This window comes from Aquarana catesbeiana, linkage group LG06, assembly GCF_042186555.1.
Source record: "Aquarana catesbeiana isolate 2022-GZ linkage group LG06, ASM4218655v1, whole genome shotgun sequence".
Taxonomy (NCBI): domain Eukaryota; kingdom Metazoa; phylum Chordata; class Amphibia; order Anura; family Ranidae; genus Aquarana; species Aquarana catesbeiana.
Genome location: NC_133329.1, coordinates 307,883,473 through 308,171,830, shown reverse-complemented (window position 1 = coordinate 308,171,830; position 288,358 = coordinate 307,883,473).

Sequence of the window (288,358 nt, the reverse complement as noted above, 5' to 3'; positions counted from 1 at the left end):
AAAAAAGTGAGCTGTTGGGTCTCCAAAAATTCTAATTACACTGCAAACAAAGAAGAGAGCTTTGGGTACTATTCCCAAATTAAATATACAATACAGGATAAAACCTTACATAGAATAACAAAACAAAACTTTATTATCCCATAGGACCCCCCAAATATATCTATACAAACACACAAAGAACACTTAAAATAAAGAAAAAATATAAGCCATATGACTGCTCTATATTACATAAACTAAATACACATATACCCCTGAACCACCATTATCAGTATCAAGCCAACACATAAAAGTTGTGGGGTAGTGGTGTTTCCAAAATCCCACTACACACTGCAAAGAATAAACAGACCACTTATTTCCTTACAGTAAGAGTGAAATATAGTGAAACAGTAAAACAAAAGCATAAGACACTGGCGTTGTCATCTATTTTGACCATTGAATGTGCCCTTTTTCTTCACAGCTACATCTGAGTCCGGTGAAGTATAAGCTCTACGAACTCCTAAATAGCACACTGCATCCAATGTGATCTAATGTGATTTATTTTAAATCACTCAAGCTTACATCAAGTTAGAGGAGAAGTATGGGGGGTAAAAATAACACATCCATATCTTGTCTCCTGCTGACTCTAAGACAGAGAACTGAGCGATCATATGATTGCTGATCACTCAGTACTCAGTCTTCTTGGAGTAAAAAGCGGAGACAGATGACTGGGGAACTCTGCTCCTCCAGCGCTCACTGGAGTGCTGGGCAGGAGAGAGGGCGTGTGCAGCTGGCTTCGACTTTCAGCTATGCACTTAGAGGTGAAGCCAGCTGTCAATCAGGCAGCTGGGTGAATCTCGACAATACAGTCAGGATTCCTTCAGAGCCTGGAGTGGCTCTGTGTTACCAGCCAGCAACAGGATTTAGCCCACTGTTGGCTGATTTTGAGTCACAGTAGAGCTCAAGTAAGTTTTGTTCTGTGACCACAAGAGAAGTATCACCAAAAAAGCTTTGGCCATACTTCTCTCTTAATAATATTTTGGCTGTACTCCTAAGATTCTATCACTGAGTTGTTTGGACTTCAATTTTTGAGACACTCGACCTACAGTGGCAAGGAAAAGTATGTATTGGAATTAACTGGTTTTCTGCAGTAATATGCCATAAAATGTGATCTGATCCTCATCTTAGTCAGAACTAGGGATGAGCCGAACACCCCTGGTTCGGTTTGCAGCAGAACATGCGAACGGACCGAAAGTTTGCGTGAACATTCGAACACCATTAAAGTCTATGGGGCCTGAACGTGAAAAATCAAAAGTGGGAATTTTAAAGGCTAATATGCAAGTTATTGTCCTAAAAAATGTTTGGGGACCCGGGTCCTGCCCCAGGGGACATGTATCAATGCAAAAAAAGTTTTAAAAATGTGTTTTTTTGGGAGCAGTGATTTTAATAATGCTTAAAGTGAAAAAATAAAAGTGACATATTCCTTTAAATATTGTACCTGGGGGGAGGGTGACTATAGTATGCCTGTAAAGTGGCGCGTGTTTCCCGTGTTTAGAACAGTCCCTACACAAAATAACATTTCTAAAGGAATAAAAGTCATTTAAAACTGCTTGCTGCTGTAATGTAATGCCAGGTCCCAGCAATATGGATGAAAATTATTGAGAAAAACGACATGGGTACCCCCCCAGCCCATTACCAGGCCCTTTGGGTCTTGTATGGATATTAAGGGGAACTCTGCACCCAAATTAAAAAAAAGAAAAGGCGTGCGGCCCCCAGGCCCAATATACTCTGAACACCAGTATACAGGTGGTCCAAAGGGACTGTAGGTTTGTTCTTAAGTTGAATCTGTTTGTAATTTGGAACGGGTACATTTTGTAAGTGTAGCTCCAGCCAAAAAATCAATTTTTAAGCTTTTTGGATAACATAGGGAAGGGTTATCACCCCTGTAACATTTGTTTTGCTGTCTGTGCCCCTGTTCAGAAGATTTCACCTCACTTTCTGTCCCAATGACAATTGGATTTTGAAAATTTTGGGTTATGTTGTCTCCCTCCGTTTGTAAGTAGGAGTGATTTGTAAGTCAGATGTTTGAAAGTAGGGGACCGCCTGTATATACTATATGGCCTGCCCTATATACTCTGCAGAAAATTGGGCCTTAGGTGTTGGTGGTACCAGAACACTGTAAGCCCTCACAGTTACTCTTGGTGGGCGCTGGAACGGGCCCTGCTGTGAAATATTATATAAAAAATTGTAATTACATGCCCCTGTTGAACAGTGGCAGAAAAATTGGGCCTTTGGTGGTGGTGTGGTGGTGGTGCCACAACACTGTAAGCCCTCACAGCTACTCTTGGTGGGTGCAGGAACGGGCTCTGCTGTGAAATATTAGATCAAATATTGTAATTACACGCCCCTGTTAAACAGGGGGAAAAAATTGGGCCTTAGGCGGTGGTGATGGTGGTGGCACAACACTGTAAAGTCTCACAGATACTCTTGTTGAGTGCAGGAACGGGCCCTGCTGTGAAATATTAGAGCAAATATTGTAATTACATGCCCCTGTTAAACAGGGCCAGAAAAACAGGGCCTTAGGCACTGGTGGGGGTGCCACAACACTGCAACCCCTGACAGATACTCTAGTTGAGCGCAAGAACGAGCCCTGCTGCAAAATATTACAGCAAAAATTATAATTATACGCCACTGTTAAACAGGGGCAGAAAAATTGGGCCTTAGGCACTGGTGGTGGTGCCCTGAAACAAAAATGTTCTTAGAAGCTATCAACATGAACATTGAGGAGGAATAGGATAGTCACTCAGCATAACAGAATAGTCACTCAGCATAGGCAGTCTTCAAGCGATCTCACATTCATAAAAAAATTAATTGGTTACATCAGCATCAGGTGCTTGGTAGCTGGTGATCCAAGACTGATTCATTTTTATGAAGGTGAGCTGATCAACTTAGTCTGTGGACAGGTGCACTCTGTGATCGGTTACAAAGCCTCCAGCAGCACTGAATGTGTGTTCAGAAAGAACGCTGGATGCAGGACAGGCCAGTAGCTCAATTGCATATTGTGCAAGCTCTGGCCAGTGATCCATCCTCAAGACCCAGTAACCCAGTGGATTTTCAGTTGGAAAGGTCTCCTAGTCTGATCTTGCCCCTAGGTATTCCTGCACCATGTAAATAAGACGCTGGCGATGGTTGCTGGAACCGATCATACCTTGGGGCTGCAGACTAAAGAATTGTCTGAACGCATCGGTCAGGCGGCCACCTTCTCCACCGCTCTTTCTGTGACAGACCGAAGCCTCAGCAACACGTTGTCCAGAAGGACCAGGAAATTGTAACCTCCCAGGCTCTGGAATTGCATTGCACAAACCTTTCTGCAAGGCCTCCCAAAGATGTTTCATCCTCTGCTCCCTCTGTGAAGGCTGGATAAGTTTTGCAATCTTACCCTTGTAACATGGATCAAGAAGGGTTGCCAGCCAGTAATGATCCCTCTCCTTGATACCACGAATCGGAGGGTCCTTTCGCAGGCTTTGCAGGTTCAGGGAGGCCATGCAGCGAAGGTTTGCTGAGGCATTTGATCCAGAGTCCTCTGGGTCACTAAGAATGACATGATCCACAGCCACCTCCTCCCAGCCACGTACAAGTCCATGGGTTTCTGGGGACTGAAAACAATCCCTTGAAGACTGCTGCTGATGCTGAGTGCTAGGCTCCACCTCCATGCTAACACAATCTTCATCCTCCTCCTCCTTTTCCTGTGTGATCGGCAGGCCCCAGGAATATTGTCTGAATAAAGGGGGCCTTGAGAGGTAAGGAAGTCCTCCTCTTCCTCCCTCTGTTCTGCCTCAAGTGCCCTGTCCATTATTGCACGTAGCGTGTGCTCCGCATAGCGGAATGGCCTTCCATGAAAAGAAATGGCGTTTGGGAACCTGCCACTGAGGTACCACACATTCCACAAATTCACGAAAGGGGGCAGAGTCTACCAGCTGAAAAGGCAGCAGTTGGAGTGCTAGCAATTTAGCTAAGCTAGTATTCAGCCACTGAGCATGTGGATGGCTGGGACAGAATTTCTTTCGATGGTTTAGCAACTGGGGTAGGGAAATTTGCCTGCTACAATCGGATGTTAGTGTAGCGATAGCAGATTGCCCGCAAGTACTTGGCACACCTAATTATATACCTTCATTCCTCTCAGTGCAGGTTTCTAAGAGGACTGAATGTATAGTGGGGTTGGAGAACCCAGCTGATGAGGAGCAAGGAGAGGTCCGCCTTGTTCTTTAGTGTGGGTCTTTTAAGTACTGTTGCCAACGGACTGCATGGGAGGTCGACATATGTCTGGTCAAGCATGTGATGCCCAAACAGCTTCTGTTTTGGCCACACTTGATACGCTTCAGACATATGTTGCAAACAGCAAAAGTGCGATCTGCTGCTGTATCAAAAAAGGCCCACACCAAAGAACTTTTCAAAATACGCGGGGAGTCAGCAGCGCCCTGCACATGCGGAGCTCTGCGGTGTGATACAGTCGGGTGGCTGCCCTTAAGCTGACCCCTGGAGGGCATCCTTCCTCGTTGGAGATATGCCTACTCCTCCTCCTCCTCTCTTCTATCAGGCACCCATGTAGCGTCAGTGACCTCATCAACCCCTCCCTCCTTGTCACTGGAGCAAACCTGGCAGTATGCTGCAGCTGGGGGAACATGACTGCCAGTTTCTTGTCCTTCTTGGGCACCCCCTCTGTCTGTGCTCACGTTACTGCCTTCCTCAACCTGGGTACCATCATTGGAGCCTTCAAAATGCTCCGCATCCTCTGCAGCATTTACCCGACACTGTGGTCGAACAGTTAAGGGGACTCCTTCGTGCATGATGGTTGGGCTATGGAAGGAGTGACTGATGAAATTGAGCCGATGGAATAGGCCGCTTTGGCAGCTGCATTGGCAGGCAAACTACTCTGAGCCTGGGTGACAGAGGATGAGGAGGATGAGGACGGCTTAGTTATCCACTCTACCAACTCTTCTGCATGTTGTGGATCAACAGGGCCAGCTGCCAAAAAAAAGGACAAGTGTGCCCCATGGCCACATGCTGAGGATGCACTGTGTCCATGACCAGCACTGTTGGCTGTAGACACAGAGCCTGCTTGCCCTCTTTTCGTGGCCTGTGAGCATCTGCCTCTCCTTGGTGGCCTTCCAAACATGCTGTAAAAGTTTATTAGCAAAACACCGCCTGAAGTTTACTAGAAAACGTACACCAGGAATGGCCCGCAGTCAGATATAGGCTTGGCTAGACTAGAATGCAGTGGATATATATGTAGGAGACTGTGTATATATTTTATGCACTGCAGCTCACTGAATCACCTGCCTGCCTGAAAGTGTATTTGAAAACGTACAAAAGGAATGGCCTGCAGTCAGATATAGGCTTGGCTAGACTAGAATGCAGTGGATATATATGTAGGAGACTGTATGTATATATATATATATATATATATATATATATATATATATATATATATATATATATATTATGCACTGCAGCTCACTGAATCACCTGCCTGCCTTAAAATATATTTGAAAATGTACACCAGGAATGGCTCGCAGTCAGATATAGGCTTGGCTAGACTGGAATGCAGTGGATATATATATGTAGGAGACTGTATATATATTTTATGCACTGCAGCTCACTGAATCACCTGCCTGGCAGAAGTATATTAGAAACAGTACACCAGGAACGACCTGCAGTGAGATATAGCTAAACTCTATGCAGTGGATATATATATATATATATATATATACACGAGACTGACTGTATATATATATATATATATATATATATATATATATATATATATATATATATATATATATATATATATATATATATTAGAAACAGTACACCAGGAACAGACTGCAGCCAGATCTAGCTAAACTGGATACAGTGGATATATATATATATATATATATATATATATATATATATATATATATATATATATATATATATATATATATATATATTAAATACACTGCAGCTAACTGAATCACCTGCCTGCCTGAAGTATATTAGAAACAGTACACCAGGAACGGCCTGCAGTGATATATATATATATATATATATATATATATATACAAGCCTGGATGTATATATATTAAATACACTGCAGCTAACTGAATCGCCTGCCTGCTCAATTTAAATGAAATGACACTCTCTCTGTCAACACCAGCAACACACTACACAGGGGCGACGTGCAGGCGGCCTTATATAGTGTGGGGCGTGGACTTAACCCCCTGAGCCATAATTGTCCAAAGGCACCCTGCCTTTGGCCAATTGTGGCTCTCTTTGCTGACAGCGCTGTGATTGGCCAAAGCATGCGCATGCCCAATCATCAGACAGCAATGCACTGCGATGTCGCAGTGCATTATGGGCCGTGACGCGCCGCTCGAACACACCATAATGTTTGTATTTCGGCGAACGGTCGAACAGCCAATGTTCGAGTCGAACTCGTGTTCAACCCGAACATAAAGCTCATCCCTAGTCAGAACAATAGACAGACACAGTGTGCTGATAACACACAAACAATTCTAAGTTCTCATGTCTTTATTGAACACACCCATTAAATCATGAAGGAGGAAGTAAGGACACCTTTAGGTCCTCAGAGACTTTTTTGCCAGAAAGTGCCATGTTGAACTTCCAGTGACCAGTACGAGAGAGTGACACCAAATTTAACACACCTGCTCCCCATTCACACCTGAGACCTTGTAACACTAATGAGTCACATGACACCGGGGAGGGAAAATGGCTAGTTTGTCCCAATTTGGACATTTTCATTTAGGGCTGTACTCACTTTTGTTGCCAGCGGTTTAGACATTAATAGCTGTGTTGAGTTATTTTGAGGGGGCAGCAAATTTACACTGTTATACAAGCTGTACACTCACTACCTTACATTGTAGCAAAGTGTCATTTCTTCAGTGTTGTCACATGAAAAGATATAAAAAAATATTTACAAAAATGTGAGGGGTGTACTCACATTTGTGAGATACTGTATATGTATATATATATATATATATATATATATATATATATATATATACATATATTAAATACATGTGTATGCCTGCCCAAGCGTATGACTTTCTTTACTTCCCTGCTTTGGGCTCTAGCCCCAGATCTTTTGTAGACCTAGCAATGCCCCTGCAGAGGTGAGAGACTCTACTGTAATCAAGAGCTTTTAAACTGCATTTCCCAGAGGAAGATTGCCAAGAAGAGGGGAAAGAGCTGCATTTTCTCAAGCTGTACAGGACATGGCTTCCTATTGCTGTGAGGAAGAGTGGAGAGTGCACATTACTGTCCAGTGTGCATGATCACTGTTGCATATCACTTCATATATAGCCTGAGCAGGATCCGGAGCGCTGAGTGAAGACAGAGTCACCTAAGTGCAAAGCAGAGAGTGGACTTATCGCTGTGTGTGACTGGATGGTCAGCTGAAATATTGCTGGGGCTAGTGAACTGCAAAATCACTGAGACTGGGGAGCTGCTTCTGTGGGGATTTACTATCTACTGCTAGAGAACAATACTGAGTCCTTTAGGAACTGACCATACAGCCATCTAGTAGTCTTATTGCCACCTGCATGCTTGACTGGGACTATTCTCATATGCACCACTGACAAAATTGGGCCCCAAAGCTAGTCGGCTGAAGAGTTAGGACAAAAGACTGTCCCTTTACAGCTACTACACAGAGACCATTACTTATTGCCTATGCTAAGAGGTATATTGCACCATATCACAGTCATTCTCCTAGGGTGCACTCTAGACTAGTTATTGTATTATTATATACATTGCTTATATGCACTGTTTATTACTTAGCTGATTCTTGAATTAATCCCAGTCTAGTGATACAGAACTCTATTGTAAGTCACCTTGGCATAGTGATTATACTGTCTTGCAGATTGTGTCTGAACCTACCTTCCATATACTCATCTATGATCAAATCACCTGTCATGGATTCACCACCCAGCGCAGTGGTTACTGAGGGGTTAACAAGAGTACAGACTCATTACAGAGACTGGCGCTAAGACTTCCTATTTAAACCCCCCAGCTGCACAGAGACTTTGCTGTCTGATCTGCAGCTTGTACCTGTGAAACCTGTCCCTGAGATCCTGAGTCTCATATGGGATAATTATCCAAAAAAGATTTGTTCTGCTTTATTTTTATTCAATTTAAAGTTATTTTGTATATTATTATATATTTAATTAGGGAACACTACTCGTAGCTCTCTTCTTTGTTTAACATGTTATTTAACTGTTTTATATTTCTTATCACGTTTCATAGGCTGACAGTGAGTGAGGTTTTTTTTTTTACTATTATTTACTTTTAAATGGAAAGTTTTTTTGGCAGAGTAAATGCAAAAAACAATGAAAGAATCACAAGCACGTAGGTAGTATTGTTCTGCCTATGTACTTGTGATTCTTTGACAAAAAAAAGGAGAATATACTGTAATGTATACTGTAAATATTTTATTATATTGGTCTCTCTAAGTTGTAGACAATCTATTTACAAATTCAAATACAAATGACTCAATTGAAAAAGTGAAAACCCTAGGTAACACTTTGTGAATTGATTCTAACTTAGATATACTTTGGGTTTAAATATTAAAGAAATAATTTTAAGTGGAGAAAACGATTCTCAGACTGCAGGGTGAACTAGCTATAAACTAGACCAAACCCAGAATTGACTATTAGAAGAGAAAAAAAAAGCCTTGACAGTGACCATTTACAGCTTTTTCTTGACTGTAGGTTACATTTCATGGAAAAATCCGTCAGCCGTGTTCAAGTGTTTCTTACATTTTCCATTTAGGGCCTTGTATGTATTGCAGCTAGATGAGTTCAGACACTCATATCATGTCTTTTTATTGGTCTCCGAGTGCAGAAGAAGTAACCTGCTAATATGATTCATATGTGACCCCTGGAAGAGAGTACGATGATGTATGTATTCCAAAATGGTTTTTATTCTGTGAGGCAGACAAGCAGGCTATTGTTGCTTTGGTTTGGTGTTTTCCTGTCACTAACCCCCATCTATATTGAGGCCTTTATGTGCATACCATTGTGGTCTTACAATTTATGAACTGCAATATATTCAGGATATCATAGCTCTGCTAGCTAGTAATTCCTGTCTCTCAGACAAATTTAAAACCCAACAGTTTTTTAGTTTCCAGTACAGTAGGTAAGTGTTACATTTCTTGTGAGATTTATTTTCTTTCTGTGGCCCCATTTAAGTGATTCTTCCTCGTTTCTTCTCTGTGATGCCGTAGAAAAAAATGGAAAAGAATACTTTCATTTTGTAGAGCACTGTAGGTTAAACAGGATTGTATATTATTTTAATTAAAATATAAGTTTTCCCCTTAGTTTGTTAATGTCTCTCTCCCAGCTCTGTGTACATTCCGCATATCCCATAGCCTCTATGTATAAACTTCACATGGATGTGTGCACACTCAACCATAGGCTGAACATTAAAGATTTTCTGCAGTGACTATGGGGCCGAATGTGTCAGAGCACTGTGTGTTGGAACAGTTGCTTGAAGTTCAATTTAGGAGTGCACAAGAATGGGCAACAATTCTAGAGCTATAGTCACAGAACAGTGCAGCACTCTCCTTCAATAAAGTGCATTCAAATTATAGTGCATACATAAATATCTGAAAACAGTGTAAAAATCATCTATGTATGATAACTTTATGTGTGTCCATCTTTTCTTTTAAATATATATACAGTCCATCAATAAATGATTCAATGTCCGTAAAAATAATGTGCAGTCCCATACACCAGAAACCCTTCAGTAATTGCCTCTGATCACCACAGTGCCCTTCACCCCACCTATGGGTGTCTTCTCACCTGCTTGAATGGACCTCACTAATTGCAGGAGGTCTATATGCGCTTTGCAGTGTTATAAGTGGCACTGCTCCCACTGGCTGTACACTCCAAATCCGTGGCTTGCAGTAGCTCTCAGCATGGTATCAATCATATAGGAGGCAAGAGAAAAGAACCTTAGTGCAAATCGCTAATAAAAAGTATTTATTTCCATATAAAAATCCACTCACATTTCAGAAGTAAAAAACAAGCATTTCACACTACAATCCTCTGCATACACAGCTGTAGCCAGAACCTTTGAGAAAGCCCATTGGGCGCTAGGTGTGAGGTGGGCGGTGCCGTAATCACGCTGGGACTAGGTGGAGCTGTGTATGCAGAGGATTGTATTGTGAAATGCTTGTTTTTTACTTCTGAAATGTGAGTGGATTTTTATATGGAAATAAATATTTTTTATTTTAACGATTTGCACTATGTTTCTTTCCTTTTGCCTCCTATATGATTAACACCACTCTGACAGCTGCTAAACTAAATAAGCATTGTCACCCTAGGGAAGGAAGTACCTGTGGATAAACTTTGATGGTTAGATCTAGCTGGAAACAGAGCAAGAAAAACATTTTTAATCTTTCTGACATAACAAAACAAAGTGAATGTGTTTGAGTGCAGATACACTTTAAGACAACCGTCACCTTTCACCATGGCCACCAATCACTGCTGTACGCTTTATGTAATATGCATTCTTTAAAAAGTACCAACACATCCAATATATGCCACTACCATTAATTATGTACATAATAACCATAGCAACAACTTTTCCTACCGAGCAGGATAACAATTTCATGAGTAACCATCTTTCTTTCAAGTCTTCTATTTGTTTGTGAATACAAATCATCCAACTTCGTTTCTTGGCATCATGAAAAGACCAACTGATTGCTATATTACATTTGGTATCTAGACTTTTGTGCGCTCTCTTTGGCTTCTCATAACCTTGGATTAAAAGTGAACTTTTCAGTCAATCATGTGTAAATTGTTGCCTAAGAGAATTACCCTCACTAACACATTTATCTAAATAAAGAAATCTTGCTTTACTTCGTCATAACACAATTATTTTCTTTTAAAGAGTTTGTAAATATGTAACAGGTTATAAAAAAAAACAAAAACCTTTCACTCCTAATGCAAAACTGAAACTACCTGTTTAATTCATAAATGTGAGCTCCGAATTTCCAGTTCTTTAAACAGTAAAAAAAAATACATTGTCATTTATACCGGAGGGGTTTATTTAAAAAATTAAGATGGTATTATATCTATATATGATTCTTGTGCTTTAGATGTGTTTTAGCTAAAAGTAAAGCCCCATACACACTATCAGATTTTCTGCTGATTTTTGTCTTCAGATTTACCAAAACCATGTGGTGCAAGGGCCTGCCTGATTGCATACAAATTGAAACTTCTAAGGTTTGACCTCATATTATATGGTTTTGGTAAATCTGAAGGAAAAAAATCAGCAGACAATCTGATAGCGTGTATGGGGTTTTAGAATAATTCACAATGGGTCATGTCACTTGTAAGATCTGATAAAGATTGCCAGTTTCCAAATACTGGGATTGATTTTACAGAATATTTTATATATGTTAAGAGATAAGTTCACCTTCCCTCTCACTCTGCTGCTGTAGCTAGTCCCATGGCTTCACAGGGGCACAACCCAGCCAGGCCCTTACTGAACTAGTCTCCCAAAGTGCCGGTGGACTTGTGTTATTGGTAGGGCTCCAGGTTGATGTTTTGCCCGAGGTCCTAAATGAATAGGGGATCTCTCAAACCCTATGAGAACAATATCATTTAAGTTGGGAAAGGCTTAAAGATGTTGGTGGTGTTGGAACTTCATGGTAATACTTCCTTTAAGCTTGAGCACAATGTACCCTACTCTCCCCAAATATCTTTTGATCAGGACACTTAGCAAACACAAGAGAGGGTAACCAAAACTAATTTACTGTATATGACTGTTTTATGAAAGGACAAAGCAAGCTCACACCTGCATTGTTTGTAATACCTGGCTCAATGACTTCAATACTTGACTCCAATTTTCATCGTTTGAAGACATCCTTAGCCTTAAAGTGTTCGTGCACACAGCCACTGCCAGCCCCTCTGCTAGGATTTCATGATGTATATACTGTTTGCCATTTTCCAAAATTCATCTTATAAATACCATTTTTCTTATCCCCAATCAGCGGTCATGTGACTGCCCAGCGCTGTCTTTCTCTGTTGTATGTATTACGGAGGGAAGGGCTGAGCTGAGCTTTCCCTCTGACGTCTGCTGGGCGGTCACGTGATCTTCCTCTGTAATACAAACATCGGAGAAAGACCGCGCTGGGAGATCACGTGACCGCCCGGCAGACATCAGAGGGAAGGCTCAGCCCCTCCCACTGTAATACATATAACGGAAAAAGACAGCGCCGGGTGGTCACATGACCGCTGGTCGGGTATAAAAAAAATGGTATTTTTAAGAACAATATTAGAAAATGGCAAACAGTATATACATAATGTAATCCTAGCAGAGGGGCTGACAGTGATTAGGAGCAGTAATGTGCGAGCTGCTCCAAACGATGCTAGAAGGGGAGGGACGGCTCACACGCAGAGCTGATGGACAGAGAGGGGAGGAGGACACAGGAGCACAGAGGAGAGCAGAGAGAAGGGCTGCGGATGACGGAGGCACGTAAACTGACCACGGTGTCAGGGCACAGCAGCCATGATACACTGTGGTCAGTTTACAGGGGAGAGGGCAGAAACTGGCAGGATCAACCAGGTATTACAGGTGTTACAGGATGCAAAATCACACAGCACAAGTACTGTGCTGTATAACATGCTTTAAAGGAACAGAATCTGTATTTTTTTTTTTTTGGGTTAACAAACACTTTAAGATCCATATTCTGTCAATGATAAAACCTTTGTTTGGTAAATTAGTGAAAACATAAAAGCATTAATGCACAAATACATACTTCGTATTAATAATATTTAACTTAAGCTTTGATAATTTCGTTTGATAATAATGATGACATTTATTATGCAAAGTAAGGGCAGTGATTTTCATAACACTTGTGCAAAGATTATACAATGATTCTACTAAATAAAAATGAAGTAAACATAATAAATTACATTGACAAGATTTAGAGAAAATAAAAGGAGCAATGTGCTCATAATAGTTTATGCATATGATATATAGTGGTGTTAAATTCAGTAGAATCCTTGCACATTGTACCTGGTTATCTTCTCAAAACTGAAATGTTGACTATGGGACTCTAAGGAAGTGCTCCAGTTGCTTGTTTATCTATATATTACTGACAAAATTCTTCAACCATGTTCAGGAACCGTCTCCAAGACGCATACATTTTGTATCTCTACCACAGTCACACCAACACACTTACATGCTCTAAGACTATTTGGGTGAAAATATTAACCTACCAGTATGTTTTTGGGTTAAGGGCAAAAGAGGAAAAAGTGCACAGGGAAAATATACAAACTTCATGCAAACACAAAGTTTGTAAATTGGTTACCGAACTGAGGACCTAACTACTGCAAGAAAGATTACTAACCATTTAGCCAGGGCTATTAGAGATGTAAAATACCAGCAAGCCCCAATGAAAGAGAATCACTCTCACAGGACACCATGAGTGCTTAGGCCTGGGGGCAACTCAATAAAGCTTTAAAATTAGTTTTTGTCCTTGTGAGTGTTTCTAGAGCTTACTGGATATGATGGGATAATATTTTCATAGCAAATGTTCTGTTTTTTCAGGGTGGCCATTTGCACTGATATTTCAACATCCAATATTAATATACATGACATTACAAGTGCACCAAAACCCGAACAAAATTTTTTAGACAAGTTGCAAGAGTGCCATTGCCATTGGTCTTTGTGTAATGTAATCTTTTAATGGCATACCACTAAAATAAGAAAACCTGCTGATCAATCTAAAGGCCAATCTAAGGGGTTCCACTCTTTCTAGCAACATGTACTAAATTGTAAACTAGATATAATTTTATTCAGTGTATGAATCAATCAACTGCATTAACCCATTACAGGCTGGCTTAAGAAGAACCAGTCATGGCTAGACTTTTGCAAGAATATTCAATCTTAAAGCTCAATTATGGTCACGACAACTTCCCGCAAGTTTTTTTTTTAAATAACTTACCTTTTCTCTGTGCTGGTGACCTGAAGCACCGGGTCCTTATATTCTCCTGATGTCTAGGACTGGCCTGTCCATAATGTTGCAGGGAGTGGGCTGACATGATAATATCAGAGCTGTTCTCTGAATAACTGTATGTGAGTACAGGGTGTTGTGACACCAAAGCAATGCCATGAGGCTCTGCATTTGCAGGAAGAGGATTGAATGACCCTGAGTCACATCTAACTTGGAAGAGGACTCGGGTTGGATACACAGAGCAGGTGAGTCTGTAAGGGCAGCACTAGAAAGGAGGTGAGTATTGCAGAAAGAGTTGCTTTTCTTTTAGTTAGTCTGCTTGCTGACAATATATGATGAAAAAAATTGCCCAGAGTCAGGCCCCTGTGAGCTCCTGAACCTCTGCTTTTCCCCATCACGTCCATTTGTTTACAATGAGCAGTGCACGTTAGTTATGGTCATGTGCACTACGTAATGCATGCTAAACACCCCATAGTACATATTCTTAGTCCATCTTGAGAGTGAGCAAGAGGTGAAAGCTATGTTCCCACATACAGTGGAACAATGGAAAATGAACACTGCTACCCTCTAACATGAAGTCTAATAACAGCAGAAAAAAAGAAAGAATTTGCAGGAGGCTGAGAGCAATAGAAGGTACTTTTTTAAATTAAGAATACATACCTAAATATAATTTATTTTATTTTAAACCAGAGCATATTTGCTTTAGCTGTAGCTATAGCAGCAGATATGACTGATGTAGGAGCCAAGTTTCCTCTGTATAACTGCACAAATATTTATTGCATATGAAGATTGTATAGGATAACGTGAATATATGTACATTAGTTCAGGCACTTGTGACAGAATGCTTTGCAGTTAATTTGCATAGCGCAGTGTTAATTTAAACTTTACAAGTCGGCATGTCTCTATGGAAAGATTGCCTTGTAGATAAAGTTTAAAGGGACAAGAGAACCTGTGACTATTTATTTATGATTCTTCATCAGTTATCATTACTGCTCTGCAAATCTCTACTCTGATTTGATGACCAGGAGTTGTATGAAACCTAACGGTACCTTGGCACAGTTTAGATTACTTGTGGCACAGCCATTTTCTTCTACACATTCCACTCAAAAATAAGGCAAGTTGGACAACGTAATTAGTCTATTTTTGTCCAGGAGGCCTGAATACATAAAACAATATTTTTCTGAGACACTTTGAGGAACACTGATTATGAGAACAATCCAAGACACTGTGAGGAACAATGATTATGCAGTTGTGGATATTTGTTTCCCTTTTATGTAACACTACCTGGATCTTGGTTTCCACACATACTTTGGATAGTCTGAAAAACATCACATCAATAAAAAGATAATAATAATAGAAACAATTTAATTACACACATGTAGTTCTTAGGAAACAAAAATAGACATTAGTACAAATTTTAGCTATAGAAAATACTTCTCTGCTTCACTTAAAGCTATCTTTACACATAAAAGAAAAGGATACACCATTTCAGCAATAGTGCTTCTTTAAATAAAATGATTTTTTCCCTGTTTAAGAAAAGCCACGTTGTATGAACAAAGCGTAATGGCCACAACCTCAATTGTGACATTTGGGAATTAAAGAGGAGGAAAAGACATTTCAGAAAAATGCTATAAATTAGGTGGTTAGCCTAAGACACAAGTTGCCTTATACAATAAGGCAGTAACCCTTGGCACCCTGCAGTAAACCACAGAAACCATTTAGACACAAACTCTTAAGTGAGCAGGCTACAGACACCTGATAGTTAAATGGTTGCTATAGGTAAATTGCCATTTGTGCATCGCCATTTCAATTTGCACCTTTTGACTAAATAGATCTGAATTAAAGTGGTTCTAAAGCTTCAATTTTTTTTTACCTTAATGCATGGGTGCTCAACCTGTGGCCCTCTAGCTGTTGCGGAACTACAAGTCCCATCATGCCTCTGCCTTTGGGAGTCATGCTTGTAACTGTCAGCCTTGCAATGCCTCAGTGGACTTGTAGTTTGCTTCACAACAGCTAAAGGGTCACAGGTTGAGTACCCATGCCTTAATGCAGTCTATGCATTAATGTAAAAACCCTATCTGTGTCACAGACTTGCCCCCTCACCCTCCTTATATATACCTGAACCCTAAAGGGTCACAGGTTGAGTACCCATGCCTTAATGCATTAATGTAAAAACCCTATCTGTGTCACAGACTTGCCCCCTCACCCTCCTTATATATACCTGAACCCCATCGAGATCCAGCGCTGTGCTTGAGAGCTCCAGCTCTCCTGTCTTTGTCCCTTCTTTTTGGGCAGATCGAAAGCAGCGGGAGCAATTGACTCCTGCTCCCGTCAATCAACTCCCTGATGAGGAGGCAGGGCTGAGTCCAGCTGTCTGTGTCAATGGACACAGCAGTGGGGCTCAGGAGCAAGCCCTTATAAGTGCCCCTATGGGAATCGGTTTCCCATTGGCACCAGGAAAAGAGGAGAATTGAGGAGTGCCGGCGGGGGACCCGAGAAGAGGATGATCGGGGCCCCTTTGTGCAATTCTATTGCACCGAGCAGGTAAATATGGACATGTTTGTTATGAAAAGAAACAAACATTTACAACCACTTTAAGCTTGTTTGATAATCCAGAGCAATGTGCAGAAAGTGACAGCAGCCAGTCAGACTTTAGCCTTTATCAAATTTGTCAGACCAATGAAAGATGATTTCTGATTGGATGATGTGTTTTCTGCACAGCAATATTTTTCTTACTGATTTAGGGCTAATTAATGCCATATATAATAGTACAGGATATTTCTAAGCATCAGAGAAGCCAGCTGATCAACAGATATTAACTGGGCTTTACTATGCTCCATTTTGGGAACTATGCTACAAAGAAATCCACATGTAATGCAATATTATCTGTATTAAGATTTATCACTAAATATCGTGTCTTTCAGCAGCCTTAGTGACCGTACTTCAGTCATTTAAGTCTTTAATTCACATCAGAGTTACTGTTTTATTGGAAAAAACCCTGTTGCTTTGTTGTCTATCACAATTGGTACCGCTAAATTGAACTGGTGGCGAGTTCTTATGCTTGCAGCTTCAATCTATACGTCCTTTGCTTTATATTAAGAGCCACTCAGTCAAATATATCTCAAAAGGCTGTAATGGAAGCCATCTTGGAAACATCACAACAACTTGTTACAGGCTTCCTTTTAGAGGCTTGTGCTTCAAACAGAATGCAGAATTAAGGTAACAGAGTTCCATCCTTCCCAAACCTTAGACGTAAACACAATCTCTAGAAAGGGATTGTCACTGCTGTCAAACAATTCCTTCACTGCGCTTGCTTCTCCACACTACAAGTGCTGTCATCAGGAGAGTTATAAGGATGGGGATAAATATGAAAGAGCACAGAACAGGAAATGGCGGGTCAGCTGGTAGCCTGCCAGTCAGGGCACAGTTCTTGAAATAGTTTCTATGGATATTTGTGAAGAAATTATCCACTATGTGGTTCGGCCAGAAACAGTGCTGATGGTTGGCGAGGAGATAGGTACAGTTCGTCACATCAATATAGATCCTGGAGGAGAAAAGGATAAAAACATCAGTTTTGTACTGATAATCTACTAATTATTTAAAAACAACTACATACAAAACATTATAGATTGCATGTAAGCTCTAACGAGCAGGGCCCTTTGATCCCTCCTGTATTAAATTGTATTATAACTGTACTGTTTGCCCCATGTTGTAAAGCACTGTGCAAACTGTTGGCGCTATATAAATCCTGTATAATAATAATGTATTATCTTCATTAACTAAAAATAGAATGCTTATAAAATATTTATTTCATGTTTTTTTTCCCAGGTAAATAAAACATATTGCATTTAAATGTTTCGCATGTGCTATTTTCAGCCAGAAGGTGGAGCACTATGCTTCTTTTCACATGTTTACAACTTTGATTGGAATAAATCTTGATTACTGAGCTGAGTGACTCACTGCTTCTCTCCACCATGTTTGTTCTGCTCATAGGAAACCGTATAGAGACCTAGAAAGAGACAGTCGCAAAGAGTATAACCTTCTGCTGGATCATCTCTTTAAAGAATGCATTGAAAAACTAGTGTCATGAGCGGGCCTTATATTAAATGCCTATATAAAGTAAAGATTTTGGCCTCTTTCACACGGGGCAGATCAGTCATGATCCGCCCCGTGAACACACGCTGGCTCAGCGGGGATCGCTCCGCCGATCCCCGCTGAGCAGGAAGATGACAGGTGCATCGCTGCACGCTGTGCAGCGACGGACCTGTCAGAGCGCCGCTCTCCCCTATGGGGGGATCGGATGATGACGGTCCGTAGTGTCCGTCGTCATCCGATCCGATCCGAAAACGGAGGGAAAAGTAGGTTTTTCCTCCGTTACACTTTTCGGATCGGAGCGGGGTCGGATGTCAGCGGACATGTCACCGCTGACATCCGACGCTCCATAGGGATGACTGTATGTCCGTTTTTCATCCGAAAACGGATGGATGAAAAACGGACATACGGATCATCCGTGTGAAAGAGGCCTTTAGCAAAATGAATAAAATATTATAAAAGATCATGTAAAAAAAAAAAAAAAAAAAACAACATTTAGACTGTAATGGAAATTTGTAAGTTCTGTATCTAATTGTATTGTATTTTTATGTATTGCACACTGCCCTCACTGTGCACACAGCACTAATAATGTTTTCAGTAAATGTTTACATTCTTTCGAGTCCTGATTAGAATTAGCCTGTCTATGTAACGCCCCTTGTTACCATAAATGTACAATTGTAATATTAATGTGATACCTACGTAATCATGTGCATAAAAACCTTCAATTGCGTCATAATAAAGCAGAACAGTTATTTGGAAAGATGCTGAGCGTATCTTTTGTGTCTGTTCCCTACTGCAGTAGTTATTATTAATTTGGAACCACTAATCAATATGAGGATAGGAGTTGCCTATCATCAATTTAACCAAGTCAGCATGGCGAGCCAGCCAGGAGGGGATTCCAGGTGACCCTGAGTATCCGAAATGAGTAGCTTGAGACGATCCGGGAATTTCTGATAATCAGCCGGCTGAGGTAAGCCTTTTGCTTACATTTGAGTTATCAGACTTCCTTGATCGGTAAGGCATTTTCGGGACAAAGGGTACCTATTTTACTCCCCTTAATCGAACTGTATTGATTGGTGGTTATATGTTATGTTGTCCCTGTCTATTGTCCATCGGAGTGTTATAGATAAGAAAGGGAAGAATAGTACTGTTCACAGGTATATGTAGTACATCTGCTAGATAAAGTAGTTTAGAGGCAAGAGGGTATAGGCATATGTAGGGAAGACTGGCCAGTCATTATGGGCATTGAATTAAGTAAGGGAATAAAGGGTAAGAGACCCTCAAAAATGCCCAGCGCAAGAGGAGCGCTATATATGAGCCGAAGGTGCGGTTCCGCCTATACTGAGCCCCTAGATTAATGGTTAAAGTGTACAGGGATCCACAATGGGTAACTGGGTTACCAAGGTCCACAGGGACTACGAATCATGCAGAGTAAACAGCTAGAGAAACAGCTATCTATGTGAGCAGGATGGATGAAGGGTGACATTAACACTAGACAGAAAGGGACATTTTCATGTTAAGTTGTGGGATGAATTTGGGGTCAGGCACTACAACTATTAGAGTCAGAAACAGAGAAATGAGAGGTAAAACAGAATACTTTATATGTTGTCAGAGAGGGAAGATGGGATGAGCACTGTGGCTCCCCGTCTGATCATAGAATCATAGAAGCTAGATATAAAAGATATCTGAACAAAATAAGGAAAGCAGAATTTAGGCAGGGAAATATTAATGAGAGTTAAAAGAAATTGAGAGAATGATATGCATGTGTTGTGTACAAATGGGAAAAATGTAAGCGATTTTAGAGAGATATTGGTGTGTGTGCGAATGCTGGGACCTTTAGTTCTATTGCTTGTGTGTGTCATGTACGCAGATGTGACCCCCTCCTTTGCGCTCTCATGAAAGAAATGTGGCTGGGATGAGAGGTTAGTGATAAGCTGGAAGGACACTATGCCAATTTCTGTTTTTTAGACAAAACATTTATAACAAAATGTGCCAGGTTAACGAATCTAATGGTAAACAATGTGATCACAATTATTTTGAATCTGTTTTCCAGACATGGTAAAATGAAGGTTGCATTTAACCGTGTATTACACAAATTGAATATCCTTTGATAGTGGAAACAGTGCATTAAAAAAGGGAAATTAAGTAAAATTAAGTAATAATGAGTATTCATTTCTAATATGAGTTTAACAATTATATAGATATATTGAAACTGGTTTAGACAACCTTTGGTTGGAAATGAAATCCAGGTTATTGGGGAAATTTTTAAAAATGGGATTAGTTTAGATTAAGATAACAATTTTGTAATTTTACATTTATACAATAAGCCCTTATTGAGAGAAAAAAAGATTAAGATGAGGTTGTTATTTGGAATACAGCTGCCATAATATTTAACAAAGCCAAGATGGATGGGATACATAAGAAGTTTTTCTACAAAAATTATATTGTAAGGTTTTTGATGATAACTTGATGTGTGGTCCATGATGTAAGAGTAATAATAAATAACATTTAAATATAACAGACCCATCACATCAAATCCACACACCCTGTTAGGATAGATGCCACCTGCAGCCAGTTGTTTTATAGTTTTTGATGCTTTCTGGTCCATCATACAGATTGTTGGTCCTTTTGTTTTTATTTATTTTTATTTTTGAAATCCAAAGCAGAATATGTGGATTGTGAAATGATGTGCCCCTTTTTCTTGTAAGTACTCTGGTATAAGCAGAAGAATAGTTTTGGATTTATGGACATCTCTCCATGACCGCAGGGTATTGTTATCATTTATTATATTATTGCCAGGAAAAAGTTGTCTTTTGAAACATGAAACTGGAGTTCTTACACAAACAGTGTGATAGAAAACAAGCCATTGTAATATATTTATGCAAGCTGGACCCAGTAATGAAGGGTTCACCCCGATATATCAGAGCTGCAGCTTTTATGCAAAGGTACTATTAGACAAAGTTAGATATTGTTTTGGTCAAACATTTAATTTTTAATGGTCCAACATTCTGTGCAGCAAATATACAGCTAACTAAATGTTTGTCTAATGAAAGGTTTAAAATATGAGTTTGTTTATGTACAAATCTAACAATGAAAAACGCGTACATTTATTCAAAAGAAAGGAAAAGACACATGTGTTAAATTGATGGTGTAGGAATCAGCTGCTGTGAACCCAGTGCAGGACACACTCCCTGAAGACCCAGATATTACATTTTTTGTAGATTTGAGGATGCAGTTTATCACCCAGAAGGATACTCTGTATTGAAAGTCATTGGATCCTTTTTCCCCAGCTCAAGAAGCAGAGCTCCATGTTTTAGCAAAGCCTGTGAGCTACAAAAAGAGTGTATATTTATATAGATAGTCGAGATATAGAGAGCTTTTGGTTCCATTTGAAGGGCCAGAAGTTTGTTTTTACTTCAGCAGGTAAACCAATAAAGCATGCCAAGTTAATTTGATTGGCTGTTTTCAGCCTTCCAGCTTCTTGCTGAGGTAGCCATATTAACTTTCACACATGGAAGCAGGCCAGGTGACTAAGGATGCTGCATAACAGCCCCGGACACTTGATGGGTCTGTGCAACTCACAGATTCCACCCTAGTTCTGGCCCAGTATAGCTGGGATTAATAATTCAACTTTAAGGATCCCAGAACGAGAAGAACAAGTGGTCCACAGGGGGCAACTTCTTATGAAACAGGACTTTGGAAAAGGTGATCATTTATGTCTGCCAGCCACTCTTTTCCCTCCAGCTTGACACATGGACCGTGTCATCAGTCACAAGCAGTTATGGCTGCCTTAGTAAATGAGCATGGGATAGAGCCAGGGTTCACCACAGTTGTTTTACTAACATACCACTTCTTGTTTTACCTGTTACCAAAGGTGTTACCAAAAGCTCACAGCACTAATAATGTTTTCAGTACGTGTTTACATTCTTTCGAGTCCTGATTAGAATTAGCCTGCCTATGTAATACCCCTTGTTACCATAAATGTACAATTGTAATATTAATGTGATACCTACGTAATCATGTGCATAAAAACCTTCAATTGCGTCATAATAAAGCAGAACAGTTATTTGGAAAGATGCTGAGCGTATCTTTTGTGTCTGTTCCCTACTGCAGTAGTTATTATTAATTTGGAACCACTAATCAATATGAGGATAGGAGTTGCCTATCATCAATTTAACCAAGTCAATCCCAAACCATTATAATCTCCCATCTTTGTTTAGTGTACATTACAACATCCTGCTTTAATGTATTTGGCTAGTCCATATAAGATTAATATTTGAGCTACAAGTGCTGTGAAAAACTATCTTCAACAGAATGCATCTTTAACACATGACATTTTTTTAAAATAAAACCTTTACGTTTTCAGTATACTCCTTATTTTAGGCCCAGTAATTTTATCACTGGTTCTGTGTGCAATGCAGGCAATGCAGGCAGGCTTATGGCTAGTGGTAGGCACCAGTAGGCTTCCTGAACACATCACAGCACCCTGCCTCAGTACTCCTCTCAAGAGCTCTTAATCCTGATGTGGACTGGCTCTAAAGGAGTGGCCATTCATAGGTAGGCTGCATGCAGTCCTGCTCACCAGGTACAGCCCATATGTATCATTGAGTGTGTGCAGTGAAATCAGACTAAGCCATTTCAGAGCAGGAGAGGAGCCTATACAATTGTGCAAAGCTGAAAGTAAGGTCAGAGTTCAACAATGTTTGCTTCATCCTTTGAAGATTAAAATTAAACTTGATGCATGATACTCGTGAGTGCAATCGATAGTACGAGGGTAATCTAAATGTATTTGGTCAAATAGTGACTGGCCAAGGGTGATATATAAATCAATTACTGAAAAAAAAAATATAGAAGAAAGAAATCTTGTCCTCCGGTCAGTAACAGTGGCACATCAAGCCACAGAATATTACTGTAAAGGGATTACAGACCTATTTATGGGCTGCAAACAACTAAAGGACACCTCCAGCACTATGTCCCTAGGAAGTTATACATTATTTACTTTGTCAGCAGTTTCTCACTTGGCTTTGGATTTCTGATGCCCCACAGGCATCATGCAATGACACCCTCCGCACATACATATTGGTTAGATGCATTCTTTCCAATTTCCTAATGGTAATATTAGCAAATAATATGCATGTTAGTAAATTAAGAAAGTGCCCATATGTGGTAAAATGACAGTAAATCCTAAATGATGAATGCAATTCACAATAATATGCCACCATTACTAATATGCATGTCTCTAATACCGCGTACACACGAGCTGACTTTTCGACCGGACTGGTCCGACGGACAATCCGACCTTGTATGGGCTTCATCGGACCTTCAGCAGACTTTTCCAGTCGAAAATCTGACGGACCTTAGATTTGAAACATGCTTGAAATCTTTCCGACGGACTCGAGTCTGGTCGAAAAATCCGCTTGTCTGTATGCTAGTCCGACGGACGAAAACCCACGCTAGGGCAGCTATTGGCTACTGGCAATCAACTTCCCTATTTTAGTCCGGTCGTACGTCATCACGTACGAATCCGTCGGACTTTGGTGTGATCGTGTGTAGCCAAGCCCGTTCGTTCAAAAGTCCGTCGGAATTCGTCAAAAGTCCGTCGGACCAGTCCGGACGAAAATCCGCCCGTGTGTACGCGGCACAATAGTAATACCTTTAATTAGATCCATTAGAAATGTGGCACTAAATTTACTCACACATATATCAATGCTAATTAATATGCCTGGTGCTGATAGTTGCTCTTTAATATATCGATTGTACCTGCTGCAATAAGTGCAGTCATTTATTATTTTGATAAAGCTGACTAAAAAAATTATTATCGTGGTCTAAATATAAAACAAATCTTTTCTCAAGTTTGGCACCTTTGCAAAGAACAGAGGTCCATACAAATAGGCTTCTAATGCTTTGTTTTAGACTGGGTGGGTGATTTTTCTATAGGCACTGTTGGCACATTATGGCACTGTTACAGATTCCTGAAGGTAGCTCCAGATGAGAATGTTCTCCTGATCCAGTTTATTATATTCAGACTGGGGAACATTACAAAATTTTCCCTTGGCTGGATGGTACCACAGGGAACACCAAAGAGGTGGCTTATTGCTGCCTCCTCCCATGATAAAATTATAGAATTGCAGGAACATCCGAGTGAAACAGGTGAAGAGTCACCATGAGCAGGGCCAGACTTACTATTGGGCTTAATTGGGCTCAAGCCCATGGGCCCTGCGGCGCCCGCGCTATAGCCGAAAAAGATGGCAGCGCGGATGCCAATTGCCGGGAGGGCGTCCCTGGACGTCCTCCTGTTTACTTCCCCTCTGCGCGCCGCCAAGGGTGCGCATCGGGGAAGTTCTGTGTTGGCCGTGTCCCTTGGACACAGCCAATCACAGTGGCCATTTTGCACTCGATCGAAGCGTCCAATGGGAGGTGATCTCATCACCGGCTCTCCCTCCTCACACAGAGACAGCGTGTGAGGAGGGAGAGCTTCCGTGCTGCCGCGGTGAGTGAACACTCACACTAGTTACAGTTACACTTTACAACACAGTGCCATCTGTCCCCAGTGCCACCTATCAGTGCCAAATGTCCCCATCGCCATCTGTCCCCAGTGCCACCTATCAGTGCCAAATGTCCCCATCGCCATCTGTCCCCAGTGCCACCTATCAGTGCCACCTTCCTCCAGTGCCACCTGTCAGTGTCGCGTGTCATCAGTGCCACGTATCAGTACCATCTGTCATCAGTGCCACCTGTCAGTGTCATGTGCCATCTGTTATCAGTGTCACGTGTCATCAGTGCCACGTATTAGTGCCATCTGTCATCAGTGCCACGTATTAGTGCCATCTGTCATCAGTGCCACGTGTCATCAGTGCCACATAGTGTCATCTGTCATCAGTGTCACGTGTCATCAGTGCCACATAGTAGTGCCATCTGTCATCAGTGCCACGTAGTAGTGCCATCTGTCATCAGTGCCACGTATTAGTGCCATCTGTCACCAGTGCCACGTATTAGTGCCATCTGTCACCAGTGCCACGTGTCATCAGTGCCACATATTAGTGTCATCTGTCATCAGTGTCACATTTTTCAAGCTTTAATCAGTGGTCATATAAATAGATTATTACATTTTTTAAGATGTAACACTGTCTACTGTACCAGTCAACATTTTGTTCTATTTAAAGTAATGTATAGAAGGTAGGGCCCGGTAGTGACTCAAGCCCAGGGGACAAACCACCTTAAGTCCTGCCCATTTTTGCCCATTTTCGCACATAGTCATAGAGCAGTGGGGTGGAAATGCATTAGCAGGAGGTGTTGGTGGAGTGCCCTCATTTGTGCTGGATCAATAAAGCTTTAATGCATTAATGGTGTGTGGCTTCATTTTTGTACTAGTGGAAATTGTTAGGGGATTGATGGATCCCGGAGGCAGCTGGCACCTGCGACACGGCATCTTAGATGGATACAGCACAGGACCTGTGAGCAATGCTGTGGGCTTCAGAACTTTTGGACTGTTGTAAATACAGCTTTGGAGTTATCAAGTAAATCTTCATCTTCTCTGCTAAAGTCATCTTGTGTTGTCCCATTAATCCTACTGTCATCTTGTGCAATAGTAAAGAGTTGGTATTGTAATACCTAGCCAATGTCCTAGATCTGTAGAAAACTGAGAGAATACTTGAAGAGACATGTTATCAGTAATGGGCACACAAAATGCTCACCTATGTAATATCCATTAAAATGAAAAATCACAGTTGTGGCAATTGTGAAGAATATTTCACATATGAGTAACCCACTGATATTAATTATATACAGTATTAAAGGAAATCACATACAACTCTGTCTTGTCCTTATGAGAGCACTGTTACACTACTGAAACTACAAACAGAGCATGCAGCGCTTAAAAAAATGTATTATCCTCTTCAATAAAAACATAATACACTTCTATGAAGTGGATGCCATATGCTAGCTAGTAGGACAGAGCGTGCTCTACCCTTATCTAGGTCAGCCTTGAACCCTCAGCATGTTTCCACACATGCAGAAAGAAATGCCTTCACCACAGTCACTTCTGATACCAATACTCTTGTTGCACCTGTGACATTTCATGTTATTCAAATCTATCCTTCAATACACTTCATGTAAGTGTATTATGTTTTCATTGAAGTGGATAATAAATGGTTTCAAACAATGTCAATGCGCTCTATTTGTGGCTTTGTTTCATAACACAAAATCTTGTCCTTGGGCATCTGACAGAGGATAGTCCACAGGAATGTGTTTGGTTGTTACAATAAGTTCTGTGTTTCCCTGTGATATGAATATGCATCCATGTAAAGAATCAAGGGAGTGGAATAATGTTGATCTCAAGTGAAGCAGATTGTACACTGGTATACTCGTCCTGAAATTGCACATTTCCCAGTGGAGGCATCACCAAGGAGTTAGATAGCCTACTCTGTTACAGTAATGGTTAGGACTGAGCTACACGTGGAGGCTATCAGGACATAGTAGAAACCCTATGGTTTGATATGTGGGCAGTCTTTCTCCTCAAAATGCCAGCAAAGCTAACCAAAGCCCCTCCCTTCAAGGAAAGAATTCACATACCCTTCTCACATCCCCTAATGCAGTTCTCAATTCCTGATCAATCAATCCCCAGACCGGAGCGCTGCCATGTGAAAGGCAAGGAGAGCATGTCTATGCAATGTCAAATTTGCATGAGAACTCTGGGAGTTATGCTGTCCCCATAAATGTATTATCTGGCATTTAATTGTGTCTACTATCCCTAGCAGCCTTAGCTAACATTGTTGTACGATGGTTGATACTGTCATCCATAATGACTTGTCACTGTGTTACTATGGTAACGATCAATTATGAATTCACACAAGAGGTGATACTTCCAAAATATCCTATCAGCTTTATTTGATAAATATTTTTTAATTGTAGCAACTCATTGTAACCCGTCAGCATTCACTCTGCTGAAGTCCACCGCTTTCACAGCATTGTTTCTGAATTCCAGCCATCTTCAACAGTGCCGGCTGGCTTCTTAATTAGACTGAATGGCTTCTGAATTCTGCACTGACCTGTCCCCCCAGGCAGTGGTGTATTGGTGTTTTGTGCTGCCCTAGGCCTGACTAAGCTGGCGCACCCCCTAATTTAACTATGACCTAACCCTTCCTGTCAAGGCCACACCCCTTCCTTTTTAAGATCCGCCCTGTCATCTTCATGGGAGGACAGAGGGACGCTGCGGGAGGAGGACAGTGAGGGATGCAGCATCTTTTCATTTGGGGGGTAAGGGGATATGTGCTGGGTGCTTTGGGAGGCTCTTGCACTGATGTCGTGTCCCTCCTCTGTGGCTCCTCCTCCTCCTGGAAGTGTACACTAGAACATTGGAGCCGAGAAGGAGAAGGGAGGAGGAGCTGAGGAGTGTGTGTGGCTGACAGTGGGGAGAGAGGTGTCGGCTGCTACGGAAAGCCCATCGCCGCTTGTGGGACTCCGGGCGGCAGATGTCCTGGGTGCCCACGCTGGCGCATCCCTGTCTGGCCAGTTACCGAAACTCAGTGCTTGAACTTGTTGTGGGCTCTGGGACAGTGGCGTCACTAGGGTTGGCCTAGAGGATATCAGGTTAGGCACTTCCTAATGGCTCAGTCCCTGGGAACAATAATGGATAATGACCAACAGGCTCTCTTACCAGACCCGGTGAAACTGCAACAGCGATCCCTCTGGCTGGACGTTCGCTCACTCTGAGTTGCCCAGGCCGACTCTAGTCAGTAGTGTAGCATGTCTGTACCCTGGCAGTGGCTTCATCTTTCTCCCCCTCTGGTGGTGCATGTACAGCGTGGCTCCCTCTCTGGTGGTGCGGGTACAGTGTGGCTCTCTGGTGGTGCGGGAACAACGTGGCTCTCTCTCTGGTGGTGCGGGTACAGCGTGGCTCCCTCTCTGGTGGTGCAGGTGCGTCGTGGCTCCATCTCTGGTGGTGCAGGAACAACGTGGCTCTCTGGTGGTGCAGGAACACCGTGGTTCCCTCTCTGGTGGTGCAGGAACAATGTGGCTCTCTCTCTGGTGGTGTGGGTACAGCGTGGCTCTCTGGTGGTGCGGGTACAGCATGGCTCTCTGGTAGTGCGGGTACAGTGTGGCTCTCTGGTGGTGTGGGTACAGCGTGGCTCTCTGGTGGTGCGGGTACAGCGTGGCTCTATGGTGGTGTGAGTACAGCGTGGCTATCTGGTGGTGCGGTTACAGCGTGGCTCTCTGGTGGTGCGAGTACAGCGTGGCTCTCTGGTGGTGCGAGTACAGCGTGGCTCTCTGGTGGTGCGAGTACAGCGTGGCTCTCTGGTGGTGCGGGTACAGCGTGGCTCTCTGGTGGTGCGGGTACAGCGTGGCTCTCTGGTGGTGCGGGTACAGCGTGGCTCTCTGGTGGTGCGAGTACACCGTGGCTCTCTGGTGGTGCGAGTACAGCGTGGCTCTCTGGTGGTGCGAGTACAGCGTGGCTCTCTGGTGGTGCGAGTACAGCGTGGCTCTCTGGTGGTGCGGGTACAGCGTGGCTCTCTGGTGGTGCGGGTACAGTGTGGCTCTCTGGTGGTGCGGGTACAGCGTGGCTCTCTGTTGGTGCGAGTACAGCGTGGCTCTCTGGTGGTGTGATTACAGCGTGGCTCTCTGGTGGTGCGAGTACAGCATGGCTCTCTGGTGGTGTGAGTACAGCGTGGCTCTCTGGTGATGCGGGTACAGGGGTACAGTGTGGCTCCCTATCTGGCTTCCCCCAGCACAGTACTCTCTTTTTCTCCTCCTGTAACCCCCCCTCCTCCCAGCAGAGTGCATGCATGCTGAGGGCTGTAGCATGATGTCTGTGGACACGCAGGGGCCGCCACTCTTCAGGGATTACTTTTCCCATGATGCCCCCATTGTCTTCTGATTGGCCCTCTGCTGTGGCCAATCATGGGGAGGGAAACAGCGCGCAGGATGCTGGGCAGCGGCACGGCGAAACCAATTAGAGCCGCTCTCTCTCTCTTCTCCGTTCATCTGACAGAAAGGGGAGGGGGAGGCGAGCAGGGAGATACACACACAACCCACAGCTCTCCTCTCCCTGTCACAGCGCTGCTGCTCCATTTACCAGAGAACTGCCCGGCTCGCCCCCCTCCCCTTTCTGTCAGCCGAAGGGAAAAGAGAGAGAGAGCGGCTCTAATTGATTTTGCCGCGCCGCCGCCCAGCTTCCTGCCCGCTGTTTCCCTCCCCATGATTGGCCACAGCAGAGGGCCAATCAGAGAGTGAGAATCACGGCTTTACGGGGGCGGCTTGACGGCTCCTGCTTAAACTGCTTTCTGCAGCCGCGACGCCACTGCACTCCTAAGCTGTACTCTCCTGATGTGTCGTGCTGTGCGGGAGGAGGGCGCGGATGCCGTTTTGGTGTGTGTGTGTGTGGGAGGGGGGGGGGGTGGCTTTTTTGCCCTAGGCCTGGGCCTTGTTGGTCTAGGCCAAAACACAGCACTGCCCACAGGCTATAGTCACCTTACAAGAACTATCCACAAAAACCTATTTCTAAACGGCTGTCTGCCAGGTAAAGGTACTTGTACATGGATAATTTCACTTATTCATTTACAAGCAAGATGACCTTCAAAAGTTTTTCTTTCACTCACCATGTGCTTTGAAAGCAAATGAGAAAGTCTGTTGTCACGGAGACTGTAATATGCTCAGACGCTGCCGTGTGACAGGACCGGGAAAGCAAACTGACTAAGCACAAAGATCCATGTCTGACATCTGTCTAGAATGCCACACATGAACAGAGGCTGCTGCTTGAAAAACATTTTCTAGTTGTAGGATGACCACATGGCAAAATGGATGGATGATCAAGTGCCAAGTGCTAGCAAGGCCATTGCTCACAACAAAAATGATTTACACATGGAGGTGAGGTTATCATGCAACCTAATTTCCATTTGGGGCATTTAAATCATTCTAGATCTAATATTGCTTGGCTGAAGGAGTTCACAGTTTAATTACCTGCCGATAAGTTCCATAACCATATCTCCATACTTTGTGAAATGTCAACTTTTAGTAGTATGTAGGCAAAAAATAAACCACCGCCACATACCCATTCACCTGGAACATAAAAAATAAATACCCTAATATGATTGGTTACGCTCACAAGGGTTTTTTAAACCACTACTTTTCCTATATACTAGCATTTCAGGATAAATGCACAAATTTAGAGGCTTGATGAAAAGTTAAAGGAGGAGTATGGCCAAAGGTCTTTTGAACCCCACTTCTTCTATGGGTCACAGGACTGCATTAATTCTGCACTCCTGTGACCCATATTCAGCCGACAGCAGGCTGTCCGCTATTGGTTGATGTCACAGAGCCGCTCCAGGCTCTGCAGGGATCCCGACAGTAATGTTGGAATCCACCAAGATTCCTCACTGGCAACTTGCTCAGCCGCTCCCACCCCCTCCACAGTCTGGTGCTCCAGAGAGAGCTGGAGGTGTACAGCACAGAGTCGGTGAGTGACAGTCACTGCTCTGTGCACAGAGCGTATACGAGAACTGAGCGATCAGCGGTCTTTGATCACTCAGTTCTTGTTGTAGAGCCGGTGGACAGCTGCAGCATCGGATCAATGCTGTAGCCATCTAGGTGAGTATATATATTCATTATTTTGGTTTTGCGCACTTCTCTTTTTAATCCTAGTAAGGAACTTTTGCCACCTTTTCTGCCAAGGAGGGCCTGATTCACTAGGAGCAAACTTCTCCAACACACTCCCACCACCACTCACTCACAGACCCTAGCATGACGGTGACTTAGCGTGACGACAGCACGTCGCCTGGGGGATTGTAAGCTAGCAGCACGAGCTAGGCTTCTGAAACAGAGTTTGAGCAGAACTGGATACTTAGTGTGTTTGGAACCCTGACGGAGCGTTCCTGTTACAGCAATTGTTTGCACAGTGATTACACCGATACTGTAAGACCAGCACAGCAAAACTGCATTCCCAGCAACCAGATACAGATATTTACTGATTGAGATGGGAACTGAACTGAATGGATGGGTAGAGGCAGAGGAAAGTGGGTGCACAGAATATGGTGAGAGTGTCTTTGACCTAGCACAATGATCAGCTGTAACGCCTTGCTCCTATTTTCCCTCCCTGCTCCCTCTCTTGCTTTGCTATGGAGATCAGTATGCTTTTTTCATTGGAAGTAGGAGTACTATGCTAGTCTGTTTCCAGGGTATATTATATCCAAATACTATTTTCCGAATATCTGCTGACAAACCAGGCCAGTCACTAATCTGCATAAAAGGGATTTATACTTTTATTATGTTCTGGACTGTATGCTAGTTTACCCTGCAAAAGATTTCAGGACAGCCAAGTGTTGATTGCCTTGCTCCAGACACCACAAACACCAAATATCACCATTTGATTATCTATACCCATTAGGAACTCAAGTTGTTTATTCTTAAGGAATTATCAGACTGTCCAGAGGAATTCCTGTCAAATTCATCTTTGTGGAAAATTCTTGATAATCAACTTGTGTGTATGATAGTGTGTGCGAGTGAGTGTATGGTGCATGCGCAGCTGCGTCCCCCAGTTTTAATATGACAACGTTGTCTCTTTTTTAATCATCTATGAGGTACATTTTAGGTTTGTCACTGTTTCATTAAATTGTGGTTGTGTGTTTTTTCATCAATAAAACATTAATTCAATCCTAGTGTCCCAATTGGCTCTCTTGGGAGAACCTAGTCCAGCGCAGTCTCCCACCTGTAAGAGCTACCTTTCACCCCTCGGCAGGAGAACGCTGACTCGCAGCAGGACATTCCGTCAAGTTCCAAAGATGGACTACCACCAAAATAGAGAGTCCTAGAGGGCTAATCTCTATCGATTGACAGAACCAGCAGACCCTTCGGATGAGTCCGAACAGGAAGAAATCGCAGATCTGTTTAACGAGCTCGAAAAGCTCTCAAGCGATGAGATTAAACACTCCATAGATATTGATTTTCTGAAGAAGTATCAACAGGATAAACGAGTACCCAGAGGGCTGAGAGTGACAATACCACTGGCTTTCATGGGGGATCATGACTATTGCACCATCTGGTATAAGTATTGGGACGAAAAAATGATGGACATAATCATCGCCAAAAGGAGGAGTCTAGCAGTTAAACTCAACATAGAAATAGCCTCCCTCAGAGAAAGACTTCTTCCATATCAACACTCCCTAATATACAAAAAGTTAAAAGAAAACATCACCACCAGACTGTTGAAACTAGAAGAAGAAAACTACATGAAGAAACTAAAGAAAACATACAGAGATGAGGGAGACTACGAAAACAACAGGACAAGACCCTAGGAATACAAAAAGGTATTCCCATCAAATCCACCACATGCCCCCGAACCCAAAGAATCAAGACCCAGAAGATTTTCTACCTCTAGACCCCCCCACAAGAAAACTACACACAATTTATCACACACACACACAAATAATAGGTCAAGACTCAATCAGATGCAAAATAGGTATGAAAACAGAATGTTTACCAACAGCCTACTTCCAAACCACACATTCAATTCCAGAAACTCCAGACCTAAACAAAATTCTCCCCAGAACCCAGGTATCAGAGCCACCTTAACCCAGGAACAAAAACAACCAATTAGAAACCTTGTGAGAAGTGCAGAAGAGGGAGAACCCTCCAGCCTTCGCAACTCCCACAGATATAGCCATCCAAGACCTCCCCACTTCCCCTCCTAACCTCCATCCACCACCCTAACTCCCATTGATTTTTTAGACCTACCCACCAGTTCCACAAGCATCCAAATACACCCCCAAATACAGAGTCCAAGACCCCAGAAAATAACCCAGTTCTTTACACCCCTAATGCATCCAAAAAACTAAAACAACAGAAAATCACAGAAAAAGCAACTCCAATTCTGCTGGACAGCCCTCCAACCACAGATGACATCCTCTCCAGATGCATAACCACAGATTTCAGAGCAAAATCTAAATCTAATCCTGTACAATACAAAGGCAATTTTATCTCTAACTTCCAATCTCTGGTTACAACCAGTTTTAGCAGCCTAGTGACCAATCGGGAGCTAACCAGTAAGAACGTGAAGAAATCTGAACATAAAGAGATCAAGAGTCTGAAGGATAATAGCCAGATTGTCATAAAAAATGCAGACAAAGGAGGAGGAATAATAATCCAAAATCGAGAAAACTACATTGCAGAAGCAAAAAGAATCCTGGGAGATGAGGAATGTTATATGACTCTCGGGGAAGACCTCACAGAAAAGTTTGACAGAATGCCAACATTTCATCCAATGAACACACGCTAAAAACCTATTAACAAAAAACGAAAAGGAGTTCCTCACCATAGACAATCCAAACATTCAGTTTTTCTATCACCTTCCAAATATCCACAAGTCTCAAGACAACCCCCCAGGCAGACCAATTATATCTGGCATTAATTCTTTCACATCCAATCTCTCCCACTTTATCGACCACCACCTTAAAAAAATGTGTGAAAAGGCTACCATCCTACCTCAGTGAAACAACAGACCTCTTACTCAATCTAAAGGACTATACCAGGTCCACATACCTCCACTGGCTCACTCTAGACATAGCCTCGCTATACTCCAACATCCCTCATTCCAATGGAATCAAGGCCACCAGACACTACTTACTCTCTGACCCACTCATGCCCAAGCAACAAGCCATTTTCCTTTTAGAAGCTATCCAATTTATCCTTACCCACAATTACTTTACTCATCTAGAAGATTTCTACCTCCAAACCAAAGGTACAGCGATGGGAACCAGGTTCGCCCCGAGCTATGAGAATCTTTATATGGGCCAATTTGTACAAGAATATTTCCTGTCCCCAAAACCCTTACACCCAATACACCCAATTTTATAAAAGGTACATAGATGGCCTAAAACTCATTTGGCATGGCGACCCAGAGAAGATCCAGGGAGTTCATCAACCACCTCAACCAGAACAATTTGGGCCTCACCTTTACCTACCATACACACCCAACTACCATAGACTATTTAGATATCATTATCAACGGAAATACGGATGGCACAATTGCTACCACTAATTTCTTTAAGAAGGTAGACAGCAACGGTTTAGATCTAGATCTCACATCTAGATTTCAAAAGCTGCCACCACAAACCATGGCTAAAGAACAGACAGAACCCTTCTGTCAATTCAAAAGACTCAGAAATTGCACAACCGACAAGGATTTTCTTGCTCAGTCACAGACCTTCAGATCAAGCTTCAAAGCCAAAGGATACCCGGATAAACTAATCGAGGGAGCAATTAAAAGAGCTCTCAACACCCCACATGAAGACTGCTTGAAACCATCTTCCACCAAGGGTCCAAAAAAATCTCCCCACGCAAGGCAATTTCATCACTAAGTATAACATAGATCACACCCTAATCAGAGGGATCCTCTCTAAACATTGGCACGTTTTACAGTCAGATCCACTCCTTCAACTCACTCTACCCCCCAACCTAGACTAATTTTCCTGAGAGCCAAAACCATCAAAAACCACCTAGCCCCTAGTAGACTACCTCCTGTTCAACAGAACCTCAGGTCCTCAGAAGATGTAGGCTGTTACAGATGTAAAAGTTCCAGATGCCTCTCCTGCTTCATAATCACCAATGGGAACAAAACCTTCCAGTCAACAAATCGACTAAAAACCTGGCCAATCACTTCTCACCTAGATTGTTCCTCTCAGTACATTGTCTATCTACTAACTTGCCCATGCAATTTGCAAAATGTCAGGTGGACCATCCAGACTTTCTGCCAAAGATTCAACACGCATAGATTTAACATCAAGAATGCAATACCAGAACACAGTATCTCCCTTCATTTCTCCATGCATCACAATCGCAACCCAGACCTAATCACCACCACTTATTGAACAGAGTCCAGAATCCATCAACTACAACCCGAACACCAGACTGTGCCAAAGGGAATTCTTTTGGATATATCAGCTCAATACCCTCAATCCAAAAGGACTCAATGTGATGATAGACTCATATTAAGAATGAACGAATGTATTGTACGATGAACCCTCCAGCTGTCCCCAGAGCCACTGTTTCGATATTCACTCATCACCATTTCCTTTTCCTTTCCTCTCAGTTGCTCTATTTTCACCACTGACGGGTGTATGGGCGGTATACTCCTACACCCTCTTGAACATTTTTACCCATAATTAGGATGCATTTCCATCTTCTAGTATGCTCTTTGATGCATATATGTGTGCGTAGGTATGTGTGTACATATATATAGGCCATATAGGATCATATGTGTATATATACTATTTTCATATTGAAACCAAGTTGCACTTGCCTTTTCTTCTGCCTTTTTTTTTTTTACACATTTTTTCATTTTTTTATTATTATCATTGTTACATTTTTTATTTTTCTTGCAAAGGTTTCAACCCAATCGAACACACACTGCCCCCACCAAACACCCACGTGACCCTCTGAGAACCCAGCCCACTCTCACATCTGTCAAACCTAAAACCACGCCCACCTGTCAAATTTAAATTCCACTGGCTCCAACTGCCTCTCTCTATGCTGTAATCACCGGAGAATAAAGACACTCTCACGTTCAGTATTACCAACCATCCATTCATTCCCCAGCCCCACACCACCTTCCCCTACTCTCTCCCCCCCTTACCTACCGATCCTCAGCCCCGATCTTGTCATTCCTCTCCACCACCCGAGCCGGCTGACCAGGTCGTACCTTTCTCCCACCAGTTGTCACCATGCTTCCTCCCTTTTCCTCCAGCGCCCCACTCCTTTTTTTAGATGAATTTTAGACCCTTTTTAAAGATACATATCTTATCCATTTCAAGATTCTGCTTCCCCTGAATTCCTTTTATGAGTTTTTATTAGTTTTTTAAAAATGTATACTGTTTGCTTTTCAAATACAGCTTCACCCTTGTAGCCAATGTGTCAACATATAAACAATTTTATCCTTTATTTCCGTATATGTATATCATGCTATATATGTATTTTCCTGTACATCAACATTTTTTCTCTGATAGCCCCGAAGAAGGGGGAGTCTTTGTTCCCCCAAAACGTGTTGGTTTTATCATGTTTTACGACTTTCAATAAAAGAACTACATATTCACCTGTGTTCCACTTCTAATTGGATACCGGGCGCTCCTTTTACCTACCTTCACATGAAATTATTATGGAATTCATTCAAAAATGTGGTTGATTTCTTATTAACCACGGTGCCCACAATTCATGAAAGTTGAAAATTGGTGTTTTCCAAGACCTCAATATTGTTTTTAGGTAGCCATAAAAATATGTGTAATTAGTAGGGTTGCATCGATACCGATACTGCCGCAAATGCGCCGATACCTTCAAGTTCGGCTCTTTCATCTGTCAGCGGGATTCTCCTGCTGACAGATAAAATGTATACAAAAGAATGCAGGCGATCATTGCTTGTTAAGGAGCGGTGCCACCACGTTCTTAACAACTGATGACATTTCATCCTTCAGTGGACTTCCCTTCCCCGCAGTGGCCCTGCCCCCTCCCAGTCCGGCCCCGCCCCTCCCCGTTAGCTCCGTTGTTTGTGTCCTCCGGCGATGTGCTTCTCCTCCTCAGGCTCCTCTGCGGGCGGTTGCTGGGTGACAGATCTGCCTGGTGAGTAGTGTGTGTCCTGCACTGGGCCAGGCTTTGCTGCTGCAGAACTTCTTGGAGGAGGAGGACAGGTCTTATGGGTGTTGTAGTGCAGTGATTGGCAGTATGTGGTTTCCAAAATACCCCCCTTCTTCTCCCCTCCCTGCATTCCTGCACCTCTCCACCCTAAACAATAACCCACCTCTCCACCCTAAACAATAACACCCCTCCCCACCTCTCCACCCTAAACAATAACACCCCTCCCCGCCTCTCCACCCTAAACAATAACACCCCTTCCCGCCACTCCATCCTAAACAATAACCCACCTCTCCACCCTAAACAATAACACTCCTCCCCACCTCTCCACTCTAAACAATAACATTCCTCCCCGCCTCGCCACCCTAAACAATAACACACCTCCTCACCTCTCCACCCTAAACAATAACACCCCTCCCCGCCTCTCCACCCTAAACAATAAGATTAAGTATGTTGCCTCACTTGATATTAAATAAGGAGTAGGTACCATCATCCTAAATTTAGTCAATGGAAAAGGCTCCTGCTGCTGTCAATCAAAGTTAGTTAGCCAATCAGGAGAGAGAGGGGGGCGGGGCAGAACCATGGCTCCGTGTCTGATTGGACACATGGAGCTGCAGCTTGGCTTGGGTGCCCCCATACATAGCTGCTGGTTGTGGGGGCACTCAACAGGAGGAAGGGGCCAGGAGCACCGAAGAGGGACCCGAGAAGAGGAGGATCTGGGCTGGTCTGTGCAAAACCACTGCACAGAGTAGGTAAATATAACACGTTTGTTATTTTTCACTTTAAGTCAATGGCCCAAGACAAGCCAGCAAATTGGAAAATCAGAGCTCCTCCTCCTACTTGTTTCAGGTCAGTGTCCGAAAAGGTAAAAAAGCTTTTGGGACAGCATGACAGCCAGGCAATTAGCATGTTCAGCAAGGGAGGTTGGCAATGGTATTTTTTTTCCAGTACAGGTTTATATTAACGTGGCCATGAATGTAGTTTCTTATTTGGATAACTTTATTAATGACTGTGGATTAGCCTCTGGTTTCAGAAAGCATGAGAAAATAAATATTTGAGACAACACATGCATTTTTACTTTTAAAGGTTTAAAAAAGAGAGCACAAGTGGCTGATAAGCTTTACTCTGTCTGCTTTACCTATTAAGATTCTTAATTGCTTAGCAAACAAAGAAAGAGCATGCAATGGCTTATCACCAGGCAGGTCAGACAGTACCAGGAACAATTATTAAGTCAAAGATCTGCTACATGCAGATCATGGGTCCGATGGTGAACTACCAATTCCACCATGCAAGGACTATGGACAGCGAAGAAATGGTTAGAGGGGAGGTAAATTTTCCTAAAGTAAAATATTATGTCCGATAAAACATGTCATTGCATTGCTGTGAACCCATGCCACAATTCGGTCTCAGAGAACAGAATACGATGCTCACAATCACAACATGTTTACAAAATGTAATCACAATAACTGTTTCCATTTTAAATGCTGGTCTTCAGTAAATATTTATTGCAAATCTCAGCGTATTCTTTTATTGAATGCCAGAATTTAAGCAAACATGCAGAAACGAGCCTTCTATGGTGCTTCTGATTTAAAGAAGGAATAAAATATCAAGATTGTGCATCCAAAATGAAAAAAGCCTTGATCCAAATTCTACTTTAAAGACAAGTTTGTAATCATGGGTTTGATCTGTGAAAAGAAAAAATAGAAAACAATCCAGGCTTTCAAAATCGACCAATCAGCAGCCATCTCCTAATTATCATACTTTGGCCAAAAAAGCAAAGGTTTAAGATCTAGGAGTAACTGTGATGTGCATTAAAATTAATGTAAAGTCTAGTTTTTTTTTAATAAAAATAACAAACATGTCATACTTACCTGCTCTGTGCAGTGGTTTTGTGGTTGCAGGGCAGCCCAGATCCTCATCCTCTCCCTCTTCGACTCTCCTGGTTCCTTTCTCCTCTCGATTGCCCCCACAGCAAGCAGCTAGCTATGGGGGCATCTGAACCGAGCCGCAGCTCCATGGGTCCATTCAGACACGAAGCCCCGGTTTTGCCCTGCCCCTCTCTCTCCTGATAACTGACTTTGACAACAGCAGGAACCAATGATGCCGCTGCTGTGTCTCAGCCAATCAGGAGGGAGAGTCACGGTTGGCCGAGGCACTCGTGGACATCGCTGGATAGATTTAACAAAGAATTTTCCTCAAAAGGTGGGACTTTGAAAACAGTAAATGTAGTAGAAAAATATACAATTTATTAATGAAATATATATATATTATATAAAGATTAAATCATATAAAAGCAAGCACATGATGTGCATAACACCATGAAATCAAACCAGTTGATAACCTAGGAGGTCAACTGCCCATGGGAATGGGACAGAAGAAACCCAACGCGTTTCAGCAGAAATTGTAAATGCAGGTCTTCTTCGAGGACAATAGGTTATACTGTTCCAAATTGGTTTCAAACTTAATCCTATGTGCTGATGATTAAACCAGTGGATGTCTTTGCTCAAGAGTAAAAAAGACAAAAACACTGCTAGGAAGTGTGCCAGCAAGCAGGGAAAGCAGCCCATCGAGTGAGACCCAAATGACGGACCAGCAAGACCCCAAAAGGGGCCAGGGCAAATGGAAGGCAGATGGATCTCAGCGCTGACTTCAACAACCTTGATTGTATGTACCCAGTGAGTCTCTTGGAGTGAAGATGTTATCAATGTAATACCCCAAACACCAGTAACAAATTAAGTTATCTGTTTGATGACCATAAACAAGGAGCCTCTTAGGACCCAAAATAAACGCTATATATAAAAAGCCTTGGCTGAATACAGGTGTGTTACATCGGACTAGAATAGGCAATTTATCTGAACAGCCAGCAGTGCAAAGTACATCAGACGTCTCTCACATGGAGCGCTGGATAGAGATGGGACTAAGTATTAGGGGGTGCTGAAGCGGCTGCTGTACACAGAAGGTTTTTTTATCTTATAGCATAGAATGCATTAACCACTAGCCGACTAGCTCACGCAGATATACTGTGGCAGGTCAGTTCTCCAGCGCGAACTGACGTATCTGTACGTCGGTCCATGCAAGGAGGATAGCGGGTGCGCGGGCGGGTTCCGCGTACTCGATGTCCACCAGCGACTAGCGATCGCGGTGAGGAGAGGCAGAACGGGGAACTGCCTATGTAAAGAACACACCTAGGGAACACACTTAACCCCTTGATCGCCCCTTAGTGTTAACCCCTTCCTTGCCAGTGTAATTTTTACATTGATCAGAGCATTTTTATAGCACTGATCAATGTAATGTAATAATGTCACTGGTGCCCAAAAAGTGTCATTTGGGGTCAGATTTGTCTGCAATGTCCCAGTCCTGCTAAAAATCGCAGATCGCCGCCATAACCAGTAAAAACAACAACATTTTTAAAAAGTCCCTACAGCTATTCCGTAGTTCGTAGACACAATAACTATTGCGCAAACCAATCAATATACGCCTATTGCAATTTTTTTACCAAAAATATGTAGAAGAATATATATATCAGCCTAAACTGATAAATACATTTTGTTTGGGTACAGCGTCGCATGCCTGAGCAATTGTCAGTTAAAGCGACATAGTGCCGTATCGCAGAAAATGGCATGGTCATTAAAGGTAGAAATCCTTCTGGGCTTGTGGTTAAGATAAAAAACCTTCTGCCTTTACAACCACTTTAAGCAATAAGCAATAGTAGCCTGCAAGATTTCACTGTTAGGCTGGTTTCATACGGGTGTCGTCCATAGTCCACATCTGCCTGCTCAGCAAGGGATCTCCCCGCTGAGCAGGCGCATAACAGGTCAGTGTTCGCTCCGCTATGCAGAGCAGACACAGCCTCGCTCTTCTCTATGGAGCTGTCAGATGGAAATGAACGGTCTGTCCGTTCCATCTGATTGACATCCGATGCACTGTTTTTAGTGGACAGGATTGGATCGGATCGGATGCTGGCGGGTGTATCCGCCTCCCCATACAGAGCTATGGATGGTCTGATCAGGTCCGCCTGAAAAACTGACAGGTGGACCTGATCAGACAGCCCATGTGAAACCAGCTTAAGAGTTGTCCTATCAATGACACATAATTACTGGTCAGTGTGTTGTAAAAAGTCCTATTTAACTGGCAGAGATTTTCCAACACGGTTACATAGTTAGCCTGGTTGAAAAAAGATACAAATCAATCTAGTTCATTCAATAAAAGGGAATATTTGTTTTTACAATCCCAGTCAATCACAGCCAGTGACGAGGGAGTAGAGGGCAGGACTGAGTCCAACTCTGTGTCTTATGGACACACAGAGCTGGCTCAGGAGCAAATGAGTGCCTCCATAGCAGGCAGCTTACTATAAGGGTACTCAGCAGGGGGGAGGTGCCATGAGCACTGGCGCAGCACACAGCAGTCAATCAGCTGTAGGCACTGTTTGGATATTCTGAAAGTTGGCACTTGTGGCTGCTGGAATACTATACCCCAGGCTTTAAATTGTAGGGTATTGATTTTGAACAGAAAACAACAGGGAATCAATAATAATAAGTAAATGGCAAATAAGTGGCGGATGATCTGCTTGTACACTGCTTCATATACATGCCCTGTTGTTTTACATGAAATATAGAATGGGCCTTGAGTGATTTTTCATGGTCCACTGCTAACACCTGAGCAGTGGAAAAACAGAGAAGAATCAGGAAATTTAAGGTATCATTACACCATAAAGCATTTTTCATCTTATTCTGAGTAAACAAATAAGACATCTGGGAGAGGTTGGTCTTAATGAATTAAGGTCTAAGTAAATACAGAACCCATTAAGAAGATGTTGAGGTATGTTTAAACAGAGCCATTAATCCTTCCTACATAAACCTCTATGGACTCTAGACATGCACATACACTGTCTCTTGGCTATTTTTGTATCTTGACTAATAGTATCTAGAGACCAGGAGTGGAAATCAGCTGGCTGCTGTGCTGAAAGACACTCGCTGTCATTGCCAGCCTGGGGTAATCAGTGTGAAAAACAGCTGGCAGTGATTGGAGTTGTCCCAAGCCTTGTCATCATGGGGTAAAAGTAGACATTTTCACAATATGTGTAGATGGCCTGGGTTAATGTGAGATGATAAAATCCAGCGTGTCCTCAGCTTCACTGACAGCATTTCCTAAAGCTCACTGAACGGTTTAGTAATGATGCTGATGCTCTCCAAGAAAAAGGTCATTGAATTCTATTGTGGCAGTGTGGGACTGGAGCACCCGAGGGAGACACGGTTTATCAGCTAGGGTCTGACGAGTCTGAGTCACTCATCTGGGGAGCTTTAATAACTTCCTCTGACCCCCTAATCTGAAAGGTTAGAGCCACTATATAACAGACAAGACAGTAGTGCACTGAACCCAACAAAGGGCACAGAACTCTGGTGTGTACTGACAAGAGTGTCTTGTATATAGCAGACAGTGATTATACAGACAGCTGTTACTGCCTGCTGCTCATTAGTTAAAGCAGTATTAAATGCAAAAACAAAAATGAAGTATATTGCAGCATACTAATCTAATGTGGTGGCTGCATTAGTTTAGTTTTTTTTTTCTCCTTTATTTTCACCTGGTAATGCGGCCAACAACACACCTCCTGTCTTATGGTGGCTCCACTACCTATGGAGGAGCAACAGAGTCACCCTTGGACAGCAGCATTGTCTGGAGGGAGTACTGTTAAATGGACTAGTAGCATAAGATGGACTTAACACAAGTGGCTAACAAATTAAAGCAGAACTTCTAGCTAACACCTTTTAAAATGGCTGTAAAGGCAGAAGGTTTTTTTTTTATCTTAATGCATTCTATGCATTAGGATAAAACCTTCTTTATGCAGCAGCACCCCTCAGCCCCCCTAATACTTACCAGAGCCCCATCTCTATCCAGCGATGTGCACAAGTTCCTCGGCCATCCGGGCCTCTCCCTCCTGATTTGCTGAGACACAGCAGCGGCGCCATTGGCTCCTGCTGCTGTCAATCAAAGTCAGTTTTCCAATCAGGAGAGAGAGGGGGCTAAAAGCTGCATAGCAAGCTGCTTGCTATGGGGGCACTCGACAGGAGTTTGGGCTTGTTTACACATGTGTCCCTCTGTGAGCAGTGATTTGCGGTGAATCGCTTTTCACAGAGCAGTTCATACATGCCTGACTCATTCAGGAGGCGATACTGCTGTCTCCTGAATGTCTCTTTTTTGACAGCCAAACGGGCTGTATGAATGGGAACATTCAAGCCTAGCACTTGGCGAGCAGTTGCAGACTGGCCTCATTCACTTGAATATGTAGTTTTCGGCAGCCTTACTGCCGGCTGAACGTGATGGGGGGGGGGGCTACTAAAACAAAAACAAAGATTGCTTTGATAATGCTACTGCGCTAAGAGGCCCATTGAAGAAGAACTCTAGTCTATTGCATAACCATGTTTTTTTTTTTTAATGGAAATCATGAATTATAACCGGTTATGAATGCTACCAAATTACTTTGTTTCTCAGCTGACACCAATATGCAGTCCTGAAACTGATACTCTAAAAACTGTTGTCTTTGATGACCCCCTCCACTACATAAAGCTTTCTATAGAAGGCTCCCATTGCATCATGGAAGCTAAACATTCTTTTCTCCTGCTCAGTTATGACTCTAAGGAGTGGACATACACAGATCCCAGCTGTCTGAATTCCTCCGCATGTCAGGGCCCCACAGTCATTTATTCTTCAGAGAAAAAGCTGAAGTTGTCTTTTAAAGAACTTCAGGCAAACATTTAATTAGAGGCTTGAAATGCAGGTTTACTATTTTGCCTAAGGATCTGTGAATTTGACCAGCTATTCTATGATCCATACACCTCTGCTAATCAAGAACATCACACTGCTGCTGTCTGGATCAAATTCACAGGGTGTTCTTGCTTTCTACCTGGCTGCCAAGCCAACAGGTGGGAAATTAGAGGAAAATATGTACAGCTGGTGAGAGCATTAGTTAAAGTGACCCTGTCACATAATTAAATCATCCTAAACAAGCACAAACTTGTGAAAACGAGACTGAATTCCACTTGTATCACTTAAAATGGTCCCCCAAAGACTGCTGGGAAACTGACATTTCTGGGAAGTGTCAATCTCCATGGTCCCCAGCAGCTCTCACTGGTTCCTTTTGCTGACCTCCACTTTCCTAAGGAATGATGTGAAGGTCAGGAGGAAGAACCAAAGAGAGCTTCGGGGCACAACAGAGCTCTCACATTACAGGTATGTGCTTGCCTTAGAGCATTTGATTATGTGACAGGGTCTTTTTAGGGAAGAACACCAGGAATTGCATTGTTCTCTTTTAAAGGAGGTCAAGTCTAACAAGATGTATGCCGCCTCCTGAAATAATCAAATTTACTTACTATTTTCATTTTTATTGAGTGCCAGGAGTACAGCTATCGCTATACTTCTGGGGCTCTGAAAGTGGACCTTTGGGTCTCCAACCCTGTAGCTGCTCTGTCCAACCCTCCTCTCCTCTTGCCCAATCCCAGAAGGCTTTGTATTATATAAACCCATTCACAAAACACAAATTATTCTATGAATGGACAGTGGGGGGGGGGGGATGGGCAGTGCAGCTGCTGTGTAGCATCTCTCTTTTCAGGGTTCCGGGAGTATAGCGATAGCTGTACTCTCAATGCTCAGTAAAAACGTAAATAGTAAATAAAACAGGTAAGTCCACATGGTCACATTTAACTTGTTGGACTTGACCCCTTATAAACCAACATATTTCTAAAAGTCCTGCTATTCCTGGAGTTCAGTGAGCCTGTTGCATTGCCCTGCAAGCAGTCCTCAGTTCACAGGCAAATTCTTGGATGATGAGTGTGGGCTGTGTGTAATTTAGGACAACCACTTAGGGTGATGGTCAGCCAGCAACGCAAGTGGGAGGGAGAAGGCTGCTAGATTATCTGGGGGAACACTAATGATTAGGACTGGTTTTCTGACCTTTCAATTGTTCATTCGTCAGTAAAGCCACTGGCCTGGGACATTTCCAGGCACCCACAGACATGAGTTTGTCACCTAATCCAGATAAAACACAGCCAGATTGAGTGACTCATGTCACGTCTGTGGGTACTTTTAAGCTGGCTATATAGATGAGCTCTTTAAAGTTTGAATGCAACAACGATCAGCTTTGAATGGATAACAAACGCCCCCTGCAATATGAACATCTGCCTGGATATTGGGTTCGTGACAAGGAAATGCGGGTCTCATGATCATCTTGCGTATATTCAGTCATCATATAGCTTTCTCATTGGTCTCCTGTGTGATTAGACTTGCATATGTATGAGAACACGTCCAAACAAAGAGCACTGCAGAATGCTCAAACAAGGCTGAGATTGATTGCTTGATATAATACATATGTGAAGGCTGAACTAAGTTTGCATGAAAAAATCTAAATATGGGACAAGGGTTCAGGAGCTCACCCAGAAAACAAAATTAAATAGTTTGAAATTAGAGAAAATAGAGAAAGAAGTTTTAATTCGCCTCTACACTCCTCATTTTATTGACAGACACAGAAGGAAACCCTTGAAACAACAAAGTGCCTTCACCTTTACAGAAAACGCATATGGTTGAATGTAGATTTTGTATAGATATACAGTATGAGGGTTTTTACATATATACAGTACATGTGAAAAGGATAAGAAGTTCTTTTCTTTTAGGCTACATTCAAATGGCTGATGGGGTCCAACGCTGGACACGGCCGCATACAAACTTGCTGATTTTCTTCAGCCAATTGATGCATGGCCAGAAACTCAGCAGAAACGCCATCCCCCAATCCACAGATGAGCGGTTACATGTGAACAGCAACAGCCATTGATTGGTACAGAGTATATAACTTACAGCCAGTGGCATCGCTAGGGGGTGGCTATTGGGGCCATAGCCCCGAATCTTGGGCTCATAGCCCCGAGTCTCTTGCCACAGGGTCCCTGTCTAACCAGCAGGCCATGGCTGCTGCAGGTGGGCGGGCTGCATGAGAGAGGTGGATGAGAGAAGAGAAGCAGGGGGGGGCGTGTCCTGGCCACTGAGCAATATGGCCGTGTGATCCGTTGCTGCTCCAGGTGAAAAACCTGGCTCTCTGCATCCCAGCGAGTCTGTCTCTCCCAGGGAGGAGAAGATCCCTGCACACCAGCAGACCATGACCCAGCGGCGATTGCAGACATCGGGTCCCTGCCGAGAGCGCCCGCCCTGCCTCACCACAACCACTGCCCAGAGACTCTGTCACCCAGACTCTGACATGGATGAGTCCACAGTTGAAGCCTCCCTCTCCTCCTCATCTGACAGAGGTAAGAGAGCTGCAGTCTCCCCAGTCTCATCACCCACTAAGCTGCGCTCAGCCAAAAAGCAGCACTGGGCTTCACTGCCAGTACAGCCTGCTGATCATGAGGAGAACAACACTGACTCCCTCTCTGCCTTCCCTGCAGCAGATGTCCCAGCCACAGAGACTACTCTAAAAGAGAGGAGAGAAGCCAACGGGTGGACGAGCAGAGATGACATCATCTCTCACTGCCCGCCCCGCATCACCGCTCTCCTGCCCTCACTAAATGGACCAATGCTGTCAGCCTGCCACCAATGCACATTTGCTGACACTGGTTGGCATGGCAAGTGACAATCCACATCAGTTGGCAAGTGACAATCCACATCTGGTGCCAGGCGACATCGCAAGTGACAATCCACATCAGGTGGCAGGTGATGGGGCAAGTGACAGTCTGCAAATGGTGGCAGGTGACATGGCAACTGACAATCCACATCTGGTACCAGGTGACAGTGGCAAGTGACAATCCACATCTGGTGCCAGGTGACAGTGGCAAGTGACAATCCACATCTGGTGGCAGGCGACTTGGCAATTGCTAATCCACACCTAGTGACAGACGACAGGGGCAAGTGACATGCTGCATCTGGTGGCAGGAAATGTGGCAAGTGACATGCCCAGGGCTTCCACTGATTCTGCATTTTGGTAAGTTGAACCGCTTCATTATATATTAGAAAGTAATAATAGAAACAATGCGCTTCAATCACCCTGACACCATATCAACCATGGTGCCATGATGATTGAAGCACCAACACCCGCCATTGTCCGCGAAAAATTGTTTACCACCGGCGTGCCCCCCCCTCGGTTGGCGACTGCTGTCATGGGCTACAGCCCCAGATCTTTTGCAGACCTAGCAACCCCCCTGCTTACAGTTGCGGCTGTTCACACACAGTTTGTACATGCAGCACCTAGACTTGCCAGCAAATATCTAATGATTCTTTCCGGCAACCACCCCTAGCCGCTTGTGTGTAGTCGTGTTAATATAGCCTTATGTATGACTGCTGCACTTGTACAAAGCCGTATTTAAAGTGGTGTTCTGCCCACTGCTGCAAAAATGAAAAGCCAGCAGCTACACATACTGAAGCTGCTGGCTTTTAATAATAGGACACTTACCTGTCCTGGAGACCAGCGATGTCGGCACCGCAGCTGATGTTTCCATCAGCTGTCCGGTGCTGCCACCACCATTGCGGGTAAGGGAACCCGGCAGTGTAGCCTTACGGCTTCACGCCATTAACCCTACTGCGCATGCGCTCCGCTCCTCTCTCCTACTGGCCCAGCGGCAGGGGAGGAGGAGGGAGCCGAGTGGTGAGGTCATGGGCCACGGCCCGGACTCCCGGAAGTGGGAACAGGATACCTGTCAAAGACAGGTGTCTGCCCCCCCCTCCCCCCTGAATGGTGCCAAATGTGGCACCTGTGGGGGGGGGCTTTGGAGACAAATCTGCGGAAGTTCCACTTTTGGGTGGAACTCCGCTTTAATAATCCATAATACATTTATTCTCAGTCCTTGAAAAGATTATTAAAGTGGACCTAAACTCAGCAACTTGAAAGTTTCAAAAAACAGTCACATTTCTGGCACGTGCTGGGAATGTAACTGTCACATTGGTTGTGCTCTCAACCAAACTGTCAAACCATCAAATGGCTGGTGTCATAACTGATCACGTGCAGCATCATGACAGCTGTAGATTAAACAAAGGACAAGATGTCAGTTTCCCTGACTGAAAACGATAGGAGGGTTTAGTTCCACTATAAAGTGGATTTAAACCTTTGATATGAAATATGAACAAAGCATATGGTGTAGTGGGTAGCACTCTCGCCTAGCAGTAAGAAGGGTCACTGGTTCAAATCCCAACCACGACACTACCTGCTTGGAGTTTGCATGTTCTCCCTGTGCCTGCGTGGGTTTCCTCCGGGTACTCCGGTTTCCTCCCACACTCCAAAGACATGCTGGTAGGTTAATTGGATCCTGTCTAAATTGTCCCTAGTATGTATGAATGTGAGTTAGAGACCTTAGATTGTAAGCTCCTTGAGGGTAGGGACTGATGTGAATGTACAATGTATATGTAAAGCGCTGCGTAAATTGACGGCGCTATATAAGTACCTGAAATAAATAAAATATCCCTCTATAGTGTGTACTTGTCTCAATTAAGAGCATTAAGTGTCATTTCTGTCTACTGCTTTGCTTGTCTGCTATCAGCATGAATGACAAGTTCTCCTGACACCAAGAGAAAAATGTTGATGGGGAGGAACCTCTAGCAGACTGACAGCCTCAGCTCTGTCCTTGTTTGCTGTGTGAAGAGGGGTGTGTCCCTTTCCTTCAATCAGCTCTCAGAGCTCTCCTCACTGAGCCCTGCAGAGTATGACTTAAGCTCATCATCCCCGTTTTCCTGAACTCTCCTACAAGCTTTATAAATTCAGCACTTTGAACGGCTGTAGGAAAGAGAATACCGCAGATAAACAGGTACAACTTATATCTTATATTAGATCTCTCTCTCTCTATATATATCCCCTATATAAATCTTTAGTGAGAACTCATTTACAATAATGTGCCCAGTTCTGGAGACCGCTCTTACCTGAAGATGTTGGTAAGATGTAACAAGTCCAGAGACAGGTAACAAAAAATGGTGAAAGGTTTGGGGGATAAAACATATCAAAAGCAACTTCAGGAACTTAATTTGTACAGTCTGCAGGAAAGAAGGGAAAGGGGAGACATGATTGAAAACCTTTAAATAAGAGGTTGAATTAGGTTCATGGGGGCAGTTTTTTCAATATGAAACCAAAATCAAGAACACGAGGACATGACCTCAAACTAACTGAAGGAAAGTTAAAAATGTATCTTAGAAAGCATTATTTTACTGAGAGGGTAATTGATGCTTGGAATAAACTTCCAGCAGAGGTAGTGAGACAGTCAACAGTAAATAGTTTCAAACATAGATATATACTCAGGCAAATAAGTTAAGAGAAAAAAACAAAAATACAAAACGTATAAAAATAAAACAAAAACAGGCAGACTTCATGAAGCACTCATTTTTTGTTTTTTTTTTCTGCCGTCACTCTCCTATGATAAACAGGTACAACTTATATAGGACGATTTGTTTCATCTCTGTGTCATCTCTGTGTATCACCTGGGGCCAGTCACTTCACTGAGTATATGTGAGGGTTTACAACCACTTTAAGCCTGATTAATATAATAACACCCCCATCTTTCAATTGCCTTAAGCATAGGTTCACATTGGAGCGATTTGTCATGCGATTTGAGAGACCAAATCGCATGACAAGTCGCAGCCTATTGGAGCCAATGACACTGTTCCAATCTGTGTGACACCAATTTTGCAGGGCGCACTGATTTGTAAAAGTAGTTCCTGCACTTTTTTTGCCGATTTCAGGTGCAACTTCAATAGACATCTGTGCATGAAGCCACTCAAGTAGCACCTGAAATTCTGCTGACCTTCTACTTTGAAATCGCACTACTTCAAGTGAAGTGGGCGCGATTTCAAAGTAGCATCAATGTGAACCAGGGCTCAAATGAAGAAGTGAGTCCACTCATTGTTTATTGTTCAATAGAACAGTTGTACTCAGATATTTCTGCACAGATGCTCCTAATACAGTCTCTGACTTTAGCCCCTCCGTTTAGCTTGTGGTTGACCCATCCAGCTGTTGTGCAGTCTCATACATAATAAAAAGACCTGGGTGTACTAGATGTCAGTACATTCGTCAGGTGCAATGAATGAAACAGGATGTGAGTGTGGGAAGATAAATTAGGGATGAGTGATTACTTTCAATTGTGCATTTGTTTGTTTTTTTAAGGAAAAAAGTAGAATTCCATCTGATGCTGAAGGCAGAGAATTTTAATGGTTGGATCTGCAAGTGATCTCAGATGATTGATGCCACAATTAACAAGCAACGTAGACAACATCTGGGCATCCCTTCCTTATACTTCAATGGTTATTAATGTACATATTTAAGAGATTGCTGACTATTCCCCTATACTTCTGCAAGATGCATGTCAAGAAATTAGTACATATATTCCATCACTTTGTAAGATGTTTTTTTTTCTTTACCAAATCTGAAGAACTCATCTTTAAGGTTGTCTATATACACCTGAGGGCAGTCTTACCCATCTACTTGCCGCTATACATGTTGTTAGACACCAAGTACACAGCCTCTTCTCCATAGTATCACTTAGCAGCTTGGATTGGCTAAGTGATGCTATGGAGAAGAGGCAGGGAGTAGATAAAAAGTGCTGACTAATGCTGCTGGGGCCACGTATGACAGGGGACAACTATAGGGATTGTCTGCTCACCATGAGCACAGTCCTGCACAGGTTGTGTTCCTTAGATAAGAGATTGTTAACCAACCTGTCTCAAGTAGCTTAAAACTGCCAAAAGACACTAGAGCAGTGATGGCGAACCTTGGCACCCCAGATGTTTTGGAACTACATTTCCTATGAAGCTCACCTACACTGCAGAGTGCATGAGCATCATGGGAAATGTAGTTCCAAAACATCTGTGGTGCCAAGGTTTGCCATCACTGCACTAGAGCGTGGTTTATGAATATAAATAGATTGTAAGCTCCTTGAGGGTAGGGACTGATGTGAATGTACAATGTATATGTAAAGCGCTGCGTAAATTGACGGCGCTATATAAGTACCTGAAATAAATAAAATAAATTAAATAAATGATGAGAATTTATGTTCATGTTGGTGATTGTTACAGATTGGTGGGCAGGTTTTTTGCATCCTGTGCCTTTTATTGTATTAGACATAGAAAAATGTGGAGTATTTTGGCCATTTCCAATAGTAGCTTAGCTATAAAGCTAAACTCAGGCTTTCATAGCCATACTGGAGATAATGGCAGATATCCCAGCAAGGAACCCAAACAGCAGTACATTTCCAAATGAGCCTTGCTTCTATTCTACCCGAAATAAAGAAGTTTTGGGGGGATAACCAGCTCTTTTTAAATATATAGTAGGTAGCTTTATTTAATTTTTTTATCATACAGTTGAACTCCAAACAACAAGCTACATGCACATTAAAATACATATATGCAACCTGTTTTATCCACCAATGGCTTTTGCCAATCCTCTCCTGAGATTTAAACAGTTCTGCCATAGAGAACTGTAGCCTGATGACCGACTTTTCTTCACTGTAGTTAGGAAACACAGCTTAATTACGTCCGAGCATCCAGCATAAAACGCGACGGTGAAGGAGCAACAACAATTAAGTAATCTCTCTGTCCTCTCCTCTTTTCAACATGTTCGTTATCAGCACATATGCATACAGTTCTATTGTACAGGATATTACAAGATGCTGACATTAGGTTAAATTTCTGTATTTACACTAGTTGCGTTTAAATTTTTTTTTAACACATACATATTTGAAATAATTTGTATAATATTCATATTTACCTGGAATTCAGTTTTAAAGTGAACCTTTGGCCAAGATATGGAGATTCAAGAAGTTACATTTTCCCAACATTCAGTAAATGTGTTAACACAAGTCCTTACTAACCTCTATAGCTGTAGATACTGTGGAGCAATTCATCTTGCAGGTTCATAGCTGAAGTACTGAAGTAATTAAAGCCATTTTCAGATCACTTGCAGCTCAGATTACTCTGCTCCATTTCGCAGATTTGATTTAGTATCTGTCACACCTTCTAGTCTCTAATAAAAGGATGCCAAATCACTTTCTGCAAGGTAAACTGAGCTGCTGAGAGCATGACTTGAGCAACCTCGGTGCTTTTGCTTTGGGCTAAAGTTATCTTCTCCACAGTGCCTGTAGGTTCATAGGTCAGTGAAGGCTTGTTTAAAATCTCATTAACTCTTTATATAGAATACGGAAGTACTTGAATGTTCATAACCTGGTCACAGGTCACTCTAAAATAAAAACACAGAAGACCTAGCTGGATTCGTTTAAAGAGAAATGAAAAACAAAAGCCTAAAATTTAAAGCTGTAACAAGGATTTTGGAATGAATGAGCAAAAAGTGCCACAGCTATTGGTTGGCATTACCAGTCAATAACCTGTGGGTATGTTTATTCCTTTATTGTTCCCTGTATATTTATATGTGTATGCTTGTATTGTAACAATTATTGAAAGACTGACTGTGCGGCAGTCTGGCTATCTCTTTCTATTTCTGCAGCGTGCTTTGGGTCTGGACAGACCTCTCCTTAGCCTGCACCCTCACTAGTCATCGGACCTTGATAGCCCGAATGGGGACCCTTAAAGTGCTACTAAACCCAGCACCCTGCATTCACTATATCTGGTCTCACACAGAACATGGAAATACAACCATTTTAGTAAATATAAACTGCTAAATGCATTTTCTTATCAGCAGCTAAAGCAGTCTTGTGACTTCTATCAGTGTCTGGTTAAAGCTTGTAGGAGGAGTTTTCATTTTCCTCTGTCAGTCCTATGAGGCTGCAGGGCCCCTGACCCTCTGTCTGGACAGTGCTGGTCCTGCGCTGATCAAATGCACTCTCCCTAGAAAAAAAAAAAAAACTCTCTAGCAAATCAACAAACTGATCATGCTTAAACAAACTTTTTACACAATGCAGAGGATTAACCCCTTAGGTTCCACAGGGAGTATAACAAGCATGCTTTACTACATATACAGACTGATTTTACTGTTATGGGTTTAGTAACACTTATTAAGCATTTATCGTGGTCACAGTTAAAAAAATACTTTCACGTTCTTCTCAATAGAATTATGCAGGAAGATCAGAAGATTTTGATAATTGTGGCCTATATTTTGTTGCTTTTTGTGCACATGTGTATGTGTTTTTTTTTTTAAGTAACATTTTTTTTTTTGGTTTTGGTGGCAATAAAATTGCAGTGGTCATATTACAATTTAGAAAAAATAATCATAGCGTGTTCGCTGAACAACGAATTTTTTGGAGCATTTGCAACAAATTCGAGAACCTCATAACCTGTGCCCATCATTGCAGCCTCACCGTGCCCATCATTGCAGCCTTACCGTGCCCACCATTGCAGCCTCGCCGTGCCCCCATTGCAGCCTCACTGTGCCCCCATTGCAGCCTCACTGTGCCCCTTGCAGCCTCACTGTTCCCCCAATTGCAGCCTCACTGTGTCCAAAATTGCAGCCTCACCGTGCCCCCATTGCAGCCTCACCGTGCCCAACATTGCAACCTCACCGTGCCCCCATTGCAGCCTCACCATGCCCAACATTGCAGCCTCACCGTGCCCAACATTGCAGCCTCAATGTGCCCAACATTGCAGCCTCACTGTGTCCCCATTGCAGCCTCACTGTTCCCAACATTGCAGCCTCACTGTGTCCAACATTGCAGCCTCACTGTGCCCCACTGCAGTCTCACTGTGCCCCCATTGCAGCTTCACTGTGCCCAACATTGCAGCCTCACTGTGCCAACATTGCAGCCTCACTGTGCCCCCATTGCAGACTCACTGTGACAACATTGCAGCCTCACTGTGCCCCCATTGCAGACTCACTGTGCCAACATTGCAGACTCACTGTGCCCAACATTGCAGCCTCACCAGGGCGGAGGAACAGAGAGGGTGGCCCAATCATGACTAGAGGAATAGGAGAGCCACGGGATCACAGAGGGCGAATAGCATGCTGTCTATGGATTTTGGGGGGACCCCCAAGCCATTTTTTTTTTAAATGGCGTGGAGTTCACCGTAATGTTCATACCAGACCCGAAGATCCTGGTATGGACTGGGGGGGGGGGGGACCATGCTGTTTTTTTTTTTTTTTTAATTTTGTATATTGCCGGGATCTGGCAATACATTACAGCCATGAGCAATTTTAAATGACATTTTTTCCTTTCGAAATGTAATTTTGCTGCTGTACTTTTCTAAACATGGGAAAAATGTACTACGTTACAGGCAGAATGAGGGGACCCCAGGCACGAAATTTAAATATATATTCCATTTTTATTGTTTCACTTTAAGCATTCTTAAAATCACTGCTTCTGAAAAAACTGCTGTTTTAAAAACTTTTTTTGCATTGATACATGTCCCCTGCAGCAGTATCCGGGTCCCCAAACACTTTTTATGACAATAACTTGCATATAAGCCTTTAAAATTAGCACTTTTGATTTTTCATGTTCGTGTCCCATGGACTTTAACGGTGTTTGCATGTTCGCACAAATTTTTTTGTCTGTGCACAAGTTCTGGTGCAAACCAAACTGGGGGGGTGTTCAGCTCATCCTTACACAAAAGCAGCATCTATAAAGTGTTGTAGTGATGGGGGAATCTTTTCATTATGTCACCGTAAATGACTGTCACAGCTGTCAGCCCTGTCACAACTACTGAGAGGGATCATTTTTCCATTTCCCCTCCAGAGTCATATAGACAATCCTTCTACATTAAACCGTGCAAGAAGGTTATAAACAACTGGTGTTTTCCATTAAATAACTGTATCATAAAAGCCCAGAGGACATCAATATATTATGGGCTATACAAGAACATTCAGAGATCTGCTATGACATCATAACAGTAACTTCCTTATCACAGAAATGACCAATCTAATTCTGGAAATCCCAGACAAGGGTGTAGATCAGGAGGTATTCAATTTGAAGAGACATACTGAATATAGATCTCATCATTTCTAGATGTGTGAAAAGAACATTCTCACAGCCTCACTGTCAAATATTATTTCAGAGAGATGAAATCTTATTCAGCTTGCACAGACTACACAATATGGTCTTCATTTAAAATGACACAATTTGTGCTATGCCTAGTGTGGAGATGATAAGAGAGGCTAAATGAGAGACAAGCTTTCTGAAAGCTTGTAGACAGAGCTCACAATCATGGACACTGTCCTGCATGGAGGTTCAGAGGGTTACCTCCCAGCACCCTGCACTTTACTGCTTCCTGGTTCAACTTTACCAAAAATTCTTCTAATAAATCAGTGGTGGTGATGTTGATTAAATAGGCTGGAGGTGAAAAGAGAAGATAGGAGACTGCATTGCTGAACCTAGAAATAAGTGTGTTACCTGTCTGGCTGTACAGTGTGACAGATGTGTGTAAATCACAAGATTGGCTGTAGAAAATTATAAATGATTTGGTAGGTAAAGCAGTTGACGTATGCATTTTAAAAGTACATTTAGCTGTTTGTCTGGATTTCAGCTTTAATATTAAACTTACGAAAACCGCTATCCCCAGGGAGTGGGCGTGAGCATCTCTGTGAGTGTTGAGGGAGTGCCGTGAATGCTGAGGGGGCACTGTAAGAAAACTCAGGGTCATTGGGTGTGACCAAGGGGGCATTGTGAGTACGGAGTATGGAAGGGTGCTATAAGTGTGAGATTTTCAAACATTTAGGACAAACAAATAGTGCTTAAAATAAACTTAAAGAAGAAGTAAACCCTGATGGGTTTTACTTCCTCTTTTTTCCCCTGCAAAGTAAAAGCATAATGGGCTAGTATGCATCACATGCTAGCCCATTATGTGGCACTTACCTGCAAAGGAAGCCCGCTGGTGAAAGCATCCATCTTCGCCCCTTCCTTCTGGGGCCACGGGCTCTGTGACTGGCCGGAGCCACGTGATGTCACTCCCGCGCATGCGCAAGGGAGCCGTCAGTCACGGCATATGTTGGGGAAGAATAGGCGCAGTATACATGAAATATCTCCTAAACGGCACATGTTTAGGAGATATTTTCAGTACACATAGGTAAGCCTATATGTAAAAATAAGTCAGGGGGTTTACAACCAAATACAAACCTATTAAATAAAAACATTTGATTATCCCCATTACATTAGTGGCACACATTGTCATGGCACACATTGGTACAAACGATAAAATTAGAGGAAAACTGAATGTCCTTAAAAACTATTTTAGGGACTGCTGTATTAAAGAAAAGGACCTCCAAGGTAGGATTCTCAGAAATACTGCCTGTACCTTGAGCCACACAAGAGAGACTGAGGAACGAGTGTAAGAAGGAGGGTTTTGGGTTCATGCTGTATTTGTGATCGGGTACCAGCTCTATAGCAGAGACAGACTGCACCTAAATGGGGAGGGTGCAGCTCTGTTGGGGAGAAGATGGTCAGGAGGTTGGAGGAACTTTTAAACTAGAATGTGGGGGGAGGTCTGGAGGAAGGTATACCATGCAGAGAGCAAGGTTCATTGTGTACAGACGTGAGCAAAGTCAAGGGGGGAGGGGGCCTCACACCATATGAAAGAGAAGCTAAAGTTCCCAAGGCTAGCAGGTATGCGGAACCTAAGGGGAATCAAAAGGTGTGCTCTTCATGGGAATATCAACAGCCTAGATTGACAGCTCACATGACTGGCCAGGGGTGGGTAGAAGAGGTAGAGGGGTGTGCTTATACGTGAACAGAGATGTGATAGTGAATATGGGCTGACAAGGCTGGTGAGGAGGTGGAGTCTTTGCGGCTGGAGCTTCAAAGGAAACAAACAGTAAATTATTGTGGGTGAATGCTATAGGCCCCCTATTAAGAAGGAGGAGGAGACCCCTCTATTTTCACAGTTAGAGATGGTGGGGAGACAGGGCAATGTTATACTCATTGGGGGCATCAACTATCCTGATACTGAAAACTAAGGGTCATAATTTCTTAAATGCAGTGCAGGACAATTTCATGAGTCAAATGGTGGACACCCCAACTACAGATAATGCTCAGCTGGGCTTACTAATTACAAACAACACAGAGCTGATTGTGCTTGTAGAAATAAGGGAAAATGTAGGCAACTGTGATCACAGAGTAATTACATTTGTTTTATATAATAGGAAAATGAGACATGACAATAGGACAAGAACACAAACTTGTAAAAGAGCCAATTGTACTAAGCGGCGCTCCATATTGCATGATATTAAATGGAATCAAATTCTTGCAGCAAAGAACACTGAAGAAAAGTGGGAGTGTTTTAAGGTCATATTAAACAATGATATTTGTCAGTGCGTTCCATTGGGCAACAAATATAAAAGAACAAAAGTTAAACCTGGGTGGATAAATACTAATGTAAAAGGCATATTACCGAGAAAAAAAACAGTCCTTTATTAAATATAAGGCCAAAGGGTCATCATTGGCATTCCAAAACTACAAAAAGTTGTAAAAAGAAATGCAAGCATGCAATTAGGGCAGCTAAAATAGTTTGAGAGAGACAAATTGCTGAAGAAAAAAAAAAAAAAAAGTAAAAAAAAAAAACAAAAAAAAAACAAATTTTTTTCGAACTATATTAATAGTAAAAAGGCAAGGTTAGAGCATATTGACCTATAAAAGATGATTTGGGGAAGAAGAAGAAGGCAACTGTATTAAATACATTTTTTTTCCTCGGTTTATATGTAGGGAAAAAATGGCTATACTGTAAAAAACAAGATAGTAATGGTAATAATAGTACATTGGCTATACCCATGTGGCTTATAGAGACCAGATGTGAGGACAGGATGGCTTACACCTGAGAGTCCTCAAAGAACCTTGTCATGTTATAGTCAGACCATTGCGCCTAATTTTTATGGACAGCTTACTGACTGGAATGGTAACAGCAGACTGGTGAAAAGCAAATGTGGTACAAACAGGACTTTTTTTCTTAACCACGGCTCCACAAAACCCCTCCCCCTACACACCCTCCAAATCACATCAAATAGTGGGTGTGTTCAGTCAAATTTCACGAAAACAGTAGCAGGGTCTTAAATGGGCATTAAATACCAGGATTGCATTTCATACAGAGTGCAGATCGGTCACTTGTAAACACAGAAACCAGACTTCTGTGTTTACAAGTGATTGTGGTGAGCAGGCACCAAAGGGTCTGAGCCAGAGGTGGTGGAACTGAGTTCCATCAAGTTACCCCTGAAAAAAAGCCCTGGGTACAAATATTCAAAAAAGATATATACCTGGAAACTACAGACCAGTCAGACTAACATCAATAGTATGTAAATTGTTGGAAGGAATGATGAGGGACCATATCCAATTATTTGAAGATGAAAATAGCATCATTGGTAGCAACCAACACGGTATGAAGAACCTTACTTGTCAGACCAACCTTTTAACATTCTATGAGAGGGTAAGCTGTTACCTGGATAGAGGAAGGCCTGTGGACATAGTAATATTGTATTAAATAAAGGTTTGGGACTTTGAGTGAGGCACGGGGTAGTGCCTCCATCCCGGATTCAGAGAAACAAAAGGGGAATGGGACTTTAAATGAAACAGTTGACAGATTGGGGTTAGAAGTAAAAATACAATTTATTACATATGATTTGTGCTAATATATGCTTTCAACATGTGGAAGGTTAACGGTGCATATGCACCAAGCATAGCCTATATATATACATGCATGAAAAAACAAGCAGTACTAAATTCCAGTAATGAGTAACTAGCACGTATGTCATATAAAGATTGTACATGTAAAAATTACAGAGCATAATGATGTATTTAAAAGTTGATGCATAAGTAATTCATAAAATAGAATCCTAAAGAGCGCACAAGGGCTGCATCCATCATGCCCGACGCGTTTCTGTGAAATACACTTCTTCAGGGGCGGATGGTCTAGGATTTCTGAAATGACAAGGTAAGTAACATCAGGAGGTAGACTGGTTGATAACCAGAAAGGACAACACGTCAATTTCTGGATATTTACATACGTGGCCAAGCTATGGTGAAATGCAGGTACCGGGTCAACAAGCATTGCCCCTCTCCGGAGTTGAGGCGACAGAAAAACCAACACACGACAGACGCACACAGGTATCCACCACTTAGTGCATGTTGTTTCCACAATATGGTGACCATAATCTTCAAATGGTGAGGAATGTCTAAAATGGATAAATAAATCCCCTAAGATATACCAAAAGTGTTTGGACTAAAAAAGGGGGGGGGGGGGGGTTTTAAGGAGTGAAAAACTTTGGAAAGAGTGGTCAAGAATATAGTATCTTGGAGTGCTAGAAACAGGAATTGTCCAAAAAGAATTGTCCAAAAAGAATGCGGCGTCTGCATCAATGCGGCATCTGCATGTGAGTGGAGAGGAGGACTGCACGAGAGGAGACACCTGATATGCAGCCCATCTGCGTCGGTGATTGCCGCCAACGTCACGTAAGGCTGACGAGGCATGGGGCGTGGCTCCTGCCTGGGCCGTGAGGGTCCGCCCAAGACAGGCACTGTCACGCCCAGCCATGTCAGCAAGATGGAAAAAGTTCACTCCCGCACAGCGGCGCCAAAAGATGACATCATGTGCGGGAGTGGTGCGTGACGCCGATGCGATGTGCGGAGCCCACCCGACCCCCCAACACCAAACCAACCCCCCTTGGGGTGGACGTGGGGGGGGTGGGAGGGGCCCGCAGAGCGCATCGCAGCTCCGGATGTGGAACAAGAAATGGCCCAAGACCGGCCACCATGCTGGGGAATGTGTGTGGTAACGCCAGGATGGAAAACGACACATCGCCGCAAGCAGTGCGTGCAGACCAAAGGGTTCATTAACACACAAAAGAGACTAGGCAGAGGATGGCTGCCTGCTACTGTCAACTGTCTCCATCCCAAATATCAAGTATCAATGGAAATGTGGGACTTTGAGTGAGGCACGAAATGGTGCCTCCATCCCAAGTTCAGAGAAACAAGAAGGGACTTTAAATTAGACAGTTGACAGATTGGGGTTAGAAATGAAAATATAATTTGTTGCATATGATTCATGCTGGAGTATGCTTATTATATGTGAGGAAATTGTGCGCGCTCTGCGGGCCCCTCCCACCCCCCCCACGTCCACCCCAAGGGGGGTTGGTTTGGTGTTGGGGGGTCGGGTGGGCTCCGCACATCGCATCGGCGTCACGCACCACTCCCGCACATGATGTCATCTTTTGGCGCCGCTGTGCGGGAGTGAACTTTTTCCATCTTGCTGACATGGCTGGGCGTGACAGTGCCTGTCTTGGGCGGACCCTCACGGCCCAGGCAGGAGCCACGCCCCATGCCTCGTCAGCCTTACGTGACGTTGGCGGCAATCACCGACGCAGATGGGCTGCATATCAGGTGTCTCCTCTCGTGCAGTCCTCCTCTCCACTCACATGCAGACGCCGCATTGATGCAGACGCCGCATTCTTTTTGGACAATTCTTTTTGGACAATTCCTGTTTCTAGCACTCCAAGGTACTATATTCTTGACCACTCTTTCCAAAGTTTTTCACTCCTTAAACCCCCCCCCCCCCCCTTTTTTAGTCCATTTTAGACATTCCTCACCATTTGAAGATTATGGTCACCATATTGTGGAAACAACATGCACTAAGTGGAGGATACCTGTGTGCGTCTGTCGTGTGTTGGTTTTTCTGTCGCCTCAGCTCCGGAGAGGGGCAATGCTTGTTGACCCGGTACCTGCATTTCACCATAGCTTGGCCACGTATGTAAATATCCAGAAATTGACGTGTTGTCCTTTCTGGTTATCAACCAGTCCACCTCCTGATGTTACTTACCTTGTCATTTCAGAAATCCTAGAGCATCCGCCCCTGAAGAAGTGTATTTCACAGAAAGCGTCGGGCATGATGGATGCAGCCCTTGTGCGCTCTTTAGGATTCTATTTTATGAATTACTTATGCATCAACTTTTAAATACATCATTATGCTCTGTAATTTTTACATGTACAATCTTTATATGACATACGTGCTAGTTACTCATTACTGGAATTTAGTACTGCTTGTTTTTTCATGCATGTATATATATAGGCTATGCTTGGTGCATATGCACCGTTAACCTTCCACATGTTGAAAGCATATATTAGCACAAATCATATGTAATAAATTGTATTTTTACTTCTAACCCCAATCTGTCAACTGTTTCATTTAAAGTCCCATTCCCCTTTTGTTTTTCTAGTAATATTGTATGCACCTAGAAAACTGGGTGCAGGAGCATGTCCAGAGGTGATTAATGGCATATTTTATGAATGGTCTGGAGTTCTGAGAGGGGTACCCCAGAGCTCTATCTTGCGATCAATTCTGTTTAACCACAGCGCAAATCGCCATAGCTGTACGTCGGTACTTTGCCGCTAAGTACTGCAAACCCCAGTATTTTCAAGAATGGCCAGCGGCACTCTTTCAGAACCGACATGAGATCACTTTTATCAGGGGTGGGTGAGGGCCCCCCCTCCCGCTGCGTTCCGGTCATCTCCGACGCTTTTCTGAGCCGTTGGTAGCGGCGGAGACGATTGCGTCCTTCCACCTGATAGGCATGGAGCCAAGTGAGGTAAAGATGGCCCCCGATCATCTCCATAACATTGAATGGCGGAAGCGATATCAAATGTCACCTCCGCCCAATGGTCTGAAAAGGGAAATTTTTTTTTTTTTTTTTGCAAAAAAAATGACATTTCATTTTTTTTTTTTTGTATTTTAGTGTAAATGTGAGATCTGAGGTCTTTTTGACCCCAGATCTCACATTTAAGAGGTCTTGTCATGCTTTTTTTCTATTACAAGGGATGTTTACATCCCTTGTAATAGGAATGAAAGTGACCCAAAACATTGTTTTAAAAGGACAGTGTAAAAATAAAAAATAAAAAGTAAAATAAATAATAAAAAAATAAATAAAATTTAAAGAGCCCCGTCCCACCGAGCTCGCATGCAGAAGCGAACGCATACGTAAGCTGTACCCGCATATGAAAATGGTGTTCAAACTACACATGTGAGGTATCGCCGCGAACATTAGCGCAAGAGTAATAATTATAGCACTAGCCCTCCTCTGTAACTCTAAACATGTAACCTGTAGAAATCTCTAAACGTTGCCTATGGAGATTTTTAAGGGTCAAAGTTTGTCGCCATTCCATGAGCGAGCGCTATTTTGAAGTATGACATGTTGAGTATAAATTTACTCGGCGTAACATTATCTTTCACAATATAAAAAAAAAAATGGGCTAACTTTACTGGTGTCTTATTTTTTAAGTCACAAAAGTGTATTTTTTCCCAAAAAATTGCGCCTGTAAGACCGCTGTGCAAATACGGTGTGACATAAAGTATTGATACACTAAGAATATTACTGGACCCTCAAGGTGCCACCTACCATACATATTAGTGTGTAAAAAGGGGTTAAACAATACTCACATATGAGGATTGGATAACCTCAAAAACGTTTAGAGTAAAAATGACAGCATGAAAAAAAGGGGGAGAAGGAGAGGAATGGGAGCTCACGGTATGAAATTTGAACAGCAAACTTAAAAAAAAACCTGTGTTAGCTCAACCAACCCTATGGTAGCACATATCTATGAAACTTCACTCACCATACAAACATAATTAGCAGAAAAGATTTATAAATATCAAAGGTAAGAAAAAGACATTAAAAAACATCATACATACATTAGCATCAAAACTATAAAAACAGAAGGACCAGCTCTGAACAGGTGGTGCAAATCCACCAAAGTTGTAGCAGCACTGAGAATGCTGTAATACAGCTGGGATGATATCCCCAGGTCTTAACGACCTATGAAAAGTGACCCAAATGTAGAATCAAGGTAAAACTGTTATTCCAAAAAGAGAGGATAGATGTGGTCATACCATGAAGTAAAAGCTATGAGATGATATCAATAGTTCTCCTGAACTGCATTGAAGAACTGTGGACAAGCAGATGATTGTATTATGGTAGAAAGTGGCTGTAATGAAGTGGGGGAGCGTTGCTGGGCAACAGTGGTCAAGAGGAGGTATGCAAATGGAATAGTGATAAATTTAGATGATTGATAAGGTACTGTGTGGGTGGCTTGCTAGAACCATAGAAACATGTTGACGCTGGCAACAAAAGTGAGTACACCCCTAAGTGAAAATGTCCAAATTGGGCCAATATTTTGTGAGGCCACCATTATTTTCCAGCACTACCTTAACCCTCTTGGGCATGGAGTTCACCAGAGCTTCACAGGGTGCCACTGGAGTCCTCTTCCACTTCTCTATGACGACATCACGGAGCTGGTGGATGTTAGAGACCTTGCACTTCTTCAACTTCCTTCTGGGATGACAGTCATGCAGACCAATTTTATGCAGTGTGTGGCGTATGGTCTGAGCACTGACAGGCTGACCTCCACCCCTTCAACCTCTGCAGCAATGCTGGCAGCACTCATACGTCTATTTCCCAAAAACAACCTCTGGATATGACGTGCACTCAACTCCTTTGGTCAACCATGGAGAGGCCTGTTCTGAGTGAAACCTGTCCTGTTAAACCGCAGTATGGTCTTGGTCTTGCTGCAGCTCAGTTTCAGGGTCTTCTTATAGCCTAGGCCATCTTTATGTAGAGCAACAATTCTTTTTTTCAGATACTCAGGGAGTTATTTGCCATGAGGTGCCATGTTGAACTTTCAGTGACCAGTATGAGGGAGTGACAGCAATAACACCAAATTTAACACACCTGCTCCCCATTCACACCTGAGACCTTGTAACACTAACGAGTCACATGACACGGGTGACTGAAAATGGTTAATTGGGCCCAATTTGGACATTTTCACTTAGAGGTGTAGTCACTCTTGTTGCTAGCGGTTTGGACATTAATGGCTGTGTGTTGAGTTATTTTGAGGGGACAGCAAATTTACACTGTTATACATTGTAGCAAAGTGTATATTTATAAAAATGTGAGGGGTGTACTCACTTTTGTAAGATACTGTATATATATATATATATATATATATATATATATATATATATATATATATAGCGCTGGTAGATTTGCGATCTACCATCTGATAGGTAAATTTAGTAACTTGTTCGTTAGGAAGGTTAGATTTGCCTCTGTTTCAGCTTGGCTGACGTTGCGTGTGTTTCCATACTGAGCCATGGGTGTCGCTGTTGCCGCTGGCTGGTGTTGGAAGGGCAGCATGTCTAAGCGTATGGATGCTCTTCTGTCCCGGAGACAACTCGGTGGAGGTGGTCCTCCGAGTTGGATTCTGGGCGAGGGTATTTATGGGACAGACGCCATATTGTGGGGTTCGTTTTACAGCCACCTGCTGGCCCTCCTGGCCGACAGGTATGCGTTAGAGAGCAATCTCGTGGTCCTTCGTTCCGGAGGCCCACGATGCTGCGGTGCAGGGGTGGGCCCAGAAGCTTGTCTGGGGCCTACCACAGCGGCCGAGGAATGGTCCTGAGCTGTCTATCCAGAGTGAAGAAGCTGGACAACCGAGGAGATCCCAGGGGAGGACCCATTTTGGAAGGATCATGCAGCGTGCTGGTCTGGAGAGGGGCCTGGTGACTCGGTTGGAGGACGTATCCTAAAGTAATTATACAGCATAGTGTTGCCGGGTTTGGCTTAAAGGTTCAAGCATTGTGACTGACATTCATTGCAGAAAAAAACAATACATCCTGTGGCAGAGGATCGTACGGGTTCATCTCAAACAAGTCTGTGGCAGAGACTTTTGTTCATGCTACGTACTGGCTGCTAGGCAAGTGAGAGAGGCCTATCCAGGCATGCAAGGAGTGTGTCCCACCAAGGGAGTGCATTCTACTGAAATCTCTAACCCCAAAGGACATTTGTCAAGAATCTTACTAAAAAGGTATTTGAGTTTTCCTCTGCGGTTTTCCTTCTACCTCTTTCCTGCTACCAGTGGCAGCATCATGCTGTGGGGGTGTTTTTCAATTGCAGGGACAGGACGACTGGTTGCAATGGAGGGAAGGATGGATGCGGCCAAGTACAGGGATATCCTGGACGAAAACCTTCTCCAGAGTGCTCAGGACCTCAGACTGGGCCGAAAGTTTTTTTGTAACCTTGGCCAGATCTGTGCCTTGCCACAATTCTGTCTCTGAGCTCTTCAGGCAGTTCCTTTGACCTCATGATTCTCATTTGCTCTGACATGCACTGTGAGCTGTAAGGTCTTATATAGACAGGTGTGTGACTTTCCTAATCAAGTCTAATCAGTATAATCAAACACAGCTGGACTCAAATGAAGGCGTAGAACCATCTCAAGGATGATCAGAAGAAATGGACAGCACCAGTTAAATATATGAGTGTCAAATATATGAGTGTCACAGCAAAGGGTCTGAATACTTAGGACCATGTGATATTTCAGTTTTTTTTTTTAATAAATCTGCAAAAATGTCAACAATTCTGTGTTTTTCTGTCAATATGGGGTGCTGTGTGTACATTAATAAGGAAAAAAAATGAACTTTAATGATTTTAGCAAATGGCTGCAATATAACAAAGAGTGAAAAATTTAAGGGGGTCTGAATACTTTCCGTCCCCACTGTATATATATATACATTGGCTCCCACTGCTGTCAATCAAATTCAGTGACACAGGAGCCGGGGCGAGGCCGAGTCCTGCTGTCTGTGTCAATGGACGCAGGTGCCCTCATGGAAATCGGCTCTCCGTGGGGGCACTCGCCAAAGAGGAGAAGCCGCTGGGGGACCCCAGAAAAGGAGGATCAGGGCTGCTTTTTGCAAAACCCTTGCACAGAGCAGGTAAGTATGACATGTAAAAGTTAGTTTTGTTTTTTTTAACTATGCTTAATCCTTGACAGACACACTCACCCTATTGTTGCCTTCCAGTCACACCACAGCTGAACTCCCAAATCTTGCATCTGCAGGTGGAATTGAGGTAGGCAGTACTCATTCAGAAGATCGGCATAGGAAGCTTCATCACAGCTTGCAAAAGCCATCAATGGAGGGGCTGCCACAAGAAAAAATAATAGGTTATTCAATTTCTATAGCAAGTAAATACCTTTCAACCAAAAATAATGGTGTGTGTCACAATAACCTAGTCATGTCTGTATATGTATATATTAACATGTCAGTTCAGAAGCTCAACATCATAGTTATCAGCATGACAACTGCACGATATGACAGATGACTGACAGGTAAACATATGGCAAGTAAAGGTGTAATAAAAACAGGAATGATGTGACCAGGCTACATTTAGTGCTTGTGTTTGCAGTATACACCACAAACAGCAAACATTACTCTAAAAATCTATATAACAGTGATTTCAAACAGACCATTATTTAAGAGTGTACTTGATTTAAGCCAAAAAATGGTAAAAATGTTAACAGATACCTTTATACAACCAAAAATTTACATTTATTTTATTGGGAGTTTATGTGATAGACCAGTGGAAGGAAAATGATAAATGGTTTTCAATTTTTTTTTTTACAAATAAATATCTGAAAAGTGTGGCATGCATTTGTATTCAGCCCCCTTTACTCTGATACTCCCAACTAAAAACCAGTCCACTTATGTGTAATTTTGTGTCTGCGTCTCAGAATAAATACAGCTGTTCTGTGAAGCCCTCAGAGGTTTCTTATGCCGCATACACACAAGTTTCCTGCAGACTAGGTCCAATGGTCATCCTGACGGACTTTCGGCGGAGTTCTGACGGACTTCCGTGTGAACGGACTTACCCACACACCAACGGACTAAGTATGTTCGAAAGTCCGTTTGTTTTGAATGTGATGACGTAAGACGGAACTAAAAAAGGAAGTTCAATAGCCAGTAGGCAATAGCTGCCCTTGCGTCGTATTTCGTCCGTCGGACCAGCATTCAGAACGGTTTCCCGATAGGAATTGAGTCCGTCGGACATATTTGAAACATGTTCTATTTCTATCCGTCAGATTTTTTAAATGAAAAACGATCGGATTAGCCCACACACGATCAGAATGTCTGATGGACTGATTCCGTCGGACATAGTTTGCTGGAAAGTCCGGTTGTGTTTACGCGGCATTAGAGAACCTTAATGAACAAACAGCATAATGAAGGCCAAAGAACACACTAAGCGGGTCAGGGATAACGTTGTGGAGAAGTTTAAAACAGGGTTAGGTTATAAAAAAATCCCAAGCTTTGAACATCTCACGGAGCTCTGTTCAATCCATCATCCGAAAATGGAAAGAGTATGGCACAACTGCAAACCTACCAAGACATGGCCGTCCACCTAAACTGACAGGCCTAATAAGGAGAGCATTAATTAGTGACGTAGCCAAGAGGCCCATGGTAACTCTGAAGGAGCTGAGGAGAGATCCACAGCTCAGGTGGGAGAATATGTCCACAGGACAACTATTAGTTGTGCACTCCACAAATCTGGACACTATGGAAGAGAGGCAACAAGAAAGCCTTTTTTAAAACAAAAGCCATAAGATATTCCGTTTGCAGTTTGCAAGAAGCAATGGGGGGGGACACAAAATTAACACTGCACATCACCCCGACCACACCATCCCCACCCTGAAAAATGGTGGTGGCAGCACCATGTTGTGGGGATGTTTTTCTGCAGCAAGGACAGGGAAGCTGGTCAGAGTTGATAGGAAGATGAATGGAGCCAAATACAGGGCAATCTTAGAAGAAAACCTGTTAGAGTATGCAAAAGACTTGAGACTGGGGCGGAGGTTCACTTTCCAGAAAGACAGCGACCCTAAACATACAGCCAGAGCTACAATGGAATGGTTTAGATCAAAGCATATTCATTTCTTAGAATGGCCCAGTCAAAGTCCAGACCTAAATCCAATTGAGGATCTGTGGCAAGACTTGAAAATTGCTGTTCACAGACACTCTCCATCCAATCTGACAGAGCTTAAGCTATCTGGCAAAGAAGAATGGGCAAAAATTTCATTACCAGATGTGCAAAGCTGGTAGAGACATACCCAAAAAGATTTGCAGCTGTAATTGCAGTGAATGGTGGTTCTACAAAGTATTGACTCAGGGGGGCTGAATACAAATGCACACCACACTTTTCACATATTTATTAGTAAAAAATTTTGAAAACAGTTTATCAGTTTCCTTCCACTTCGCAATTATGTGCCACTTTGTGTTGGTCTATCACATAAAATCCCAATAAAATAAATTTACATTTTTGGTTGTAACATGAAAAAATGTGGAATATTTCAAGGGGTATGAATACTTTTTCACAGCACTGTACATTAAGAAATTATGACCTACACACTTAGAATGCAAACTGCTAAATTGCATTTTTTTAAAAATGTTTATTTATATAAATTTTCCAATACAAAAAAGAAGGTAAATAACTCTCCTCCAACAGAGAGTCTACAACAACATCTTAACAATAACATTCCATTATGGACCCACTTACACCCCCCCCTTCTCTCCCCCCAACCCCGCCCCCACCCCCCCTCTGCAGATTAGGGTACTCCCATTGTGCCTGGGCTATCCAGAATCCCCTCCCAGTCAGTCCCACCTTGTTACCTCCTCCAGGTAACTCCATGACCTTTTATACTTCCGCCATCCTGCCCATTTATCCACTCGGTCCTCCCCCTCTTCCAGATAGGTTCCCTCTCCATCCACACACTCCATGTTATATATTTCATTTATACAGAAGAGCCAGTCTCGAATGTTTGGACTATTTGACTCTAACCAGTTCTTCGCAATCTGCCTCCAGAAGTATAGGAACTGTAGAATTTTGATATTGCTTAATGGGCTCTTCTGTACCATGAAACAAGCAAACCCATGGATCTTCTGCCACGGTTTTGCCCGTGATGGCTTTAATCAATTCTATTATTTTTTTCCAAAAGATTTTGATGACAGCGCACTCCCACCAAACATGCACCATCGTCCCCACAGCCCCACACCTCCTCCAGCATTTATCTGATCTTGCTCATTTTGTCTGGGGTGGCATACCACCTTGCTAGACATTTAAAATTTATCTCAGTCCTCTTACTATCTACTGCTGATTTGTGTAACATCTTCAAAATTTTATCTAATGTGGAATTACTACACCGTGACCCTAATTCCCTTTCCCATGCCATGATATACTGTGGCACCTCCAGCTCCTCCCTCTCACTCAGAATTTTATAGATTTTTGAGACCAGGCCCCTCTGCTGCTCCCCCTCACAGAGTCGCTCGAGGGGCCTATACTCTTCACCCCCTCTGAGTGGTTTCGGCAGTTTTCCGATAAAAAGAGACAGCTGGAGGTACCTCCATGGATCAATAGCAAGGTTCTCAGGTTTATCTTTTAATTCAAAATACGTGCATATTTTCCCTTCTCTAATTACATCTTTTATTTGTAAACTGTTCCTTTTAATCCAATTCCCTCCTACCTCCCTCCTTCCTGGCTCAAAAAAATTATTATCTTTAAGATATATCAAAGTGAGTTGTACGACCACTTATTGTGAATGTGAACCTGGTCCCACAACTTCAATGCATTTTGTGTTAGTGCAGCCGTCTCTGTGTTAAGCGCTCTATACTTGGGTGGGTTCCAGATTATGTGACTTAAGTCCTTACCACTCAAACTGTGTTCTATATTTACCCACCTCCTATCTAGAACCCCCTTTGACCATTCTATAACTCGTGTAAGTACCACCGCTTTATAATATTTATTAAAATCTGGCAACGCCAGTCCTCCTTTTTCTTTCCTCCTGCTCAGGACCGATCTAGCAATTCATGATTTTTTGCCACCCCATACAAACCTTGATATTAAGCCCCTTAAGGCCCTAAAATACAACTGGGGGAGAGGGATAGGTAGCATCTGGAACTTATACAATATTTTGGGCGTTATAGCCATTTTCACCGCATTAATGCGTCCGATCCATGAAAGGGGGCGGGAGGCCAGGCCTCTAACTTCTCGTCTAATTTCATCTAACAGAGGGATGTAGTTGTTCAAATACAATTTCTTCAGGTTGTTCGATAACTTGACCCCCAGATAGCTAATCGCTTTCCTCCAAGGAAAGGGAAACGACCCTGCAAGGTTCTTTTCCTCTTGCGTTCCCACATTCACATTGAGCACCTCGGACTTCCCGAGGTTAATTTTAAAATTTGAGATCTCCCCAAATCTTTTTAGAATCCTCAGAATATTCGGGATCGAAATCTTAGAGTTTGAAATAAAAAACATCACGTCATCGGCGAAGGCCGCTAGTTTATGTTCCTCTGCTCCTATCCTCACCCCGCTACAGTCTGGGTTATTACAAATGGTAGATAGTAAAGGTTCTAATGTTAGAACAAATAGTAGGGGGGACAATGGGCACCCTTGCCTAGTGCCATTATCCATCTGGAAGGGCTCAGAAGACACTCCTTTCATCTTTACAAATGCCGTTGGCCTGGTATACAGTATTTTAACCAATGAGATAAATCTCGGGCCTATTCCCATTGTTTCTAGTGTTTTGATCATCCACCCCCAGTCTACCCTGTCGAACGCTTTTTCTGCGTCCAATGACAGGAATAGAACTGGGGGCCCCCCTCGTTTGATGGACTCTGCCAGGAGTACTGCCCGCACTCCATTGTCTCTACTCTGCCTTCCCGGTACAAAACCAGAGTGGTCATTCTATCTCTTAATCTTCCTGTCAGGACTTTGGCGTATAGCTTTACGTCGGCATTTAATAATGAAATGGGTCTGTAGCTAAAGCACTGCTCCCTATTTTACCTTCTTTATGAATTAATGTTATAGCCGCTACCAGGGCCTCACCCCCCATTGTGCAATCCGGGCCCGCTTCATTCCAGTAATGGCTCAATCTAGGAACCAGAATCTGTTTACATTTTTCCAGGTATAGTGAGGTAAATCCATCGGCGCCTGGACTTTTCCCCTTAGAGATATTTTTAAAGCGGCAAGTATTTCCACCTCCTCAATAGGTCTGTCAAGGAGATCTCTCTCCTCTTCAGAGACCCTAACTACCTCTGCTTTCTTTAGGAATTCTACCATCTTCCCCTCCTTTGTGCTTTCTCCTAATCCCTTCTGTCTGATAGAATATTGATCTTTAAAGTACTTTCTAAATTCTTCCGCTGTACCTTTACTTGTACCTACTGCTTCTCCTTTTTTATTTTGTATTTTAACGATGTAGTTCCTCTCCCTTTTCTTCCTCAGTATCCTTGCCAGATGTTTGCTAGATTTATTACCCCACACATATCTGTCTTTTGATAATTTATCAAGGGCCCTTTTTGTATCTTGCTCCATACTGTCCCTCAACTCTTCCCTTTTTGCAACTGACATTGGCCTTTCAATTTTTTATGATCCTGTTCTAATATCTGAATTTCCTCGATGAGCTTTTCCCTCTCCTCTCTTCTTTTTCTTTTCACCCCAGCCCCTATGGAAATCAGTACCCTTCTTATATACGCTTTATGCGTCTCCCACAGAACCCGCCGGTGAGATTCCTTCTGTATCATTGACTCTGTAAAAAAATGTTATTTCCTCCTTAATCTTGTCTACAACTGTTGGATCTCTGAGTAAATTCTCGTTCAACTTCCATGAATATAACTGTCTTTGTGGTTCTACAAACCTGATCCTTAATGTAACTGGCGCGTGGTCTGAAACGGAAGTGACATCTATTCTGGATTCCTCGACAAGATCCAACAAGCTATGATCCAGCATTATATAATCTAATCTCGAGTACGTCCCGTGCACAGGGGAGAAAAAGGTATAATCTAAAGTTCTTAGATGTTGCATCCTCCACACATCTATTAAATGGCATTCCTCTAACCGCCCTTTAACCATGCTCAATTGAGCCTTACTTGTCCCCTGTGCACGGGACGTACTATCCTGATCAGGGTCCAGGCAGAAGTTAAAATCCCCCGCCAGCACCACCTCTCCCTCCCTAAATTCTGCCAGTTTGGAGAGCACCCCTTTTAAAAATACAGTCAGGTTTTTATTAGGACAGTAAACATTCACCAATGTGAGCTTTTTCTTCTCCAGGGTACCTTTAAGAAATAAAAATCGGCCTTCTGGGTCCGTCAATCTCCCCACCTCTGAGAATTTCACGGATCCAGAAAATCCTATTGCCACGCCCTTAGATCTCCTTATTGGTGTATCGCTGTAGTACCAGATGGGCAATCGTGGAGAATATAGTCTTATATTTCATTCCTGGGTCAAGTGCGTTTCCTGGAGGAAAACTACATCCGCTCTGTAATGTTGGAGCTCCTTAAGGATCTTATGTCTTTTTCCTGGGGAGTTCAGGCCCTTAACGTTATAGGACATCAATTTTAGCTCAGGCATAACTATAATTCATCCCTCTTTTTCTCCCAACCTCTGTGTACTCCCTCTCTGCAGATGAACACCCCCTCCCCACCCAACCTCCTCCAACCCCCCTTCCCGGCCCTACCGGCCATCAGCCCACGTATATGAGTTCGTCTAGATCTCATATCGCAAGCCACTTTCCCAGGGGTGACGCTCCTCAGGTGGCCACCAGTGCCCCCCGCCCTGTCACCGTAAATGACAAGGCAGTGGGCTAGTGAGACCAAGTCCCGTCAGGCCGAACATCTCCTCTTAAACCCCTCCAGCCCGGAGCCTTTTTATGTTACTGTTGTCGCCACTACCTCTACCCCCTCCCCACCCCACAGAACCATAATTTGAGTCTCAGTCTTCAATCTCCAAACTCTTCCCCTGCCTAAATGCAGAATGGGTGAGATTGAGAGGAGGAGGAGGAAAAAAAAAAAGTCCTCCAAGGGAAAGTCCTCTCTCCTCGCTTCTTATTGCCCGGTCTTCTTGTATCTTTTCTATTTTCCTGAAGCAGGTACTTCTGGTGGGGTAATCCCCAGATTTTCGCAAAAGTCCCGAATCTCCTCCAGAAACCTCATTTTGTGTGTTCTGCCCTCCTTTGTTTCCAGTAGGGATGTTGGAAACCCCCAGCTGTATTTTAGATTAGCCTTTTTAAGTTGGTCCAGCAGGGGTTTTAGTTGCCTTCTTCTTGCCAATGTTCCCGCTGATAAGTCTGAAAAGATTTTTAACTCTTTATTATCGAAACTTAAAGGGGGGGTCCCTCTGAGATTGGTCCATATCTTCTCCTTGTCTTCATACGAGTGGAATTTGACTATTACATTTCTTGGAATATCTTGTCTTATATTTGGGGGTTTTCTGATCCTGTGAACCCTTTCAATCCTCAGAACCTCATCTTCCCTTCTTCCCAGGATTGGGTTAAAAATTTTCTGCAACTTATTCCTTAAGTCCTCATTATGTTGTTCAGGGAGATCTCTTATTCGCAGGTTTTGCCTGCGACTTTGATTTTCTTGTTCTTCTAGTTTGTAAATCAATAAGCGATTATCATTTTGCATTTTCTTCATTTGCTCTTTTAAGTCCTGTATCTCTTTCGCCTGGGAATCTGTGGCTCCTTCTATTTCTTCCACTCTGCGCAGTAGATGGCTCATGTCCGACCGAACATTTAATATTTCTGATTTAATAACATTTTCCAACTTAGTGAACATTTCTGTCATCTCTGTTTTGTTTATAAAGAGTGCAGCGTTTATTGGCTCCTCTAAATCACTCAAGGCTCCTGCGCCCTCTTGCTCCGTATCTTTTCTGGGCTTCTCCCCCTGTCCCCCTTTTTGTTTCAACTGGGTTTTTTTGTCTTTCGTTCCCACTTGTTTCATGTCAGCTGCAGGACTTTTGGCACTCACTTCCTTAAGGTACTTCTGTATTGTACTTGAATTGAGGCTCTCCCTGGGGGTCTTGGGTTCAGCTGTTCTCTGATTGCATCCTCTTATGCTTCACTGGCTTGCTTTTGGTTTAGAGTTAGATGAAGGTGTCATTGCCATAGTGGTGGTACTTGAAACCGTGGAAGGTTATTAACTGGCCCAAGGAAGAGGTGTAGAGAGGCCCAGGGGCCCAAGGATAGAGCTTTGGGGTACCCCAACAGAAAGAGGAACGGAAGCGGAGGAGATAGGGGGGTATGTGACACTGATATGTAAAAATTAGCTTTTTTTGGCAAAAAATTACCCCAAATATTATATATTTTCTGAAAGCAGAGGCCCTGGAGAATAAAATGTTGGTTGTTGCATCTCTGTTTGCTGCACGATATTTACGTGTCTGTTTAGCAAATGCTAATTTTTCAGCAAAATACACACCTAAATTATTTTAGTGCACACAAACACAATATAACACCCAAATTCTTATTAAGATAAAAAAGTTTATGTTGTGCTGAATAAATAGATACCAAACATGTGAAGATTTAATATTTCGTATACCTTTGAAATGGTGACAAACTACGGTACCTAGAAATCTCGATAGGTGACGCTTAAAAAACCTTTACAGATTTCCAGTTTAGTGTCAAACGTGAGTTCTGGTGCTAGAATTATTGCTGTCACTCTGATGTTTGTGGTGACACCTTACATGTGTATTGAAATCACTGTTTACATATATGTGCAGGACCTATGTGCGTGTTTGCATTTACGCATTAGCATGTAGGATGGGGGTGCTTTCATTTAAAAAAAAATGTTATTATTTATTTTATTATTTAAATTTAGCTTGGGCGGGGACAGGTACTCTAAATTGCGCTTATGCAGTGACAGGTATTCTTTATTAAGAGATCAGATTAGTTTGATTGGTTGCTTCACTGGCTGGTAATGGTCAGTAAACAAAGTACTGAAACAGGAAGTGACATAATACATGTTGCTTCTGGCTTCATTTGTTATGGGGGGGGGGGGATGAATGTTCCTCCTTTTCTTTAATTCTCTTTTGACTCAACTGCTTGCTGCAGTCCCAGGCTCCCACATGAGACGGAAGAGCCTGGGAATGGAGGTGGAAGGCAGTGAGAGGGGGGGCCCCCTTCCGATGCCCTGTAAAACCGATTGGGTATCTGTAGAGCCACTTGAATCACCTTTTCCCGTAAAGCCGGTCGCCAGCTGTAAAAAAATCGACACCGCTGCAGCCATGATCCTGGTATAACCACATGCTCACAGGGACGTAGAGGTACATCCTCTGGGCTGGAAGTGGTTAAATTCGTAAAAAAAAAGACCTGCTTATTGAAGGTAAAAATAAAAGTAAGTCTGCTTGTGTCTATAAAAAGGTGATTATAGATTTTTTTTTTGTTTCTACTTTTTTAATGTTTTTTTAACTAGCATTTTTAGGACAGGTCAACTTTGGCAACCTCTGTGTTTCTCTTATGATGGTTTCTTGCAAATTCAGAGGAAGTGTTGAAGAACACAGTACCTTAAGCACTGTGCTTGTGTTTTCAGAGTAGGGTCCTTTTTTGTTTTTTCCCAGACCCCTTCACAACTCCATACAAATGCTAACAGGCATATGTCTGGTGTCTATAGATTACAGGGCTCCAGATGCACTGACTGCCATGCTTTAGGGATGATAGTCTGTATGCACGGCAGGCCATGATATTATCTTTTAAATATAGATGATTATTTTTCTATTACTGTATTTTTTTTTTTTATAGTTTACTAAAAAAAAGGTATCTAGTGAAGTTTCAGCAAAGTGGATTATAATACAGTTATGTCTCACTGGCCTTTCCTGCAGCCTTATTTCTGTAGTGGTAACAGGCAAAATAACATAGAGGCACACAGGGCAAAAGTTAGCCTTCAGGTAAACCAGAAGAAGTATCTGAATGCCACTGCCAACCTCCTTATGAAAATGTAATTTGCTTGGCTGTCTCTGGTTTCATTACATTCTCAGTTATTGACCTGGGCCAAGATTCAGGGAGTGAAGTTATGGTAAGCTCTACATTAGTTGTAGGTCAATGACGCTAAGGGGCATATTTACCAAGCAGTGAATGGGACAATCGCCACACATTCACTGCAGGTGAATCAGTTACTGTATTTTAAAATGTATGCACCAGGAAGATTCAGCTGCATTGCATCCTCAAATGGAATGTGGAGGAGCGCAAGGTCTCTAACATCCACCAGCTTCGTGATGTCATCATGGAGGGGTGGAAGAGAACTCCAGTGGCAACCTGTGAAGCTCTGGTGAACTCCATACCCAAGAGGGTTAAGGCAGTGCTGGAAAATAATGGTGGCCACACAAATTATTGACACTTTGGGCCCAATTTGGACATTTTCACTTAGGGGTGTACTCACTTTTGTTGCCAGCGTTTAGACATTAATGGCTGTGTGTTTAGTTATTTTAAGGGGTAGCAAATTTACACTGCTATACAAGCTGTACACTCACTACTTTACATTGTAGCAAAGTGTCATTTCTTCAGTGTTGTCACATGAAAAGATATAATACATTTTTACAAAAATGTGAGGGGTGTACTCACTTTTGTGAGATACTATATATATATATATATATATATATATATATATATATATATACACACACACACACACACACACATACGTTTTATACTCTTATTGCATTCTAGGTCCCTCTATTGGAGAATACACTTCTGCTCAGTGGAGTACTTTTGAAACCTTAAACCTGATTTTCATAGGTAGTATTACTGTTATGGTATTACTATTTTTTATGGTATTTTATTATAGTATATTTTATTGTATAATTACTATTGCCATTGTTTCTTCAATATTATTACATGTTTATTTTTTTTCTGAATTTTTTATTATCATTCCCATTTCTACCTTCCTTTTGGATTATATTGACAACTCCTGTATAGTTTTTCACCATTATTCTTGGCTTGTTCCCAATTAATTCACTTTTTATGGGTTATACCAATGGTACAGTTTAATGGGTAGATCTGTCCATTTATGTGGTTGACTTTCCTATGACAGATCACTACTTTTTAAAACAATTTCTTAATTTCTTATGTTTTTTATAATTGTGCCTTAAAGTGTGAAGTGTTTAGTATGTTACTGCTGTTGCAGTTTGAGAAGCCTCTGCGTCCTTTGGGTGCTCTAAGGGTTAATCTCCCTACCCAGCCTTTATCAATCTCGATAATCCTTTGCCCAGGTAAAACTGAGGAAGAGGTTCCTCTCGAAACATGTTTTAAGCATTGCTAGGGTGGAGGAAAGCAGTGTTACCTTATGGCGTTCCTGTCAGGGCTGAGAGCTGGCTGGGATCAACTACACGGCTACAGACAAGTGGTCCCTTTCAAACGTGCTGCCTCAACCACCTTCTGAGAGCAGTGGATTGCTGGACTGATTAAAAATGTGATCTTATTAAGGTTGATTGTACCACTGCTTTTGTAAGTGCAATATCTATTTTGTGTTTATTGTGCTTTTATTTAATAAATAGTTTTCACTTACTACACTATGAGAGCCCTACTGTTTTTCCATCATCTTCAATCATCTTGTATTTAGCCATACCCCTTTAAGCCCCTAACACCATTGGCACAATCTTGCTACACCCACCACTACTTGTGGTGTGCTATCCACATTGCGTCAGTGCTCCATTCAGGGTGCCCCAGGACTGTCACAATCCTAGCAACACTCCTGGTTAGAGGGCAGCAGCTATGCCTCTAAAATCTACTATGAGTTTCTTTCTTATTTTTATATCATTTTTCTGGCCCCCTCTGGATATTTGTGGGTAAATTCAACAACCCGCAGAGAAAAGTGTGTCAGATGAGAGGTGTCAGAAGAAGTAGTTCAAGAAACATGAAGCCATCTCCTCTTTCTCTTCTTGGTATGTACAGTAGCTGTAAATGTAAAGGAAACATCACACTGCCTCCAATAGTTTTTTCTAACATTGGTTTTTACTAAAAATAATTGCATGATACAAGAGGTGGAGATTATACAAAAACACATCATCATTATGGTGTACTACAGCTACACTTGGATCACAGAGATGAAGAGAAAACTCAAGATTTTCCAGTCAATTTACATCCCAATATTTGGAACAGATCAGCGAGTAAAATTTTCTCTCCAAGCACAGACTGTTTTACAATTGTTCCATGTATGGTAACCTTTAGAATCCAACATCTGGATTGATTTATCCCACAAGGAAAAAAAATCTGCTCAAATTGGCCATTTACATCATCCAATACTGCTGTCCCACACTAGACTGCAGTGCAGCGCGAAGGAGTGGAATCAAAGCCTACAACTCGCACAATGCCAGATTATATGAAGCTTTGTTTATCAGATGTGAACTCAGAGGATTTTAACAGTCCATCACTAAATACATTATTACATTTTTTATAGGGATTGCAGATCAGATTATTAGCTTAAATAATGATCACATCAATTAAAAGAACTGCCAGAGAGTAGGATTAAAAGAATACAAAGATTTACTGAAATCCTCTGAAAGAGGAACATTGACATTTTTTTTACTGTCTTAAAAGTTAGCATCTTCTGGAACAAAAGAAGAAAAGAAAGGATGGAAGGAAGGATGGATGGACAGAAGAAAGGCAGGAAGGAGACAAAGGAGCAAGGAAGATGAAAATAAAATAAAAAAAGAATATAGGTACGGTAGATACAGAAGGAAGGAAGAAAAGAGATACAAATAGATAACCGATACAAGAGATACCGTAGAAATGAAGAAAAGAATGGAGGAGGCATAGAGGGAGGAACTGAAGAGATAGGAAAGGAGGAGAAGAAAAAGGAAGGGAAAAGAAAGGAGGAGGAGGAAAAGAGGAAGGAAGGGAAGTGACAGGAAAGGAGGAGGAGAAGAGGAAGGAAGGAAAGAGAACGGAAAGGAGGAGGAGAAGAGGAAGGAAGGGAAGAGAAAGGAAAGGAGGAAGGAAGGGAAGCGGACAAAGGGGAGAAGAGGAAGGAAGAAAAGAGAAAGGAAAAGAGGAGGAGAAGAGGAAGGAAGGGAAGAGAAAGGAAAGGAGGAAGGAAGGGAAGCAGACAAAGGGGAGAAGAGGAAGGAAGAAAAGAGAAAGGAAAAGAGGAGGAGAAGAGGAAGGAAGGGAAGAGAAAGGAAAGGAGGAAGGAAGGGAAGCGGACAATGGGGAGAAGAGGAAGGAAGAAAATAGAAAGGAAAGGAGGAGGAGAAGAGCAAGGACGGGAAGAGAAAGGAAAGGGGGAAGGAAAGGAAGAGGACAAGGGGGAGAATAGGAAGGAAGAAAACAGAAGTAGGAGGAGGAAGGAGGAAGAGGAAGGAAGGAGGAAGAAAAGAGGAAGGAAAGGAAGAGAAAGGAAAGGAGGAGGAGGAGAAGAGGAAGGAAGGAAAGGGAAAGAAGGGGAGGAGGTGAAGAGGCAGAAAGGGAAGATAACGGAAAGGAGGAGGAGAAGAGGAAGGAAGGGAAAAGAAAGGAGGAGGAGGAAAAGAGGAAGGAAGAGAAGAGAAAGGAAAGGAGGAGAAGAGGAAGGAAGGAAAGACAAAGGAAAGGAGGAGGAGAAGAAGAAGAGGAAGGGAAGGGAAAAGAAAGGAGGAGGAGGAAAAGAGGAAGGCAATGAAGAGAAAGGCAAGGAGGAAGAGGAGAAGAGGAAGGAAGGAAAGAGAAAGGAAAGGAGGAGAGGAAGGAAGGGAAGAGAAAGGAAAGGAGGAAGGAAGGGAAGAGGAAGAGGGGGAGAAGAGGAAGGAAGAGAAGAGTTGGAGGAGGAGGAGGAAGGAGGAGGAAAAGAGGAAGAAAGGGAAGAGAATGGAAAGGAGGAGGAAAAGAGGAAGGAAGGAAAGAGAAAGGAAAAGAGGAGGAGGAGAAGAGGCAGGAAGGAAAGAGAAAGGAAAGCAGGAGGAGGAGAGGAAGGAAGGGAAGAGAAAGGAAAGGAGGAAGGAAGGGAATAGGAAGAGGGGGAGAAGAAGAAGGAAAGGAAGAGAAGGAGGAGAATAGGAAGGAAGGGAAGAGAAGGGGGAAGAAGGAAGGTGGAGAAAGAGGGAGGGAGGAAGAAGGAGGAAGGAGGATCGGAAAGGAACGATTATAGGTACAGTAGAGACAGAAAGAAGGAAGGAATAAAAGAGATAACAATAGATAACAGATACAGCAGGTGATAATGAAGAATGAAAAGATTAGAGGTTGGAAGAAAGAAAGTAAGACGAAAAGAGGGAGATCATTTTTAGGTAGATATAGTAGATAGACAGAAAGATAGAATGAATCATGTCTACATAATAATACATTTTCTGTACTATTTGTTCTTACTAGCAAGGTATTTATGGAACATAAGTGTGATCAATATAATACGAACAGACACCTAGACTTTGACAAGCACACAGTATTTCATAATTGTAATTAATGAGTCTGTCATATTCTGGCATGCAGGATGAGCTTGGTATCATTAGTATCAGGCATTTCAAAGAGGTTATAGGATATTTCACAGTATCTACTGGTGATCTGTGATTTATGTTGTTAGCTTGGTAGTTGCTACACAACAGGATTAGAGTGGTAGTCAAGGAAAAGTTTTTCTGCTACATGCTGTGCATTTCCACACGGCACCATCATGGTTGGCTCATCATTATAATCATTATATTCTTAGAGGGTATAGTGCATATATGAATAAAGTTATGCATTGGGGGTTATTTACGAAAAGCAAATCCACTTTGCACTGCAAGTGCACTTGAAAGTGCACTGAAAGTGAACTTGGAAGTGCAGTCGCTCTAAATCTAAGGGGTAGATCTGAAATGAGGGGAAGCTCTGCTGATTTTATCATCCAATCATGTGCAAGCTAAAATGCTGTTTTTTATTCTCCTTGCATGTCCCCCTCGGATCTACAGCGACTGCACTTCCAAGTGCACTTTTAGTGCACTTTCAAGTGCACTTGCAGTGCAAAGTGGATTTTCCTTTAGTAAATAACCCCCATTGTGTTGCTTTCTTTCATCTCTGCAGAAGAGTTAGGCCTCTTTCACACGAATGGCAGTCCCTGCTGCCCCTCCGAAAAGTGATCTGCAGTGGATCACTTTTCAGAGGTGGCTTGCAGATGTTCAGGAGGTGACATTGTCACCTCAAAACACTTTTTTGGGCTATTTTTGAAAGGCAAACATTTAACTCAATCATGGTGTGGTCCCGCTGACTTTAATGGGTGCGTTTGACAGGCTGTGGCGCCTATCAAACTCAACATGCCAAGTTAAATTTGCTGTGGCTGCAAAGCAAAGCATCGCATCGCAGGTGCAGCATGGATACTAACCCCTCCATCTGCTGTGTTAGGTTTTAGGTGGGCAAGTGGGAGTTGGTAAAAAGTGGATCTACCTTCTCACCTACTTTTATTGCCCCCTTGCCACCCATGTGAATAAGGCCTTAAGTGTTATTAAACCCTCCACAAAAAACATGATATACAGCAGTATACCACAGTACTTACACGGTTTTAAGTCTGCCCTGTGTTTACAGTCTCTCACTTCTTTGTAAATCCCCCATAACATTTTTATTCCCAAGGTTTCATTAATAAGGATGGATCAGCTGCCTTGTGGGGTCCCCTGGAGCCATGTCATAGCCACCCTTACACTCACACTTCTACCCAAAACTACATTCTGACATACACAGAGAGTTAATTGACACGACAGGCACGCATGCACTTTGAACTAAAGCCAGATGTGGGAGACTAGCATTAACTCTTTGTTAAGACGGTGCTGATCATAAAGGGACATCTAGTCCTGAACCCTGAAGTCACGCAAACTTTTTGTAACTTTACTGAGCGCACTCCCGGACCAGAAGTTCAGGGAAGGGGTTCTGAGTAAGAAGATGTAAGCCAATTTTTTATAAACTTGTTGTCAAGCCTTGTTTACATCTGTTTTGGTCGGTGATAAAAATAAGCAGCTAAGCCACATTTCTACCTCCACCTTAAGCTAGTGTAGCACTGCCGCTGCAGGGGCTACTAAGATTAACTGGTTCTTTTCCAAACAGTACAGAGACAGCAATGGTGTCCCTAGGGGGGGGGGCAGAGGGGGCCCTGATCCCCCCAACATTATGCTGTGCCCCACCATGTGCCCCCCCCAATTAAAAAAACATTTTTTATTTTTTTTTTACAAAAAGACAATGTCTAAGAGGGAGAGCGTCCCCAGTCAGCTCCTGCGAGTGATTCCTCCCCCCTCCCTCTGCTCGCTGACACTGCATAATGCGAGCACTCACACAACCACAGCTGCCCGATCTGCTCCTTCCCCTGCATCCTCATTGGCAGGGAGAAGAGCGAGTTGCAGGAAGGACACCACCAGGACTCTCAGTTACTGAAAAAACAGACTGATTTCTCCCGTCCTTAGGACAGGAGACCCAGCCTGTAAATTCCAAGAGATGCCAGACCAGCGCTGTCAATAGCAGGGACAGGACAACAAGAGGAGGCTGGGGAACCCCACAGTGGCAGAACACCAGGGCCCAGTGGCAAGACAACCTTTGCAACCCTGATAGTTCTCCCACTGCTTTGGACCCTTATATTTTCTTGGTATGCTGGTGACATATATCTTATGTTTTCTGCCACCCTGGGGGGGGGGGGGGGGCAATAGAGTAGGAAGGGAGCTCACTTCAGAACATGTGAAAGGGCCATTGTGGGATCGTAGTAAAGGGCCCCAGAATATATATATATATATATATATATATATATATATATATATATATATATAATTGCATTCTATAGTTGCCCCCCTACTTTTGTCCCCTGTCCCCCCATGTGCCCCCCGTAAATATGAAAGCTGGAGACGCTACTGAGAGAGAGCCAGTCACCCAAGCAACAGTTCATTCAATCCAGCTCCAATCTAAACAATCTATGGTTGTGGTTTATTGCTGGTAAACTTGAGAACAAGATGGTGATTAGGGCATAGAATGCTCCAAAAATGCTCTGCAATGGTTGGTGAACAAATCATTTTCTAGTCTAGAAGTCTAGTCTAGAAGTCTTTCTAGTAGTAGTATGTAACAGTGAACAGTCCAAGGCCCTTCACCAATGCGCAACCATCAGTACCTGGTGGAGTGTCCAGCACACATTCTCAGGGATCAACTTAAGGTCACTACTCACACCTCCCCAAGACAGCTGTCTCCTTCTAGCTTCCCCCGGACCCAAACCCATGAGTGAGATGGTGTCTTTCAGGACTGGATCACTTATTGTTTGGTCTTCAGATAGTTTTGAGCAAGTCCATTTCGGCCTTTATTCTTGACCCCTCATAGGCCTTCTAGAGCAGCTTTTTAGTCCATGGGCTGCCAGCAAAAGCAGCCACTGTACCTCTGGATCCCTCCTGGGGAGAAAGAACCCTGCTCTATCACACTCCAGCCCCCTCCTGGACACTTCCCCTCCATCAAAATCCCAACCAAAGCTACATTTCCCTAGCAACCTACGCTAAGAAAGTGTAACATCAGAAAGGCAGCAGATGGCGGAGTACATATTTTGCATTGAAAGTTTTATGTGCAATTCTACAAAAAAAAATGCATAAAGTCATTTTGGGAATCCGCATTAGCTTTCTTGTATTTACTAAATAAACAGGAATCAAGCCGAGGTTAGATATGAGTGCTGTCAATATGATGCAGTCCTTTGAACCCTTTTCCATTAATTCCCCTTTTTACTTTCCAATCACTTTATTTACTGTTCTGGCAATTTACAAAGCTACCCTTAGCTTTCATGTATGTTGTCTAAAGCTGGCTATACACCAGTAGAATTTCATTAGAACATCTTTACAGAAATTCTGAAAAATTCAATCTTGCCATCATTAGTCAACTAATTTTGTTCAAAAGTCCTTAAAATTTCATCAAGGCCTGCAAGTTGAATGGAATGCCAGAAATATTAAACAGGTTTGTTTTATAGAACATGTGTATTACAATAATGTACAATTTTTCTTGCACAGAAACTATATTCACGATAAGAATTAAATTTGGGAAAATGTTTCCATCCCACACCTTCAAATTTTCTCATCACTATGGTTGAAAACTATTGTCAACACCACTAGAACCCCCCATTAGAAAATCTATCTAAAAAAATTGAACAAAATTATACTGATGTAAGGCCAGCTTTACAGCCACCATATTCTGTGCTAAATTACTGGTCAACTATCATCCCACTATCCAAGGAGAGTAACTCAGTACCAATATCTTATGTAAATGGGAGGTAAGACTTAGATCCACGGGCAGTACTAATCTCCAAATACAAGAAAGTCAAGATTCAAAACAGACTGAGTGCTGAGTTCCTGCATAATAGAGGGATATTATTAAAGCAGAACTAAAAGCAAACTTTTTAAATTTTGGATTGAGTAATAACCCTTGTCAGGTTTTTTTTTATTAGCCATCTGTTTCACTTCCCGTCTCATGACTAAAAGAGGATGTGACAGGAAATCCCTTCAAAGTGGGGAAATTCCTGAGGTCTAGTGTCCTCATTGGAAGATTTCCCCTCTATTCCTGTTCTTCTTCATTCTTTGAAAAATTCTTCTTCAAAAATTAGGATTTTCTTTCACTTTTACTCTTGGTGATAATAGTACACAGGAAAATAGGGTGAATCTCACTAACGGAGGTACAGATTGCAATACAAGCCTGACAAATGTTCTACTCCCTCTCCGTTATTTCCAAAGCTAAAAAAAAAAAACCCCAGAAACGTTTGCCTCATACTTTAAGAACAGCATTGATGGATAATGCTGTAATTACTAGCCTAATGAACACATTGACATTAGGAAAAATTTGTTAAAACCCAACTCTAGTCAAAAATGAAATTTAAATAGTGCATTGTACATCAATTACTTTAACAGAAGAAGCGTGAAGAATTCTCATGTGCCTGTGGTTTCAGGTTAAAGCGGTGTTCCGCCCCCAAAAAAGAAATTAAAAGCCAGCAGCTACACATACTGCAGCTGCTGGCTTTTAACAATAGGACACTTACCAGTCATGGAGGCCAGCTGTTGGTGCCGCCGCCATTGCGGGTAGGGGTACCCGTCAATGTAGCCTTACGGCTTCACACCAGGAACCCTACTGCGCATGCGCGAAGCCCCGCTCCTCTCTCCTACTGGCCCTGCGACTGGGAGAGGAGGAGGGAGGAGGAGGGATCCCCGCGGTGATATCACGGGCCGCGCCCCAGACTCCCGGAAAGGGGAAACAGGACACCTGTCAAAGACAGGTATCCTGTCCCCCCTCCCCCTGTAAGGTGCCAATTGTGGCACCGGAGGGGGGGAGAAGACAAATGAGCAGAAATTCTACTTTTGGGTGGAAATCCGCTTTAAGTAAAATGGGCATTTTTTTTTTTTTCAGTGGTTAGTTAGAGGGGGTTGGAAAGAGGGGTTAATAATATTTTGGAATTGGGTTTTATTTCTTTAGTTTTTGACAGCAGAGTGAACAAAGAATAAAACAAATCAAAGTAAGAGAAATGTATGATCTTGGGAAATACTTAGGCCTCGTACACACGGTTTGATTGTTGGACAACAGAGCGTCTGATTTTTGTCAAAAGCGTGTGTGCAAGATTTTGTCTAGCATACTAACTATCCGCAAATTGTCGTTTGACAAACACAAACGTAGTGACGTACTATGAGAGTATAAAGAGTAAGTTCATTTCTCTTTATAAAAAGCAAAGATTTATACTCACCTAGGTGGATGCAGGGTCAATCCAATGCTGCATCTGTCCCCCGCCGCCTCTGAACTGAAAGACGAAGACTGCTGATCACTCAGTTCTTGGTCTTCAGTGAGCAGAGAGCCAAAGACAGTCAGTCACCAGCTCTCTGCTCTTCCCTTCCAGCGCTCACTGGAGTGCTGGGCTGTGGAGGGGCCGGGAGCAGCTGGTTGAGCCTCTAAGCCGCACACTGACACGCTGAGCCATCTGCCAGTCCAGGCATCTGGGTGGATCCCGACATTAAAGTCTGGACCAGAGTAACATCAGCCGACAGCAACCTTTAATGTGCTGTCGGCTAAATACAGGTCACAGGAGTGCAGAATGAAGTACACTTCTCTGATCCTTGGGAAAAGTATTGACAAAGGACTTTTGGCCCTACTTCTCCTTTAAAGAAGGAAGGAATTTACGAATTAAGCTGCAATTTTATAGTTGTCATTGCTCTATTTTAGCATTGCTTTAATTTGCAACAGAATTGCTATATTTTTCCCTGTGTATCTTAAAGCATTTGTTACCCCAACATTTCATATTTCTGATATGTGCCTGCTGTACCATATACCTGTATGAAAAGGTATTCTGTTCTCTTTGTAGAGCTGTACGATTCTGGCTAAAATGAGAATCACAATTTTTTTTTCTTAGAATAAAGCTTACAATTTTCGTGGCGTAACATCATCTTTCACATTATACAAAAAAATTGGGCTAACTTTACTGTTTCGTTTTTTTTTTCAAATTCATTAAAGTGTATTTTTTCCAAAAAAATTGCATTTGATAGACCCCTGTGCACATACAGTGTGACATAAAATATTGTAACGACCACCATTTTATTCTCTAGGGTCTCTACAAAATATATATATATAATGTTTAGGGGTTCTAAGTAATTTTCTATCAAAAAATACTGATTTAAACTTGTGAGCAGCAACAGAAAAATGTTTAGTCTTTAAGTGGTTAAACTGACCTCATTTACAGACCGAAGTTCATTCCATTGATCTAAAAGAGCTAAATGTTACAACGTTTCTCTTTATTGCTGTCTAAGCGATGTTGTTTTTGTTTTTACAACTGTCAGCAGTGAGCAGAGGCACTGCACTGAATCGAGGAAATGCCATTTTAAGATTGGGAGGGGGGTTGAATTGCAATCTCGATTCTTTAACTATTAATTGTGAAGCTCTATCTCTTTGTATAGCTTCCTTTGTGTGTAATCCCTGGTATTCTTGACAGTCCCTCTGCTTTCTAATTAAAAACTGACCACACTAAGCAGGAGAACACACTGCTATGCTGGGAACTCAGCCTGCTCTCCTCCAATGATCAGACTTGTCCTGACATGCCCCCGCTGCACAGCCGTTGTGCAGACTTGGAAACTCAGTGTGCTGCAGCTTCTTCTCCCCCAGCTTGTATGCAGCTGAGAACAGAGGGAATGTGCTCACTTATAAAAAAAAGGAAAAAATGGAATTTATAATTTTTTTTAATTCTGCACAAAAAATGTTTTGCCTTTCATTTCTATTTTGAAGTGAATGGGTTGTTTTACAAGGTGAGGGTTTACATACACTTAAAGCGAAAAAAAACCCACCAAAAATGGAACTTCCGCTTTAAGTGTTGGTAACCCCCTGACATGCCACATTTGGCATGTAATTTTTTGGGGGGAGGAGCGGGTACCCTGTTTTTACAGGCACCCAGCTCCCACTTCCTCTCTGGCGCCACAGTGCCGGAAGGAAGATCACCCCTCTCCCCCTCCCTCTCTGCAATCTTCTGGGACACATCACAGTGCCCAGAAGATTGCCTGGCCAATCACAGCTCAGTGCGTGACCGGCTGTGAAGCCACAGCCAGTCGCCCACAGTTAGAATGCTGGCACCGTGGAGAGGAGCGGGGCTTCGTACGCCCGCGTCCCTGGATCCTGGGACAGGTGAGTGTCTGACTATTAAAAGTCAGCAGCTACACTTTTTGTAGCTGCTGACTTTTAAATGAGTGGAACTCCGCTTTAAATCAATTTCTATTTTTGAAATAAAATACTAGTTTTTCCTTTTCTTCATTATATAATGGCAAAATATGGGATACAATATGGCAGAAAAATTGGAAGACAGGATCCAACTATTGCCACCCTATGAGAAGAATTGCCTGAACGAGGACGTTTATAACAGCATTACAAGATATTAATTTAATGAAAGCTACAGATTTACAATATTAAAAATAACTTTTAACAATACAATAACATGTTAATGCTTATATAAGAATTTAAGGATTGTGTTTGCATACCAAATGGCCCCAGTTACCTGTCTGTACCAGGTAAGCCACTCATAACCTCCTGCCCAGAATACTTGGAGTTGATTGGCTCAGGGCCCATGCATATCTTTGCAATTATTTTGTGTCATGTTGCATGTTAATATGCATTGCGTTAAGTCAGCCAACTGAAATTTAATGCCAATGCATACTAATGTGCCTAAAAATTACTTTTCTGTAATGCAGTGCACTGCGATCCATTAACGTGTGCTACCTTAGTGTGCTATTCAAAATAATTTGCTGATGCAAGCGTTACTACAATGTGGAAGTGTGAATTTCCCTCAGTACTGAAAGGGTATCTCTTTACACTGTGCACTGAAATGCACAAGTTAATGAATGTTACCACAACACATGGCACACACTTGCTCTGTATGTGATGCATTGTGCTAGCATTCATTTTGAATGAAATCCTAATGCATTTGATGGCAGAGTCCAACAAACAACTTATCACAATGCACCACAAGACAAATATTGTGTGTTGTGGCACACAGCATTGTAATTAAAAAAAAAGGTCACAACTATTTTTTCATTTTGGTGTGTTAGCAGCTCAATAAAATAATAAGTTATTGCACCACAACCAAACACTTTATTGTGAACTGGCCCTCAATGCTAGCAGGAATACTGCCGGGTGTTAAAGCAGGGACCTTCATATTTGTGACACTCCATCACAGGAGTTACTAGACTAGGGTGCCAATCTGGAACCTTTTGTGTGGATTCTTTTTTTTCCCAACATGTAAAAATAAAAAAAAAAAAAAAAAATAAAGAATTGTCAGCATGGGGATATACGCTACATTAAATATTTTTTAATATATAACTGCTCTCTAATGTGTATGGTTCTCTATAGAGATAAATTCTGTTCATGAACTTAAGTAATCTAAACAGACAAAAACAGCAGCAAGGAAGTAGCAGGAACCTATGGCAATATTAAAAGTGCAGCATCCTAGAAGGACAATATAGATTTCAGTTTTCCATTATCTGGTTACTGCAATTGGTCGCCATTGTTTGTGCTGTCTTGATGAATAATCCTAAACATGTCATTCCCTATAAGGGAGCCTCTAACAGCTCTGAAGCAATTTTATAGTAATCGGTGGCCATGTACGCTTTGGTAATATTGTTCATTCAGCTTTTGTTTCCTGAAAGCTAATCAGGAATATTGGATTCTACGCGCCAGAGAAGAGAAATGTCCTAGACAATACCCTAGAAATATGCATATTAACCAAGACTCCAGAGCTGTGCGTGTACAGATTTCCTGTAAAGATTTTATTGGTTAATTGATTTCTAGATAATAGGAATAGCTAAAACTGAAGATCGCCCATCAATACTTGTCCTTGAGACTAAAAATGAGGTTTTTTCTTTCCAGCCTGAATTAAATATAACATTTCCCTTCAATAGACTTTCTAAGACAATTTATTCTAGTTGTTACAGAGCAGCGTGCCATACTGGACTGTAGACAGGCTTGAGACATCTCTTTCATTTTAGTCAATTACCTAGAATGTGGAACCTAGGGATGCTTAACAGCTTCGAGATTTGACAATCTCATAAAATTATGAGCATCTATAGGGGCACAGGGTATGGGGCATGAGCAATTCTTGACACATTCATCATTTTAGATTATGTAAAAAAACTCATTAAAATTAATCTAAGATAATTTTCTCTTGTTTTGGATAGAGTAGGGAATGGTTACTATCAGGTTGTTATTATTATGTTATTTTATTATTTCCTTGCCTCGTTTTGGAGATTTGATTGTGGAATTCCTTCTTATGACCATTGTCACCATCCACAAACAATAAATAAATGTTTTTATTTTAATATAGTTAAACATTGCTGTTGTGGTAAACTTTAGTACTGAGCAAATAGCATTCTGTAACATTTTATAATCAAAGTAAAATCAAAGTTTTTACTCCATCAATGCTGTCACTTGTTGGAGGGATAACTACTAGGGGGGAGTTTATTAGGAAGAACGCATATTGTGTGTATATTGTAATGTGTTGTGTTTCTAACTTCTGTTCCTAGTCCAACAACAGAAGGATGGAGGTATTATTGTACATTGTATATATATATATATATATATATATACACACACACACACTATATTGTTATGTAAAGAGTGGGCCAACACAATAGTGAACCCTACGGACTAAGACTGTGATGCCATTAAAGGTCATGTGCATGTAAAGGCAGGTGTCACAATACTTTTGGCGATATATATATCTATATATATATATATATATATATAGATAGTGTGTGTGTGTGTGTGTGTGTGTGTGTGTGTGTGTGACATCCATATTTGTCCATCCTTAGGCTTTGGGAAGGTCAGTTATCTCTACAGATGTCAGTGAAAGGAGGTAAAGTTGTTTTTTTTCTTGTGGGAACAGAATATTATATATTCTTGTTACTCTTTTTGTCTTATCAGTTGTGGAACTTTTGGTGCATCAATATAAAAGATGTTCAAAGTCTAAGTACCCGTTCACACCATAAGAGGAATCTCATATTATCTATCTTCTTGTTCACTCCTATGCAATTTTGTTTTTGTTTTTGGTGCGACATTGTGTGTTTTTGACCAAATAGATTTCATTGGATGCACATGAAAAAGCATGAAAAAGAAATAATGAAAAATGCACGAAAAATGCAGACGCATATATTTGAACCTAGCCTTACAGTTTGTTTTCTTTAGAAGTTGGCCATATCCTAAATAGAAAAGCCTACCCAATGCCAGTATGCTGTAGAGACAGACTCTCTATGTGGAAGCTCTCTGTCTCTGAGGGCTGTGACACCCCCTACTGCGTCTCCTATAGCTCTGCAATCAGCAAAGCCCCTTCCCCCTCTTTTTGGGAAACTATTTCTAACTCTGCAGAGAGCATGTTGGACTGCAGCACAGGGTTCACTGCTTCCACACAGATAGCTTTTCTAATTAGGCTCTTGCTAATTCTAGAGAAAACAAACTGTAAGACTTTTCAAATATTTAGTTTTGATGCAGCTGAAATATAATTAGCTGATTTCAGTTGAGATTTAAAGCAGACCTGTCACATAAATGGCCACTTTTGACACACTGCTGAGCTGCTATAAACCAGATTGTCCCTAGTTTAAATTTAGGGTTGGCAAGGATGTAGCTAGCCTGAGCACTATTTGTATACATTATCTGGGTTTGTTAGGTTTCTCCTAAGGCCAAGGGCATTGCTTTTGGCTGCTACTGGGGAGTTTTCAACTGTAAATTGAGTGAGAATATGCAATGGGGGAATTTGATAATCCAATCGGCTTCTAGCTTCAGCTTGTTCAGTTAGGTTTTAAAAATGGAAGCTAGAAGCTTATTGATTGCTAGGCAGAGCTGCTCCACATTCCAGCTTCCCTAGTCTTCGTAAATTCCCCTCAATGTATTGTATGAATATTTATTCTGCCCTGGCCAATTATTTAGGGGTTGTGCTAGTGATATGACCTTGAAAGAGGATAAATATTCACAGAGACTTTCTAGAAAGGGCCATTGTTCCAGAGAGGATATGCATGTGAAGGATCCAATGTTCACCTCCCAGGCCTGCTGCCTCGGGAGGATGTGAGTCCAGGTGTCTTTGCCCATCAGGCCTGCTGCCTGGGAAAGGTATAGTTTCAGAGAGGTCCAGCGTATGCTTCTCAGGTCTGCTGCTTGGGAATGAGAAGAGAATCTTGAGAAGAATCCTGGTTTGGTAATTGCCTATCTGGGCTTATAGGTCTACAACGATAAACTGCATATTTGAGTTTAAAGATCCACAAATAAATGGTGGGAGGGGCTGAAGATGCTTAAAAATAAAGTTCACCTATATCATTAAAGTTACGACAAGGGCACCTTTAGAAATGGTTAGTAATGTCAATCTACAGATACTTACAGCTAATTCCAGACTTTTTATTCTTTACATAAATTATTATTCTGTTCCTCCTCATTCTTCTCACGGTGTCCATTTTCATTAAAGGCACATGAATCCACCTCCCTTTACTTCCTTTTGGAACATATAACAGGAACTCCCCAGTATGCATCTGTGAGGTCCTGGTTATATTGTCCGTGCCTCAATTAATCAGGAAGTGGAAAAATAGCAATTGCAAATACAAGCAAAAAAATGTTTGTTTAACTAATAAATGTAAGATGATTTCAGATCAGATCATCCTAAGCTGTTTGCTGCTATGATTTTTCATGAAGTGGGGGAAAGGTCTACTTTAAAAAAGGTAGCTACCCAGGCAGTGTCCCCTCGTAACTAGGTTCTGGATTAGGATTTTCAACCTAATAAATTCTGTAACGGGGGGTAAACATTCGCAGATCTTCGGAAGCTGCTCTTTTCCACAAACTACCTGATGAAACACCCAAAAAATCAGTAAAGTTGATTACTTATATGTTGTTGGCAGCAAGAATTACGATTGCTAGGCATTGGAGACAGTCGGTAATCCCTCTTGACCAGGTTAAAAGTAAATTCAACTGGATCATGATTAACAATAAACTCACCTATATACTTTGTAATAACACCAAGAAATTTAACACAGTGTGGGACCTGTGGATCGATTATATCTCTACTCCGTGGGGAACTCCAGGTTGACCCTCCCCTTCTTTATCTCCTTCTCCCCCCCCCTCCCTTTTTTTTTTTTCTTTTTTCTTTCTTACTTCCTTCTTCTACTGGTTCTTATATGTACAATACAGATGATCGCCTATAGGGCCTGACACAGTAGTGGGCCCCGGGATAATCTCGGGGTTTGTTATCAGAATTCCCTGTGATTCCGGGTCTCTACCATTCACCATACGTGGTGGGGTTCCGGATCATGGGGGGAAAATATTACTCAGTCCCATTGGTACTTAGATACATATCGCACATTTCGCGTTCTACTGTAATGGTATGGGACAGATATGTATAACGATCATACCTTCTGCACTTCTGTATTGCTAAGTGGACAATCTGAGAAATCGATTTTGTTCTATTGATGTGTCTGTATATTTTGAAATTTGTTTCTATTTCAATAAAAACACTGAAATATAAAAGGTAGCTATCCAACTGGTCTACTGAATCTGCATTAGCCTGTGGTAGAGGTTAAAGGAGATCTATAGTCACAACATATACTTTCATGTTATAACATTCTGCGTTGTAATAGCCAATAAAAAAAGATTTATTTTTGACAAACCAATATTAGCTTTTTTGAAAAATCTCCTTTCATGTTGTAAATTCTGCCTATCTGCTGTCTCTCTTATTTCACAACTTCCTGGATTCCCTGCATGCTTTTCCGTTTCTCCTCTGCTGTTTACTTTTGATTCCTAAGGACTACATATCCCATGGTACCTTGCTGCCTGCAAGCTGTGATTCCGGTACTGACTCTACCTCTTGAAACTCCTCCTCACAGCACCTCTGTAGTTCATAAGGCAGGCTCTGTGAATTCTGTGCCTATTCACAGGCATACCTCTTAACTTTTTGAGATCGTAATGAGGGACACTTATTATCAAAAGTATATAGGCATAGGACACACCCCCTGCCACACCTCCTTAAAGGAGAATTAAACAACAAAAATTAATTAAACCCACAAGTGCTTTTTTTAACCACTAAAATTCCTTTGTATTTGGCTTTTCAAATGTATAAATGCATCAATTTAGAAATTGGATGAAAGGTTTAGCATCGGGAAACACTTTTTGATAGATAAGTAGTGCATTTTATATACAACTATAAAGATCAGACTAAAATTAGGTACAAATGAGGAGGAAAGAGGGACAGAGGGACGTTGTTCCAAATTAGGGACAGTTAGGAGCTATGCTCGGGGCATAGTAAAAAGGTGTCACGAAATTCAATAAGGTAAATGTTTTGGGGATCTTCAGAAAGGAAGTTACAAATTTCAAGATCATTCAGATTAGGAAAAGGCTAAAAATAATTGATACAATGTGAAAATGAATATAGGGTTTTTACATTTTGACCATAGGTACACTTTAGAGATACTACAGCATAGTACTGAGCACTACTGCTGCTGTTTTTGGGTATCCTGTACTAACAACCCTCTTTCCACTGGACAAATGAGAAAAAATGTAGTAAAAGAAAATTGATGGATCGCTGTTGGTGGGCAGGTGAGTGAGTGAGTGCAGCTACAGACCAAATCACCAGTAGGAAGGCCCATAATATCCAGCTACTCCCAAGGGCATTGCTACATATAATATCACAGCCTTACAAATCATTCAGCTGGCAAAAAAGTCCTTATGAGTTTCAGGTGGTGTTTTTCAATATTTTTTGTGGGCCGCCCGTTCCCAGTACGTTACGGGCAGGCAGCCTGCAAGTGGATAATACAAATGACTATTATTATTATTTCAGGTACTTATAAAGTGCTGTCAATTTACGCAGCACTTTACATATATATATTAAACATTCACATCAGTCCCTACCCTCAAGGAGCTTACAATCTAAGGTCCCTAACTCACATTCATACATACTAGGGCCAATTTAGACAGGATCCAATTACGGTAACCTACCAGCATGTCTTTGGAGTGTGGGAGGAAACCGGAGTACCTGAATGTTGTTGGGTGAAGGCTGTAGTTTGTTGTGTTAAAAATTTAAGGGGTTGGTTGTCATGGTTATGCAATAGAGTTTGTTTGTCAGCTTACCTGTCTCCATGTGTTCATCTCCAAAGACCAGCTGTCTCTCACCTGACTGCTTTTATTATCTCTCCTTTAGCATGGCTCCACCCCAGCTCCTATCAGAGAACTCCATATTAACCTCTGCACTGCAGGTCAGCCCTGCTGATCAACCTTTGTGTGTTTGGCTTCCTGTTCCTGCCTGCTGTGTGCTTTACGTTTATTTCTGTTACCGACCTTGGCGTGTTCTATACTATTCCTGTCTGCTCGTGACCCTGACCTTTGGCGTGTCCCCGACTATCTCTGTTTGCCTGTGACCCTGAACCTTGGCGTGTACTTTGTTGTCCTTGTCTGCTTGTGGCCCTGACCTTGGCTTATTCCTTTACTATTCCTATCCTTCTGTTGCCTACTGTGGGTGTGAGCTGGGGGACCCTGGGGGTCGCGACCTGGAGCCAGTTGCAGCCCAGTCCATCCTCACCACTAGAGGCTCTGGTGAACACCTGCTGGCTCTTAGACTCCAGGAAATCCTATGCTCTAACCTCGGTGGGATCCGTGTTGGTGTTCCAGCGGCCCTGCCTTCCTTATACCCGGACTCCCATCCGCAGCAGTCAGCCGTAGGGTTCACTGCCTTGCGGTGCACTCCTGATCCCAACGGTGTGCATCTCTCACCTGGCCTCAAGGTGACCTGACATTGGTGAAGGAATCATCAGTCACTGGATAAATATTTCCACCAGATGATTAAAATAGAACAGAATTCCAAATCATATAATTGCCATAAGGCTCTAAATTAAGATAAAAAATGAGCAGGGATAGCATTTCTTTTACCATATACAGTGGAACCTTGGATTACGAGCATAATCCGTTCCAGGAGAATGCTTGTAATCCAAAGCAATCGCATATCAAAGCGAGTTTCCCCATAGAAGTCAATGGAAACGAAGATAATTTGTTCCGCCTTGACTTCTATTGCATGCAATACCGCATCGGGCCAGAGGTGAGGAGGCGCCGGAGAGCCTCAGAAATACTCGGGGACAGCTCGGCTGAACTTGGAAACCCTCGAAAACATTGGGGAACAGAGTATTTCCGAGTGTTTCCGAGTATTTCTCAGTGGTTCCGAGTATTTCTGAACGGCTCCGAACCGTTCCGAGTGTCATCGGCGCCCCTGCACCTCTGGCCAAATGCGGTACTGCGCACCCCATTAGCTTGAATTCTGCTCATTTTGCAAGACAACGCTCGCAAACCGAGTCAGAATTTTATTTAAAAAGTTGCTCGTCTTTCAAAAGCTTGTTAACCACGTTACTCGTTAACCAAGGTTCCACTGTATATTATTAAATACTATTGCTTCCTAGATAATGCAGTCAGACAGAGGAGGCCTCCGGGATACATTCTTCTTTGTGTACTGGGCCCCCCGAGCATTTACATGATGTGCTACTACTATAAGTAGGTCTCCGCTATGTGGGGAGGAAAATACACTCGTGTATTCATTTTCAAATATATGTTTGTAATTTTGACTACTATAACGTGTGAGCCTATACTTTAGACCTAGAAAACGTTAGTATAAAATGGCAAGATTTTGTCTTTGAAGTAAATGGGGCCATTTTTAGAAAGCAGACGAGGGAGCAGGGGATCGCTAAGAGCAATAACAGTTAAACATTGCTAATGTGTCCCTGAGAGCTGAACCTGCACAAACAATCCAATGAAACCTCACATGCTCTAACAGAGCCAGCGAGGATCCACTGCTGGCGTCACTACAGACATCACAACCACGGGAGATTTCTGAGTCACAACTGTCAAGGGAGGAAATTAGCTGAAGCTATGTCCAAAGCAGGCAAAGTGGGCTGATTAATGGATATAATAGAAAGAGATTGGGGAGTATGAGGAAATATGTTACCAAACCCAATAAGTAGTTAAACACTAGCTCTGTCTATCCCATTTATAGAAGGTTTCACAAACAGATCCTGCACCTTGTGCCCTAGCCTGCTCCTAATTGCTGTATATGACAGGCATCGAGGGGTTTGTTATCAAACTACAAAGCACAGAACCGCAGTGTGAAGCATCCGCTGATGACACATATAACACCAACTAAGCTTACTTGGCATGCCAAGAGATTGACTACAAAAACTTGTATGTTGTTCATTAGATTAAACTGTACCTGTCACCTGTACAAATATGCATTGCAAGTTTTGTGGTTTAAATGTAATATTTATTTGGCAAAATACATATAAACAGACCCATAAAATAATCCCCAGTTAAAGCAGTATTAAACACAAAAGCATACATTTATTATATTGATGTGAATGTACAATGTATATGTAAAGCGCTGCGTAAATTGACGGCGCTATATAAGTACCTGAAATAAATAATAATAAATAAATATATTGCGGTTTATAAGATGTAGTGGCGGCATTTGTTTTCTTTTTTTCTTTCCTTTCTTTTCATCTGGTGATCTGGAAAGCAAGTCTGTTATTTTTCAACAGAACAAGCTGTTCCTCAGAGGTACCAGTGTGAGGGATGAGGCAAACCGTTTAACCCTTTCGCTGCCATGGCCATACTACATGTCCCGTGTCCCACAGCACTGCTTCTAGCTGGCTGTATGAAGCTGACTTTCCTCATTCTGTTATAAGCTCATGGTCATCTCCGTGACCACGAGCTTATATCAGAACTGCTCAGCAGACTCTGCTGAACAAAACAATAGCTCTGATCAGCAGATGACAATCTGCTGATCAGAACTATTTACCCACAAAAGGTGCCCCCCCTACAGCCGCCGCTAGTACAATGACATTTGTCCCCTACAGTAACCTAAAATTAACCCCTTTCCCACCACACTTATCCCTGCAGCACCTCTCGCTATCTCTCTACACTATTCCCCCCCCCCCCGGCACCGATCCTGTACACCCCCGCCCCCCCCAATCCTCCCCTGTAGCTTGCGTCTTCCCTCCTCTGCCCTCCCGCCAGGTGAAAACCTGTGCATCCCTGTGCAGGTAAACATGGACCTCCATATGCATATGCTTTAGCACACCCCACTGAACGAGGCCTCAGTAGGAATTTAGGAGGAATTATATTAGTTATATTGTGTTTATGTGTGCAAATAAGGATTTTAGTGTTTTTAGTTAAAACAGTGATTTGATAAACATTTGCGGAAAAATCACGGCAGGCGCCTTCTTTTTATTCCACTGGTCATGGCTTTCAGAAAATATATGGTTTGGGGGGTATATTACAAACGCTGAAAGCTGTAAGTGAAAAATGAAAACCTCCAGCTTTTTAGAGGAATTTGGATATTTCCATTTTTGCGTGCGTTTGATTTTCACCATTTCGCAAAAAGGCACAATTTAACATTTACAAAGATTTGTTATTTATTAACTCAACACAGGTTAAACTTTTATATTTAGTAGGAATTTAGCACAAATTTAGTAAAATGCACAGTATTGCTTTGATAAACATCTACATAAAGAGTGTGGGTCCTTAAAAATCAGTAGCACCTTTTTTTATTCTACTGGTCCTGTGCTTTCTGAAAATATATGGTTTGGGGAGTCTTTTGCAAACTCCGAAAGTTATGAGTGAAAAATAAAAAAGCAAAAGGAAAAATTGCATAAATGGTCTGGCCAGCTGAGTTTAAAAGTGGAACGTGGCGAAACGTGGCAGAATCAGTCCAAGCGGATCCACCTGCTCAGCAGGGGTTCTCTCCACTGATCCCCGCTGAGCAGGCGGATAACAGGTCTGTGTTTGCTCCGCTATGCACATCCGATCCCCCATCCATCTTTTTAGGGGACCGGATCAGATTGGATGCTGACGGGTGACAGTGGACACATGTCCGCTGACATCCGCCACCCCATAGAGAACAATGATCGGGTCCACCTGAAAAATGGACAGGAGGACCTGATCAGTCCGCTGGTGTGAAAGCCTAACAACCTAATGCCGCGTACACACAATCGGACATTCTGACAACAAAATCCTGGATTTATTTCCGATGGATGTTGGCTCAAACTTGTCTTGCATACACACGGTCACACAAATGTTGTTGGAAATTCCAAACGTCAAGAACGCAGGTAACATACAACACGTACGACGAGCCGAGGAAAATGAAATTCAATAGCCACTGCGGCTCTTTTGCTTGATTCCGAGCATGCGTAGAATTTTGTGCATCGGAATTGTGTACACACGATTGGAATTTCCGACAATTTTGTTGTCGGAAAATTGAGAACCAGCTCTCAAATTTTTGTTGGTGGAAATTCCGACAAAAAATGTCCGATGGAGCCTACACAGGGTCGGAATTTCCGACAACAAGCTCCCATGGAACATTTGTTGTTGGAAATTCTCATCGTGTGTACGCGGCATTACAGTGACAGGGGTGTTTACAATGATCAGCTTTTATTCATTTATATAAAACCTTTATCATATCAGAAAAAAAAGCTGTTGCTGTAACCGTTTATATAGTATTATCTGGAGTTTGGCTTCAATTTGTTAGTGCATATAAATCTTCTAGTCCAGGGGTCATCAACATAAATGCTGTGCATCTGGGAATTGGTGTTCTCTAACTGTAGTGGTGTCTACTGTGCAGCAGTATAGTCAGTTAGTATAGGGTTGCTAGAGGGTTAACTGTGCTCTGGGTGGCTTGTTTCTAAGTCTGCAGTTATGCATTAATGCTGATTTTCCCAGGAAAGCAAACTCCTGCCTATAACCAAGGCAAATAGCGAGTGTAGTTCTAGAGTCCCCCACATGTTCTCCCACCCACAAGGGAACACGGTCCCCTGCCCAAAAGGGAATACCCAATTTATTGGGCAGCAGTGGGGAGGAATGACAGCTTTCCCTGGTTCAGTCCAAACCCAGATGTGGACCAAACCCATGCCCATGCCCTGAGGCGAGTAAAATGGGCATTCCTCATCTCCTTTTTCTCTGTCGTTGCTCCTATTAATTGTCTTGTTGTGCGGCAAAATGTATAAGTGTTCGTCAGTGAATGATTCATTGTTGCCACATCAGAGATACACGACAATTTATACAGCAGGCTGCAATCAGAATAAACATCAGCAATTTCCTACACTACCTGAAAACTGACGTGCAAATGATATTAGACAAATCCCCCCACTCCCCTGAATGGAGAAGAAAGTGCTCCTATCGCACCGTATGACACTGAATGGTATGTACACATTGATGATTAGGAAATGTTTATTCTGTATATGGACACGCTTGCCATTAGCCATTTTAGAACGAGCATGCTTCTGTTGTGAGCACAGGTGGAGTTCACATTGCCTCGTTGAGCATTCAGACACACTTAGAACAAGTTTACAGCTATTGTCTTTACAATTTTTTTCCACTTAGCAGCTTCTGAGTTTTTCAGGTAAAGAAAGCAATAGAAGAGAAACAAGAAAAGGAAAGGAAACCTTTGCATACTTATAGTGACTATATGACTATGGTGCTTTCTAGCTTTGTGTCATGATGCTAGACGCAGTTGTACCAGTGATTATATGGAAAGGTTGTGGTGGTTGGATGGGTGTTTTCTACTTCCCAGCAGTCTACCCCTCATTGTTTTAGAACATTTTATTTATTTATTTCATAATTTTGCGTGAGAGGAGGGATGAATGTCAACCTAAGAGTACTGTTGGAATAGTCTACCATTATTTATTTACTGACAGCAAATGAAAACTGGTGAAGACAAATAATGGCAAATGCCTGAGAGAAGACAAAGCTAACCAGAATAACATACAGTGCCTTGAAAAGGTATTTTGTCATGTTACAACCAAAAATGTAAATGTATTTTATTGGGATTTTATGTGATAGACCAACACAAAGTGGCACATAATGGTGAAGTGGAAGGAAAATGATAAAAGGTTTTTAAATTATTTATACAAATAAATATGTGAAAAGTACGGCGTGCATTTGTATTCAGCCCCCCTCAATACTTTGTAGAACCACCTTTTGCTGCAATTACAGCTGCAAGTCTTTTTGGGATGTCTCTACCAGCTTTGCACATCTAGAGAGTGACATTTTTGCTCATTCTTCTCTGCAAAATAACTCAAGCTCTGTCAGATTGGATGGAGAGAGTCTGTGAACAGCAATTTTCAAGTCTTGCCACAGATTTTCAAATGGATTTCGATCAGGACTTTGACTGGGCCATTCTAAGACATGAATATGCTTTGATCTAAACCATTCCATTGTAGCTATGGCTGTATGCTTAGGGTCGTCATCCTGCTGGAATCTTCACCCCAGTCTCAAGTCTTTTGCAGACTCTAACAGGTTTTCTTCTAAGTCTGGCCTGTATTTGGCTCCATCCATCTTCCCATCAACTGTGACCAGCTTCCATGCCCCTGCTGAAGAAAAGCACCCCCACAACATGATGCTGCCACCACTATGTTTTATGGTGGGGATGGTGCGTTCAGTGTAATGTGCAGTGTTAGTTTTCCGCCACAAATGGCGTTTTGCTTTTAGGCCAAAAAGGTCAGTTTTGGTCTTATCTGACCAGAGTACCTTCTTCCACATGTTTGCTGTGTCCCCCACATGGTTTCTGGCAAACTGCAAATGGAACTTCTTATGGTTTTCTTTCAACAATGGCTTTCTTCTTGCCACTCTTCCATAGAGGCCAGATTTGTGGAGTGCACGACTAATGGTTGTCCTGTGGACAAATTCTCCCACCTGAGCTGTGGATCTCTGCAGCTCCTCCAGAGTTACCATGGGCCTCTTGGCTGCTTTTCTGATTAATGCTCTCCTTGTCTGGTCTGTCAGTTTAGGTGGACGGCCATGTTTTGGTAGGTTTGCAGCTTTTCCATACTCTTTCCATTTTCAGATGATGGATTGAACAATGATCTGTGAGATGTTCAAAGCTTGGGATATTTTTTTTATAACCTAACCCTGCTTTAAACTTTTCCACATCTTTATCCCTGAACTGTCTGGTGTGTTCCTTGGCCTTCAGGATGATGTTTGTTCACTAAGGTTCTCTAACAAACCTCTGAGAACTTCACACAACAGCTGTATTTATACTGAGATTAAATTACACACAGGTGGACTCTATTTACTAATTAGGTGACTTCAGAAGGCAATTGGTTCCACTAGATTTTAGTTAGTGGTATCAGAGTTAAGCGGGCTGAATACAAATGCATGCCACACTCTTCATATATTTATTTGTAAAATATTTTGAAAACCATTTATCATTTTCCTTCCACTTCAGAATTATGTGCCACTTTGTGTTGGTCTATCACATAAAATCCCAATAAAATACATTTATGTTTTTGGTTGTAACATGACAAAATGTGGAAAATTTCAAGGGGTATGAATACTTTTTCAAGGCACTGTATATTCTCTTTGTTTTGTTTACTCTATGAAACCAGCTAGCAAACCTTAAGAATGCCATACACTTATAGATTTTATACAGGCTAAACAAAATAATGCTAACAGATTCTTCCACTCATGCTAAACAGCATGAATGGGTGAGTCTTCTCTGCTGGTAGTGGTACCATCAACTTTAGAATACCTAAACAGTGCCTGCATCTGACTGGATGCAAGCACTGCTTGGCCAACAATTTTCCCCCAAGCTCCTTTTTTTTAAACGTAAGGCCAGCCTAAAATCCCCAATACCAAAGGAAGCTCATAAACCCACAGTTCGCCAATCTCTGGGTGTAGGTGCTGGCTGATGGAGCTTGTCAGCACTACCCACAAGGAACAAACAAAGATGTCAGTGGCACTCCAATGCATCATCCCTCACCAAAATGTATTGTTCCAGGACAAAATCACAAGAAGTCCGCTCACACCAAGCCCCACTCTGACGTGTTATGCCCATGATCTCTATAAATAAAAGAGAAGTATGGGCTTTGCAAAAACAAAAACGCTTATACTCACCTAGGTGGATGCAGCATTGATCTGATGCTGCATCTGTCCCCCCCATCGGCTCTGTAGTGAGAACTGAATGATCAAACACCGCAATTGCTCAGTTCTCCCCCTCTGCTCTGAGCAGAGAGCCGTGACTGTGAGTGCCTGGCTCTCTATTCCGCCCCTCTGGCACTCACTGGATTGCTGGGCTGTGGAGGGGGCAGGAAGGGCTGGCTCAGACTCTGTGCAGATCACTGAGAGGCTGAGCCAGGTCCCGGTCCAGGCCTCTGAGTGGATCCCAACCATATGGTTGGGATCTTTTCAGAGACTTGACTGGCTTCAGCCAACAGTGGGCTTTAGGCCTCTGTTGGCTGAAAACGGGTCAAAGGAGTGCAGAACGAACTGCACTCCTGTAATCTATAGGGGAAGTGCAGTCACAAAAAAGAGTTGGCTGTACTTCACCTTTAAGCTCTTTCTGGATGAAACATGTCACAGTAAGGTTTGGTCAGGGTGGACCTCCAGCAAATTTGTCTTGTTACAATAATGTTTGGTGAGGGCTGATGTAATTAAAGTGCAGCTGACGTCTGTATCCACCCTAATGTGTTTCCAAGATGGGAAATAACTTCAAGAAATAACCTTTCACAACCATTGACATCTAAATATGACACCCTATTCTAAACTTCTTTTTTTTAACTTTAACTTTGAACTAAATTTTTGGCTCTGAATTTCTGTGATATGTTGCCAAAGTCGTGCAGGCAGCAGTTTGGTTATGTTTGCAGTGTAAGGCACTAGGGTTGCACCGGCATCGGTGCCAATACTAAGCATTTGCATGAGTATCAGTATTTGTGCAAATGCGCCGATACCTGAAACAGATATTTTCAGGCTTGGTTCTTTCATCTGTCAGCAGGATTCCCCCGCTGACAGCTGAAATGGAAAAAAAAAGAACAGTAATCGGTTGTTGAGCAGCGGGGCCGCCGCGTCCTTATCAACCGATGACTCATTCAGCTGTCAGTATGGCTCCCCTGTTGACAGCTGAAGTGCAAATGAAGTTGGAGCTGTCAATAAAAAAAAAAAAAATCAACAACATTTATCAACAACATTGTTTAGCTGCTGAAACAGAGAAAAAAAAGAAACATTGTTTCTTTTTTGTATCTATCTTTCTATTTATTGATCTACAGATCAAAGGGATGAACTTCCCTCTGCAGATGTAATCAGTTTAAAGCAACCTGTCAAGCTTTTTTTTTTTGTTAAATTGTTCCTCTGTTTAACCCCTTATTAACCCTTAAAGCTGTTGTTAACCCACTTTGCCAACTTTACAGAATCCTCCTCCTTCCCTAATGACAGCTGCTCCTGTCTGTGTGTTTTTGTTTTATAAAAAAAAGTGCCTTATTTACCATATTTCACAGCGGTTTCCCAGGATTATGTGACCTGCCAGCTCTCTCATTTGCCCACGGCGGGCGGGGCAGAGATTCCCCCGCTGATGTCAGCCAGGACACAAGGAGGAGAGGAGAAAATGATCCAGCGCGTCACGTGATTGCGGGGAGCTGCTCTGAAATTTGGTAAAGGAGGCTTTTTTTTATAAAACACACAGACAGGACCAGCTGTCATTAGGAAAGAAGGAGGATTGTGTATGATTTTAAGTGTTATGAGAGCAGCAGGAATTGTGGGGCGGGCACTGTCACAGGATCCGACAGGCAGGGAGGGAGGGTTGAGAGAGCACATAGGAGGACAGGAGAGCTGCGGATGATGGAGGCACGTAAACTGACCACGGTGTCAGGGCCCAGCAGACATGATACACAGTGGTCAGTTTACAAAGGGGAGGGCAGAAACTGGCAGGATCAGCCAGATATTTCAGGTGTTACAGGGGGCCAAATGACTCAGCACAAGCACTGTGCTGTATAAAATACTTTAAGGGAGCAGGATCCTTTTTTTTTGGGGGGGGGGGGTTTAACAAACGCTTTAATTTACTCTAATCAGCCTTATTAACTTCTTATTCTCTTTCTCCATTTAAATATTATTTTCCTACTGATTTTTTTATTTAAAAAACTATTAATAATTAAAACATTGTTTGTTTGCTTTGTTCATTAATATTATTACACCTTTAACATATATTTACATGTTTCACATTGAAAAAAGCGCAATATGAAAAAAAAAAAAAAAAAATTTCATTTGTAAATAACTTTTCAATGCTTTGTACCATTGCTGACAGCTGAAGTGTGAAGTAAAAAAAGTTGCAGTAGGTGTCAGTAATTGGTATCAGTAAGTACTAAACAAAAGTATCGGTACTCATAAAAAAAATAGTATCGGTGCATCCCTAATAGCCATCCTCCTAAGGCAGGTAATATGAACTTAGAACATTAGATATGGTATCTGGCACACCTTTTAGCCAAACATAGATAATTCACAGAAGAACAGGGATGCATAATTCCATGGGGGGGCATCCTATATATGCCCTTAAACTGCACTTTAAAACTCACAGGTCTTTTCAGTCTGCGGTTTTCTGTGCAAAGGTCTGAATGAAGCCAAAATGCATAGCTCAGCTAAAACTGATGCTAGAAGTAACCATTTCCTTAGCCAGTGTATATCAAATATACATTATCTGGCTTATAACCAATTTGATTGAGCATAGTCAGTAACCAAAAGCAATGCTCCAATCTGTCCCCTGAGAGCTAGTTCCTACCCATTGGTACTTCCACTTGCCCCTCACATACAGTGCCTTGCAAAATTATTCACCCCCCTTGGCTTTTTACCTATTTTGTTACATTACAGCCTTTAGTTCAATGTTTTTTTTAATCTGAATTATATGTGATGAATCAGAACACAATAGTCTAAATTGGTGAAGTAAAATTAGAAAAATATATACATAAAACTATTTTGCAGAAATAAAAAACTGATAATTGGCATGTGCATATGTATTCACCCCCTTTGTTATGAAGCCCATAAAAAGCTCTGGTGCAACCAATTACCTTCAGAAGTCACATGATTAGTGAAATGATGTCCACCTGTGTGCAATATAAGTGTCACATGATCTGTCATTACATATACACACCTTTTTGAAAAGCCTCAGAAGCTGCAACACCTAAGCAAGAGGCACCACTAACCAAACACTGCCATGAAGACCAAGGAACTCTCCAAACAAGTAAGGGACAATGTTGTTGAGAAGTACAAGTCAGGGTTAGGTTATAAAAAAATATCCAAATCTTTGATGATCCCTAGGAGCACCATCAAATCTATCATAACCAAATGGAAAGAACATGGCACAACAGCAAACCTGCCAAGATACGACCGCACACCAAAACTCACGGACAGGACAAGGAGGGCATTAATCAGAGAGACAGCACAGAGACTTAAGGTAACCCTGGAGGAGCTGCAGAGTTCCACAGCTGGAGTATCTGTACATAGGATGACAATAAGCCGTACGCTCCATAGAGTTTGGCTTTATGGCAGAGTGGCCAGAAGAAAGACATTACCTTCAGCAAAAAACAAAATGGCACATTTTGAGTTTGCGAAAAAAACATGTAGGAGACTCCTAAAATGTATGGAGGAAGGTGCTCAGGTCTGATGAGGCTGAAATTTAACTTTTTAGCCATCAAATAAAATGCTATGTCTGGCGCAAACCAAACACATCACATCACCCAAAGAACACCATCCACACAGTGAAACATGGCGATGGCAGCATCATGCTGTGGGGATGTTTTTCAGCAGTCGGGACTGGGAAACTGGTCAGAGTTGAGGGAAAGATGGATGGTGCTAAATACAGGGATATTCTTGAGCAAAACCTGTACCACTCTGTGTGTGATTTGAGGCTAGGACGGAGGTTCACCTTCCAGCAGAACAATGACCCCAAACACACTGCTAAAGCAACACTTGAGTGGTTTAAGGGGAAACATGTAAATGTGTTGGAATGGCCTAGTCAAAGCCCAGACCTTAATCCAATAGAAAATCTGTGGTCAGACTTAAAGATTGCTGTTCACAAGCGCAAACCATCCAACATCAAGGAGCTGGAGCAGTTTTGCAAGGAGGAATGGGCAAAAATCCCAGTGGTAAGATGTGGCAAGCTCATAGAGACTTATCCAAAGCGACTTGGAGCTGTGATAGCCGCAAAAGGTGGCTCTACAAAGTATTGACTTTAGGGGGGTGAATAGTTATGCACATTGACTTTTTCTGTTATTTTGTCCTAATTGTTGTTTGCTTCACAATAAAAAAAAAAAAAAATCTTCAAAGTTGTGGGCATGTTCTGTAAATTAAATGATGCAAATCCTCCAACAATCCATGTTAATTCCAGGTAGTGAGGCAACAAAACACGAAAACTGCCAAGGGGGTGAATACTTTTTACAAAGCACTGTAGCATAGAGAAGGTCAAGCTACTGTGTGTCAATCCCAGCCAACACATCAGACACATCTCTACCCTTCACAGTTATGTGTCACTGCTCTCTACATATGTCAGCAGCCCAAGGGAGTAGTTGGAGATGGAGATGAGAGTTTAGCTGTTAGCTTTTCATGAGAAGTTGAAATTTGTATATAACAGTGCTGTCTAGCCTGAACCTTTTGAGGAAATTACAGTAAGATATAATTTTAATAAATGGACTATAAAGTGACCACTATGTTTATAAGCTTTGGGAATGGAATGGTTCACTTAAAGCCTGACTCCAGCCAAATGTTTAGGTTCTGGGCAAGGTAGGAAGGGATAAAACACATCAGATATTTATTTGTGGTTTGTATATGAATTCAGGGTTGATATAAAATATCCATTTGTGGTGGATTGCTCTTTAAAGCTGAACTCCAGGCACACAGCTAAATACACAGAAGAAATACATACTGTATATTAAAGCTGTCTCACCTTCCAAAGGGATTTGTGTTTTTGTCTATCCAGTCTTATGCCATGTACACATGGTCGGACATTGATCGGACATTCCAACAACAAAATCCTAGGATTTTTTCAGATGGATGTTGGCTCAAACTTGTCTTGCATACACACGGTCACACAAAGTTGTTGGAAAATCCGATCATTCTGAACGCGGTGAGGTAAAACACATACGTCGGGACTATAAATGGGGCAGTAGCCAATAGCTTTCATCTCTTTATTTATTCTGAGCATGCGTGGCACTTCGTGTGTCGGATTTGTGTACACACGATCGGAAATTCCAACAACGGATTTTGTTGTCGGAAAATTTTATAGCCTGCTCTCAAACTTTGTGTGTCGGAAAATACGATGGAAAATATGCGATGGAGCCTACACACGGTCGGAATTTCCGACAACAAGGTCCTATCACACATTTTCCGTCGGAAAATCCGACCGTGTGTACGGGGCATTAAAGTGGTTGTAAAGCCTTAAGGTGTTTCACCTTAATACATTCTATGCATTAAGGTGAAAAACCTTCTGTGCTATAGCTCCCCCCCAGACCCCCTTTTTCTTACCTGACCCCGATCCGATCCAGCGATGTGCACAAGCACAGCGGCTCCAACTGCTGTCGCTCTCCTCATTGAACGGATTTATAGCAGCAGGAGCCATTGGCTCCCTTTGCTGTCAATCAAATCCTGTGACATGGGAGTGTGGGGGCCAAGTCCCACTGTCTGTGTCAATGGATGCAGCAGCGGGACTGAGGAGCGAGCCTGTACGGGTGCCCCCTTATGGAAAGCGGCTTTCCGTGGGGTGCACTAGATGAAGAGGCGGGGCCTGGAGTGCCAGTCAGGGGACCCCTGATGAAGAGGATCAGAGCTGCTCTGTGCAAAACCATTGCACAGACCAGGTAAGTATAGGCATGTTTGTTATTTTTATACAAAAGAAAAATCGAAGGTTTACAAACACTTTAAGATTTTCAAAGCCCTGTCTGCCATCTGATTTTTCCTCCCTGTAGATCAGTAACACTTACAGGTCTTTTGCCTCCCCCAGCTTGTTACTGGACAGTGAATGGAGAAGCAGCAGATTGATGAGCTCATCTCTCTGTCATTCTGCTTTCCTCCTATCAGCATGATCCTTGCACTATGGCAAAGCTGAATGGCTTGTTGTGCTGCTTCTCCCTCGCCTGGTCTGAGCTCTGTTGACAGGATTTGCAAGAGACTGATACTAAGTCAGATTCAGGTACTTACACTACTTGCATTTAAAAATACATTTAGGGGATGATTTATTTGATACAGAGAGGCCTTAATCTGTATCCTTTATATTTAACTGGAGTTCAGCTTTAGGCCTTTTTCCCACAGGCACACTGATCTGTTTTGATTTGGACCCCCATGGATGTACACTCCAGTATGCACGCGGAGGTGTGTGCAGGTCAGTGCGGTTGACTGCCCGCCATTGATTTGAACAGGCTCCCGGCACTGGTCTACACAGTACACTTGTGCATCCCGTGTGGATGAAGACGGCTCCTTCACATGGACATACTGATCAATACACTCATGTAAATGAGACCTTCAAATGTGCATCAAGCTAGAAAGTCACAAGAATCAGACATCAGCTTATGAGTCTGTTATAGGACCCAGATCTACAGTAATGGAATAAAAAGAAGTTAGTTTAAATGGACCTTTGTTAGGATTATAGTTTGGTCACCGTGTACAGAATGTGTAATGTTTGCTCTCTTATTGCCCAATCGCTACATGAGATATTAAAGTGTACACATGATTCAATTACTCTGGGATCATATATTACATCGAACAAAGCAGTCCAATGTTTCATGCCAGATTGTCAATATTTGGGTTTAAACCTTATCAGGACTAAGTTTGTTATGTATGCAATCAAGTTGTCAGAATGTCTTGTTAAATCGCACAGACGGTGTATCTGTGCTGTACACCCGTTTTTCCATGTAATGAATGTTACGTATGGGTTACAAAGCCTAGGACAAAGAAAATCAAGCACATGGATATTTGTATAGGTCAAATCCAGCCATCTGAACAAAGAAAAGGGTGACTTTCTATTTTGAGGTATGTCAACACCTTATGCCATGCCAGTTATTGTAATATGGCAAGACTGTCAACAGAACAGACAAAATGTGACCTGACAGCAGGCAGAGATTGATGGTTTCTCAGCAGATGACATGAAGTTGAAGCCTTCTTGCTGAACCTCTGCCTGTGTGAGCCCACTGAATAGGAGATGTGCAGTATAAACATGGGCAGATATAACTCACCTATGTTAATCATGTTTTAAATCATTAAAATACATAAATATATTCTAAAAATGTCCTTCCGTCTGTCTTTGTACTAGCCCCCCGCTGCCGCAATCCCTCAACATCAGTATTTAGACTGGGAGAGGAAGATCTATAAGTCTATGAGGCTTCTGCCTTGTAGAGTGCTGTACATTAGACGTGCAATTCGTTTCATAACGAATCAAAATTCAGCCGAATTTTGCATCTTTCGGACATTCGGATGCATCCAAATGTCCGAATAAAAAAAATAAAGAATTTCACCTAATACAAAAAGAAATGATAGCGGATATAACTAATTAATTCAACATGATTTGGTAGTTTGTTAAGGATCTAATGAAACAAAAGGTCAACTCAAAGTAAATCCTACAGTCCAATCAGCTGATTAATTTTGTGCTGGAGGTTGGAATACTGACAAAGTGCATTCCTGAGAACTGAGTGAGAAGGGTGTTGTATTGTATTTGAGCAGAGGAGAACAGACATTGTCATTGTGTGTGTTAATAGAGTCAATAAACAAACGACTTTCCAAACTACGAATCATTATCACGAATATATATACATACATAAATATCAAATTTCAACTAATATGAAAGAAATTATAGCGGATATAACTAATGAATTCGACATGATTCGAGATTCAGTATAACGAATATCGATACTCTACAGAAATAACGAATCAACGTAACATAACGAATATAACAGGACGAAATTATGTATTTTACGAATGACAACAAACCAAAACTAAATGAGATTTTCCGTTGTGCACAAGTCTACTGTAACAAATGGAACTTGGTGATTGGAGGAAAGAACATAAACATAATCTCATCAGTGAGCTGCTTCCCATTCACTATCCAATCACAGTCTTGACTAAGCTGTATTGCTTTGACTGCAGTACAGAATATTGACTGGGCCTTGTATAGAATACGACATGGGAGTCTGGATTTGAAAATTGTGTAAAAAATAATAAAACGTTTTTTACAGGTTAAAGCTGAACATTAGATGTAATTTTTGTTGCTTGGGGAAATATAAGGATGCATATCGCCTACCTGACTGATTCCTGTGTAAGCTGCAAATCACTGTAGTAGTTGCCGCTACGTTAGTTATAGCAGCAGATTTCTGGATTCAGTGCCGAGCAGCTTGCTTTCTGCTTACTAACTGCAGGGTGTCGCTCGATCAGCACTGTCGCTATTGAGAGAAATCATTGTATTTTTTTCAATGAATACAAAGGGTATTCTATATGGACAAGGTGGAGAGGTGAGGCGGTCACATCACAATTTCCACTGTGTCCAATCAGAGAACGCCTTGAAAAAAAATACAAGGCTTTCTTTAAATGGTGAAAAGCAGATAGAAAGGAGCACCCAGTATCCAGTAAATGTGATTGAAAAGACGTTTTATTGAAGGTAGCAACAAGGAAAAATTTCCTTGTTGCTACCTTCAATAAAACGTCTTTTCAATCACATTTACTGAATACCAGGCACTCCTTTCTATCTACTTGCCAAGGTTACATGTGGAATTGACTATAAGGCCATATCCTGAGGCAGCAACCCAGACCCTGATAGGGTTCACTACCACCTCCTTGCAAGTTTGGCATAAATCTTTGGAAGATAATTCTTCCTACTCACCCACCTCATCAACTACCTACAAACAGTTACTGATGGAGTCAGTCCAGTAAGATCTCCATCACTAAAGAGCCATTCTCTGAATGGTGGCAGTGCAGCGCAAGCAACCCCTGTGTTTACTATGCAGAAGGGTAGCCACACAGTACTGGACCTAGAAGACTGCTGCTATCACTGTGGTAGTGGTGACCACTACATTGTTTTGCATCCTACACAGGGATAGCTCAGGTATGAGATATGTATACTAAGACAGCCTATACATCATGGACATGCAGTCAGGGGAGGCAGGTGAGACAGAGCCTCACCTGCCATGAACATGCACGGGGCTCCTTGTGCAGCCTGTCAGGAGCTACATACGGAGCGAGCAGTTTAAATACAAGATGGCCTACTCTGTTTGCAGCAGACTGAGAGGATGAGTTCACAGTGCCTCTCCTCACTTCTTCTCAGAGGCACTGAGCTCAATGAATAGCTTGGAGCCTTGGACCAATGGTAAAGTATGATTGCTTCAAGCTGTCAAATAAAAATGCTGCAGTGTCCTCTCACTGCAGTGTCAGAAGGTGGTGTGTCAAGCCCTATTAACTACAAGGAAAAAACATGGGTTTATGGGAATAAGGTTTACCCATAATCCCATGTTTTTCTCCCACAGTTAAGAGGGAGAATCTGCTGCTGTTGAAAAGGTACTGTTTTAATCAAGCTAAATTACATATTATTATGCTATATTGTTATAACATAACAATTGATTATTTATCTATTTACTGTGAAATTACTGTTTTGAAGTTATAACTTCAAACTTCAGTAATTTGTCCATTAAACCACCTGCTTAAGTACAGTTTTTGAAAATATAGTAAATTAACTTAAAAATAATATATAATTATTATTTGTATATGACTTACTTATGGTAATTAACCACTTGCCACCCAGGCCAATTCTGACACTTCTCTCTTACATGAAAAAAAATCATATTTTTTTTTGCTAGAAAATTACTCAGAACCCCCAAACGTTATATATATATATATATATATATATATATATATATATTGTTTTAGCAGACACCCTAGGGAATAAAATGACAGCCGTTGCAACTTTTTATGTCACACAGTATTTGCGCAGCAATTTTTCAAAGGCATTTTTTTTTGGAAATAAACTGTTTCATAAAAAAAAAAAGAAAACACTAAGGTTAGCCCGATTTTTTTGTATAATGTAAAAGATGATGTTACGCCGAGTACACACTTGTGGAATGGCGCCAAACTTCAGTACTTAAAAATCCCCATAGGCAATGCTTTAAAATTGTTTAGAGGTTACAAGTTTAGAGTTACAGAGGAGGTCTAGTGCTAGAATTATTGCTCTCGCTCTAATGTATGTAACCTGTGTGTATCTGGCTCTGATACTAGCCAGTGCCTCACCAGCCACTGACCTCACTGCACGTCTCTGCCATACATGAGTCAGTTTTGTTTGTTTACCAGTGGGTTGAATGAAAAAAACTGACTTGATTCCCCTATCCACACATTCGATGTGGATGGGGGAAGCCGTATGCTGAGCTATTGAGTTTTTAACAGCGGGGAAGCTTCCCTTCCATCAGAGTTCACTGATCAGCCCTTCCTAAATAGCCTGCAGTGTTGATCGAGTAGGGAAAACCCAACAGGGTGGTTGTATAAAAAGTTAATCGGTAGCTTCACTTCTGTACAACCACATGGATTGAAATGTGTCTGGTCCTTACTGAACCAGCCGGATTTTAAACCATAGAAGGCAGGGTGTAAGTTGGTCCAAGCTGGACCAATGTAAATAGGCAAGAAAAATCATGTCCTAAAAAAGCTTTAATACACATCTGTTTCAACTGTAATTGAGACTATACTTACAGCACCAATTTTTTTGGTTATAAAAGTCAAGCAACAAACTTGAGTCGCTTCTATTCCTATAACTGCCATTTTCACTCCCTAACTCTATCAGTTAGCAACAGACCTTCAAAATGACCTTAATCATTTCCTTCTGCTTCCCTGTGTGACTGTGAAGTAATGTGACCACAACCCCATGTGTATTTACAGCAGGCTGAGGGAGAATATGTGACAAACAGCAGTATCCCACTTCAGCACACTCAGGAAATGGGGACCGCTGAGTTGCTTCATCTTCTATGGAAGTTATGTTATGGCATGGCACGCAAGGCAATATGAGCACCAAAGGTCAGCAGGAACTGAAAATGACACAAGATTTTGGTCATAAAAGTGATAAATGTGCATAAACATCCATATCAGACAAATCTGATCTCTCTCTATATGTGGACAACAAATAAACAATTGTGATAGTACACGGGCAACAAACAATTAGTAGTGGAAATATATAGGAAACAAACAGGCAATCATTGAAATATAGGGGCATTAACCATGTCCAGTCTGGGCCAATACTGACATTCCTCTCCTACATGTAAAAAACATAATTTTTGTTGCTAGAAAACTATTATATATATTTTTTAAACAGAAGTCCTAGAGAATAAAATAATGGGTGCTGAATATTTTTATATCACACAATATTCGCGCAGCAGTTTTTCGAATACAATTTTTTGGGATAAAATTCACTTTAGTTCCTTTTAATGCAAAACACACAATATAATACCCAATTGTTTGGTAAAATATAAAAGATGATGTTACACCGAGTAAATAGATATCAAACTTGTCAGGCTTTAAAGTTGCATCTGCCCATAGAATGGCGCCAAACTATGGTACCTAAAAATCTCCAAGCTTTAAAAGCCCTTACAGGTTACCAGTTTAGAGTTACACAGGAGGTTTGGCGCTATATCATATTGGATAGCCCAGTAAAAGTGACAGTGGCGGGAAAGGGTGAGACCCCCTTGCACCACCTGTAAAATGAATCCAGTTGCTCTTTAGCTGATAGTATTAATTTTACTTTGTAGGGAATTGCCAGAAGAAGAAAATTATATCTCAATCATTGCTGCAGCAATGACCGAGATATCACTCTTCCCATCCAAGGTTGTTTATATACATATGGCGGATAGGAAGTAGTTAAATGAATGGTTATTTAATTATATGGGCAACAAACAAGCAGTTGTAACATTACAAGGGCAACAAACAGACAGTAGTGGCAATAGTTAAAGTGTATCTAAATCCAAGACCAAAACATTATATTACATCTTACCAGTCCTTAGATGTACTAAAGGCAGTGTGTTTAAAGTGACAGAACACCCCCTCCCCATCTCTTACATTATCTCCATAACAATGGGGCAGTTTTTTCCCAAAGTGTGTTAATACCATGGAGATAAGATTGCAAAGTGCACATGGTATTTTTCTAATTGCACTTATCAAACACATATAACAGTACACTTTTAATGGTATATTTAACAGATCCCCAACTCCCACTTCTACTGGCAGTAGAAGACCAATGTAAATGCCAAACTGCAGCTGAGGTCTCTCCACCAAGCAAATGTGGCAGCATTAGATGTCTGAGTGCCAAGTCAAGCACCAGTGCTGCCACATTGGAAGTAAGGAAGTGAGTCTCAGGATTCCAATAATTAGATATCCGTGTATTTCTCTTTACTCCTAATGGCCAATAGACATAGGGGGAGCTAAGAGAAGTTAAGTATAAGCAGTTGGGCGACTGATATTAAAGTGAACCTTTCACTAAAGATCACTTCAGTATACAGCTCTGCATGCTGATAAGAAATCTTCTTGCATTCATTAGTTAATTAAACTTCCTGGTTGAGTGAGGCACTGGTGATGTACACAGATGCATCTTGCAAGTCTAACACCACCAGTGTCTTTCCCCTCAGATGATTTACACTGTCACATGTTCCAGGAGGCTGATTCAGAGTTTTAGGAAGTAAAGGCAGATGCCCTTAGGCACTGTTCATTCTTAACAATTTGGAAACGCGGGCAGAATTAGCGCAATTCTGCCCATGATTCCAAAATGCACTAAAATTGTAGCAAAGTTTGGGTGCCATTATTTTTCAAAATTCAAAATGTGTTGACACCAGGGGAATCTTCCAACTGGGGAATTGTTCCCCTGATATACTTCAAGAACAGTTTTTTATGTTATAGTAATTGGAACATGCTCCTTAGTGCTATGACCTGCATTATTCACAGGGCAGCATGCTGGGACTTATAGTTTTATATTATTAGGAGCAAAAAGGACAATTGCAAAATTATACAATCTACTTCAAGTCCAGGCTCAAAAAAGAAAAATATCAGTTTCTATGTATTTTAAACTGTAACCTGATGAGCAAGTGCAGATATTGGGGCACCCTGCTTTTCATCGCTAGCCATACTAACCCCACTGTTGGGGGAACTGGCTGCAATAAGGATATCCACATTGTTTAAGGGGACCCTGTTACTAACATTAAGGCTTCATGCACGCTGGACGTTATAAAAACGCCAGTAGCATTAGCTGTAGAAAGCTGTAGCTGTAGAATGAGTTTTGCAGTGTTTTTGCAGTAGTGTTTTTTAGCTTTTTTTTCAGCAAAACTATACTCCCACAAAAGCTTATGGCTCAGAAACACTGATTAACCACTTTTGTTTGCCATTTTTAAGCTTTTTTCAGTTTTTACGGCTCTCCAGCTGTTGCAGAACTACACATCCCATGAGGCATTGTAAAACTCTGACATTCACAGACATGACTAGGCATGATGGGAATTGTAGTTCCTGAACAACTGGAGGGCCATAGTTTGAAGACCCCTGGCCTAAGGCCTCGTGCACACTGGACATTTTTACTGCTGCTGTTTTTGGCTTTAGAAGTTTTTTTTCTGCAGTCAATAAACTCCCCAGCATGTTATCCTATGTGTCCATGCACACATAGACTGTTATTAGCAGTTTTTGGCAGAGGCGTTTTCTAGTATTTAAAGGAGTTCTAACTCTGAAAAAACCTGGAACCTGAAACCTGAAAAAAAACGCAAAAAAAACGCAGAGAAACTTGGCTATTCTGCGTTTATCAGCGTTTTTGAGCCATAAGCTTTTATGGGAGTATAGTTTTGCTAACAAAAGCTGAAAAACGCTACAGCTAAAAAAATATCAAAAAATGCTAGTGCAAAAACGCTGAAAAACTCACTCTACAGCTTTCTACAGATAATGTTACTGACTTTTTTATAACGTCCAGTGTGCATGAGGCTTAAAACCCACTAGTTATTAGGTTTTTTTCCAGCCAGAAAACGCCCCTGCCAAAAAACGCTGATAACAGCCCATGTGTGCATGGACACATAGCATAACATGCTGGGGAGTTTACTGGCTGCAGAAAAAAAAGGCCTTAAGCCAAAAAATAGCAGCTGTAAAAATGTCCAGTGTGCATGAGGCCTATAAAAGACAGAAAAAAAAACAAGTATGTAAAATGCTTATAGTCAGCGTTTTTCCTTTTCATTTCCCTTTTTTTATTCACTTCCAATGTGCCTTTGAGCCTTATGGAAAATTTGACTACTCCCCTAACACTGCCCCCTCCCTCCTTGCACATAGCCCTCTCCTTTTCTGGAAATGTCTACTTACACTTTCTGCTGGCCCAGCTCCTTTGCCCCTCCCTGTACCTTCCTACATAACCTTTTTTTTGCAGCTGCTGGGGAGAGAAGCAAAGGGGCATACGATACAAAGTGTCACTTGAGTGGCAGCTCTATGATAGTCTGGGGCTGCTGACATCACATCCAAGATGAAGATGCCCAGCAGCAGTCTTGGGACTTTTGGATGTCTACACAAGAAAGGCTTTTACAGTTAAATAACATGCATAAAATACATTAAATGTAATCGTATGGGATAATTTTTGCTGAAATGAATGGTGTGGGGACAGGGCCCCTTTAAGGACTGTGGCATGGGTCCATTGGAACTGAAACATTCCTGAGAGTGATGCCATTATAGCAGGCGGTGCCACTGTAAGCTCAACTGAGGCAGCTATATATGGTATAGTAATATGAGAACATAGACAAAATGGGCAGCTGTGCTCACAGACACAATATGCTGTAGATGGGATGTTAGTTACTGTACAAATTTACATATACTGTGGAAGGATAATGCCATGAAATAACTGCATGCACATGTGCAGAGTAACAATAAGTACAAAAGCAGCTTGCTGGTGTAAAAAAAAGTTACAGTTACAAGTAACCAGTTTCCTAAAATGTCTGTAAAATTGAACCTTTTTCAAACACCTAAAGTAGCCTCCAGTGTGAAGGAGTAGTACCCCTATTGGGTTTTTATTGCGGTCTGCATTCCTATGGGCACACATTGCAAGACTTGGATTTCTCAGCAAGAGAGCTCATTTCCAAACTATAAGACCTGGTTCACATGACCTCCAGCTTGCAATAGTTAGTCTGGGGAGGTGGGCCAGGCCCTTTTCACTTTGGAAATCACAAGGGACTTATACTATTTCATACATGCAAGCACAAATGCCCATTAAAGGAAACATGTTGTAGGCAAAATATGCAGGGTGCCAATCCTGATGTTCACGCAGGCTCTCTGGTTTCAGTATTTTCAGTCTCAGAACATGGAATGAACATGCAGCAAGTATCAGAACTGATCTGCATACTTGCTTCAGGTCAGTGACTCTGATTTACTAAAGTCAAAAGGTTAGCATCTAACAACTAGCTAGTGCTGTGCTGTGTACTGTAAGCCATGTTGTAAATAAATGTTATTAAAAATTACCTTTACATTTCAATTTGCAGATAGGGCAATTTTCCAAAATTGTTCAAAATGTAAATGTTGCTTCCTTGGATTATGGAAACCTGGAAGGTTTGTACAAGTTGGCCACAGAAATGTAATTTACCTGCCTGTGTGAAAACCAAGAAGTCTGCACTGAGTTGAAATTTTTGATATGACACTGCAGAAAGTTTTTAAAACTAAAGCCTCGTGCACAAAGGACATTTCTTTTCCTCCCCTGGACGCCTTGCTCTGGGGAAGGAAAAAGCAATAAAAACACACCTAAATGTGAATGCATTTAGGCACGTCAAGTGCTTGGGCAAATTCCATTGGCTAGATTCAGTCTGGCCTATAGAATGAATGAATACTCAAGCACGAAAGGCGCCTAGTGCTTAAGTGCATGCAAGTGCTTCACGTGTTTTTTTACGCTAAAACCCTCCTCTCCTGAATGCGCTTTTAAACACCTGTTAATGCCTATATGTGCATGTACACATATGCTAACATAGAGGGGCATTAAGCCCTGGTTGATTGATACGATTTGGCATGTGATTTGACATGACAATTGCCGACAATGGCAGTGTCCGAATCGGATCCGATTCCCAAAAGTAGTTTCTGTACTAGTTTTGGCGATTTTGGGGGTGCGATTTCCATTGACATCTGTGCAGAAACCTGCACAAATTTCTCTGAAATCGCCCCCGAAGTAGAGTCTGACATGCGGGAATGAAATTTTGCGAGTTCAGATGAACTCACACGATTTCATTCCCACAGTCAGTGTGAACCAGGGCTTAGAGACAGTAAAATAAAACTAAAATGTCCTTTAAAGCAGGGTTTTTAATGCCTAGTGGGCATGAGGCCTTAGTGATGCCCTTTATTTGCTAACTTGATTACTAAAAATGCAAGATAAGCCAGATCCCCATATTTAAACACAGATTTACAAGAAGAGGCAATAAAGTATGCACATTTAAAAAATACAACTCTTTTGTCTGGACACAGTTTAGTAGTAAAGACTATTTGTGATAAAAAGATCTGAGTTTAACAATATGATACTATCAAAATAATGCAGATTGTGCAGCTTTTCTCATTACAACATGGACTTTACATAAGGTGGTTATAATAAACACAGTCCCTTTTATTTAGAAATCAATTTCAGAGAGGGCATAAGCAATCAAATAGCAATGTCGGGGATCGTTTTCTTTTTCAATCCCAGCAACATTTTCCTGTTTGTCTTCCAGATCTCATCTGATTGACTTCCTTGGATTTTTCCTGCTTTTGAGCACCAGCAAAGGTTGGCCTGGTGACGTACCTGCCCCCTATCACCTTCACACCTCACTGTAGAGCATTTAATATGAAAAGATGTGCTCTAAATGTACATTATGTTATCTGAATACTCTTCTTATTTATTCTTCCTGCATAAAGAAATGGCATTACATGATGTTAATTTCTTGCAGCCTACCTTCATTGACAGTAAAAAAAAAGATTAAAAAAAGGTGCACTTCAACTGCAGTTTGTTGACCAACCTCACAGTATAAATGAGCTATAAAAACATGATGATGATGATGGTCATTAACAGTTAAAATAATTTTATTTTTTTTCTATAGCACAGAAACTTTAAAGGACCTCCTTTTTTTTAGTCACTTTCAGTTCCAGTTTGCTCACCTAAGAGAGATTAGTGGAAGCAATCTGTGTGTACCAGTTAAACAAGTTTTGTATGTCTTCTGCCTAAAGCCTTGGAACATAAAATATACAAGGTGTGCCATCACAATAATGGAAGTATCAGAACAATAAAAAAAAAAAAATTGAACATCCCCTTTACTTAACCTCATTATTTTATGATTTGTTTTCACAGAAAGAGGATGACAGACAGCAAAAACATAAATTAAAAATTAAACCGACATTACACACATAACAATTAAATACAGAAAAAGAAAAAAAAAAACTAATATACAAAGAACACTTAATAAAATAAACTGCACTAAGAAAATGGATTGTTTTTTTTTTTTAAAGTTCCTTAAGCAACTCAATGAGCGAGATTGAGAGTTTCCGCTTCAGTGAATTTAGTAATTATGCTGCAAAATCCATTTTGCCAAAATCACTTTTTTCATTCCTACCATTCATTGATCAATCTATAAACCTCCTTAGACACTCAAGAACCAAGGTCATCGTGTTATCCCATATTATGCTACCTTCTTCCAGTTTAAACATTCTAAAATAAAACTCTGTTAATTTTTAATTTTGATAACATTTCATGTGGCAGAAAACGTTGAAATTGATTTTCGGGCTGGCAGTGCAAAGGCCAGTGAGTATAGGAATAGTCAACACCTTCCGCACATTTCATTTTATTGCAATCAGTTTCAGATGTAGCACCCTGATATTTAGGCAGGGTTGCTAATAAATTTACCTGCCAGGTATAGTCGCCTTGGCCAATTGATAGGCGATCAATTGATTCCACCCTCATTCTGGATTTTCTGCACTTCTCTCTTCTGTCACTAGATGGCCGGGTATCTGGTGCCATTAGATAAGGCAAGGGCATTGCAAAGACAGATTAGGAATAGACGGGGTATCTCAGCCAATTTATTTGGGTAAGGTCAGGTGATCGGGGTTCTGTGCCACGTGGATGGCCGTCTAGGTGGACATGTGTTGTGCTGCCCCAGGCTGCTAGGCCAGAGCCTGAGGTCTATCCCAGGGGCATCTGGCTGCTAGGCTGTCTGAGAGCAGTGTAGGGTTGGGATTGCGGCTTGCAGTCCAACCAGAAGTGATGGTTCTGCCAACCGGAGAACCTGTCATGGTCAGGGGTAGCAGGGAAGCTGTCGCCACTAAGGGACCGTCCACCTTATTACCAGGGACCACTATGTACCAGAGCAGTATTCTCCTCAACCAAGGACGGTGAAGAATTTGGAAACTTCAGCAGGTGCCAAGCCAGGGACCCAGCCAGCGGTGGTGATGCTTGCAGAGCAGCCTTGTGTGCGAAGCCAGGGACCGTGTGGGCCAGTAGGGTGATGCTTAAGGAGTATCTTGGATGCCAGGCTGGGGACCCAGCAGGGAAGGGGGCTGACGTTTGAGGAAGATACAGAGAGAGAAGGTTGTAAGGAGATCCAGTGGCAGTGGATCAGCAAGTCTAGTGAGAGAGACTGGGAGCTCAGTTGAGTGAAGATCTACAATAGGAGATTATAGAGGAAGTGAAAGAGTTCATTGTAACCTTTGTTAAAAACTCTTCAAGATTGTTACCATAGGAGACAACGTGTTTACACATGCAGCTGTGGTTTCCGGCTGGGTTCCTTTCCCTGGATGGCTGTCTACCTATAGAAGTCTTGGAGTCTGTCAATTAACATTGCAATACTAATGCCCTGTACACACGGTCGGATTTTCCGACGGAAAATGTGTGATAGGACCTTGTTGTCGGGAAATTCCGACCGTGTGTAGGCTCCATCACACATTTTCCATTGGATTTTCCGAAACACAAAGTTTGAGAGCAGGCTATAAAACTTTCCAACAACAAAATCCGTTGTCAGAAATTCCGATCGTGTGTACACAAATCCGACGCACAAAGTGCCACGCATGCCCAGAATAAATAAAGAGATGAAAGTTTTACGTCACCGCGTTCAGAATGATCGGATTTTCCAACGACTTTGTGTAACCATGTGTATGCAAGACAAGTTTGAGCCAACATCCGTCGGAAAAAATCCATGGATTTTGTTGTCGGAATGTCCGATCGTGTGTATAGGGCATAAAGGGTGTCCTGGCCGTAAACCCTCTCTCCCACACAGGGGCGGATCCAGAGTCTAGTCTCGGGAGGGGCACTGCCAGAAAATAAGGTGTTACGGTCTTACAGAACTGAATTTAAAGTATAATACAGTGTACAGAGGTCAGTAGGATGTAGGGTGATGTACAGAGGTCAGTAGGATGTAGGGTGGTGTACAGAGGTCAGTGGAATGTAGGGTGGTGTATAGAGGTCAGTAGTATATAGGGTGGTGTACAGAGGTCAGTAGGATGTAGGGCAGTGTGCAGGGAACAGTAGGGCACACGCTGAGGGGATCGGGAGGGCATATACTGGGGGGGGATCAGGAGGGCATACACTGGGGGGGGGAATCAGAAGGGCATACACTGATACACTGGGGGGGGGAAGAATCAGGAGGGCATACACTGATACACTGGGGGGGGGGGATCAGGAGGGCATACACTGATACACTGGGGGGGGGAGAATCAGGAGGGCATACACTGATACACTGGGGGGGGGGAATCAGGAGGGCATACACTGATACACTGGGGGGGGGAATCAGGAGGGCATACACTGATACACTGGGGGGGAGAATCAGGAGGGCATACACTGATACACTGGGGGGGGGGAGAATCAGGAGGGCATACACTGATACACTGGGGGGGGGGGGGATCAGGAGGGCATACACTGATACACTGGGGGGGGGAATCAGGAGGGCATATACTGATACACTGGGGGGGAGAATCAGGAGGGCATACCTTGATACACTGGGGTGGAGATTCAGGAGGGCATACACTGATACACTGGGGGGGATCAGGAGGGCATACACTGATACACTGGGGGGAGAATCAGGAGGGCATACACTGATACACTGGGGGGGAGAGAAACAGGAGGGCATATACTGATACACTGGGGGGGGGGATCAGAAGGGCATACACTGATACACTGGGGGGAGAATCAGGAGGGCATACACTGATACACTGGGGGAGGATCAGGAGGGCATACACTGATACACTGGGGGGGGGGGGATCAGGAGGGCATACACTGATACACTGGGGGGGAGAATCAGGAGGGCATACACTGATACACTGGGGGGGGGGGGATCAGGAGGGCATACACTGATACACTGGGGGGGGGGAATCAGGAGGGCATATACTGATACACTGGGGGGGAGAATCAGGAGGGCATACCTTGATACACTGGGGTGGAGATTCAGGAGGGCATACACTGATACACTGGGGGGGATCAGGAGGGCATACACTGATACACTGGGGGGAGAATCAGGAGGGCATACACTGATACACTGGGGGGGGAGAGAAACAGGAGGGCATATACTGATACACTGGGGGGGGGGGATCAGAAGGGCATACACTGATACACTGGGGGGAGAATCAGGAGGGCATACACTGATACACTGGGGGAGGATCAGGAGGGCATACACTGATACACTGGGGGGGGGGGGATCAGGAGGGCATACACTGATACACTGGGGGGGAGAATCAGGAGGGCATACACTGATACACTGGGGGAGAATCAGGAGGGCATACACTGATACACTGGGGGGGGGGATCAGGAGGGCATACACTGATACACTGGGGGGGGGGATCAGGAGGGCATACACTGATACACTGGGGGGGAGAATCAGGAGGGCATACACTGATACACTGGGGGGGGGAGAATCAGGAGGGCATACACTGATACACTGGGGGGGAATCAGGAGGGCATACACTGATACACTGGGGGGGGAATCAGGAGGGCATACACTGATACACTGGGGGGGGGGGACAGGAGGGCATACACTGGGGGGGGGGGAATCAGGAGGGCATACACTGATACACTAGGGGGGGGGGAGTCAGGAGGGCATACACCAGGGGGCAGTCATAATCTTTTAATGAGTTCAATTTCTCATGAAAAGAAGATGAAGATCTCATTTGTCCTCTAACAGCACCTCTATGCTAAGCTGCAGTAACTCAGCAAACTCAGCATAGAGGTGCCTGTAAACAAATCCACAATGTAGTGCTGGCAGCAGAGCTCACCTCCAGGAACTTTCACTCGGCTCTCTCTGCTCAGCAGCTGCACACATCTCCCTCTTCCAGATGAGCGTGATCTCGGGGAAAAGGCACCTCCCCATCCCGCCCACTCAAGCAGCAGCCTGCAGGAGAGAGGCTGAAAAACTGCAGGGGGAGGTACAGGGGGTGGAGAGTGCAGTCCCGAGGTTTCTAAGCAATAATTCATGCTTAGAATGGCCGCAGAGACTGGTTACCCAGGGCGTGCTCAGCCTCAGTCTTCAATATTTTCTCGGGGGGTGCAATTGCCCCGTTGCCCCCCTCCCCGGATCCGCCCCTGCTCCCACAGTTCTGTTTAACCTCCCTGGTGGTATGATTATTTTAGATTTTTGGTGCTGAAAGCGGTACAATTATTTTGCATGGAAATTTGGCGTTTTATATTGTAGGCTTGTAATTCTTAGGAATAACTCACTTAAATCTGTCCAACCCAGAGTCTAGTAGACATCTCGGGTATGATAAAGTTTGAAAAACGAAATCATAAATTATAATATAATAAATAACTATAAATAATTATACCAAATAATAATATAATAAAAATAAAAATTATTCAATAATGTAATCAAATCAAAAACACTGAAATTTGCTCAGTTGCAGAATTGTCGCTGTCATTACTTTTCAGTGTTTGATGACGGATCTCCCCACAAATCACTATCGCTCAATTCTGCAAGTGATTCTAATTTATTATCGCTGTTTTCTAGCTGGTCTAAAACCACTTTTGATGTAAAGGGACGGTTTTGGTTGCTATGGACAGGCAGAAAGAAAAGTTTATATAATATAAAACTGAACTGGACAAACCACTAGGGACAAAAGAGATGTGAAATAACTTCATACAGTAATGTAATCTGTAAGATTACAGTATACTGTATGTATAGTGTGTGTTTCACTTTTTTTAATTTGGCGCCATTCTCCATCCCTGTGCATCGCAGGATCCAGAGGACAAGGTAAGTAAGCTCTTCCTGGATCCTGCGATGCGATCCCGAGTCTGGCTCGAGGTTACCGCTTTTGGTTCTGAAATCCCACCCCGAGCCAGACTCGGGAATACCGCCAGGGAGGTTAAGAGACAATAAATCTCTTTGCATTCAAGAAGTGTCTGGCGCCCAAGAATCTACCTTGCATTACACCCACCATGCCTTGTAACCCACTCTACATAGAAGGATGTCAGCTGTCCCTAAGTCTGGAGGTTCTCATTAGACCAAAGGGGACCCGGGACCTTGCTACACAAGGAGCATTCTTTCACTACGTTACTACACTATGCACATCATTATATTTTGATGAGAAGTTGTGCCCCTAGCTCCAGCCCCTTGCCATGCCCTGTTATCAGTCAATATAAAGTGGGGAGGGTTGAAGCTAGACTTTCTCTGAAGAATTGGAGATATATTATAGAATGCCCAAAGCTTCCTGGAAAGCTCCCACGGCTATCTGACAACACTTGTGTATAAATTTAACTGCCTATCGCTCTGGATCTAATATCTATTTGACAGGGGGTTTTCACTGTAGGTGAAATCTCTTTATTCATTTTCTTTTTAACCTCATGATCAGTTTGAAGGCTAACTCCACCTTTTGCAAATAAAAAAAATAAATGCACCATATTGGCTAAACAAAAAATATGTGATTTTTTTTTTCTTTCTTTGCATAGTATACTGCAAAGCATTGCAACCATAATCATGGGGGGCGGGTCTGGTGGAGGCAGTGCCTGAGCATGTTGTGTGATGTCATGGTGCAAGGGAGCTAAGCGGAACTGAGTGGAGTGACCGGAGCCTCATGTGCGGGTCCACGGGATGAGAGCAAGGCAACCCGGGAGCAGGACTGTTAGTGCTGTGTGGACTGGAGTGGATTGAAGATACCACCTGGCATGGAGAGAGATGGTCACTGTGACTCAGAAGGGTACATGTCATGTCGGTGAGATCTCATCATCAATTATCTGTGGTGCTGCACACTGCTTGCAGTGTCAATTTCATGTGTGTGTACATTCCCATTCTAATTTCTTGCCCTCCTGAGTCCTGTCCCTGAGCTACTTACTATATGGAAAATAAAATAAGAAATATGTTTTTTGTCCTAATATCTACCTTAAATCACATTGCTAATTGCATTTTGTACTTGTTCGTAGCCTAAATACTGAAATTTACACTTAAAACTGTAATTTTGTAACTTTTGGAAATGCCAGTAAAAACTCGACTATGCCAGTAAATTTTGGGTGTCGTATCAGTAAATTTCAATCTGGTAGGTTGGCAAGGGGGTGGTTTGGGGGCTACAGACTGTGACCATGTTCCAAATTATACCCTTAATATGGATAAAACATGAAACATGGTCCGAACTGAGGACGTGAACTTTAAATTTGTTTGTAAAAATGTTTATAGGAAACCCGGGCTAACAGAATATGCAGGCTAGCATTACTGGAATCTTTTAGAAATGCTAGTTGCCTGGCTGCCATGCTATTCCAAAGGCTTTTCTACTTTGAGTGACTTTGAGTCACTGTCCTGGAGCAAGCATATATATCAGGGCTTTTCTCTGACTTCACTTGTGATAGGTCAGTGACTGGCGTGAAGGCCACACAAAAATGCTTCATGCTGGGATTGTCATGCCTTTCAGAGACTGTTCAAGTCAAGTAGACCCAAAAGAAAACAAGCGGGTTATTAGTTTATATCTAAACAGTTCTAGATTTCTTCATTATAAGACTGGTAAAAACATAAAATGTGGACTAACAAATTATTTCAGTAAAAAAAAATCATTTTTTTGTCAAAGTGTTATAAACAGAATGCTAAACACTTTGCAAATTGGTGGCTTCTGTGTGCCTGTGGTGGCTAGGGACTCTCAATTCAAAAGGTGTGCTGGGTGATCATCAGCTGCCAGTTATGGAGTTCATCAGAAATCAATTTCGCAAATTGAGCCTTTTAAAATGGACTTTGCTTAAAACTGGAGTCTTTAGCTATCTGTTAAGCCCCATATACACTATCATATTTTCTGCTGATTTTTGTCTTCAGATTTACCAAAACCATATAATATGAGGTCAAACCTTAGGAGTTTCAATTTGTATGCAATCAGGCAGGCCCTTGCACTACATGGTTTTGGTAAATCTGAAGACAAAAATCAACAGAAAATCTGATAGTGTGTATGGGGCTTAAGTCAGTACTAAATTTAGCAGAAATCATTGCCTGTCAACATTTCCTCTGTATAGCTAATACACTTTCTGTTGTTACTCTAGAAATGTTCCTAGTGTTCCTTGCAGAATGCTTATAGTTTAGATATTCATAGACTATATTTTACTTACTGCAACCATTTTTTTTAATAAGCAGCAAATAAATAGTACGGGTGCATTCAAATTTACAGAAATATGATTTTTTTTTTCTCGTAGGCATTGTGTTAAATTTTGACTCAGAAAGTCAACAAACTTTTTACTAGAACTAGGGGTCTGGGTTGATATTTGGGGGAAAAGGCCCCTCACACAACAAGGGCCTGCAGTAAGTAAAGGTTGCAGTAACACCATCACAGTGACCAGCTGAAAACGTTTCTACTGCAGTTCACAGGATCTAGCTACAGTATCTCACAAAAGTGAGTACACCCCTCACATTTTTGTAAATATTTTATTCTATCTTTTCATGTGACAACACTGAAGAAATGACACTTTGCTACAATGTAAAGTAGTGAGTGTACAGCTTGTATAACAGTGTAAATTTGCTGTCCCCTCAAAATACCTCAACACACAGCCATTAATGTCTAAACCGCTGGCAACGAAAGTGAGTTGGGGGTAGTGGATGAGCACTGTGGCCTTTATTTGTATGCCAACACAGAGTTCATATATATCAACATATCACTTAAAGTGATATTAAAGGTTTGTTGTTTTGTTTTATTTAAATAACAAACACATTATACTTACCCACTCTATGATTTTGCATAGAGCAGCCCCAATCCTCCTCTTCTCGGGTCCCCTGCCGGAACTCCAGGCCCCTCCCTTCTGACTAGTGGCTATTCACACACGAAGCATAGCTCGGCCCCGCCCCCGCTTTTTCAATCATTGGCTCACTGGCTGTGATTGACCATAGCAGGAGTCAATGGCTACCACTGCTGTCTCAGTCAATGAGGAGGAAGAGACCTAGGAGGCTCTCATGCACTGGATCAAGATGAAGCTCAGGAAAGTATTAGGGGGGCAGATGTAAACAGAAGTCTTTTACCTTCATGCATAGAATGCATGAAGGTAAAAAACCTTGAGCCTGCGATCTATGAAGTGGAGGTAATTCTTTTACTTTTTCAATAGTTTTTATTAGTATTTTTATAGTAAGTGTACAGTACAAGGTCCTACCGAGTCAGTTCAATACCAAATTTGGACATAAATAGACTATTAAGCTTGTAACAAACAAAGGTAGCTGATTATATAGAATCTTATGGTCATATACAGTATCTCACAAAAGTGAGTACACCCCTCACATTTTTGTAATTATTTTATTATATCTTTTCATGTGACAACATGAAAATATAAATTTGCTGTCCCCTCAAAATAAATCAACACACAGCTATTAACCACTTGCCGACCATCTGCCGCAGTATAGCATGGCTGGGCAAAACAACGTTATGTAACGTCGCTTTGCCCTGTGGCCACTAGGAGGCGCGCTCGCCCCCCGAGCTGATGCGAGTGCCTGGTGGTCACGATCACCACCGGGCTCCCACGATCGCTTGGGGCACACGGAGAACCGGGATCTGTGTGTGTAAACAGTTTCCGGTTCTCTGAGGGGAGAACAGACAGATCCTCTGTTCATACAGAGTATGAACAGTGATCTGTCATCTCCCCTGCACAGTCCCCTCCCCCCTTCAGTTAGAACACAAACTAAGGAACACATTAACCCCTTCACCGCCCCCTAGTGTTAACCCCTTCACTGCCAGTGACATTTTTACAGTAATCAATGCATTTTCTATAGCATTGATCGCTGTATTAATGCTAATGGTCCCAAAAATGTGTCAAAATTGTCCGATGTGTCCGCCATAATGTCGCAGTCCTGATAAAAATCGCAGATCGCTGCCATTACTAGTAAAAAAAAAATTCATAACATATGCCATAAAACTATCCCCTATTTTGTAGATGCTATAACTTTTGCGCAAACCAATCAATATACGCTTATTTTTTTTCACCAAAAATATATAGAAGTACACATATCGGCCCAAACTGAGGAAAAATGTTTTTTTATATATTTTTGGGGATATTTATTATAGCAAAAAGTAAAAAATAATGTGTTTTTTTCAAAATTGTCGCTTATTTTTGTTTATAGTGCAAAAAATAAAAACCGCAGAGGTGATCAAATACCACCAAAAGAAAGCTCTATTTGTGGGAAAAAAAGGACGTCAATTTTGTTTGGGTGCAATGTTGCACAACCGCGCATTTGTCAGTTAAAGCGACGCAGTGCCGAATCTCAAAAAGTGCTCTGGTCAGGAAGGGGGTAAAATCTTCCGGGGCTGAAGCGGTTAATGTATAAACTGCTGGCAACAACAAGTACACCGCTAAGTGAAAATGTTCAAATTGGGCCCAAAGTGTCAATATTTTGTGTGGCAAGCACTGCCTTAACCCTCTTGGGCATGGAGTTCACCAGAGCTTCACAGGTTGCCACTGGAGTCCTCTTCCACTCCTCCATGATAACATCACAGAGCTGGTGGATGTTAGAGACCTTGCACTCCTCCACCTTCTGTTTGAGCATGCCCCATAGTTGCTCAATAGGATTTAGATCTGGAGACATGCTTGGCCAGTCCATCACCTTTGCCCTAAGCTTCTTTAGCAAGGTTGTCTTGGAGGTGTGTTTGGGGTTGTTATCATGTTGGAATATTGCCCTGTGGCCCAGTCTCTAAACGGAGGGGATCGTGCTCTGCTTCAGTATATCACAGTACATGTTGGCATTCATGGTTCCCTCAATAAACTGTAGCTCCCCAGTGCTGGTACCACTCATGCAGCCCCAGACCATGACACTCCCACCACCATGCTTGACTGTAGGCAAGACACACTTGTCTTTGTACTCCTCACCTGGTTGCCGGCACACACGCTTGACCCCATCTGAACCAAATAAGTTTATCTTGGTCTCATCAGACCACAGGACATGGTTCCAGTAATCCATGTCCTTAGTCTGCTTGTCTTCAGCAAACTGTTTGCAGGCTTTCTTGTGCATCATCTTTAGAATAGGCTTCCTTCTGGGACAACAGCCATTACAACCAATTTGATGCAGCGTATGGTGTATGGTTTGAGCATAGACAGGCTGACCCCTCACCCCTTCAACCTCTGCAGCAATGCTGGCAGCACTCATATGTCTATTCCCAAAGACAACCTCCGGATATGACGCTGAGCATGTGCACTCAACACTCAACTTCTTTGGTCGACCATGGCGAGGCCTGTTCTCAGTGGAAACTGTCCTGTTAAACCGCTGTATGGTCTTGGCCACCGTGCTGCAGCTCAGTTTCAGGGTCTTGGCAATCTTCTTATAGCCTAGGCTATCTTTATGTAATAAATAAATAAATATATTTAAGTAATGCCCCGTACACACGGTCGGATTTTCCGACGGAAAATGTGTGATAGGACCTTGTTGTCAGAAATTCCGACCATGTGTAGGCTCCATCACACATTTTCCATCGGATTTTCTGACACACAAAGTTTGAGAGCAGGCTATAAAATTTTCAGACAACAAAATCCGTTGTCGGAATTTCCGATCGCGTTCAGAATGATCGGATTTTCCGACAACTTTGTGTGACCGTGTGTATGCAAGACAAGTTTGAGCCAACATCCGTCAGAAATATCCTAGGATTTTGTTGTCGGAATGTCCGATCAATGTCTGACCGTGTGTACGGGGCATAACAGTTCTTTTATTCAGATCCTCAGAGTTCTTTGCCATGAGGTGCCATGTTGAACTTCCAGTGACCAGTATGAGAGAGTGAGAGCGATAACATCGAATTTAACACACCTGTTCCCCATTCACACCCGATACCTTGTAACACTAACAAGTCACAAGATACTGGGGAGGGAAAATGGCTAATTGGGCCCAATTTTCACTTAGGGGTGTACTCACTTTTGTTGCCAGCGGTTTAGACATTAATGGCTGTGTGTTGAGTTATTTTGAGGGGACAGCAAATTTACACTTTTATACAAGCTGTACACTCACTACTTTACATTGTAGCAAAGTGTCATTTCTTCAGTTTGGTCACATGAAAAGATATAATATTTATTATTTTTATTTATTTCCGGTGCTTATATAGCGCCATCAATTTACGCAGCGCTTTACATTTACATTGTACATTCACATCAGTCCCTACCCTCAAGGAGCTTACAATCTAAGGGTCCCTAACTCACATTCATACATACTAGGGACAATTTAGACAGGATCCGATTAACCTACCAGCATGTCTTTGGAGAGTGGGAGTAAACTGGAGTACCCGGAGGAAACCCATGCAGGCACAGGGAGAACATGCAAACTCCAGGCAGGTAGTGTCATAGTTGCGATTCGAACCAGCGACCCTTCTTACTGCTAGGTGAACGTGCTATCCACTACACCACTGTGCTGCCCAATAAAATATTTACAAAAATGTGAGGGGTGTACTCAATTTTGTGAGATACTGTTCCTGAGTTAAATAGAGGTGTTCACCGTCTAGCCCCTCTCACTCCCTTAGTTCTAGGGATAGCGACCAGGGGTGCCCCCCATTAAGGTACATGACTCCCGGTGTCCCATCAGCACATCACAACAAACTGATCAGGAAAACAGATCTAGTATGCACATTTACTCCCATTTTTTTTTACGAGGTGTCGAAGTGGACTTGCCCGGAGGTGAATGCATAACTTGGTAAGGGAAAGAGGAAGGAAAGTAAAGAAGTAAAGAAAGTAGACTGTGAAACAATACTACCCCATAAAATGTCACAAGGGCCGCATTAGGGCTCTAAGTGTTTCCTGAGAGATATTTGATCCAGGGGTCCCATGTTTTTTCAAATCCACATAACTTATCATTTAGAATGACAGAAAGTTCCTTATTAACCATTATCCAGGTTAATTTAGTCTTAACCATATCAAAACGGGATAATAGGAGACATCCAAGATCTAGCTATAGCAATACCTGCAGCTATGGACACAAAGGAGATTAGCATTCTTACATGCCTCGAAGTCTCTAATACTGGTTGACTCAATCGAGCTTGTCGTTTTTTTTTTTTAAGGTTTGTTCCCCTCAATGAGTATATAAAGTTGTACATGCTGATCCAAAACTTGCAGACTTTTTGGCAAACCCACCAAACATTAAGGAACAAACTTTTTTGGCCACAACCTCTAAGCACATAGATGAGGCTCTGGTAATGTAGGAGGCCAATTTTATCGGGACCATATGTCATCGAAGCAAAACTTTATAGTTGGCCTCTATTATAGATGCATTGAACTATGGTCTGGAAGCATGACCTGTTATCTTACATCAGTCGTCAAGTTCTAATTCCACATTTAGATCACTTTCCTATTTGAACATATATTGCTGTATGGTAGATTTGGACATTAATATAGAGTATATTGCTGAAAAAAAGTGAGCGTTTATCACATGACCTACACAGTGCTTCAAAGGCAGTGAAGCTAGATATGTCTCCCTGACATTGCAAGGAATTTACAAAATGAGTTAGTTGTGTATTGCAGTATAACTCTGTGCCCTAGAGGTGGTGTTTTTCTTGCAGAAATTGGAGTAAAAGAACACTCCCACCAGTACATATATCAGCAATCTGCAGAAATCCCTTATTGGTCTACCATTTGAATATTATAGGGGTGGAATCCAGAGTGAAAGATGAATTATTAAATAACGGAGCTAGGGGGTTGTGCACAGACTTAAAGTGATTGTAAAGTCTAATTTTTTTCCTATAAAAATAATAAACATGTTATACTTACCTGCTCTGTTGCAGTGGATTTTCACAGAGCAGTCCGGATCCTCCTCTTCTCGGGTCCCTCTTCTGTAAACATGGTCCCTCCCTCCAGTTCAGTGCCCCCACAGCAAGCAACTTACTATGGGGGCACCCGAGCTAAGTCACAGGTCCCTGTGTCCATTCAGACACAGAGCCCCATGACCCGGTCATACCCCCCTCTCCTCTGATTGGCTAGCTGACTTTGATTGACAGCAGCCGGAGCCAATGGCGCCACTGCTGTGTCTCAGCCAATAGAGCCAATTGAAATAAGCTAGTTGGGCTAGTTGTGCCACTTGGAAGTATTTTAGAAGGTTAGGGAGCCCCAAAACCTCCTCTACGCTTATGTGTGAATAGCGTTCACCTATTCACCCCAGGTCTCTTATTACCCCAGATCAATTTCAATATTTTCCTTTGAAATTAGGTAATTCTTTTTTAATTTGTCACAGCAATATCTGTCCATTCTGAAAGTGAAACAAATAAGCACTACCGGAAATTGTTGCATGTTTCGTAATTTACACCAAACCTACCACAAGGATTTCATGAATTAGGCGTGGGATTTTTTTTAAGGGACCATTCTGCCAGAAAAGTGTTGCAAATGCTTTATTGAGTACTTTTGCAGCTTCTTTAGAATACTAAAATCACAAAGCATATTCAGTAAAGTGGGTTATCAACCTGTGTTTTCTGCACCCAATATAGCTAGTTATTAAAATACTGTCAATCAGGATTGCAAAAAGGATTATGATGCTCTTGAACATAGTACCATTGTCCCTAATATGGCGCTGCTTTTGCAATGTGGTACCAGCTAGAATATGGTACATGAGACACTGCTTTTGTTGCTCTGGTACAGAACAAACTAGATTTCTAGTAATATAGCACTTTCTGGCCCTAAGAACTGTCTTTAATAATAAAAGAGTACTGTTTGACAAAAGAAAATTGTAATATCTTTTTCCTATTTGAAAATATACACACAGTTCACAAAACCAGACAGAGAAACCAGATCACCTAGAGGTATATGCACAAACGTAATTGGAATATTGAACCATTTCAGTCCAGCATGTTATGTATATAATTGCAGGAACTGTGATTTAACTAGAAGATACATATGATAATTGTGTGTTGGTTCAAGACTGAATAATTATATGTAGCTTTACAAAGTTCATTTGCCTATGACCTACTTGTAGCAGCCCTGAGCAGTCATTTTGCAGTTCTGAGTAATGTTTTTTTTTCCTTTTTATTCAGAGAATTCTGCTGCCTTTCATGTCTATATGAATACAGTATAGGACATGAAGAAAGCTTACATTGAACAAAAGCAAATTAACATGCTTAAGATGGAACTACATGGAAAGACTAAATATACATCATGGAAAAAAAAACATATAGGTTCACTGTTTTACCTGCAAAAGGATTTGTTATTCTGCACACATCTTTGCTACCCCGCACAGCAGTCAAGTCAATACATTCAGTTTTAGTTCAGCAGTGCAGCTTCCTAAGCCAGAAAACGAACAGCAGGGAGCTGAGGTCAATATCAAATAAAAATCACTTTATTAAAATAAGCAGCACACTTACATTGAAGTTCGCATGAAACAGCATGGATCCATGCTGTTTCATGCAAACTTCAATGTAAGTGTGCTGCTTATTTTAATAAAGTGATTTTTATTTCATTTTGACCTCAGCTCACTGCTGTTCGTTTTCTTCTACATTGAGGTGATCCTACCCAGATCTTCTGCGGGAGCTGCAGAGGTTCCAGTCTCGGTCTCTTCTCCGGCTCAGCCATCCATCCATCGATCAATTTTTCATCCATCCGTCCATCTAGCTGCCTCATCCCTTCCTCTACCCTGTTGATGGTCTACACAGATACAGATGAAAGTTCCAATGGACCAAGTGACTCTTTGCTTTTCCTAGGAGCGCTGTATGTACTGTGTACTTTTACACTCTTTGGATTTGCTATACAGCATCCTATGCAAACCTTCCTAGGGGACAGACAGTGATTCAGCCTCATCATCTCTGTCCAAGGAGGTGGGTGATCCAGGCAGCCGTAAAGTAGAACTGGGAAGTAGTAGACTGAACATTGAGGATGCACAGTTATGTGTACATCACGAGACTGGATAGATAAACATATTTTTTGTAGATAAAACGGTAATCCCTTTTTTTTTAGAATACTATCAAATTCTATCTACTACTACTATCAAAAACATTTAAAAAGGATGCTGGAAATAATGTCAAAACACAAACTAAACAGTAATACTCTAAAGCCAGCTACACACTGCAGTTTTTTTTTTTTCGTGCAGATGCACGGGTGTCGGTCAGATGCTGGTTTTCCAGCATGCACGTCCGACAGACCGACATACACACGGCCAGCATGTTGGCTGTTTTTATTTTTTTAATATACAATATTTTGTTGCGCTAAGGGGAAGACAGCTGTAGGTTGGGGTGAGCAATAACTAAAGGATAATAAGTATTAAAAAATTGATAAAAGATTAAAAATAGCTAATACGAGGCATCATTATGTAGCAGTTATATATGAAATACAATACAATTAAAAGATAAAAAGATGAATGGAGTCCAGGGATAGTGGTGGGTAGTCCAGGCATACAATTGAGGTGCATTGGATGGGATCCCTGGTGGGGATAGGAGGGGTGGGGAGGGGAGCAAAAATCAGAGTCTTGGTCTATGACCTCTGGGGGAAAAATACTGATACAAACACAGGATGCAGCATGCTTGAAGGGCAGAAATCACCTTTGGAGGGAGATAAAAGAGAAGAGAAGCAGCGCCAACCTAAGTGCAGTATTAAAACATATACATTTTATTACAGGTTAAAATGCACTCACTCGGAGTCAGAAAGATACAGGCACATCAGATAAAATTTGTCCGGGTAGGCTGTGTGGTGGGCAGCAGGGCTCAACAGGGGGCGATCCTATGTGCTGGAGTGTTGTTTCTCTTGTCCCGTCTGGTGGCGCCGGTGGTGTCCAGTGTCACAGGCTGGGTTGAGAGAGGCACAACGTGGATCGGCTATTTTGTTTTTCCCGGGTTCCAGTGATGCTATAGGTGTGCACGCGTTCGAAGCATGCGTGCTCCTTTATCAGGCATCTGATTTTTTGAACTGGTAAATGTCTCCCGACATTCTGCCCGTGTGTACGGGGCTTAAGGGCCTGTGCCAAATATACCATAGGTGCATTTAATACCATTAACCAACACAACTTTGTTTTGATGCTTCATTGTGACTCTTGCTTTTCTTATATATTGTACTTTCTTTGTAAATCTTTACAAATGATCTATCCAGCCAAGCCACTAGAACATTTAAAGGGCCTTGTGCCTTTGGAATAAATATCCCTGAATCAGTACCTACCCAAATGCTTACCTTCCTCCTTAAACCTGTAATTGTTGCTGTGCTGCCCTGCCAACTGCTGCACTGCTTTTTTTCAAGCATCCTCGTCTTGCTCTTCCTTTTAATGTGCATGCATGCCATAGCCCCTTTCATTTCTAAGAGTAAGCCTCAGCAGTCAAGCAGAGTACATCTTAACCATTTAGCAATGAATAGAGGGAATTTATTTACAAATTAGGAATTATCAGTGTAAAACCTTAAAAATAACAATTTCCTTTAACATTGATTGAAGAGTCCATTACTTCATTATGTAGCGCTACCCCCAAAGGAGCCGTTGGTGGTTTGGCCTATTTCCCCTGTTCAGACAACACACAGCCAGGCCCATGGCATTTGTGTCATACTTCCACTGGCTCAATAATAAGTCTAGGAGTTTTGATTTGTGTTTTTTTTTTGGGGGGGGGGGCTTGGATGGGTAGCATGGGATACCCAAAACTGTAGAAACTGTAAAACATGAGCACTGCTAAACTTATGGCTGCTCGGTACAAGTTGCAAACTGCATCACACAAAACTTAGGCTGCAAGGTACCTTGTCCTGGTAGTAGTAGTAGTAATAGTACAACTCCTGGCTGTCTTGCACTATTCCTGGCTGTACTAACCGGAGTCTCTGAAATATTGCACGCTCCTGGCTGTCTTGCACAACTCCTGACATGCAATGTGAGATGCCCCACAGTCACTTCTCCTTTGAGTAGCTGGATCAAGTACTCACTCAGTCCTAGAAAATTAGATGCTGACCCAGTCTATTTCTCTCTCTCAGGTAGGGTCCCCAGCTAATCCTAGCTGAGACCTTAATGGTGCAGCCAAACTCCTGAGGGATTTCTCCTTCTTCTCCAGCGCAGGGGTCTCCTCCAGATGGCTGGACCCTGGAACTCTGCCCTTGGCTGCCAGATCTCAGAATATTTATGAACTCCCCAACTCCCTACTGGACCATTCTTTTCCAGGGACTGGCTAGGGATCCATGAATATTTAGAATGCTTGTTCTGCCCTCCCTCCCACTATACTTCTGGAAACATCCAGAAGACAGGGGGTAGTGACAGAACTTCAGCCTATGAGACACTGGACAGCCCAACACAATCAACCCCTCGGCTCCTCTGCCTACAGGGGAGGCAACTAAATTATGTAGCAGCTTAGCAATTAGGAGGGTGCTACAATTTGTTATGAACATTAAGAAATGGTATAAAACCTTAAAGGATATGTTCACCTTTTGTAACATGTTACACCTGTATTTATGGTGTAACATATTACTCTTGCAGCAACCCCTCGATTCCCTGTACCTTTAAGGATATGTTCACCTTTTGTAACATGTTACACCTGTATTCATGGTGTAACATATTACTGTTGCAGCAACCCCCCCACCACCCTGATCCCCCATTGTGACAGTGGGCTGAGGATCTTCTCCCCGCACCTGCTGCCACAATTTAAAAAAAAAAGAGGCCGTGTGGGGCTCTGACCACCCAGCCTCATTGCCATTCACAGAGTCCTGTGAATGGGAGAACAAGTACCAACAGCCTTTGTAGCTGACGGCTTGTAGTTTTCAATGAACTAGTAGGGCGCTGATGAATGTTCTAGGTAGTTCATTGATGCTTCCTGCCACTGTGTAACTGCCTGTCCATACAATGTACAAGCAGACAGATACACTGACAGTCTGCAGGGAGCCTGAGATCTGCTGATCAAGGGTGCAATGCTTTGCAGGCTCATAGTAAAAAAAAAAATATATTAACATTTTTTTACCTGCAAAAACATGTGCATTTATCTTTTTTATTTTATTTTTTTTACGAAGGTGAACATATCCTTTAAAAATACCAGCTCCCCTTATTCATAATTAAAAGAGTCCATTAATTTATTAACTAGAAATATTAAGAATTATCAGGATAAAATCTTAACCGTTCCCATTATCTCTAATCCATGTGCCCATTGCTTCCTTAATTTATTATGCGTTTGGTTTCATTGTAGAATTGGCTTATTTTACTTTGCGTAAAAAAAAAAAAAATTAAAAAATGCTACAATGAAACAGGATACATGATACATTAGGGACATATTCGACACTTAGATTAAGGAGGTTGTAAACCTTCAAGGTTTTTCACCTCAATGCATTCTATGCATTGAGGTGAAAAACCTCCTGTAATGCTGCAGCCCCCCCGAGCCCCCGTTTTTCTTACCTGTACCCCCTATATCATTCCCCGGGGATGAGCACACCAGCAAAAGCCAGTGTCTCAGGTCCTGATTGGATGGATTGATAGCAGCGCAGCCATTGGCTACCGCTTCTGGCAATCAAATCCAATGACCCAGGTGCCTGGGGGGCGGGGCCCGAGTCATATATTCAGCTTCTATGGATGCCGAATGAATGACTCGGGAGCGCACCCGCAAGGTAACCCCCCGAGAGAGCACTTCTCCCAGGGGGTTATCTAATGCGGGGAGGAGCCATGAGAAATGCCGAGGGACCCCAGAAGAGGATGTTTGGGGCCACTCTGTGCTAAACGAGCTGCACAGTGGAGGTATATATGACATGTTTGTTATTTAAAAAAAACAAACAAAGCTTTAGTGTCACTTTAAGGAAAAGCGGAATGGTTACTTTTAAGAGTTTATACAGATAATTCCTATTATTTGTTATAAATAAATACTGTGTTATTTAAATGTTCCTGAGACTTGGTTGCATACGTTAATTTATAATTTATATAAGAAGCAAAAGCCGTTACTGAGCAGTGGAAAAAGTTTTTTGGGTAAATGAAATTGAGCTAAAACAGTAAACAAATTGTTTGTCTAACATTTTCCCAAATTTTCCAGTTACCATCTGTAGATATTGTTCATGTAGCTGCAAACAAAGCTGTAACAGAAATATCTGTTAAATTGTTTTATTAAGGAATGCAATACTGGAAAATGCCTTCTATAGTTGGAAGCAGAGTTCCACCCAAAAGTGCAAACCCTGCTTATCTGCCTCTTCCCTCCCTCCAGTGCCCCAATACCTTGGGGGGGGGGGAGCGGGTACCCGTTTTTGACAGGTATACATTTTTGACAGGTAACCGTCCCCACTTCCGAGAGATCTCACTGCGGCGAGATCACTCAGAAGTTCGGCCCCCCTCCTCCTTCCCCGGCCACCAGGCTATTCAGAAAGCGCAGCGCGTTTCACGCATGCACAGTAGGGAACCAGCTGTGAAGCTGCAAGGCTTCACTGCCCGTTTCCCTTACAGGCAATTGCAGCGGCAGCACCCAAGAGCCATTAGAAAAATTGGCTGGGGTGCCGACATCATTGGATTAAGTGTCCTAATATTAAAAGTTAGCAGTTACAGTTTGTGTAGCTGCTGACTTTTAATTTTTTTGCTTTGGCGGAACTCCGCTTTAAGGAATACATGAAATCACAAAAGGTCAAGGCTACTGAAATTGCACTTAGAAGACAAGATGAAGCATGCTGCAGTTGTAAGTAGAATAAACCTATTGCCAATAAATTATTCATGATTTCAATATGTCAGAGCAAACATAGCAGAAGCTGAATGTGTTTGCAGCAGTGAAAACCACGAAAAAGCAACAAAGACAGCTGAAGACTTTTTTTTTTTTTTTTTTTTTAAAGGGTCAGTCCTCTCAAAACTCATTGTGCCAGTTGCTATAAAAGTATTCATTCTTAAGGGCCTATTCACACTTACAAGCATGCACTCATGCATTGAGGCCCGTTGCATCAAGGCAGCCCATTCACTTTCAATAGGCAGTCAATTCACAGTGCAAAAAAAATGCCACATATATACATCTATGGTTGCACCTGGCAGGAACTGTAGCAACCTGGCTGGGAATAAATAGGACATATTGCCAGTGTTATGTATATATTTTATTTACAGTTGTGCTCATAAGTTTACGCACCCTGGCAGAATTTATAATTTCTTGGCCATTTTTCAGAGAATATTAATGATAACACAAAAACTTTTCTTTCACTCATGGGTAGTGTTTGGCTGAAGCCATTTATTATCAATCAACTGTGTTTACTGTTTTTAAAATCATAATGACAAGAGAAACTACCCAAATGACCCTGATCAAAAGTTTATATACCCTGGTGATTTTGGCCTAATAACATGCACACAAGTTGACACAAAGGGGTTTGAATGGCTATTAAAGGTAACCTTCCTCACCTGTGATCTGTTTGCTTGTAATTAGTGTGTGAGTATAAAAGGTCAATGAGTTTCTGGACTCCTGGCAGACCCGTGCATATTTCATCCAGTGCTGCACTGACATTTCTGTATTCTGAGTCATGGGGAAAGCAAAAGAGTTGTCAAAGGATCTGCAGGAAAAGGTAGTTGAACTGTATAAAACAGGAAAGAGATATAAAAAGATATCCAAGGAATTGAGAATGCCAACCAGCAGTGTTCAAACTCTAACCAAGAAGTTGAAAATGAGGGGTTCTGTTGAAACCACACCACGGTCAGGTAGACCAACTAAAATTTTAGCAACAACTGCCAGGAAAATAGTTCGGGGTGCAAATAAAAACCCACAAATAACTTCAGGTGAAATACAGAACTCTCTGAAAACATGTTGTGTGACTGTTTCAAGATGCACAATAAGGAGGCACTTACTTCCCGCTTACAATACACAAACAGCACAGAGACAAGCCTCAAACCTTCTGACACAAAGTCATTTTGAGTGAGGAGACCAAAATTGAGCTTTTTGGAAACAACCATAAATGCTACATTTGGAGAGGAGTCAACAAGGCCTATGATGAAAGGTACGGAGGTGGATCGCTGATGTTTTGGGGATGTGTGAGCTACAAAGGCACAGGAAATTTGGTCAAAATTGTTGGCAAGATGAATGCAGTATGTTATCAAAAAATACTGGAGGAACATTTGCATTCATCAGCCAGGAAGCTGTGCATGGGACGACATTCCAACATGACAATGGTCCAAAAACCAAGGCCAAGTCGACCTGTCATTGACTACAGCAGAATAAAGTGAAGGTTCTGGAGTGGCCATCTCAGTCTTCTGACCTCAATATCATTGAGCCACTCTGGGGAGATCTCAAATGTGCAGTTCATGTACGACAGCCCAAGAATTTACAGGAAATGGAGGCTTTTTGCCAAAAGTAATGGGCAGCTTTACCATCTGAGAAGATAAAGAGCCTCATCCACAAATACCACAAAAGACTTCAAGCTGTCACTGATGTTAAAGGGGGCAATACACGGTATTAAGAACTGAGTTATGTAAACTTTTGATCAGGGTCATTTGGATAGTTTCTGTTGTCATTATGATTTAAAAAGAGTAAACACAGTTGATTGATAATAAATGGCTTCAGCCAAATATGAGCCATGAGTTAAAAAAAAAGTTTTTGTGTTATCATTCATATTCTCTGAAAATGGCCAAGAAATCATAAATTCTGCCAGGGTATGTAAACTTATGAGCACAACTGTATATAGAAGAGATCATAAGGCTGGTATTTTTTTTTTCAGAAAAGTGATACAGATGTTTATAAGAGTGCCTGGTTATTGCAAACCGCGGTACCCATAGCAACCAATTGGATTCTGTCTGGTACCGGTCTGATGTCAGTGAACTTCTGTATAAATTGAAGCAGTATTTTCTCTTCTGCCACATACCCTGATGTCTGAACTTCTAGTAGTGTAAAGCTAGCCATAAATGTAAAGATACCTCTTGTTTAGCCTAGCATGGCCAGCTCAAAGTGGCATTAAACCCAGAACCAAAAATGTAATACATTACAACTTACCAATCAGTAGATATGATGGCTGCATTCGTTTTTTTTTAGGCTTTTTTCCTTTGTTTTCATCTAGGGATCTGGCCAGTAACACACCTTCTGTATTAATGTCCCTACTCTGGATGAAGGTCAACAGAGGCACCTTTAGACAGCAGCATTGTCAGTCTTGGGGGAGGGGAGTGTTACATTTACTAGCAGATTTAGATGCACTGACAAACTGAAGCTGAAATCCAGCTAACACTTTATAAGCAGTTACAAGAACATCAATTTTTCTTTTGGGATAAAGGTTTTACATGAATAACTAAAAGCTGATCATTGTAAGCACCCCTGTCCATGGTAAATGGTTTGTCTCAATACTCTAATTCTGCGTACACAGGAGCAGACTTTCCGGCATACCAGAGTCCGCCGGACAATTCGATCGTGTGTAGGCTTCGGCGGACTCTTTTTCCCCAAGATCCCGGCCGGTGACATCACCCGGTGACCACGCCCCCTAAAACGTCACAGTCCCAGCATGCCCAGGGACTGTGAAGGCATAAGGGGGCGGGGTCTCCGCCTATATAAGTCACAGCGGCGCGCTCAGAGAGCAGTCCGGCCGGAGAGACCGTCGTGTCAACATCTGGAGAAGAGAAGAGGGAAGAAGCCAAGAAGACAAGAAGCCCAGAAGTCCGGGCCTCCACTGGCAAAAGAGCGGCATGAAGACAGCGGAGGAGCCGGCAGAAGAACTGGAACACCGGGAGAAGAGGCCAGAGGGAGCGGAGAAGAACCAACCGGACGCCGGGAGAAGAGGAACCAGAGGGACCCCCGAAGCTGGCAGAAGACCCCGAAGCCGGAGGAAGACCCCCGAAGCCGGAGGAAGACCCACCCCGGAGCTGTCTAATAAATTATTTTAAAAACCTGTGTAGTGTGTTTTTATTATTGACACTTTTTCCCTAGGTAAATGGGTAGGGGTACCATGTACCCCATACTCATTCACATAGGGTGGGGGGCCGGGATCTGGGGGCCCTCTTATTAAAGGGGGCTCCCGAATTCCGATAAGCCCCCCGCCTGGAGACCCCGACAACCAACGGCCAGGGTTGTTGGGAAGAGGCCCTTGTCCTCATCAACATGGGGACAAGGTGCTTTGGGGTGGGGGGCCCCGCAGGGCGCCCCCCCTCCCCCAAAGCACCCACCCCCCATGTTGAGGGCATGCGGCCTGGTACGGTTCAGGAGGGGGGGTGCTCGCTCGTCCCCACCCCCTTTCCTGTCCGGCCGGGCTGCGTGCTCGGATCAGGGTCTGGTATGGATTTTAGGGGGGACCCCATGCCATTTTTTCGACGTAGGGGGTTCCCATTAAAACCCATACCAGACCTAAGGGCCTGGTATGCCCCGCGAAAGGGCCCGCAAGGTGTCAATCTCGCCGATAAAAGTGGCGAGATTGACTTCCTCTTCTAGTCCCGTCGTACCCGAGTCACGTTCAAAATGAACGGACTTGTCCGTGTGTGGGCAAGACCGTTCATTCTGAAAGTCCGCCGTAACTCTGGCGAAAGTCCGTCGGAAAGACGGGCGGACTTAGCCTGCCGGAAAGTCCGGTTGTGTGTAGGCAAGTCCGTCCGTTCAGGTAGTCCGCCGGAAAGTCCGTCGGAAAGACCGTCGGACCAAGTCTGCTGGAAAGTCCGCTCGTGTGTACGAGGCATAACTTTTACATTTGCACAAGAGCTTGTTGAAGGAAAAACAACAGACTTACTGGCTAGATCACCAGATGATAATGGTGCTGATCTGGCAACTGCAATATGAGAAAGCTGGAGCCAGATTGATGAAGAATACTGTTTGTCGATAGTTAAAGTGTTACTAAACCCACAACAGTAAAATGAGTCTGTATATGCAGTTAAGCATGCTTGTTATACGCACTGTGGAACCTAAGGGGTTAATCCTTTGCAGTGTGTATAAAGGCTGTATGATCCTGTCTCGCTGATCCTCCTCTTCTTCCACTGTCTCAAAAAAAAAACAAAGTTACTTACCGGTAACGTTCTTTCCCAGAGTCTTTCAGGACAGCCACCTGAGAGACCTTGGCTCCTCCCCTCTGTAGGAAACACCGCGCCAGCCTTCTATAAATTTCCTCCTCCCCTGCTGGCTCCTCAGTTCTTTTAAAGAGCACCTCCAGTTCACTGGGGAGACACAAGAACATATGATACACATAGTCAACTATATCACATTTCCTGTAAGGAAATATTCATTTCTTACTATACATTTGGGTGGGTACCAGACTGTCCTGAAAGACTCCGAGAAAGAACGTTACCGGTAAGTAACTTAGTTTTTCCCCTAATCGTCTTTCAGGACAGCCACCTGAGAGGATAAACGAGCACTTACCCCTAAGGCAGGACCATGGCTTGTAAGACCTTGCGTCCAAAGGTCTGATCTTTAGCTGCCCAAAGATCCAGTCTATAGTGTCTTACAAAGGTGGCAAAGCTGGACTAGGTTGCCGCCTTACAAATCTGTTGCGGCGTTGCTCCAGCTCTCTCTGCCTGCGATGTTGCCATTGCCCTTGTGGAGTGTGCCCTTGTGCCCTCTGGGATCTGCATGCCTCCTAACTTATAAGCTTGTTCAATGGCTTCTTTGAGCCATCTGGCTATGGTGCGTTTTGAGGCCTTGTGCCCTTTTTTCGCTCCAGAACTTAAAATAAATAAAGAATCCGTCTTCCTAATATCTTTTGTTGCCTCTAAATAATGTAAGACGCATCTCCTGACGTCTAAACTATAAAACTTTACCTCTTGTTCCTTTGGGCAAAACGACGGTAACACAACTTCCTGGCCTCTGTGGAATTTCGAGACCACTTTAGGCAGAAATCCCGGGTCCATTTTAAAGATTATGCGATCCAGAAAAATCTGAAAAAAGGGGGGCCTGATTGATAGGGCCTCTATCTCACAGACCCTTTTAGCTGTAGTAATTGCCACCAAGAAGACTGCTTTAAGCGTCAGCATCTTCAGGTTGCAACTATCGAATGGTTTTAAGGGGTCTTCTGTCATAGTTTGCAGCACTAATGACAGATCCCACTTTGGAAAGACTGTACCTTGTATCGGTCTTTGTCTGCTCAGAGATCTAAAGAGTCTGATTACCCACGGATGAGATGCTAATCTCTTTTCCTGGTAAACCGAAAGTGCTGACACCTGACTCTTTAGCCGTGCTAAGGCTTAGTCCTTTGTCTATCCCGCTCTGTAGAAACTCTAAGACTGCCACTGAGCTCTGTGTATTAAAATTATTGTCTGTGCACCATCTGTTAAAACACTTCCATACTTTCTGGTAGATTTTACGTGTCTCAACCTTTCTGCTTTTCAGTAGTGTGTCTATTAGACGGCCTGAGAACCCTCTTGCTTCCAGTAACTGCTCCTCAGACACCATGCGGCCAAGTTTCATCTTTCCACTTGGGGGCAGTGTACTGGACCCTGGGAGAGTAGATCTTCCTGGATTGGTAATAACCAGGGGGGTTTTACCACGAGTTCCTTGAGCATAGAGAACCACGGTCTCCTGGGCCAGTAAGGTGCTATGAGAATTATGCCCTGTACACACAATAGGATTTTCCGATGGAAAATGTGTGATAGGACCTTGTTGTCGGAAATTCTGACCGTGTGTAGGCTCCATCACACATTTTCTATAGGAATTTCCGACACACAAAGTTTGAGAGCTTGCTATAAAATTTTCCGACAACAAAATTCGTCGGAAATTCCGATCGTGTGTACACAAATCCGACACACAAAGTGCCACGCATGCTCAGAATAAATTAAGAGGCGAAAGCTATTGGCTACTGCCCCGTTTATAGTCCAGACATACGTGTTTTATGTCACCGCGTTCAGAACGATCAGATTTTCCAACAACTTTGTGTGACCGTGTGTATGCAAGACAAGTTTGAGCCAACATCCGTCTGAAAAAATCCTAGGATTTTGTTATCGGATTGTCCGATCAATGTTCGACCGTGTGTACAGGGCATAAGTGCTGTATTCTCTGTACGTAATTTCCTTATTACCGCTGGTAGTAGTACTGGTGGGGGAAAGGCATAGCATTTGTTGAATGCCCACCTCTGTGCTAGCTACCTACTCCGAGCGCTCCGTCCTCTCTTTTCAGGGAGAAGAACGCTCTGACTTTCCTTATTTTCTTTTGAGGCAAACAAGTCCACCTGAGGTATTCCCCATTTTTGAGCAATCTGCTTGAATACCTCCTGCTTTAGTACCCAATCGCCTTCTCTTACTTTTTTCCTGCTGAGGAAATTTGCCACTTTGTTTAAATCCCCCTTTAAGTGGACTGCTGACAATGAGAGTATGTTTTCCTCACCCCATTTCAAGATTTTCTCTGCTAAGGTCCACAGGGTTCCGCTTCTTGTTCCCCCCTGTTTGTTTAAATAAGCGATCACTGACGAATTGTCGGACCTCTTTGTGGAAGGTTTGAAGTGCATACCATAATGCTCTCAATTCCTTCCAGTTGGATGATCTCATCCTCTCCTCCTTTTCCCAAGTCCATTGTGTTATCTGAGAGCCTAAATGTGCTCCCCACACTACGCCGCTTGCGTCTGTGGTTAAGATTTGTGAAATGGGAGGGCAGGAGGCAGAGCCTAGCAGAGCAGACATGCATTGTTAGAGCTCCACACCGCTGAGGAGAGAAGAGAAGGACAAAGCGGAGCCTGCAGGCTCAAAAGGTATCCATTTGAACCTTTTTGCCCCAGGGAACAAACTGTGAAAGTTTGGGCAGGAAATATGGTACTGGGAGGAAACCGTGGCAGAAATAAAAATCACCTCACAAAGAGCTCACAGGCACTCACTGCAGCTGAAGCAGCTCCAGTCACCTCACAAGATACAGCATCAGGGCGCTCTCACAGACAGAAAATGTCACAGCAAGACTCTCCATTTGAGTCAGATACAGAACAAATCCTCTCACAAACTTCTCCACAAGCCTCCTCAGTATCCCCAGTAATATTATTACAATTTGAAAAGATGCTTCATAAGGCTTTAAAACAAACCTCAGACCAAATAACAAAAAGCCTAACCAAAGAAATAAGAGAGCTGGGAAACCGCACCGCAGCCTTAGAAATAAAAATGGATGAAATTGAAATTACAACCCAAGAAAATATAACAGAATTGGAACAATTAAAAAAAGAGAATTTAATACTTCAAACTAAGCTCGAAGATTACGAAAATAGAGCCAGACGTTCAAACTTGCACATAAGGGGAATACCTGAAACTGTGACAGACCTGCAATCTACTATTACTGCTCTATTACAAGAACTAAAGCCAGATATCCCTATTGAACGTTTAGAACTGGACAGAGTACACAGAGCCCTCACAGCCAAAAGAAAATGGACCCCCACGTGATATAATCACAAAATTTCATTATTACAGAACGAAAGAACAAATACTAATTGCTGCAAGAGAAAAAAAGGAACTTAATATTCAAGGACACAATTATCAAATTTTTGCTGACCTATCCCAACTTACTATTACTAAAAGACGATCCATGAAACCCCAACTAATGGAACTGCAAGGCCACAACATTATGTATCAATGGGGCTTCCCCTTTTCAGTCAGATTTAACTACCAAGGTACAATTTACAGAAGCAGATCAGCAGATGAACTACAACAAACCCTTTTAAAATTAAATCTGACAGAACCCACAAGCAGCAACACTCCCACACGCAGAAGAATGGCGTCATCTTCACCTTCAGGCAGCACCCAGATAATTTCAGAACAAAATGAGAATCATCATTCTCACAAAAGAGGCCGTTATGCCACATCATCCATGGACCAAGAAGATTCAATGGACTGACATCCTAATTCCTGATATCTCTTCATTTATTATACTAAGAGATGGTTCTCTATAAAAAACCTATATTTATAACTGAATGTAACTGCATTCTGATAGTCACACACTGTGTGGGATCATGTTACATTCCAGTTATATTTCTTATTACTTCTGATTCATATAGCCTTAGAATATATAAGTGAAATAAGGAAATTCTTGTTCAGTTATATATTATCAGGTAATAACAATAGATTTATTACTTTTTAGGACAAATATGTTCAATAATCCAGAAGTAATGGAAGCTTTTTCTTTCTTTTCTTAAAACAAATATATTATCACCTAACTAGTTCCTAGAATTATGTTTTTGTTTATTCTAATCTGAAGCAATACAACCTCAATTTTATGAGTTAACATATCTAAACAGTTACATATGAATAAAATATGTAATTGTTTACTCTAAAAGGGTTAAAATCCCAAAATAATTCAAACTATCTTCATCAATACCAAAGTTATTAACAGTACCTTTCTAACTGAATTATTTAGCCTAGGGCAAGACTAACCATATACAACCACTCTGGAATAAATAATTTCAACAAAAACTATATTCTGCACTCCAATTAATGAATCATCATTTTGATGTCTTTTGACATAGCACTTCTCTCCTGTAAGCGGAAGATCCGTGTACCCCCATTAGCCCTCCTCATTCTCCCAACCATATTATGTGGGAGTGTGACGAAGGCACTTATTCCCCTGAGAGAGATATTTATTCTCTTTCACGGGTAAATTGTGATTACTTGCAAAAAATAATTTATACAATGTATCATCTAATCTCATATGTTTTTTGTTTACTCTTTACTCCAGAATTCACTGGTTTCTTTTCTATCTATTCATCTCTTCAGTCCACACAGGTTGATCTGCGCAGTCAGCTCTGCATAACAAAAAGTAAGTCAAAACTATTTGATCTATTGCCATGGCACCACTGAATATACTTTCCCTGAATGTTCAGGGAATAAATGTCCCTCAAAAAAGGACCAAAGCCTTCCGTACTTTCCATAACAAGAAGGCTCACATAGTATGCCTCCAAGAAACACACTTCACCAAAGATTCTACTCCAAAATATATTTCTCCTTTTTATCAACAAATTTACACGGCTTCTGCCTGTACCAAGCAAAGGGGAACTCTAATTGCATTTCACCGATCCACACCATTCACCTTATCATCAGAAATTAAAGACCCAGAAGGTAGATACCTGATACTCATGGGTTATATAATGGATACAGCAATCACGGTGATTTCCTACTACGCTCCTAACAAACAACCTACACCATTCCTCTCACATATATTACAAGTGATTAATACACACAAAATAGGAACAGTGATAATGTGTGGAGATTCGAACCAGGTCCTCCTCCCATTTCTAGATAAATCACCTTTTACACCATCCAAAATAACCTCTAGATTACCTTTTTCTCAACTTCTTTCCAAATACAATCTGGTAGATTCATGGAGAGAAAGTAACCCAATGAAAAAGAAATTCACTTATTTCTCGCACCCTCATCAAACCTTCACCAGAATAGATCATATTTTTCTAACAATAGGAATGATACCAGAAATTATTGCATCAGATATAATTCCGATTCCGTGGTCTGACCATATTGCAGTATACACTACTATAGCCTCAGCCATACCAAAAGCGCATGACCCAACGTGGTACTTACCGGACATAATGCTCAAACACCCACTACATCAGATGGCCATTGAACAAGCTTTAAAGGAATACATATCAATTAATAATACAACAGACATCTCCCCAATAACACTGTGGGAAGCTCATAAGCCTGTCTTGCGTGGTACAATACAAAGACAAATGGCACTATTTAAACGGGAACGCAAAAATCTAGCAAAAAAACTAGAACTCAATTTTAATGCAGCCTACATATCATTTCAAGATAATCCATCTCAGAGTACAAAATCTCATCTGGAAAAATCTAGATTGGAATACGATCTATTTCTCACTGAGTCAGTTGATAAATCCCTCAAACGCTCCAAACACAATTTCTACATGAATACAAACAAACCAGGTACATATTTGGCTCGGGCATTAAATTCAACTAACAAATCTTTCAAACCAATACGTTTGAAATTATCAAAAAATGTTTACACTTGTAATCCAGTTAAAATAGTCCATAAATTTCACTCACATCTCGCAACTTTATACAAGACAAACAATTAATTTAATCCTACAGAAGCTGAATCCTTCTTCTCAAAAATAACCTTACCTGAGTTATCTCAGAATCAAAAAAGCAGTTTGGATGAGCCTATAACTATAGATGAAGTTGCTAACGCCATAAAAGACCTAAAACTTAACAAAAGACCAGGCCCAGGCGGCTACTCGGCTTTATACTATAAAACATTCTCAGAAATACTCTCTCCCATTCTCACTGAAACTTTTAACAAACTTCTAGATGGACATTCTTTTCGGCAAGAAACACTAATGGCAATTGTTTGTATGATCCCAAAACCCCTTTCTGATGATACTTCCTGTGTGAATTATCGGCCTATCTCTCTGTTAAACCTCGATATTAAATTATTAGCAAAAATAATAGCAAAACGCCTCAATAGCATTATAGGAAAATTAATACATAGAGATCAAGTAGGCTTCATGCCAAATAGACAGGCAGGCGATAATATACGCAGGGCAGTGTTATTGGCACATATTGCTAAAAAACGGAAAATCCCTTTATGTTTTCTATCTCTTGATATTAAGAGGGCATTTGACACAGTATCCTGGCAATATATGCAATATTCATTACAAAAATGGGGTTTTGGACCCCACTTTTTAACATGGATCAAAGCATTATATAATAAACCCAAAGCCTATATAAAATATGCTGGATACAAATCTGAAGCCTTTAATATCGAAAGAGGTACCCGACAGGGTTGCCCATTATCTCCCTTATTATTTGCCCTTATACTCGAACCCATGGCCCAATACATCAGAACAAACCAAACTATAACTGGCATTGAAGTAGGAGGTATTACACACAAATTATGTATATTTGCAGACGATATATTACTTTTTCTATCATCACCACAGGTCTCTGGTCCTAACTTAATACCAGCTCTTGATGGATTTGCAGCCCTATCCGGCCTTATGATTAATCCTAAGAAATGCCTAGTGCTTAATATTTCACTCACAAACATGGAATTGATCCCGGCTAGGGCTGCACTCCCATTCACATGGGCAGAAAAATCAATCCCATATCTTGGAATTCATTTAACAGCATCTCATTCAATTATCCTATTATCCTATTATCAACCAATTATCCTCCTGTATTAAGACAGATCACAAATCTAATAAAACAATGGTCGCAACTTCCTTTATCCTGGATAGGGAAGATTAATGCAATCAAAATGACTATTCTACCCAAATTGCTTTATCTATTCAGAGTCCTCCCTATTCCAATTCCTTCCTATTTTTTGAGAATAGTACAAAAAAGAGCGACTTCGTTTATATGAGGCTCTTCTAAACCACGTATACCTATACACACACTACATCTTCCCAAAAATAAAGGAGGCCTGGGATACCCTAATTTTACTAACTACTACAGAGCAGCACATTTGGCCAGTCTGTCCAAATACCATGCAAAACAGGAAATCCCATTATGGGTATTTATAGAGGCTTCAGAAAATGACCCTCTATTAATATCAAATTTATTATGGCTTGATCCTAAAGACAGCTTTAAAATTCATAATCCCATAACTAAACACTTCTTATCTCTCTGGGATAAACTAAAAACCAAATATCAGTTACAATCTCCACACAATCCTCTCCTTTCTTTTATCAGAAATCCGGCCTTTTATCCGGCATGGATCTACCCAAATTCTTTTAAAGCTTGGACAACATCAGGCATTCAGACACTAAATGACTTCATAGCATCTAAATCATTCCTTTCATTCCCATCGCTTAGAGAAAAATATGATCTACCAAACTCTGAGATATTTAGATATCTCCAAATCAAAAATTTCTATACACCATTCCTAAAGGGGGATACACCATTATCCCAATTATCCATTTTTGAATCAATCTGTACAAAAGATCCATTTGCTAAGGGTACAATTTCATCACTTTATAATCAATTATATGGAGTAGCAAATCTTAATAGACCCTCTTACGTTCAGAGGTGGGAGGAGGACCTGGGACGAACTTTAGAAGACACGGACTGGTCTAACATATGGCTCACATTTAAGTCATCTTCACCCAACATCTTAGCACTGGAGACAAATTATAAAGTCCTAACTCGCTGGTACCTTGTACCCGCTAGAGTGGCAAAATATTCACCTAATACCTCAACTCTTTGTTTTCGAGGATGCCCAGAAATAGGCACATATTTACACATATGGTGGACGTGCCCAGTAATCCAAACCTTCTGGAAGGAAGTCTTCGTGATTGCATCTAAAATATTTAAAAAAATAGTACAACCAGATCCATATTTAACTTTACTTAATCTAAAACCGGAATGGTTAACACTCTCTCAATTCAAACTTATGATCCAACTAATAACGGCTGCAAAACAAACAGTGGCCAAGGCATGGAAATCTCCTACATTGGTACTAGCAGAAACAATTCACAGAATGAATAATACAATGTCCCATGCTAAGATGGTAGCCATCGATCAAAATCAAATTCCAAAATTTGAAAAACTTTGGCATCCTTGGATAAAACAACAGTTCCTGTCAAACTTCAATGACTCTGTCCTGTTGCCATGGTAACAGATTAAATGACTTACAGAGACACCCATTCTAAGGCTTCAAAGAGAACTAAAAAGAATAATAAACTGACGAGCGGGACAACCTTGTGGACCATACCTCTACCTTTCAACCCTTTTTCTTCTTTCTCTTTCCTTTTCTCCACCTTACGATTAAAGCTCATTATCAGAATTTATTTGACCTATATACACTCTACTTGTAAACAATATGTATAGTAGGTATAAATCATTTAAATACCTACAAAAGTAACTAAGGAAATGATATATATCTTTAATTTAGGTTTACGTGAACCCAATGTTTAATATTTGAAATTTCATGATATTTACCTATATAAACCCTACTGTAAAACAATGAGCTTACTTTATAGATCAGGGGTCTCAAACTGGCGGCCCTCCAGCTGTTGCGAAACTACAAGTCCCATCATGCCTCTGCCTGTAAGAGCCATGCTTATAACTGTCAGCCTTGCAATGCCTCATGGGACTTGTAGTTTCACAACAGCTGGAGGGCCGCCAGTTTGAGATCCCTGTTATAGATCCTTGTAAACTTACTTTATGTATCTTTATAACATTGTATACTCAATAAACTTCTTTTGACAAGGAAAAAAAAAAAAAAAAAGATTTGTGAAATGGGTAGGCTCCACAGCTGTCCTTTGTTCATGTTCTCGGCTCTCCTCCACCACCATAAGGTTCTTTTTACCCTTGCTGGTACTAGAACCTTGGTATCTAAGGATTCCTGCCTGTGATCCCATATTTTTAACAGGAACATCTGCAGTGACTGGAAATGCAGGCCTGCCCACTGTACCGCTGGGATTGCAGATGTTAAAAGTCCCAGAGTTGACATTATTTGCCTTATGGCACATGGCAAGTTGGCCTGTATTATGCTTACTTCCCTCTGAATTTCCTCTATCTTTTCTTTGGGTAGGAAAACTCTTTGATGAGCTGAATCTATGATATACCCCAGGTATATTATTTGTTGAGTGGGTTGTAGATTGGATTTCCCCAAATTTACCAGCCAAACCAGACTCTCTAGGAACGTCTGTGTATATTTGAGGTTTTCTAGTAACGTCCCTGGCGTTTCTGCAAACAGGAGAAGGTCGTCCAAATAGGCAATGATGGATATGCCTCTGACCCATAATGGTGCCAGAGCTTCGGCCAGAATCTTTGTAAAAATTCTGGGCGATGAGGAGAAGCCAAAGTGTAGAGCCTGAAATTGAAGGTGCATGATTTCCTCTTCTGTCTCTATTGCTAACCTTAGGAATTTTTGACAATCCTGGTGTATCGGGATGTGGAGGTACGTGTCTTTTAAATCTAGAGAAACCATATAACAGTCTGGGGGCAGTAGCGCCCTCACTGAATATATGGAATCCATTCTGAACCTCTTGTAGGTTATAGACAAATTTAGAGGTTTGAGGTTGAGGATTGGTCTGACCTTTCCTGAGGTTTTTTGTACTCCGAATATGTGGGAGTAGAAACCCTGTCCTCTCTCTTCCTTTGGTACCTTGATGATTACCCTTTGTTCTTTGAGTTCCTTTAGGGATCTCATTAACCCTCTGGCCTTCTCTTTGTTTTTTGGAAGTTTGGTGGTGTATATCCTGTTTGGGGGTGATCTTAAAAACTCTAGATGATACCCTTCCTTTATTGTTCTCAGAATAAATCGATTGGAGGATATTTCTTCCCATTGCGGGAGGAAGGCCCCCAGTCTTCCTCCCACTGTGACAACCTTGTCATTTTTTGTGGGTTTGCTCAGGAGGACGAAAAATCGCTCCTCCCTTGCCTTTCCCTCTCTGAACCCAAGGTTTCCTCTGGGTCTCCACTTTGGGAGTTGTAAAGCGGGATCTTGTGTTCCCTCTTTGCCTCCTTTTATTTTGTTGTGGCTGACTCCAATTTGCTTTACGCTTTAATGGGAATGCCTTCTTTCTATCTGCTGTTCGGTCCAGCACTTTCTCCAACCCTGGTCCGAACAGCAGGTCCCCTGTAAATGGAATCCCGCAGAGTTTGGCTTTTGATGCGCAGTCTCCCTGCCATGTCTTTAGCCATAGGGCCCTTCTTGTGGAATTGTCTAGTGCGGAGGATCTGGCTGCCATCCGAACCAGTTCTGCTGAAGCGTCTGCAATATACGCAATGCCTCGCAGAAGTGTGGCAAAGGAAGATAGGATCTGCTCCTTCGCAGTTCCCTCTTTATTGTGAGCCTGTAATTGGTTTAACCAGAATTCTACGTTTCTAGCCACCACCGTGACCACCATAGCTAACTTTAGGCTGCCCACTGTTGAGTCCCATGACTTCTTTAATAAAGAGTCCATCCTTTTATCCATCGCCTCGGATAAAACACCCATATCCTCAAATGCCAAGTCTGTGTGCCTTGACACCTGCGAAAAGGCTGCATCTAATTTTGGAGTCTTGTTCCATACTGATGCTGGATCCTCTGAGAAGGGAAACCATTTCTTTAAGGCCTTAGAAAAAAATGGTTTTCTTTCAGGTTCCTGCCATTCTTTCTTAATAGCCTCTATTAGGACCTCGTGAACAGGAAAATTTATTTTTTCCTGTTCCCCTAAGCCCTCATACATCTGATCGTTCAAGGATAGCGGTTTCTTTTCTGTTGATATACCTAGTGTGGTATAAATGGCCCCTAAAAGATGATTTATCTCTTCTAGTGAGAGCTTGTATCGGGATGGTTTCCTGGAATCCCCATCCAGAGCTTCACCCTCAGAATCTTGGGAGCTGGATGCTGCACTGTCAGGTTCCTCTTCCGCCTCCTCTCTAGGGGCTACCGAGGGACCTGCACTAGTGGAGGGTATTGCCTGCACTTTTGATAACGTTGTCTGTATTGGAGGAGGAGCAGTTTGAAGCTGTGGCAGGATTCGAAAGGACAATTCCTTAACAGATGCCGCTAGCTCACTCTGCTCCGAGGAATGTTCCTGTACTAACTTACTGATACATTCTTTGCATAATGCTTTCCCCCAGGAATGCTTTCGGCTGGATATGACGTCACCCGCCACAGGCTGTGCAGTCCCAATACCCGGCGTGTTTGCTGTATCACACGCTGCTGAGGGCATGGGACTGCTGAGCCTGCACTCCGTTCCACCGCGCTCGGTGATGAAAGGGCGCCCCCCCCCACCTGCGCTCAGGGATGCAGGGGTGAGAATAATTACAAAGTTTTTTGACCAGGTTAGTGCCATATAGGACTGCACACTAACTCTTCCCTGGTCTGTCCTAGGAGTCTCTACTCCTCTTTCAGGACATGCTGCCTGAGCCTCCCTCTGGCTCTCCTGGCTGGTTCCTGTGGTGTATCCCCTCTGGAGGAAACACAAATAACTGAGGAGCCAGCAGGGGAGGAGGAAATTTATAGAAGGCTGGCGCGGTGTTTCCTACAGAGGGGAGGAGCCAAGGTCTCTCAGGTGGCTGTCCTGAAAGACGATTAGGGGAAAATTGCCTGACATTTACAGAGCCGGTGGACGGGTGGCACATGCTCGATTTGGTGTGTATTGCTAGAGAGTTTTTTTTCTTGGGAGGGTGCATGTGATCAGCACAGGACCAATCAGCACTGTCCAGACATGCCCAGACAGAGGATCAGGGGAGAAACAAAACTCCTCCTACAAGGTTTACTAGGAATTGATAGAAGGCACAAGGCTGCTATATACTGCTGATGAGAAATGGTATTTATCAGTTTTTATTTACCAAAATAATTGCATTTCCATGTTCTGTGTACGGTGGGAGACCAGATATAGTCAATGCAGTTTCTGGGTTTAGTAACATTTTAAATCCATGCCTCGTAAAATTCAAGCAGCAGAGGTGGTGCAACTGTAGTGTTTGTTTTTCGTAATATTTTCCTCACAATTGAGTGATTCCAAATTTTTTTTTCCTTTGCTTGATTTGCAAAAACAGTTGCAATTGACTACAGTTTTCTTTCTTTTTTATTTATAGTGTTTCTTAAAGCCAGAAGGTTAGAATGTTAAATGAAAAAAGTTTGGAGGCATGTCTGTGATTAGTTTTTTTTCTACATAATTAAACAATTGAATTAACATTTTCCAAGAGTGTTGATTCCAAACTTTTTGCCAGGGGTTGTAAATGAAAGAAAGCCTAAAAAATTGAACTAATACCAGACATCTCAAGTCTCCCGTGACTTGCAGGAGTCTCCCGCATTTAACTGCGGGCTCCCAGACACCCGTGAGTGCCAGGCAATCTCCCGGCTGAGCCTGTCACTCAGGGGGATCTCGATGGATCGAGAGAGGTGCTGCGGCTCTTCCCCTGCACAATCCGGTATCTCCTTCACTCCCCACGATGTTCGGGGAGGGAGGAGGAGTAAGAATTGTGTTGTGAGGCAGACAGCTCCGTCCGGAGTGCCATAGCCCAGTGCACGGCGCCCACATGTCCTCTGGGAACTGGCACTGCAATTGCCGGTGCCAGCTGCACAACAATTACACTCTTCAGACCGATGGAGCCTAGGCTCCTCCTCCACAGTGACAGTACATCCACATCAGAAGGAGGAGCCTAAGGGGGAGGAGGAACATCCATGTGGACAGAGCGCGCTAAACTGAGGTCTGTGACTGTAGGGAGGGGACATATACGGGTGTTACATTAGGGGGATTGCACAGGCAGGGATACATTAGGGGGATTGCACAGGCGGGGATACATTAGGGGGATTGCACAGGGGGGGTTACATTAGGGAGATTGCACAGGGGGAGTTACATTAGGGGGATTGCACAGGGGGGTTACATTAGGGGGATTGCACAGGGGGGTTACATTAGGGGGATTGCACAGGGGGGGATTACATTAGGGGGATTGCACAGGGGCGTTACATTAGGGGAATTGCACGGGGGGCATTACATTAGGGGGATTGCACAGGGGGGTTGCACGTGGGCGTTACATTAGGGGGATTGCACGGGGGTGTTACATTAGGGGGATTGCACAGGGGGGGGGTTACATCTCTTATGCTATGTCTGCAGTCTCTGACCATCCCCTGTATCATGTCTGCAGTCTCTGACCATCTTTTGTATCATGTCTGCAGTCTCTGACCATCTCCTGTATCATGTCTGCAGTCTCTGACCATCTCCTGTATAATGTCTGCAGCCTCTGATCATCTCCTGTATCATGTCCTCAGTCTCTGACCATCTCCTGTAGGCTGCATGTGAGTGACATTATAGACACACACACAGAAAATGTTCGCACATATACTAAAGTTTCGGGGGGGGGGGGGGGGTTGGGGTCCGTTGCGTCACCTCCCTGAAATGAGTTTGCCACCTCCCTGAAATGAGTTTTTGCAGGTTGGGATGTTGCAATATAATAAATGTTTGCTTTTTGGGTTAATACTGTTTAAAGAAAGGAACTGTAAAAACACAATTACAGTGCTTCACTAATAATCAGAAAACACAGCCTATATATATATGATAAGTAGTCACGGTTTCCCCCAGGGATCTATAATTAAAAACTATAAATAGAAAGACGTTTAACACAAAATGAATGCACATTTACCTGATTATTAACTCTAAACAGATTACATACACATACATGTCTAAAACTTTACAGGTTCATTTTATAGGATACGTGTAATTGTGTTTAAAGTCGCAACCCTCAAATTGGTAGACAACTGCTAATTAAATTTGCAAATTAAAGTGAAACTTTACCCACAACAACTTGACATTATCCAAAACCAAGAAAACAAAGTTTGGTCTGAAATTCCATTTGCTTGTGTATTTTATTTAGGTGATACACTATCCATTAAGCAATGGGAAATCTGTCTTAAATATATAAAAAAAAAACCTGATGCAGTCTGCTACTTAGGATGGCAGTCATAGCAGTTGCAAATACATGTAAAACCTATCATAAATGCTGCAGCCTGATTTGCAATCGGTATGCTCCTGAATTTGCAGGTGATTTGCTTGATAAATCTCCCTCAGGGAACGGTGCCATGAGTACACAAGAGGCTCAAGGAAAGCGAGCAGCACACCTGCCTGCTTTTACTGTCCCATAGTTTGTCAATAGAAGGAGAAGCCTCTGCAGAAACGAAGTTTCCCTCGGTAACATCATCAAACAGCTCAGTGAAAAGAAATAGCTGAAAAACGTTTGCTTTTTAGACGGGGCTTTAAAGACATTTTACAGCGTGTCAAACATTCCTGTGGCCAATGGTGCCAATTTTCATTGCCTCTGAATTCTTACTGCCCAGCTATTGACTTCCACGCTAATCATTCCAAGTGACACTCAAATCTCACTTTAGAAGTCAGAGCAGAAATCATCAAATTTCTGTAAAATGTCACCATTTCAGCTAAATGCATTGGGGGTAAATTAATTTACACAGACACACAGAGGCACACCTCCAGCTCTGCAGCTCTCATTGGCCCTCTTATGAATCACCCCCACCTTCCTGGCAAACTCTCACAAGAGTTAGAGAGAGAGCTGTGCATGGATTCATAAGCCAGGGCTTTTTACCAGATAAGAAACAGGAAGTGGGCTGTATAAGGTATTTACTGGCAGAAAAAATGTTTTACTATCCAAAGTTAAAACAACAAGGGCAGAAGATTTAATAGATGGAAAGTTGAAAAAATGCCTGAAGTTCCACTTTAAAGTGTTACTAAACCCACAACAGTAAAATCAGACTGTATATGCAGTAAATCATGCTTGTTATACTCACTGTGGAACCTAAGGAGTTAATCCTCTGCATTGTGTAAAAAAGCTCTTTGATCTTGTCTTCTCTGATCCTCCCCTCCTTCCACTGTCCCCTGATAATTTCCTGATAACACAGAGTCTATGGAGTCAGGCTGGACATGCTCAGTTTCGTGTGTATTGTTAGAGTTTTTTTTTTTCTTGTGAGAGTGCATATGATTGGGAAAGGGCCAATCAGCACTGTGCAGACAGAGAGTCAGAGGTATTGCATTCTCATAGGACAGTCAGAAAACTCCTCCTACAAGCTTTAACCAGTGGCTGGACACTAATAGAAGTCACAAGACTGCTCTAACTGCCGATGAGAAAAGGCATTTAGTAGTTTATATTTACTAAAACTATTGCATTTCCATGCGCTGTCGGAAACCAGATATAGTGAATGCAGGGTCCAGGGTTTAGTAACACTTTAAGGTGCAATGGGATTTAAATAATTCCTGAGGTTTACAGAAGCTACTTTCAATTATTCTGGAACTGATAGATACATTTTATACTCTAGCCACAATTGTTTTTATATTTTGTAGAATAAAAAATATATATATTTAAAGAAATTTGTCTTGTGTATCCTGAAAGTAGCCCATATTAGTCCCTTTACTCTGGTTGAAGGGTATTCATTTTAGACTTTCAATTATCCTGGACCTGTTATTGTGCCAAAATGGCCCCTCACAAGCATCATTTTTTTGCATGTTTTCTTTTCTCACAGAAAAAACCCCAAAACAATAGACAGCAGGAAATAAATGAAAGGGACGGTACACAATAAATACAAAAAAAAAAAAAGAAAAAAAATACAAAGAGCACTAAATGAGGTAAACTGAACTATCCTTATTACTCCCCGTAAAAAAACCTCTAAATAAGAAATATTAATAACAATTATAAAGGGAAAATAACACAATTACCACCACTAAATAAAATGAATGGATTAGTTTATTTTTTTTTTTTTTATCAAGAAAAGTTTGCCTGGACATCCCAATTATTGAAAATGGTAATTTCACTGCAAAATCAATTTTGCTGGAATCATTCTGCACATTTCAGGTAAAACTTTAAAAAATACTGTCCAAAATTTCCAAGCTGAAAACTGCAATTTATATAACACAGGGGACTCAAAGAGCCCCCACTTTCCTTTCAGAGTGACTAGGTGAAGGTACACTGCACTGAGTGATCTCTGTCCTTGGCTTGGTTCACATTGGACCAATACACGTGTCGGAAGTAGTAATACGGGGCATCATTTTATCACTTTCCCCTCTACTCAGGAAGATCCTTCCTGTCCTCAGAACAACCATTTGAATAATAAGAAATATTTGATGTGAGATTCACATTTTTTTTTAAATGCAGAAAATTGCAGACTAACCAGTAGAAGCAGAGTGGAATGTCCACTACAATTATTCTGCTTACCTGCTGAGATAAAATGTCACCCAGACAGAGAGCACAATGCTTTCATATTTGATCATTGTGGGCAACTATCATGTTACACATGTTGTTTGTTTGCCTTTAAATAATTTAGTCTTTTCCTCACTCCGTAGCTGGGGGATGCTCTATGGCTTTAGTCCCACCCATCTTATTCATGCTTAGTCTTCATTTTCCACATGTACTGCATTCTGCTGAAGCTAGACACACAGTGATTTTTTGATCCATCTGATGTTCATCTGTTACGATTTTCATAAGTTTAAAAGCTTTCACCAATCTGCAAGATGTCATTTGGATAGCGTCATTGTTTGCCAAGCTACCAGACCACATGTGTCAAACACAAGGCCCTCGCACCACTCCTGCAGCTGTGGAACCCCCCATTTCTGTATCCTACCTTGTCTCAGCAGATGGCAGCAGAGAGGGGGGCAGAACTCCTCCACCAGATCCTGCACTTCTCTGTGCAGCCGCAGCACCCCTCTCCGCCTCCCCTGGTCTTGGCATTCAGCGGACATCGGCAGCTGACTCCAACCCTCCTCTGGTCCTCCTCCAGACCCTTCTATTAGTGTCCACTTTCTGATTTCCAGCTCCGTCCCCAGCTTCTTCCTGGAAGCAGCACAAGGTAAGGGGGGCGGGCACTGTGATGTAAAGCCCCGTACACACAATTGGATTTTCTGACGGGAGTTGTGTGATGACAGGCTGTTGGCGGAAAATCCAACCATTTGTACGCTCCATCGGACAATTGTTGTCGGATTTTCTGCATACAAACGTTGGATGGCAGGTCTTAAAATTTTCTGCGGACAAATGTCTGTTGTCGTATTTCTGATATGTGTACACAAGTCCGTCGGACAAAAGTCCAAAGTACAAACACGCATCCTCGAAAGCAAGGACGAGCCAGAAGCGGTTGGTCTTGTAAACTAGCGTTCGTAATGGAGAGTTAACGAAATCTCGAAATGCAGCGCACATTCTCTTCTTCTATAATGGGATAATAATGAAGCTGCTTTGCTGGTGATACTGATGGAGTTATTGCAAACAAATTTTCAAAGGCTTTTTTTTTCTAGTGATATCAAAAATAATATTATTATGCTTTTTTTGGGGGGGCAAGTTACCACAACACCATTATCCTGTAGTTTTTAAGATCAAAGATACAACTATGTTATTGCCCCTTGTCAATTTTACATTGTATTTTTTTTTAAATGTAACAGCCTGCTCCCAAATTGTCATTTGAAGTAAAACACATAGCCAAGTATTATTCTACACAATTTTTTTATTGTGCTTTAAAAAAAGAAAACAAATAAAATTAGACATGCTATCTGCCAATAGAACTTAACCAAAAAGTGCATTCTATGCACTTCTCTGCACTAAAAGATAGGAAATATAACAAATCAAATCATTAATATTCAACCAAAACATAAAATAAAAGCCTCATGCATGTGTCCTGCTTCCTAAATAGGGGGTCAGCAATGCCAAGAGGTGGTGAAAGCAGGGGTCCGTCATCCGGAGATAATTCCAAAAATCATCTGGATTATTCTCCTGGAGCTCCCGCAGCAAAGACATATGACATAATTGATTACGATTATTAAAGCAACCAATTTTTGGTCCAAGAAATCCTCCTCCTCCTATTCCTGGACTGGACTTGGGCCAAAGCAATAACTCCAAGGCCAATAATAAATAACACGTTATCTCCTCCGATTCCGCAACATGTCTGGTTGACAAATGGCTGTTCAGAAACTAACTGAAAAGCGCAAAATGAAAAGCGCAAACCGAAAAGCGCTAAATGAAAAGCACAAAATGAAAAGTGCAAATCAACACTCACCAAACTTCTACTAACATGAAATTAGCAGAAGGAGCCCAAAGGGTGGCGCTAAAGAGCTGAAAAACCACGTAGTACGTCACTACGTTCGTGTTTGTTGGCCGACAAGTCCTTGCCATTTGTATGCAAGACAAAATCCAGGCACATGCCTTCGGACAAAAGTCCAAGGCTTTGTCTGCAGAAAATCCGATCAGATGTACAAGGTTTAACAGATGGTGGAGTACTCTGGACTTCTAAAGGTGTAGAGGCTCTTGACATCTGATGTAAGGAGGGGTGGAGTGCTCTGAACATCTAGTCTTACAGATACAACAAACCCTTTGAGGGCAATCAACATGCTGATGTGGACCACAATAAAATTGGGTTTGACACCCCTGTACTAGACTGAAAGTTAATATATCTAACCACAACTGGATCATGAGGCTGTTTGTATATTCGGATCAGAGTTAATGTTTAATTGAGTGCTGTTGACCACTTATCATTGGGTGGTCCACAATGGAGGGTAAGAGGCAGAGAGTGTTGTGATACTGGTGGAGGATATCTTTCATCACGCTGTGTGTTAAAGTGCACTTTTTGGAGGTGCTTTTTTCTACTCTGAACATTAATATTGGAACAGTGAAAGCACTGCATTTATACATTTTTATTCAAGTTATAGAGATCACACCTCAGTGTGTAGATTGCAGAAGCAGAATAACAAACAACGGGGAGGGATTTACTGAAACTGGAGAGTGCAAAATCTGGTGCAGCTCTACTAAAGAAACCAATCAGCTTCCAGGTTTTATTGTCAAAGCTTAATTAAAGAAGCTGAAGCTAGAAACTGATTGGCTACGATGTGCAGCTGCACCAGATTCAGAATGCTCCCGTTTTAGTAAACCTCCTTCCACATGTAGCAGTTTAAAGAAGGAAGCAGAACCTAAATACACAATGCTGCCCCCATGTACCTATATAATTACAATTTATACATAGAAACACGTTTTTTTCAATATTAACACACATTGGAAAGAGTATTTGCATTAACAGGATCTCAAATGAATACCTATAAAATAATCAAGAAGACTAGACATTTCCTTAAAACATGACTGCCTGGTTGGAACATATTGGTTAGTTCTCAGCTTATGTCATGCACACATAAGTGTGCAAACAAATGAACAGTGGTCTGTTACCGTATGTCTGGTGTATGTAGCTACCTTAAATAATTTGGATGGACAGTTTAGTTCTTTTAGACTAGCAAGTACATAACACAAAGCGTGAGCTGGAAACTCGTTACAAGTCCAGTCAACACCTGACACTGATGAATTGTGAATGGTGACCTTGATTTTGTAGTGTGAGCTGACAGGCTGCTTGTATTCCTTTTATCCGGCGCAAGACCCAAAAGGTCACACCAGTTAATTTCAAAACAGATCCATCTGTTTCTGCTTGGGAAGTGCAGCCATTTCCAGCTATAATTAGGAAGCATAAAGAAACTGTAAAGATAAATTACAAATGTGTTTGTATAAGGCAGACAAAAAAACATAATACTAATATATACCTAAAAGTTTCAAGTTCATTAGAATGGTGAGTCATTTAATTAGCTGTAATTCCTCCAGTGGCAGAGCTGCCATACTTAACCAGAAAACCTCTACAGCATGCTACAGTCTGGTTGTACAACCTTCTTTACACTTACCCAATTCAATATAATTCAAGAACCTGCCTTAGAGTGGAACTTCACCCAAAAAGTGAAGTGCTGCTGGTTCGCTCCCTCCCCCTCAGCCTGTAACCAAGTTACAGGTTTTTTTTGGGGGGGTGGGGGGTGGTGAGCATCAATTTTTATTGGTGCCCGCTCCCCTTTCCACGTGTGACTTGATTTGCCATGTCCCCTACCCCCGCAGCCTCCTGGGACACGTCACTCGTCACAGGAGACTGCAGGACCAAATCCCAGCGAGCTTGTGTATTCACAGTGTGGTGTCACCTGTAGTTCTGGGAACCTGCAGTGGTAAGAAGAACTGGCTGTGGGAAGACAACATTGGGCTTCGGCCTCTACGAAGTCCCTTCATTTTTGAAAGTCAACAGCTACAGTATTTGCAGCTGCTGTCTTTAAAAGAAAGAAAAGTGAAATTTCTCTTTAAAGTATATGTAAACCCTCACCTTGTAAAACAGCCCATTCAGTGCAAAATAGAAATGAAAGGCAAAACATTTATGTATATATATAAAAATAATTCTAAATACCCTTTCCCCTCTTTTTTTTATAAGTAATCACATAATCTCTGTTTTCAGCTACATAAGGATCTCAGAGAGCTGGGGGAGGAGCAACAGCAAGACACTGATCTTCCCAGTGAATGGCTGTGCAGGCAAGGCATGTCAGCACAAGTCTGATCATTGCAGGCTCCGTGCAGCAAGAAAACTGACTACACTGTGCTCTCATGCCTAGTGTAGTCAGTTTTTAAAGTGTTACCAAACCCACAACAGTAAAATCAGTCTGTATAAGCAGCAAAGCATGCTTGTTATATTCACTGTGGAACCTAAGGGGTTAATCCACTGCATTGTGTAAAAAGATTGTTTGATCTTGTATGCATAGATCCTCCCCTTCTTGCATTGTCCCCAAAACATTTGTGGATAAGATAGAGTTAGTAGAGTCAGTCTGCACATGCTCAGTTTGGTGTGTATTGTTAGAGAGTTTTTTTTCTTGAGAGAGTGCATGTGATAAGCACAGGGCCAATCAGCACTGTCTAGACAGGGGATCAGGGGTCTTGCAGTCTCAGAGGACAGTCAGAAAACTCCTCCGACAAGCTTTAACCAGTGCTTGGCTGGACATTGATAGAAGTCACAAGGCTGCTATATACTGATGATAAGAAAAGGTATTTAGTCGTTTATATTTACTAAAATAATTGTATTTCCATGTTCTGTGTACTGTGGGATACCAGATATAGTGAATGCAGGGTCCTGGGTTTAGTAATACTTTAATAGGAAAGCAGAGGGACTGAGAGGATCACCAGGAATTTCACAAAGGAAGCAATACAGAGAGAACAGGATACTTTTTCAGTTCTGTACATGGTACATCAGGCACATATAAGGAATATGAAATGTTAGGTTTACATACTCTTTAATGAATATAAACTGCATAGGTTGTTCACTTGGTCTCATTACTGCACAATCCTTGGTAAATTTAAAAGCAGAATGTATAATTCTAAATTTGTGGCCAGCTTAAAGAGTTTGTTAACCCCCCCAAAAAATGTATCTTGTTCCTTTAAAGCATTTTATACAGCACAGTGCTTGTGCTTTGTAATTTGGCACCCTGTAACACCTGTAATACCTGGCTGATCCTGCCAGTTTCTCCCCTCTGCAAACAGACCATGACAATCATGGCTACTGAGCCCTGACATTGTGCTCTTTTTTCGTGCCTTTGTCATCTGCAGCCTGCTCTCCTGTGTCTGTCTCCTCTGTCCCCCTTCCTCCTCCTCCCCCTCCCCTCTCTGTGTGTCATCTAGTGACAGTGCCGCCCCACCCCCCTCCTGCTGCAGGAATAACCCATATATATATATCTACTATCCATTCTGTCTCCTCTTACAGTGCCCTACTGTCTTTGTGTATTATTAAAAAAATTTCTCCTTTACCGTACTTCACAGCAGCTCCCAGCAGTCACGTGACCAGCCATGTTTCCTCTCTGCTCCTCGCGTCCCGCTGACTTTAGCGGGGAAACCTTGGCCCCGCCCGCTGCTTCTGTCAGACGGGCAGAGACGAGACACAGCTGGTTACATGAGCTCTGGGAGCTGCCGTGAAATACGGTAAACAAGGATTTTTTTAAATAAAACACAGAGACAAGGGGGCACTGTATGAGGAGACAGAACGGATTATGTGAACATGGGAAAGTGGGTAAACAACCACTTTAAGGGACTGGTGACATCAGGATCATTGTGTAGCCATACAATCATATGACAAACAAAAGTTTTGAAAAAAAATCATTTGTGCTAAATGGTGTTGAAAATGTATAAACTATTATGAAATGTATGGTTGATTTTCATTAACTCAAACGTGTGTGGCCAGCAATACTGTACTTACTTTGTGGTCAGTAGATGAGATATGAAGATTGCTGTATATCTGCAGAATATGCACATTCAGAAATGGGAAGTGGGATCTCTGCACGGGCTGAACCTTGCTGAACTCTCTGTCAGAACTTTCTGTCCTATGTCTGCATATAGTAATAGTCATGTCCATTTCCAAGGCACAAAGGTGTGTGGGAGGAACCTTTACACTTGTTACTACTATCCTCCAATGCTCCACAGAAAGTGTGATTGTCAACACACATCTAAGTAGCACATGAAATAGTATTAAATATGGTTCAAAAGGCTAAATCTCTCATATTTTTGTCTTGGCATCTATCGATAGCAGATGGCAATGTCCTTCTCCCTGAGCCTTGAGCATGTACACTGGAGCACGAAGGTGCTGGAGGGGAGAGTAGAGAGCCACTGACTGAAAGTCAGTGGAGGGGGAGAACTGAGCGATCAGCTGTGTTTTTTTTTTTTAAATACTGAATTTCTCTTTTAAAGCTAATCTTTAGAAAGGTAGAATCTGCAGTCCCGCACAAAAGCCGTGTGTGAGGCTGGCTAATAAGTCTCCGTGCAACAGCAAGTTATACAAATTAGATTAACAACAATCTCCACCCTAAATGGCCGTTGAGTTTTGTAAGGTTGCTGGCAATTAATAATATTATGTCTTTATATATCTTTGGGGCAAAGGGATGATCAAATCAGTGTGCAATTCAACACATAACAATGTTTTGATTCATCTATGCTCATGCAGACTTTCCTAGTTTACAGAGATCTATGATTCACAATTGTCTGCACTGCTGAACTGCATGGTTCTCTGCACATCAGATTTGTATAGAAATATTCAGGCGAAATGAAAAATTGCAATTCTTTCAATTCTCAAAGACTGGGCAAATCAAAATTTTTATGTTTCACCCAAACATTTTTATGTATATCTGTATAATGTGTAGAGATTCGTGATATTCAAAAATGAAGATCGGATTCAAAAAATGTGGCTGATTGGGGAAGTGATGAATATATATATATATATATATATATATATATATATATATATATATATATAGGGCTTTTTTTCTCTGAGAATAGGTGCAGGAACTCCCCCTGTCTGAGTCACCCCTTGTCTCTGCCCCCTACCCACCTCTGACCACCGTCCCTTGATTCCACCCCCTACCCACCTACCAGTACTGCCCCTTTTAGAGAATACAGAACCAAGTATCGTTTTGTGGTGCTAAATCATTTGTATGGAACATGTTAATGATAAAAAGAAAAGCAGTAAAATAGATCCCCTGCAGCCAACAACAATAGAATCCCAGAAATAGATCCCCACACAACAATAGACTCCCTCAGCAACAATAGACTCCACTCCAACAAAATATCACACCCAGTAACAAAATATCCACCCAAACAACATTAGACCCCCCCCCCAGCATCAATAGATCTCCCAGCAGCCAGCATCAATAGATCCTCCAGAAGCCAGTAAAAATAGACCTCTCCCTCAACAGTAGATCCCTTCAATCAACATAAGACCACCCCCAGCAACAATAGATTCCCCATCAACAACAATAGACCCTCACACAAAATCAGAACCCCACCAGTGACAATAGATCCCCCAGCAGCCAATATCAATAGACCCTACAGCACACCCACCCATGCTATTACTCCAGTAATTTATTATCCCAACAAGAAATCCTACGAATAGTTAACTGTTGCAGTAATTACTAATCTGAATGCTACAGATGACAGTTCAACACTCTCATAATTGATTTTCCATATTGTCAATCAACAAATAATTGGTCGATCCAGCTGAATCAGAGTGACCGTTTGTTGTGTCCTTGTAAGAGGAGACATAAATCAAAACTACAGAGTAAAACGCTACCCTGGGGGTCTCCAAGAGATAAAAGAAGCCAATATGTGATCCATTTCTCTGTTCGCCTGCTAAACAAAATATTAAAGGTGAAGTATGGCCAAAGCCTTTTTAGCTATACTTCTCCTATGGATATGCATAAGGTCGGAATCTTTCCCGAACCTGGACCGGCTGAGTGACGTCAGCCAACAGTGGGATTTAGCCCACTGTTGGCTGAAAATGGGTCACAGGAGTGCAGAACAAACTGTACTCCTGTGACCCATTTTACAGTCAACAGTTGGCTAAAGCCCACTGTCGGTTGACGTCACTCAGCCAGTCCAGGCTCAGGAAAGATCCCAACCATATGGTCGGTATCCACCCAGAATCCTGAACCTGTGTTCTGACGAGAAGTGTCCTACTATCGGATAGTGTCCGCCCCGAACTGCGCAGGCGCATCGCTTGCGCAGTACAGAGGACAAGGAGACGCCGAAAGTCTCTGAAGTTGACCAGCTGACAATCAGCTGTACATGGTGCTTGGGCACTTAATAGTGAAGGCTTTGTAACAGGGCCCCTCGCGGGCTCGCTTCGATCGCCACGCTTCGGGCACGGCCTCGCTGCGCTCGGCATCTTTTTATTCTAAGTCATTGTCCACTTGGATAGTGGGGCATGAACCTGGACTCAGGGCAGAATAAGTGCGCAGGCGCCGTGTACAGCTGACGATCAGCTGTTGAACTTCGTAGACTTTCGGCGTCTCGTTTGTCCTCTGTACTGTTCCTGCGCAGTACAAGGCGTACACTATCCGATGGGGGACAGTATTCGACAAGACACCGGCATCTGGCTCAGCCTCTCAGCTATCTGCCAAGGGCCTTAGCCATCCCCTGCTGCCGCATCCACAGCCCACTGCTCTAGTGAGTGCTGGATGGGAAAGTGGAGAGCCACTGACTGACAGTCAGTGGAGGGGGAGAACTGAGCGATCAGCTGTGTTTTTTTTTTAAATACTACACTTCCCTTTTAAAGCTAGTCTTAAGGCAGGTAGGAAAGAAGCAGATAAATGCAGCACCATAAGAATGATTAAATGTATTTTCACATACAAGCAAAGTAAGTGAAATAGTAATATATACATACTGATTCAACATAAAAATATAAAAAGAAATGAAAGTCCAAAATAATTCAAAATTAAAACAAAGTGAAAAAACTCAGTCTCAGCCAAGTGCAATGATTTCCAAGTTAGTAAATCCTTTTGACATGTGAAATAGTGCCGTGCTGCAACACTGTTGTTTACTCGGTGTCCCCAAATCACCAGGTGTAAAGTAAAGGTCCTCACTCACCAGATGGCATTGACCCTCCTGTCTTATGAAAAGAAGGGTCAAATATCGCTTGAATGGTCACCAGCAGCTCTCCGGTGCCTTTATCATGTGGTATTTGAGCCAAAAAGGAAGAAAAGGCTTCTCATAGCGTAGAAATGTTTCTATTTATTGTGCATAAAATCCACCCTGTAATGCTACTTTATTTACAATAAATAGAAACTTTTTTATGTTATGAGGAGCCTTTTCTCTCCTTTTTTCTTCCACCATTAAACCTTTACATTAAGTCATTGGGCCATGAGATAAAAGCACTGGAGAGCTAATGGAGTCAACACAATCTGGTGAGTAGGGACCTTTACCTTACGGTGATTTGGGGACACCGAGTAAGGAACAGTGTTGCAGATACAGCACGGCACTATTTTACACGTCAAAAGGGTTTACTAACTTGGATATCATTGCACTTAGCTGGGACTGAGTTTTTTCACTTTGTTTTCATTTTGAACTTTTTTGGACTTTCATTTATTATTATATTTTTCTGTTGAATCAGTATTTGTATATTATTATGTTACATGCAAGCACTGTTTAACAAATAGAGCACACACTCTTGTGGTCAAAGGTTTGATTATTGCACAACTTGAGGTTGAGACAGCAGCTGCACTGCACGTATATAATTGAACACAAGCAAATTAACTACGTGAATTCAACTTTTATATCAGCCTCTTGCAGTCCCGGGAGATTAAGGCTGGAGTGTGAGAAGAACAAATAGCACAAGGAGCCAATCAGTTTATGTTCTTATAAGAAGCAGGCTGATAGAAAGAGAAACCAGAGGGACGGAGTGATGAGTTCTTCACGACACTGCTTCTTCTTTCACCATCCATTTACTGGCTGGGAAAGGTCAAGGACAACTTGGGCTCAGAGGAGATGGAATGAATGGCGATAGCAAACAGACTGAGTACACCTACTGGCAGAAAAAAGTACTGTGGGGAAAATCTTTGGACTGAGACTGAATATTGCAGCAAAAGTTGTTGTTTGTTATTCTTTTTTTTTAATGGGCTTTACATTTTTATTGTATTTTTGGCAGGAATTCTGCTTTCATTTTGGGTGGAATTGGCCTTTCAACATAAATTCCTGTAATACCTCCTGACTTGTCATGCCTTGGAATTTATTAGCTGTTCATGGATTATCTTCTTGCCTGGAGTTGCTGTTTGAGTATGTGTTCATTTTTCTGTTCTTTTTTTTTTCCATAAATATCATTTTGAATATTTGAAAGTATAACTAAGGGTGGATTTTTTTGGATTGGAGTGGAGACAGATTAGAACGTCTGTCAGTTTTTATTGTTGTCTGTGCCCCTGTTAAGGAGATTCACCCTCTCTTATTTGTCCTGTTTACCGTTATCATTGAGAGTGAAAGTACAAGAAAATGCGAAATTTTGGGTTGTTCCCGGTAAAGTAATAGAGGGGAAATCTTCTAATTGGGACACTAGTTCTAGTGACCAGGGGGTCCTTAATTTGCAGGGATTTCTTCTCACTTCCTGTTTGGCCATGGGACAGGAAGTGAAGGGAAATATCTGAAGTGGGAAACAGATGGAGAAAAAAATGACAGGGGTTATAACCCTCCCTTACTTTATGTAAAACAAAAAAAAAGTTTGACTATATTCTACTTTAATTTTGTTTAAAGTGGTTGTAAAGTCAGAAGGTTTTTTTTTAATCTTAATACATTCTATGTATTAAGATAAAAAACCTTCTATGTGCAGCAGCCCCCCTAATACTTGCCTGATCCCCATCTAGATCCAGTGATGTTGCAGCAGTGTCTCGACTGCCTGGGACTCCCCTCCTCATTGGCTGAGACAACAGCGCAGCGCCATTGTTAGCCAAAGTCAGTCAGCCAATGAGAAGAGAAAGTGGGTGAGGCTCGGCTGCAGCTCCATGGCTGAATGGACACACGGAGCTGTGACTCGGCTCTGGTGCCCCCATAGCAAGCTGCTGTGGGGGCACTTAATAGGAGGGAGGGGGCAGGAACACCAAAGAGGGATCCGAGAAGAGGGGGACCCAGGCTGCTCTGTGCAACACCATTTCACAGAGCAGGTAAGTATAACATGTCTGTTATTTTTAACTAAAAAAAAAGAAACAACACTTTACAATCACTTTAGGGCCTCATTTACAGGGTCAATTGGGGTATCAGCATAAATCTGATACAGGTGTGATCAGCCACAATCAGGACACCCTTATAAATCAATACCAAGCATATTGGCTATTCGCAGTTCCCTACAATTAGGAACAGATGAGTGGCCCTGGATGCAAACTGTTTGCGTCTAAAGCCGCTCATCTGTCTCTAAATGAATGTTTTGGTCATGTGAATAAGACCTTAAGGACAAGGAACTCTATAACACAGCTAGCAAGGGCAGGGTATTGCAAGCACAAAACACTAGCGATGCAACAGATCTGGAAAGGAATGTTGTGTGACATTAAAGCCAGGCACTCAGTTCTGTTACAGGGTATCAGTATCACATCCGGTGCTTACTGTGATTAAAATGAATGGCCTTGACCCTGCAGAGAGCGTTCTGATTTAGCAGTCCCTATCCACACTGCTGATAATTTTTCCTGCAAAGGGTTAAGCCAGACAGCTCTAAGGTTTGAGGTGAGCTTCCAGTGAAATGTCTGTGATCTGTACACTTTTGAAATGTAATTGTTTGTTCCAGATACGCCACTTATTGGACTCCAAAGGGAACATGAAAAAAAAATAAGTATTTTTCACCCAAGCACTGCAACAGAATGGATGCTACATTTACATCCTTGAAATCTGTAGAGAGGTAATTACCATTTAAATCAAATCAAACAGATTTCATTGTAGAACACAGAATGATATCAAGACTTGATTAATATGAACAAAGAATCCGGTACACACTGGATTATGTTCCATTTGCAATACTAATATTTGCGTCTTTTGTATTGTACATCTATATATTTACTGACTTGAGATTATTAATATAGAAAATGCAAATGAGTGTTTTCACTGATTAATGAAGACCTCATTTGATTAAAGAACGGAAAGTAATTTCATACAGCGCAACCTATAAAATGTGATAGTCTGTTAAATTATGCTTCATTTTTCTAAGTCCAATGTTACCGTACACTAGGCAGAGCTTTTAATCAGCCGGAAAAACTGATGATAGATAGTTCAGGTTTACAGATCTGATTTCCATATAAAAATGGAAAATGCTCAGTTATGATTTTTATTTGATCTAATAAAAAAAAAAAAAAAAGCAGAATAATTGTTGATTTATGAAAGCAGATTTTCAACAACTGGAAGTCTTGGAAGGTAAATCGTTTACTTTATTCTTGCAGTGTTGATGCTAAATCAACTTTGGCTCATTCACTGCACTAAAATATTTTTGTTATCATATTAAAGGAAAGCTAGAATGGTAGAATTAGGGCCGGTTCACACTGGTGTGATGTCAGAGATCGGATGTGATGCGCACTGCAGTGAAAATCACATGCGATCTCTGTGCGATGTGATTTCAGCCATAGAGATCGTATGGCTGAATTTGCATCAAACTCGCACAGGACCCTTTTTTTTTGTCCGCAGCAGAATCGGATCACATGGGTGTTCACAGCCATGCGATCCAATTCCTGTCGGAGTTTGCAGATCGCACTGTGATATGCAAACTGATTTGAGGGTGTCATTAACTTTTACCTGACAGTCCCAGCAGTTTGCATAGGGCAGTGTGAACTGCCACTGGGAAACATGTGATGCGGGAACCCGCAGTGGACTAGCAGGGTTCCCGCACCGCAGCAGTGTGAACCAGCCCTTAGACTTGCGCCTAAATCCCCTCTTCCCGGTCCAGATTGTGCATCAGAGGCTACTGACAGGCGGTGAGGAAGTGATGTGATGTCCCCTCACCGCCTGTTTTAACCCTATTTTTGACAACAATCGCAGTGCAACCATGTGCGTTGCACACAGTTGTAGGGCATTTGCATTGCTTCCCTATTTGCTTGAGTGTGTAGTGTAAGAGACACAGACTCCCGAGCTGGCAGGGAGGGGGGGGAGAGAGGACGGGGAGAGCAGAGAGGAAAAGAAAGCGGATGATGGAGGTACATAAACTGACCACGGTGTCAGGTTCAGCAGCCATGATAAACTGTGGTCAGTTTACAGTGTGGAGGGCAGAAACTGGCAGGAACAGCCAGGATTTTTACAGTTTCCAGAGGGGCAGGTTAGACAGCACAAGACTAATTTTCTGAAAATGCAATGCAATATGGCTACCTGGAGGTGTTCTGTACACAGCATTTTGCAGTGGCTTTATTATACAATCCTGGCCAGGCACGCAGATATCATCTGGTCAGTAATTTCAGACTGGCCTCTATCAAAGAAACGTTCAAAATGCCTTTGTAGGAAATTTGAAGTCTGGGATAACAAGACTCCAGGTCCTCAGCACAGTAAAGGTCCCTCTCCCAGGCCAATACCCCTCTAGAACCCTGATCGTTAGTGCACCATTGCTCATATGCTGTTAAGGCAGGAGGATCCCCTGAGGGCCATTTTGACCGCAAAAAATAACTATTTTTAAATGCAAGAAATTTCTAAAAAAAAAGCTAACAAGAAGTTAAATCATTATTCGAAGGGATCCCACAAGAGGATGAGATGGTATTGATTGCATTATGAAGGAGGTGCAAGATTTAGGGGGAACCCTGTGAAGACTGTGGGTAAGTTACACTGACAGATCTCAAATGTTCTGGAGATTTAGATGACACGCTACAGTAAAAAAAATGCGTTATCATGTTTTATTCCCCTAAGGCTGGCTTTACACCAATGTATTGAAGTAACAACACACAGAAACACACTACCATGGTTTGCAGTGGGCTGCATCGGGAACAAAGGTGCATTTTTCTCTTTTCTAGTGTGTTTGTATCCTGTCCACATGAATGCAACACACGTGTTATTGCCCATGCAACAGAATGGAGAGGTATGAAGGAGGTTTCCTGCCTGAGTGACCTCAGAAAAGTGTTTTTACTCAAACATCACAGATTTTCTTTAAAGGGTATTTACACTTTTACAGTCAAATTTGAGAAAACCTTACTGTATGTTTGTTATGTGTTCCCGTTCACATAGCATACCTAAAAAAATATATATATGTCTTACCTTTTTGATGTTTCTAAGGCGAAGGCTGATTCTAAGAATTTCTGGACAATCGCAGTGTCTTTTTCCCACACAGACTAAAGCCTGGTACAGACAGGCCGAATATCGGGCAGCTCCTGTCGAGCAGGCATGCTGAAAAACCAGCATCCGATTGGTATCTGATCAGCGCTGGCAAACAGTGGCTGCGAGTGCTGCCTATTGTGTTCTGTCTCAGTCTACCTGTCAAAACACAATAGCTCAGCGGGGAGATCGCTGTACTAACACCAGATAGTTAGTACAGTGAGCTCCTCCCGAGCTCCTTACTTTTTTTTTGTTCAGTCTGCTGGGTTGAGCGAGAAAAAACTGATAGTGTGTACCAAGCCCAGGGGTGTGTGTGTACAGTGGTCGCAATTGCAACCCCGGCTAATGCTCCATGGGGCCTGTGTGGACCCCTATACACCTGGATAGGAGCGGCGGCATATAGAGAAACCAATCTGCCTTACAGCGGCTGCAGAAGGAAAATGGGGAGGATCGGTTCCTCCACTCTCCACCCTGCCGCCCCTCCCACTCCTGATCCTGCTGCCTCAGGCTTCTGTGTACTCCCCCTCATCCAACACAGCGTGGCCGGGTTCCCCCCTCCCCTCGGCTGCTGCAAGGGATGTGGAGATGGAGGATGGAGAGCAGGGAAGGGGCTGGTAAATGTGTCATTTACTAGCCCCTTCCTTGTCTTAACGAATAGAGCCAGTGATCCTTACTGATCACTGACTCTGTTCATTCATAACTGAGGCATAGTAAACTGCGTTTACAATGCTTCAGTTTGTGAATGAATGGTAAACTCTGTACAGAGCTATTAATGTCCATTCACTCTGTGATGCTGAAGCTGTAGAGATGGTGATTAAAGGGGTTGTAAAGTCAGAAGGTTTATTACCTTAAGGCATTCTATGCCTTAAGATAAAAAGCTTTCTTGTGCAGCCGTCCCCTCAACCCCCCTAATACTTACCGGAGCCCCATCTCTGTCCAGCGATGTCCACGAGTGTCTCAGCCACCTGATTGGCTGAGACACAACAGTGGCGCCATTGGCTCCCGCTGCTGTCAATCAAAGTCAGTTAGCTATGGACACACGGAGCTGCAGTTTGACTTGGGTGCCCCATAGCAAGCTGCTTGCTGTGGGGGCACTCAACAGGAGGGAGGGGCCAGGAGCACAGAAGAGGCACCCGAGAAGAGGAGGATCTGGGCTGGGTGGCAAAACCACGTGCTTCTAAAAAAAAAAACAACATTGGAATCCATGCGTCTGGCGCATGGATTAGGGGGGCGGCGCCCCTGCACCCCTTATGGACGGGCAGCTACTGGTAGCTACCTAAGTTTTCTAAAAGTACAAATTTACAATGAAGAAATAAGCCAAGTTTACAGTGTAGCGGAGTATACTGAGTCGTTTTAGAAGTCACTGTTATTTTTCAGATTCATATTTCCATAGCCCAGTGATCAGTAGTAGAAATTTAGAGGCTTTGGCATTGTTTGTTTAAATCTCCAACACTGTAGCAGGAAGCTGTATGGAGAGCTGGCAGCTCTCAAAAGTTTTCTGTCTAAACAGTAGAGATAGTTATCCAGTACAGCTTTGCCCCAGATGAATTATGTAAAACATTTTAACATTAATTTGGACACTGACAGACTGAGTGGAAACATGTTACTTTATTTAATTAGTGGACTGCTGCATATACCAGCACTCTTTTTTTTGGCAACAGTTTCACAGGCCAGCCTCAAAATGAATAAGGAAATCTGAAGTGTACAATCCAATTTATTTTCCTTCATTTACCCAGTACTTGGTGTTACTGCTACATAACATGACATAAAAGACAGCTGGTGTACTTATTTGTATAATAATGTCAATGTAAGCAAGAGTGATTAAACAAAAGCAATGTTTAGGAGAAAGGTTACATATGTATTTTATATACACTGACAATGCATTCTAAAGAGAACCTGCCTTCCATATTGACAAATCTAATCACGTTTTGTTATACAACGTTGTTTCTTCCTTTAAGCATGGAGGCTGCCATTCTGAAATGGTTAGGTGTGTCTGGTCATCATTATGATGCTCTGGCTTCAATAATTTGAAAGACTAAACGGCAACAAGTGTACAGAGAAAGACCTTTCATGATTTGTATATTTGTTCTTGGTTAATGAGTTATAATATATTCATGCAAGTTTACATGTTCTAGAATGTATATAAAGTATCCCATTTCTATCTATTAGAAGTTGGTAACATTCAACTGGACTTGTTCTGTCATATTATCCAGATTGAACAAGTCCAGTTAAATATGACTAACTATCTTAACGACCCTTGGGTCATACTGCGTAATTGTACGGGCAAACCAGTGGGAACATACAAGAAATCGATTGAGAACATACAAGAAATCGATCATTTGAACGCCTCATTTGCTGAACGCAGCGAAGGCACTTATACCCAGGTACTGGAAGAAACCCACTATCCCAACTCTACGCCAGTGGTTGTCAGAAGTAGACCATACTTACCATATGGAAGACCTCACACATTCCCTTAGAAACAAATCTGATTTGTCAAAAAAAATATGGTCCTGCTGGTTTGCCTTTAAATGTTCATCCGCATATGCGGAAATCATGTCGCAACCTGTATAAAGTATATCTCAGTGGGTAACTGTGCATGTAAGCATCTGGATGAGGCAGGGATCCTATCCCTACATCCTACCACTGTCCCCCACCCTTTCTTTTTCACTTCTGCCCCCCACTAAAAAATTTTCCTCCTTTTTCTATCATTCACTATTCTTAGTACTTCTTACAATTTCAGTGTGATACGGTATAATACAAGCTAGTGTTTATTCTAAGGCACTGGGCATTTATGAATGCCTGACAATTAATGAGGTGATCTATTGTCCGTACCGGACGTCCTTACATATTTCTATGTTTGTACCAAATGATACTATGAGAACTATTTATTATTTTGCTATTCACTCAATGTTACCTGTATTCATTCCTCAATAAAAATTTATTGAACAAAAAAAAATATGACTAACTAGTAGCTGCTCTAAGAGAACCACACAATTTCCATTTTTCTGAGAGATTAAAGGGTATTTGTGGAAAATAAAAATAGGGAGAGGGTAAAAGGCGCAGAGGCAAAGAAACACACAGTGCATATTTGTCCACAAAAATCAATAAAGAGTCCATACATTAGGGCCAGCTTGTCCAAGAGTGTAGCTCACTCTGTAAATAAGGAGACAAGGGAGAAAAAGAGAAAAGCGCCACTAAGTGTAGGGGATATGTTTTATTTTGCCCTCATATTGGTCTACTCACAGGATAAGGGTCATATACAGGCTAATCTATGTAGGGTGGTGCTGGGCGCTGTGTCAGTCTGTCATCCCGATTCCTTCAGCGGTGTGGGGAAAGCCTACTGGGGCCGTCTCTTATCCCGTGAGTAGCACACTATAGGGGCAAAATAAAACTTATCCAGATCTACTAAACTTAGTGGCGCTTTCCTCTTTTTCGCCTGTGGTAAATAAAAATGAATGCAAAAGACACTACTTCAATAAGCCAAGTACAGCAATCAGAATTGGCTTTCAAAAGCCAAATTAGTTAAAGATGGATGTTTACTTGTAATGTCCTTTGCGTTTAGTGATTTTCTCTTTGCACTGTTTTACAGAACAAATATCTCCATATTACAGTATAAAATATGTATGTATTATTATGTTTACTCAAAGTAAGGCAGAAGCATGGTTCAAGTGTGTTACAAAAAAAGAAAGCTGCAAGAAAGTTGGGTTTACCAGTTTCATGTAAATACGTCAAATTGCAGCATGTCCTATTTTTTAAAATTCCAGAAAGCTGCAGGGCCTAGATATGAACTAGCCACATATGAATTAATGGGATTTCTACTTGAATTGTATTATCGGTCAGGAAAAGAGACAGATGGGAACAGAATTTCAGAATGGCTTGGTCAGTGTGATATCCAAACACAGCTTTTCTCATGCACTAAATATTTTATACAGATCCCAAGAAAAGCAAGCAGGACAATGTAAACTATGTCTTGCAAGAATGAGACCAAAGGGGTGTTCAAATATATCATCTGTCGTCATTGCAAATACTCTACTTTCTGTGGTCTCAAGTTGTCACAATGATGTATTTTTATCTTCACAGTTTCCTATTTCTGCTAAAACACAGGAACAAAGATACAGAAACATGTTGGCCAAGGTGTTGCTAAGTTGCATGCAGTTGTATTATTTTGCACTACATCTGAACTGTTCATTTACTACGCTGCATAAAGTGTATGTTGCCCCAAAACTGATGATTTCTGTTTTGTGTTGGCTTATACCTACAGTTCTTAAAAAAATATTATACAACATATATGCAGCACTATCCCTTTACAACTGTAATTCTCATGTGAAACCCAATAGGTCTTGTAAACCAAATCAAATAACCATATAAATACACACATAGTGAATAATATGCATTGTAATAATCATGTAGTCCTATTCAAAAGTCCATAAGGCTAGGCTCATATCTGAGTAGGCGGTTCATGCTGTGGGTCCGCACCTGTTCCTGCAGCCACAACCACCCGCACAGAAAAATGCACTGGATGCATGTGAGTGTCATTAATCCTAATGGCACAATGCGCGCACTGAAAACTGCACCCAAAATTGCACCCGCACTGAGAACCGCACGGCACTTGCTGTTTCCATGCAGGCTGCAATTTCTAACATGCTGTAGGGACCTTTTCCCAGCGTTTTAGGAAGCATGGCAGCCCATTAAAATTAATAGGCTGCCATGCCTGTGCAAAAGGCAGCACGCAGAGCCGCATATGGGTGAACCTAGCCTAAAAAGTGAAGAATTGGTGCAGAAGATAATCCTCCAAAAAAAATTCTTCCATACTGTTGCTTTACCACTCTGACAAAGGGTAATTTCTTAACAAGGAGAATAGACCCTCAGATGAACAGAGGTCACTTGGTGCTTTATATGGTATGACCATCACATCCACAACGTCCAGTATTCACAGGCCATATGTCCACCCCATGGTAGGAGGTGGATGGAAGGCGCGTGATCAGACGCTTACATCAAAACATGTATGGTTTAATCATGTATAGGGAATACACACATATAAATATTGAATCATACAAATACTACATTGCAAACGAACAGGTAACAAAATAGGCACTAAAAAATAAATTAAAATTGGGGTATGCCCATGTTGGGGCAAGTATTTAAAAAGGGCTGACGCGTTTCGAGGGTAACTTCTTTATCAGAGCCAGGAGAACAAGAGCACAGTCTGTATGGGCCGGTAGGCCGACATGTGTACATGGAAAGGGGTGGCTAGTAGGAGGGGATGTCCTGTGGTGGATGGTTGATTATTCCAAGTTCCATACTAGTCTATGTCCGGGTTTTCTAGATGGGATATAGATCAGGACAGTATATACCGTACACTACAGACCTGAGACGTAAAATACATTTACAATGGAAACAGCATTAAAAAAGGTCACAGGTATAGACCTTAATAAATCAAAAAAAAAATATATATATAAAAAGAAAAGAAAATTAATAGTACTGTACTAGTAAAAAAGTTACCATATCACTATAGGAAATAAGTGATGGGTAGTGGACAAGTGAAACACAGAACATGAGAATCTATCAATTATATAAATATGTGTATAAACAAACACATAGAAATAATACATATATGTATATATAAATATGTGCATATATACATACATACATATAGATAAAAGCATAAAAGGGTCATAAAGGATGCATTGTGAAGTGTTGAGAGGTGTTGTTTCACCACATGGTATAGCCAGTGTTGCTTATGTAAAATGGACATTCGCATGCGTGTGAAGACAAAATTGTCCACCTCCTACCTTACAGTCCTTTCCAGACCACCCCGGGTCAGTTAAGGCAGCGGGACACGCTCTATCATCTCATCCAATCCTTCCACTTTCTACAATACTACCCGTTCACTGCAGCAAACGGCCTCACAAGCGCAGGAGTATTTCTCACCACATCTTGCCTACATTTTGTACATATGTCAACCCCACCCCATCACATAATGTGTATTGCTATATACCGTACATGCAAGGAAAAAAAAATTGCTGCAGGTAAACACAACCACCTTCATTTAAAATAAGAAAAACTCACAAGAAATAAATACGAGCTCCGATAACTAGTTTTCACCATCCCTTTCTGTACTGGTGGATGTGACAAAGTCAGTGTGCTATGCGCCACCGTTTGTTCATAAGTGACATTGTCAGTGGCTGTTACGTCTACTCTCTTTGATAAGAGTTTTCCTTTGTCACAGTAGTGGAGCAACAGCACAGATTATATATTTTTTGGAAAATTATCTTATTCACTTCTTATGAACTTTTGAATAGGTCTATATGATTAATACCTGCGTGCATATTATTTTATTCACTATGTGTGTATTTATATTGTGATTTGATTTGATATACAAGAACTAGGATATTGGATTTCACATGAGAATCACATTGTTAAAGGGAAAGTGCTGCATTATATATTGTATAGTTTGTTAATGTCTTAGATCAGGACAGTTTGATTTGGGCTGCTTCTCATTCACATTTGTTTTTGTTTTTTTGTTTTTTTTTGCACTAAGCGTGGGATTTGTATGGTTTAAAGCAGTGATGTCCATTTACACTTAGCGAACACATGCAGCCGAAGAAAAATGTGGCAATGGGAGTTATTTACTAAAGGCAAATCCACTTTGCATTACAAGTGAACTGCAAGTGCACTTGGAAGTGTAGTCGCTGTAGATCCGAGGGGGACATGCAAGGAAAATAAAAAACAGCATTTTAGCTTGCACATGATTGGATGATAAAATCAGCAGAGCTTCCCCTCATTTCAGATTTTCCCCTCAGATCTACAGCGACTGCACTATCAAATGCACTTGTAGTGCAAAGTGGATTTGCCTTTAGTAAATAACCCCCAGTGTCTCTTTACTGGACTTTTGTAAGTTTTATCTTCCTAAAGAGAAATATCCTACTCTTCACAATCACGCCTTATTCATGTCATCAGTTTTCGGCAGCACCTATATTTGTGAGCAGCTGTTTTCAAGGATGAACCAAATGCATGTTTCCCCTTGGGGCTTTACTGCAGCACAATAGTATCTCACAACAATATTTTATGGAAAAAACATCACTTTATTATACAAAATTATACAAAACACAAGAAACATGTTAAAACATGAACAAGCTCTAACTCAAATCTATTCCCCCTTTACACAACCCATCAGAAAAGCAGGTGGTATGTATAAAGACTTGTGATTTCCCAATGCAAATAAATAAGACCCTGGGGCATTAAAGTCGCATTTGGTTGATTTATGTTACAGGAGGAGCAGCAGATACTCTACTTATTTGTGCTTTGGGCTATTTTCAAGGATGAAGCACATGAAGGGCAAAATTAGAACCAAAATGTCTGATGAGCACCTTGAGAATTCATTGAGAATTGCTACTACATACATTAAACCATATTGATGCATTAGTTTATCAAAAACAGTGTCAAATATCACACTAGTTTTATGTTGCCTTCTTTTACTTTCATAATAAAAAATATTACAAAAACATGAAGTTTTATTACTTAGATAGATACATTATCTATATCAGTGATCATTAAAGTGGTAGTAAACTGCAAACAAATTCCAACAAAATGGTCCCCTGCACAATAATAGCATAATGCAGCCTTTCTCAACCTTTTCAACACAGAGGAACCTTGAAATAGTTCTCCAGTCTCGGGGAATCCCTGCTAAAAATTAGAAATCTACAACTCATGATACATTAGTGTGATGGTCAGTGGGAAGAATGGTCCTTACACTTGTGGTCATTGGGAAGAATTACCTCCTTACAGATAGATAAAAAGATCAATGGTGTCGGTGGGAACTTATCCGAGAGGCAGAAATGGCCCAATGCTGAAACCCCTAGCAACCTCTGGAGGAACCCTAGAGTTCCACGGAACCCTGGTTGAGAATCACTGGCATAATGTGCTGGTATGCATTGCATACCAGCACATTATGAAAGACTTGCCTTAGAATGAAGCCCTCCAGCAGTGTGCTGTCACTGATGACAGGGCTTCCATCTTCACCGGGTGTTCTGTCTGGGTTTGCAGACTTCGGTTGTTTGACTGGTCAAGTCACTCCTGCGAATGTGAGAGGAAGTCACGGCCGTGGCCCAGCTCTCTCAATGAATGACATGCTGTCCATTGAGAGCGCAGTGCAAATGCGCCAGTGACATCACCGGCTGCTACTATAGTAAATATACACCGTTAAGGAGACATTTACTGTATTTTAGGCCAGAAGAAAGCCATTACTTTCAGCAAAAAACAAAATGGCACATTTTGAGTATATGGAGGAAGGTGCTCTGGTCTGATGAGACTAAAATTGAACTTTTTGGCCATCAAAGAAAACGCTATGTCTGGCGCAAACCCAACACATCACATCCCCCAAAGAACACCATCCCCACAGTGAAACATGGTGGTGGCAGCATCATGCTGTGGGGATGTTTTTCAGCAGTCAGGACTGGGAAACTGGTCAGAATTGAGGGAAATATGGACGGTGCTAAATACAGGGATATTCTTGAGCAAAACCTGTACCACTCTGTGTGTAATTTGAAGCTAGGATGGAGGTTCACCTTCCAGCAGGACAATGACCCCAAACACACTGCTAAAGCAACACTTGAGTGGTTTAAGGGGAAACATGTAAATGTGTTGGAATGGCCTAGTCAAAGCCCAGACCTCAATCCAATAGAAAATCTGTGGTCAGGCTTAAAGATTGCTGTTCGCAAATGCAAACCATCCAACTTGAAGGAGCTGGAGCAGTTTTGCAAGGAGGAATGGGCAAAAATCCCAGTGGTAAGATGTGGCAAACTCATAGAGACTTATCCAAAGTGGCTTGGAGCTGTGATACCCGCAAAAGGTGGCTCTACAATGTATTGACTTTAGGGGGGTGAATAGTTTTGCACAGACTTTTTCTGTTATTTTGTCCTATTTGTTGTTTGCTTCCCAATAATAAAAAAAAAAAAAACATCTTCAAAGTTGTGGGTATGTTCTGTAAATGAAATGATGCAAATCCTCAAACAATCCATGTTAATTCCAGGTTGTGAGGCAACAAAACACGAAAAATGCCAGGGGGGGGGTGAATACTTTTGCAAGGCACTGTATTTATAGCAACCTCCCTCAACACAAATTTCAGGCTAGTTTTATCTTGGTTGACACAAATACCTAACATAAGGTATTTTGACAACTGTGTGTACAGTGTTATATTTCTCCTGGTGATCATGGTCCATCACAACGATCCAGAGGTCAATCTTTCTAATTAAACAATTTTCCATAATCTTATCTTCTGTGTGACAAATGACAGGTCTGTCTTCCTTCCTCCATATGCAAAAGATTATTCCAGTGGCTCCTGTTTATATGAACATTTCTAGATGCCTCAAGCTCTTGAATGGCAGAAATGTCTTAATGTGCAACATGTTTTTGTGTTTTTTTTTCTGGTAACTAAATCAAACTATCGACCATTTGTTAAGATTAGAATGTGTCCCCACTCCAGGTGTCAGGGACCAAGGCAGATTTGTTGCACTGAAATCTTCTAAAAATGTGGAAAGTGAAATGTACCCCTATTGCAAAAAACTATTTAATAAAGCATTTGCAACATTTTTCTGGCCTTGTGGTCGAATTTGAAAGTCCTGCATTAAATAAATGAATGCTGTGCTACACTTTCCTTGCTATTTCTAGTTCAGGTAATTCTTAAATGCAACACTTATACATTCGGCCACTAGGGCTGTGACAAATTGATAAGAAAACTGGAGGAAAATAAAACCTTTTTAACCTCTTCAGCCCCGGAAGGTTTACCCCCCTTCATGACCAGGCCATTTTTTTGCATTATGACACTGCGTTAATTTAACTCACAATTGTGCGGTCGTGGAACACTGTACACAAACAAAATTGATGTCCTTTTTTTCCCCACAAATAGAACTCTTTTTTGGTGGTATTTGATCACCTCTGCGTTTTTATTTTTTACGTTATAAACAAAAAAAGGCCGACTATTTTGAAAAAAAAAAAAAAACAATATTTTTTATTTATGCTATAAAACATGTACAATAAAAAATGTGAAAAAAAATCAAATGTAATTATTAATTTAGGCCAATATATATTCTGCGACATGTTTTTGGTAAAAAAAAAATCACAATAAGCGTATATTGATTGGTTTGCGCAAAAGTTACAATGTCTACAAACTATGGGATATATTTATGGAATCTTAAAATTTGTTTATTGTTTTTACTAGTAGTGGCGGCGATCGGCGATTTTTAGCGGGACTGCGACATTGTGGCAGAGAAATCTGACACTAAGTGACACTTTTTGGGGACCAGTGACACCAATACAGTGATCAGTGCTAAGAAAATGCTGTACTAATGACACTGGCAGGGAAGGGATTAACATCAGGGGCGATCAAAGGTTTAAATGTGCTCTAAGGAGTGTTTTCTAACTGTGTGGGGGATGCTTTGACTGGGAGAAGACAGTGATCTGTGTTACTGCTTAGCAGAAACACAAGATCACCGTCTTCCCCTCTTACAGAACTGAGGTCTGCCTTGTTTACATAGGCAGACCGCCGTTCTGCCTCTCCTGATAACGATTGCGAAGTGATGGCAAACATTGGGTCTGCTAGACCCGCTGATTGGCTCCCATTGTGTCCAATCACAGCGGAAGTGGGTCGCCGGCGGCACGCGCAAGCCCCAGACCTAGTGCACGAAATCATGTACGGGTACATGGTTTAGTGCAGGAGGGCCACCCTGCCGCAGTATATCCGCGTGGAGCGGTCCAGAAGGGGCTAATGTTGGAGAGAATTGTGTTGCACATGTATTGTGTAACACACATAAGTCTGTCTGAGACATAATTCTGTCCGAGGCAATTCTGCTAAAGATTCATATACACCTTACTGACAGTTACATGAATCTGACGCAAGTTGCTTCATTTGTTGCACGAACAGGACAGTGTCACTCTTTATGAATTCCAGGTAATTCTGATAACTAAATGTGTTTAGTATATAGTTTTGATAATTATAGTTTTTAGTATATTATTACCTTTATTTTACATGCCTTTAGATATTTTATTTCTCAACATTTACATATAGACCAAATAGTTAATTAAAATGGCAGTGAATAAGACAAACAAAATCACTGCCAGGGGTGCTTACAAATGGTCACTTTTTGGGTTCATGGGTTCACACCTAAGCGTATCAGAACCTCAGGCAGAATTGCGTGATTCTGCCAGCAATTCCAGAATCATGGCAAATCCCAATTTCCTTTGGGATCAATAAAGTATTCTGTAAATGCGCAATGCACTTGCGGTGCCATTCTTTTTGGTACCCTAAATGCAGTGAGATTTTGCCAAAATTTGGTACATGAGCTTCTTTTGGCACAACAAACATGCGTAGGGCAGCCCATTCGGGTGAACACACTTCCCTTATGCACACACGGAATCATGTGTGTATCATACAAAAAAAAAAATCGCATTCCTGCTATGCAAAGTGTAAAGGGCATAAAAATGATTGCTGCAACTTCTCAAGCACCCCTGGCAGCATTATAGTTTTTTTTACAACCATTGTTATCATTACATGTTTTATTTATTTGTTGATGTTTGTTATTTTTGCTTCTCCTGCATGAAAATGTACAAAATATTAATGAAGGCGTGTTAAATTAAGAAACCCATCTTGCTGAATAAAAATGTAATGAAACAGAAAAAAAAGTAACTCATATCTTGAATAGTATCCTTTTATGTATCATTCACATGCAGTTATCAAAATACAACAATTTTCATAATCATTCATGACCATTTGAGAGCAGAGAAAATGGAATGAACTCCTGGCCACTCTTCAAGTTTTGCCCGTTTTTTTGAGAAAATGCTACGAGACATCTGACCTAGCTATTTTAATACTTACAGACAAGTAGAAGTGTAGGTGTTTAAAGCCTCATACACAGGATAAGAACATCGGACAAATGATTCTCCATTTTTTTTTTTTTTTTTTTTTGCATGCTAGTCTCATATCAAAAATGAAGAGGTCACTTACGTTACGAAAATTCTCGTATAACAGAATACAACTTTGGAAGTGATAAAATGTATTGTAATGTATTCTTTCATTTCTGAGCATTTGTGGTTTTGGTCTTCCAATTATTTTCGGATGAATACTGTAGTGATTAAACGAAAATCGTACCTTCTAGCATGGTACCAGCACATTTTTTGTGTTTTGCCCCTTCGGATAATTTCGCATGAACTGTCGTGATCGGCTCTCGAAAGCTCTGTACTAACAATCAGATTATCGCACAATCGCTTCAAAAGTGATATTTTTCGTTTGATTTTCTGATCATGTGCACTAATTTCATCTGAGAGTGTATAAGGACTTCTAATAAAGGAGGTTATGCTGGCTATACATCTGGCAGGTATTTAACCCCTTAAGGACTGTAGGGATTTACCCCCTTAATGACCAGGGCATTTTTTTGCGATACAGCACTGTGTCGCTTTAACTGACAATTGCATGGTTGTGCGACGTTGTACCCAAACAAAATTGATGTCCTTTTTTTCCCACAAATAGAGCTTTCTTTTGGTGGTATTTAATCATCTCTGTGGTTTTTATTTTTTGTGCTATAAGCAAGAAAAGACTGACAATTTTGAAAAAAAAGCAATATTTTTTACTTCTTACTATAATAAATATCCCAAAAAATATATATATAAAAAAGAAAACATTTCTTCCTCAGTTTAGGCCAATATGTACTCTTCTACATATTTTTGGTGAAAAAGAATCACAATAAGTGTATATTGATTGGTTTGCGCAAAAGTTATAGCGTCTACAAAATAGGGGATAGATTTATGGCATTTTTATTATTATTATTATTTTTTACTAGTAATGGCGGTGATCAGCGATTTTTAGTGGGACTGCGACATTGCGGCGGACAGATCGGACACTTTTGACACTTTATTGGGACCAGTGATATTTATACAGCGATCAGTGCTATAAAAATACACTGATTACTGTATAAATGACACTGGCAGGGAAGGGGTTAACACTACTGGTGACCAAGGGGTTAAAGGGGTTGTAAAGGTAATTTTTTTTTTTTTTTAAAATAACAAACATATCATACTTACCTTCACTGTGCAGCTCGTTCTGCACAGAGTGGCCCCGAACCTGGTCTTCTGGGGTCCCTCGGCGGCTGTTTCAGCTCCTCCCCGCAAGCATTTACCACCTTAATGCGAGCTCCCTCGCATGGTGGTGAGTGCTTGCGGGCGCGCTCCCGTGATACAGCCGGCGGCTATAGCCGCTCGCTGTATCACTCGGCCCCGCCCCCCTGCGCGCCGCGTCATCGGATGTGATTGACAGCAGCGCGAGCCAATGGCTGCGCTGCTTTCAATCCATCCACTGCAGCCAATCAGCGACCAGGCTGAGCTGCAATGAGGACGAGCAGCGAAGATTCGAGGCGTCAGGTAAGTAAAACGGGGGGGCTGGGGGCGGCGGTACTGTCAAAAGTTTTTTCACCTTAATGCATAGAATGCATTAAGGTGAAAAAATTTTTATCTTTACAACCCCTTTAAATGTGTTACCTGCAGGTGTTTTCTAACTGTATGGGGGACTGTATGGGCGGCACAGTGGTGCACAGTGGTGCAGTGGGTAGCACTCTCGCCTTGCAGTAAGAAGGGTTGCTGGTTTGAATCCCGACCACAACACTACCTGCCTGGAGTTTGCATGTTCTCCCTGTGTCTGCGTGGGTTTCCTCCGGGTACTCCGGTTTCCTCCCACACTCCAAAGACATGCTGGTAGGTTAATTGGATCCAGTCTAAATTGGCCCTAGTATAGGTATGAATGTGAGTTAGGGACCTTAGATTGTAAGCTCCTTGAGGGTATAGGGACTGATGTGAATGTATAATATATATATATATGTAAAGCGCTGCGTAAATTGACGGCGCTATATAAGTACCTGAAATAAATAAATAAATAAATAGACTGTGTGACTGGGGAAACACACACAGATCCGTATTCCTGCTTAGCAGAAAGACAGGATCTGTGTGATCTCCCCTGTCAGAACGATGATTCGTCTTGTTTACACAGGCAGATCCCTGTTCTTTCACTGTGGGGGATGATCGTGGGTGGCCGGCAGACATTAAGTCCACCAGACCCGCTGATTGGCTCCCCCCTCTGGCCAATGGGAGCCCGTACACCCACAAAAGCGAGTTCCCAGGCCGACATACAGCTACGGCGAATCGCGGGATCGTGCCACCTTGCCGCAGTATAATGACAGCGGCTGGTCGGCAAGTGGTTGCAGTCACCTTTCAATCACAAAAATAGCTAAACAATCTACCACTAGCACTTTATATCCAAACTGTAAGACAGTTGCCTTAATTAGCTCCATTCCATGTTTGCTGCCCGAAACTGATGGCACTTAGCAGAAACCATCCAGGCATGAGGCCACCATTAGGACCTGTGTCATGTTCCTTGGAATTCTTTACCCTGCAGGGACTGGAAAGCTGCAGTGTGGGTGATCAAAAATTCTGTGTAGACAGAACCTGCTTTATAGCAGAATATATGTTTAAAGGACCCTAGGCATGACACAAGGGAGCAGTCTACAGTACATTTCATCTCTTACTACATAATTAATTGAACCCTATATATAGTGTCAAGCAATTTCCATTTACCTTGCAGCAAACAGATCTAAAAGGAAGAAAATGAGCACACTAAACAAAGCCCATATATACTTAGCTAAAGTAACCCTGGAGGATCTATTTTGGAAAAACCCAGTGCTAAGGAATTTTTATGTTTTCCTTGCAGATGACCAGTTAGTAAAGATGTATAGCTTTAATATAATCTTTTACTTACCTGGCACCTATAACCCATATAAATAGGAAAATTCATATTGGTTGTGTGTGAATAACATTTGTAGTATTGCATGTTTAATTAAAGTCAAATACTTGGTTGACTTGTCATGAATCTATTTTAAGTGCATCTGAAGGAAGTGAAGAACCAATCATAGTGATAATTATAAGTAATTATAATAAACATGCTAAAACATATGTCTATACACCATGAAAAAGTCAGTGTGAACACAATCAGACACTAAGCAGTAGAATGAGTACAAGACACGTACCTATGAGGATCCAGAGAAGATGTCTGGAAGTCAGAAGAAATCCTAGGTTCATTGCTGTGTCCTGGGCTTAGAGCACTGGATACACATTTACTGCTGGAGCCATGAGAACACTAAAGTCATCTCTGAGTGGTGATCACTGCAAGAATTGGATATATCCTCAGAGGACCAGGCACAATGAGGTGCAGGAAACTTCTATGAAGATGATGAAGGAGGTGCTTTTGGTACCCACCACCTGTGGGCGTTTTATAGCATTTCAAGTTCACAAAGCTAGTTCTCTATGTAGCTGGAAGGAATGTTTGCTAGATTACCTTTCCTATAACTCATGGAAACCATAGGTGAGTTTTAACCCATCTGAAAGAGGAAGGTCATATCCAGCACAATCTCTTCTGAGATGCTGCCAACTAGATGATGAAGTTGTTGCTACAAAGCTCCAGTGAAAGTTTAGGACCTGAATGAAGACAATTATCTGAAAATTCCAATGACAAGTGATGTGTTTCAGATATTTTGTAGTTGAAGGTTGCATCCAGAAGTTCTCCTTGTCTGAGGGATCTTCTCCTTTGATGTAGACTTCTGTGGTTTAGTAGAGACGAATGGAAGACCCTGTTTCATATGTGTGTGTAGGTGGGAAGGACAATCCTTCAGTGTGTGTAGGTGGAAGGTCTTCCCTCAAGCTTTGTTAGGATGAGTGGGATGTTCACTTCTCCTGTGTATGTTGGATGAGGTTCTCCTATGCGTAGTCCTTCTATAGATCGAGGTTCCTGCCTCCCTGGAAGTGGAGGGTCTCCAGCCCCCTGCATCTAAGTTTAGATCCGAATGCGATATAAATAGGATGTGTAGGATAGGAACACAGTGCAGCCGGGATCTGTCACTAGAATCCCAGGAATGTCCGTGCCGTTGCTATAGATCGGGCTGTCAGTGGTGAAGGCAGGTCGGGTGTCAGGGAGGCTTGGGATGGATGGCAGTCCAGGGTAGATCGCGGTGACATGGAATCCTCTAATGACTTTTGTGGAGTTAGTTGTCTCTCCTGACCTCGTTGAGTTGATGTGACCTCTAGCTTCAGATATTGGATTACTATAGAGCAGCAGTATGTGTGACTTGCTGTTGTCCCTGCGATCTGATCGTCTCATAGTTAGGTGGCCTCTCCTTTGTCACACTGCACACACCTAGCATGGCTGTACATTGGCAGGAATGCAAGGCACACTCCCAGAGCAAAGATCGCCGCCTGCTCCTGTCTACACTTGTATAGAGGACTGCCATCCCGATCTATAGAGCATGGGCGGCCGGCCCGGGGGAAGATCGTGCTTTGTATGTCTGCTCTACAGTCTATGTCTGCTCTACAGTCTATCTACAACACTCCAGGGCTCAGCTCCCCGGGGAAATCACACTGCTCACACATAAACAGCCCTGCCTGCCACTATGCTGCTTTGTCTGGACTCCAGACAGACACAGCTAAATACATAGAATAATGGAAATGTTTATTCTGCCAAAGGATTTGTATTTTTGTCAATCCATCCCTGAGATTTACACGGTTCTGCCACACAACACAGCCCTGTCTGCCAAGGCTGGAGAGCTGATTATTCTCTGCTGCAGTAAAAGTGATACTAAATGTTGCTTTTTAACCTGTTATGGAACGCCCCACGCATGTACTGTGGCAGGCAGCGGCGGGGCAGGGGCGGCCCATCCATTAAGGGCACACAGGCACCCCCTCCATCTATGCCACCGCAGCCCTCCCTATCCATGCGTCTGGCCACTTGCAGGATGCCAGGCGCATGAATTAGAATGGCGGGAGTGGTTTTTTTTTGAAGCCCTTCAAAATTGGGTGGTTTCAGGGCGCAGAGAATGAGCTCACGAATATTCGCTATTCTAACACTGATCCTCCTCCCAGCCAATTAGGAAGCGGGTCTGAGACCCGTCACTCGATTGACTGAAAGGATAGGTAATCCTATTGAATGCCTAGGAGGAGGGGAGGAGACACACAGCCACCGCAATGGAGGAAAGGGACACAGGAGCCGCTGCCCGATGCTCGATGCCTGCTGCTTGATGCCCAAAGCCTGCTGCCCACTGCCTAAATGGGGTAAATGCCGGACCGACCAGCAGAATGGGGGGGAGGTTGGTTGTTTGAATAAAGTAAATGGTGATTGCGCTGTGATAAGAGGGGAAGGAAGGAGGAGGGAGGGGAAGGGGCTAGCTCAAATGTATAGAGAGGTGAATGAAAAATGAAAAAATTATATAAAATATAAAGGTATAATGAGCATGGGGGCTAGTATCATACTAGCACATAAAAAATATAATGTAAATACTGAAACAGAAGAAAAATCTCAGTGCAAAAGGGCTAGTACCATACTAGCACATATGTGGTAACTCAGCAAATACTTATCAAAAGAAAAATCTCAGTGCAAAAGGGCTAGTATCATACTAGCACATATGTAGTAAGTCAGCAAATACTTAATGGTGACTCCAAGTAAATAAATAAATGGTGAACAGTCCCACCGCCTTGTAGTACAAAGTGCTCAAACAATGAGTCATCAGTTCCAAAAGGCAAAATGGAAAAATTATACAAAATATAAAAGTGTGATGAAATGTAATAAAGTGCAGTCTAATGAGCACTAAATCTGAATAAACTGAAGAAACAAAATAGCCTAAAACGTATAAAAAGCTATGAAATGAGTGACAAATACAGTGTGGGTACAAAAAAAAAAAAAAATTGAACATAATAAAATATATAAATCAAACAAAGTCCATGTGCATGAGGGCTAGTATCATACTAGCACATAAAAAATATTGTAAATACTGACACAAAAGAAAAGAAAAAATATCAGTGCAAAAGGGCTAGTATCATACTAGCACATATGTGGTAACTCAGAAAATACTTATTGGTGACTCCTAGAAAAATAAATAAATGGTGAATAGTCCCACCACCTTGTAGTACAAAGTGCTCAAACAATGAGTCATCAGTTCCAAAAAGGCAAGTCCACAAGCCACAGGGAAGGGAAACAAAGTCTTCAGTGGGGACACCTCTGTGCTCGCAAGCAGCTCACCTTACTGCTGCAAGACAACAGCTTGTAATCCAATAACAAATCACCAGCAAGCAAGGATGCCTTGCAGGATGCCAGGCGCATGAATTAGAATGGCGGGAGTGGTTTTTTTTGAAGCCCTTCAAAATTGGGTGGTTTCGGGGCGCAGAGAATGAGCTCACGAATATTCGCTATTCTAACACTGCCTAAATGGGGTAAATGCCGGACCGACCGGCAGAATGGGGGGGGGGGATGGTTGTTTGCCCCCCCAAAAAAACACCAGGTGCACTGGCAGCCCTCCTGCGCAAAATCACGTACCTGTATGTGAAATTTCGTGCACTGGGTTTGGGGTGTGCGCCGTCAGCGACCAGCTCCCGCTGTGATTGGACAGAGCGGGAGCCAATCAGCGGGTCCAGTGGATGCGATGTCCACCGGGACACACCGATCGTTCTCAGGAGAGGCAGATTGGTGGTCTGCATAGCTCCCAACTGTCCCTGATTTCGATGGTCTGTTTTTGATTTGGAGCAATGTCCCTCTGTCCCTCTTTTCTCCTCATTTGTCCCTCATTTTGGTCTGATCTATATAGTTGTATATAAAATGCACTATTTATGTTTTAAAAAGTGTTTCCCCAGTGCTAAACATTTCATCCACTTTCTAAATTGCTGCATTTGTAAATTTTAAAAGCCAAAATAAAGGAATAGTAGTAGTAAAAAAAAAAAAAAAAGCCCTTGTGGGTTTAACTAATCTTTTTTTTTTTTTGGGGGGGGGGGGGGTTAATTCTCCTTTGGGGGGGGGGGGGAATGCCAGGGGGTGTGTCCTATGCCTACATACTTTAGCTAGTAGGTGTCCCTCATTCCCATCCAAAAAAGTTGGGAGGTATGCCTTCTGTGGGAGGGGAAGATGGCGATCTTGTGTTCTTGCTAAGCAGGAACACAGATCTCTTCACCCAGTCAAAGCATCCCCCACACAGTTACAAAGCACTCCCTAGGAGGAAACACATACACAGTATTGGTATAATGTTCAGCACTAAACCATCTGATGAAAAAGTTTAAAATTTAAATGAAAAGGCATGCATCTGCATGCTGATACATGAAGGTGCAACCATGTGAATGGTGAGCGGATTGAATGTTTTGGGGGATGAACCCCTAAAAATTAGTCTCTAAATGGAGGCTGGAAAGGGAGCAAGGCTGCTTCAGGTGCAGGCTGGGGAACCTGATCACTGTGTACAGAAGGAAAGTAAAAGGAGGAGAGAGAAGCGCCAAGCCAATCCTTTAAACAGCTTAGGAATTTATTCAGTATATAAGTATAAAACTAAAATAAATAAATAAATAAATAAAACTTTCACTAAAAACTTTCGTGAAAAATGTTGGAGCACTTGCAGAGTGCTAGAGCGGGTTGGAGCTTCCACGTGCGGTGTCACAGGAGAAAGTCTCTATTGAGGGATCCACGAGCGCTGTGTGTTAGCCGTAGCTGGAGCCTCAATAAGCCTCATGGAGATATCTGCTGTGTGTCTCCGGGTGGGAGTTGTCCAGGGCTTTCAAACTGGGGAGCCGCCCACACGCTGTCTGGCCAATCAGAATGTGTTTCGAAGGCACGGCCTCGCCTTCTTCATCAGCTGTTTAAAGGATTGGCTTGGCGCTTCTCTCTCCTCCTTTTACAAAGCACTCCCTAGGAGCACATTTAACCCTTTGATTGCCCCTGATGTTAACCCCTTCCCTGCCAGTGTCATTAGTACAATGACAGTGCTTTTTTTGTTAGCACTGATAATTGTATTAGTGTCACTGGTCCCAAAAAAGTGTCACTTAGTGTCTGATTTTCTGCTGCAATGTCGCAGTCCTGCTAAAAATCGCTGATCGTCGCCATCACTAGTAAAAAAATTTTAAAAATAAAAAAATTATTTGTAGACGCTATAACTTTTGCGCAACCAAATCAACATACGCTTATTGAGATTTTTTTTACCAAAAATATGTAGCGGAATATATATTGGCGAAGAAATCAGATTTTTTACATTTTTTTTTTTATTGGATATGTTCTATAGCAGAGAGTAAAACAATATTTTTATTTTTTTTTCAAAATTGCCATTTTTAAAAAAAACAAAAAACAAAAAAAAACGCAGAGGTGATCAAATACCACCAAAAGAAAGCTCTATTTGTGGGGAAAAAAGGAGGTCAATTTTATTTGGGTACAGCTTCACACGACTGCGGAATTGTTAGTTAAAGTAACGAGTGCCGTATTGCAAATAATGGCCTGGTCATGTAGGGGGGTGACGGACCCCCGCACTCAAGAGGAGTATGTCCGCTGTATACGCTTCCCTTGCCCGGTACCAGCACGATCCAAGATCCCTTAGCCCACCCAGTCACTTGTAGAGACATCGGTGTAGGGTGGTAAGAAGCATAAGACTGTTTATTTAAACACAGGCACAAAGAGAAATACACTCAGCAGACAATCCCCCTTCTTTGCATAATGACACAGGGCAGGGTAAACTACATTCAGTAACATGACACACAGGCACATTCAAACTTTTCATCAGTAGACAGTCTTTAGTTTAGAAAGGGCTGCAGGAGCAGCTAATAGCTGACAGTGGCTTTATTAACCCTTAAAGCAGAACTTTTTTTTTCAAAAAAACCCCCATTAGTACAACCCCCCCACAAAACACTAAACAGTTACCACATTTGTGAAATTTCTTACCGTTTAAGAGATATGACTGATTTAATTTTCAGGAAGACAGTTTTCTGATTTAACCACTTGCAGACCAGCCGCCACAGTTTTACTGCGGCAGAATTGCATGGCTATAATCAGACTACATTTCTCATGAATGCTTGGGATGGGAGTTAATGTTAGAGGTGCACTAGGCTTGTACATGTAAATGTGAACTCGCCCAATTCAACATAAATCACACCCCTCATTCTGCAGCCAGCAAGCCATACATAACACATGGTATGATAGGTTACAGCCTTATAAATGCAAAGCATTTTAATATAAATGCATATTAGTATAATTTCATTTAATGCATTTAATAAATACATTTAAATTCAATTAATACATTTAATGCATTTATTATAAATGCAAACCAGTGCAGCTTATCAGTGTCCACCAGTGTCGAATGTCAGGGTTCACCAGTCAGGGACCACCAGCGCAGCATGTCAGGGTTCTTCAGTGCCGCTTGTCAGGGACCACCACTGCCGCATGTCAGGGACCACCATGCCAGGGACCACCAGTGCCGCTTGTCAGGGACCACCATGTCAGGGACCACCAGTGCCGCTTGTTAGGGACCAGCTTGTCAGGGACCACCAGTGCCGAATGTCAGGGACCACCAGTGCCGAATGTCAGGGACCACCATGTCAGGGACCACCAGTGCCGAATGTCAGGCACCACCATGTCAGGGACCACCAGTGCTGCTTGTCAGGGACCACCAGTGCCGCTTGTTAGGGACCACCATGTCAGGGACCACCAGTGCCGCTTGTCAGGGACCACCAGTGCCGAATGTCAGGGACCACCATGTCAGGGACCACCAGTGCCGCTGGTTAGGGACCACCATGTCAGGGACCATCAGTGCCGCTTGTCAGTGACCACCATGTCAGGGACCACCAGTGCCGAATGTAAGGGACTACCTTGTCAGTGACCACCATGTCAGGGACCACCAGTGCCGAATGTCAGGGACCACCAGTGCTGCTTGTCAGGGACCACCAGTGCAGCATGTCAGGGACCACCATGTCAGGAACCACCAGTGCCGAATGTCGGGGACCACCACGTCAGGAACCATCAGTGCCGAATGTCAGGGACCACCATGTCAGGAACCACCAGTGCCGAATGTCAGGGACCACCATGTTAGGGACCACCATGTCACGGACCACCACGTCACCTCCATGTCAGGGACCACCAGTGCAGAGTGGGATCATCATCAGTAACTACTTGTATATACACAGCGGGGATCAACCGCGGTGTCAGGTATAGTATTCGGGAACGCTGCTCGCTAATGCCCTGCCCATGCCGTTATTATGGTTGACAGCGCACTGTTCCTATAACGGCAGTGGGGGAGGGAGATCAGCGAGCGGCGTTCTCGTATACTATACCTGACACCTTGGGAGATTCCCGCTGTGTATATACAGGTAATTACTGGTGATAATCCCACTCTGCACAGAGATAGCAGGTGGGCGGCGGCGGGGGTGGGGACGGAGTGGGGGGGCGGATTGCTGTCAGGGAGGAGGAGGAGCAAGGAGGAGAGAGAAGGAGGACACCTCCTCCATTGGTGGCACAGACTGGGGGCTGGGAGACCCCCTCCGCCCACGTGTCTGCTTCCAATTATAGAGGAACTGCAGAGCTCAGAAGAACATGGAAAACTTGGTGAAGGTAGGAGATCAGCAACAAGGACATGGAAAACATTTTTTGGCCTGAGTTCTGCTTTAAGCTAATCCACATAAGCATATACATCCCATAATAGTTTGCTCCCAAGGCAGATAAAAACAATAGAACAATGGGATACAGTCACTTAACAATAAACACATAACAACCCCCATCCCACCTCAAACTATCCAGCAATGGTCTATGAGACACTCCTACAATATTCCAGTAGTCTGAAAGGTGGAATTATTTATCTTCATATATTTCTTGAGGGAGATTGTTCATAAATATTACTGTCCCAAGTGAAAGCATTCCTTCATTCTTTCAACATAAACCACACATATAGAACCCAGGACAGGGGTAAAATGAAATGCTGAGTCCGGTGTGGTTGTACTGAGAGTCTGGTTAGGACAAAACTGACTGGGGTTCTTGGTCACACTGTGCCCCTAATAAACACAGGATAACTTACACATAAGGGGTCCGGGGGAGCTGGACAAGGAGTTTCCTGACCTCTCTAAGGTAAGCAGGGTTCCACAAGCCACCTGACCGGGGGTACACCTTCCGGAGCTGAAGTGGTTTCTTAAAAGGGAAATATGGAGTTTTATTTATTAATCATACTTACCTAGGTGGATGCAGCATTGGTCAGATGCTGCATCTGTACCCCAGCACCTCTAAGACTAAGAACACCGCAGATCGCTTGGTTCTCAGTGCTCCGAGAGCAGAGAGCTGGTGATTGTCAGTCACCGCTCTCTGCTCTGCCACCCCCCCTCACTCACTGGAGCACTGGGCTGTGGAGGGGGCGTGAGTGGGAGCAGTTGGCTCAGCCTCTCAATGGCTCGCTGAAAGGCTGAGCTGGGTGAAGGTCCAGATATGTGGCCAGATCCTGACTCCATTGTTGCGATCTTTCTTTGAGCCTGGACCAGCTCTGTGAGCAGACAGCGGACTTCAGCCCATTGTCTGCTGAAAAGGGGTCACAGGAGTGCAGAATCGACTGCACTCCTGTGATCCACAGAAGTACAGCCAAACGAGCTTTGACTGTACTTCTCCTTTAACCACTTCCCGACCGACGTACGCCGATGCACGTCGGCAGAATGGAACGGCTGGACAAATGGGCGTACCTGTAAGTCCCATTTGAATTCCCCGCCATGCCATTGCGTGCACGCCGGCCAGGAGCTCCGTGAGTCGGGTCCCGCGGCCTCGATGGACGCGTGGATACCCGCGATCGCCTCACGGAGAGGACGAACGGGGAGATGCTGATGTAAACAAGCATCTCCGCGTTCTGCCTAGTGACAGTGTCACTGATCTTTGCTCCCTGTCATCGGGAGCAAAGATCAGTGACGTGTCACAGCTAGCCCCACCCCCCCTACAGTTAGAACACATCCCTAATACTGACTTAACCCCTCCCCACCCCCTAGTGGTTAACCCCTTCACTGCCAATGTCATTTACACAGGAATCTGTCATTTATACAGCAATCAGTGCTATAAAAATGCACTATGTTCCCAAACTGTGTCAAAAATGTCCGATGTGTCCGCCATAATGTCGCAGTCACAATAAAAATTGCTGATCACCGACATTACTAGTAAAAAAAAAATTATTAATAAAAATGCCATAAAACTATCCCCTATTTGGTAAATGCTATAACTTTTGCGCAAACCAATCAATAATCACTTATTGCGATTTTTTTTTTACCAAAAATATGTAGAAGAATACATATCGGCCTAAACTAAGGAAAAAAATGTTTTTTTAATTATTTTTTGGGGATATTTATTATAGCAAAAAGTAAAAAATAATGCGTTTTTTTCAAAATTGTCGCTATTTTTTTGTTTATAGCGCAAAAAATAAAAACCGCAGAGGTGATCAAATACCACCAAAAGAAAGCTCTATCTGTGGGGAAAAAAGGACGTAAATTTTGTTTGGGAGCCACGTCGCACGACCGCGCAATTGCCAGTTAAAGCGACGCAGTGCCGAATCACAAAAAGTGCTCTGGTCAGGAAGGGGGTAAATTCTTCCGGGGCTGAAGTGGTTAAATTCCAGTCGAGGAAAACAAGACTTAACCCCTTCGCGCAAAACGGTAAAACTAATGTTAATGCCTAAACACAATTTTGCAACTTTGACATGTGTTAGTAAAACCGTACATATCATCACAACAACTTTGTGTATCCAGGCAGATTATACCACGTTTTATTCAGGACAAATTGGGCTTTCATTTGGTGGTAAATGGTAAAGGATATCTCCTATATTTTTTTTTTCTTATCAAAAGAGATATGTCTCAAAATAGTAAAAAAAAAAAAATATATTTTTTAAAATGTAGCTGTATATTTCTTGCCACCATAACCTTCCACCAAAGAACAACCCAAAATTATTCTCCTGCTCCTGACGATTGCAGCAATACCACATATGTGTATGTTAGGTGTTGTTTGTACCTGTAGTACAGCCCAAAACCAATTGTGCATATTTTGCTTTTTTTTTTTTTTAATCTTACCTAAAACAAACTGACACTGATACAAATTAAAAAAAAAGAAATCCTGTCCAAAAAAACTGACCCAAACACTAAAACCCTGTCACTGGCCTAAATCAAACCTTGATCTAAATATTTTTTTACTTTTATTTCTAATATTTATTTATTTATTTATTATTCACACACATTTTTTTTTTTTACTCTGCAAGGAAAGAGAGAGATACTATGCATCTCTCTCCTCCATTCACAGAGAAAAACACGGGGTGGGCTTTACAGTGGCTGATCACTGTGATAGCCAGTTAGGTGATCCGGAATTGGGAGTTCCGGGTCCCTATCGTTAGTACAGGGCCCAGGGCTCTTGGTGAGACCCCAGCCTCTGTGCAGGGAGCATGCTGTGCGGCGTGCTCCCATCCCAAAGGGAGATACACATATACCCCGTTTCCCCGAAAATAAGACCTAGCGCGATTGTCAGTGATGGCTGCAATATAAGCCCTACCCTGTTTCCCTGAAAATAAGACCTACAAGGACTTTAACTAGGGCTTATTTGGGGGGTAGGGCTTATATTGCAGCCATCACCGACAATCAAGCTAGGTCTTATTTTCGGGGAAACAGGGTATGTGGCCACATGGAAAAAAAAATAGTCCAGTGAGGCCATATATTTGTGTTAGGTTGGCGTTCAGGGGTTAAAGTGGTTCTAAAGTTATAAAGTTTTTTACCCAAATGCATTCCCTTCATCAAGGTAAAAAATGTCCCACTAGCAGTATGGCCCCCAAATACTTACCCAAGTCCACACTCTATCCAGTGCTGTGCCTTTTTGGAGCAGCTCTCTCCTCTCTCTTTCTGCATTCCCAGGACACAGAGGCGGCAGCAGAAATCATTGGCTCTTGCTGCTGTCAATCAAATTCTGTGAGCAAGGGGCTGGGCAAAGTCACGCTGGGTGTTTATGGACGCATACAGCCCGGCTCAGTGGAGAGATAATACATCTGTCCCCAATCGGTTTGCTATAGGTGCAGACACAGAAGAGGAAGAGCAGAGAGAGCAGGACTCCAGCAGAAGAGGTTCAGGGATCATCTGTGCAACACCATTGCAAAGAGCAGGTAATTGTAACATGTTTTTTTTAGGTAAAAAAAGTTAACTTTCAGAACCACTTTAAAGTGAGATTTTTTTTATTTATTAAAACAATAAAAAAATAAAATAAAAAAGGGCTAGACTTGTTCTGTGCAACAATATTGCCAAGATTACCTCTCCTTCCTGTGAGTGCTCCTATAGCTATAGGGGCACCCATACGGCCATGCTTCCGAGGCAGGCTGTGTCAGTTCATAGACACAAAAAACACACACAGTGAAGGAATTTCATCAGCATCAGGTATTCCTAGAAAGGGTAACCGGCACCCCCCGGTCCAGTCGGTCAGGTCAACAGGAGCACTGGCACTTACCCCATCTATGGCAGGCAGCGCTTCACCGATGGGCGGCGGCTTCTTCTTTCCCTGCTCTCCTGCGCAGGCATCACAGGCGGCAGCTTCCCTTTCCCCTGCTCTCCTCCGCAGGTATCACAGCAGCTTCCCCGTGTGTCTCCTCCCTCCTCCTCGGCGGCCAATTGGAACGCTTCTCCCTTTGGCCAATCAGGAAATGGGTCTCAGACCCGCTTCTTGATTGGCCTGGGGGAGAATCAGTGTGACAATAGCAAATATTCATTTGCTATTGTCACACAACTGGGTGGGATCAGGGCCCTAAGCTCACCATTTTTTGAAGTCTATTAGAGCCTCCGGCTCTAATCACATGCTTCCAAAAAAACCCCCCTAGATTGAGATCCATGCGTTCGGCGCCCTGCATGTAGATTAGGGGGCCAGACACATGAATGAGGGGGCGGCGCCCCTTTGCCCCTAATGGATGAGCCACCACTGTTAGTGATCTCTTGCATCTACAGTAAGGCCCCATTCACACTTTGTGCAGAAGGAGTGCATATCTGCACTCAAAATAATTTTTGTGTGTTTGGAGACTACACATACACTTTACAACAACCAAAGATTTGTGTGTGGCTAAATAGAGTTTTGTGTGTGTGTTGTGTGCGCAAACACTATATACACGTTACATATTATGCCTTCAACAAAGAATTTGCTGTTTCTCTGTTAAAAAGAATGAGATCAGAGCAGAAAAAAGACCATGATCGTGTGATCAGTCTAATATTTGTGTGCCCTTTATAGCTAGTATAACACATTTCTTGTCCAAGAGATGGTTTGTAAGGTTACACTTCCTACTGTACAGCACTCTGTTCACTGCAGAGAGAGAGGAATGGAGTGTGATTGGTGAGAGCAGAATTCCAATACTCCCCTTTCACCACCCACATGAAGGCCCAGAAACACCCACAGTAACCCCCAAGACCCACCCATATCAACTCCCAGAAATGATACAAGTGACTCCCATAGTCTGCCTTGAAACTACAGAGGCTCAAAGGATCATGGGACATGTAGTATCAGGACTGGTAAAGGAAGGAAATAGGAAGTCATAGGAAAAATGAGAACCTTGAAATTCAACCAGGAGAAGGAGTGACATCACAGACACAGAAACCTGCTTTATACAGCTAAAGGAGGTAAGTTACTCACAATCTGACACTAGGGTTGTGATTCATTTACATGCACAATGCATCCGTTGTTTTGGGGAGGGAAAGCTGGAGATCTGCTTTAAGGAGGTACTACTAAATACAGGGACAAAGTAATCTGTGCCATTTATTTCTGTCTGGAGTTCTGCTTTAGTATAGCTGTAAAAATAAAAGTTGTAGAATGGCATATATACATATAGCTTGCTTCTGCAAGAGTATGAACAGATGACTTGCATTTATTTACATATAGGGCATACTTTCAGTGATTTATTGCTATTTATCTTTTAACTATGCTTTAAAGCAGTCAAATAAGGGTCTTTGTAATTGATATGTATGTTTATGCTCTATACCAGAGTTATTTTTGGCCACAACCTCTTTTTGAGCTGTAAGATAAGGTTAAAGGGCTTTTTCAAATATTTGGTCTATCCTGTCACTATTGTTCTTGATAGATATAGAAGAGGATGTCACAAGGTTGCCCACTTTGAGCAAAATCTATCACAATCAGTTCTGCAAGCTACAACGATTTGTAATTTCATAACTTGCATGATTATCAATATTTTCCCAAATCTATATGGATTACAGTGGTAACATAAACCGCAGCTACTGACATTTTCCTTATGTTATATTTCCTATGTTACAATGAGGTTTTCTGTTAAATAAAGAGCTTTACATCTGAAAACAAACAGTCCATTTCTGATTTTAATACACAGTGCTTTGACAAACAAAATGACATTTGGTTAGGGTTTTCACCTACCAAAGTGTCTAGGGGAGCAAGATAAAAGAGCAGCAGCAATCCCCAAATAAAAATAATTCTAACAAAACACATCGGTGAAGCCCATGTCCATGAGGTACCACGCACACCAACCCTGTATCGACTTCTAGGATGTCTTGGATCTAATAATGCTCGTTTTATACAGGATTTCTGAAGGTGTTTAGCACTGATTTCTTTTGATAAACTGTCGAGCAGTTTTACACTATGTGGCTGTTTTATCTTTCCTTCATGGGCCCCAAGGCTGCCATCAGGGGGAGTACAGGCATTACACATCTAAGGGGCCCGAGTGTCCCTAGGGGCCCGCCCGGCCAGGGCCCACTCCTCCTAACAGCAGAACCGCTCCAGAAGATAAGACACTTTCACTTTTTCATTTCACTTCTAACAATAGTACCCCTGCCCCCCCTCCCCACCGGCTGTGGTCAGTACAAGTCCGGTGGACACTTTCACTTCTGACAGCAACCCCCCCCCCACTGGCTGAGGTTAGCAGATGCGCTCATGCAGAGTATTCTTCTTCTGAGTCTTCTTCTGCACACACAGCAGGTGATCACGTCCTGCTGAGGCGGAGCCTGATGGCTGCTGCTGGTTTACTTGAACTGTGATTGGTTGGGTCGGCAGGGGGGTGGCCAGCTCGTCGACGCTGCACATGGACACAGGGCACAGGCACAGCAATAACAGGTGCCATGAGGATAGATCCGATAGTTCTCTGGTAAGTCTCAAAAATGTAATGTGGTATAATTGAGTTGCAATGTGAAAATGGATGACTCTGGGTGCATATGAGAGTTACATTTTGGAGAGCCTCTTCACTATGTAACTCTCATCCCCACCCAGAGTCATCCTCATCCATTTTCACAATGCAGCTCAATCATCTTCATCCCCACCCAGTATCTACTCCATCCCTCCAGTCTCCACAACGCATCCCCACCCACACCCAGCACCATCCATCCCTTCAAAGCAGTCTCCCCAAAGCATCCCCACCCACGCCCAGCACCATCCATCCCTCCAGACCAGTCTCCACAATGCATCCCCGCCCACGCCCAGCATCATCCATCCTCCAGACCAGTCTCCAAAACGCATCCCAACCCACGTCCAGCACCATCCATCCCTCCAGTCTCCACAACGCATCCCCACCCATGCCCAGCACCATCCATCCACAACGCATCGCCACCCACGCCCAGCACTATCCATCCCTCCAAACCAGTCTCCACAACGCATCCCCACCCACACCTCCAAACCAGTCTCCACAACGCATCCCCACCCATACCCAGCACCATCTATCCCTCCAGACCAGACTCCACAACACATCGCCACCCACGCCCAGCACCATCCATCCCTCCAAACCAGTCTCCACAACGCATCGCCACCCACGCCCAGCACCATCCATCCCTCCAAACCAGTCTCCACAACACATCGCCACCCACGCCCAGCACCATCCATTCCTCCAAACCAGTCTCCACAACGCATCCCCACCCACGTCCAGCACCACTTTTCATATATTAAGGTGTAAGAGTGTTAAAATAAAAGAGGGAGCACCTAAGGACTCGTGGGATGGCCAGTGGGTGGTTTTGGTGGGACGACCAGTGGGCGGGCCCTGGGGAATTTTGGGGTCGGACCCCAGGGGGCCCAGGCTTAAAGCTGTGTAAGGGGCCCCAAAATTTCTGATGGCTGCCCTGATGGGCCCTACTATGAAGTAAACTTTACCAGCAGTCATGACAGTACCACTACCTGCAATATAATAGAGGAAGCTGGTTGGATCTTCTATACTTTTATATCACACCTGCCTAGACTCTTATAATTTGAAGTCTAGACCTCTGGTAAGGAGGCATTTTATATCAATATCAATGGAGGTGCACTTAGGTGATCAAAACGCACACCAATTATACACACTGTAACTGGACGTTCATCAAGGAATTCACCTGCATTGTGCAGAATAGCACCAGTTGTTCACACTTTATGTACACTTGTTTATTCATTAACTGGTTTCCGACCGGCACACGCAGATATACTGTGGCAGAATGGCTCTCCTGGAGAAATCCTGTACATATATGGCTTTGCCCAGGAGAGCCACCAGAGGGCGCGCGAGCGCCGCCGGAGCCACACACACGCCCGCTGCACAGCAGGGTACTTGATGCGTGTGGTCGGCAGGTGCAATCGCCGCCAGCCACGCATGATCACGTGCACGAGAGCCAGCACAGGGATTTGTGTGTGTAAACACACAAATCCCTGTGCTGTCAGCAGGAGAGAAGACAGATCATGTGTTCCTAAAAAGTAGGGACAGCGATCTGTCATGTCTCCTAGTTAGTCCCATCCCCACACAGAACACACTGAGGGAACGCACAGTTAACCCCTTCCCTGCCAGTGACATTTATACAGTAATCAATGCATATTTATAGCACCGATCGCTCTATAAATGTCAATGGTCCCAAAAATGTGTCAAAAGTCTCCGATCTGTCCGTCGCAATACCGCTAAAAGTCGCAGGATTACCGCCATTACTAGTAGATAAAAATAAATAAAAACGCCATAAATCTATCCCATAGTTTGTAGACGCTATAACTTTTGCGCAAACCAATCAATATACGCTTATTGTGATTTTTTTTTACCAAAAATATGTAGAAGAATACATATTGGCCTAAACTGATGAAGAAATAATTTTTTTATAAAAAAGTTGGGGGATATTTATTATAGCAAAAAATATTTTTTTTTTTTCAAAATTGTCACTCTTTTTTTGTTTATAGCGCAAAAAATAAAAACCGCAGAGGTGATCAAATACCACCAAACAAAAGCTCTATTTGTGGGAAAAAAAGGATGCAAATTTTGTTTGGGTACAGCATTGCATGACCGCGCAATTGTCAGTTAAAGCGACGCAGTGCCAAATTTTAAAAAATGCTCTGGTCAGAAAGGGGGGTAAAATCTTCCGGGGCTGAAGTGGTTGTGTTTAGCACTGCAATGTTTTTCTATAAACAACTTCACTCTACATTTTACAAAGATCAGTGTGCTGAAACCAAATTTGATACTGCTATTTTTTGTTTGAAAGCAGGTAAGGTAAGACTGTCTGGCCATCAAGGAATTAGTGGTCCTTGGATGCCAGCGTGCGTCATAATTAAAAAGGTGACATGGCATGCAGTGCCTTGAAAAAGTATTCACACCCCTTGAAATTTTCCACATTTTGTCATGTCACAACCAAAAACGTAAATGTATTTTATTGGGATTTTATATGATAGACCAACACAAAGTGGCACAAAATTGTGAAGTGGAAGGAAAATGATAAATGGTTTTCAAAATTTTTTACAAATAAATATGTGAAAAGTGTGGCATGCATTTGTATTCAGCTTTCCAGAGTCAATATTTTGTAGAACCACATTTTACTGCAATTACAGCTGCAAGTCTTTTTTGGGATGTCTCTACCAGCTTTGCACGTCTAGAGAATGAAATTTTTCTCCATTCTTCTTTGCAAAACAGCTCAAGCTCTGTCAGATTGGATGGAGAGCATCTGTGAACAGCAATTTTCATTCCTGCCACAGATTCTCAATCGGATTTAGGTCATGAGCTTTGATCTAAAACATTCCATTGTAGCTCTGGCTGTATGTTTAGGGTCCTTGTCCTGCTGGAAAGAGAACCTCCCCCCAGTTTCAAGTCTTTTGTAGACTCTAACAGGTTTTCTTCTAAGATTGCCCTGTATTTGGCTCCATCCATCTTCCCTTCAATTCCTGACCAGCTTCCCTGTCCCTGCTAAAGAAAAGCATCCCCACAACATGATGCTTCCACCACCATGTTGCACGTTGGGGATGATGTTTAGGCTCGGTTCACACATGGGCGGCACGACTTGCAGGTCGCCTCAGCGAGGCGACCTGCAAACGACTGCGGGGCGACTTGCGAGACGACTTCTGCATAGAAGTCTATGCAAGTCGCCCCAAGTCGCCCCCAAAGTAATACAGGAACCTTTTTCTAAGTCGGAGCGACTTGCGTCGCTCCAATTAGAACGGTTCCATAGCACAGAACGGGAGGCGACTTGTCAGGCGACTAGGTCGCCTGACAAGTCGCCCCAGTGTGAACCGAGCCTTAGGGTGATGGTGCAGTGTTAATTTTCTGCCACACATAGCATTTTTCTTTTATTCCAAAAAGTTTGATTTTGGTCTCATCTGACCAGAGCACCTTCTTTCACGTTTGCTGTGTCCCCCACATGGCTTCTCACAAACTGCAAACATGACTTCTTATGGCTTTCTTTCAACAATGGCTTTCTTCTTGCCACTCTTCCATAAAGGCCAGATTTGTGGAGTGCACGACTAATAGTTGTCCTGTGGACAGATTCGCCCACCTGAGCTGTGGATCTCGGTAGCCATGGGCCTCTTGGATGCTTCTCTGATTAATGCTCTCCTTGCCCAGCCTGTCAGTTTAGGTAGATGGCCATGTCTTGGTAGGTTTGCAGTTGTGCCATACTCTTTCCATTTTTATATCATAGATTGAACAGTGCTCCGTGAGATGTTTAAAGCTTGGGATATTTTTTTTATAATCTAACCCTGAACTTCTCCACAAATTTATCCCTGACCTGTCTGGTGTGTTCCTTGGCCTTTCATGATGCTGTTTGTTCAATAAGGTTCTCTATCAAACCTCTGAGGGCTTCAGAGAATAGCTGTATTTATACTGAGATCAAATTACACACAGGTGGACTGTATTTACTAATTAGGTGACTTCTGAAGGCAATTGGTTCCACCAGATTTTAGTTAGGGGTATCCGAGTAAAGGGAGCTGAATACAAAGCCACACTTTTCAGATATTTATTTGTCAAAAATGTTGAAAACCATTTATCATTTTCCTTCCGCAATTATGGGCCACTGTGTGTTGGTCTATCACATAAAATCCCAATAAAATACATTTACACTTTTGGTTGTAACGTGATAAAATGTGGAAAATTTCAAGGGTTATGAATACTTTTTCAAGGCACTGTATATGTACTTTTACTCTAGCAAAATCTGACAGCCAAAGGTAATCAACCACGTAAGAAAACCTAAACTGAGAAAAATATGTTGCCTGCATTTGCTTAAGTCCTTCTGAAAAATGCTACTTGCCTGGCTGCAAAGCCGATGCAGTGGCTGAAAACAAAAATCTTGGTTTCCTGCACCCCCCCCCCCGAGTGCCCACTCCCCCTTGAGGCCCTCACTGGCAGTATTTTATGTTTTCGTTATACTTACATTTTTCACATGTCTCCTGGTCAGACATGCAATGCTCCATATTCCCATTGCAACACGTTCCTGGAGAAAGTTCTAGAGTTTTGAGTGCTGAAGCAATCACCAGCTGGAGACTGGATCAGAGAGCCACAATGAAGATATTTGCCAGCACATCAGGGATCATCAAGTTGAGTCCAAATGATTGCTATTCAAGCATGACATCACAATAAAGACAGTGAAACGTTTCAGAGTCACGCAGGACCCCTTCATCAGGCATGACGTAGGTGTCCTGCGTGACTCTGAAACATTTCACTGTCTTTATTGTGATGTGATCATGCTTCAACAAAAACCGTTTGGACTCAACTTGATGATCCATGGTGTGCTGGCAAATCTTCTTCATTCTGGTCAGTCATGTGACTCAGCAAGTCCTCCTTGGTCCTCTCCCGGCAGTGGGCAATCCTGGACATCATCACCACTCTGTGCAACAATACACTGAGTGTAGGACAGCATGGTCAGGGAGGTCATGACACACCTCGATCCCTAATTATATACAATACAACAAGCTTAGCCCATGAGACTTTAAATGAGGTGATCATAGAGGTCACAAGAAGTAAATCTCAGGATTTATTGAAATTACAAAAATCATTGTAGATGACCATGAACATAAAAACATGAAGCATATAGCTTACAACCATAGACATGTTTGATACAATGCTGGAAATACAAAATGTGCATATACATGTGTAACCTCGACGCGTTTCACGAGCTCTGCTCGCTTCCTCAGGAGTTGATGCATGTGTCTTCCAGGTTGAACAAGGTTGGGCATCATTGAGCCAAGAAGTCTGAAGACACCTTGTGGCAAGGAAGAGGTACTGTAGGGGGCACTGTATGATTAAATATGAGTATTTTAACTAGAGCTGGTATTTAAACATTCTAAGGCACTGATCTGGAACAAGTATGAAGAAAAGAACTAAAAACACAACATGCAGCTAAAAACATGTGATATGAACACCTAGAACTTTTAGACTGCTTCAAAGAGGAAATAACAAAAGAGACTTCACCCATTCAATGCTTAATCAGAACATAATTCAGCTTCCCAGGAAAAAAACAAACAAACATTCAGCAAAAAATAAGTGATGTGAATAGCTATAGACAGTATATTTGGACTGGTTACAGCAGGAGAGAACAGGGAGAATCTCACCCTTTGGTGCTCATTTATAGGAATTAAGGTTCACAAAAAAAAAAACACAACATTCAGCAAATATATTTGATGTTAAAATGATATAAGTATATACAGTTGTGCTCATAAGTTTACATACCCAGGCAGAATGTATGATTTTTTGGCCATTTTTCAGAGAATATGAATGATAATACCAAAAAAACTTTTCTTTCACTCATGGTTAGTGTTTGGCTGAAACCATTCATTATCAATCAACTGTGTTTACTATTTTTAAATCATAAAGACAACAGAAACTACCCAAATGACCCTGATCAAAAGTCTACATACCCCAGTTCTTAATGCCGTGTATTGCCCCTTTAACATCAATGACAGCTTGAAGTCTTTTGTGGTATTTGTGGATGAGGCTCTTTATCTTCTCAGATGGTAAAGCTGCTCATTTCTCTTGGCAAAAAGCCTTCAGTTCCTGTAAATTATTTGGCTGTCTTGCATGAACTGCACGTTTGAGATCTCCCCAGAGTGGCTCAATGATATTGAGGTCAAGAGACTGAGATGGCCACTCCAGTATCTTCACTTTATTCCTCTGTAGCCAATGACAGGTCGACTTGGCCTTGTGTTTTGGATCACTGTCATGTTGGAAAGTCCAAGTATGTCCCATGAGCAGCTTCCTGGCTGATGAATGCAAATGTTCCTCCAGTATTTTTTTATAACATACTGCATTCATCTTGCCATCAATTTTGACCACATTTCCTGTGCCTTTAAAGCTCACACATCCCCAAAACATCAGTGATCCACCTTCGTGTTTCACAGCAGGAATGGTGTACCTTTCATCATAGGCCTTGTTGACTTCTCTCCAAATGTAGCGTTTATGATTGTGGCCAAAAAAGCAACATTTTGGTCTCATCACTCCAAATGACTTTGTGCCAGAAGGTTTGAGGCTTGTCTCTGTGCTATTTGGCGTATTGTAAGTGGGATACTTTGTGGCATTTGCGTAATAATGGCTTTCTTATGGCGACTCGACCATGCAGCCCATCTTTCTTCAAGTGTCTCCTTATTGTGCATCTTGAAACAGCCACACCACATGTTTTCCCAGAGTCCTATATTGGTTGTTTGTGGGTTTTTCTTTGTATCCCGAACAATTTTCCTGGCAGTCCCATCAGTGCAGCACTGGATGAAAGATGCAAGGGTCTGTCAGGAGTCCAGAAACTCATTGACCTTTTATACACACACACTAATCACAAACAGATCACAGGTGAGGATGGTTACCTTTAATAGCCATTGAAACCCCTTTGTGTCAAATTGTGTGCATGTTATCAGGCCAAAATCACCAGGGTATGTAAACTTTTGATCAGGGTCATTTGGGTACTTTTTGTTGCTATTATGATTTAAAAAGAGTAAACACAGTTTATTGATAATAAATGACTTAGAGAGAAAAAACAATAACCATGAGTGAAAGAAATATTTTTGTGTTATAATTCATATTCTCTGAAAAATGGCCAATAAATCAAATTCTGCGAGGGTATGTAAACTTATGAGCACAACTATATAATGCCTAGGCAGTTAGCACCTTTAGGTCAGCAATGACACACTTCATATTTCAGTACAGGAGTGCTTTAATCTTTAGGACTAGACAGCTGTAGATTTGTCTCTGATTATATTTGTTAGCTATTCATTTTATTCATTTCCATCTTAATGTGATGTGAATGGGGGCAAAATGAAGAAAAAAGTTAGGGCCACACAGATGAATCAATCTCCCTGTCATGGCTAAATCGAACTACTTGTTGGCAATCAAATTAAACTAAAGCCAATGTATTGCTAATTAAGGTGATTTTCAACAAATGGTTAAACCAGAGATTTCATCACTGTGCTGCCCTGGGCTTACAAAGAAATCTGAACCCTTTTCTTTTTTCCTATCTTCCGTCCTGTATTGTTGATTTGTCAAGAGAAAGAAAACTATTTCTTCACTGTTGCATAATCATCAAAAATCAGGTTTCCGCCAGGTGTTTAATCAGCCCTCCTCAGTTCACAACATGAAGTCCCTGATAACAGGGTAGATTATGAAGGAGAATAAAGGACGTGTGTAAAGTGGTAAATTATTGATTGGCTGACCATTTGCCTTTTTTTTTTCTTCTGCTAGACCTACTTCAGAAGCTGGGCTACATTTTTAATACACAATCACCAACAATTAAATGGATGCTTATTTTTTTTATTAAAGTTTAAAAAAATTAAAGTACAAGAATGTTGAAAATGATTCACATAATACAGAACAATTGTTAATTTGTTATATCCATCTCATCTAAGCAGGTGGGAAATGTACTCTATATTAGGGATGGGCGAACGGTTGGGGCCAAACTTTGGTTGCTCGGATGTTCTGTGAACACCGAACAATATGCGGTGTTCAGGCAAATTTGAAAGCCTCCGGAACACCGTTAAAGTCTATGGGACACTAATATGAAAAATCAAAAGTGCTCATTTTAAAGGCTTATATGCAAGTTATGCTGGCCATACACTATACGAAAAATCGGCCGAAAAATCGTTCGTATAGACACTTCGTTCGTTTTTCGGCAAGTTAATGGGCACAAATCGATAATCGTTTGTGACGTTTTTGTGGGGAAAAAAACGAACGGGAAGTTTGGAAAATTTCTGCCGAACGTACGATAAATTGCAAGGTTAAAGTGTTTCCCGTCTGAACTGTCTGCACTAGGTATATGTAAAAAAACGAACAAAAAATGATTTATTCATGTCCACTGAACAATTTATCGGTCATTATATGATGGCACGATCGTTTGCGGTCACAGTCGAACGTTCGTTTTTCGAAAATGGGTTCGGACGATTTTCTGTATAGTGTATGGCCAGCATTATTGTCATAAAAAGTGTTTGGGGACCTGGGTCCTGCCACAGGGGACATGTATCAATGCAAAAAAATTTTTTAAAAACATCCGTTTTTTTCAGGAGCAGTGATTTTTTTTAATGCTTAAAGTAAAACAATAAAAATGAAATATTCCTTTAAATATCGTGCCTGGGGGGTGTCCTTAGTATGCCTGTAAAGTGGCGCATTTTTCCCGTGTTTAGAACAGTACCACAGCAAAATGACATTTCTAAAGGAAAAATTGTCATTTAAAACTGATTGCGGCTGTAATGAATTGTTGGGTCTCGGCAATATAGATAAAACTCATTGAAAAAAAAAAGGAGCATGGGATCCCCCCCAGTCCATTACCAGGCTCTTTGGGTCTGGTATGAATATTAAGGGAAACCCCGAACCAAAATAAAAAAAAAATGCGTGGGGGTCCCCCTAAAATCCATACCAGGCCCTTCAGGTCTGGTATGGATTTTAAGGGGAACCCTGCGTCAAAATTTTAAAAAAAAATGGCGTAGGGCCCCCCTCCCAAATCCATACCAGACCCTTATTCGAGCACACAACCTGGCAGGCCGCAGGAAAAGAGGGGGGGAAGAGAAAGCGCCCCCCCTCCTGAACTGTACCAGGCCACATGCCCTCAACATGGGGAGGGTGGTTTGGGGGGCCCCCCAAAGCACCTTGTCCCCATGTTGATGGGGACAAAAGGGCCTCATCCCTACAACTCTTGCCCGGTGGTTGTGGCGGGGGGATTATCGGAATCTGGAAGCCCCCTTTAACAAGGGGACCCCCAGATCCTGCCCCCCCTGTGAAATGGTAACAGGGTACAAATGTACCCCTACCATTTTACAAAAAAGTGTCAAAATGTTAAAAATGACAAGACACAGCTTGGGGACAAGTCCTTTATTAAAAAATAAAAAAATAAAAATATCCCACGATGTCCATTCATCTTCTTATATCGCTCCGCCAACGGACCAAAAAAGAAAAAAAAATCCGCCACAGATCCGCCTCCATGGGAGGCTCCATCGCCTTTGACAGTTCTTATATAACTAAGGGCGGGCCACCCGGTGACCTACCCGGGTGACCCTGCCCCCTCTGACGCCACGGGGACTTTCCCATGGCTTCCCTGTGGTGTCAGAGGGCCACCTGTTGCCATTTCACACAGGGGGGCGGGATCTGGGGGTCCCCTTGTTAAATGGGGCTTCCAGATTCCGATAAGCCCCCCCGCCCGCAGACCCCAACAACCAACGAGCAAGGGTTGTGGGGATGAGGAGCTTGTCCCCATCAACATGGGGACAAGGTGCTTTGGGGGGCTACCCCAAAGCACCCTCCCCATGTTGTGGGCATGTGGCCTGGTACGGTTCAGGAAGGGGGGCGCTCACTCGTCCCCCCCTCTTTTCTTGCGGCCTGCCAGGTTGCATGCTCAGATAAGGGTCTGGTATGGATTTTGGGGGGACCCCACGCCATTTAAAAAAAAAAATTTGGCTCAGGGGGGGTTCCCCTTAATTTCCATATCAGATCCGCAGGGCCTGGTATACATTTTAAGGGGACCCCCACGCAATTTTTTTTTACATTTTGGCTTGGGGTTCCCCTTAATATTCATACCAGACCCAAAGGACCTGGTAATGGACTGGGGAGATCCCATGCTCTTTTTTTCAATGAGTTTTATCTATATTGCAGAGACCCAACAATTTACTCTGGTCCCAAACAGAATTGACACCACCAAAACCATCATCAGAAACCTCCGAGACAGCACATCACCAAACGACATTATTCCCACAAAACTTCTGAAAGAATGTACTGACATCTTTGCACCCATCATAACATACCTCATAAACCAGTAATTTAAAGAAGGAATCGTCCCGACCTTCCTTTAAGCAAGGCACAATCAAACCCCTCCTAAAGAAGCCTAAACTCGATCCCAAAGACCCAAACGACCGCAGTCCTGTCACAAGCCTCAACACCATCTCCAAAATTATTGAGAAAGCAGTAGTACAACAACTACAACTCCATCTGGACACCCATAAACTCTTGGACCCACTACAATCTTGTTTCCACCCTGGCCATGGGACAGAAACTGCACTCCTCAAAATCTGGGATGACACTCTCGAAGCAGCAGATGAAGGAGAATCGTGTCCCCTGGTGCTGCTGGACCTCAATGCAGCATTCGACACAGTAGACCACAAAACCCCGCTCACTCGTCTCACAGAAGTAGCTGGAGTTGCAGACTCAGACTTGCCCTGGTTCGCATCCTTCCTAGAAAACCGATCTCAGAAAAGTGAAACTAGGCGCTTTAACTTCGGAAGCACGAAAAATTACATGCGGAGTCCCTCAAGGATCACCCCCGTCACCCATGCTCTTTAACATCTATCTCCGCCCACTCCTCAAAATCATCAGCAACCGGGACCTACTTTATCACTCCTATGCGGATGACATCCAACTCCACCTACACATCACTAAGAAAAAAGAACAATACCAGGCACTGGAAAACTGTCTCTCATTGATTGACGATTGGATGATGGAGAGCTCCCTTAAACTCAACGGATCCAAAACAGAACTCCTCTTCCTCCACGCAAACTGAAACAAAAACCCTGCCACGATGTCCACACCACTCACCATCCTCGGACAACCCATAAACCCCCATCACTAAAGCCAAAAGCCTCGGAGTCATCTTTGACTCAAACATGACGATGGATGCACAAATAGAATCAGTAGTCAGCGGATCCCACTACCTTCTTTGCCTATTGTGTAGACTCATCCCCTTCATCCCGGAAGGAGATATAGCAGCAGTAGTTGGAACAATCATCAATTCCCGACTCGACTACGTAAATTCCCTCTACCTAGGACTTCCAAAATATCAGAACACAGCAGCCAGACTGGTAACTGGAAAAAACCCTGAGAATCAATCACCCCGTCCCTGGGTACTCTACATTGGCTAGCCGTGAAAGACAGAGTAACATTTAGGACCCTCTGCCTCACTCACAAATGTACACAAGGAAAAGCCCCGCAAAACCTCTGCGTCAAAATAAAGCACTACACCCAGGTCGCCCTCTCTGGGCAACTAACCAGAACCTCCTCCACATCCCCAAGACCCGTTATAAATTAAAAGGCGAACAAAGGTTTGCAGTCCAAGGACCACGGCTATGGAACTCTCTACCCATGGACATCCGCACGGAAGAAAACCATTTGGCCTTCAGGAAGAAGTTCAAGACCCATCTCTTCTGAAGACCCAGACGGACACTGGCGGCAAAATCGCCCTGAGGCGATTTAGTTCGCATATGCGGCGCTATACAAGTTATTCATTCATTCCAGCCGCGATCAGTTTTAAATGACAATTTTTCCTTTAGAAATGTCATTTTGCTCTGGTACTGTTCTAAACATGGGGAAAATGTGCCACTTTACAGGCATATCATAGACACCCCCCAGGCACGATATTTAAAGGAATATTTCATTTTTACTGTTTCACTTTAAGCATTAAAAAAAAGAAAAAATCACTGCTCCCGAAAAAACCTCTGTTTTTAAAAAAATTTTTTGCATTGTTACATGTCCCCTGGGGCAGGACCCAGGTCCCCAAACACTTTTTATGACAATAACTTGCATATAAGCCTTTAAAATGAGCACTTTTGATTATTCATGTTCGTGTCCCATAGACTTTAACGGTGTTCGCGCGTTCTGCTGAATTTTTTGCCTTTTCGGTATGTTCTGGTGCGAACCGAACCGCGGGGGTGTTCGGCTCATCCCTACTGTATATATTATAGGATACATTGGTTGATAATTATAGTGTGTGATGCTTCCTTGTAGAGGTATCGATGTGTAGCAGACGTGTCAATAGTCAGCTAGAGCCAAAGTGTCTCATTTATGAGAGGTGTCGGTCTGTAATATATTGTCCTATTGATTCTCACTCGGTCTCTGAACAAGTCTTGTAATCTGCAATAATTATGAGATGTCTCATGAAGGAGGCAGTGAGAAAAGGAGAAAGGAAAAAAAGTTGTCAGACAATGTGTCAGGACCTTGGTAGGAGACAGAGTTGCTGAGAGGGCTCCCCTTGCGGCCGAGTGCAGCACAACCCTGAAGATGGCACAGGGATGTGGTGCTCACAGAAGCACGGGTTGCCTGGAACTAGGAGCAGGTGTTGGTGGCTTAATAGAGAAAGTCCGTAGAGGCAACGTGCTTAGGGTCCAAGGAGGGGACCAATGGAAGTCCAATAGGAAAATCCGAAGCCAGGCCAGGGAGTCAAACACAGTAAGCAGTCCGGGAATCAAAGCAACAAGTCCAGGTACAGGAGACAGAGGAATACGGAGTCCGTTTAGCCAAGCCGGGGTCAGATGCAGGAAGCAGGCAGGGAAAGTCAGAAGCAAGCTGGTGGGTAAGCCAGGAGGTACAGAGGAGTCGATAACAAGCCGGGTCGGTACACAGGAAGTCAGGACAACAGGAATCACAATCACAGGAACACAGGAAGAGCTGACGATAATCCAGCAATGTGGCACTGTCAGTGGAAGGTTTAAATAGACAAGGCGCAGTATCACGTCGTACGCACACCGTTCCATTCGTGCGTTCGTACCATCGCGACGTTGCTACGCACGCGCATTCGTCTGAATGTGGCGCCAGGCGTCCGCCTAGTAGAAACATTGCACACCCGTGTGCGTTGATGCGCGTTAGCGTGACCTTGCCTGTGCTGGTTTGCTAGCCTATTTCCCTGACACAATGTGAAAGACTCTTACTCTTTTCTTTCCCATACCTGCCCAGATGCAACCCCCACCAACTAGGTCATTATATGTCCTGCCAGGGTGAGTTTGCTGACAAATATTCAACATTTGGTTTCTCATTCTTCAATGGGAAATACAGTTTGAAGCAACATTTGTAGTATGTATAATATGGTTAATGTTGTTTACTGGCAATGATCACTTTAAAACAGTTACTGTAATTACGAATTATTGATCTCATCAATAATTCATCATTGATTCCCTATGGAAACCCTCTGCGCTTCATCTGGTTCACCTAAGACCATATTCACTGCTCATTTGACACACAGCAAAATGGAAAATTGTATCAAATACTTACCGTAATTTTCCTTTCCTGATGCCAATACATGGCAGCACACATATGATATAGCTCCACTCCTATATCCACCCACAGGACCTGTTTAGCTCTATAAAAGTCTGACTGAGAGCTACCTCCCCCATTCTCCGTATAAAGCACAAAGATCAGAGGGAGGGTTCGTATGCTGCCATGTATTGGCATCAGGAAAGGAAAATTACGGTAAGTCTTTGGTACAATTTTCATGACGCCAACACGGCAGCACACATATGATAAATAATGAGCTTTTGAGAGGGAGGGTTTAATGCTGCAAATCTAGTCTTTATTTAACAATAGACATAGAAGCTTGGATAGTTTTTTTTTTTTTTTAATTGGAAAACCAACTTTATTGGAAAGTATATGCACGGTACATAGATCGGTATAAGCCATCATGGCCAAAACAGTAGTACATACATAAACACATTCAAATATCTGCGTGACATAAGGCGAAATACCCATCGGAGGTGGGACCAGTACTTAATAAATAAAAGGAGAGAGAGAAAAAAAAGGGGGGGGGAGGGGAGGGGGGGAAGGAGGGATACACATTTCACCATCTGCTAACCTTCTGATCCAGACCTTCTCATACTTAAGCGGACACCCTCTACGTACATAGATCAGCTTCTTATGGAAGAGTGTCGTTAATTTCTTTTTTCCAGCACTGGATTGTAGGGGGGAGGGCCTGCATCCAATTGCGAGCCACTACTTTACTCGCCAAGAATAGCGTCTCATGCAGAAAGGTACGGAGGGGTTTGTCAGTGTCTAAGTCAGGCAGCAGACCAAGCAGGCACATCTTTGGGTCTAGGGTAGCAGGAGAGCCCATCTGGTCATGCAGGAAATGAACCACCTGTATCCAGTATGCTTGTATAGTTGGACAGGACCATATGAGGTGATAGAGGGAGCCTGGGGTGTGGTCGCATAGGTGGCACCCTGGATTGTACATAGTTTTGTAACGCGCTATCCTCTGAGGAGTCAGATATGTCCTATGTATAATATACAACTGCATTAGGTGGTCTGACTGTTTGGTGGAAACTTTTCACATCCTCCAAAATTTTGTCCCGATCCTCACCCTCAATTACTCCAACATCCACCTCCCATCTAGTCTTGGCAGTATAGGCCAATGTTGTGGTACTGGGGAGGCGGATGGCGGAGTATAGGGTAGAAATTAGTTTGGCTGGTTCAGTACCTGTGACTGTGTCTACAATAGAGGGGACTGCCAGGGATGGGTTGGAGCCAGTAAACTGGGTTTGTATAACGTGGCGGAGTTGTAGATACCTGAAGAGAAGGCAATTGGGGAGGGAAAATTCATCCTTTAGCACTTGGAATGTTTTATGTCCCGTAGTGGTCATGATCTGGTGTATGTACAGGATCCCATGGCGTATCCACTCCGCTGGGTCTGGAATGGACAATAATTCTAGTAAGCGTGTGTTGAACCAGAGAGGGGTGTAAGAGTGGACCTGTGGGGTCCCGAGTTTTTGTAGTGCCATCCGCCATACCCTTCGGTGGTGTGTCAGCATGTCCGCTTTGGGTTGGGAGGGACGTCTTGTCAATGGAACTCTGAGGACTGACTGAATTGGGGTATGGGCTGGGTCATCAGGGTGCTCACAGAGTAGTAGCTGGTATCTTGGTAGCTCGTTGTTGTCAAAATGATAGAAATAGGACAGTTGGGAGGCAAGATAATAGTCCTGAAAATCTGGAAGAGCAGCTCCTCCCATTGTCACTGGGTTCTTCAGGATTCTCCAAGATAATTTGTGTCTGCTGTGGCCCCGAATTAAGAATAGATTCAATTATTTTGAAGAATTTTTGTGGTATATACAGAGGGGCATGCCACACCAAATAGAGTATCTTTGGGAGTAGTATCATTTTAACTAAGCTAATGCATCCCATAACACCCAGAGGTAGTCTGGCCCAAGTCTGTGTCTTGGTCTTGATTAGGGTATACAGAGGTTCAAGAGTGTGTAGTCTGTGAGCAATTTGGTGACTTTTACTCCAAGGTACTTGAGCAGGGAGACCCTTGGGAGAGTCAGAGGAGGGGACATGAATGGGGGGTTGTGGTCAATTGGAAGGATCTGGGATTTCGACCAGGTAATACTCAGACCCGAGTGGCTACCGATACGTTCTATGGAGTGTAGAGCTGCAACAAGAGAGGGACCCGATAGTATAGGAGCGTGTCCTCAGCATACATTCCAATCTTTTCTTCCAGGCTCCCTATCTTAAGGCCTCGGATGCTAGTGTCTGCACGAATCATGATGGCCAATGGCTCCACAGCCAATGCATACAGCATGGGGGAAAGGGGGCAACCTTGTCGGGTCCCTCTCTCTAGCAGGAATTGTTCGGAAATCCAGCCGTTCACGAACACCTTGGCCTTTGGGGATTGATATAGGAGCTGAACCCAACGAATAAAGTTGGGGCCGAATCCAAATCCCGAGAGGCACTCCTACAGGTAATGCCACTCCACGGAATCGAAGGCCTTGGCGGCATCCAGAGCCACCACGACCCTCGAGCCGATTTCATCATGGGACCCCTGAATGTTCATGAATAGGCGGCGAATATTAATAGCTGTGTTTTTCCCTGGCATAAAACCTGTCTGGTCAGGGTGGATCAGTGACAGAATGACTTGGTTAAGCCGTGAAGCTAAAATCTTAGCTAGTACTTTGATATCTACCTGTAGCAAGGAGATAGGTCTATACAATTCTGGGTATTTAGGGTCCTTACCGGGCTTGGGGATTACTACAATTTGGGCTTCTCTCATAGAGGGGGGTAGGATTCCGGAATCAAATATGGATTTGTACAGGTAGAGTTTAGGGGTTAGAATTTCAGAGTAGGTGGCATAGAATTCAAGTGGTAGGCCATCCGATCTGGGGGCCTTAGATGTGGCCAGACAGGAAATAGCCTCGGAAATGTCCTCCTTGGTAATAGGGGCCTCCAGGAGTTCAAGCTGGTCATTAGTCAATCTAGGGAATTTAACTCCCGCTAAGTAGTCCCTGGTATCTTGGGGAGTGTGGGTGACTCAGGAAGTGTAAAGTGTACGGTAGAATCTCCCAAATTCCTCCACCACTTGTTGCGGATCAGTGATGTTGTTCCCCTGCGGGTCAATCAATGACACCACCACCGGGGGGCGCGAGTCTAGATGAGCGAGATACGCAAGCAGTTTGCCCGATCTTTCTCCATACTCAAATACCCTTTGTCTACAGAAAAAGATGCGTTGCTTAGCCTTTTCAATGTGCAGTTGAGAGACCTGTCGTGTCTGAATCTTAAGATTGTTTGCGGAGCTGGGCGAGGGGTCCCGATGGAACGCCTCCTCCAGCACCTGTAGGTGTTCTGCAGCCTGTTGGACAACGAGTTTCGATGATCGTTTATGTCTATTAATACGCGTGGAGAGTAGGGAACAGGCGTGAAGCTTAAACATCTCCCACACCATGTCGTACGTTGCTGAGTCCCCGTTTGCTGTAAAGTAGTGTCAGAACATTTGGGGTTAAAAAGAATTTATATATATATATATATATATATATATATATATATATATATATATATATATATATATAGGCCTTTATATTGTATATTTTTCAAATGAACATGAGAGGAGCCATTTTGGCTCTAAAGTTGAATCAGAGTTCATAGCCCATGAATAGGTATTGTTGCAAAAGTTGCTTTATGTCTTGAGACTGTGTAAAAATACCAGTATCCCAGGTTATATCTTTTGTCTTTGACACTTATAGATAAGGGGAGTTGGTACAAACTTACACAGCCTGCAAAACTAAATAGTATTTTCAGAATAAACCACGTAACAAAAAGGGCTTATCCACAAATGATATATTTTAAATAATAATGTTTCTTTTATACATCTTTACAATGTATCTTTACTTGATTTGATTGTACTGCTTGGACCTTGAAGAAGGGGACATACCCCGAAAGCTTGTCCTGAAAAATTGTATGTTAGTGCAAATAAAAAAAGTATCACGGACAGTACTCAATTTTCAATGTATCTTTAATAGGTAACATTATATAAACCTGTTTACTACATCTATATTATTATAAGGTTGCAAATATGGTATCTTATTTAGGAAACCATTCATGAATACCTGTTAGGCTTATCGTAAGAATCCTGACGTCACTTTCATGGCATTTACAACCCCAGTTAATTGTGTGGGGTATATTTTCTCATACACATATATTTTAAGAAGCGCCAGGATGGCTGGGGATATTGACACTTGATTGTCAACCATTAGACAATTAATGATGTTTTGCTAAGCCAAGGTCAGAAGGCCATGTCAATCACATTAAAAATAATTTCTGATCTAACAATGCCCCTAAGAACTTGAAATTGGTAATTATTCAAAATGGCGTTGGTCTTGGTTGTCAAGGTAACATATAAACTCCATCGTCATATGACATCATCAGTCACATACTAAAGAGACATACACCCACTTTTGGGGTGAGATAAAAAGGAGAGACAGATAGCAGGAAGGGGACCTATGGGAAGATCTGGAGGAGCTCTGAGGATGGCTGGACGGGTCTGTCTCTAAGGTGGAAAGAAGTCTCTTTTGGGACTTTGCTTCTCAAACTGACAGAATTCTTAAAGACCTGGTAAAGTATTAATCTTTCCAATGTATACCTTTTTAGGTAATTGAAGTTTGGTTGAGCATATTCTTGACTAATCCAATCCATTGTTCTGCTTTGAAGTGAAGTGAATTCTAACTGCAGTATGAATTTGTTTTGCGTCTAAACCAAGGGAGATACACATATATTGTTATATCTTAAAATACTGACTTCAAAGTTTTAGAATTGGATTGGTTATAGTATGTGTTAAACCATTGATTCATTCTAAATCTAAAATATAAGCTTTGATTAAATTATCAAGCTGCGCACAATATAACAATTTTGTTTGTGCATTTAAGAGTGTAATAAGAAGGTCTGTTGGTTTTGAGAAGAGATCACATCATAGGCTTAAGGTAAACAATATTTGTTTATACAAGTCCGTGAAGTCACGGAAGGCTATTCACAAGTTACCAAGTTTAAAATGTACAAGTATCATTTAAATATTAAAATGTGGTATTTTGTTATAAGAAATTGAATAAGAGAACTGTGAATATTATCTGAACCATCATTGATCTTTGATATGTAGAAGTATATCCATTTGTTTTATCATGAAATATACCTGATATTATTTTGCACTGTATTTTTAGTTAATAAATATATATTTTTAAGCAACATCATTTGTATCACTTGTCTTCAAAATAGCACGGATAAACGAACTTGAATTTCTTGTTGGTATTGGTAGAAAATTGTAAATCTCCCAAATCAAAGATTTGCATATTTTCATGATTACAATACTATTTTATTATTTCAGTATAAACATTCTGACAGTAGTATTGCAGCGGGGATGTCATCCTTGTCCTGCAGAGCAATCAACCAAAATGGGTTTAGCCACCAAGAAGGAGCAGGAGAGGCCTTCGGGAGCTGGATCGTGATCCAGTAGGAGGCGTGATCAGTGGCGTCACTAGGGTTGGTGTCACCCGGTGCCGAAAAAATTGGTGTCACCCCCTCCTCCACCAACTACCTCAGTACAGACCCCCCCCACTAACTACAGACCCCACTCCATCAATATAGCCCCCCTCCCTCAGTACAGACCCCCTTCCATTAATATAGACCCCCGCTCAGTGCAGACCCCCTTTCCTCAGTATAGACCCCCCACTAAGTACTGACCCCCTCCCTTATTGCAGACCCCCCATCAGTTCAGACACCCTCCCCCAGTGCAGAGTCTGCAGACCCCCCTCCATCAGTATCAACCTCCCACCTCAGTGCAGACCCCCCCCTCAGTGCTGACCCCCATCAGTATGGAATCCCCCTCTCAGTGTAGACCCCTGCCCATTAGTATAGAATCCCCCCTCAGTGCAGAGCCCCCATTAGTATAGAATCCCCCCTCAGTGCAGAGCCCCCATTAGTATAGAATCCCCCCTCAGTGCAGAGCCCCCCATTAGTATAGAATCCCCCCCTCAGTGCAGAGCCCCCATTAGTATAGACACCCCCCTCAGGGCAGAGCCCCCATTAGTATAGACACCCCCCCTCAGTGCAGAGCCCCCATTAGTATAGACACCCCCCCAGTGCAGAGCCCCCATTAGTATAGACACCCCCCCCTCAGTGCAGAGCCCCCATTAGTATAGACACCCCCCTCAATGCAGAGCCTCCATTAGTATAGACACCCCCCTCAATGCAGAGCCCCCATTAGTATAGACACACCCTCAGTGCAGACCCCCATTAGTATAGACACCCCCTCAGTGCAGAGCCCCCCATTAGTATAGACACCCCCCTCAGTGCAGAGCCCCCATTAGTATAGACACCCCGCTCAGTGCAGAGCCCCCATTAGTATAGACACCCCCCTCAGTGCAGAGCCCCCATTAGTATAGACACCCCCTCAGTGCAGAGCCCCCCATTAGCATAGACACCCCCCCTCAGTGCAGAGCCCCCATTAGTATAGACACCCCCCCTCAGTGCAGAGCCCCCATTAGCATAGACACCCCCCCTCAGTGCAGAGCCCCCATTAGCATAGACACCCCCCCTCAGTGCAGAGCCCCTTATTAGTATAGACATCCCCCCTCAGTGCAGAGCCCCCATTAGTATAGACATCCCCCTCAGTGCAGAGCCCCCATTAGCATAGACACCCCCCCTCAGTGCAGAGCCCCCCATTAGTATAGAATCCCCCTTCAGTGCAGAGCCCCCATTAGTATAGACATCCCCCTCAGTGCAGAGCCCCCATTAGCATAGACACCCCCCCCTCAGTGCAGAGCCCCCCCATTAGCATAGACACCCCCCCTCAGTGCAGAGCCCCCGTTAGCATAGACACCCCCCCTCAGTGCAGAGCCCCCCATTAGCATAGACACCCCCCTCAGTGCAGAGCCCCTATTAGCATAGACACCCCCTGCACCCACACATACATAAAGTTTATAGACCTCAGAACAGCGCGGATGATACACACAGCCGTGTGTGTCCCTCGGGCTCCCCCTCCTCTTGTGGAAATGTAAACAGAGAGGAGGGGGAGGCGGCTTCAGTCCGCTGCGCTGAGGGACACAGCGCAAGTCCGGACGGAGGAGCAGATCAGGGCAGCGGGCAGTGTAAGCGGTGCGTGCCGCTACCTACGGGTGTCACCCGGTGCGGCCCGCACCCCCCGCACCCACCTAACAACGCCACTGGGCGTGATCTGAGGGCATTCTCGGAGCAAAGCCCACATCTCCCAGTTTAGGTGTTTTTGATTCATGACATCATGTTGTGACTGGCTGAAAAGCATGAGAAGACTTTAGCGTGCGGATGCTTGTGGCGCCAAGTGTCAACAACAGCGAAATCAGTCAGTATGCGGTACAGTCTGGTATGGGCCGGTGGGTCAAGGGGGGGGGGTCCAGTGTTCCCATTCGGTCCAGAGCGGGAATGAGGGTCATATTAAAGTCCCCCATCCACACTGCCAGTACAGAGGTATATTGTGTCATAAAGGCGAGGCCCTCCTTAATTACAGCTGAGTTGTTTGGGGGGGGGGGGGACATAACAAGCTAGTATCAGGATAGGGGATCTGTTAATGGTGGCGTGGATAAAAAACATATCTGCCCTGCTGGTCCGTCTGGAGCAGCACTAGATCAAACGGTACTCCTCTAGAATAAGAGGTGTGGGTGGCGTGATAGGCCCAACCTATCCAAGGCTTTTTGAGAGAGGATTGTAAGTGGCCCGTGACATGGGTCTCGACTAGCGTGATGATGTCAGCACGCTGGGAATGAGAAATGTCAGGACAGCTGTGCATTTGATCTTTTTGCGCAAGCCTCTAACATTCCACGTGAGAAACTTTAACCACTTTGCGACCGCCGCACGACTATATACGTCGGCAGAATGGCACGGGCAGGCAAAAGGACTTACAGGTACGTCCTTGCCTGCCCGCGGGTGGGGGGTCCGATCGGACCCCCCCCCCCGGTGCCAGCGGCGGTCGGATTCAGGTCAGGGTCGATCGAAGGTGAGGGGGAGGCCACTCATTCGTGGCTCCCCCCTCGCGATCGCTCCTGGCCAATGATGGGCTTCCTCGGCTTCTGTGAATGTAAACAGAAGCGGAGGAAGTGATGTCATCTCTCCTCGAGCCGGTCTTTTCGATCCGGCGCCGAGGAGAGAAGACATCCAAGTAAGTGCACCAACACTACACTAACAGTAGAACACGCAGGCACACTTGTCACCCCCCTGTCACCCCCTGTACCCCCACACATACTGACACCAATAGCAGGTTTTTTTTTTCTGATTATTGCATTGGTGTCAGTTTGTGTCAGTTATAAGTGTTAGGGCAGTTAGGTTAGCCCCCTTTAGGTCTAGGGTACCCCCCCTTAGGTCCAGGGTACCCCCCTAACCCCCCCTAATAAAGTTTTAACCCCGTGATCACCCCCCGTCGCCAGTGTCACTAAGCGATCGTTTTTCTGATCGCTGTATTAGTGACACAGGTGACACTAGTTAGGGAGGTAAGTATATAGGTTCGCCGTCAGTGTTTTATAGCGACAGGGACCCCCATATACTACCTTCTAAAGGTTTTAACCCCTTGATTGCCCCCTAGTTAACCCTTTCACCAGTGATCACCATATAATTGTTACGGGGGACGCTGGTTAGTTGGTTTGTTTTTTGTAGTTTTTTATAGTTTATTATAGTTTTAGGGCACCCGCCGTTTATTACCTTATAAAGGTTTAACCCCCTAATTGCCCGGCGGTGATATAAGTTAAGTTTTTAGGGTCAGATAAGGTCTGCGTCGCCCCAGGCAGCGTCAGGTTAGCGCCAGTACCGCTAACACCTACGCACGCAGCATACACCTCCCTTAGTGCTATAGTATCTGAACGGATCGATATCTGATCCGATCAGATCTATACTCCCCAGCAGTTTAGGGTCCCCCAAAAAAACGCAGTGTTAGCGGGATCAGCCCAGATACCTGCTAGCACCTGCGTTTTGCTCCTCGGCCCAGCCCTGCCCAGCCCACCCAAGTGCAGTATCGATCGATAACTGTCACAAAACACTAAGCACACATAACTGCAGCGTTCGCAGAGTCAGGCCTGATCCCTGCGATCGCTAACAGTTTTTTGGTAGCGTTTTGAATCAGTCGCTGACAGTCAGGAGCTTTTTTGCCTGTGAGTCTCACTAGTGTACCCCTAAATTTAGAGCCCAAAATGGCAAATCGAAGGTACACTAGTGAAGAGGCCTACAGGTTTCTGAGCATGACAGATAGTGAAGAGGAAGTCACTCATCTGTCAAGTTCAGGCTCAGAATACGATCCTGTAGAGGACAGCGGCTCCATGACAGATAGCTCTGACGACGGAGTTGTGGTCCCTGCTAGGGTCAGGCGTACCAGACCCCAAACTTCTTCTTCTGTCCTTGAAGTGCAAGAACCGCAGGTCCCTCGTATGGAGCAGAGCAGTACTAGTGCTGCTATTCCTTCTGGTGAACTGGCAAGCACCAGCGGCCTAGTACACCCTGGTCGTACATCCAGCACTGCAGTATCACGTGGTGACGTGGCGAGTCCCATAAGTGCAGTTCAAGCTGGTGAGGTGGCAAGCACTAGTAGGGTCCCGCTGCCACCAAGAAGACGAACACAGGCCCGTCGTGCCCATAGTGCCCTTCCTGCTGCATTCGCCAATCCGAATTGGGTACCCACCACTTCTGCAGCACCCGTATTGCCCCCATTCACTGGCCAACCCGGAATTCAGGTGGAAACAGTTGATTTTACGCCACTGGATTTTTATTCACTGTTTTTCACCGAAGATCTCTATAGATCTATTGTGGACCAAAGCAATTTATACGCTGGTCAACACATCGCCACTATTCCCCAGTCCTCCCTTGCCAGAGATTGGAGACCAATTACGGTCTCCGAATTTAAGATCTTTCTGGGCCTTTCCCTCAACATGGGCATAACCAAAAAGAGTGAGTTGCGGTCATATTGGTCCACTGACCCAATTCACCATATGCCCGTGTTCTCTGCCTCCATGACCAGGGCACGATACGAGCAGATTTTGCGGTTCATGCACTTCAACCACAATGAACTCTGTCGTCCTCGTGGAGACCCTGAATACGATCGGCTCTACAAAATTCGGCCCCTCGTAAACCACTTCAACCAACGTTTTGCAGACTTGTTTACTCCCTATCAAGTTGTCTGCGTTGATGAGTCCCTGATTAAATTTTCTGGCCGCTTGTCATTCAAACAGTACCTTCCCAGCAAGCGTGCCAGATACGGGGTCAAGATGTATAAGCTCTGTGACAGGGCCACAGGCTATACATGTAGATTTATGGTTTACGAGGGCAAAGATAGTCACGTAGAGCCGACAAACTGCCCTGACTACATAGGAAGCGCTGGCAAGATAGTGTGGGACTTGGTGTCACCCTTATTCGGAAAGGGGTACCACTTGTACGTGGACAATTATTACACGAGCGTGCCACTTTTTAGTCACCTTTTTGATCATCAAATTGGAGCATGTGGCACGGTGCGACCTAATCGCCGGGGCTTTCCTCAGCGGCTTGTAGATTCCCGTCTTAGGCTGGGGGAGAGAGCCTGCTTGCAGTGTAATAACTTGCTCGCTATGAAGTGGAGGGACAATAAGAATGTTTTCGTTCTTACCTCCCTTCATGCAGACACGACGACCCAAATTACTACGGCGACTGGTGTTGTGGAGAAACCCCTCTGTGTCCACGAATATAACCAAAATATGGGAGGGGTGGACCTCAACGACCAGTTGTTGGCGCCGTACCTAATTGCCCGTAAGGCCAGACGCTGGTACAAAAAAGTGTCTGTATACTTATTTCAATTGGTTTTGCTGAACGCTCATGTGCTATACAGAGCTTCAGGAAGGACTGGATCCTTCCTTAAATTCCAGGAAGAGATCGTCAGAGCTCTTCTGTTTCCAGACGGTGCTCCACCTCACCTTCCCCAACCAAATGCAGTAGGCCGGCTGCATGAGAGGCATTTTCCTTATGCCATCCCGAGTACCCCTACCCAACGAGCCCCCCAAAGAAAATGTCGTGTCTGCAGCAAGCGCGGATTTAGGCGTGACACCCGGTATTATTGTCCCTCCTGTCCTGGCAATCCTGGTCTTTGCATTGGTGAATGTTTTGAACGCTACCATACACTAGTTGAGTTTTAGCGTAGGGTACAGCACTGCACAGACTAGGACACACTTTCACAGGGTCTCCCAAGATGCCATCGCATTTTGAGAGACCCAAACCTGGAACCATTACAGTTTTAAAAGTTACAGTTATAAAAAAAAAAATGTAAAAAAAAAAAAAAAGTAAAAAAAAAAAAAAAAAATACACAAAAAAAATATAAAATAAAAAAACCAAAAATAGTTGTCGTTTTATTGTTCTCTCTCTCTCTATTTTCTCTCTATTGTTCTGCTCTTTTTTACTGTATTCTATTCTGCAATGTTTTATTGTTATGTTTTATCATGTTTGCTTTTCAGGTATGTAATTTTTTTATAGTTTAATGTGTTTTAACCATTTTTTTTGTTTTCAGGTACGCCATTCAGCTGCAGCGCGGATTTATTTATCTTGACAGCAACAGCGTTTGCTCCCACGATACATAAAGCCGTGACTCCAGCGCTGTCGGAGGTGATTTCACCACCACAGTTACATACTTCAGCATATATGCCGAAGCGTGGGGGCAGCAGTGGGTGGAGGAGCGATTTGCTCCTGCCTTTTGTGGGAGGATGCCCCCATGCTTCGGCATATATATATTTTAGGTAGGCACAGGTTGCGTTAAATGTTTTATTTTTTACTATGTTTTTTTTTGTATTTGCTTTGCAGGTATGGTAAGTATTACTGTTATACTGTAATGTTACTTTGTTTTTTGTTAACCATCATTTGCTTAGCAGGTACGCCATTCAGTTGCAGCGCGGATTTATTTATCTTGACAGCAACAACGTTTGCTCCCACGATACATAAAGCCGTGACTCCAGCGCTGTCGGAGGTGATTTCACCACCACAGTTACATACTTCAGCATATATGCCGAAGCGTGGGGGCAGCAGTGGGTGGAGGAGCGATTTGCTCCTGCCTTTTGTGGGAGGATGCCCCCATGCTTCGGCATATATATATTTTAGGTAGGCACAGGTTGCGTTAAATGTTTTATTTTTTACTATGTTTTTTTTTTTGTATTTGCTTTGCAGGTATGGTAAGTATTACTGTTATACTGTAATGTTACTTTGTTTACCATCATTTGCTTAGCAGGTACGCCATTCAGTTGCAGCGCGGATTTATTTATCTTGACAGCAACAGCGTTTGCTCCCACGATACATAAAGCCGTGACTCCAGCGCTGTCGGAGGTGATTTCGCCACCACAGTTACATACTTCAGCATATATGCCGAAGCGTGGGGGCAGCAGTGGGTGGAGGAGCGATTTGCTCCTGCCTTTTGTGGGAGGATGCCTCCATGCTTCGGCATATATAAAACGGTGCATGTATGCCCATCATTAGAAGTGGGTGGATGAAGGGAGGTATTCTAATGGTGGGCATACCCACCGATCAAGATCTTTTTTTCGTTCAGCCCACAGGCTGCATGAAAAAAAAGTTTACAATGTATGCCCAACAAGGACCAGCAATGTACTGGTATGTTGCTGGACTTTGAGTGGTTATACCAGAAAGATGCCTGCAGGTTTAGGTATCATCTTGGTATCATTCTTTTCAGCCAGCGGTCGGCTTTCATGTAAAAGCAATCCTAGCGGCTAATTAGCCTCTAGACTGCTTTTACAAGCAGTGGGAGGGAATGCCCCCCCCCCCACCATCTTCCATGTTTTTCTCTGGCTCTCCTGTCCCAACAGGGAACCTGAGAATGCAGCCGGTGATTCAGCCAGCTGACCATAGAGCTGATCAGAGACCAGAATGGCTCCAAACATCTCTATGGCCTAAGAAACCGGAAGCTACGAGGATTTCATGACTTCGATTTCGCCGGATGTAAACAGCGCCATTGGGAAATTGGGAAAGTATTTTATCAGACCGATCTTGGTGTGGTCAGATGCTTTGAGGGCAGAGGAGAGATCTAGGGTCTAATAGACCCCAATTTTTTCAAAAAAGAGTACTTGTCACTACCTATTGCTATCATAGGGGATATTTACATTCCCTGAGATAACAATAAAAATGATTAAAAAAAAAAAAAAAAAAAAAAATGAAAGGAACAGTTTAAAAATAAGATAAAAAAGCAAAAAAATAATAAGGAAAAAAAAAAAAAAAAAAAGCACCCCTGTCCCCCCCTGCTCCCGCACAAAGGCGAACGCAAGCGTCGGTCTGGCGTCAAATGTAAACAGCAATTGCACCATGCATGTGAGGTATCACCGCGAAGGTCAGATCGAGGGCAGTAATTTTAGCAGTAGACCTCCTCTGTAAATCTAAAGTGGTAACCTGTAAAGGCTTTTAAAGACTTTTAAAAATGTATTTAGTTTGTCGCCACTGCACGTTTGTGCGCAATTTTAAAGCATTTCATGTTTGGTATCCATGTACTCGGCCTAAGATCATCTTTTTTATTTCATCAAACATTTGGGCAAAATAGTGTGTTTTAGTGCATTAAAATGTTAAAAAGTGTGTTTTTTCCCCAAAAAATGCGTTTGAAAAATCGCTGCGCAAATACTGTGTGAAAAAAAAAAATGAAACACCCACCATTTTAATCTGTAGGGCATTTGTTTTAAAAAAATATATAATGTTTGGGGGTTCAAAGTAATTTTCTTGCAAAAAAAAATAATTTTTTCATGTAAACAAAAAGTGTCAGAAAGGGCTTTGTCTTCAAGTGGTTAGAAGAGTGGGTGATGTGTGACATAAGCTTCTAAATGTTGTGCATAAAATGCCAGAACAGTTCAAAACCCCCCCAAATGACCCCATTTTGGAAAGTAGACACCCCAAGCTATTTGCTGAGAGGCATGTCGAGTCCATGGAATATTTTATATTGTGACACAAGTTGCAGGAAAAAGACAAATTTTTTTTTTTTTTTGCACAAAGTTGTCACTAAATGATATATTGCTCAAACATGCCATAGGAATATGTGAAATTACACCCCAAAATACATTCTGTTGCTTCTCCTGAATACGGGGATACCCCATGTGTGAGACTTTTTGGGAGCCTAGCCGCGTACGGGACCCCGAAAACCAAGCACCGCCTTCAGGCTTTCTAAGGGCGTAAATTTTTGATTTCACTCTTCACTGCCTATCACAGTTTCGGAGGCCATGGAATGCCCAGATGGCACAACCCCCCCCCAAATGACCCCATTTTAGAAAATAGACACCCAAAGCTATTTGCTGAGAGGTATAGTGAGTATTTTGCAGACCTCACTTTTTGTCACAAACTTTTGAAAATTGAAAAAAGAAAAAAAAAAAATACGTTTTTCTTGTCTTTCTTCATTTTCAAAAACAAATGAGAGCTGCAAAATACTCGCCATGCCTCTCAGCAAATAGCTTGGGGTGTCTACTTTCCAAAATGGGGTCATTTTGGGGGGTTTTGTGCTATCTTGGCATTTTATGGCCTTCGAAACTGTGATGGGTAGTGAGGAGTGAAATCAAAAATTAACGCCCTTAGAAATCCTGAAGGCGGTGATTGGATTTCGGGGCCCCGTATGAAGCTAGGCTCCCAAAAAGTGCCACTCATGTGGTATCCCCATACTCAGGAGAAGCAGCAGAATGTATTTTGGGGTGTAATTCCACATATGCCCATGGCCTGTGTGAGCAATATATCATTTAGTGACAACTTTGTGCAAAAAAAAAAAAAATTGTCACTTTCCCGCAACTTGTGTCAAAATATAAAATATTCCATGACTCAACATGCCTCTCAGCAAATAGCTTGGGGTGTCTACTTTCCAAAATGGGGTCATTTGGGGGGGTTTTGTGCCATCTTGGCATTTTATGGCCTTCAAAACTGTGATAGGTAGTGAGGAGTGAAATCAAAAATTTATACCCTTAGAAATCCTGAAGTTCAACATGCCTCTCAGCAATTTCCTTGGGGTGTCTACTTTCCAAAATGGGGTCATTTGGGGGGGTTTTGTACTGCCCTGCCATTTTAGCACCTCATGAAATGACATAGGCAGTCATAAACTAAAAGCTGTGTAAATTCCAGAAAATGTACCCTAGTTTGTAGACACTATAACTTTTGCGCAAACCAATAAATATACGCACATTGACATTTTTTTTACCAAAGACATGTGGCCGAATACATTTTGGCCTAAATGTATGACTAAAATTGAGTTTATTGGATTTTTTTTTATAACAAAAAGTAGAAAATATCATTTTTTTTCAAAATTTTCGGTCTTTTTCCGTTTATAGCGCAAAAAATAAAAACAGCAGAGGTGATCAAATACCATCAAAAGAAAGCTCTATTTGTGGGAAGAAAAGGACGCAAATTTCGTTTGGTTACAGCATTGCATGACCGCGCAATTAGCAGTTAAAGCGACGCAGTGCCAAATTGTAAAAAGTGCTCTGGTCAGGAAGGGGGTAAATCCTTCCGGGGCTGAAGTGGTTAAAGAACTCATGGTGGCTATAAGGTAGTGATGGCGAACCTTGGCACCCCAGATATTTTGGAACTACATTTCCCATGATGCTGAACTACACTGCTGAATGCATGAGCATCATGGGAAATGTAGTTCCAAAACATCTGGGGTGCCAAGGTTCGCCATCACTGGTATAGGGCGTATGTGGTAGACCGCAACTGGACCAGGACCGGCAGAGCAGATATAGACATATCAGATAGCATAAAACAAATTGGCAACCAATATTGGTAATGCATGTTTGACAATAACATAGTACCTTTAGCATCAATAAACTGTTGTAAACACGGTGGTACAAAAAAAACAAAAAACAATAACCACAACATTTCCCTTCCCACCCAGTCCACTGCCACCCCAACTCGACATGGACATAGTACCCCATAACCAGGTATCAACGGGGGACATCCAACTTGTAGAACCCATTGGAGGCAGGGAACTTAATTGCAAGGGGACATAGATACCCGCGATGAACAGCAAAAAGATGGGGAAGAACGAACAGTCAGGCAAACGGGGGATAAAAAAGTTCACAAAGATCCTAGGGGGGCAACTTCTTCTCTGAGAAGTGCATGGGGTGTAGGAGCCATAAAAGTGTAGCACCATTACAGCTGTGCAGGGGGAGGCCGCACCTGCCAAAGGGTGTTAGGTAAAGTGAGGTAGGAAATCTCAGCAACGTTTGATATGCTGTCCTCTACAGACATCTCTCAGGTGTGGGGAGAACGGGGATCATGAGTCAGCAAGGTCGCTCAGGGGTGGCAGGCATGCTGTAAGGGTCAGTGTATTACAGGAAATAATTTCCAGGTCTGTCCCCCACTGCTCCAGTCGAGGACATGCACATGCAATGTACCCGCTGAAAGGCTAAGCATCAAGATGGGAACGGGCAGCATTGCAGGCACAGGGGGGAGCAGGGGAGAGAAAAGAAAAGCACTCACAGCTTGTAGTCAGTGTGGTATGCTCAGTCTCGACGATCCCTCTGATCGGTCCAAGTGGAGGCCATCTCAGGGTCTTCAAAAAAGTGGGTTCGGCCATCGCACTCCACGCAAGGCTCTGCGGGGTACACCATAGCATATTTGAGGTGTAGGACGTGGAAACGCCGCTTAACATCCTGGAACCTGGACCGCTGCCTTTGTACCTCATTGGAGAAGTCTGGGAAGATGGCCACATGTGTATTGGTGTGGGGGATATTTCCCTTTTCCCTGGTCAAGCAGAGGATCTTGTCGCGGTCCTTGAAATTAAGGAATTTCGCTATCAGGGTACGCGGTGGAGCTCCTTGGGGAGAAGGACGGGCAGGGATTCGATGGGCTCTCTCCACTGCAAACATTACCAAGAATGCGTCTCTGCCAAAGGTGGTTGTCAGGAGGTTTTCAAGATAGCTCGCCGGGTCGTTGCCCTCAGCAGTCTGAGGAAGGCCGATAAAGCGGAGACTGCATCTCCGAAGGCGATTCTCCATGTCGTCCTGTTTTGCGCTAATCTGTTGTAGCTGGCGACGCACCTCATCAGTCGTGTGTTGCAGGAGGTGCAAGATGTCTTCCGCTCTGCTGATACGGGTCTCCGTCACACAGCCCCGCAGGGTAGAGAGGTCCTGCCGGATAAGGGATAAGTCAATTTTGACCTCCTCTATTTTGGTGGTAAGCGTGCTCTGGCACAGGGCAATAGCATCGAGCACTTTGTTGGTGGCCGCCACGGAGTACCCTGTATCCGAGAATGCGCCGTCGCCATCCTTGGCCTGTTGGTCTTCAAGCCGGCGGTACTTGGCAAGCTTGTTGGCAGCCTCGGAAGCCTTTTTTGGTGGAGACATATTCCAGGGTTGGTCGAGAGGGTCCCCGGGTGTACCAAGATGGCCGCTGCTTACTAGGCCAGATCCTCATTGTCCCCCTCCTGTCGCAGTTTAGAATTGTCACACTGGGAGCTGCAGGTAGCGGTCAACCAGCTGTGGGGTCCGGTGGCTGTATCAGGAGGAAACTGGGCTCAGGGTGTTCAGGGAGTCCTGGAGTACTTGCCAAGGCCGCCGTAGGGTGGAGCAAGATGGCTGCCGCTCCGGGAGCTGGGCCGGAGCTGCGGACTATCCCTCAGGTAGTTGCAGGGTAGGGAAGCGCTGTAGTAGAGGCTGCAGTCGGTCCGGTGGCTGTAGCAGGGGGAGACCGGGCTCGGGGCAGTCAGGGAGGCCAGAGGAGCTTGCAGGAGCCGTCTCTGGGTGGAGCAAGATGGCCTCCACTCCGGAAGCTAGGCCGGAGCCGCAGACTGTCATACAGGATGGATAAGCCCCTCAATGATGGCCACGGGCGGCACCCCAGCGAGCTGAGAGGTTTCAGGGTCCGTGGAGAGAGTAAGGCAGGTCTGCTGTAGTGTGGAGGCCAGTCAAAATCGAGCAGGATTAATGCAGGATGTCAGTATAGGAGTATGGGCAGGCAGAGCTCTCACTGCATGCGTCCTACTCCATTGCTCTCCAGGCCACGCCCAAGCTTGGATAGTTATACTACCAAACTCTACTGTAGTAAGAGCTGCTGGATGCGCCCTGTAGTTTTTTAAGAATGTATGATGTGATGACCAGCTAGCCGCTAGCAGACTGTCTCCAGAGACACTCCTGCCCATGCCGCCCAAGAAGAAAACATTGCCCTGGTTGAGTGAGCTCTAACCACCCCCAGAGGTTCCTTCACGGCCGCTCTATATGCCCGATGAATAGTTTTTACTATCCAAGCCGAGATGGTTCTGGCCGAGGCCTCTTTCCCTTTAAATTTTCCAGTAGGTATGATGGAAAAAGTCTGTCAGAGCGTCTGAATGTAGAAGTAGCCTGGAAACAGGCTTGGAGGACTTCTAGAATGTCCATCCCGTGCAGATCAGCATCTGATTCCGCTGGGAAGGCTGGAAGCACCCATTTACTGGAGAAATGAAATATTGATTTCACTTTTGGGACAAAGCGATCCATTGGTCTCAGCATAACCCTGTCTGGGAAGAACAGAGAATAACGTTCGGCTGCCCCCAATTCTTGGAGTTCAGACACCATTCCCCCTGAAGTTATGGCTATTAGGAAAGCCATTTTTAAAGAGGATATCCCATAATGAACAGTCTTCTGTTGAAGTACAAGGAGGGTTTGCTAGAAAATTGAGGACTACTGCCAGGTCCCATTGAGGGAACCTATTTCTCTAAGTATCGTTCTCATGAAGTGCTCCACCAGCAGGTTTGCTGCCACTTTCTTTTGGGTAAAAGCTGAAATGGCTGAAACTTTCACCTTAAGCGAACTTAGGCTAAGACCCAATCCAATCTGGATTGCAGGAAAGACAGGATTTGAGATACATTTGGGTCACTAGGGTCAAACAGACATCCAGCTGCAAAGCTCGTAAACCTATTCCATATTCTGGAGTAGATGGCATTGGTTGACCCCTTTCTTGAACTCTGTTAAGTTCCAATAACCTCTGGAGAGCATCCTAACTCTTGTAACCCCTGCCTTTCAAACTCCAGGTCGTTAAGGCCATTCATGATGGTTGCGGATGTAGGATATCTCCTTGAGACTGGAGAGGAGGAGTCACCGGCAGAGTGATCGGTGGGCACACGCTGAGATCCAATGCCAGAGAGAACCATGGTCTGCAAGGCCAGTAAGGTAATACTGTGATGACAGTCAAATTCTTTGTGAAGAATCTCCTCAGGAATTTCTGGATTAAAGAAATTGGAGGGAAGGCCTAGGCCAGTTGCGCAACCCAAGAATGGGTCAAGGTGTCCATACTCTCCGCTAATGGATGAGGGTGGCGTGAGAGGAAACGGCTCACCTTGCAGTTGGTTGATGAGGCAAAAAGATCCAGTTGCGGACACCCCCACTGGTGGATGATCTGTTTGAACACTTTCAGGGTGAAGGGACCATTCTTTGGGATTCTTGAATTGTCTGGATAGGCGATCCGTTTCCAATTTCTGACAGCCTGGAAGATATATGGCCCTCAAATCTGGGAGGTGGGGCACCACCCTGCTGCGCTTGCATCTGTTTTAACAATGATCCATGGCTGCAGCCCTAATGGACGATGCTGTTTAGCGTTTCTTGTTTTGTCTACTACCAGAGACTCTGCTGCATCCGGCTGGTGATCCTGAATGGCTGGGCTAGACGAACTCTTGCACTGCATCAGGAAGCCTTGTTGGAAAACTCTAAGTTTCCAGTGAGCCCAGGGGATCATCGGAATACATGAAACCATTGTCCTTAGAAGACTCATGCACTGGGATGCTGAAATCACTGGTGCAGCTAAATCCTGTTGGAACTTCTTCCTGATTTTGGGGAGTTTCTGAAGTGGCTGCCTGAGTATTGAATTGGGCCCCTAGGTAGACCATATTCTGTGTAGACTCCAGCTGGCTCTGGTAATGCCTGTCCCCTAACGCAAATCTGAGAAACTGCTGGTATGACTGAAGGATCTGCTGGTAGGCATCCTGCAAGTCCACTGAAATCCTCCAGTCTCCTGGTTGAATAACCTGCATTATGGTATGGAGAGACTTCATCTGGAGTCTCTCTATCCGGATAAATTGATTCAGCCTCTTGAGATCCTTCTGGAGGCGGTCATTTGAACAGCCAATGATAGCCTTGCGCCACTGTGGACTGAATCCACCGATTTGGCAGTGGTCTTGCCAGAAGTGGGCCCTTTGGGCAGCCTGGCTCCAACTGCCTCCTGGGCAGGCCTGGAGTTAAAAGGGCTTCTGGGTATCTGAGGGAGCGGCAAGGGTCTTCGCTCTCTGCGATCTTACAAAGGTTGACTGTGTACCCCTCCAACCCCTACTGGAGTCCTTGGATGGGCAAAAGCCTCCAAAATCCGGGTACCTGTTTGGCGCTCCTCTGGATGGTTGCCCCTTTTGGCGCCTGGATCTTCGATCTTGGGGCAGAAGACCCGATTTTCCTCCTGTAGCCCTGGAGATGGTAGTCTCCAGTTTTTTGGCCAAACAACACCTTCCCATTAAAAGGCAGTTTACAGCAATTCTGCTTTGAGGATGGGTCAGCCGCCCAGGGTTTTAGCCACAATGCTCTTTTGGCTGTGACTGAGCTGAGCATGGCTCTGGAGGACCATCGAATGATGTCTATAGCTGTCTCACCTGCGAAGTCCGCAGAGAGTTTTATCTCATCAAGAGCCTTGATGATTTTTTTCTCTTTTGGCAGTTGGTTTTTGATCGCATACTCCCAAGTTCTGCGCCCACACTTGCATAGCACTAGCTACGAATGTTAAGCAATGGAATGCTTACAAGTACCACCTACCGTGAGGTAAAACTTTCTTAAGTTCGTGTTAAAGCGTCTATCAAGGATATCGCGAAAGGAGGAAGAGTCTTCCATTGGAATTGTCACATTCTTGACCAGTCTGGTGACTGCCGCATCCACCATTGGTGGGTTAGATAAAGGAGCTGCAGCCTCCTCCGTGAGTGGATACAACTTCTGCAACCTATTGGTTGAAGAGTATTTTCTCTCCCTTCTCTCATTCCTCCTGAAACAGGCCTCTTATTTATGTCATAAAAGGAAAAGTAGCTACCGGTTTCTTTAGGTTCCTTCTATGGAACGCAAAGGCTTGTTCACACTTGCAACAGGCTCTGCTATTGCACTGAAAAGCGATCTGTGCTTAGGTCACTTTTCAGAGGCATTTGATATCACCTAGAGGGGACAAGTGTTTCCACTATGTGATTTTCAAAGGCAATTTGCATGCAATGTTGCAACTCGCATGGGGGCGGTCCATTCACTTGGCTGCCCTACGCATGCAAAAAGAAGCCCCTGCTCCTATTTAGGGGCAACAAGCTTCGCACAATGTTTTAAAAGGCGCGTTCTCCCACATGACAATCACAGCAGAATTGCATTGCATTTGGGGTGCCCTGAAAGGATAAAGGCACCTAATGCGTTTTGTGCAGCAATTGCCACTCAATTTGAAATCAGATTGTATGGTGTGCGATAAGTTTTCTCCTTCTTTGGAGGAGGTTCCGGATTCATCCATTCCAGTGCAGATTTTACTGCCTTAAAAATGGTGGTATAATCGCAAAATCAAATCCTGAAACTTCAAGATCCTCTGCCGAGGAGGAGCTGGTATCTTCTCCCTCTGCCTGGAAGGTTTGCTGTAATACTGGGTCTGGGGAATCAGCCCGCCTAATCCACTAGGCTGGAGTCACCCCTGAAGTGCCTGGTACCCCTCTAGTTAGAGAGGATTGAATGGCTTGGTTTAGACCTGGTGCAGGGCCCACACTGTGTTCGTCTGCTTCTGTCACTGGTTGTCCAAGACGATTGGAAAATTCTGCCAGGGAGTCATGGACTACTTTCTTGAGCAAGGTTGACACCTGCTGACTCTCGTACTCCTGGTCTCTGGCAAGCTGCCCAAAGCAGTTGCTGCAAAGTAGCTTTCCTGGCATAGGGTCATCTCCACATGACGCCTTTCGGGCGCTGAGTCCTCAGAGGAGAAGCTCTGTGCTTTCTCTTAAGCGTACATTTGTGCCCTTTCTACTGGGGTCTGCCAGGACTGGAGGAGTCACTTTCTGCCCTGGAAAAATTCCTGATGATCCAGAGGGCCTGTGGACCTCCTAGAGCAGGAGTGTGAGCGGCCGGGGCAGCAATAGACAATAAGGCACGCTCGTCCAGGCATAATGCACTCTTTTTCGCGCATCTTCTTACTTACCCAAAGTTGGCCCTTACCTGGTATTGCGGTGGTCTTTGTTATGTGGTGTTAGGATCATGCTGGCGTAAGAACCAAAAGGTGCAAGGGGGACTGCATGGCAACAGAGAGAAATAAGGGAAGCGAGAGAGGGAAAAAAATACATATATACCCCCTTTTTTGGCAAAGAGAAACAAATTTAAATAAAAGAAATCTGGGCAAATCCCCCCATTCCCTAGTAATACATTGTTCCTTGCTCCCTCTCCCTTCTATCCCCATTACTAGAACGGCAAGACTTACCTGTCATTGACTGTTCCTCAGAATGAGATGGTGTCTCTCTGCATGCCTGAATCGCAAAGGCATCCATTACCTGGCCATTTGTGCCCTTTAAATAGAGCACCTGAGAGAGAGAGTCTCAGTCCTCCCCAGCCTCAGCTCTAATCAAAAAAGGGCTAGTACAATTAAGAGGGAAGCCAACGCCCATCCACACAAAAGGACACTTAGAAGCTGGCTACACATTATGCAATCCTCTGCAGATTTTTTCCCTCAGATTTACCAAAACCACATAATAAGCTGTCAAACCTTAAGAGCCTCAATTTGTATGCAAATAGGGCAGGCCTCTGCACTACATGGTCCCAGCAAATCCAAAGGAAATCAGACAACAAAAGCTGCACAGTGTGTATGGGGTCTTTAGAGACATGAGAGCAAGAAAAAGAAAAAAAAAAATGTTTTATAGTGATTGACAGACCTGGAAAAAGTTCCATAGGAGAGAAGACATCATGCCACAAGAGGATTGTCGTCTCCGATTAGAGAACACCTCGACCCCAAAAGACCACCAGAAGGGGTTCCCCAACTTTTTGGTGCATTTAGCAGCCTAAGTTGTGGGACTGCATGCTGGGAGAGGCTTGAACCCAGAAGGACTGCAACATAGTCGTCAGGTAAGAGCTTAACCTGAGTGTAAAGGTCTGTAGGTGTTGATCTTTGGAGGACAAAATGTACTTGTAGAATGGGGGAGGTAGCTCTCAGTCAAACTTTCATAGAGCTAAACAGGTCCTGTGGGTGGATATAGGGGCGAAGCTATATCATATGTGTGCTGCCATGTTGGCATCAGGAAAAGAGAATTGAAGCCCAAAATACTAGTTTGCATATGATGATATATTACATACTGATGCTTTAAATTATAACATTAATCTAGAGGTCAAATGGGATTTAAAGTAGAACTATAGGCAATTTTTAAAAATTTATTTTGGATAGAGTAAGAGAGGGTTATAATCCATGTCAGATTATTTTTCGCCATTTGTATCCTATTCCAGAGATTTCCCTTCACTTCCTGTCCCATAGCTACACAGGAAGTGAGAGGAAATCCCTGCAAATTAAGGGAATTTCTCTGGGACCTCCAGCTCACCAAAACTAGTGTTCCCATTGGAAGATTTCCCCTTTATTACTTTTCTGGGGACAACCCAAAATTTGGGATTTTCTTTTACTTTTACTTTCAATGATAATGGTAAACAGGAGAAATAGAGAGGGTGAACCTCCATAACGGGGGAACAGACAACAATAAAAACTAAAAAACATTCTAATCCCTCCCCACTCTATCCAAAAAAGTTTTGCCTTTAGTTATACTTTAAGGTATATATTGGCATATTTAAAGAAAAAATATACAAGCAGGACCCTCTGATTCCTACTGTATTGAATTGTATTGTAACTCCACTGCCTGCCCCCTTGTTGTAAAGCGATGCGCAAACTGTTGGCGCTATAAAAATCGCGAATAATAATTTGCAGTGCAATATGTTCAAAATACACTGAGCAAAATTATAAACGCTACACTTTTGTGTTTGCCCCTATTTATCATGAGCTGAACTCAAAGATCTAAGACTTTTTCTATGTACACAAAGGCCTATTTCTCTCAAATATTGTTCACAAATCTGTCTAAATCTGTGTTAGTAAGCACTTCTGCTTTTGCGAGATAATCCATCCACCTCACAGGTATGGTATATCAAGATGCTGATTAGACAGCATGATTATTGCACAGGTGTATCTTAGGGTGGCCACAATAAAAGGCCACTCTAAAATGTGCAGTTTTATCTCATAGCACAATGCCACAGATGTCGTAAGTTTTAAGGGAGTGTGCATGCTGACTGCAGGAATGTACACCTTAGCTGTTGCCCATGAATGGAATGTTCATTTCTCTACCATAAGCCGTCTCCAAAGGCATTTCAGAGAATTTAGCAGTACATCCAACCAGCCTCACAACCACAGACCACGTGTAACCACACCAGCCTAGGACCTCCACATCCAGCATCTTCACCTTCAAGATCGTCTGAGACCAGCCACCCGGACAGCTGCTGCAAAAATCAGTTTGCATAACCAAAGAATTTCTGCACAAACTGTCAGAAACCATCTTAGGGAAGCTCATCTGCATGCTCGTCGTCCTCATCAGGGTCTCGACCTGACTGCAGTTAGTCGTCGTAACCGACTGGCACTTTGGAGAGGTGTTCTCTTCACGGATGAATCCCAGTTTTCACTGTACAGGGCAGATAGCAGACAGTGCGTATGGCGTTGTGTGGCTGAGCGGTTTGCGATGTCACGGTTGTGGATGGAGTGGCTCATGGTGGCGGTGGGGTTATTGTAAGGGCAGGCGTATGTTATGGACAATGAACACAGGTGTATTTTATTGATGGCATTTTGAATGCACAGAGATAACGTGACGAGATCCTGAGGCCCATTGTTGTGCCATTCATCCACGACCATCACCTCATGTTGCAGCATGATAATGCATGGCCCCATGTTGCAAGGATCTGTACACAATTCCCGGAAGCTGAAAACATCCCAGTTCTTGCATGGCCAGCATACTCACCGGACATGTCACCCATTGAGCATGTTTGGGATGCTCTGGATCGGTGTATACGACAGCGTTTTCCAATTTCTGCCAATATCCAGCAACTTCGCACAGCCATTGAAGAGGAATGGACCAACATTCCACAGGCCACAATCAACAACATGATCAACTCTATGCGAAGCAGATGTGCTGCACTGCGTGAGGCAAATGGTGGTCACACTAGATCATGACTGTTTTTCGGACCCACCAATACAGTAAAATTGCACATTTTAGAGTGGCCTTTTATTGTGGCCAGCCTAAGGCACACCTGTGCAATAATCATGCTGTCTAATCAGCATCTTGATATGCCACACCTGTGAGGTGGATGGATTATCTTGGCAAAGGAGAAGTGCTCACTAACAGATTTAGACAGATTTGTGAACAATATTTGAGAGAAATAGGCCTTTTGTGTACATAGAAAAAGTCGTAGATCTTTGAGTTCAACTCATGATAAATTGTGGCAAACACAAAAGTGTTGCGTTAATTTTGCTCAGTGTATTCTTTGAAAACCCTGCAAGTACAGAAATTACCTGCTGATCGGCCAGAAATGCACTCCCAAGTTGTGTTGTGGACTGACAACATTTAGTATTTATATGGACTGAATGGCATCAGCCCTGTCCAATCATCTTTTGCTAAACTACTCATACCATCCCCGAGTTTGGAAAGGGATGGTCGGCACTTTAGGATGACATCCAAAAAATAGTATTTCTTTTTGTTAAGTAAACATGTACAATGCTGTAAAAACAGCCTACGCGTTTCGGACGTTAGTCTTTAGTCATGGCATGAGACTAAGGGCTCTTTCATACGGGGCGGATCAGTGATGATCCGCCCCGTGAACACCCGCTTGCTCAGCGGGGATTGTTCTGCCGATCCCCGCTGAGCAGAAAGATGACAGGTCCATCGCTGCACACTGTGCAGCGACGGACCTGTCAGAGCGCCGCTCTCCCCTATGGGGGATCGGATGATGACGGACCATAGAGTCCGTCGTCACCCGATCCGAAAACGGATGGAAAAGTAGGGTTTTCCTCCGTTACACTTTTCGGATCGGAGCGGGTCGGATGTCAGCGGACATGTCACCGCTGACATCCGACGCTCCATAGGAATACATGTATGTCCGTTATTCATCCGAAAACGGAAGGATGAAAAACGGACATACGGATCGTCCATGTGTAAGAGCCCTAAGGAATAACGTCCAAAACGCATAGGCTGCTTTTACAACATTGTACATGTTTACATAATAAATTAATACTATTTTTTGAATGTCATCCTGAATGCCGACCATCTCTTTCCAAACCCTGGTACGTTGGAGGTGTCAGCAGCCTCGGGGTGTGATCATCGGGCAGAGCTGTTATGTGGGAAGGTTTCAGAGTCTATACACCTGTTTTCACTCAAACCAACCCACTCTACAACTCTATAACATAGAACAAAAATAATTCTGTAGTCCTTGATAAGAACTAGAAGGGTTAATTAGACACCGGAAGATATCTGTAAAATACTGTATGCTGTCAGCTCACAACAAACTTGGAAGTGCATTTCTGGCAGATCAAGAAACAAGACGGCTCTGAATTTCTGACATGATCAACAGGTCTTTATTACACTTACCAAACAGATACAGTATAACAAAACACTTTCATGGTATATTTACCAGACCAAAAGGAAGCAAGAGGAATTATTTTTTTACATGCACTTAAAAGGTAACGTATTAACCACTTCAGCCCCGGAAGAATCTACCCCCTTCCTGACCAGGCCATTTTTTTTTGCGATACGGCACTGTGCTTTAACTGACAATTGCACAGTCGTGTGACGTTGTACCAAAACAAAATTTATTCCTTTTTTTTTCCCACAAATAGAGCTTTCTATGGTGGTATTTGATCATCTCTGCGGTTTTTATTTTTTGCGTTATAAACAAAAGAAGAGCGACAATTTTGAAAAACACACAATATTTTTTACTTTTTGCTATAATAAATATCCCAAATAAAAAATAAAAAGTTTAGTTTAGGCCAATATGTATTCTTCTACATATTTTTGGTGGAAAAAAAAAAAAATAAAATCGCAATAAGTGTATATTGATTGGTTTGCGCGAAAGTTATAGCAACTACAAAATAGGGGGTAGATTTATGGCATTTTTATTATTATTATTAATAGTAATGGCAGCGATCAGCAATTTTTACTGGGACTGCAACATTGCGGTGGACAGATCAGACACTTTTGACACTTTTTTGGGACCATTGACGTTTATACAGCGATCAGAGCTAAAAATAGCCACCGATTACTGTATAAATATCACTGGCAGGGAAGGGGTCAACACTAGGGGGCGATCAAGGGGTTAAGTGTGTTCCCTAGGTGTGTTCCTAACTGTGAGGGGATGTGACTGACTAGAGGAGGAGCCAGATCATTGTTCCTACTTAGTAGGAACAGACAATCTGTTTCTCCTCCCCTGTCAGAACAGGGATTGGTGTGTTTACACACAACAATCCTTGTTCTGGCTCTCGTGTCCATGATCGTGGGTGGCTGGTGGCAATCATGCCCGCCAGCCACGCGCATTGGGTCCCCTGCCCTGCAGCAAACACGCGCATGCCTGCCATGGCTCTTAAAGGAGCCACCTTATATATACAAAGTGATTCATGCAGGAGAGCCATCCTGCCTCCGTATATGTACAGGAGCCTGTTGGGAAGTGGTTAATGAAGGGTGGAGGCTGCTATTTCTGACCTCTCCTCTGGAATACATTGGTACTTGGTTGTCATACTTATCCAGTGTCTTCAGTACTTTCACAGTCACTAACGTGGAATAAGTAAGCAGATTGAAAACTTTAAATCTCCATGCACACTGGCTTAAAAATCGCTGCTTCCACAGCAGTTTTGTATTTTTCCTGTAGAAGCAGCTCAATGTTATTCTATGTGTCAATGCACATTAGGACGATTAGAGGCATATTTTAACCTCTGCGTTTAGAGGCAGAAAAAAAACCCCTTCTTGTGTGCGTTTGTGATAGGAGCAGGAGCGGACTGACAACACTCAGGGCCCTCGGATCAAATAAAGCAAGGTCCCCCTGTCAGGCCCCACCCATGACCCACCCCTGACCTGCCCCTACATTTTGGACAAAGTACAACTTCTGACTTTTTTTTTTATGGCACCTGGAGGCGGTGGCCTTTGCCCTATCCGGGTCGGTAGAGCTAGAAGATTTGCAGCAGGTCCAGTGCACGGCGCACCACGTAATGACGTTGCGTGTGTGCGGGTCCTCTCGGTGTCCATTTGAGAGTCTATGTAGGAAAGAGCCCCCATCAATGCAGTCTCTAGTGCCCCTCCATGCAGCCTCATAAATGCAGCCTCACCAGTGCCCCTCAATGCAGTCTCACTAGTGTCCCATCAATGCAGCCTTACCAGTGCCCATCAGCACAACCTCACCAGTGCCCCTAAATGCAACCTCACCCATGCCCATGAATGCAGCCCCACTGTGCCCATGAATGGAGCCTCACTGTGCCCATGAATGGAGCCTCACTGTGCCCATGAATGGAGCCTCACTGTGCCCATGATTGCAGCCTCACTGTGCCCATGATTGCAGCCTCACTGTGTCCATGATTGCAGCCTCACTGTGCCCATGATTGCAGCCTCACTGTGTCCATGATTGCAGCGAGGAACCTCTCCCATTGAGGAACTGTGCCAACATCTAGCTGGTCTCACACAAGCCGTCAAAAACTTGCAAGAAGGTTATGTTCAGCTAGTGGAACGTGTACAAACTTTATCAGCACCCTCTGCTACTCCCGGTGCTTCTCCCTCATCTTTTGCTGGAAGCTCTGCTGCACCTACAGTGGTGATGTTATCACCAGAGCCCTGAGTGCCTACTCCTGAAAGGTTCTCCGGTGACCGCAGCAAATTCAGGGCTTTCTGCATGGCCTGTGAACTATACTTTGCCCTACAGCCCCGCACTTTCTCCCTGGTTGGATTTGTCATCTTTTTGCTACAGGGGGAGCCACAGTCATGGGCTCACCACCTACTGGAACAGAAGGCCACTTCCCTAGATATCCCGACCACCTTCTTCAATGACATGGCTCAGATTTATGATGACCCTCAGCGAACCGTCACTGCAGAAGCAGTACTCCACACACTCCAGCAGAGCCACAGAGCGGCCAAGAATTACACTTCTGATTTCAGGCGCAGGAGCGCAGACACCAATTGGAACGATGCGGCTCTCCGTTACCAGTTCCGCGTGGGTCTTTCAGAAGCCTTGAAGGATGAGCGAGTTGGGGTCCGACATTCTCTGGACAATCTCATAAAACTATCCATCAAGATTGGAGATTGAGAGAGCGCAGATCTAAACGATCCACCGGACCTTTTCGCCCTGTATGGATGTTACCACAGGTGGCCAGTTCATCAGACCCAGCTTCTTTTTAACGCACAGCACCTGCTCCTAACACTTCTGAACCCATGCAGCTTGGACTACTTCGCCCTTCACTTACCAACGAGGAACGTCAACATCGTCGTCAGAATAATCTGCGCTTGTACTGCAGAGAACCAGACCACTATGTGAGAACCTGCGCAGCCAAACTCCATAATTGCCTGTCTATTTCTTCTTCCAAGTCTCTAGCCGGGGCCTGCGGTTGCTTCATTGATCTATCCTTTGCCACTGAACACCAAATACCTCTGCAACCCAAGACCCAGAGACTCTCCGTTCATCTTGCAGATGGGTCCACCATCAAGTCTGGATTAGAGACCACCCCATTACCTGCCACCATTGCTACCAGTCACTAAGAACTATTACGCCTAGATGCCATTGCCTCACCGTTGTTCCCCATTATACTAGGCATGCCTTGGCTGCAGGCACACAACCCACACATCAATTGGGTTGCACAGGAGATCCAGTTTCATTCACCCTACTGCCATCAACATTGCCTACCGGAATCACCATGTTCCACACCATCCTTGCTATGTATGGACTCTGACCCTGAAGCAGGCACATCTGTTCCTGCTACGTATCGGGATTTTCTGGATGTTTTTAGTAAGACGGGGCAGAGACTCTTCCTCCTCATAGATCTTACGATTGCCCAATTGAGTTACTCCTGGTGGCCGAGGTTCCCTTTGGAAGAATCTTTTCCTTATCTAAACTAGAACTCACAGTTCTGAAAGACTACATTGATGAGAGTTTGAAGAAGGGGTTTATTCGTCCATATACCTCTCCAGCTGGGGCAGGCATTTTCTTTGTGGAGAAAAAGGATCATTCTCTTCGACCCTGTGTCGACTACCGTGAGCTCAATAAGGTCACAGTCAAGAGTACCCCCTCCCTCTGGTACCTGAACTGTTCCAAAGGCTTAGGTCAGCAACGGTCTTCACAAAGCTAGATCACCGAGGGGCATACAATCTAGCCCGCATACAGGCTGGGGATAAATAAAAGACAGCATTCCGTACAAGATTTTGGCATTTCGAATACCTGGTGATGCCCTTTGGCCTGTGCAATGCCCCTGCTACATTCTAGTATTTTGTCAATTACATTTTCCAAGATTTTTTGGACCTTTTTGTTATCGTCTACTTGGATGATATTCTGATTTTTTTCCCCTTCACTAGAGATTCATCATGGACATGTGAAAAAGGTGCTGACCGGACTTAGACAACATGGCTTATATGCCAAACAAGAAAAATGTGAGTTTGAGCATCAGAGCATCCAGTTCCTGGGATTAATAATCTCTACAGAGGGTATAAAGATGAATCCCCAAAAAGTCACTGATATTTTGGATTGGCCAGCTCCCACAGATAAAAAAGGAATACAGCATTTCTAATGCCGCATACACATGGACTTTACGGCAGACTTTGCCCGGCGGACGGGATTTCGTCGGACAATTCGATCGTGTGTGGGCTCCAGCGGACTTTGTTTTCTCAAAAGTTGGACGGACTTAGATTTGAAACATGTTTTAAATCTATCCGTCGAACTGGAGTCCGGTCGAAAAGTCCGCTCATCTGTATGCTAGTTCGACGGACAAAAAGCCACGCTAGGGCAGCTATTGGCTACTGGCTATGAACTTCCTTGTTTTAGTCTGGTCGTACATCATCACGTACGAATTCGACGGACTTTGGTGGATTGTGTGTAGGCAAGTCCGTTCATTCGGAAAGTCCGTCATAAAGTCCGGCGGAAAGTCCACCGAGCAAAGTCTGCCGTAAAGTCCGCTCGTGTGTACGCGGCATTAGGATTTGCAAACTTCTATTGGAAGTTCATCAAGGGATTCTCAGCCATCATTTCTCCCATCATCCCATCAAGCACAGCAACCAGTTTTCCTGGACTCCCGAAACCCAGTCTGCTTTCGAAACCTTAAAAAAGTTGTTCACTTCTGCATTTATTCTAAGGCACCCTGACCCAGCTCTACCATACATGTTGGAAGTTGATGCATCAGAATCAGCAGTAGGGGCAGTGCTCTCGCAACGCCAGGAGGCCAAGGTCCTTCTACACCCAATTGCGTTCTTCTCTCAAACTTTCACCAGCAGAGAGGAATTACGATGTGTGGGAGATTGTGAAATTACAATAAAGGCTGCACTAGAAGAGTGTGTACGCATATGCGCATGCGTGAATGTGCGTGGCGCATTCTGTGACAGGTAAGGGCAGCAAATGGGCTATTTAAGCTGGATCAGCACCCAGGATCAGTGCTGTCTCATCTGCAGCGTTCTGTGAGTATCCTGTTTCCTGTATCTGCTCTTGAAGTATTGACCCGGCTTGTTTCTGACTATTCCTGTTTTCCATCTGCATTGACCCCGGCTTGTCCTTTGACCGTTATCCTGCCTCCGCATCTATACTTGATCTGATCGTTTTTTGTATGAGTTGGCTTGCCTGACTCTGCTTAAGTTCCAGCCCCTCCAGAGCTACCAAGTTGCTGTCCAGCTACCTTTGGGACCTGCTCTTCGGCTAAGTACCAGCCTGTTCCTGCCCACGGAGACCTGCTGCCATTTGGCGAACCACTGGATCAGCAGCCCAACAGCAAGCACGTTTAACTGGCACTCGTGCGACTCTGCACTCCTGCACTACCTGTATACACTACCAGGGGCCCCGAGTCAGAGGTGCAAGAGAGGCCTTCCTTTGTGTAACCAGGCTCTACCCACCAGGTATGTGACACGCGGATATAGGCGTGACACCCACTATTATTATCACTCCTGTCCTGGCCAACCTGGTCTCTGCATCGGAGAACTGTGTTTTATTGTTAACCATTATTTTCTTTTCAGGTATGCCATTCAGCTGCAGGGAAAATGAGCCAGGTAGGGAGGCTACATTTTGTAAGGAGTGCAGAAGTGAAAGAAGAAAAAAATAATAAAATAATAAAAAAACTCCTGGCTGGTATAGGGGCAATGTATTTTTTACATAAATTCCAGGTATGGCTATTTTCTGCATAGTTACATGGTTCAGCTTAGATCAATAAAACTATGCATGTGCCATACCAGAGCAATCCAGGTACATGAATTTGATGTGGTATCAGCATTACCGGGACAAGCTCATTTAGAGGGAAGATGGCAAACTGCACCACCCCACCTTCCCAGCCCCGTGGGGGAGGGCAATGGGGGCTAATAGCAGCAGGCGGAACAAAATGTATATAACGTTTGTGGCATGTGTTGCAATTGAATCGATAGCTGTCAATCACTGCAGCAAACTGAAGAATTTAAAATTGGTGCACAAATATGGGGCTAATAGGGGCAACAAATCCCCATTTGAAAGAAAAAAAATGCAGTTGTGTCACTGAAAAGAAAAAGTCTCCCGCCATCAGTGGTGTCCCTAAGGTTGCCACCTCATCCCTTTAAACCCGAACACATATTAATTACACAGGTTCTGTGGCTGATTAGGGTGGAAATTAAGCTCACTTGGTGCCTTATCTGCATTAAATTAGCCTCAGAACCTGTGTAATTCATATGTGTTTGGCAGTGGCGGCTGGTGGGTTTCTTCTATCTTGGAGGGGCAGCAAACAACCACCCCCACCGGCTCTAGGTAGGTAGGTCGGGTCCCCCCCAACCCCCCCCCCCCCCCCCCCCCCGCCCGCGGTCAGAGGGCAGCAGGTTGCGGGCTCCAATGGGCAGTGGTTCCCAAGTTCTCTCCTACTCTTCTGCATCATGTCGGCTTCCGCCGTGTGTTTCCTCCAGTCCTTTCAGCCAATTGTGTGACGGGTCTCAAGGCTCACTTCTTGATTGGCCGGGAGGAGGATCAGTGTGGCAATAGTGAATATTCATTCGCTATTGTCACACAACTGGGTGGGCTCGAAGCGCAGTGTTCTGCACCCTGAGCCCACCCTTTTTTTGAAGCCTATTAGAACCTCTGGCTTGGAATCCATGGTCCGGCGCCCTGCATGTAGATCAGGGGGCCGGACGCATGGATAGGGAGGTGGCTTCCCTAATGGATGGACCGCCACTGGTGTTTGGGTTTAAAGGGATGAGGTGGCAACCCTAGGTGTCACTGGAAGATAAAAATGTCCCTGTGTTGGTGGTGTCACTTGAAGGAAAAAATAGTGCCACGTCAGTGTTAGTGGGGGAAAAATGCAGCTCCATGCTAATGTCAGTGTGAGGGCTGTCAGTGGGATGAAAGAGGGGAGAGGAGCTGGGCTCTTAGGGATCCATACAACTTTATGGATCTAGGGGGAGCTCTGAGCGGGACAGCGGGGTTGAAAGAGCTTGTTCAGATGTGTGGCTATTATTGCTTCCACTTGGAAAAACGATATATAAAAGATTGCTTTTCAGAGGGTCTTTGACAGGCAGTATGGAGGTGGGGGAGAGGGGGCAGAATGTTAAAAATGTCAACTGCTTGCTTTTACCACCCCCCATGTGAATGAAACCTAAGGCTTTGTTTACACTTGTGGTTGGGGGGGATTGGTAAAAACAGGTGCTTAATCTGCACTTTTACTGCCTGCCAGCTGTCCTCCTCCCCAACTGCAAAGGCAGCTGTATGGGGGTATACACATGTGCTGCAAGAATTATACTCTGTCAGCTGAATGTGACCTACAGTGCCTTGAAAAAGTATTCATACCCCTTGAAATTTTCCACATTTACAACCAAAAAGGTAAATGTATTTAATTGGGATTTTATGCGATAGACCAACACAAAGTGGCACATAATTGTGAAGTGTAAGGAAAATGAGAAATGGTTTTCAAAATTTTTGACAAATAAATGTGTGAAAAGTGTGGCTTGCATTTGTATTCAGCCCCCTTTACTCTGATACCCCTAACTAAAATCTAGTGGAACCAATTGCCTTCAGAAGTCACATATTAAATAGAGTCCACCTGTGTGTAATTTAATCTCATTATAAATACAGCTGTTCTGTGAAGCCCTCCGAGGTTTGTTAGATAACCTTAGTGAACAAACAGCATCATGAACACCAAGGAACACACCAGACAAGTCAGGGTTAAAGTTATGGAGAAGTTTAAAGCATGGCTAGGTTATAAATAAAATATCCCAAGCTTTGAACATCTCATGGAGCACTGTTCAATCCATCATCTGAAAATGGAAAGAGTATGGCACAACTGCAAACCAACCAAGACATTCACCTAAACTGACAGCTCGGACAAGGAAAGCATTAATCAGAGAAGCAGCCAAGAGGCCCATGGTAACTCTGGAGGAGCTGTAGAGATCCACAGCTCAGGTGAGAAAATATGTCCACAAGACAACCATTAGTCATGCACTCCACAAATCTGGCCTTTATGGAAGAGTTGCAAGAAGAAAGCCATTGTTGAAAGAAAGCCATAAGTAGTCCCATTTGCAGTCTGTGAGAAGCCATGTGAGGGACACAGCAAACATGTGGAAGAAGGTGCTCTGGTCAGATGAGACCAAAATTGAACTTTTTGGCCTAAAAGCAAAACGCTATGTGTGGCAAAAAACTAAAACTGCACAACATCCTGAACATACCGTCCCCACCGTGAAACATGGTGGTGGCAGCATCATGTTGTGGGGATGCTTTTCTTCAGCAGGGACAGAGTTGATGGGAAGATGGATGGAGCCAAATACGGGGCAATCTTAGAAGAACACCTGTAATGCCGCGTACACACGACCGAACTTTCTGGCAGACTAGGTCTGACGGTCTTCCGACGGACTATCTGAACGAACGGACTCGCCTACACACGACCGGACTTTCCGGCACACTTGGTCCGCCGGTCTTTCGACGGAGTTACGGCGGACAAATGAACGGACTTGCCCACACACGGACTAAAGTCTGTTTATTTGGAACGTGATGAGGTACGACGGGACTAGAAAAGGAAGTCAATCTCACCGCTTTTATCGGCGAGATTGACACCTTGCGAGCCCCGTCGCGGAGCATACCAGGCCCTCAGGTCTGGTATGGATTTTAAGAGGAACCCCCTACGCCCAAAAAAACGGCGTGGGGGTCCCCCCAAAATCCATACCAGACCCTTATCCAAGCAGGCAGCCTGACCAGTCAGGAAAGGAGGTGGGGACGAGCGAGCGCCCCCCCCCTCCTGAACCGTACCAGGCTGCATGCCCTCAACATGGGGGGTGGGTGCTTTGGGGCCCCCTCCCCCAAAGCACCTTGTCCCCATGTTGAGGGCAAGGGCCCCTTTCCGACAACCCTGGCCGTTGGTTTCGGGGTCTGCAGGCGGGGGCTTATCGGTATATGGGAGCCCCCTTTAATAAGGGGGCCCCCAGATCCTGTCCCCTATGTGAATGAGTATGGGGTACATCGTACCCCTACCCATTCACCTGAGGGAAAAAGTGTTAATAAAAAACACACTACACAGGTTTTTAAAGTAGTTTATTAGGCAGCTCCGGGGGTCTTCTTCCGACCCACGGGGGGTCTCTTCTGACTTCTCCGCTCTCTCCGGCCTCTTCTCCCAGTGTCCGGTTCTTCTCCCGCTCTTCGGCCTCTTCTCCCGGTGTCTCCGGTTCTTCTGCCGGGCTCCTATCTTCTGCTCTTTTGCTAGCGGTGGCCCGGTCTTCTTCATTGTCTTCTTCCCTCTTCTCTTCTTCCGATGTTGACAACGCTCTCTTCCGCTGTAATGCTGTGTGAGCGGTGCGCAATGACTTATAAAGGCATGGGGCGTGGTCACCGGGTGGTGACTCGCCCCTTAAGACGGCACAGTCCCAGCATGCCCCAGGACTGTGACGTCATAAGGGGTGTGGTCACCGGGTGACATCACTTGGTGACCACGCCCCATGCCTATATAAGTCACTGCACACTGCTTACACAGCATTACAGCGGGAGAGAGCGTTGTGTCAACATCGGAAGAAGAGAAGAGGGAACAAGACGACGGAGAAGACCGGGCCACCGCTAGCAAAAGAGCGGCAAAAGAGCAGAAGATAGCGGAGGAACCCGGCAGAAGAACCGGAGACACCGGGAGAAGAGCCCGAAGAGCAGGAAAAGAACCAGACACCGGGAGAAGAAGCCGGAGAGAGCAGAGAAGTCGGAAGAGACCCCCGAAGTTGGAAGAAGACCCCCAGAGCTGCCTAATAAACTACTTTAAAAACCTGTGTAGTGTGTTTTTTATTGACACTTTTTTTCCCCAGGTGAATGGGTAGGGGTACGATGTACCCCATACTCATTCACATAGAGTGGGGGGGCGGGATCTGGGGGCCCCCTTATTAAAGGGGGCTCCCGGATACCGATAAGCCCCCCGTCCGCAGACCCCGACAACCAACGGCCAGGATTGTCGGGAAGAGGCCCTTGTCCTCATCAACATGGGGACAAGATGCTTTGGGGTGGGGGGCCGCAGGGCGCCCCCCTTCCCTAAAGCACCCACCCCCCCATGTTGAGGGCATGCGGCCTGGTATGGTTCAGGAGGTGGGGGGGGCGCTCGCTCGTCCCCACCCCCTTTCCTGACCAGCCGGGCTGCGTACTCAGATAACGGCATAGGGGGTTCCCCTTAAAATCCACACCAGACGACATTGTCGCCTCTTTCTCGCGCTCGCTGCAATAGGAAAATGTTTTTCTTATTGCAGCAAGCATGAGATTATACCTTGTCGCCGAGAACCAGCGTGATAGGATCGCGCTGGAAACATTCTCGCGGGCAGGTGCTGTAGCTGCCCTTGCGTCGTATTTGGTCCGTCGGACCAGCATACAGACGAACGGGCTTCCCGATAGGAACTGGGTCCAGTGGAGTTCTGGCGGAAAGATTTGAAGCATGTTTCAAATCTAAAGTCCGGCGGATTTTTGACCGAAAAGGTCAGTCGGAAGTCTGATGAAGCCCACACACGGTCGGATTGTCCGCCGGATTGGGTCCGTCGGACCAGTCCGGTAGAAAAGTCAGCTCGTGTGTACGTTGCATTAGAGTCTGCAAAAGACTTGAGATTGGGGCGGAGGTTCACCTTCCAGCAGGACAACGCCCCTAAAAATACAATCAGAGCTACAATGGAATGGTTTAGATAAAAGTATATTCATGTGTTAGAATGGCCCAGTCAAAGTCCAGACCTAAATCCAATTGAGAATCTGTGGCAAGACTTGAAAATTGCTGTTCACAGATGCTCTCCATCCAATCTGACAGAGCTTGAGCTATTTTGCAAAGAATGGGCAAAAATATGACTCTCTAGATGTGCAAAGCTGGCAGAGACATACCCAAAAATACTTGCAGTTGTAATTGCAGTGAAAGGTGGTTCTACAAAGTACTGACTCAGAGGGGCAGAATACAAATGCATATATGCATATTATACATATTTATTTTCAAAAATGTTGAAAACCATTTATCATTTTCCTTCCACTTCACAATTATGTGCCACTTTGTGTTGGTCTATCACATAAAATCCCAATAAAATACATTTACGTTTTTGGTTGCAACACGACAAAATGTGGAAAATGTAAAGGGGTATGAATACTTTTTCAAGGGACTGTATGTTAGTGAACAGAGCAACTGCATGCAATTTTGGCATGGTGGTGCAGGATTTTAGGAGGTTAAAACAGACGGTGAGGAGGCGACATAACACCTCTTCACCACCTGTCAAATGCCCTCTTAAAAACAATGCAGAGTGATTTAATTTCCCAGGGCTACTGCAAGTGTAAACTAGCCCTAATGCTCCATTCACACCTATGCAGGTGTGAAGGACTAGAAGTGTTTTTTTCTTTGCATGTTTAGAAAAGCTCAGTCATTTTAATGGACTGCCCTACCAGTGTTGCCAACTGTCAGTATTTTTACTGGCAGTCAGTAAAAAAACAGACAATGTTCTCCTGCCAGTAAAAGGAAAACGTTGCCAGTAAAAAATATGGTTGTGATGTTCGGCTCGGTCCAGAGCTGGCCGAGACCATCCGAGTCCCTGCTACAGTGTGTTCGGCAGCTCTGGAGGAGGCATTGTCCGAGCGTGTCGTGTGATGTCATGGTGCAAGGGAGCCAAGCAGAGTGGCCAGAGCCTCGTGTGCGGGTCTGCAGGACAGGAGCAGGGCAGATTGGGAGTGGGACTGTCAGTGCTGTTTAGACTGGAGTGGACTGAAGGGACCAACTTCATGTGTGTGCCCCTTCCTATTCTAATTTCTTGCCCTCCTGAGTCCTGTCCCTGAGCTACTTACTTACTATATCGAAAATAAAATAAGAAATATGTCTTTTGCCCTAATATCTACCTTAAATCACATTGATAAGTGTATATTGTACTTGTTTGTAGCCTAAATACTAAAATTTGCACTTAAAACTGTAATTTTGTAACTTTTGGCAATGCCAGTAAACTTGGCTGTGTCAGGAAATTTTGGGTGCCGTGTCAGTAAATTTCAATCTGGTAGGTTGGCAACACTGTGCCCTACGCATGCTCAAAAGTTCATGACCCTTAAAAAAAACTTGTTATCATGCATTTTGGCGTAAGTGAACGAGTGTGAAAGCACACATATTAGCAAGGTGCATGGCAGTGCCAATAATAATTAAGGGCACCATCGCACAGCTTCAAAAGGGCTATGTATTTTTGTGTATTGCAAGAATGCATGAGATTATGTGCACATTCTTGCAATGCACAAACGTGAACCTAGCGTAAAATGAAGGTGGCTGGGGGGTCTAGGGCTAAGATGTTTCCCCCACTTTGCACTCACAGATCACACAGTCTTAATGTGGTGCTCTCCAAGAATGAAGGCAGCTTCTCCTGCTGCTCCTTCTGACAGGAGTGACACTGCAGTCACTTTTGTCAGTGAGGAGTGGAAAGAGTGGCCAAATCTCCAGCACTCCCCCAACCTTAAAACAGCACCCATGGCATGTGCCCTTTCTATTCCCCTCCTCTCCTTGTCCCAACCCTGGGTATCAGCCTGTTGCAGTCTGCACAGTAGAGGTCAGAGAGGGGAGAGAGAAGCAGCACAAGGAGACAGTCAGGTGTGCTGCATCGCAGGAAGCATAGTGATAGGAGGAGAGAGAGGAGTGACACTATTAGTGTGCCGTTTCTCCTTTCACTGCCAAGTCACAGGGTTGGGATGAGAAAGAACCCTGTAGGTGAAAGTAAAACTGCAGCAGAAAAAGATCAAGACCCCCCCCCCCCCATCAGAAAGGGCTGTGCTGTGTGGCAGAGCTGTGTAAATCTTAGTACTGGATGAACAGACATGCAAATCCTTTAGTAGATAAACAGCTCTTGAACACGTATTTTTTTTCTATATGTTACTGTTTGGATTCAGTTTTTAGTGTGAAGTTGATCTAAATGCAGTTGAAAGCAGTCACAGCATGGGCAGAATGAAGAAGGCTCAGATAAGGGAACATACTTCACCCCTTCCTGGTTATATTAATCCCCATCACAGACTGAACTTTTTAGGACTCCAGGATGAAGCACACTGATTGATGTAACATACTACATTTTTTTTTTGTTGGCAGTACACCAGTTACTTCTCTGGTATCATGAAGTGAAGAAATCCAGGAATTCCAAACCACAGTAGATCTGGTCTAATGCTGACACCTATGCTCCAGAAAGGCTCCATACAGCACATCACTATGGTTTTGCAACAGACACTATGCAAGAGATTAAAATGTAGAAATAATGCTCCCATATACTGTATATAGATTCAACTGTGTTATTTAAAGTACTTAGAGCAGATGAATAATACAGTTAAGACATTCAAATAGCAGGCAGCTTCTACACAGCAACCAGCAAACTACAAAATAAAAACCTACCCAGATAGCAAGCAATTGTGCTGCAAATTTGAAAATGACTTGCTAAGCTATTGCTAGACTTGCCAGACTTCACAAGTTTGTTGCACAATTGCAGCAAGTCCGCATTGCATGACTCCAGATCAACTTTCTTTGCAAACATTCTGCAAGTCTGCTGCAAGTTGTGGTTCAATTATGCTGTGAAATAGTCATCCCACCACAGGGGTCACTGTGGCTGAATTTTCATGCTGTAGGCTTACAGAGCTCTTGCTGTAGACTCACCACTGCAACTTTGCTCTTGCTAGAGACTTGCCAAGCAAATTTGCTACAAATTGGAAAAGTGTCAACTAGAACTTGTGCTTCAACTGCTCTGCAAGTGTACAACTTGCCTGTGAAAATGTGCAGCAAGTTAACCACTTCAGCCCCAGAAGGATTTACCCCCTTGCTGACCAGAGCATTTTTTGTGATACGACACTGCGTCGCTTTAACTGACAATTGCGCGGTTGTGTGACGTTGCACCCACCTTCAATAAATATCCAAAAAAAAAAATATATAAAAAAATGTCTTCCTTGGTTTAGGCCGATATGTATTCTTCTACATATTTTTGATAAAAAAAAAATTGCAATAAGCGTATATTGATTGGTTTGCGCAAAAGTTATAGCGTCTACAATATAGGGGATAGATTTATGGCATTTTTAATATTCATTTTTTTCTTTATTAGCAATGGCGGCAATCTGCGATTTTTATTGTGACTGCGACATTGCGGCAGACAGATCGGATACTTTTGACACTATTTTGGGACCATTGACATTTATACACCAAGCTATAAAAATGCACTGATTACTGTGTAAAGGTCACTGGCAGGAAAGGGGTTAAACACTAGGGGGGTTAAGTGTCTTCCCTCAGTGTGTTCCAACTGTAGGGGGGATGGGCTCACTAGAACATGACAGAGATCACTGCTCCCGATCACAAGGAGCAGTAGATCCCTGTCATGTTGCTAGGCAGAACAGGGAAATGCCTTGTTTACATAGGCATCTCCCCGTTCTGCCACTTCGTGTCAGGATCGCGGGCCACCAGCGGACACCAAGTCTGCGGGACCCGCGGGCACGCTGCCCCGCTAGCCCGCGATTTAAAGGGGACGTACGGGTATGCCCATTTGCTCAGCTGTGCCATTCTGCCGACGTATATCGTTGTGCGCCGGACGGCAAGCGGTTAACGAGACTTTCAATTCAATACTGCCACAAATTTGTGGCAAGTTATCCTTGCTATCTGGGTAAATTCTTTTTTTTTTTTCAATAAAGCTGACTTGACATGAAAAAAAAACTGCTAACTTTGCTGAGTTTCTGAAAATGTTAGCTTCCTGGCTGCCTCTCTCTGAACAAGTTTGCAGCAAGTGACATAAGGATTCCCGATAAGGATAATTATTCTGGGTCAGTGACCCAAGCTGGGTACATACTATATGAATTAGCTACCTGTATGATGTTGGTGGGCCTGTCGACCACTTTCCTTCTAATTTCTTTCAACTGAAAAAATCAAAGGAGCCAGGTAGAAAACTGTTGGTTGAAAAAACAGCGGCTGCATACAGTCTGATACAATAGACGCAGCAGATTTGTCCATCTGTGCTGTTTAACATAGATGGAGAAGTCTGTAAGGCATTGTTCACACTTGCTCAAAATGCTGATGCTTAACAAACATGCCTATAACGATAATGCAAGTTGTTGTTGAGTTTGTGTCACGTTTAACGCATGTTAAAAATGCTCCCTAAACACGTTTGGTGAGCGTTAAAAATGTATCTAAGATGCCTAGTATTTTTCTTGGCTGCTGTGAACAAGACCGCAAATACATGCCAGTGCGTTACCAGAGAGTTAAAAAGAAGGAGTTGAGATGCTTCAACTTCTTCTAAACACCACATGAGGCTTCATTTTTGAAACTCCAGTAACCCAAAAAGTGAATTTTAAAAGAGAAGTATGGTTTTTTTTTTCCAGATTCATACTTACCTAGGTACATCTGTCCCCCGGCGCCTCTAACACTGAGAACCGACCGATTGCTTGGTTCTCACAGCTCCCCGAGCAGAGAGCTGGATACTGTCAGTCAAAGCCTCTCAGCTCTGCCCCCTCCTCGCTCACAGCTCAGGCTCTTAGCGGCTGAGCCAGGTGTTGGTCCAGGGATCTGGGTGGATCCTGACTTCATGGCCGTGATGGCCCGGACTAACTCTGTGACTTCAGAGAGCTGACTTCAGCCCGCTCTCTGCTAAAAACGGGTCACAGGAGTGCAGTTTGTACAGCTTTGGTTGTACTTCTCCTTTACTGTAAGCTTGAATGGAGGAAAAAATGCAACGGTAGCATTCCTATACTCTCCTTTTGAAAATGCTTGAGGAAGATGGACTGAGTTTAGTTGAAACATTGAGAATAAGGCCTCGGGGGCAGGAGGCGGAGCCTAGCAGAGCAGACATGCATTGTTAGAGCTCCACACCGCTGAGGAGAGAAGAGAAGGACAAAGCGGAGCCTGCAGGCTCAAAAGGTATCCATTTTTTTTTTTGCCCCAGGGAACAAACTGTGAAAGTTTGGGCAGGAAATATGGTACTGGGAGGAAGCCGTGGCAGAAATAAAAATCACCTCACAAAGAGCTCACAGGCACTCACTGCAGCTGAAGCAGCTCCAGTCACCTCACAAGATACAGCATCAGGGCGCTCTCACAGACAGAAAATGTCACAGCAAGACTCTCCATTTGAGTCAGATACAGAACAAATCCTCTCACAAACTTCTCCACAAGCCTCCTCAGTATCCCCAGTAATATTATTACAATTTGAAAAGATGCTTCATAAGGCTTTAAAACAAACCTCAGACCAAATAACAAAAAGCCTAACCAAAGAAATAAGAGAGCTGGGAAACCGCACCGCAGCCTTAGAAATAAAAATGGATGAAATTGAAATTACAACCCAAGAAAATATAACAGAATTGGAACAATTAAAAAAAGAGAATTTAATACTTCAAACTAAGCTCGAAGATTACGAAAATAGAGCCAGACGTTCAAACTTGCGCATAAGGGGAATACCTGAAACTGTGACAGACCTGCAATCTACTATTACTGCTCTATTACAAGAACTAAAGCCAGATATCCCTATTGAACGTTTAGAACTGGACAGAGTACACAGAGCCCTCACAGCCAAAAAGAAAGATGGACCCCCACGTGATATAATCACAAAATTTCATTATTACAGAACGAAAGAACAAATACTAATTGCTGCAAGAGAAAAAAAGGAACTTAATTTTCAAGGACACAATTATCAAATTTTTGCTGACCTATCCCAACTTACTATTACTAAAAGACGATCCATGAAACCCCAACTAATGGAACTGCAACGCCACAACATTATGTATCAATGGGGCTTCCCCTTTTCAGTCAGATTTAACTACCAAGGTACAATTTACAGAAGCAGATCAGCAGATGAACTACAACAAACCCTTTTAAAATTAAATCTGACAGAACCCACAAGCAGCAACACTCCCACACACAGAAGAATGGCATCATCTTCACCTTCAGGCAGCACCCAGAAAATTTCAGAACAAAATGGGAATCATCATTCTCACAAAAGAGGCCGTTATGCCACATCATCCATGGACCAAGAAGATTCAATGGACTGACATCCTAATTCCTGATATCTCTTCATTTATTATACTAAGAGATGGTTCTCTATAAAAAACCTATATTTATAACTGAATGTAACTGCATTCTGATAGTCACACACTGTGTGGTATCATGTTACATTCCAGTTATATTTCTTATTACTTCTGATTCATATAGCCTTAGAATATATAAGTGAAATAAGGAAATTCTTGTTCAGTTATATATTATCAAGTAATAACAATAGATTTATTACTTTTTAGGACAAATATATTCAATAATCCAGAAGTAATGGAAGCTTTTTCTTTCTTTTCTTAAAACAAATATATTATTACCTAACTAGTTCCTAGAATTATGTTTTTGTTTATTCTAATCTGAAGCAATACAACCTCTATTTTATGAGTTAACATATCTAAACAGTTACATATGAATAAAATATGTAATTGTTTACTCTAAAAGGGTTAAAATCCCAAAATAATTCAAACTATCTTCATCAATACCAAAGTTATTAACAGTACCTTTCTAACTGAATTATTTAGCCTAGGGCAAGACTAACCATATACAACCACCCTGGAATAAATAATTTCAACAAAAACTATATTCTGCACTCCAATTAATGAAACATCATTTTGATGTCTTTTGACATAGCACTTCTCTCCTGTAAGCGGAAGACCCGTGTACCCCCATTAGCCCTCCTCATTCTCCCAACCATATTATGTGGGAGTGTGACGAAGGCACTTATTCCCCTGAGAGAGATATTTATTCTCTTTCACGGGTAAATTGTGATTACTTGCAAAAAATAATTTATACAATGTATCTTCTAATCTCATATGTTTTTTGTTTACTCTTTACTCCAGAATTCACTGGTTTCTTTTCTATCTATTCATCTCTTCAGTCCACACAGGTTGATCTGCGCAGTCAGCTCTGCATAACAAAAAGTAAGTCAAAACTATTTGATCTATTGCCATGGCACCACTGAATATACTTTCCCTGAATGTTCAGGGAATAAATGTCCCTCAAAAAAGGACCAAAGCCTTCCGTACTTTCCATAACAAGAAGGCTCACATAGTATGCCTCCAAGAAACACACTTCACCAAAGATTCTACTCCAAAATATATTTCTCCTTTTTATCAACAAATTTACACGGCTTCTGCCTGTACCAAACAAAGGGGAACTCTAATTGCATTTCACCGATCCACACCATTCACCTTATCAGAAATTAAAGACCCAGAAGGTAGATACCTGATACTCATGGGTTATATAATGGATACAGCAATCACGGTGATTTCCTACTACGCTCCTAACAAACAACCTACACCATTCCTCTCACATATATTACAAGTGATTAATACACACAAAATAGGAACAGTGATAATGTGTGGGGATTCGAACCAGGTCCTCCTCCCATTTCTAGATAAATCACCTTTTACACCATCCAAAATAACCTCTAGATTACCTTTTTCTCAACTTCTTTCCAAATACAATCTGGTAGATTCATGGAGAGAAAGTAACCCAATGAAAAAGAAATTCACTTATTTCTCGCACCCTCATCAAACCTTCACCAGAATAGATCATATTTTTCTAACAATAGGAATGATACCAGAAATTATTGCATCAGATATAATTCCGATTCCGTGGTCTGACCATAATGCAGTATACACTACTATAGCCTCAGCCATACCAAAAGCGCATGACCCAACGTGGTACTTACCGGACATAATACTCAAACACCCACTACATCAGATGGCCATTGAACAAGCTTTAAAGGAATACATATCAATTAATAATACAACAGACATTTCCCCAATAACACTGTGGGAAGCTCATAAGCCTGTCTTGCGTGGTACAATACAAAGACAAATGGCACTATTTAAACGGGAACGCAAAAATCTAGCAAAAAAACTAGAACTCAATTTTAATGCAGCCTACATATCATTTCAAGATAATCCATCTCAGAGTACAAAATCTCATCTGGAAAAATCTAGATTGGAATACGATCTATTTCTCACGGAGTCAGTTGATAAATCCCTCAAACGCTCCAAACACAATTTCTACATGAATACAAACAAACCAGGTACATATTTGGCTCGGGCATTAAATTCAACTAACAAATCTTTCAAACCAATACGTTTGAAATTATCAAAAAATGTTTACACTTGTAATCCAGTTAAAATAGTCCATAAATTTCACTCACATCTCGCAACTTTATACAAGACAAACAATGAATTTAATCCTACAGAGGCTGAATCCTTCTTCTCAAAAATAACCTTACCTGAGTTATCTCAGAATCAAAAAAGCAGTTTGGATGAGCCTATAACTATAGATGAAGTTGCTAACGCCATAAAAGACCTAAAACTTAACAAAAGACCAGGCCCAGACGGCTACTCGGCTTTATACTATAAAACATTCTCAGAAATACTCTCTCCCATTCTCACTGAAACTTTTAACAAACTTCTAGATGGACATTCTTTTCGGCAAGAAACACTAATGGCAATTGTTTGTATGATCCCAAAACCCCTTTCTGATGATACTTCCTGTGTGAATTATCGGCCTATCTCTCTGTTAAACCTCGATATTAAATTATTAGCAAAAATAATAGCAAAACGCCTCAATAGCATTATAGGAAAATTAATACATAGAGATCAAGTAGGCTTCATGCCAAATAGACAGGCAGGCGATAATATACGCAGGGCAGTGTTATTGGCACATATTGCTAAAAAACGGAAAATCCCTTTATGTTTTCTATCTCTCGATATTAAGAGGGCATTTGACACAGTATCCTGGCAATATATGCAATATTCATTACAAAAATGGGGTTTTGGACCCCACTTTTTAACATGGATCAAAGCATTATATAATAAACCCAAAGCCTATATAAAATATGCTGGATACAAATCTGAAGCCTTTAATATCGAAAGAGGTACCCGACAGGGTTGCCCATTATCTCCCTTATTATTTGCCCTTATACTCGAACCCATGGCCCAATACATCAGAACAAACCAAACTATAACTGGCATTGAAGTAGGAGGTATTACACACAAATTATGTATATTTGCAGACGATATATTACTTTTTCTATCATCACCACAGGTCTCTGGTCCTAACTTAATACCAGCTCTTGATGGATTTGCAGCCCTATCCGGCCTTATGATTAATCCTAAGAAATGCCTAGTGCTTAATATTTCACTCACAAACATGGAATTGATCCCGGCTAGGGCTGCACTCCCATTCACATGGGCAGAAAAATCAATCCCATATCTTGGAATTCATTTAACAGCATCTCATTCTGACTTATTCTCAACCAATTATCCTCCTGTATTAAGACAGATCACAAATCTAATAAAACAATGGTCGCAACTTCCTTTATCCTGGATAGGGAAGATTAATGCAATCAAAATGACTATTCTACCCAAATTGCTTTATCTATTCAGAGTCCTCCCTATTCCAATTCCTTCCTATTTTTTGAGAATAGTACAAAAAAGAGCAACTTCGTTTATATGGGGCTCTTCTAAACCACGTATACCTATACACACACACTACATCTTCCCAAAAATAAAGGAGGCCTGGGATACCCTAATTTTACTAACTACTACAGAGCAGCACATTTGGCCAGTCTGTCCAAATACCATGCAAAACAGGAAATCCCATTATGGGTATTTATAGAGGCTTCAGAAAATGACCCTCTATTAATATCAAATTTATTATGGCTTGATCCTAAAGACCGCTTTAAAATTCATAATCCCATAACTAAACACTTCTTATCTCTCTGGGATAAACTAAAAACCAAATATCAGTTACAATCTCCACACAATCCTCTCCTTTCTTTTATCAGAAATCCGGCCTTTTATCCGGCATGGATCTACCCAAATTCTTTTAAAGCTTGGACAACATCAGGCATTCAGACACTAAATGACTTCATAGCATCTAAATCATTCCTTTCATTCCCATCGCTTAGAGAAAAATATGATCTACCAAACTCTGAGATATTCAGATATCTCCAAATCAAAAATTTCTATACACCATTCCTAAAGGGGGATACACCATTATCCCAATTATCCATTTTTGAATCAATCTGTACAAAAGATCCAATTGCTAAAGGTACAATTTCATCACTTTATAATCAATTATATGGAGTAGCAAATCTTAATAGACCCTCTTACGTTCAGAGGTGGGAGGAGGACCTGGGACGAACTTTAGAAGACACGGACTGGTCTAACATATGGCTCACATCTAAGTCATCCTCACCCAACATCTTAGCACTGGAGACAAATTATAAAGTCCTAACTCGCTGGTACCTTGTACCCGCTAGAGTGGCAAAATATTCACCTAATACCTCAGCTCTTTGTTTTCGAGGATGCCCAGAAATAGGCACATATTTACACATATGGTGGACGTGCCCAGTAATCCAAACCTTCTGGAAGGAAGTCTTCGTGATTGCATCTAAAATATTTAAAAAAATAATACAACCAGATCCATATTTAACTTTACTTAATCTAAAACCGGAATGGTTAACACTCTCTCAATTCAAACTTATGATCCAACTAATAACGGCTGCAAAACAAACAGTGGCCAAGGCATGGAAATCTCCTACATTGGTACTAGCAGAAACAATTCACAGAATGAATAATACAATGTCCCATGCTAAGATGGTAGCCATCGATCAAAATCAAATTCCAAAATTTGAAAAACTTTGGCATCCTTGGATAAAACAACAGTTCCTGTCAAACTTCAATGACTCTGTCCTGTTGCCATGGTAACAGATTAAATGACTTACAGAGACACCCATTCTAAGGCTTCAAAGAGAACTAAAAAGAATAATAAACTGACGAGCGGGACAACCTTGTGGACCATACCTCTACCTTTCAACCCTTTTTCTGCTTTCTCTTTCCTTTTCTCCACCTTACGATTAAAGCTCATTATCAGAATTTATTTGACCTATATACACTCTACTTGTAAACAATATGTATAGTAGGTATAAATCATTTAAATACCTACAAAAGTAACTAAGGAAATGATATATATCTTTAATTTAGGTTTACGTGAACCCAATGTTTAATATTTGAAATTTCATGATATTTACCTATATAAACCCTACTGTAAAACAATGAGCTTACTTTATAGATCCTTGTAAACTTACTTTATGTATCTTTATAACATTGTATACTCAATAAACTTCTTTTGACAAGGAGAATAAGGCCTCATTCACACAGGTGTACAGATCTGTACACCCACACGGGATGCACAGGTGTTCTGTGCAGGAAATCCTATTCATGTCTATTGGGAAGCAGCAGTGCTGAAGGCAGACGGTGAGCATTGAGGGCTGTTAACCTGTACTCACACACTAAAACCATCTGCTGCGTCCCAGTAGATATGAATGGAACGGCTCCATAGGGATGTACGAAACACTGGTGCACCCCACATGGGTGAAGGCAGTCCTCCTCATAAGTTTACACATTGGTACACCCATGTGAATGAGGCCAATAATGTTGTTCCTTTGACTTATCTATATTGCAAGACCCATCAGTGCCTCTATACCTATTTGATTTATTTTGAAAATGCCAGTCAACTAGCTGTCATGCTGACAGTAATGCCGCGTACACACGATCAGAAATTCTGCCAGCAAAAGTCGGATGTGAGCTTTTGTTCGGAAATTCCGACCGTGTGTATGCTCCATCGGACTTTTGCTGGCAGAATTCCAGCCAGCAAAAGATTGAGAGCAGGTTCTCTATTTTTCGGTTAGAAAAAGTTCCTATCTGAAAATGTGTTCGCCTGTATCAGTGGCGGAACTATAGGGGTTGATGCAGTCGCACTTGCGACTGGGCCCTGCCATTCTGCCGCTGTGGGGGGGCCCAAGACCCGGCATCTCCCTGTGCACCTCTGGCTTGCCGTTTAGAATGCAGTGGGGGGAGGTGGGAGGCAGAGATCGGCAGCTCTATTGTGCCTGCGGGCGGTGGGATCTCCCTGGAGCTTGTAGTTCTCTCTTCCCAAGTGTCGGTGTATACAGTGTAGAGAAGAGGGGAGGGGCCCCTGACCCGGGCAGGTATCAGTTTCACTTTCAGTGAGTTGCTCTGCTTGTACACTGCTGCTGATACATGCCCGGGTCAGAGGCCCCGCCCTTCTCCACTGTATACACTCGGGAGAAGAACTACAAACCTCATGGAGATTCCCTGCCTGTGGACACCATAGAGCTGCTGATCGCCGCCTCCCACCTTCACCAGCCAGGTACATGGGGAACCTCTTGGAGGGGGGGGGGTGTCAGCTTTCTGGGGACATTAATGTAAGGAAGGGGCCTATGGGGTCCCTGATGTAAGGAGGGGCCCTCTGATGTAAGGAGGGGTTCTCTGGGGACCCTGATGTAAGGAGGGGGGGCTCTCTGGGGACCCTGATGTATGGGGGGGGCTCTCTGGGGACCCTGATGTAAGGAGGGGCCCTCTGGGGACCCTGATGTAAGGAGGGGCTCACTGGGGACCCTGATGTAAGGAGGGGCTCACTGGGGACCCTGATGTATGGGGGGGCTCTCTGGGGACCCTGATGTATGGGGGGGCTCTCTGGGGACCCTGATGTATGGGGGGGCTCTCTGGGGACCCTGATGTAAGGAGGGGCTCTCTGGGGACCCTGATGTTAGGGGGGCTCTCTGGGGACACTGATGTAAGGAAAGAGCTCTCTTGGGACCCTGATGTAAGGGGAGGTTCTCTGGGGACCCTGATGTAAGGAGGGGCCCTCTGGGGACCCTGATGTAAGGAGGGGCTCTCTGGGAAACCTGATGTAAGGAGGGGCTCTCTGGGAAACCTGATAGGAGGGGCTCTCTGGGGACCCTGATGTATATGGGGGGGCTCTCTGGGGACCCTGATGTATGGGGGGGCTCTCTGGGGACCCTGATGTATGGGGGGGCTCTCTGGGGACCCTGATGTAAGGAGGGGCTCTCTGGGGACCCTGATGTAAGGAGGGGCTCTCTGGGGATCCTGATGTAAGGAGGGGCTCTCTGGGGATCCTGATGTAAGGAGGGGCTCTCTGGGGATCCTGATGTAAGGAGGGGCTCTCTGGGGACCCTGATGTTAGGGGGGCTCTCTGGGGACCCTGATGTAAGGAAAGGGGTCTCTGGGGACACTGATGTAAGGAAAGGGCTCTCTGGGGACCCTGATGTAAGGAAAGGGCTCTCTGGGGACCCTGATGTAAGGAAAGGGCTCTCTGGGGACCCTGATGTAAGGAAAGGGCTCTCTGGGGACCCTGATGTAAGGAAAGGGCTCTCTGGGGACCCTGATGTAGGGAGGCTCTCTGGGAACCCTGATGTTAGTGGGGCTCTTTGGGTACCCTGATGTAAGGGGGGATCCCTGGGGACCCTGATGTAAGGGGGAGGCTCTCTGGGGACCCTAATATAGGGGGAGGCTCTCTAAGGACCCTGATGTAAGGGGAAGCTCTCTAGGGACCCTGATGTAAGGGGAGGCTCTGTAGGGACCCTAATGTAGGGGGGGCTCTCTGGGGACCCTGACGTAAGGGGGGTTCTCTGGGGACCCTGATGTAAGGGGGGAGGCTCTCTAAGGACCCTGATGTAAGGGGAGGCTCCCTAGGGACCCTGATGTAGGGGGGCTCTCTGGGGACCCTAATGTAAGGGGAGGCTCTCTGGGGACCCTGATGTAAGGGGAGGCTCTCTGGGGACCCTGATGTAAGGGGAGGCTCTCTGGGGACCCTGATGTAAGGGGAGGCTCTCTGGGGACCCTGATGTAAGGGGAGGCTCTCTGGGGACCCTGATGTAAGGGGAGGCTCTCTGGGGACCCTGATGTAAGGGGAGGCTCTCTGGGGACCCTGATGTAAGGGGAGGCTCTCTGGGGACCCTGATGTAAGGGGAGGCTCTCTGGGGACCCTGATGTAAGGGGAGGCTCTCTGGGGACCCTGATGTAAGGGGAGGCTCTCTGGGGACCCTTATGTAAGGGTAAGCTTTCTAGGGACCCTAATGTAGGGGGAGGCTCTCTGGGGACCCTGATGTAAGGAGGGGCTCTCTGGGGACCTTGATGTTAAGGGGAGCTCTCTGGGGACCCTGATGTAATGAGGGGGGCTCTGGGGACCCTAATATAAGTAGGGAGGCTCTCTTGGGACCCTGATGTAAGGGGAGGCTCTCTAGGGACCCTGATGTAAGGAGGGCTCCCTGGGGACCCTTATGTAAGGGGGTTCTCTGGGGACCCTGATGTAAGGGGGAGGCTCTCTGGGGACCCTAATATAGGGGGAGGCTCTCTAAGGACCCTGATGTAAGGGGAAGCTCTCTAGGGACCCTGATGTAAGGGGAGGCTCTGTAGGGACCCTGATGTAGGGGGGGCTCTCTGGGGACCCTGACGTAAGGGGGGTTCTCTGGGGACCCTGATGTAAGGAGGGAGGCTCTCTGGGGACCCTAATATAGGGGGAGGCTCTCTAAGGACCCTGATGTAAGGGGAGGCTCCCTGGGGACCCTGATGTAGGGGAGGCTCTCTGGGGACCCTGATGTAAGGGGAGGCTCTCTGGGGACCCTGATGTAAGGGGAGGCTCTCTGGGGACCCTGATGTAAGGGGAGGCTCTCTGGGGACCCTGATGTAAGGGGAGGCTCTCTGGGGACCCTGATGTAAGGGGAGGCTCTCTGGGGACCCTGATGTAAGGGGAGGCTCTCTGGGGACCCTGATGTAAGGGGAGGCTCTCTGGGGACCCTGATGTAAGGGGAGGCTCTCTGGGGACCCTGATGTAAGGGGAGGCTCTCTGGGGACCCTGATGTAAGGGGAGGCTCTCTGGGGACCCTGATGTAAGGGGAGGCTCTCTGGGGACCCTGATGTAAGGGGAGGCTCTCTGGGGACCCTGATGTAAGGGGAGGCTCTCTGGGGACCCTGATGTAAGGGGAGGCTCTCTGGGGACCCTGATGTAAGGGGAGGCTCTCTGGGGACCCTGATGTAAGGGGAGGCTCTCTGGGGACCCTGATGTAAGGGGAGGCTCTCTGGGGACCCTGATGTAAGGGGAGGCTCTCTGGGGACCCTGATGTAAGGGGAGGATCTCTGGGGACCCTAATGTAGGGGGAGGCTCTCTGGGGACCCTTATGTAAGGGTAAGCTTTCTAGGGACCCTAATGTAGGGGGAGGCTCTCTGGGGACCCTGATGTAAGGAGGGGCTCTCTGGGGACCTTGATGTTAAGGGGAGCTCTCTGGGGACCCTGATGTAATGAGGGGGGCTCTGGGGACCCTAATATAAGTAGGGAGGCTCTCTTGGGACCCTGATGTAAGGGGAGGCTCTCTAGGGACCCTGATGTAAGGAGGGCTCCCTGGGGACCCTTATGTAAGGGGGTTCTCTGGGGACCCTGATGTAAGGGGAGGGGAGGATCTCTGGGGACCATAATATAGGGGGAGGCTCTCTAAGGACCCTGATGTAAGGGGAGGCTCTCTGGGGACCCTGATGTAAGGGGAGGCTCTCTGGGGACCCTGATGTAAGGGGAGGCTCCCTGGGAACCCTGATGTAAGGAGGGGCTCTCTGGGTACCCTGATGTAAGGGGGGGGATCCCTGGGGACCCTGATGTAAGGAGGGAGGCTCTCTGGGGACCCTAATATAGGGGGAGGCTCTCTAAGGACCTTGATGTAAGGGGGGCTCTCTGGGGATCCTGATGTAGGTGGTGGATCCCTGAGGACCCTGATGTAAGTGGGGGATCCGCATTCAGATATGTAACGATAGATATATATATATATATATACATATATATTATATACATGTGTATGCCCGCCAAAGTGTATGACTTTCCTTACTTAGCTGCTATGGGCTCTAGCCCGAGATCTTTTGTAGACCTAGCAACGCCCCTGGTGGGGGCCCTTCATGGTTTCTTGCACCGGGGCCCTGAAGATTCTAGTTACGCCTCTGGCCTGTATGCAATTCGGACACGCAAAAAATCACGCATGCTCGGAAACAATTCGACGCATGCTCGGAAGCACTGAACTTAATTTTCTCGGCTTGTCATAGTGTTGTACGTCACCGCCTTCTTGGCGGTCGAAAGTTCCGAGAACTTTGGTGTGACCATGTGTATGCAAGGCAAGCTTGAGCAGAATTCCGTCGGAAAAACCATCCCAAGTTTTTTCTGACGGAAATTCCGCTCGTGTGTACGCGGCAAAAGACTTCAATACTTTCTGACTTATTGTCTTTCTGATGTAATTCAAAGGCCAGAAACAGAAAAACAACTAACGTATAAATTTGTCTTATTTCTTTGTCATAGGTGGGATTTAAGGTGCATAGAGAAAAATTGAGAACGATATATAAAAGCATGATATATAAAGTTTGGCAATATCAAAAGGAAAAATAATAAATGGAGGTAAAGGAAAAAAACATAATTATATACACACACACGCTTCAGCCCTCTCGGCTCTATAACAGAGGTCCTGTACCTCAGCACTCTTTTCCAGCTTCCTTGCTGTTCCAGCCCACAGACTTGGACCCTCTGTCTGCTCTAACAGACAGAACTGTGCAGACATGCACACTTCTCCCTTGCTTGCCTGGACTCCTCGGGAGGGTGGAGCTCCAGTTTCCTCCCCATAAGCAAATAAACTGGAGCCCCTCAACCTGCCTGGTTGAGAATCTTGCGTCCAAACACTGGTGGGGTACCACACCACCACATATCCCCCACCCCTTGTTTCGACCCAGAGGGCGGAACATACAAGTTTCTTTTGGCACCTCTGTGCCAGCTACCATTTACAGGAGTCCAATCCTGTCTGACCTCACTTCTCCTAAAGGGGAACTCTACCCAATGCCTCCTTTGAGGTCTCCCTCTAAGCCTCACTGTCACTCTGCTATGAGCTTTGATGCAACCTTCCCAACTCTTTTTTCGAGTGCATTTCCAAAAGCACTTCCTCTCCTGAAATTTGAACGTGTTACCCCTGGTCTTTCTACCAACCCTTCTGCCTTCACGCTTCAGGTTCCCAGGTTTCCCAACACCTCTCTCAGCATTTGTTAGGGCAGTACCTGCAGAGGGCACACACACCGGAGGGTGGCAATCACCCACGAAAACCTCACAAGATGCCACCTCCCCTGGTGTCACCCACTCAGCAGGCAGCTGTCCTACCACCTGACCTTTTTTAATACCACCTGGATTTCTATCCAAAACCGGAACAAGCGAGCTATAGCCTGATCCGCATACCAATCTTACTGCACTTTTTACCCATTTCCTTGTCTCAGGGACCTTATCAGGTTTGTCACATAAATTATTGGACTGGTGACCCCAGTCTCTTTAACCATCCTTGTCTAAGCCCTGGTCAGGATTTCTGCAATTTTCTGGTCTACACTTGCCCCTTCCATCTCACGTGGTTTGGCCACTGGTACCATATACGCGCTCTTCACCGACACTGACAACTGACCAGCACCACCCTGGATCATAGCAGCAGAACTGCTTTCCACCTGGCTGTTAGGAGGTGAAACCACAGACATTTTGGGCTCATTTTCCATTTATCCAAAGTCTCTCTCATATATTATATCTTCCAGATGTAATCCAACAGCATACGCAGTGGCAAATTTTAACAAAAGTAATAAATTCAGGAATAAACCATTCCTGTCCTGTTCTTTGTTCTGTACAGCCTGCCATTCAGTGCTCCACCTAGTGGTACTCTGCAGTACCAGACCATCAGACTGTGGAGGAGACACACTAGTATAGATTGGCTGTACATTCCAAAGTTCAAGCATCTCGTTTAATGCTTTGGTTACAGACCAGACCCTTGATCCCAGACCCAAGCCCTTCCTGGTGACTGTTATTACACTGGGAATGCAGACAGACTCATTTTGCTGAGACTTGAGAAGTTGCGACTTTCAAACGAACATCCTCCCAGCTGGAGGTAACCACAGCCTGGTGCTCACCCAGACCGCTGCCAGGTGCTGGACTCATATGCAAATTTTCAGGCTCAGCATCAATGAACTGCTCCAGAACGATACCAGTGACAACGTCACTTTGATACCCCATGTCAACCTCAATTTTGTGGGTCATGGAAAATGTCTCTGCTGTGCGCTCGCCCTTATTTGGTTCATCCTGCTCACGAGGGTTAACCCCTGCAGCAGCCACCGCGCCCTACGGTACAAGCTGTTCTGTAGTACCTCCTGCTGGCACAGCAGAAACCGTGTCCACCTTATTTTTGTGCATAAAAGCCTTATCAGGGAGATTAGATTTTTACCCCAACTATCCCAATCTATTGTTTGTGCACTCCCTTCAGTGGTACTCCTCAGCACCGATCCATCTGCCAAGAAGACACATAAGAACAGACGGGCTTAGTTGCAAACTCATTACACCGGTTATTGTAAATCATGTCAGGTTGTGGTAATACGTGTTTTAACACAGTAGGTTGCAATATACCATATTCACCACCTTGCTCGGATGGCGCTTCACAAACTTCAGTGACCTTTACACTTTCTACAGGTTGCATTAACCCACTATTCACCTGCACATTTTTAGTATTAGCAGCTTGCACTAAGACATTACCATTATAAGGTACAGTTCCACTCTGCCCCACCAGAGTGACATCACTGTTGTCCGGGGCAACCTCCAGCTCCAATACATGAAGTTCCCGGGTGATGTCTAGGGACAACTGTGCTGTCTTACCACCAGTTGCTATGGGCAACGGCCCATCTTTAACCACAACTTTTGCTTTGCAGGAACCTGGGGTTTTCCCAACAGCAAACTTTTCATTAACATTTACAGCTTTTTTAGGTCTTGCAGGCTGTCCTAGCTTACTGCCAACTTGAGACTGGCAGACAGACACATAACTATTCCCCTCTTGAGAAGCATACACAGGTGCAGGTTTGACTTTAACCCCTGCCTTCCCACTGCACAGGGAAAAATCACCTCAAGAACAAAGTCAGTGGCCCCACTAACTGGGGTCACTTTAGCATCATGGACAGTCTCATAACCAGTCCTTTTCCACATAAACTCAGCATTTCCAGTCATCATTCCATTAAAGACAGTCTTACCAACCGCAGTAGTAGCAGTCACCATCTTCACTTGAGTACGGCGTCTCACGAACCAGTCCTCTGCTGCACTTTTACTGGCCAACTACCCCTGGTGGCCACGGGATGAAACTACAGCAGGTATCTCCCACTGTTTAGCACCCCCTGCATGCACAACAGGAAACTCCTCCTTGTTGCTAGGGGTGACTGCAAACATATTTGCACAGGAATTTGGGCCCATAGATAAAGACTTTTGCACAGCAACATTACATCCAGCTGTATTCCATAACCTAGAGCAAGAAAACATGCCATGCCCCAGCTGGCCACATTCCAGACATGGTACTGGAGCGCTTCTCTCTTGGTGATTCCCAGCTGGCTGGAACGCACAGGCCTCTTTGTGGGGACGCTGAGCCAAATCTCCACTGCAGCTCCTCCTTTCAGGCACAACTTTCACTCCTGTCGCCATGGGAGACTGCACTCTCCCAGCAGAACTTTGCTGGCTCTCTCCAACATGCTGTATTAGCTCCTCCTGAAGCCACGATCCTTATTAGACATACCCCATGTTACACAGACAGCCTGACTGGCTTCCTCTGTGTTGCTATGGGCAACCACTCTCAGTCTCAGCCTTTGGTCAGCCTCCCTCCTTGCATATAGCATGCGCTTCTCTCTGCTTGATCCTGTCTCATGCTGTGACACATTCACATCTTTCACAATAGCTACTGTTTTAACTGCAGCAGCGTTGTCAGGGGCAACAACACCCCTCTTCCATTTATGGACATCCAGCCGCTCTCCCCTTGCACTGAGGGTTGGCTTTCTTTCCTGTGTAGCTTGGTTCAGCACTGCAAGGTGCCGCTTGCACCAGACCACAGCCGATTCAAACACTGGTGAACTCTCCATATTCGCAGTCACTCCACTACACAGAGCAACAACAGGAGCACTGTCTCTTTAAGGAGCCTCTCCCTTCCAGGTACACCACCTGCTGCAGAACACAGGCAGTTTCTGGCAATAGCTCACTGGTATATGCGAGGATCTTCAGTTATGCCTGCATTCTCCACCACTTGTAATATTGGGGGTTGTTTAGCTTAGTGTAGAGCCTACCAGTGAGCTGAATACACACCAGATTTGCCGTTTCAAGGGCTTTTTGGCCCACGTTTATTAAAGAAAAAGAAAACAAGCCCGATAACAGAAGAGTTGCCCACACAGGGGTTTCAGCCTCCCACAGCAAAAATGTAAGATAAACAGAAAATACCAAGCCACCTGGCTCTCTTTAGCAGCACTGCTGCTCAGACTTATGCTTCAGCCCTCTCAGCTCTATAACAGAGGTCCTGTACCTCAGCACTCTTTTCCAGCTTCCTTGCTGTTCCAGCCCACAGACTTGGACCCTCTGTCTGCTCTAACAGACAGAACTGTGCAGACGTGCACACTTCTCCCTTGCTTGCCTGGACTCCCCGGGAGGATGGAGCCCAGAAACATGGTCAGGTGTCTATAAATAGCCCAGCACACACCTGACCAGTCAGTATGCTGGTAAATCTCAAAACCTGAACCCAGGACTGGGGATATCATCACATCCGGATCGCTACGAAATCCCCGGGCTCCAGGTCCCAAAGTGGACTTTAGTAAACAATGAGGAAACTGAAAGGCCAGTTTCCTCCCAAATAAGCAAATAAACTGGAGCCCCTCAACCTGCCTGGTTGAGAATCCTGCACCTAAACACTGGTGGGGTACACCACCAATATATATATATATATATATATTTAATGACTTAGATCAAACAAATGTTATCATTACACAAAGATAACCCGAGTAAATACAAAATGCAGTTTTTAAATGATGGTTTCATTTATTAAGACAAAAAAGCTGTCCAAACCTGCCTGGCTTTATGTGAAAAAGTAATTGCCCCCTAAACCTAATAACTGGTTGTGCCACCCTTGCCGGCAACAACTGCAATCAAGCTTTTGCGATAACTGGCAATGAGTCTCTCACATTGCTGTGGAGCAATTTTGGCCCACTCTTCTTTGCAGAATTGTTTTAATTCAACCACATTGGAGGGTTTTCCAGCATTAACGGCCTGTGTAAGGTCATGATACAGCATCCCAATTGGATTTAAATCTGGGCTTTGACTAGGCCACTCCCAAACCTACATTTTGGTTTGTTTGAACGATTTGGAGGTGGACTTGCTGTTGTGTTTCGGATCATTGTCCTGCTGCATAACCCAAGTGCACTTGAGCTGAGGTCACAAACTGATGGCCGGACATTCTCCTTTAGGATTTTCTGGTAGAGCTCAGAATTCATGGTTCCATCAATTATGGTAAGTCGTCTAGGTCCTGAAGCTGCAAAGCAGCTCCAGACCATCACGCTACCACCACAATGTCTGACTGTTGGTATGATGTTCTTGTTATGAAATGCTGTATACGTTTTATGCCAGATGTACCGGGACGCACACTTTCCAAAAAGTAAAATTTTTGTCTCATCAGTCCACAGAAAATTTGCCTAAAAGTCTTGGGGATAATCAAGATGTTTTTTGGTAAATGTGAGATGAGTCTTTGTGTTCTTTTTGGTCAGCAGTGGCGTTGGTATTGGAACTCTTCCATGGATGCCATCATGAACACTGATCTTACCTGAGGCAAGTGAGGCCTGCAGTTCTTTAGGTGTTGTTCTGGGTTCTTTTATGACCTCCTTGATGAGTCATCGTCTTGCTCCTGGAGTAATTTTGTAGGCCGGCCTGGGAAGGTTCCACCACTGTTCCAAGTTGTCTCCATTTGTGGATAATGGCTCTCCCCATGGTTCACTGGAGTTCCAAAGCCTAAGAAATGGCTTTGAAACCCTTCCAAGACTAATACATGTCCATTACTTTGTTTCTAATCTGTTCTTGAATTTTTTTTAGATTGTGGCATGATGTGTGGCTTTTTGTGATCTCTTAGAGTGCTACACTTTGTCAGACAGCTTCTATCTATATGTTTTCCTGATTCAACAGGTCTGGCAGTAATCAGGCCTGGGTGTGGCAAGTGAAATTTAACTAGGTTTTAAAAAAAAATGTGGTTAATCACAGTTCATTCATGATTCAGCATGGGAGGGGGCAATTACTTTTTTCACATAGGGACAGGCAGGTTTGAACAGCTTTTTTCCCTTAATAAATGGGATAATAATTTAAAAATTGCATCTTGGGTTTTCTTTGTGTAATATTAAATTTTTTTGACGATCTGAATCATTAAAGTGTGAGAAATATGAAAAAAAAAAAATCAGGAAGAGGGTAAATACTTTTTCACATCACTATATATATATATGAGTACACCCCTGAACGAAAATGTCCAAATTGGTACCAATTAGCCATTTTCCCTCCCCAATGTCATGTGACTCATTAGTGTTACAAGATCTCAGGTGTGAATGGGGAGCAGTTGTGTTAAATTTGGTGTTATCGCTCTCACTTTCTCATACTGGTCACTGGAAGTTCAACGTGGCAAAGAACTCTCTGAGGATCTGAAAAAAATATTTGTTGCTCTACATAAAGGCCCAGGCTATAGGAAGATTGCCAAAATCCTGAAACTGAGCTGCAGCATGGTGACCAAGACCATACAGCGGTTTAACAGAACAGGTTCCACGCAGAACAGGCCTTGCCATCGTCGACCAAAGAGGTTGAGTGCACGTGCTCAGCGTCATAACCAGAGGTTGTCTTTTGGACGTATGAGTGCTGCCAGCATTGCTGCGGAGGTTGAAGGGGTGGGGGGTCAGCCTGTTAGTGCTCAGACCACACGCCGCACACTGCATCAAATTGGTCTGCATGGCTGTTGTCCCAGAAGGAAGCCTCTTCTAAAGATGATGCACAAGAAAGCTCGCAAACAGTTTGCTGAAGACAAGCAGACTAAGGACATGGATTACTGGAACCATGTCCTGTGGTCTGATGAGACCAAGATAAACTTATTTAGTTCAGATGGTGTCAATCGTGTGTGGCGGCAACCAGATGAGGAGTTTAAAGACAAGTGTGTCTTGCCTACAGTCAAGCATGGTGGTGGGAGTGTCATGGTCTGGGGCTGCATGAGTGCTGCCGGCACTGGGGAGCTACAGTTCATTGAGGGAACCATGAATGCCAACATGTACTGTGACATACTGAAGCTGAGCATGATCCCCTCCCTCTGGAGACTGGGCCCCAGGCAGTATTCCAACATAAAAATGACCTCAAACAAACCTCCAAGACGACCACTGCCTTGCTAAAGAAGCTGAGGGTAAAGGTGGTGGACTGGCTAAGCATGTCTCCGGACCTAAACCCTATTGAGCAGCTGTGGGCCAGCCTCGAATGGAAGGTGGAGGAACGCAAGGTCTCCAACATCCACCAGCTCCGTGATGTCGTCATGGAGGAGTGGAAGAGGACTCCAGTGGCAACCTGTGAAGCTCTGGTTAACTACATGCCCAAAAGAGATAAGGCAGTGCTGGAAAATAATGGCGACCACACAAAATATTGACACTTTGGGCTCAATTTGGACATTTTCACTTAGAGGTGTACTTACTTTTGTTGTCATCCGTTTAGACATTAATGGCTGTGTGTTGAGTTATTCTGAGGGAACCGCAAATTGACACTGTTATACAAGCTGTACACTCACTACTTTACATTGTAGCAGAGTGTCATTTCTTCAGTGTTGTCACATGAAAAGATATGTATAATAAAATATTTACAAAAATTTGAGGGGTGTACTCACTTTTGTGAGATACTGTAGGTAGGATGTCCACTAAAATGAGGAAGATTACAGTAATAATACAGGAAGATAAGGCTGGTGGGGATGAAGAGCGAAAAGAGAGTGGCCCTATAGTTTTATCTAGCTAGGCAAAAAAAAAAAAACAAATTAATGAAGATAAGATACACAATTCAGTTACAGCAAGCGCTGATGGGATTTTACAAATTATTACTACACCATTGTGTAGTTTTTTTTTTTGTGAGAGACCTGCATGCTGTAGGAATCTTGGCATTGGGTTAATCAACCTAGGCTTGATTTAGATAGAGGTTAGGCAAATATTATGGTAGGAGTTCAATCTAGGGTTAACAGTAAAGACCAATTCCTGGCAAGTTAAACCAGTCAATAACCACTATTGCATTGCAGTTGTGCTAAAATCATAGTGCACTGAATTAGTTTTTTTTTTTTTTTTTAACAACAAGGTTGGTCTTTATTGAGAAGACATCATATAACAATTGGCAGACATACATTGGTTGCACACAAGACTTCAAGTATACATTCAAGAGAACAAGGAATAAAGAAAAGAATTAAAAAAGAAATATACAGGGTGGTACAGCCGACTCTTCTTATACATATATTACAGAGCAGTAATTAAATAGACATTCGCCTATCGAGTGATGGAGGAAGGGGGGGGGGGGGAAGGAACACTTCATATCAGCCTCTCTTTACCAGGGGGTAGCACCCTAAACCTACTTCAGTAAAGAGTTAGAATTGTTCAATTCAGGGTAGCCAGATCCGGTCAAACTTCTGCGGGCATCCCCTATTTAAGTATGTCATCTTATACATAGGTAATACAGCATTAATAGATATATCCCAGGACTCCACCTTCGGAGGAGAAGGCAAGGCCCATTTCTTTAAGACTTCTTTCTTAGCGTAAAAAAGTAAAAATGAAACCAGGAGCTTTGTATACCTGGGTCTCTGATCATCTTCGTGAATACCTAACAGGGCCAACTCAGGCGATACTGGTATTGATAGCTGCAACCGGATATTTATACTTTCAAAAACCCCAGCCCAAAATGTCATAATCAAGGGACAAGTCCAAAACATGTCTATGTACGTACTGTCTGGGTATTGGCATCTGGGACAGTTTGGTGATCTATGAGGGTAGATCCGGTGCAGTCTCTGAGGCATATAGTATATTCGATGCATAAATTTAGTTTGCAGCAGCTTATCTCTAGATGATATTACGAGTTTAGACCCATCCTCAAAGCATTCTTCCCAAGCTTCCCTGTCTAGGCTAGGAATGTTAGCCTGCCACTGCTCCCATAGCTTGTCTAATTTAGGTGAATCTACTCCCATCAAGGCAAGGTATAGTGTAGATAGAGTCTTTTAAGGTGTTCCTGAGCAAGAATATTCTCAATGGGGTCTATTTTTAACCCTATAGGTCCTGGGAATTGGGCCCTAATTGCATGCCTCAGCTGATAATATCTGAATAACATTCTTCCTGAGTCCATATCTCTCTGTTAGATCCCGGAAGGAGAGAAATGTCCCCGCCTGGATGATATCCTGTAAAACCTTAATCCCATGTCGAGCCCATAACTGTGGGTCTGGAATAGTCCTTAGATGAGGGAGTGAGGGGTTACCCCACAACGGGCAGAAAGGAGAGTATTGGTGAGGCTGAATGAACCTTTTCCTAGCTGTTGACCATACTTTAAGGGTTATTTTAGTGGGACTTGGAAGTGAAGGATAGGCCGAGGGTCCTCTGTATACCAAGTTTCCTAATTCTCTAAAAAAGCCTAAAATTGCAGCCTCCAAGCATGTGGCCGCATTTGTCCGTGATTGCTCAAACCACCATCTTACCGTGACTAGTATCGCTGCCCAATAATACACCTGCAAATTGGGCAGCGCAAGACTCCCAAACTGGACCGGGAGCTGTAGGGTCATCTTGGCAAGTCTCGGGGAAGAGCCCCGCCATAGAAACGAGCCTATACACATGTCCAAGTCTCTAAAAAATGAACCGGGAAGCCATACCGGGCAGTTACGAAATATATAGTTAAATCTAGGTAGGTATAGCATTTTCAACACATTAATGCGGCCCATGAGATTAAGTGGTAATTCCCGCCATCTGGAGCAGTGCTCCTTAAGTTTCATAACAATAGGTTGAAGGTTAAGACAACGAAAGGCTTGTAGATCCCTTGTTACCCGAATTTCAAGGTATCTAACCTCCTCCACCCAGAGCAACGGAGTCGGTGACGCCACCTCTCGGGCCTGAGGATCTATCGGGAATATGACCGACTTTGACCAATTTATCTTGACCCGGGAAAGTTGACCAAACACGTTAAAAGTCTCCAGCGCCGCCTGCAGTGAGTTTCCAGCATCATGCAAGTAGAGCAGAGCGTCATCTGCAAATAAAGACATTTTCTCCTCCAGAGGGCCAACCTGGAGACCCTAAATAGCACCCGATTCACGAATCAAGATAGCTAATGGCTCAAGGGCCAGAGCAAACAGGCTGGGTGATAACGGACAACCCTGCCTGGTGCCCCTCTGGAGGAGAAAAAAATCAGATATGGTATCATTTGTACGAATCCTGGCCTTAGGGGATTTATAGAGCAGACCCAGCCAGTGAAGAAACTTAGGGCCAAAGCGCTTCAGGACTTCCCAGAGGTACTCCCATTCCACGGAGTCAAACGCTTTCTCTGCGTCAAGGGAGGCTATGACTCTAGTACCTCCATTATCGTGGGCCGTGTCTAAATTGGGATACAGTCTGCAAATATTGATATCGGTGCCCTTTCCTGGCATGAACCCCGTCTGATCTTGATGTACCAGATCCTCAATCACCGTGGCCAGTCTAAGAGCCAGGATTTTTGCCAAAAGTTTGGCATCGGCATTTATTAGTGAAATAGGCCTGTATGAGGAACATTCTTCAAGGTCCTTACTGGGTGTGGGCACCAACACTACTAGCACTTCGGACATAGAATCTGGAAGTGAACCTATATCAGAAAATTTTGAGAGGAGAGAGGTCAATTTAGGGGCCAGCAGCTCTTGGTGGACCGAATAAAATTCTATGGGTAAGCCATCTGGACCAGGGGCCTTCCTTGATTGCATGTAGCCCATGGCCTTTTGTACCTCCTCCAACGTTATGTCCTTATCTAGAGACTTACTTTTGTCTGGGTCAATCGTAGGGAATGGGATCTGGTCTAGGTAGTCAGTCAGGTCCTTGTCAGTATAGTTCGCCTTGGAGGAGTATAGGTCCTGGTAAAATTCTAAAAATCGATTACTAATCGTTTCTGGGGTGGTCAAAAGTGTACCATCTCCACCCCGCACCCTACCCACATGCGTAGATGTGTACTGACCTTTGGATGTACTGGAAAAGAGACTGGGGAAATTGGCGCTGCCCTACTCTAATAAATTTGCCCAAACCTTACAAATAATGCATAAATATGTGAAAAAAAACAAAAAAAAGGGGGTACTATTGTGAATGACTTGCCCCTACATATGTGCTAAAATTATAATAGCGTAGAAAGATATTTATATATTTCTTAAACGTGAACGTGCGACTCCTCTGCGTATCTTAGATAAATATCAAATTGTGCAGATTTGATTAAAAGGTGCTCCACCTCTAATACAACGTTGAAAGAGTGTCAATCAAATGCCGCAAAATTAGGAGTTACCATTAGTCATGTGGGGATCTCCTCATAATCCCCATGACCACAGTAACAAAAGTGCACTGTGCATAAAAATGAAGGTACATTAAACTAATAATTGCTAGATTACATATAGACTCAATTCATAAGAGCAAAACCATAGGAGCATAAATCCGAACTTTAGTATTCATGTAAAAAGTCCAAAAAAGTGCATCTGTGAAATGAAAAACCAAACCAAGGAAAAAACTCTTAATAAAGTCTTATTTAAAAAAGGAATGTTTAGGTGCGTCAGGGTTAATAATGCATTCCCAGCTGTCCAGGGGGTAATACTCGGTGACTTCTGTGCATACAGGAACTGGTGACTTCAAGTGCTCCCCCCCGTGCTCCCCCACTCACCGGATTCCGTTACCCTCAAAGGGGTATTAGGCAAGAGAGTGGGTGCCTCAGGATGGCTGCTGCTGTAGGGTGTCCCTCTCCCGTTCTGCTTATTCGTTCATAGATCCCTCCTTCTGTGCTGATGGTAAAGTTTCCCTTATCTGGATCTGGATGTTATCACTAATTACCACCTCCGTGCTGTTTGAGACTTCTCCCGTGAAGGAAACAGACAGGGGGCTTGTATGGTGAAGTACGTCCAATTTAATCAAGATAAAAGCATTTAAAAACAAAAGCGTTTAAAATCAAAAGCGTTCGAAACACCCGCCGCTGTCTGCAATAGATGGGACCAGGAATCGAATCCGAGCGTGCGTCCCACCTTGCGTTCCAGTCGGCTCTTCCGGGTATGGCGTGTGAGCGTGACTCCGCCTTACGCGTTTCGTCATCAGACGTTGTCAAAGACGGTGTCGACGCTTCACGCTGCACACACATATATAGTCCTCCCGGCTCCATCGAACCTCCCCTATTTATGTAAATACCGCTCGGGGGTGTGTATGGATTGACGAAGCCGTAGGTCTATATGAAAACATGCCATTTGTTTATCACAATTGATTACCTGCCATACACTGTTCCAATACTGTTCCCGTCCGTAAAATACTTTATAAAATCATTCGCCAAATCATTAATGGGGCTAAAAACAGTAATATCCTAGTGCTTAGCCTGTATTTCTGTGTCAGATAGCCTTACATAGTTTTTAATCAAAAAACTAGAACGAAAGAAACAGAAATCAAATTTTGAACTCCAGACGGTACCAGTATAATGGACATTCATAATCTAAGTTTTGTATATGACCATATGATATATAAATTCACATTGTATAGTTGTATTGTATCGGAAAACATGAAACGAAAGAACCCAAATCGAATTTTAGAAACTCCAGAGAATATTAGTATGATAGACATACAAATGTGTAAAATCACATTACATAATTGTTTAAAGTGCTCTAAAGTAGCTATAATCCTCATAAGTCTTCACTCAGGGAATATGTACAGTGATAAGAAATAAAAAATCTAAGAAATTCCAAAAAATCTATTTATAGGCAAAATATTACATTATAGTTGTGTGTCTCTAATATCCTTATTGGGGTAGGAGCTAAAAATGCCGATAGGGGGGGGGGGGATTTTGGGGAGATTGGCTGATAACGGAGTGGGCAGGGAGAGGAGGGCCTAGGGGTTGGCAATAAAACAATTTAGATCTATATCCAAGTTCAGTCCTCTGGGGGCCAGGGACCCCAGCTGGTAAATCCAGCTGGTTTCGTTTTGGGAAATTGAGATCTCTCTGTTGCCCCCCCCGCCAGTGAGCTGGTACAGTATCGATCCCGTAAAAGATAAGGCAACTAAGATCCCTACCGTGGACTTCATCAAAATGCCTGGACAGGCTATGGTTAGGGAACCCTTTCTTTATATTTTTGATATGTTCTCTAATCCGTACGAACAGGGGGCGAGTGGTCCTCCCCACATATTGAAGGTGGCAAGGGCATTCTATGATATATGTAACATGCGTGCTTCGACATGTAATTAATTGATTGATGCGGTATTCTTTATAGTCCGTGCATGATTTAAACATGGTCTTCTTTCTAGGCTGCCACTTAGCCACTTTACATGGTAAACACCTCTGGCATCTAAAAAATCCTTTCAGATCTGGCCAAATTTTAACGCTACGCGGGGGGTCTATGACATTTCTTACAAGGTGGTTCCTTAGGTTAGGTGCTTTTCTGTATACGAACCTAGGTTTTGTGGGTAGGAGTTTTGATAAGACTAGATCTTCTTTAAGGATCGGCCAATACTTCTTAATTATTTTTTCTAGATCTCTGTATTGGTTATTATATCCAGTAATGAAGGTGATGTCCGCTCCCTTATTGTCGTTCCTGACTTTCTTACTAAATAGGGAGGGTCTATCCATCTTCATAATATCCATTTTTAGTTTGAGGAGTCTTTCTTTTTCATACCCCTTTTCTTGAAATCTGTTAATCAAGACGTCTGCCTGGTTACTGAAGTCCTCCAGTGTGTCACAATTACGGCGTATGCGTAATAATTGCCCTTTGGGGACATTCGATTTCCATCGCGGGTGATGGCAGCTGGAGGTGGGGATGTACCCGTTCCGATCCGTCGTTTTAAAAAAAGTACGGGTTAATAACGAATCCCCTGCTTTAAAAATTTCCAGGTCCAGATAGTCGATTTGTTCATTGCTCCATTTTCCGGTAAACGTAATACCATACTTATTAATATTTAAATTCTCAAGAAAATTAGTCAGGCTTTCTTGTGTTTCGTCCCATAAGATGATCAGGTCATCTATATACCGTCTGTACATTTTGATCTGGGGTATATTTTTGTTGTAAATGTATTTCTCCTCCCACATGTCCATGAACAAGTTAGCTACGCTAGGGGCGTAGCGAGCCCCCATTGCAACCCCCTTTGTCTGCACATAATATTTTTTATCGTACCAGAAATAGTTACATTCCATGGCTAGCTTCAAGCCTTCTAGAATGTAACTAATCTGTTCTTGCTTCATATTGGTGTTTTTGTGCATTGCTTTCTCTACTGCCCGCAATCCATCTTTTTGCTCGATACTAGTGTAGAGCGAGTTTACGTCTACCGCCACCAGTAGCCATTGTTCTGCTCCTTTCACCTGTTGGAGTTCCTGTATTAGTTGCATACTATCACGTAAGTATGATTTGCCTTCTTTGACCAGGGGTTTGAGGAATTTGTCTAAATATTCTCCTAATCTGGAAAATATAGAATTGATTCCGCTGACGATCGGTCTTCCTGGCGGCTTTTCCATCCTTTTATGGATTTTGGGCGTATAATATATTACCGGCGTCTTTGTTGAGTTTGATATCATATATTCAGCCTCTTTAATGTTCAAGATCCCCTTGGTTTTCCCTTTTTCCACATATGTTCTTAGCTTCTTCTCATATTTTGCCTTCGGGTTGCCACCTAGTTTTTTGTAAGTATTTTCTACATTCAGGAGATTATTCATCTCCTCCTGGTACTCTTTTTTGTTTAAGATGACCAGACCACCCCCCTTATCTGCTGGTCTGATCACTACATCATGTTTATTGCCTATGTCTTTAATGGTTTTCCAAATATTTTTAGACCTCTTCTTGCTGCTCTTCAGTGCCTTGATGTCTTCCTCTACCATTTTCCTAAATGCATTAATGCATTGGCTTCCTGGGGTTTTGGGATTAAATATAGAGTTGTTTTTGAGGTCGGTATGTGTATATTCCGAAGGATCTCTAGTTGCCTCTCCTGGATTCATGGCGAAGTGTTTTTTTATATTTAATTTTCTTAGGAATTTTTGTAGGTCAATGTAGGCCTCAAACTTATCCAAAGGTTTGTCAGGAGCAGAGGCGTTGCTAGGGGGGTGCGGGGGGTGCGGTCCGCACCCGGGTGACACCCGCTAGAGGGGTGACACCCTCCCGACGGTGTGGAAAGCACTGTTTTTTTTTTTTTTTAATCAGCTGACCCGTTCACCCCGCACTCCGCAGCCTGCCGGGTTGAAACAACACACACCTCCAGCGCCGTGGCGGCGCTTGGTATGTCAGTGTGTGAGCGTGCAGTGTGTCCTCTTTCCTCCTCCTCCTACTGAGCCAGCCTGTCACTGTCTACACACACTACCGTCTCCGCCCGGGCGGCGCGGCAGCTGTACGTTGTGAAGCTGCCCTCTGCTCTTCTCTCCACTGGCACTGAACACTCGATCCGGGCACACACCCAACACATGCCATTCCCACAGACAAAGCCTCAAGCTCTGCTGTCTGTGCCTCCAGTGAGGATGGCAGAGCCGGCTGTGTGCGATCCGGGGCAAGGTGAGGAGGGGGGAGTCTCGTCCCTCTGTGTCTCACCCCCCTCTATCTCTCACCCCCCCCTCTCTGTCAACCCCACTTTCCTCTCTCACCCTTCCACTCCCTCTCTCACCCCCTCTCTGTCACTCCCCACCCCCCCTCTCTCTCTCTCTCTCTCTCATCCCCCTCTCTGGCACCCCCCCTCCTCTCTCTCTATCTATCTCTCACCCCCACCCCCCTTACCCCCTCTCTGTCAGCCCCGCCCTCCTCTCTTTCTATCTCTCACCCCCCACCCCCTCTCTCTATCACCCCATCTCTCTTTCACCCCTCACTCACCCTCAACCCCTCTCACCCCATCTCCCTCTCTCACCCCTTCTCTCTCTCTCTCTCTCTCAGACCCCTGCCTCTCTCTATCTCAAACCCCTGCCTCTCTCTCTCTCACCCCTTCTCTCTCTCTCTCACCCCTTCTTTCTTTCTCTCACCCCCCTTCTCTCTTTCTCTCACCCCCCTTCTCTCTTTCTCTCACCCCCCTTCTCTCTTTCTCTCACCCCTCTTCTCTCTTTCTCACCCCTGCCCTCTCTCTCTCTCACCCCTTTCTCTCTCTCACCCCTTCTCTTTCTCTCTCTCTCTCACCCCTTCTCTCTCTCTCACCCCTTCTCTCTCTCACCCCTTCTCTCTCACCCCTCTTCTCTCTTTCTCACCCCTGCCCTCTCTCTCTCTCACCCCTTCCCTCTCTCTCTCTCTCTCTCACCCCTTCTCTCTTTCTCTCACCCCTTCTCTCTCTCTCTCCCCTTCTCTCTCTCTCTCACCCCCTCTCTCTCTCTCACCCCTTCTCTCTCTCTCTCTCACCCCTTCTCTCTCTCTCTCTCTCTCACCCCTTCTCTCTCTCTCAGACCCCTGCCTCTCTCCCCACTTTCTCTATCTCTCTCCTACTTTCCCATCTACCCCATCTCTCTCCCTCCTGTTCCTATCTCTCCTACCACTCCCCCCTTCTGTCTCTATCCCTCCAACCCCTCTTAGGGCTAATTCACACTGAAACAGCATGAAATCGCAGAGCAATTTGGCACTTCAGCCACTCTGCATTGCAGGCTGCTAGGGAGCAGTGTGATGCACAATTCAGTGCGTCCTACTGCCCCCCCCCCTTTTTTTGTACAACCTTTGTTTGAAGTATACAAAATGTACATTTCATTCTCCGCAATATCGACACATTCTGTCAGTAGATTTTCAATGTGTATAATAAAATTGTGGGGGGTTGGCAACACTGTTGGGAGGGGGGCTTCAGAGTCCAGTGCCTATAGGCTCCTGCGATGTAAATCTGGCCCTGGAGAGAGAGGCGGGTAGGGGGAACAGGGACAAGTAAAGGGAGAGCAAGAAGAAGAGATAGAAAGAACAAGAAAGATGGATAGAGAGAGAGAAAAGGGGAAGAAGGGAGAACAGAGAGAAAACAGTAGGGTAAAAATATATTGGGAAGAGGTTATTGTGGGGGGGGGGTGACACCATGTTTTCTCGCACCAGGTGACACCAACCCTAGTGACGCCACTGGTCAGAAGCGTATTTAAGCCCCAATTCCAGTAATTCTAGTTCCTCTTGTGTAAACTGTGTGTGGCTGAGATTAAAAATCCCTTGACCTAATAGTTTTAGTCTTTTTCTTCTTCCTACCCCCTCTTCTTCCTCTTGTCTGCCTTCTCTTTCCATGTGGCTGTGAGTGGGTTCCATTTCCTGTTGGTAATCCCTTCTGGTTCCATTTTGTGGGTTCATACCATATCGCTGATACGTGTTTGGACCCTCTGTTCTCCTTGGACTCCAATGCCGATCTCTTGTCTTTGGTCCCCCATAGGTGTTCCGTCCTCTCCATCCAGGATTCCTGTAAGGAATACGGGGTCTCCATTTCCCGGGGGGTCTGTCCTGGTAAGTAACTCTGGGAAAATCCCTGTCTTCCTCTTATCTTCTTCTGTATCCTGGGTGCTGGCCTCTATAATCCTCCCTTAATGGGGAATATCTGTTCCGTACAGGTATATTATACCTATTATACCTATTATTTGATGGAGTTCTATAGTTGGGGGATTCCCTATAGTCATTTCTCCTGTTCTCTCTTCTCCCTGATGTTATGTTAGGGGTGGCAGGTCTTATTGAACTATGGGGTATATTATCCCCTCTCCTGGGCGTACCTCCCATCATCCCCATAGGGGGGAGTGATATTGGTTCCTCTGATTCTTCTTCCATAGAGGGATCTTCCAATAGTTCTTCCTGGTTATCTTCATGTGTTTGCCATTTGTACACATTAGAATTTTTGTAATCCATGACGTCTCTTTTAAATTTTTTCTGTTTTTTAGCCTGTATGGTAGTGTCATATTTTTTTAATGGATTCCTGTAGTTCTTTTTCTTTATCTTTATATTCTTTAAGGTGGGCAAAGGGTATTAGTAGGTTTTTTATTTCAGATATGCTTGTTTCAATCATTCGCATTTTAAACTGCCTCCTTTTGATGATATGCTGGAGTAATTCCCCTTCACATTTATTGAAGAGGGAGTACCAGTCCCTCATGAGATCAGTATTGTCAATTCCATCGTTAGGGTGCACATCCCATCTCAATCTCCTGGGGGTTATTTTTTCCGTAACATACATCTCTAAAGTGGAGATGTCCCACCATACCCTAAGTTGTTTTTCTAGGGTATGTTTTAATTGTTTAAGCAGTCTGTGCATGTCTTTATTGTTGGTAACTTGTTCCTGACTGAAAATTGCTTCTATGTCTATATTTCTGGTATTAAGATACCCAAAAATATCCATAGCAGCAGACAAAAAGACACCCTGGGGTGAGCTTTAGAAAATTAATCGATTAGAAGTCTGCGCTTAGGATTTTACCGGGGCTGCTGCCTTCCCTTAATTAATTCCTAATTAGGAGTTAATTGGATGTACTGGAAAAGAGACTGGGGAAATTGGCGCTGCCCTACTCTAATAAATTTGCCCAAACCTTACAAATAATGCATAAATATGTGAAAAAAACAAAAAAAGGGGGTACTATTGTGAATGACTTGCCCCTACATATGTGCTAAAATTATAATAGCGTAGAAAGATAATAATAAGGCGGAGTCACGCTCACACGCCATACCCGGAAGAGCAGACTGGAACGCAAGGTGGGAAGCACGCTCGGATTCGATTCCTGGTCCCATCTATTGCAGACAGCGGCGGGTGTTTCGAACGCTTTTGATTTTAAACGCTTTTGTTTTTAAATGCTTTTATCTTGATTAAATTGGACGTACTTCACCATACAAGCCCCCTGTCTGTTTCCTTCACGGGAGAAGTCTCAAACAGCACGGAGGTGGTAATTAGTGATAACATCCAGATCCAGATAAGGGAAACTTTACCATCAGCACAGAAGGAGGGATCTATGAACGAATAAGCAGAACGGGAGAGGGACACCCTACAGCAGCAGCCATCCTGAGGCACCCACTCTCTTGCCTAATACCCCTTTGAGGGTAACGGAATCCGGTGAGTGGGGGAGCACGGG